This window comes from Mauremys reevesii, linkage group 3 (assembly GCF_016161935.1).
Source record: "Mauremys reevesii isolate NIE-2019 linkage group 3, ASM1616193v1, whole genome shotgun sequence".
NCBI lineage: Eukaryota > Metazoa > Chordata > Testudines > Geoemydidae > Mauremys > Mauremys reevesii.
In genome coordinates this window covers 109,084,604-109,368,963 of record NC_052625.1, presented here as the reverse complement: position 1 = coordinate 109,368,963, position 284,360 = coordinate 109,084,604, and the positions used below count along the sequence as shown (strand labels likewise).

The following is a 284,360-nucleotide window of genomic DNA, read 5'->3' as shown; positions in this document are numbered from 1 at the left end:
TTTTCTCTCCTGAACACTAAGTTCAATTCTCCAGATCTCATTGAAATCCATGGCTTGATATACATTTTCCTTTCTATCCTGGTACTTCTTTGCAAATCAGTAATTATCCCTGTGAGAAATCAGAATACCCAGTATATGGAATAGTCTCCTGCATTGAGATTTTTTTCTATGTAATTGTGAAATCAACTCGATATAGTATGCTTGTCTGTTACTGTGTTTTCCCCTTATTTCCTGTCAGTACTGTCTCATCAGTGGCTACTTGCCAGCGTTTCTCTGTCTTGTTCAGCAAAGCTCTGATGGGAACAAATTGAAACAAACCTAGTTTATAGGCTTTAATTCTGATGCCCTACATATAGTTCCCAATCAGTGGTAAAGGAGCTTTCCTTCTTTTTTTCCATCTGTGAAACCTCTTTTATAAAAGCTTGCCTGGACCTCTCAAAAATCATTTAATGATGAGTCAGTCATCTGTAATCTTTAATAAGCTCTCAGCACTGTATGTTGACAGCTTAGAAATTTGAGGAGGCCAAGTATAACATACGGTGTATGAGTGTTAAAGGGAAAATACTTCTGCAGGGTCAGTTATAGCTCCAAATCAGCAGAAGATGAAGCATAAATATAATAGTGTCTCAATTTTAGGTATTTGTCCAGAGTGATGCAAGAAAGTTGTAAATCAATCCTATCTTCTTTGTTCATTTTTGTTTTGTTACACTTCTAATAACCTGCTGCAAATAAGCTATGACCAGCTGGTGCTGGATATGGTAGGTCCAGAGATGCCCTTGACTCTTTGCTTGCCTATTTTGATTCTGTCCTGCTCAGTTGTTGCTAGTTACATAACAGTTTTGCTTAACCTGTAATAAACCTCATGTTAATCTGAGGTTGAGGTCAGCTAGGGGTGACATAGCTGTATGTTGTGACACTGGCATCAGAAGTTTGATTTCTCTGAGTTCTATTAATCCAGGTCCAAACTCTAAACATGATCCAGAGACTATGCTGGTCCCATTGTTCTTTAACCTCTCTGTAGTGATGGAGTAAAGTCAGGGGTCTGTGCTGATTCTTTTAGATTTTAGCGTCCTTTGTGCACTTGCTTGAGGATCATGATGAGTGGATGGAGTAAGCATGCATGGCTTTGTCCCTGTATCTTGAACGTAGCCAGAGATAGTACATGCTTTCTATGGTCTATAGATTTGTATTTCCGGGGGAGGGGGGCATTTTTCAAGGTGACTTGCCAATTCTTTTCTTTGTCAGACCTTTCTCTTGGTTTCATACACAACTTTATGGACATAATATTTTTAACTGGGGGCCTAGAGTAAAGCATCTAGGTCCCTATTTAGGTTTCTAAAGAAGAATTAGACCATGTCCTTATTAATACCTACCTCTGATATAGTGCTCTTCATCATTAGCCTTCAAAGCACTTTACAAAGGAGGTCAATATCATTATTACCATTTTACAGCTGGGGAAACTGAGTCACAGACAAATTGAAGTGGTTTACCCACAGTCACCCAGCAGGCCAGTCAGGACTACAACTCAGGTCTCCTGAGTCCCACTGCAGTGCTTAGAAAGCAGAAGCATAGTGCATGATGAGAAAGGCGGCTTTCTTGTCATCATAGGGTCACTGTTCCAGACCCTGATGTCTGTGAAGTTCAGTCTTTCTGACGGGGGTTCCCATGAGAGTTAGTGGGGAATTTTTAAACTTTTTTTTTTTTGGTCAGAATTACACTGATTCTTTTAAACAGAGACTGTTTGCAGAGAAGGGCCACCTTTGACGAATCTCCCCGGTTTTGGAAAAAAAACCGCAAACAACAACTGCCTCCCCCCAAATAAAAAAACAAAACAAATACAGAAAGGAATGCATTTTGAAACTGTTGAAACATCCTACATCAACTTTTTTTAAATGAAATTTCTGGTTTTTCAGGTGGAAATGACGTTTTGTTTTGAAATTTGTTACTTTATAGTAAAAAAAAAAAATTAAAGGTCAAAATCACAAGGAAATGTTTCAGAATTATGGAAATGTAATCTTAGATTGACCCAATCAAAAAAAAATCTGATTTTTGGTTTGCCAATTTTTTTCAAAGTTTTGACTTTTTGTCCTGCTCTGGGATGGGAAAAAATTCAAAATCTCAAAAATTCTCATGAGCAAACCATTCTCCCCACAACTCTATCCCTGATCCACACTACAAACTTATGTGGGTCTACCTACGTTGCTCAGGGGTGTGGAAAATCTACACCCCTGTGTGATGTAGTTATACCGATCTAACCCCTGGTGTAGACAGTGCTACGTCAACCAGCAAGTTTGTCCAGTCGACATAGCTACTGCCTCTTGGGGAGATGGAGTATCTAGAAGGGCTACAGCGACACAGCTGACCAGTGCAGCTGCAGCGCTGTAAGTATAGACAAGTCCCTTGTCTCCATTTCTCTCACTAGAATCTCTCTTTTCTGCTTTGCAGACCTGCCAGTTTTATTCTTCGCCTCCTGTGAAGTGGTCAGGTGTTAATCGGCATTATCATATCAGCCATGGAGTGCTCCATTTTATCTGAATAGAGATGGTGATATTTGCACAGGTGCTCTAGCTGAGCAAATGAATTAATATCCGTTTTCTCTGCCCAATAGGTTTGTTTTCCATCTCCTGTCTGTTAACAAACATTAATGCAAAATCTCCTTTGAACTCACATATACAATGACCTGCGTTGGACGGTGGTCTTTCTCTTCTACTGATGCTGATATGTGAATAGCTCTTAATGTCCTTGCCTAGGGGCCCAATCCTGCTCCCACTGAAGTCATTGGGAGTTTTTTCTATTTGCATCCTTGGAAGCAAAATCAGGCCCTGCATTAGCGTATTCCCTTCACCCCCAAAGGTGTTTGCTTTCCCATGCTTAATTACTAGACAGTAGATCATTCTCCTTCAGTCACAGCCTTAAAGTTCCCAAGTTTTCTGTAATTCCATATTTCTCAATAATCTCATTCTTATCAAGTATGATTTCTCAACTGACAATATCCAATCTGTCATAGTCCCCAAGCTTGTACTCAGAGGCGGCTCTAGCCATTTCACCGCCCCAAGCACGGCAGCACACCGCGGGGGGCGCTCTGCCGGTCGCCGGTCCCGCGGCTCCAGTGGACCCCCCGCAGGCATGCCTGCGGATGCTCCACCAAAGCCACGGGACCACCGGACCCTCCGTAGGCATGCCTGCGGGAGGTCCACTGGAGCCGCCTGCCGCCCTCCCGGCGACTGGCAGAGCGCCCCTCGCGGCATGCCGCCCCAAGCACGCGCTTGGCGTGCTGGGATCTGGAGCCGCCCCTGCTTGTACTGTACTTTTCATAGAACTTCGGGTTTCCCAGATCTGAAGCTCAATGTGACACCTCCCATATTCTCTTTCTGTCTCCGTCTCTCTCTCTCTCATCAGTAGTACTATAGTATTTGAGCATCTCCCAAGGATTTAAAATTTTTCAAATATTTTTCTTTCTTTCTTATGTTTATGTAGGATCTTTGTTTCTCTTTTTATCTCTGTGCAGAAATTATTGTGGGAAAGCAACTTCAGAGAAACAAGTTTTGCATTAAGTCTGGGGGGTGGTGTGGTTCATGGTCATTCTTATCTCCCGCTCCATAGTTTAGCTCCAGCTCCTGTGAAACTTCTGTTTCCCACACTCATGAGCTCCCCTTCTTGGCTGACAGTTTCATGGTTTCAATAGAACATAGCTGTTGTAGGAGGACATGGTGGTGGATGGAGAGACAATCTCTCAGGTAGCTAGGAACAATTAAATGGAAGGTTTTGACTATCAGAAAAGACCTTGAACTGGACTCTGTATTTTATTGGGAGCCAATGCAGAGATAGTCTGACCCAAATCCCATTACAGTCAATGGAAAGGCTCCCATTTGTTTCAGTGGGCTTTGGATCAAGTCCAGAGTGGATTACTGGTTTGCTGAGCAAATGGTCTTTTTCAGGATGTGTGGCTTTGTTCCTAGATATAAGTTCCAGTCATCAAGCCTAGGAGTCACAAATGCATTGGTCAACCTGGCCAGGTCTGTGTCTGTTAAGATGGGGTGCAATCTTCTGGCCAGTAGAGCATGGATATGTACATTTTTTGTCACCATGGCTATTTACACATCAATAGCATAATGGCCCAAAGGACCTAAAGGCTACAGAAACAGCAAAGAGTCCTGTGGCACCTTATAGACTAACAGATGTATTGGAGCATGAGCTTTCGTGGGTGAATACCCACTTCGTCGGATGCATCCAATGAAGTGGGTATTCACCCATGAAAGCTCATGCTCCAATATGTCTGTTAGTCTATAAGGTGCCACAGGACTCTTTGCTGCTTTTACAGATCCACACTAACACCGCTACCCCTCTGATAAAGGCTACAGAGTGACATAACAACCAGAAGCATACCTCTCCCCCTTTCCAAACCCAAAAGTGGGATGCAGGGTGTGACAAAGAACCAAAATGAAGAACAAAAGTGATTATGCATGCAGGAAAGTTTAACTGCTGTGGGTTCCCTCATGTAAATAACTCTTTATCCTGTGAGCATTTCCTTATTTTTACCTGCATTCAGCTTTAAGTAGTTGCTTTTCATTCAGGTGTTGGATTCAGCTAGGTACTGAGAGAGTATTTGGGGATGGACTATGGTGGTAGTTTCTTCTGACTCTGCAATGGGAAGAGTTTCTGCCTCAGGGTAGAAGTGATCTGACCAGAATAGGATGGTGGTTCTTGCATTTCTGATGTCCACACTCTGTCCAAAAATTCATTCTAGTAACAGCCAGCTAGGGGGAAAATATAACCTAGGAGAAACTAAAGTGGAGCGTTTGGGTAAAGGGCTTTGGACTGTCATAACAGAGGCTTCATCTATGTGGATATTGAAGTCTACCAAGACAATGGGTCTGATATTGATTCTTAAGAACTTACTTTCTGACACAGTGATGATCTTTTACCAGCTCCTCTGGAAAACCAGTGATATCTTGTGGTTTATAGATTAGCAGGATGTCCAGTTCAGTTTTGTCTCTGTGGTCTCACAGATTAAATGGAGTCAAGTATCAGAGGGGTAGCCGTGTTAATCTGGATCTGTAAAAGCAGCAAAGAGCCTTGTGGCACCTTATAGACTAACAGACGTTATGGAGCATGAGCTTTCATGGGTGAATACCCACTTCGTCGGATGCATGTAATGAGAAATTTCCAGGGGCAAGTATATATAAACAAGCAAGAAGCAGGCTAGAGATAACAAGGTTAGTTCAATCAGGGAGGATGAAGCCCTCTTCTAGCAGCTGAGGTGTGAAAACCAAGAGAGGAGAAACTGGTTTTGTAGTTGGCTAGCCATTCACAGTCTTTGTTTAATCCTGAGCTGATGGTGTCAAATTTGCAGATGAACTGAAGCTCAGCAGTTTCTCTTTGAAGTCTGGCCCTGAAGTTTTTTTGCTGCAGGATGGCCACCTTAAGATCTGCCATTGTGTGGCCAGGGAGGTTGAAGTGTTCTCCTACAGGTTTTTGTATATTGCCATTCCTAATATCTGATTTGTGTCCATTTATCCTTTTCCATAGAGACTGTCCAGTTTGGCCGATGTACATAGCAGAGGGGCATTGCTGGCATATGATGGCGTATATTACATTGGTGGACGTGCGGGTGAATGAACCGGTGATGGTGTGGCTGATCTGGTTAGGTCCTGTGATGGTGTTGCTGGTGTAGATATGTGGGCAGAGTTGGCATCGAGGTTTGTTGCATGGATTGGTTCCTGAGCTAGAGTTACTATGGTGCGGTGTGCAGTTACTGGTGAGAATATGCTTCAGGTTGGCAGGTTGTCTGTGGGCGAGGACTGGCCTGCCACCCAAGGCCTGTGAAAGTGTGGGATCATTGTCCAGGATGGGTTGTAGATCCCTGATGATGCGTTGGAGGGGTTTTAGCTGGGGACTGTATGTGATGGCCAGTGGAGTTCTGTTGGTTTTTTTCTTGGGTTTGTCTTGCAGTAGGAGGCTTCTGGGTACATGTCTGGCTCTGTTGATCTGTTTCCTTATTTCCTTGTGTGGGTATTGTAGTTTTGAGAATGCTTGATGGAGATTTTGTAGGTGTTGGTCTCTTTCTAAGGGGTTAGAGCAGATACGGTTGTATCTCAGTGCTTGGCAGTAGACAATGGATCGTGTGGTGTGCCCGGGATGGAAGCTGGAGGCATGAAGGTAGGCATAGCGGTCAGTAGGTTTTCGGTATAGGGTGGTGTTAATGTGACCATCACTTATTTGCACCGTGGTGTCTAGGAAGTGGACCTCCCGTGTAGATTGGTCCAGGCTGAGGTTGATGGTGGGGTGGAAGATGTTGAAATCGTGGTGGAATTTTTCCAGAGTCTTCTTCCTATGGGTCCAGATGATGAAGATGTCATCAATGTAGCGCAGGTAGAGAAGGGGCGTGAGTGGACGAGAGCTGAGGAAGCGTTGTTCCAGGTCAGCCATAAAAATGTTGGCATATTGTGGGGCCATGCGGTGCCACTGATCTGGAGATATATATGGTCATCAAATTTGAAAGAGTTGTGTGTGAGGATAAAGGCACAGAGCTCAGCAACCAGTTGTGCTGTGGCATCATCAGGGATACTGTTCCTGACAGCTTGTATTCCATCAGTGTGTGGGATGTTTGTGTAGAGAGCCTCTACATCCATGGTGGCTAGGATGGTGTTTTCTGGAAGGTCACCAATGCATTGTAGTTTCCTCAGGAAATCAGTGGTGTCACGGAGATAGCTGGGAGTGCTGGTGGCATAGGATCTGAGTAGAGAGTTCACATATCCAGACAGTCCTTCAATGAGAGCGCCAATGCCCAAGATGATGGGGCATCCAAGATTTCTGGGTTTGTGGATCTTGGGTAGTAGATAGAGCCTCGACCAGGGTTATTCTAAGGTTATGTTGATTTGTTCCGCTGTTAGTGTAGGGAGTGTCCGAGTAGATGGTGCAGTTTCTTAGTGTATTCCTCAGTGGGATCTGAGGGAAGTGGCCTGTAGAATTTGGTATTGGAGAGTTGTCTGGTGGCCTCCTTTTGGTAGTCAGACCTGTTCATGATGACAACTGCACCTGGACATATTCAAATCATTTTGATTTTAGTGACATTTTCCTGCATTTGAGCTGCAAGGGAATAAAATGGCTACTCCATCTCCTTCTGCAGGCTGGATGGATGTAAAGTGGTTGAACTAGTTGCAGTTTAAAGCAGAAAGTGATATTTCTAAATTGCTGTTTTCCCCAGGGATTCTGACTGGTAAACCCTTTGAAAATCGGTGCTTGTAAGTGCTGTTAAGAATTCCATTCAGATACTGTACGTAGTTTTAGGAATTACATTCAAATAATAGAGGGAAGTTGGGGGGAAATTTCTAGTATACTAGAAATCCAGATAATAAATATAAAATAAATGAGTGACTCATCTCTGTTTTTATTGAGAGAGTCCACTGGCATAGAAAAACCACAAGCATGAGCAATGGATCTACACTGTACATGAACTACCGTTTGCTGCTGCTGCGTCACCCTCCTCCCTCATCCTCCACCTGTTCTCCTCCCAGCTGCTTCTCTCCATCCTTGTTTTATTCCTGTAACCTCTTAACTCTCAATCCTCATACAAAGTGGTTCTCACTTCTCAGCCTAGTGGCTGTCCTCTGACTGGGATAAAATTATCCATTACAAGAATTTTTTTTAAAATGGATTGCAGAGTGAGTAACACACCTATCCATGTATTATTTAGATGACACAGTGCGAGTGTTTCCTGTTCATAAAGTACTATAATAACAGTCTCCTGGGATAAACAAACTCTGAGGTGGAAATCTCATCTTTTGCAGGATTATCCATGATTTTACCACATTCTGGAAGCTGTAATTATAGGAGCATTTTAATATCCTGAAAAATTGTTTCCTCACGAATAAGAACATAATCATTCCACAATGTCATGGTATATTTATGTGATGTCTGCACCCTGGGATATTTTGTTGTGATGTCACAATGTTGTAGAATGATCCTACAGCACCTGAAGAGCAAACCAAGTCCAAATCCAAGGCGTTTATTACTAGAGATGATGGAACAATAATAACTGAATGCTTTAATGTGACACATTTCAAATACAACATCCAGCAAAATTTTTGTCATTAATCATTCATCTCAGTTATTAACCCACGAGATAATTATTGCTGAGCTAACAGGAAGCATCCTAATTGTTATTATACTGAAATGTCTAATTAGTAAATATTTGGTGGAACTAAATGATGATAGGTTGAAAGATGGCATGTTGTGACATGACATGAATAGCTGACTTTGTTATGGGTATATACAGAATTCATTTTAAGGCAATAGTGAATCAAAGTGAAAATTACCATACAGCATTCCAGAAGTCTGTATTTCTGAAGCCATTCCATTACAGTGTAATTCCTGACAATATCACACTGAAAAAAATCTCGTCCTAGATGCAATCTTGATACAGCTAATGCTTCTAGAGTTCTTAAAGGTATAATTGTTTCCATAGTAGTGATAGATAGTACCTATCATCCAGCTCTATTCTTATTACATTACATGTAGAGGATTCACTTACTACCTTATGTCTACAGTGAACAAGGCACCTCAGGAGGAATTGCCTGCTTTCCAAGGGATATTTCAGTTTCTATTTTGATAAGGTGAAGTCTTTATTTTAAGCACTGAATGACATCAGACCTGAACTTATTCTGGAGACTGATAAGGATTAGTAGTTCCCTGTCTAGTAATCTAACTGGGCTACTAAACCTAAAGATTAACAGTCTTCCTTCCTACCCATAAATGTCCTTATTTTCTATGCATGCAAAGTCTTCCCAGTTAAACGACCAAGCTGAAGAAAACGTTACCCTGGAGAATAGGAATCAGATGATTGAGTTTGTTAGTTTAAATTAATCACTGTAAGGAAATAGTCGCATAAAGAATGCTGTATTTTCTCCATTTGTTCACTGTGTTACTTCTAATAAGATACAGTGATTTCTTACCATGATATTCAGTCCATGTTTTAAAGATTACAAGCTAAGTACAGTGGCATATAGGTTAACAAATTAACAATATTTCAATTTACTCTTCAAATTAAAACATGTGAAATGGACAAATGGATCAATTAATCACATCAGAAGTTGTCCCAGGGCATCACATTTCAGTGACCCAGGTGGTTTAACAAATGAATTGGATCATTTAATTGATTCTGCTATGGACTCCAAGATATCATGTTTCCAGATGGCTTTTTTAAACATTTATGTGGACCCTATTAGATGGTACAAGGTGAATTATTAGCTGGGTGCCTGTTAAAATTCACAAAATATTGCAGTCCAAGGGCAGCAGCTTGCAAGATCTCAGCAGGGGGGACATACAAGAAATACTTCCCATATAAGGAGAGGGAAGAGACATCTCTAAATCTATTTCAAATATATGTATGTAACAAGTACACCAATACACCTTGTGATTAATGAAAAAGAACTGATCTCACCCTTTCCATTTAGAATTTCACTTATTGTGTTCCTTTATGAAACAGTTTAAAAGGATCTTTTACAAACTGAGAGAAAAACGGAAGGAGAGGACTCTGATCCTGAACAAGTGACGTCGATGGGAGCTTTGTCAGGATCGAGCCTGGAAGTACTATGCTGAGAAGTATTGTAAATACATTCCGTTTTTTATGCATTATAGCCTGGCCTATGCTGAACCTGCAAGACCCTTCACACATCAATTTTCTTGCTCTATATGGGACTGCAGTTGACAACAAAAACCCAAACAACTTCATCTTGTAAACCAATTTTTTTTATTTCTTTACAAAAAGAGTAGAACAAACAATATTATTCTTACTCAGGAGTGTTAGCCCTGATTTCCAGGCCAAATTATAATTTGGGTCATTACATTCTCTCTATCAGAATTCCCTTTGCAATTTCAACTGAATATGGTATCCTTCACTTCCAGTGCTAAATTCTTGTAATAATACCATGTGCTGTTAAACAGCTGCCTCTTTCCACTGCAGCGGTGGCAGCATTTAGATGGTGAGAGGAGTTATTATTATATGGTATATCCTAGTAGTTCATAAAGTGCTCTGGGATTCTTCATCAGGAAGGGTGCTGCATAAATATAGATTAAACATTTTATTTTATATTCCTGAATTCCTTTATTATTTATGTTTCTGTTCATTCAGGGAGAATGAATTTTTCCATATTGTACAGTGTTATTTTATATTTCTGCTTTTGAAAGAAAGGGTTTCCAATATGATTGAAGTTGGCATCTGAGCTTTGATTGAAATCTAATTTCAACCAGTGGTCCATACTCCTGGGGGTCCTCAGACTATATCTAAGATTTCCAAAAGGGGCCACACCTCCGTTCAAAATTTTTTTAGGGGTCCACCAATGAAAAAAGCTTGAAGCCGCTGCTTTAGATCCCAGAGCAGGGGGGGCCAACTTTTTGGCCCAAGGGCACATGTGGATATGGAAATTGTATGGCAGGCCATGAATGCTCACAAAATTGGGGTTGGGGAGGGGATGAGGGTTCTGGCAGGGGGTGCGGACTCCAGAGTTGGGCCTGAAATGAGGAGTTCAGGGTGTGGGAAGGGGCTCCAGGCGGGGTGCGGTGTGGGTTGAGTAGGTGAGGACTCCGGTGCGGGCTGCGGCTGAGAGGTTTGGGGTGTAGGAAGGTGCTCTGGATTGGGACCAAGGGGTTTGGAGGGCAGGAGAGGGATTAGGGCTGGGGAAGGGGGTTGGGGCACGGGGGGGGTGAGGGCTTCGGCTGCGGGTGCAGGCGCTGAGGTGCCACTGGGGATGGGGGTTTTGGGGTGCAGGAGGGTGCTCTGGGCTGGGACAAGGGGTTTGGAGGGCAAGAGGGGGAATCAGGGCTGGGGCAGGGGGTTGGGGCGCAGTGGGGTGGCTCAGGGTCTGGATGGCGCTTACCTCAAGCGTCTCCTGGAAGCAGCGGCATGTCTCCCCTCTGGCTCCTATGTGGGTGTGCCGCCAGGCGGCTCTGCTGCGCGCTGCACCATCCACAGACACCACCCCTTCAGCTCCCATTGGCCAGGGTCCCTGGCTAATGGGAGCTGTGGGGGTGGTGCTTGGGGCGGGGACTGCATGTGGCGCAAAGCCCCTTGGCTGCCCCTACATGTAGGAGCCATATTTTGCAGTATTATGGCTTTTCCAAATATATAATTTTGACACATTTTTTGTTAAACTGAAGCATTTTAACCTTAAAAAATTGTCTGTGCCTTGGTGATCTGTTAAGGAACTCATAGACTCACAGGCTTTATGGTCAGAAGGGACCATCGTGATCATCTAGTCTAACCTCCTGCACGTTGCAGGCCATAGCACCTCACCTGAAGTAGGCCCCTAATCTCTGGCTGAGTTAATGAACTCTCCTGGAATTCCTCTTTCATTGATTAAAAATAGCAATGGAGGAACCTCCAAAGGTTCAGGCCTCAGACACAGTGAGTTTACATTATATATGAGCAGTTCAAAATATTCCTTACGGTGTTATTTCCTTTCACTTGTCTGTAATTAATTTAATCTGCCATCATGTCAGGTCCCTCTGGAGTTCTTCACAGTCTGCTCCAGTGCTGACTAAATTAAACAATTTTGTATCGTCCGCAGATTTTTTTCCACCTCAATGTTCACCGTCTTATTCTGATCATTAGCAAATACATTAAACAATGTTTCCAGTACAGATCTTTGGGGCACTTAATTGTTAATCTCTTCCCATATCGCAAATTGAATGCACTTATCCTTACTCTTTATTTTCTATCTCTTGGCTAGTTTCTAATCCATGGTAGTACTTTATCTCTCACCTCATGACTACTAGTTTCTTTAATAGCCTCTTGTGAGGACTTTGTAAAAAGCTTTGTGAAAGTTCAAAGAAATTGTGAGCTGGTTTTTCCCCTTGTCTCTTTTTCAGCTTTACATTACTATTCACAAGTAGAAAATAAAGGACTCTTATCCAAAGACACCTAATATCTCACCCAGACATAGCTAGTATTTTGTTGGAATGGTGAAGATGTTTATATCTAAAGTAACTGTAGAGTTCCCATTATAATAGCATCTAACCACCCCACAATCTGTAACACACACTGATCTCTACAACACTCTTGGAAGGAAAGTGTATTCCATATAGATATATATAAAATGGGGGAACAGTCAGAGAGACAGTGTGACCTGTTTAAAGTCAGACAGGGATCCTGTGGTAGAGCAAGTACTTGAACCCTGATTTGTAGAACCCTTACTTAGTGCTTTGACCACTGGGCCATCCTTCCCATCAGCTGTTTTATTATGGTTGAGAAACTCAGATTAGCTTTTCACCAGTTCTGTGCAATTTGCAAGGTACACAAATAGTATGGCAATTATCACCAGGACTGTGATAAATAAACATGACCCTTTCTACAGAATTTACTGATGAGAAATACTCCAATGATACAGAAGATAATGCTGTCCTTTTTTATTACAAGTGAGATTAAGACAGAACTCATACAACCAGAGCAAGTAGAGGGAATTTGGCTTTGTTTAGGGTTTAGAATTTTGAGAGGTTTTTTTTTTTTTTCTGGGCCCTTTTGTTAGATGATGCTGGTGCTTAGGTCTGATTCACAGAGTCATCCATGAGACAGTTCTTATTACTAATGCTCCCACTAAATGCCTTGTTATTCAAAGGTTCTCATTCACAGTGATTACTATTCACATCACTGTTAAAGTTGATAGGGGTTTGTTGTAGAATTCTTGGGGTCTTGGAAAAAGATACATGCTAACAGCGGATGCTGCAAATTTGTGGCACATCACTGCAATGTGTGGTGCCAGGTAGAGTTTTTACTCTTGTTATTGCTCTTGCTGATTTTTGATGGACTTTTGCTCCTCAGTATTTGTTTCAGTTATTGGTGTCTTACACCCTCATTCAGTTTTAAGGGCGGACAAGCCGTTTCTTTCTCCACAGCCAACCCCACCTCACCATTGCCAGTGTTGCCAACTCTAATGGTTATGTTTCTGTACCATTCCAGGCTCCTCCTGGGACAATTTCCCTCTCAGGGACCTTTGCCTGGGTTTATGTTGGAAGCAAACCCTGAGTGAATTTGTCCCTGATATTTACAAGGCTAAGCATGATGTTTACATGCTCCAGTAACATGGTTGAAACCCAGTTTGGTTCCAACTGCACAGGCAAAAAAAACAGTTTTAGTAGATAATCAGGACGAGTTTCACCCAACATGCTCCATTTGCCCATGTGTATAGGTCCACAGCCTAAATCAAAGGAATTCCTTCAGAGTTTTGATTCTCTAAGACCACCTCATTATTTATTTAATCCTTTTTTTCTTCTTATTTATTGGCAACGAGACTAAAACACAGGCTACATGACTAAATGTGTATAGTGTAAAGGAAGAACCAGTCAAAGGACATTTTCTTTGCAGAATTGGATGCAAAATTTTCCTTAACTATCAGAAGCCTGATCTCCACTCCAGACTTCCCCACTCAAAGTTCTTTGAGTTATGGATGCAGAGTCACATTGGGAGCAATAGATTTTAATCGACCATCTTTGACCAGATGAAACAGTGTGTTCCTAAGCAGCCCAAGAGAGACCTAGGTGCTTGCTTCACTTCCCCACTGGCTCTGGCTTGTTTTGCTTGTTTAAGTCTTCCTCCCCGCCCCCCACAAAAACAAAACAAAAAAACAAAAAAAACAACCAGAGGGAACAGACTGAAAGGGCATGGCCCCTTTAAAGGTCGAGGATTATGTCACTCCCAGTTAGACCTGAGTCCCATTGCAAAGGGAAGTATTATAGGATTAGTGAGTCATTTATACTTACTGATAACTGTAAAACATCAGGGTGTTTTCATTTCAATTCAGGGACATTGTTAGGGGGCGGGAGGCCGGAGACAGGATTGTCCCTTGTGGTAACCACCCCAGGAAAAGTGTTAGCTAATGACTTATTCAAAGTGAATTAACAGACTGAGGGAATCCTCTGTCCAAGCAGCCGCTTTAGATAACACTGTTCACTTGCTGTGATAGCAAATCCTTGAGTATAGTTTTGTGTTCTCTCTGCCACCTTGCTTTCTATTTCCTCCACCAACCAGCCAAACAAACAAAAACAACAATAACACTACAATGATTTTTCCTTCCTCTGACATGGATTATTTAGCCTTGGTGTCCAGAAAGTTGCATTTTAGCTAGATCAAGTTGTATGCAAAGGAAAGGCCAAATTCTAAAGCTCATTGAAGTTAATGAGGGTTTTGCCTGAGTACAACCTGATTTGGTCTAAAATTCAACAATGTTGTATTTGTTTTTTACATTCTATTTTACATTACACCTCTCGCCACTGTATATTGTTAGATAAATTAAGTACTGTCCTCCTAGCATTATATCTAAAACAACTGCTCTGTTTTATGTTTCACAAGCAATTTGATTGCTGAACAATAGAGTACTAACAATTCTTCAGGACCATGTTTAGTCACCTCCCTACAAGACTGAGGGCTTGGCTACACTGGCGCTTTACAGTGCTGCAACTTACTCGCTCAGGGGTGTGAAAAAATACCCCCCCAAGTGCAGGAAGTTACAGTGGCTCCCAGTGCTGTAAGCTAATCCCCTCGGGGAGGTGGAGTACCTGCAGCGCTGGGAGAGCTCTCTCCCAGCGCTGGCACTGCGACCACACTCACACTTCAAAGCGCTCCCGCAGCAGCACTGTACAGCTGCAAGTGTAGCCATACCCTCAAAGACAATTTCATAATGCAACCCCTAGTGTGCACATAAACTGTTGCTACTGACTTTAAATTTAGAGCTTTACAGGTATGACTCCCCTTTGAAATTTAACACCACGTTAGCACTACTTCATGTAGTTCAAATGGCTCCATTTGCTCCACCTATAATTAGTTTATCTCTTAAGATGTGTACTAGCTAATGCCCATTCTCCAATATGTGTCCCTGGGTTTTCTATGTAGAATAGAATGTCAGGGTTAGAAGGGACCTCAGGAGGTCATCCAGTCCAACCTGCTGCTCAAAGCAGGACCAATCCCCAGACCCCCTTAATGGCCCCCTCAGGGATTGAATTCATGACCCTGGGTTAGCAGGCTAATGCTCAAACCACCAAGCTATCACAACTTGCTTTATAAAATAAATGCTGGGTCATTTATCACTTTTCACCATAGAATATGAGGGTTGGGAGGGACCTCAGGAGGTCATCTAGTCCAACCCCTGCTCAAAGTAGGGCCAATCCCCAAATAGCCCCCCTCAAGACTTAACCTCACAACCCTGGGGTTAGCAGGCCAATACTCAAACCACTGAGCTATCCCTCCTCCCAACTAATATGAGAAAATATCACCAGGCCCTGATTATGGGAAAGAGAAGGGTCATATGCAACCTATTATCTAAATTTCCTCACTCTTCACAGTTAATCTGTGTGAATAAACAATGACTCACTAATTGCTTTGCTCATTAGATTGCAAAAGAAGCATGGGGTGGGGGGAGGTCTCACACCATGAGCCTGTTGTGACTGGCCCATACATTTAAGTACCAAGCCATCTGCACCACTGCAGAACATACCCCCTGCCAATGAATCCATGTCCTCATTGTCCTTGCAGCTGGCCTGCCTGCTGTGCTGAAACAGCACTATGAGACAGTGAGTGCTCACAAAATGGAGAAGGGATGCAGAAGGAAGCTACTTCAGGACAGGCTTTGCCAGTAAAAAGCTGAGCACCTAAGAGAAACAGAAGAAAGAAGGGAGGGTGAGCAATTAAAAATATATTAATTTAATGTAATATATTTATTTAAAGTGCCCGTCACGCTTATCTCTGGAGTTACAAGCAGAAACATTTCTTAAAACTCTACAAAATTAGTTCTGCAATAGCAAGCTGAATGTTATAGACTCAATAGCAGAGTTCTAAACATAAACCCCATCTCTGCCAGCAGTTATAATAAACATCTCAGCAAAAGCCTGAGCAAACAGCCAGATAGTTCATGTGTCCTGAAGGTCAACAGGGGAGGAAGAGAATTTGGGACTCAAAAGGCCTCTGCTGAACATGCCTACCCCAAAACATTCTACTCCAAGATCTGTATCAGGTAACCTCAACTTTGTGGAGATGCTCAGGAAGACAAACTGTCAACTGTGAAATAATCTCTCTTACAGAGAGCAACTCTCACCAGCATATTTAATGGCCTATAAGGTTCCCATCACACTCTATAAGCCCCATTTCTCATGTCTGTGTAATATGACAATTAATGTTTATTCTGGGTATGAGTTAACTGGTTTGGAAAGCCACCAAACCGTCACCCAAAGCTGTGTGTTGTATAAGGTTTGAAAAAGGTAGGCAGACTTTTGTTTCTTCCTTATTTTTAATGTACACACATCTAGGCGCTTCAATGTTATGTTCACTGACACACCATGAGAAATGGCTGTGATCTGGATGGACTACAAGCAGGAAGCATTAAAAACCTCTTGACAAGCTGTAAGATTTCCACAAGGGGATCAGATAGCTTGGAGAAGCTCCCAAATTTCTCGGTGTTTATCCAAGGAGTCTCAAGCATTTTGAGGTTCGTCTCTCATTAATTCATTCAGTGCTTACATTTGCCGTACAAAGTCTTTGTTAGTAAAGAGCATTATCCTGAAGCCCTAGTGTCATAAACAGTTAGTTAAGGGTTAAGGTTTTTGTCTACCTGTAAAGGGTTAACAAGCAGTACCTGTGGACACCTGACCAGAGGACCAATGAGGGACAAGATTATTTTCAAATCCGTGGAGGGAAGTTTTTTTTCCCTGTTCTTTGTTTTCTTAGAGAGTCTCTCTTGGGAATTAAGAGAGTCCAGACATCTTAATCAAGTCCTCCCAGGTTTCTGCAACAAATTCTTCTTTTCAAGGTAGTGATTATTAGCAAGGAACTAGTATTCTTATACTTTTATTTCTGTATTTGCAATTCTGTGTTTTGCTATTGAATTTCTTTAAGTCTGTACTGTGATTGCTTTTACTGAGAAAGAAGGGAGGGGGAATTCTCTCCAGAGATTGATAAGTTTAGACCCTGTATATTGTTCCAATTTGGTTACAGAGACAGTGACTTTTCTTTTTATTCTTTAATAAATTCTTTTCTATTAAGGACTTGGTTGATCTTTCTTTGGGTGGATTCTCAGGGAAAGGGGAGGGGGAGGTATCCCTCTGTAGTTAAAACCCGGTGTCTCTCCTAGGAAAAGGGAGGGGGGAGGAAGCAGGGGGGAATGGTTTATTTCTCCTGGGTGTAAGAACTCCGTGGATTTGGGGCTCTTGGAATCCCCTAGGATTTTGGGGAAGGACTGTGTCTCAATCCACATACCTGATTGAGTGGTGGCAGCTTTTACTAGATCTAAACTAGGATTTTAGTTTAGAGGGAAACCAGAGCAGGTCCCCACATTGGAACCCAACAGCTTCAAGTGGGGGTGAGAGTTAGTAAAGAGCATTATCCTGAAGCCCTAGTCATTCAGGATTCAGTTTATAGCCATCAGGGGGCCGAGACACTTGGTCTATGGCTGCACTAGAGAGTTTACAGCGGTGCAGGTGCATCTAGCCGCTCCTCTAAGCTGACAGGAGAGAGGTCTCCCATTGACTTAATTAATCCACCCCCAATGAGCGGCACTAGCTATGTCGGCGGGAAAAGCTCTCCTGCTGACATAGAGCTGTGCTCTCTGGTGCTTAATCTGGTGTAATTTATGTTGCTCAGCGGGATGGCTTATTCACACCCAAATGACATAAATTATACTGACATAAGTGATAGTGTAGATGTAGCCTTGGTGATGGTTTTAGATGGTGCTGAAATTCCTAGGCACCAGTGCGATGGGTTAAAGACAAAGATACAAACTGAATTTCCTGATTTCTGGGTTTAAGCCAAACAATTAACATCACTGAAACGTAAGGGGAAGCAAGAGAGAAATTTTCATGTGAAGACTTCAGACGTGAAAGGGGTAACTAAGCTGTGTGTGGTACTCAATATAAAGCCACACAGCTATTCATATTTGCTTGAACTTGTCAGGTTAGTGAAGTCTTTATTTTCATTATCATCATTATTTATTTATTTATTTATTTATTATTGCTGCTCTAGCAAGTTGGGCATTCAGTTTATAACTCACTGGCAAAGGGCTATGAATGAACTCTAAGATTCAGCGACTCAGCAGCACTGCAGAAAGGACTTTAGGGTCAAAGCAATCAACTACTGTAGTCATAAAAGCATTACACTAAAATAGCACTGCAGCATCCAAAAGAGGTACAAGAAAAATGCAGTTGTTCATTGGAGAGCACAGAAGTAATGACTACATATTTTGGGGATGGAAGCTAGAATGCAATTTTCTGATGATGTCAGGACTATTCTGTTCTCTTTGTCAGGGGCGGCTCTAGTAATTTTGCCGCCCCAAGTACGACGGCACGCCGCGGTGGGCGTCCTGGCGGTCGCCGGTCCCGCGGCTCCGGTGGACCTCCTGCAGACGTGCCTGTGGAGGGTCCGCTGGTCCTGCGGCTCCGGTGGAGCATCCGCAGGCATGCCTGTGGGAGGTCCACCGGAGCTGCCTGCCGCCCTCCCGGCAACAGGCAGAGCGCCCCCCGCAGCATGCCGCCCCAAGTACGCTCTTGGCGCGCTGGGGTCTGGAGCCGGCCCTGCTCTTTGTCACTCAGTGATGATGTCAGACTCAGACATGATCTGGAATAATATGAACTAGCATCATAGTTATAATTATTGGTAGGTGAAGCTCAAAAGGCCGGAGATTTATTCCAGGTAAGTACCCAGCAAACATTTGGATACTTATCTAAATCTTATTTCACCCATCTGAACATCCTGAACTCAGCAAATCTGAGCTTAAAAATTCATGGTAAAATATGAGTTTCTAATGAAAAATCTGATTTATTTTGGTCTGTTCATGTTTGAAACATAGCAAATTAAATTATTCTGTTCAAACTATTTTGGCACTTTGACTCAGAACTAGAAGAGGCATATAAAGCTGGCCAATATGGGCTTTTTAATCTTTAAAATTAACTGAAATGTTTTGAACTTTGAAAAATCTTCTGTGCAACTTCAGTTTGAGTTCTGAGTGAAGGATCTTTGCATCTTTGTGATGGCACTTTGCATAGGACAGAGTAAAGGAATTGGTGCAGTGCGGTGTAGTCTGTGAATACTCTGGGCTGGAGCTTACTTTTCAGTCACTTCAGCTTTGAAGAGCCGGTGGATTTGGTGATTTCTATTTGATACCCAGAGACAGGAAAGCATTCCCAGGACCAAACTGAAGGGGCCTGTAAACCACATTCTTTGCATTAAATTCACCCTTGGGCAGAAAGCTTGTCCAGTGTCTATGCACCTCTTATGTCTCATTTAAACTAACTTTTGGGGATGTAAATTGACCACACCTCCACACAGGAGTGTCATCTCACCCCTTGCAAAGTCTATAAGCAGTGAAGAAGTCACTGTGTAACTTCCTGCTACCCAAGAAAACTAACAGCAGCAAAGTTCTGCCCAGGAGCCTAGCAAAAAGTACCTCCTGCCACATTCACTTGTTAGCAGGTGAAATAAAATTAGGGTGACCAGATGTCCCATTTTTAAAGGGACAGTCCCGTATTTAAGCCTTCCTGTAGGTGTGCTGACTTTTTCTTAAAAAACGGCAAATTGTCCTGTATTTTCTATCTCCCCCACATCAATACTGGTGGGTCTTGCTGCTGGCCAGATCACTGCTCACCAGCCACCCTCCCACCAGTGATGAGTGGGGGGTCCAGTGGCCGACTATGGCGGTGGGTGTGCAAGGCTGGTGGTGGGGCGAAGATGCAGTGCGCGGGGCTGGCCTCTCCCCCAGCTGGTCTGTCAGTGCAGCCCCCGCTGCATGCTGGCTCTCGGCCAACAGGGTCCTTCCCCCCATCCCATTTCTCCACAGCACTGGCTGTGGGCTGCGAGCTGCGGTGGCTGGTGCATGCGGGCAGCTGCCAGGCAGTGGCCAGTTACGTGTTACCTCTGTTGCCCACCCATCAGCCCTTTACGTGCTCCCTTCTCACTGTCCTCTCCCGAATTTGCCCCTTCACCTCCCCAGCCCTGCTGCTCCTCCATATCCTCACTGACGAGGCGAGTCCTGCTCCCAGAGCTGTTTGGAGAACCTGCCCTTGGTCAGAGCACTCAGCTCACCAACAGCCTGGCTGGCATGCTCCTGCTTTCCCCCACTGCCTCTGGATGGGCCAGCGCTCTGGGAAACCCCGAGACCCTCCAGCTTGGGGTGCTGTCCAGGAGGAGCCGAGCCCTGCATGTTCCAAAGCCCTCGGGGGGGAGTAGGAGAAGAAGAAATGAGCTCTGTGAAGACACAGGCCAGGTCATCCCTTCCCCCCTTTCCCCTTGCGATTGGAAGCAGCTCCCATCCATTCCCTCCCACACAATGCCAAAAGGCTACTGCTGCTCACATTCTGGTGTGAACCCTGGCAGAAATCAGGGGGAGCATGTGACCCTGCATGTCCCCCCACACGTGTTGCCTCGGGAAGATGTGGCAGCAGGTACCAGGAGAGGCAGGTCAGTCCCAGAGGCCCAGCCAGGCATGGAGGGCGGAGAGCACCGGGGAGGGGAGGGTTGGTTGGTTGGTCACCCTCTGCCCCCCATGTGAGAGAGGGGTATGGGAGTGTGTGTGTGTAACCTCTCCCCGTGTGTGTGTGGGCGGGGGTAGAAGTGTGTGTGTGCATCACCCCTCCCCGTGTGAACCCTAAAGCCTTAAAGATAAGAAGGCAGATAAAAAGAATCCAGCTATGCAGTATTTCTTTTTAATGAGAGCTCAGTCAACTTGATGTTAATTTGAACATTTGTACTGCACAGTTCTGATTGATTGCTGTTGAACTCGCTTGAATATGAGTAATTTTCCCAGGTGCACCCTAAATAAAATACAACCAATAGACAGGGCACATAATGTTCTAGTACACATTAACAACATCTTCCTGAGTTTACATCATCATCACTCCAACAAAACCATTCCATCACCTCCTTTTTATATACAGATGGGGACATGCTCTTCTTTAAATATATCTTATTGCAAGACTCGATCTTTAAAGCATCTGGAAGTAGGAGATGAAGGACAGTCTTTCAACTCTATGCTACATGGAAAAGAAAATTCTGAACTTAGTTTAATACTTTTAAAATAATTCTCATTAACAACTAAAGATCATTCGTAGCAAAGGTGTGATTAAAAAATTGAAAGTGGAATGGAAAAACAAAAAATCAAAGTGTTTTTTACATGTTAGAAAATGGTCTCATATCATGAACTGCCAGTGAAGTTTCAGTAGAGAGACAAGGTGAGTGAGGTAATACCTTCTCTCTGACCAGCTTCTGTTGTTGAAGGAAACAATTCCAGTTACACAGAGTTCTTCTTCGGGTCTGGGAAAGGTTACAGTAAATACAAGGTGGAACAAGTTATTTAGCATAAGTAGTTAACACATATTCTAAGAGACCATTCAAGGTGAAGTGGCCCATTAATGGTCCCTTAGAAAATGTGTTAACTACTTATGCTAATCAATTTGTTCCATCTTGTGTTTAGCTGTAACCTTTCCCAGACCTGAGGCAGAGCTCGGTGTAGCTCAGAAAGCTTGTCTCTCTCACCACCAGAAGTTGGTCCAATAAGATTTTATCTCAACCACCTTGTCTTCCTAATGTCCTGGGACCAACACAGCTACATCACTACAAACAATGAAGTTTCATATAATTTTACTTCAAAAAATGGTCCTATTCTGAGTAAAAATTGCAAAATGTTTAGTTTTGCATCTTTTCAATGAGAAAATTGTCCTCTGTGTGGAAATCATTTCATTTTGAAACATTTCATGGAACATGATGTTTCTGGTTTATGAAATGCCAGGGAAAGAAATGACAAAAATGTTGATGCAAAATTTTATGTATTTTCTTCACTTTCACATACAATCCCTACAATAAGTAACAAGAAAATCCCTGATTCCCCTGTTTTAAAAAAACATCCCTGTCATTTCATCTGTTCAGTTCAAAGAAAAATACAAATAGCCATTTGGACTGCACCCAGTATACATTGTGCTGTTTAATGAAGGAGTGCAATATTATAACTGTTGGCTTGTTTATATTTTCAATTTATACGGACATGTTGATCTGACATTGCAAACTTGCTTATGCTGTCATTAAAACCCATAGAGAATGTCAGGTTACCACATGTCTGACGCATTATCATATCATGTGATGCCAAGTGTCAGAAGTCTAACATAAAAAGGGGCTTCTGTTGACATACACACTTGTTTTAAAAGCACGTGTAAGAAGTCTATAAAAAGGAGGGTACTTCTTAATTCATCGTGAGCCAAATCATGAAGTCCTTTCCCAATATCTACTCATTCTTTACCCAGACATTAATAGCAACAAAGAATCCTGTGGCACCTTATAGACTAACAGACGTTTTGCAGCATGAGCTTTCGTGGGTGAATACCCACTTCTTCGGATGCATCCGAAGAAGTGGGTATTCACACACGAAAGCTCATGCTGCAAAACGTCTGTTAGTCTATAAGGTGCCACAGGATTCTTTGTTGCTTTTACAGATCCAGACTAACACAGCTACCCCTCTGATACTTGACACCAGACATTAATGTGAATTTGCCTGAATAAGGACTGGGTAAGAACTTCAGCATCTGGATGCACAAAGCTGTAGAGATTTCTACACAACCCTGTACCAGGGGGTGGCTCTAGCTTTTTTGCTGCCCCAAGCATGGCAGGCAGGCTGCCTTTTGCGGCTTGCCTGTGGGAGGTCCGCCGGTCCCACGGCTTTGGTGTACCTGCCGCCGAATTGCCGCTGAAGCTGCGGGACCGGCGGACCTCCCGCAGGCAAGTCGCGAAAGGCTGCCTGACTGCTGCCCTCACAGGGACCGGCAGAGCGCCCCCCGCAGCTTGCTGCCCCAGGCACGCACTTGGTGCGCTGGTGCCTGGAGCCGCCCCTGTGCCTGTACTAATTAAATAAAATTGGGCAAATGGTTCAGGCAGGAATCAGAATCTGTCCAAATCAACAGTGTTTAAGGAGCTGAATGCTATGAATTGCTTTTCAGGATAGGCAATGTGGCCTACTCTGTTTTTGCAGAAAGTTGTGTAAATCTATGGTACTACGCAGGTTTAATAACAAGTAATAATGACAGTTAGCAATAACGGATGTTTGCATTGTGTCACAAACATATATAGTACTATGGAGTTGAGACCCACCTGCTTCACTGTAGCTGTCCCAGAAAAATCCCATGTTCTAGAAGCCCATGTCTGGAGCATGAAAACCAGGAGCGGGACAACAATGTCCAAGCTGTAATCCAGAAGAGCTTGTCTTTGGGACGCAGGCTGGAGTTGTGTCAATAAAACCATACAGACACTAACTGAATCTCAGCTTCTCTGGGTTTACTCACCTATCGTAATAAGCTGCAATTTACTATGACTATATATCACGAATACCCTGTCTAAATGAAAAATAAAAATTTATTGATTAATAGGAACAAAGGAATTGACACACCTGACCAGACCCAAGGTCCATCTAGTCCAATATCCTGTCTCTGAGAGTGGCCAGTGCCAGAAGTTTTTGAGGAAGATGCAGGAACCCCAAAGTCAGCAGATGTGGGATAATCTTCACCCCCACATTAGGTCTCATCCTGATCTCTAAGAATAAGAAATTGGCTTAAGTTTTGAAGCCTAAGGTTTGATATACCTTCCAAAATTTTGTTAGCATTCATTATTATAATGCTGCATATTCTTGATAGCCAAATGAATGTCCCATCCCTTTCTGAATCTTGCTAAATTCTTGGCCTCAACAACATCCTGTGGCAATGAGTTCCACAGTCTAATTGTATGTTCTGAGAAAAAGTATTCCCTTTTTTTGCTTTTGAATGTGAACAATAATACTTTACATTTAGACTTGTTAGAGCCCAGTCCAAGACCCATTGCAATCAGTGGAACTGGAGCGCGTCATCAGGCCACTGCCCCGAGAGCCTCCCTGCTGCCATCCATCCATTCCATCTTTGAACTGCACCCAGAGAACATCTTTACATGCTCATTCTTCATACCATCCACTTCCTTGCCCTTGTGTCCCACTCCTTACTGCCATCTGCAGAGGGCAGGGAGCCCCAGTGGGCCAGTCTGTATGCCACTCTGGTTCCATGGCCCACAGGGGATTTTAGTTGGCAGTTCCTCCACGGAGCCATGAGCATGGGCATGTACCTGGCACGGTTCACAGAATCCACAGACACTTGTTCCTTCTGCTGCAAGAGGGAAACTCTGGCACATGTCTATGTAGAGTGTGTCAGGCTGCAGCCACTCTTCTTACTCCTCCAGAACCTCCTACTAAGGATCTGGATGCACTTTTCCCCTCACATGTTCATCTTTGCACATCCCACCCATGTCCCCACAAGGTCAAGACAAGACCTCCTTGTCAACCTCCTCCTGGTGCTGGCCAAGGTGTCCATCCATCACACCAGGAGGAGAAAGATAGATGGGGGAGGGATACTCTGTGACTGTGGGGCTTATTACCAGTTCCTGGTCAAATCACATCTCTATGAAGAGTTCCTCTGGGCAGTGTCCATTGACTCCTTAGCTGCCCTTGAGGAGCAGTGAGCACCGTCAAGGGTTCTCTGCTTAGTGTCCCCTTCTGGTTCCCAGATTTTTAACCTTTGATCTCACTCTCATTCCTGTTTTATTATTTGTTGCCTCAATAATTCATTCAGTGGTTCTTCCCCCTGGGGTAAGGGGGTGGGTGTTTAGTTCTAAGTGAGCGTAGACCCACTCATCCCAGTACCTGCAGCAGGTAGATTATCACCATTGATTTTAATAGGCATTTCTGAGAGGTTTTTCAGAGAAGCCAATCCCCTGATCTCGGTTTTCAAATAAAAAAAATGAAACCATATCAAATTGACTATAAAAGGAGTAGACCTCTTAAGGAAAAGTGTTTTGTAGTTCCAAGGTGGATTCCCACCCAACAACCCACTCTATCCTCCATGCCACCATCCTACCAGGATAAACCTGGAGGAACATAATAATAATACTACCTGCTTGTTATACAGCACTTTTCATCAGTAGATCGCAAAGGGCTTTACAAAGGAGGCCAGTATGATTATTCCCATTTTATAGATGTGGTCTCTTCACAGCTGAGTGTACCCTGAAGGTCACTAAACCTAGCCTCTGGCAAACTAATGAGGCAAGTGGTTGAATTACAAGGCCAAGGACCCCTCACCAAAAATGCCCTGCTACCTTTCCCATCCTCTTCAAAGTAGGGAGGTGTCTGTTAATGGGAACAGAATGGATTATTGTAATGGCAGCACATTGGGGAAAGATGCAGTTTCTCAAGCAGCTCATTTTGTTATTCATAGGTTAAAACCAGCCCTTTGGACTTCACGCTGTAATCAGCTGTCTGGCAGCACAGAACTCATGTGCTCCTGGCAAGAAAGCTGAGCCATTGTGCTCTGCACTAGCTCTAGTTTCCAAATGGTTTGAAGGTTTAATTCCATGCAGAGCACGTTGCAGAAATCAAACCTCAAGGTGACAGATAATCATAGAGAGGTCCTTATCCAAGAGAAAAGGACACAACCTTCTTGCCAGTCACAGCTAACAAAGAGCTTGGCTGAGCAGAGGTAACAAAAACAGTCTCTGCATTTCCTATATCGTGTGTTACTTGACAGAGGGCAATGCTCTTTTGGACTTTCTTTGTATGATCTGAATGGGGATTTGAACTATTGGGTACATTTTTCATTACTATTAATTTCATTATAATACATTTTAGGATACTTTGGTTTATTAGAGCAAATTAATCCATTTCAGGTTTCTCTTTATTCATCATAAAAACACAAAAGGAGGCACAAGTCCAATTTTTCCACACGTGCAGGTCACCTTTCATACGTATTATAGCTCATTTGAAGATTCATAAGACATATGTTTGCACATTGTGATTCCATTCGTAACATGTTTAGAATTATAATCCTTAGAAACAATAAGTATTGTATAAGCAGATGTTTTGAAATCTCAGCTACTTTGCTTATTTTTTAATGTAGTAGAAAAAAGCATGTAACCTGCATTAGGAAGTAGTATAAAAGACTCAAAAGGCAGTAAATTGTTGACAGTTTTATAATTTTAAAGTAGCCAAATGGGTGTTTAATTTCTTTTAATGGACTCCTGACCTGAGAACTTGTGTGCCATATTTCATCTAGCAGCACATTTTTAAGGCAAGTTTATAAACTCCCTATCTTCCAGGCATAGCTGTAATTATATTTGATCCCAGACTTGGATTTATTCTCTACCTCAACTTGCATCTGTAAAGAATGATCAGGCTGGCTCTGTATTTCCACTTGTAGAGTGGCAATGGGGAATGCAGGTTCGGAGAAATCACTGCTTTCTTTAGAAGTGATGGACTAACTTTTCACAGTCTAAAGCTCTGTAACAATTACAGGCCTAAACACTGTCTACTTCTTTTTGACTGACAAACTGGATTTTACTACCTGGGCCTTTGTCACTCAGGATGTCAGTATGGAATGGCTTTGTTAATGAAGTCAGTTTCAGTGTCAAGGAACCCCATCTGGGACAGATCAAAAGATAATCTGAGATGGCAAGCAGCCAAAAAAAAGAATACAAAAGTTCAAGGTGGTGTGTGTTGTTTTTTTTTTTTAGAGAGACCTAGTAGTATTTTTTTTTTTTTTTTTTTTTTTTTTTTGTTCCCTAAAATAATAATATATATATATAGATATACAGAACTCAAAACTGGAAATGAAGGTTGTTTGTTGAGGCCTACCAAATACTGATTTTTGCCTCAAGATCCCCAAGTGGCCCCCTCAGGGATTGAATTCATGCCTCTGGGTTTAATAGGCTAATGCTCAACCCACTGAGCTATCCCTCCTCCTGTTAGAATCAATTTCACTTATTTATTCTTGTGTGCAGGGCTCTCAGAGCCCAGCACGCCAAGCGCGCAGCGCGCATTTTTGCGAGGCGCGGGCGGGCGGGCAGGCGGCCTCGCGGGAGTCATGCCTGTCATGCCCTGCGGTCCACCCAGCTCCCGGCACGGGCTGTGGGACCAGCGGACCCTCCACAGGCAAGTCTGCAAGAGGTCCCCCAGAGCCGTGGGACCGGCGTGCTTGGGGCGGCCAAATTCCTAGAGCTGCCCCTGTATTTGTGGGTGTATGAAGGTAATAATATTTTTTTCATTTTGCAGACACCTATAATTTCTTGGTGATTTCTTATCTTCTTTTAGTACAAAGCACCACTCCAATATTACATATTTGAAAAAATAGCCTCTAAAGTTCTCTTTGGGCTATTTCTTGTTGAAACTTTCTATAAGCTGTGCTGTTAGTTAATTATTTGCACTGGAATGAATATGCATGTTTGTGCTTCTCTTGTTAATGTTATATACATAAAATGATGGTCCTGATTCTCTTTCCCTGAATCCTGTGCAGCCATCTACACCAGTGCAAAGTGACTACAAAATACTGCCACATCAGAATAAAAAAAACGTCATCATGTTTGTCACTATGGGCTAGAGTCACAAAGGGATTTAGGGAATGTGACAGTGATCATGGCAACCCCTAACTTTTAGATGCTTAGGAAACGCTGGAACAACACTGCAATTCACAAATGTTAAGCATCTAGGATCCCTATCCAATGCTTGGAGAGAGACTGGTGCCATCGAATGCAATTCACAAAAGCCAGCACGTTAAGTGGGGAGCTGCCTAAGAGAGCCAATGGGAGATGCTGATGAGAGGGATGTACGCTAAGGCCCGCTCCCTCAAAGTGATAGGCACCTAAATCCAGGCTGCAGGGAGGTGCCTAGCTCTGCTAGTGATCCATGAATGGGAATGTCTCTTCTGGAGGCAGGTGGCTTAGTCACCTAAGGCATTTCTTGTGAGAATGAGTTAGGCAGCTGCCTCATTCCACACAAAATGGCTGCAGGAGGAGGTGCCATCGCCTATTTTATAGCTTTTACCCAAGTGGTTAGAGCACTTTCCTGAAATGTAAGTAGGGTGACCAGATGTCCTGATTTTATAGGGACAATCCTGATTTTAGGATCTTTTTCTTATATAGGTTCCTATTACTCCCCCACCCCATCCTGATTTTTCACATTTGCTGTCTGGTCACCCTAGATGTAGGAGACCCAGGTTCAGTTCCCCCTGTGAGCCAGAGGGAAAGAGAGGATTTGATTGGGGTGTCCTAGGAACATGTGCTAACCACTGAGTTATGGGATGTTCTGATGTGGGGGCTGCCTCAGTTTCTCCTTCTCACGTAAGTTGTTCCATTGTGGATCAATAATGAAAGAGTGTATTGGAGCACTGGGGTTGGGCACCAGGGTCTCCCATCTCTGAGGAAGGTTCCTTAACCAGCAGGCCACAAAGTCATTCGCTCACTCTTGTGCTCTTTTTTCTCTGGCCCAATGACTCTTTAATTATTTGCCTCCAAATAATGGCTTGTAGTAGCCAACCACAGACAGAGAGAGGCTAGAATAACAATTGGTGAAGGAGGTGCCCTATTCCGATTTCAGATGATTTCTCCCTGCCCCATTGTAGATAGTTCATGTCCCAGCCACTGCTTCACTATTTCTAAGACTTAGTGGGGCTTTTGGGACTGGCTGGAGAGATTGACATCAGGGCTTCTAAACAATTTTTAAAAAATAATTTCTGTTCAAGCCACTAATGTCACCAAAAATGTCTGGAGGCTCAGAAGGCTCCTCAAGGGTCAGAAATCCCAGAAGTAATTTTTGTAATGATTTCTTTTTGGGGTGGGGAACACAGCCACTTTTTTTTTTAATCACTAGCTAGGAAGAGCTTGTAATGTTTGGATTATTCATATTTAATTCAAAACTGCCTTGAAATCTAAAAAGGAATGCAAATATTATCCTCTCCACAGAGTCCTAGAAAACACTGCCTTCGTTATGCTCAGCAGAATTTTTATGTATTCATCTCTTTTAATATGATTTAGCCCACAATTTTCAAAAATTTATCCAAATGTGGAACTTTCTCTCTATGTGCAGCCTTAGCGCACAGTACATTCAAAGGTCTGTACAAGGCTAAATAGGCTTTGCTATGCACACGTTTCAGCTATTGCTTATGGGTGAAATTTACCTCCATACCAAAGGGCAAAACAAAGCTTTTACACCATGTAAGCTCTATTTTGAGGATGTAAGTTGGACTTGAGTCATGCATGGTTGACTTATGCTGGCCTTTTGCATATGGAGGATATTCACCCTGTGTTAATAAGCAATATGTACTATTCATGGGGGAGGGGGGAATCACCTACATGCATGATGTGATATGAATGTATGCTACATGATAGATGCCACATGCATGGTACGTGGGATGAAACAGTCCAAAGGGTCAGATAGTTTGTATTGAGTGTGCTGTATGAATATATCTCAAATATACTTCAAACTCACAAAAGCAATGGAAAATTTACCACCTACACACACATTATTAATGCACACAGTGCACCTTGCTGCTCATCTCTGGGTTACAGCAGTAATATAAAATCCCATCAAGTTATTATTACACAATCTTTCTTTGCAAAAATGATACTTTACTGCGGTAATCATTTTCCTCCAGGAGACTGCACTCGAAGCTTTCATCTCCATTACTTGTGATTTATAAAGTAGGCTTTGCACACACACCGAAAGCTTTCCCGTGACCTGCTGCAACACAATTAATGGAAGCTGTAATAAGCAGGGATGGGTGAATTCAACCTCTCTAATTATGAACTTACTCAAACAATGTACATTTCAAAGTTTGACATGAACTAAAGTACTGTTGGGTTCCTGCTTTGCTAAGGAAAAAAAAAAGAGTGGGAGCTGGGAAGGGTAGGGAGAAAAAATAGGGTGAACATGAAGCAGAAGAAGAGGAGCAGTGTAAAATAAAAACAGTGGGATACTCTTAAGCCTCCTCTCTCCCCCTCCCACCCCCGCCATATAAATACACTTTAAACAGGACACTCATTTTGGCACAGGCTTCCCTTTAGCTAGAAAAACACATTGGCATTGTTTCTAAAACCTGATCACCCCATGGAACATAATGGGTTTAAAATAGTGGGAAAAGTCTTGTCAACCTCAAATGTAGACTTTGATCCTGTCATGAGAAACACGTGAACAGGCTCATGTGCAAATGCAGAGCCCCACTGAAATCAATGGGATTCTGCACTGGTGCAGGGGTCTGCCCGTGTGATTCTTACTGAAGGATCAGGGCCTAATTTGGAGGGGAAAAATATATTTTGTGAGAGTTATTAACCTAAGACACCCTTAATGATAAGGTCTGCTGTTAGCTCGGTGCTCTTTATTCATGAAGCTTTCATGACAAAGTCAAATTGAATGGAATGCAATAAAAGTTCTGCTGGACATGGTGTTCTGCATTTCCTGCTCTGTTCTTCCATTGGGCAATATTGCCCTTCCTCATTATCACCTACAAAGAAATCTGTGTGGCAAGAGAGAAGTTTATGTGCAGTAGCTGCCTATAACAAAGCTAACTATGCTAGAGAGGAAATATCACTTCAAGCAGCCCACTCATTTTAAGGCCTGTCATGTTCATTGCTTAACCTCTGTACAGCCAACAGATTTTGTTTGAAGCCTGCTGAAGCACCTCCAGCTTTGCAATGGTTCCATTGCTATGCTAACAATTCACGTGCCGCCAGGTTTACAATCTCTTATAAGGGGCATCCCCTGTTCTTCAGTATTATATTTTAAGATACAATTTGGAATTAGGTACCAGGAAGAAGTCTGTGATGGCCTTTAATTAATCCCTCCTTTGGGAGTGGGCTCCATGTAGGATGGTTCTGTAGGCATCCATGAGGGTGACATTGTTAGCTATGGAAAGGAAGGAGCTCCATTTTTCTTTACTTTCTTGTAGCCTTTTTTGCATTTGGGGTATTTTATGAACTTTATTTGTGTGCTTCCCCCTCCCCCTCACATTGAAATTGATAGACAGAGGCCTGAGTAGGGAAGGCTCAATGATGGATCTTAGTAAATAAGTAAACAATATGTTTTGCAGAACTGCAGCTCAAGGCCAAGGTGGCTTAGAGGCATAAAGGCCTTGTTTTCTTGTTTAACTGGGGTGCTGGATTTCAACAGTTAAGGCAGGGTGGTGACAGCTAAATGGATAGACCTTTATTATTGCCATGAGTAATAGCAGTGTGCACCTGATCCAGTGGTATTAGTAAGCAGGACTGTTAACCCCTGTAGTTGTGGGTTTTATTTTGTTTGTGTGTGTGTGTGTCTTACACTGTTACTAACGCATGAACTGAATATCTGAGTGTAAGCGATTGCATATTTCAAATCACCACATGTTATGCCTCTGAGTACTAAGAAATGTCTCAGATGGAAAAATAACAGCAGTTAAATTTTCCATGGCATATATTGCTCCAGCTGTATAAAGATACACTGTATATGAGTATATGTATATAGAATGTTACAAAGTTGACCATTTGTATACTGTTTAGAATACGCAAAAGACAATATATATTCTCCTTTGCATTATGTATATTGCGTCTTTTGCATCAGTTGAATATATACTGTATTCAATTTCAGTAAGTTTGTGTGTGTGTACAGAAAACTATTGCAAGAGGAAACAATGTACATAACTGAAAGGGGAATAGAAATGGTTGTTACACTATTATAAATATAGTACACATATATATGTGTGTGTGTGTATGTAATGCATATGTATGCCCTTTTTATGAAACATATATACCCATATGCACAGTTAATGTATTTGTTATAAATATGTGTACAGTAAGAAAGTACTAATTTAATAACTGCAGCTCAATAAAGGGTTAGAAATTGCTCCAACTAAGACTTTATCTCAATGAACACACTTGTCCTTTTACACTGAAAAGATAAGCTCTTTTCTGGGTCATAAGTTGTATCTCTTTTCCAAGAACATCACCTCCTGCATATCACATGATTATGGTTTGGTATCCAAATTCAACATTTTAAAGAAAGAGAGAGAGAGAGAGAGAGAGATCAAGGAAGGAAGGAAATTTACCAGCAAATGAAGTAGTTGCTGTCTAAATGTTTTCAGCGTTTTCATAAACCAGTTTGTTGCGTGCCAAGGCACATTGCTGAATAGGTGTCAAAAGTCCACTCAGAGTCAATCTAAAAATAACCTCAATGTACATTCTGTGCCAGCTTTTTGTTGATTTTAGCAGTCCAATATGTTTCAAAACCTGAGCTGAATTTTCATTACATATGGTTGGTAGGATCTCAGACTGTCAGTGGAGAAGGCCAGAGTTCCAATTTCCTGACCTGAATTGTTTTCAGCAATGCTGCCATTGCAGGCAGGGTGGAAGGTGCAGCTGCCAGACTCCTAACGCTCAAATGATGAAGAATGTAGCAAATATGTTTGGATTATAATAAATATACACACAATACAAGGAATGAAAGAGCATTGAAATTAGGTATGAAGAAATGGTTAGGTGTGTGGTGATTGCCAAAGAATTACCCACTCTGTCTTTCCTACCTTTCGACAGGAGCAACTTAAACAAACCATGAGTCCAGTTCCCTGTAGTGCTGCAGTCCTTTCATGCTGCAGTCCCTTCATGCTGTTCTGGAGGTATAAAGGGGCCACAAAGAGGAAGGAAGCTTCAGATACAGAGCTAACAGAACAGTTCTAGACAGATCCCTCCTTGCATGCCCTCTGGTGTCAGGAGTGTGTGTGTGTGTATATATATATATATAATATATATATTATGGCAGGGAGGGAGTGTGGGATTCTCAGCCATTCAAGGTGGCAATGCATAAATTTGCACCTTGCTGAGATTGATCTCACTTCTACTGGTAGGAAGGCAGTCGCTGGCAGACCTAGAATAAAAGTGTTGTAAAAGCTAAGAATGTGAACAAAGCAACTGTCAGTCAGGGCTCATGGGTGTATGCAGACATATGGGATTTACCCAGCTGTGTACAATGTTTAATATTGTGGAGGCAACATTTTTTGTGATGACTGGCAGACTTCTTTTATTAAGACTTTGCTAGTTCTCTCAGCCTAACAGCACCTTAAAAAGGTGGAGTGTCAGAGATTTATCAAAAATAGCAGTATTGTGTAAAACCATGGGCTGAACAGCCAGTGGAGAAAGATCAGCAGGCATCTGTCCAGCCTGTCCTTCATTATTTTTGCCAGCACATTCTGAAGTAATGAGAAGTGAGAACAGAAGCATGAAAACTGTCCATAGGATTGAGAATTGCTTTCCTGCCTCTTGTACTAAAATGCACTGTGATCCTCTGTTATAGTGTCATATATGCTTTTTATGATTGTAAACTTGTATTTCCTAAATGGTTGCATACCTGACCCCAATGTTTTAAGTCCCACTGATGAACAACCAGGCTGTCTGCAGACAAAATAAATATTTTAAATCAGAAAAGCTCTTTTCAAAGCCTGCTTACCACAAACTTTCAGTATATATCCATAAAGCATCTCAATCCTTGTGGGTGAGCAGAATATAAATAACTTTTTCAGTACAATGTTATGGTCATATCATGTAAGGAACCAGTTGACTCAGAATGAGCTTATTGTGGCTAAGTACACCATTGATTCATCCAAATATTATCCTCTGTATGTATATTTATTTCTAAATGGAAAAAGGTGGTAAGAATACTCAGAATCTAACTAAAGTGTCCTGATCTCTATTTTATGGCACCTCTGTACCCAGAACATATTGTTTCTGAATAGTGTTTTAAATAAGGGCAATAAAACCAAGGAAAATCCCATTGCACGAGCTAGGTACAAAGGTCTTGGTTGTAAATAATGACTATACCCATGAAAAGCAGGGACTATTCCAATTGGATATACAGTAAAATTCCATATTCTGTTAGGACAGAAAATTATACTTTAGGGATATCGGCGAGGTAACTCAGACTGCAGACTTACTCTCCTCCCTCACTACAGAGTTTTACCTTAACCAAAATGTACCCAACCCCCATGCACTTAAACACTGCAAAGGCTAAGTTTTGGAACATAATGAGGGGGCAAAACGAGAATAAAGGAAAAAATTCCCTTTCTGGAAGCTTTGAAAGGATGCTGAATGATGCTTTTTTCAGCATAAATTTTTCATTTAGATCAGTTTTCTAGTTCAGCATGTCTGACAGGGCATGATCCAAAGCCCACGGAAATTAGGGGAAAGATTCCCATTGACATCAGTGAGCTCTGGAGCAGGCCAATTAAGAATACTTTAAAAGTAATATCATGGGCTGAATCAATGTGAAGTCAACTGGAAATGGACACTCATCCACCAAGAAGATAATCCCTCGAGTGAGGAAGGATTTAAAAATAAAGATAGAAAATCTCCATGCCCTCCATTTGTTTGCTACTCCCACTTGTTGTGTCTTGTCTTGAATTCAATTGGGCAGCAACTTGTTTCTTGCTGAGTTTGCAGAGTGTCTAGCACAATGGTGCCTCCAATCATGATTGGGGCCTTTGCCTATACTATGATACAAACAAAAAGGTCAGTTTAAATGATTTTATGGAGCCCTATCATTGAGACTTCTGTTAAATTGTGTTTATTGGTCTATACAGTGCAATGTTGATCTTTTAGTTAAGGCATTGGATTAGGACTCAGGAAATCTGCATTCAGTCCATGGATCAGGTACAGACTCTTCCTTTCTGACCTTCAGCAAATCTCTGTGTGCCTCAATTCACCATCTGCAGAAGCTGAATAATAATATTTACCTTCTCCTACCTTTGTCTGTTTTGTCTATTTAGACTGTAAGCTCTTCGGGGCAGCAACTGTCTCTGTTTTTGTTTATACACAGCAGCTAGCATAATGAGGCTCTGATCTCAGCTGGGTTCTTTAGATGCTACTACAGAAACAAATAGTCATAAAAAACATATTTCTCGACTACCAGTGCTTTTATGGTTACCCTTCTAATGCTTTTATAAACATTCCTAATTTGAACTCACAATGTCTCTCTTCCCCTCCTTTCCCCTCCATGTTATCTCTCACAAACACTGCCCTTTTCTGCCAAATGTGCTTGGGCCTTTCTTGGAAACCTCTCTTCCTCTGCTGTGGTGTTTGCTCGTTTCTTTATACAGAGAATTGAGAAGCATGCAATTAGTGAAAAGCAAGACAGACCTTGTCAGCTGACATTAGCTTTAGAATGCTCAACAGTCTCCTGATCAGGACTGAGACCATCATTTATTGTTAAATGATTACTGGAAAAAACCCCAACAGGATGACTTCCCGGGTCTTTTCTCTCTCTCTCTTTCTCTCTGTAAACAACATTAATGGTTGTAACCGTGTATAAGATCTGTTTCAATGGATAGTCTCCTTTTCCATAAATGTCACAATATTTGTTTAAATTCTGGCTATGAGGGAATAAGGCTCTAGGGGCCTCAGGGACTGCACAAAGAAACGTAACTACCGGTATCTTTTAGAGGGAGAGCACCTTCCTAAGAGGATCACAATGGCTTAGTGCACTGTTCTGTTGGCAAAATCCCAGCTACATAGCTACATAATGCTATACCAGCTCCCACCTAGTCTTTCTAGCATCATGCATGGGTGCATGAGACAGCATTCCTTTCCCCACAATAATACAAATAGAACAGACTAGAACTGAAATTATATTAAGCACAAATATTCTAAACATTTAGTGATTGTAAATGGTCTGTAGAATGCAATAGAAAGGAATTACACCATTCTCTGGGAACACAGAGATATTGTGCCTTAGGCTCCAGAGTTTCTCTGTGCTCCCAAACAGGCAAGGAACATAGGAATTGTCAGACTGGATCAGACCCAAGGTTCATCTAGCCCTGTACCCTGTCTCTGACAGTGGCTACAATCAGATGTTTCAGAGGAAGGTATAAAAATCCCACAGTAGTCAGATGGGGGATAAAATGTTAGGTCTCATGCTCATTTCTTAGAGATAGGCTTAAACCCTGAAACATAAGGTTAAAGGGGTTAATAGGTAATAATTAGAGATATACCAATCTCCTAGAACTGGAAGGGACCTTGAAAGGTCATTGAGTCCAGCCTCCTGCCTTCACTAGCAGGATCAATTTTTGCCCTGGATCCCTAAGTGGCCCCCTCAAGGATTGAACTCACAACCCTGGGTTTAGGAGGCCAATGCTCAAACCACTGAGCTATCCCTCCCCCTTTTTCTTTCTGTGCCCCTGCCCAACATTTTTTTTGTAATTAAGTATGATAATTCTGGATATTCTTGATATCCACATACATGTCCAATCCCTTCTGATTCTTACTAAGTTCTTGGCCTGAGTGATTTCTGGTAGCAATGAGTTCCACAGTCCAATTATGCATTATATGAAAAAAGTATTTCCTTTTGTCAGTTTTGAATTTGCTACTTTTTAATTTCATTGGATGGCCTCTTTTTATTGTGTTAGGAGACAGGGAGAACAGACATTCTTATTCTATCGTCTCTGTACCATTCATTATTTTACATACCTTATTCATTTCCTTTCTAAGGTAAGCTATCACAATCTTTCCAATCTCTCTTCATCTGAGAGTTTTTTTTCATACCCTTGGCCATTCTCCAAACCTCTTCCAGCTCTGCAATATTCTTTTAGAAACACAGCCATTTTACAAACAGATTGACCAGTATGGCACACAGTATTCCAGGTCAGGCTGCACCATTGATTTATAAAAAAGTATGATCAGGTTCTCCATCTTATTTTCCATCCCATTTCTTTTTCATCCTAACATCTTAGCTTTTTTTTTTTTAAACATGGCAGCACACTGAGCTGATTTTATTGAGCTGCTTACAATGAGCCCAGGTCCCTTTCTTGAGTTGTAGGGGGCATGCTACATCCTTCAGGAGGTACAGCATGCACTTCCTGCTGTGGCCAGCTAGCTTCATTGGCAGGTGTTGGGTGTGGGACGAGTGCCAGGGATAGGTCTCCTCACACACTATGTCCCCAATCACACTCCAAGCAAGAATAAGAGTCCAGGTGAGCGTTCCTCCCAGAAGGCAAATGAACCATGTAATTGGAAACGTTTGCATGTAGCTCACACCTTCCTGGTTCTGTGATCACTAGATGTTCTTTTGCTAACTCAGGCTATACTGACAAGGTCTTGGCATGGACAGCAAAAGCCAAATAAGAGAACTAAAGAAAAGAGACAGAACACAGTTACATAACACAACTCAAACCAATCTTGTACATAAAAGCCTCTCCTAAGATACCAGCTGTCTACAGACAAAGTTCACCAGATAATATTTCACACAGCCTTCAGAAAGGATTTTTCCACCCGATTACTTATCAGCTAGTTCTGAAAGTGAACTTAGTGCTAGTGAAAGGTGCCAAATCAACAGCTGTGGGGACTGAAGTCCTCTCTTCACAGAGCAGGTACACAGCATGGGCTAGTCAACTTCTTCACCACATGGCTCAGTCCAGAGGAAGCATTTCCAGCAGGAGGGAGTTTATTCTCTCTCCCGAGCTGACAGCTATATGGCCCTCATTACTATAATATCTGACTGACTCACAATCATTAATGGAATTTATCTTTATCTTTACAGCATGCATCTCAGTGCCTATAACTCACCGGATACCAAGGCCTTTTCATCACTGCTGATCAAGGCTACACTGACTCAAATTGCTGAAAGGCTCCTTATCCCTTTGGCCACTCAGTCCTCCAGCCCCTGCTCTTATTTTGTTTTAATTCTTTCCAGGTTTGTTTCCTCCACCAGCCAATAACACAGCAGAATCCATTTCAGTGAACATAGTTACAGTAGTAAAACACTGCCTATAGAGAAGTGGAGGGAAAATCCCCAGTGGCCTGTCAATCCTCTGCTCTGAGCAGCTTTTGCGATGAAGATGCCAGTGGCCACCTATAAGCCCCCTTTTGCCCACACATACTGTGGTGCACACTGTCTGCAGTTCAGCTGTAGCCAGGGAGCTGATCTACCTGGGACTGCTCTCAGCCCCACTCTTTGCCCTGCACTTTAGTCACAGGGCAAAGGAGCCAGCAACAGTAACAAAGGCTGCCAAGCACGCACAAGCTGTGCCAATAGGGCACAGATGAAAGTGCAGCAGCAGGTCATCTGATCTGTGAGGGTGTGTCAAATATCTGTAAGTCTGGGCAGCACTTTGGCGATTAAAGAGCAGCCCAAGCGTTTCATATGTACATTAGCTCTGGGAATGTTCCATGTGTGCCACATACTCACAGGATTCAGGACAGCATGGTTTTATCCTCATGCACATCTCTTTTTAATGGTACTTCATGTGTATGTGAACAGCTCCTGCCTCCCTCAGGAAATACTGCCAGAGGCCAGGTTCACAATCCAGCACCACTGATTGCCAGGATTTACATTACCCGCTTCTCTTGGTGGCAGGTGTAATCAATGAGGATGGTAGTATCAGCTGCTGGTTATGCCGCTAGTTATGCATGTGTCTGCTTGAGTGCTTTTAGATGGCACAGTTGCCTGTAAGTTACAGTGTTTGAGTGCAGTTAAGCTCTGCCTTTTTCCCCCTTTGCATCCCGTAGAACAGCGAGGCACTAAACATGTGCAGTTCTTCTGTCTGCTTCTCTCACGCACTCATAAACCCACATACTTTGCTGCTTCTTAATTTATGGGTTTTTGGCCATACTGGTGAGCAAGTGGGGGAAAAGCCTCTTTTCTCTACATAAATAGCTGCCAGGATCACTCCACATGGCACAGGAATGCATTGGAATTGGGCCCTGCTAATATGCCAGCCAGCTCTCTATGTCCTCAAGGGCAGGGGTTCTCCACCTTTTTCTTTCTGTGCCCCCCTCCTCCAACATACCATAAAAATGCCACAGCCCCCTATGCCACAACAACAGTTTTTCAGTCGGTGAAACGCCAGGGCCGGCGTTAGGGGCTAGCAATCAGAGCAATTGCCCAGGGCCCCACGCCACAGGGAGCCCTGCTAAGCCCAGCTGCTCGGGCTTTGGCTTCAGGGCCGGTGCAAGGATGTTTCGCACCCTAGGCAAAACTTCCACCTTGAGCACCCCCCCCACTGCTCCCCTGCCCTGAGGGGTGCCCCCCCCCCACGGCAGCTCCTCCCTCCACCCTGAGGCGCCCCCTTGTGGCAGCTCCTCATCCCCCACCCTCCGCCCTGAGGCACCCCTCCCACCCCAGCTCACCCCTGCTCCGCGCACGAGCATGAGCACTCCGAGCACGTCATCGCTGCTTCACTTCTCCCGCCTCCCAGGCTTGCGGCACCAATCAGCTTAGGCGCGGCAAGCCTGGGAGGCGGGAGAAGTGAAGCAGCCATGGTGTGCTCAGGGAGGAGGCGGGGCAGGGCTGAGCTGGGGTGGGGAGTTCCCCTGCGTGCCGCCCCCCCCTTACTTGCTGCAGGCGGCCCTCCCCGCGCTCCCCTGCCCCAGCTCCCTCCGCCTAAATGCCGGCGGCGACTGCGGCAGACAAAGATCCGGCCGCTGCAGTTGCTGCTGAAAAAAATGGCGCCCCCCAAATCCCAGTGCCCTAGGCAACCACCTAGGTCACCTAAATGGTTGCACTGGCCCTGTTCAGCTTCATCCCTGGGCAGCAGGTCTCAGGATTTGGCTTTCTGCCCTGGGCCCCAGTGAATCTAACGCTGACCCTGGTCTTTCATTTATTTCAGTGGACCCCCTGAAACCTGCTCACAGCCTCCCCAGTGGATCCCAGACTCCTGGTTGAGAACCTCTGCTCAAGGGAATGTGGTCTAGGATGGTATTCACTGCTTAGTATGTATGTTTCCATCAGTTCAAACCCTAGATTGAAGATGGTCCGAGCCTTCTCAAAGAAGTAACGAAGTATCTCCCAGCTTTGTGCTTTGGCTTTCCCCTATGAATCCCCGTTTGGCAGAAGTCACACTGGACTGCCACACTAAAGCTAACCTTTCCAGAGCAGAATTTTACCCTAATAACCGATCACTATAAAATACAATTGCCTGCTATTTAGCAGTAATATGGGTAAATTGCTAAGGTAAAGTTACATAAATCATGTCTAAATTTGGCAGCAATCAGGTTTTTCTCTGATGTCTACAGTCTGCAACTGTGAAATGTATTACTAACTAAAGCTTCTTGCGGGATGAGTCCCAACTGGATTTCTGTGTTCTATTTCAAGCTTTTTGCAAGCCTGCCTGTCCCAAGATGCTCTCATTTATTACTACTGACAGTTCTTCAGAGCCAGCCTTCATTATAAGAGGATGCCTGTGTGATGCTTTTGTGGGTTTTTCACATTATATGTAAGCCTTGCATAAACTTTCCCTATTGCTCACTCCAGGAGGAGAGGGAGAGGAAATTACTTTCTGCCAGACACCCTACCCCTCTAGCAGATGGGACCAGATGGAGGAAAATTATAGCCTAATTCTTCCTTCTTCCCATTTCTGGGAGCCTGGGGTCTTGCACTTGCATCAGGCCCTAAAGATATTAAAGCTGTCTGCCTGGTTGTCTGTTAGTCTTAAAGGTGCCATAGGACTCTCTGTTGCTTTTTATAGAATTAACACAGCATTCAGTATTGAGGCTGTCAGTCTCTTTTTATGACATGCTTATATTCCAGTTTAACAGGCTTGTAAACTCTATGTTGGATTTCCCCCCAGTCCCCTATAACATATAACAGCCTACTATTGCTGCCAGCTAATGGAGTTAGTCAAGTGGTCTGTGTTTTGGAGCTAAAGGTCATGGCTTGTTACCCTGCTCATGAACTATAGTGGACATCATCATTATACCAGCAGTGAAGAGCCCCAGCTCACAGTGACTTTTCTAATTTGTGTCTATTTATTGTAGATTCTGCTCAGGAGCAATATACATCTCATTGTTGTGAGTGTCCCAGCAGGGGACAGCCATCATCCAATCCCTGTTTTCAGCATACGCCAATAAAATACAAACAATTAATGACATAATTGTCATTCTAAGAAACAGCACACACCAACAATGAACCATCACAATGCGAGTTCATTTTATTTTATGGCCAGATGACTAGTCATGCAGCACACATCATCTCATTAATTGCCAATGCCATCAGCAAAAACATCCTTTTGAAAAAGAAAGCAAACACCACTTCATTATTTACAGCAAGTATAATGTACGTAACTTGATAGAAATTAAGTTCTAAACAGTTTTCTAATGGCAATGCTATTTTGTTAACTGTGTCACATAGAATAGTATATCTGTTCTTATGTGTGCAGCATGTTAATAAATATGCACTTATTACATTTCTCTCTTTTCTGCTGATGGAGAATAGTGAATCAAACTTTAAGTGTTCATTGGCTCTGTGAAGCAGTGGGACTTTATCCAGTGCTACATCAAATAAAGACTAACAAATTGTTCATGGTCATTTTAGAAGACTATTAACAGTAGAAGTTTGTGAACAGTACCAAAATAGTGCTCTCTTAAAGTAGGAAAACATAGGACCAAATTCAAATAGTATGACTCCATTGAAATCCACAGAATTATACAAGGGATGAATTTGGCCCGTATATGTATGTGTGTCTCAGAGTGGAATGGGAATCTGATGCGGTCCAGGTGTGATGGATGGCAGATTGCAATGCCTGATGGGTAGAGGACACAAAGCACCTAGAATTTTTAATGTCACATGGCCACTTACACTTTACTTGCTATCTTATTTACCTGCCCTTTTTAGATTCCATCTTGGACTCAATGAACACCACAAGACTAACAAGACTTTGCAGATTTGTAGGCCTTGATTTACCGCAGAATAATACAGAGCCTCAGAGGAAAAGCTATAGTTGCATACTTCATCATTCTACTTAAGGTAAGGCTACTTTATTCAAAACGCAGGGAAATTAGGTCAAGAAAAGCCACAAAATGTTAACAAAGAGGAAGGAGAAGGGCAGCACTTGTCACTTAATATATTTCATCTGCTGTCACAACCCTAAAGAAAATTTGCTTCAAGCAAGATTAGCTGGAGCTGTGATGGGACAGTGACGCAGAAAATAAATAGGTAAGTTGGTCGCTCCTATTCCACATAACAACTTGATTGAGCCAGTGAGTTCCTTATCTGAATGTGCTGGAAATGGAAGAATGATTGCAGGAACTGGGTGAGGTATTTTTCCTGTGAAAAAATTCTGTGTGTGAACTCTTTATCTGTACCTGAATTTTGAAACTTAATTCCAATGTACAATTGGGGTTAGTGCAGATGAACCATGGAGGCAACACAGTGTGAGTGCCATGAAAGCAAAAGAGAACCACTAAAACCTAACACTGAACACATTTATGTCATGATTAAGATTTCATAAATACATGGCAAGGCCCCAAGTTGCACAGGGAAACATATCTTGACAATGGAGAGGCCTCAGATTCCAGTACACAATAAAAGAGACAAAGAGAGGTTTGACTTTATATTTGTAAAGGCACTCACCCTCTATGTGTTGCAGGGTTTGCAAAGTGAGTGGCAATGGAGGTTATTAAAATCTGTGGCTAGCCTGATGGGTGAGTTATTAGTTTAGCTTCGTACACCATGGTGGGGGATCTGAGCATATTATCAGCCTGGGCATTCCTGTTATGGGGTTGATATTCTCACTCCTGGAACAGGTAATAGAGATAAGGAAGGAATATTTTGTGACATCCCTGGACAAATTCCCCAGTGCCAAATAGCATGTGGAAAAAACATCAGCTTGGGAGAAATCCAATTGCTCTAATTTCCTAGGCTCAGGTAAAATGCTATAACTACATAAGATGAGAAATGAATATAGGCAGCAAAAGTAGGCCACAAAGAATGGAACTTGTGGAACCAAAATAATGTAGCTTGTCTGGGAAGTTGAGCCTGGGCCTGCAGGTGTGTGCTCGGTCCATCCCCACAGGGTGCCCCTGGCCTGTGGTGTTCCCTTTGGTGTTCAGAGCTCTAGGGCTGGGATTTAGTGGCAATAAAGCCAGACTTTTTTAAAAATAGTAAGATTATAGAACGGGATGAGAGTGGTGAAAACTTCATGGAAAGAAGCAGAAGCTTCCAGGTAGGGGAGACAAGGAGGGAGATATTTAACGACATGTAAGGCCACCACAGCTGAATCCTGATCTAGACTAGCTCATTTTCCCTTACAGAACATAGAAGCTTCTAAAAAGACCAGGAGAGGTGAGAAACTTACATGCACTCTTGTTACCTAGTGTACCATTGCAGGACCATAATGTTCTTTGTGGCTTTTTTATGGTGTGGTGTCTCATCACAGTGTTATGCTTTATATTTATTTCCACTAGTGAAGCTTTGAGTACATAGTTTCCACACAACAAAAGCAAACTTTGGGTAAAGTTCAAGGCATTCCTTGTATCATTCAAATAAGCCTGGCTGTTTGTGGTACAAGCGTTATCCATTTCAATGTACTGATTTAAATAAAAATATTCAGTATTTGCAAACATGCAGCTTCCAAACTTGAGTAAAAGGCAGCATTCCGGACCCTCTCTTTTGTGGAAGGCTATCATCTGAATGGTTCTTTTTCAAGGAATGATTATGAAAAGTGAGACCAAAGGAGCCAGATAAGATTTGTGCCCTCTCTATGTGAAAGAGGAAGGTGAACCCCATGCTCCAGGACAGAAGGAGGAGCCTCATTGTCATTTTCTAATGTATTGTTTGTTAAGCACCAGCCATGTGCTCAGCATTGTACAGGGTAAACAGCAAGACACTGTCAGGCTAACACGATCTCTGACGGAGATGGAGGAGGCTTCTGTTGTCGGATTTGGGCCGGCACCAGTTACAAACAGTGCCAGCCAGCATTGTTCAGGTTTGGTCACTATCTATAATCCTCATGCTTAATGCCAGTGATGTGATAAATGTTCCCAACATAGAAAATATTGCATCAAAGAGAAACATGTTAATAATGATAGAGGCCTTTGAAAAGAGACAGGGTGGATGTTTTCACTTGGCACCCACCAAGCTCACGTCTGTACAGCCACCACTAGATCAGACCAACATCTTCTCCCTTCTTCTGCCTAATGTCTCTCTGGCACAATTGCTATTGTTATTATTTCTTAAGAATATAAGAATGGCCATACTGGATCAGACCAAAGGTCCATCTAGCCCAATATCCTGTGTACCAACAGTGGCCAATGCCAGGTGCCCCAGAGGGAATGAAAAGAACAGGTAATCCTCAAGTGATCCATTCCCTGTCGCCCATTCCCAGCTTCTGGCAAACAAAGGCTAGGGACACAATTCCTGCCCACCCTGGCTAATAGCCATCGATGGACCTATCCTGCACAAATTTATATAGTTCTTTTTTGAACCCTGTTATAGGCTTGGCCTTCACAACATCCTCTGGCAAGGAGTTCCACAGGTTGACTCTGCGTTGTGTGAAAAAAATACTTCCTTTTTTTTGTTTTAAACCTGCTGCCTATTAATTTCATTTGGTGACCCCTAGTTCTTGTGTTATGAGAAGTAGTAAATAACACTTCCTTATTTATTTTCTCCACACCAGTCATGATTTTATAGATCTCGATCATATCCACCCTTAGTCGTCTCTTTTCCAAGCTGAAAAGTCCCAGTTTTAGTAATCTCTCGTTATATGACAGATGTTCCATACCCCTAATCATTTTCGTTGCCCTTTTCTGAACCTTTTCCAATTCCAATATACTGTATATTTTTTGAGATGGGGTGACCACATCTGCACGTAGTATTCAAGATGTGGGCGTACCATGGATTTATATAGAGGCAATATGATATTTTCTGTCTTATTATCTATCCCTTTCTTAATGATTCCCAACATTCTGTTGCTTTTTTGACTGCCACTGCACATTGAGTGGATGTTTTCTGAGAACTATCCACAATGACTCCAAGTTCTCTTTCTTGAGTGGTAACAGCTTATTTAGACCCCATAATTTTATATGTATAGTTGGGATCATGTTTTCCAATGTGCATTACTTTGCTTTTATCAACATTGGGAAACAAAATGGCAGATGAAATTCAATCACCCAGTTTTGAGAGATCCTTCTGTAGCTCTTCGCAGTCCGCCTGGGACTTAACTATCTTGTGTACTTTTGTATCATCTGCAAATGTTGCCTCCTCACTGTTTATCCCTTTTTCCAGATCATTTATGAATATGTTGAATAGGACTGGGCTCAGTACAGACCCCTGGGGGACACCACTAATTACCTCTCTCCATCCTGAAAACTGACTGTTTATTCCTACCCTTTGTTTCCTATCTTTTAACTGGTTACCAAGCCATAAGAAGACCTTCCCGGTTATCCCATAACAGCTTACCTTGCTTAAGAACCTTTGGTGAAGGACCTTGTCAAAGGATTTCTGAAAATCTAAGTATACTATATGCAGTGGATCCCTCCTGTCCACATGCTTGTTGACACCCTCAAAGAATTCTAGTAGATTGGTGAGGTATGATTTCCCTTTACAAAAGCCATATTGACTCTTCCCCCAACAAATTATGTTAATCTATATGTCTGACAACTTTGTTGTTTACTATTGTTTCAATCAGTTTGCCTGGTACTGAAGTCAGGTTTAAAGGCCTGTAATTGCCAGGATTACCTCTGGAGCCCTTTAAAAAAATTGTTATCACATTAGCTATCCTCCAGTCATTTGGTACAGAAGCTGATTTAAATGATAGGTTACAGACTACAGTTAGTAGTTCTGCAATTTCACATTTGAGTTCCTTCAGAACTTTTGGGTGAATAACATCTGATCCTGGTGACTTATTACTGTTTAGTTTATCAATTTGTTCCAAAACCTTCTCCTATGACACCTCACCTTAACAGTAGAGATGGTCAGGTGATGAGATTCCATTTTTGCAAAAAGATTCTAAACTTTTCATTTCCACTTTTTGAAAAAAAATTCCTTTTTAGCACTATTTTCTGACCAGCTTTTGTTTCTGGTAATGCCTCAAACGTGCCAGGTGCTGTACAAACTCAATGGAGTCACAGTGCCTGCTTCAAAGAGCTTACAGTCTAGAAAGACAAAACAGACAGAGAAATGGGTTGTAAGGGAGAAGAGAACAACAATCAAGTAAGGAGGCCGGAGAGACTGGCACATGCCCCAGTGACATCAAGTTCTAAGTCCACTTTTAGATACACAACCTTTCTGAGTTACTTTGTAACCCCCTTTCACTATAGCTGAGGATCAGGGCCTACATTCCTACTTTGAGAAGGGTAAATCCTGTTCCCATTGCCCAGCTTAGATACCCAGACTAGATGCTGATTGGTTTCTTCAGTGTTTGTGGGGGTGAGGTATGGGAAGGTTACACTATAATTTCAGGGCTGCAAAAGCCCCTAGAGCCACTGGGCTTCCTTCACAGAGGGAAGTGCCTGACCAATCCCGGGGTCTCCTCCCTAAACCCCAAATCTTCCCTCTCTATTAATGCACAGCGAGCCCCTTTGCAGCACAGCTCAGCAGTGTAGTATCAATCACAGGCAAATCTGGCTATGTTAAACTAGGCTGTGCCATTATAGACAATAATAGGAGAAGAATCAAATGCACATGAATTCATCTTACTGTGGACCTTGAGAAGTAACTTTTAGAGTGGTAATTTATACAATTAATATGAAGCTAAAGTTTGATGAATCAAAAGCATAGGCTCACAATTCATTTTGGAAGATGCCAATAGGACATTATACAGACTCAAAGTTCAGAATTCTTTACATTTATATGTCACATGCCAAAACAGCTGTTAACCTTACAGGAAGTCTCTTGCTAGGTTATAACCCCAGGAATATCTTTAACAAGAATACCTGAAATGTACAAAGGGTCACTCACCTCACAAAGAAACAGGAAGTAATTGCAAGATGTCTGAGGAGGGACTTGTATTAAAGAAGGTAAAGAGAACATGATGCTTTAGGTGACTAATGATTTATTATGTTTGTACAAGGGCACAGTAACATTACAGAGTGTACAGTAATCCAGTCGGTTCACTAGTTTAAAGTGAACTGATATGTTCTCCCAAAATGCATGTGTGAAAGCCAGATACAAGGGAAAACTGACAAGTGAACTTTTCCATTATTTTTGAGAGTGAAATAGTAGTTGATACAATGAAATTAATACATTCAGGATAAAATAGGGACAATGACCGAGTATGATTTTTTATATAATAATTTTAAAGTATTTTGCAATCCTGACTCTTTAAAATTCTTCCTGCCTATCCAGGGTGAATTATATTGAATAATACTGAGTGCCTGTGGGAAATACACTTCCTTGCTGCAGACAGGAGGAATTTTAAAGGGCCAGACTGTGAATGTACATTGTGCAATAAAACCACTTAGAAGACAAGATCTTTGCCTTGAAGCATTTACGGTCTAATTCAGACACATAAAATACACACTTCCAATGCAAAGAGATGCAGGTACAAAAATGTACCTGAGTGTATGAAGTAAATGTATGTTAAGGAGGGATTTGAAGGATAAAAGGAAAGTTATTTGGTGCATGAGGAAAGGGAGATCGTTCCAGGTATAAGTAAAAACATGGCGGAAGTGCAAACACAACAGCAGGAAGAGGACACAAAGGAGAAATTTTCCAGAAGGTAGGGCTATGTATCAAGCAAGATGGTGGGTAACCAGAAATGAAAGTAGGGGTGTAGCCAGGGACAGCGTTGTGCAGACAAAAGACTTACACTTGTTATAGAAAAGGTAAAGGAGCCAGAGGAGAGATGTGGAGAGGAGGCGGAAGTGGCCAGATGACATGATCAGATTTTTATAATGGGGATGGAGAGGAAAATGAACATTTTAAATACGTTGTAGAGGAGGGGAAAGTCTCAAGACTGTTTGAAATGGCAATGGGGCATCAGAATAGACTCTGGAAGGACAGTCAGAGATATGAAACTGGACAGTCGGGGTGAGGCTGATGGTAGAGAGAGAATTTGTGAGTCATCATACAGGTAATAGCTGAAATTAATGGAGCAGATGAAGTCACTCAGACATGTTTAGAAGGGAACCTTTAGTACATCTTCCTCCTCTAGTACATCCTCCTTGACCTCTCAGTTGCTTTGACCAACCTTACGTCTTGAAATCTTGTCCTTCCTCAGTTTTCAAGCCTGTCCTCTTCCTACCTCTGATTATTCCTTCAGTGTCTCCTTGATAGATCCTCCTCTTCCTCCTTCCCATTTTGTGTGTGATTTCCACAGGGCTCTACCCTTGCCCCCTCCTCTTTTCCCACCAAACTCTCTTTCTAGGTGACCGTATCTGTTTACATGGCTCCAGCTGCAGTCTTTACACGGACTCAAAAATCTCTCTCTCTATTACAGACATGTCTCCCAAACCTCAGCCTCTCTCTCTCTGACATCTCCTCATGGATGTCTTCCCATTAACTTAAGCCAGGGATTCTCAAACTGGGGGTCGTAATCCCTCGGGGAGTTGCAAGGTGGTTACATGGAGGTCACGAGCCAGGCCATGTGCAGGACTGACAGCCCCAATTCCCCATTAAATAAAATTAAATTAAATTAAAACCTTATTTTTTATTTATAAGGGGGGTCACACTCAGAGGCTTCCTGTTTGAAAGGGGTCACCAATACAAAAAGTTTGAGAACCACTGACCTAAGCTCACCATGATTGTTTTTCTTCCCATTCACTCCATATCCCCCTATTTCTCTTTGGCTGTTGACAAAACCATCATCCATCCCTGTTACTCAAGCCAGTGACCCAGGTGTCATCCTTTGCTTCTGTCCTCCCTCTAGCTTCACGTGTCCAGATTGTGACCAGGTTTTGTTGCTTCTTCCTCCACAACATTTACAAGGTAGAAACATTTCTTTCATGGGTGGTGGGTGGAGCCTAGCTTTGCGGTGGCTAGCCCATGGCTCTGCCCCTTATGCCTCCCTGCCCCCCCCCCGAAGCTGGAGGCCCAAGACCCCTGCCCCCCCACAGCTGGAATAACAAGCTCCCCTCCGCCCGGCGGAGCCCCAAGTGCCCCACTCCCTTGACTGGAGGAGACCCAGGCTGGCCGAAGCCTGAGTGTCAAGCTCCCCGCCCCTGTACCTGCCCAAAGGAACCCTGAGCCCCTCCCAACACTTGCCTGGAGGAGCCCTGGGCTAGCCACAGCTGCTCTGCACCTCCTCTCCTCTTCCCAGACCCTAAGCTGCCCGGGAAATGCCACAGTGTGACAGTGTCTCTCCCCGAAGAAGAACCTGCGCTTGTGATATGCCCCATGCAGGTTCCAGAGTGGCTGAGGAGGCAGTATCTGCTACTCCAGAGAGATTACTGATGAACCGGGGAAGCTGAATACCACATATTGACTCCTCACTGCCCCAGAACCTGCATGGGGCATAACAGAGCAAAAACTTCCCCTGCCAAACCCACAGTCAGGCATTCAATGGTAGTGGCAGCTCCAGGGGAGGCTCCTGTTGTACCTGCCACCCATGATTTCTTTCTGTCTTCACTGCCAAAATTCTTGTCCAGCTCTTCGTCTCCTGTCTTGACAACTGCAACCTCCTCTTTCTCCCTAGCCTGTCTGGCACACATCACATCTCTCTCAGGACATGGGGTGTAGCGGGGAGGGGAGAATAAAGGTGGCTTTACACCACCTTTATGTCTCCCCAGTCCTGTGGCCATCCATGCTGTGACCCTAGATGCAAATTTGAGCTGAGGCCTGCTTTAATTTTCTCCCAGCTGCCAGTGGCCACAAGGGATTGTTCCACCACACAGGGATAACCCAAGTGCAGTTGTATCCCAACCCTGCCTCTTCATGCATTCACATCCCCTTACAAAGGGCTAAAAAGGGAGTAGAGCCCACTAGGCTGACTCTGCCACCTGGGTATTCCCCCAAACTGGGAGAAATTCTCCTTTAGCTTGTGAAGCTGGCTCTTTGGCGTACTGGTACCATCCGAGCAGCACTAACAGACTGGAACTGCATCGAGGCTCTGGCCCATTATGTTTAGTGAATGATGTAGGCTGTTCTGAATGGTGTCTCTGTGTGTATTACATAGATTATTAATATAATATATCTATTAGCTGCTGCCCTAAAGGCCATCTTCAGGGCAGGGGTTCTTTTATTTTATGTTTTTACAGCCTCCAGCACAATAGAACCCAGTCTTGATCGACCTGTAATGCAATTTGTACAACAAGTACTACTAGAGTAGCTGGTTGATAGGCGATAGCAGGAATAACAGAAATGCAGAAGACATGTCTGACTGGAGCTGGACAAGGCACTAGTGGTCTTGTGGTTTGAGAAGGATCCGATTAGTAAATGTGTAATAAAGCTTTAAACCTTAGAAAAATACTCCTTCCTGCCACTCCACCCCAGATGGGATAACTTCTCTTACAATATCTTGAGAATTTAGAAAATGTTAGGGACACTCTGATCTTTTGGAAGGAAATAAGAAACATTTGCTGTGTGCTCTGCCTGGGCATGCTGGAGTTTTTTCATTAACTGTTGGATACAAGGAAGTCTTTGTCTAGGGACAGCAGGATACATGTTTAGTCTATGGAGTTCTTTATGGTTATTCTTGTAGGGAAGTCTAGATTAACAAAACACTTCATCCACCTTGGCTTTTGAAATAAAGGAAAAACCAATATGGTTCCAGCTGGCATCATGTCAGAAGAACTCCCTCACTGTTAGTACTTGAGCCTGAGTGGCATTTATTAGTTTTACAGCCGAGAAGAATATTGGCCATTTTGTAGAAAGTCTAGATGGCAAATTCACACAGAGTAAAGTGTCCTGGGTACATTGCTATCACTATTAATGAAAGAAGGGTTACTATATAAGAAGAAAACTCTTTTGATTTTGCATGCCTTTGACATAATCTGATCGGGTCATTCACTGTGTCTAGCACAGGCGCCAACTCTTCAAAATGCTGTGGGGGGGCTTGACCCCTGGCTCTGCCCCAGACCTCACCTCCACTCCATCCCTTCCCCCAAGGCTCCACCCCACCTCTTCCCTCCCCCGCTCTACTCCTGCCCCGCCTCTTCTGGGATTTCCTGTATATTTTGTACAGTGTTGAGAACATGGTTGGTGCTCATTAAATAAGGAGCCTGGAATAATTAATAGCAGTGCAGCTTTTCGGGGACTGGGATGCCTCAGGGGATGTCTACACTGCATTGTAAACCTGTGTCTGTGGGACCTGGGCTTGTGGACTCAGTGTTTCCAAGCCTGTGCTTGAACATTCACACTGCATTATACTCTTCCAGTATGCCTGTGAACCACTGATAATGACTCTCTGGGAACAATTTTCCAATCAGTTATGCACCCACCTTACAGTAACTCCATCTAGGTCAGGGGTCGGCAACCTACGGCACGCCTGCCGCCGGCCCTGCTCAGCCCGCTGCCAGCTGAGTGAACGGAACCCCAGGCCGGCAGGAGGCTGAACAGGGCTGGTGGCTGGGACCCCAGACCGGTGTCAGATGCGCCTCACAGCTCCCCTCTCACCGTGCTTGGGTTTTGCAGCTCCCGGGAGTGTGAGCTGCCAGGGCGCAGGGCCTGAGCCTGCTGAGGGAAAGGCAGCAGCGGTGGCTCACACTCCCAGAGCCGCAGAGCCTGAGTGCGGTGAGGGAGGAGCTGTGGGGGGGGACGCACAGGGACCGCCGCCCACATGCATCCACTGCAGGAGCCCCCCGGCTCCTCCCTCACTGCACTCGGGTTCAGCGGCTCATGAACAAGGCATGCTCAGTGCGTGAATCTTGGATCTTGCCAAGCTGTGCTCGTTACATTTGGTAAGAGCCATTACACCAGCCAGGGATTGCCAGGGTACAATATGGCGTGGTCCTGCTACCCTCCTGTCTCCCAGTATTCTCCCTAGTGGTGCAGAGTGGTTATTCCTGCTTTTATCTACAAAGTGATTCCCACAACCAGGAAAATCTCCAGCGGCCCAGTTACCACAGCTTTATGGTCACTTTGTACCAGAAGGGCGCAAAAGTACTAACCAAAAAAAACCATACTTTTTTTACAAATAAAATAATTAAGACAAAGGTAGTAGCAGGTCTTCTTGCATAGCCCTTTTTTACACATAATTTATTCTTAAAGTTTCTTGGTCATGGCTGTTCATTGGAGCTTTTTGACTTGATTGTGGTCCCATTGAAGTCTGTATAAGTTTTTGCCATTGACTTTAGCATGAACGCTACAGGAGTCTAAGGAAGAAGGCAGGAAGATTTGATGGTGAATGGAGTGGGATGGGGGGACTCCAAGAAGTCAGTTTCCAAGTCATAAGTGAAGAAGAGGGTGACTGACTGGTATTACTCAACTTGAACACACAGGCACATACAGTGGGGATAGGAAATAACATAAAATAATTTTTATTTTAAAAATTAAAATAAGTTTTAATTCCTAGGTGTCTTAGAAATTGTTACTTCCAAGTTTCAATCCAAGCTGACACCGGAACCAATCATGTGAGAAGCTCCAATGAAGTACTGGGTATCCCTCTGCAGTCAACGCAGCACCTCAGAGATCGGGCCTACCACATATGTCTGAAGATCACCTGCAACCAGGATCAAACACAATTATAACACATATTACAATATCCCCTGAGCTAGATGACCTGACATTTAAATTATATTACATGGAAATTATAAAGAAAGACAGCATTAAATGACTGCATCATTGTAACCATGCCAAGTTAGACATGGGAAAATTCAACAGCATTTTGTTAAGAGCTTCACTTTAATACAATTATTTGAAGCCTGAATGCATTAGGACCCAAGCAAATACAGGCTCTCCAGCTGTTAACCATACGCTACATTGCATGAAGTGATGACTGCATCCCGTAGTTCTGGTTTTCTGTCTCAGCCCCAGGGAGAACAAATGACAGCGTAATCAAAATCAGGAAGCTAGCTATTTGAATGCAAACAGCCAGTAGCATAAAGCCACAGCAGGTCCATTTAAACAGTGGATCAGAGACATTAGTGGCCTGAATGTCTTCATCAGGGTGCCTGCACTATACTTTTCAGTGTTGTATGGTATAAATAACTCTTACATGAGTGTGAAATTGTACCCAAGTTCTACTGTGTTGTTTTGGTCACTTCATGTATCACGTGACTGTTTCCTTCTGTTGGATGCTGAAACCCCTTGGGGAAGTTTTGGGATCAAACAGACACTTTGCACAATTTAAATGAGCTCATTCAAACACTGACATTTGAGGGTGACATTCCATCCTTAGGTGTTTCCTCAGCCATGGCACTTAACTGAATGTGTGATGTTAAGAGTCTGGCCATAGCTGTAGGTACAAAATGACCAATTCAGGATGTTGCGTCACTCTGAACTTGGAATAATTTGCTTCCTAGAGTTTTGGTGGTTTATGACACAGCCTTAAACATAGTTTCCATTGGTTACAGACCACAAAAACAACAACACTGTATTGTTGCAGCAGGAAGCTAGTGATGTGTGGACCTCAAAAGATCAAGATTTTATTTCAGATTAACCACCACAAGTCCATATGCTTATTGCAGCCTTATTTAAAACTCCAAATCTTTTGACCTCAAGAAATACAATCCCAGTATTTCTGCATCAGGTTTAGGATCATTGATCTCCCATCCCTAGCTCATTCTCTGACCATACAACATATTTATTTCCATCCCCTCCACAACCTCCAAAACCTATTCCTTGTCCCTCTCCCAACCCATTCCACTTTGAAGATCCGGGAGAGCATAGTGACTTTAAGAAACTGTTGCTAGAGGAAAAATAGGCTCAAGGGTCCCTAATATGTGTTGGTATGAAAACAAGACAACTGTTATCCTTTAGAGGGGTATCATGCTACTTCTCTGCCTCCGGACTGCTCGACCCGCTCCCTGGCTGACAGCTCTATTTCAAAGCTGTCTGCTTAGGGACACTTGATTCAGGCTATGGGTATGTCTATTCTGCAAGCAAACACCTGCTGACTCAGGCTTGCGGGGCTTGGTCTGTGACGCTGTAAAATTGCAGTGCAGATGTTTGGGCTCAAATTGGACCCTCCCTTTTCATAGGGTCTCAGGGCTTGGGATTCAGCCCTAGCCTGAATGTCAACACCATAGTTTTACAGGCTCATAACTCAAGACCCACGAGCCTGAGTCAGCTGACACTGGCTAGCTGTGGGTGTTTAATTCCAGTGTAGACAAGCCCTATGTGTCTTACCCATTCTCTCGCCACTTCTCACTCAGCTTGGGAAGAGCGCATCCACATCAAAGGGCTTGGCTACACTTGCGAGTTACAGCGCAATAAAGGAGCCCCGGGCGCCCTAGCTCACTACCCATCCACACTGGCAAGGCACGTAGAGTGCTCTGACTCCGCGGCCACAGCGCTCCTGGTACTCCACCTCGGTGAGTGGAATAACGTTTGCTGCGCCCCCGCTGGAGTGCCGCAGCGGCAGTGTGGATGAGGTGTTGCATTACTGCGCTCTGATCAGCCTCTGGAAATGTCTCATAATCCCCTTAAGTCAAGTGGCCATTCTTGTCGTTGTTTTGTAATCACTACAGGAATGCGGATATGCCCTTTGAAAGCTTCATTTCTGACATCCGGCTGCTTATCTGCTCTGAGACAAAGCAACCATTACTGTGGAAAGCTGTGTGTGAGAGAGCGAGGCGAGGAGGGGAAGGGGGGGTCTGCTGCTGTCTGAACTTACAAGACAACATGCTGACATGCTCTCAGCCCCCCACCAAAACCCACTCTTTCTCCCCCGACATATACACACAACACACTCCTGTCACACTCCACCCCCACCCCCCATTTGAAAAGCATGTTGCAGCCACTTGCATGTTGGGATAGCTACCACAATGCACTATTCTCTGTGGTCATTGCAAGAGCTGTAATGTGGCCACGCCAGTGCGCTTGCAGCAGCTGTCAATGTGGACAAATTGTAGCACTTTCCCTACTGCGCTCTACGAAGGCTGGTTTAACTCAAAGCGCTTTACATCTGCAAGTGTAGCCATGCCCAAAGATTTGAGAGAACTATTCAGCAGCCACAAAGAATCACTATCTGAGTATTGCATAAATACTTTATTTGCATAAAGAGAATATAAGACCTGCAGTGTTTGGGGCAGAGAGGAGCAGTATGATTCAGGAACTGAAAGAGTTGAGACAGACAGACTGTAAAGGGAACTGTGGAAACTAGAAGTAGAACAACGTCCAGTGTTGTGTCCTGATTTGGCTCCAGAGTAATAAGTGTTGATTGATTCCTGAGATTTAGACTGCAACTATATGTGTGTGAGCCAGAGGAGTTTGTGGTATCTGTACAACACCTGTGACTTGATTTGTTTTCTGATTCGTGCTGGCTTTAGGCTCCTGGTTGTGCACTGTTGCAATATGCTCCCACCCTGCAGCGGCCTTTCTATTGCTATGGGCCCTATGCCCCGGTTTCCACTGGCAAGACTGGGTGTGTGGTTACAGCTCCTAGTATTCTAAAGTAAATATCTTTACTGTGAACTTTTTGGGCCTGGTTTTCATTTATATTAAGGCCCCTTAACACTGTTTTGACAGTGAGCATAAGTTACATTGTACCTACTTCAAGGCTCCTTTACGCTGCCAGAGCCATGTGAATGGGCTTTACTGTAAGTGAGAATTTGACCCTGACTATTACAGTTCAAACTGAAGATGCAGTATTCCATCTGGACTTTTGCCTTTAGCAACAAAGGAACTGTGCCCTGCCAGAGAATCTTAAACTTATGAGAAACAGGTAACTAATTGGTGACAATGGGTTACAGTATTGATTAATTCTTAACTACTTTTGATAGAAGACTGGGGAAGGACATAACACACACTACACAGGGTCAACCCAGTAACGGCCTGAAGAAGTTACTTCATGATCAGATCTGGGCACTTTGGGGTTTGGATGACAGATATATTGATGAGATGGGAGAGGTAATATCTTTTATTGGACCAATTTCTGTTGGTGAGAGAGACAAGCTTTCGAGCTACACTGAACTCTTCTTCAGGTCTGGGAAATGCCCTCAGAGTGTCACAGCTAAGGTTTGAGTCATTATGAACGAGTGTGACAATGGCATTGTGGAATTCCATGTTTATTTTCATATCAAATCTGTTTAGATGAGAAACAAAAGGATGTTTTTCCCAACTTGGGTTTTTAGGTGGCAAACTCAGTTTGGCCTATTGGGCTAACAGTTTGGAGATAGGGAGGGCTGGAGCCCAGAGATTCACTGCTTGTGTTCACTGCAACAATTAGCTCGAGTTAGTACACTTGAGGTACTCCACTCGAGCTAGCCTAGTGCAAGTGAGAACGCAACACTGCAAAACACTGGAACCACACAGAGCTACTGAATTAGCACAGTGATTTCATTAGCAGCTGGAGAGCTGTAACTCAAAGTGCTGCGTACCCACTCCATTACTAGCACAAGGGACAGCAGTACATGCTAGCTAGCACAAGCTTAAAGTGCCACATAATTGGAGTGACAGGATTTTGTGAGTGGATGGGAGCAGGGTTAGGGTAAAACTAGAGTTATGGCTTGAGCTAACAATACAGTGAAGACAAACCCTAGAGAGGCAGGACCACTTGGTTCCAACCTTGAGGGAAGTGAAGATTGCCAGACCTGTCACCTGAAGGGAGCACTCAAGAAGGCCTAAAGTGCAGCTTGCCTGGTAACCAGGACAGTCCATAAAGACACCTGTGCAACCTTCAGAGGGGCTTGCACAGGTGTAACTAATAGGCACTATCAGAATTCAGAAAACCAGTTCTTTTAATGAGGCACAAGGTAGACTGAAATGAGGCTCCTCCTCCCGTAGCTGTACTGACTCTGCAGTGCACAAAATAGCATGGGTGGTGGGTATCATAGGCTAGGGGAGGGTAAGCCTCCCCTAACCCAGGCTGTGGGCCCACCCTGGCTCCTGCTCTCCCCTGAAGCTGGCGGGGTCTTAGCTCCAGCTGGCAGACTGAAGCTGGGGCTTGGCCAGCCAATTGCTTCAGCCGGCAGCCAGGGGTGGTTCGAGGCTGGCCAGCAGCCTGGCAGTTGGGCTGGAAGATGGCCTGGGGGTTGAGCCAGTGCTTGGCGGCCAATGGGTGGCTGGGGGTCAGGGCGATTTGGCTGGGGCTCCTTCCACCATGGTGTGGGGGGGCCTTGGGGCTCGGGTGCATGGGTGTGTGTGGAAGGACTGGGGTTGGGGATGCAGCCTGGGGGCTAGCCTCCCTGAAGGGGGCATTCATGTGCTGCCTATGCATAATAGTAAAATAAACTGCCACTAACATCAATAAATGCCACCAAGCCGCTCACAGGGAGAAGGTTTGTCGAGAGAGAGAGAAGGTGCCATTTTTACTGAGTTACTTTTCAGGTCAGAGTTGAATTTTAAGCGATGTGTGGTGGTAGAATGCCTCTACATATAAAGCTAGAGTGGCAAGGAGATTCAAAAGTGTATGCAAACTGTATGATGGTAAAGCTGTGATCAGAGGGTTTAACCATTTCAGATCAGGTGAAACTAGCAATTGTGACAAGCCTCTAAATGGGAAACCTGCATCAGCAACACCACACATGCATGCTGAAAAGGAAGAACAGCTCATTAGGGGAGACTGATGAATAACTCCTGGTGACTTTGCTGCGTATTTAGACTGCAGTTCTGCTCAAGCATGAAGAATCATACATAAAGTGGACTTTTCTAGAGTTTGTGAGGGCCGGGTCCCAGGAAGAATCGACAAGGAACACAAAATGCCTCTCTTACAGATATGAACAATATTAAATATGGAAGACATTAAAAACTAAAAAACAACCTTGGATGATCCTTCCAAAGTGACCTCAGTGTTTTGTTCCGAATTTTGTTTGAAGGTTGTGGGCTGGCTTCTCCTTTGCATCCTGGCCCCTTGTGTCACCTGAGCAAAGAACTTGAAAAGCAGCTAGTTCTGCCCAGATGAGAATTTTGCTGATGCAGGGGAACTGTCAGCTGGTGCAGAGCCAGCCCAGGTGGCTCCTGCTCTGCCATACCCCCAACTGGCCCTTGTAGAGAAGACACATTGATGGCATGTCAAGGCAGGAGTGGGTGTGGCCAGAGTATGAGCCTTGGGGACAATAGCCAGTAATCAGGAGTTAGAACAGCCTTTGCTGCGGTGCCGGGTGGCAAGACCCCACCCTGAGAATCAGGAATCTGTAAGTGGTTCCCTGACACCCCTACTCCCCTGCAACACTGAGGGGAAAATTAGCACAGCACTGAGGCCTGGTCTACACTAGCCTGTTATTTCAGAATTAGCCGAGTTATTTCGGGGGGAAAAAAAAGATTCCATCCACATGACCAAATGGTTTTTTTTCAATTTAAAGGGCTCTTTAATTCGATTTCTGCACTCCACCTCGGCAAGTGGAATAGCGCTTAAATCGAGATTGCAATCCCGGGTTAAAGGTATTGTGGATGCAAATCGATGTTATTGGCCTCCGGCAGCTATCCCAGGATGCTCCCTTGTGACTGCTCTGGTCAACACTCTCAACTCCAATGCACTAGCCAGGTGGGCAGGACAAGCCCCGGGAACTTTTGAATTTCATTTCCTGTTTGGTGACCAGAAGCACAGGTGACCAGCAGCACAGTCCACCAACACAAGAGATCACGCAGCCCCAGATTCGCAGACAAGCCCCAGCATGAGCCGAACGGGAGGTACTGGATCTCATTGCATGCTGGGGAGATGAGTCTATTATGGCAGAACTATGTTCCAGAAAAAGGAATGCAAATACCTAGGGTAAAGTCTCTAGGGCCATGACAGAAAGAGGCTACTCCAGGGACACAGAGCAATGTGGTACAAAAATCAAGGAGCTCAGACAAGCGTACCAAAAAGCCAGGGAGGCAAACAGGTGCTCTGGGTCACAGCCCCATACATTCTGCTTCTACCATGAGCATCATGCAATTATGGAGGGGTGATGCCACCACTACCCCACCACTGTCCGTGGACACCTGCGAGGGGGGAGTTGCATGGAGCGAGGAGGAAGAGACATTGGAGGACGAAGAGGAGGAGGAGGACAGTGCACAGGCGGCAAGTGGGGAATCCGTTTCCCCCCCTAGCCAGGAACTTATCTTAACGCTGGAGCCAATAGACTCCCCTCACTCCCAAGGTGGGCTCCTGCCCTGGAGAAGGTACTTCTGGTGAGTGAGCGCCTGATTGGAGCCACGCAGGGGGGAACCCAGCCATGCTGGGTTGTTCGCATTTAGAGTAAATGGCTCATCCCTGCTCTGAGCCTGACCGGAGCGGTGGGGGCCGGGGGGGAGGGTGTTGTGTGCAGTGATCATCCCAGAGAGCCCGCAGGCCCTCCTTTTGTATGGCAACCCACCAGGCATTGCTTGCTGTGGGAAAGGGGGCCCAGCAGTTTGAAAGCATTGAAATGAATGTAGAAGAAGGAGAACCACTCTGTTTTCAGTAGCTGCATTTGTTATTCAACATGGGCCTGATCCAATCCCCATTAAATCAGTGGGAGTCTTTCCATTGACTTGCAAGGGGTTTGGATCAGGCCCCATCTGATTGAGAAAAGTGACATAGGCCAACAACATTATTAATAATAGAAATAGAACTAATTATAGATTATGTTTATGTAGCATCTTTCAACAGGAAGGATTGTGTACGCTCCATCTATGCACACAGGAACTACTTCACCAACCAACCACTGAGATGCAACCATTGCTAGGGTAGAATGTGGCAGTGGTTGAAGAGTTCACAGCAATGCTATATAAGGAGCATACTTCCAGTTTTTCTGGCTCTAGTGCAGCACATAACCTCTTAGCAAAATGTTGTGTAGAATAAGGGTGAAAAGCATGACCCACAGGAAGGTTGGCCTACTTCCAAATACTGACATTTCTGCTGAAAGAAGCTCTCTAAATATTTTTCTCTATCTTTTTTTATCCTCATCTGTGCTCCATGAACTTTTGAGCCTAACTTAATTTAGTTTCAGCTAAGCTGTTAATCCTATTTTTATATTTATCTTCCCCTTGCATTTCTTCCAGAGGATAATTAACTGTGGTGCATACTCAGTACAAGTACAAAATCATGCCAACATGACATGTGATTCAATTCAAATGCAAAATAAAAGAGAGAGTGTTTCAGATCATGAATATGTCTTTCTGGGGCAAAGTTTGGAAGAAGTGCTGAATAATTTAGTGATATGCTCAAAATCCAAGGGAATATCTTGGCTCTAAAGAGACTTTGTTTGTCCCTTGAGAATGTCTAATGTTGGGCAGGCTTAAAGATAAAAATTCCTGCTCTCCCCTCCGTCTCTCAGGCAGCATATATTTCAGAGCAGTAATGAATTATATCAGATTTTATCCACCTGTCCACACATGCTTTTTGTTTTGTTGTTTGAATCTTAATCATTGCTATTGCATTTCCTAGAGATGCTATATAGTGAACAACTGCTAATGAGAGTTAACACTGAAATATACATGAAGGAAATGAAGATTTGTTCCCAAAAAGCTCATGCTGGGTAGAAAAGGATATTTCTGTACCAAATATTACACTGCAATAAAGCATGCATGTCATTGCTGTAGGGCCAGTTCACCCAGGTATGCGACTGCTGAGTCTGGTAGAACTCAGTCTGGTAGAACTCAGTCTGGTCGGACTCTGGTAGGTCCCTTGAATACAAAGGATTAATATTAGGCAAAGCAGAACATCCAGTGCTATGAGGGAGACAAGTTTAGTGTGCCCAGTAAGAGGGCTGAGCTAATGGGGAGAATTTATAGATGGGATTTTCACTTCCAGGATAAAAGCTATAGGATTTCATTTCAGATAAAAGATGTCAGTAGAAGCACATCCTCTCCTACACACAGTTAATGCAATTGACTTGTATGCATCAGATAAGGATAGTCATGGACAGTGTGTGTTGGAAGATCAAGATGTGCAAACTGTGTCTGTTGTAAGGGGTAGCGTAATCTACAGCACATTCCACCCTTTAGCCCTCCTGAGGGTCTTGGGGGGGTGGGGGTTGTCCAAACTCACTAGCTAGGGAGAATCAATTAAAGCTCGGAACATTATTACAATTCTGATATTAAGGATCAAAGCTGAAGAGTTAGCTCTGGAAAGATCAATGGAAAGTGGTGCTGAAAAAATGGCTATTGCTTAACTCCTTGGCTCTTAGACATTTTCCATATTAAAGCCATCTCCCTTCCTCAGGCTAATTTCACATCTTACCCCATAGTAAGCGGGAGTTGCTTGGTTACATAAAAAAGTAATATTAGGACAGGATGAAAATAAACTCTCTAATGTGATGGATGTGATTACCAGGTTACATTTATTTGTTAGTGTTTCCGAGGTTTGTTTGCTCATCAACCTCTGGGACTTTCAGGTTATTACTTCCAAGCCTCTCTTCATTGCTAGCTTGCTCCGTTCCGCTCTCTAGATCACTTAACAGTGAATTTTCTTCTCCTGCATTTGCTACCGTTCCAACTTTTGACTCCCCCACACATTTGACCACAAATAAACTTACATTTGAAAACATTTTTTACTTCCCCAAGCTTTTATCTGTTTGGTCGTCTACAGAGATTGCAAGCTTTTTAGAGCGAGTACTCCCATTGACTTCAGTGGGACCAGGATTTCACCAACACTTGGCATATAATGGACTCTACTGAGCAAATGATAACTAAGAGAAATACCTGACAATGCAGTGCATTGAGCAATCATGCAGGCTACTAAGAGGGGGTGTTATGTGTGTTTTAATTCTAGGTGGTCAAAAGAGAGATCCTCAGAAATCAAAATACCAAACTAAACAGACTTCAAGGTCAGTTGCAGTGTGACCATTCTTACATTTAATCAACAGTTGATGTTGCATGAAAGACAGAGGTAAAAGCATAGAGGGACCCTGAGCCCATGCTCTACCACAGGTTTCCAGCCCAGGACCCTAAACAATTGGGCTGGAAACACAAACCACTCTCTTTCCTTCCCAAAGTTTCTTCCTGTGGGCTCAGCCTGGACCTAATCCTGTACCCTTTCCTACTGGTTTCTCATTCATTCTGGAGCATTCACTCCCAAGTCTACTTTTCCTGGAGTCTCCTCCAGCTGGCCACAGGCTGCCTGTATATCTCCCAGAAGGAAGGTGGGCTAAACCTCACATAGGTGAGGCTGAGTTCCAACCCCCTTTAAAGGGCCAGCTAACCCTGTGACACAGAGCAAAAACAAAATGCACAAGAGGCTGCTGTTGTGCACTAGAATAATGAAACTCAAAGTTTGCAAACTTTCAGAGGAAGGTTTTAAGGTATGAAATACACAATTCTCCAATGACAAAGGATGATCAGCTTCCTGTATTTTCTCATAATTAAACGCTGGGGGAAGTTTTGCATAATCCATGGCATCTAAAAGTTAATTACTGATACAATAGTGAAAAATAATCGTCTTTTTCTAACCAGTTAAAACTTTTCTTAATCACATTTCATGAGACCAATTACATTTGAGTTTCCATAGCAACCTGAAGGTCGTCTTCATCAGCATAACCTATATCTGGCTATTTCCAGTATTTTTTTTAACAACTTGCTGCGGAGAGATTCATAAATGGCCTACTCCTTGCTGAGGCAGAAGCTGTGTAGCCTCACTGATTTCCAGTTGTCAATACTTCATATTATTTCCATTAGGAAAGATTATTTAGGGCAGACATCTGGGGTTTGTAAGTGTCTTGCAGGGAGCAACTTGCAAAATGCTATGCATAAGGAAATATATCCTAAGAACTATAGATGGCAGCCGCCAGCAACGTTAAAGCAATGACCTTGCAGGGCTTGTGTAGAATCACTCTTAGTGTGGTCTGCCATGAGCAGCAATTTTACTATCCAGGTGGGTCAAAGTTTAGAGATGGCTGCATTTGAGGATTAGATTCAGTACTGGATGACTCATGAAATTCACTTATCTTTTTTTATGATCTCTGATTCTAATGCAGCCACCTCTATACGTTGACCCTCTTGGACAGTAAAGTTGTTACGCATACCAAACCATGTTCTCTTTTAACTTGGAGTAAGGGACCTGAGCTTGATTTACTGTTAAGAAGCATCAGAGAGGTAGCCATGTTAGTCTGTATCCACAAAAACAATGAGGTATTTGGCGGCACCTTAAAGACTAACAGATTTATTTGGACATAAGCTTCAGTGGGTAAAAAACCCACTTCTTCAACCCACGAAAGCTTATGCCCAAATAAATCTGTTAGTCTTTAAGGTGCCACCGGACTCCTCATTGTTTTTGTTAATAAGCCTTTCAAGTCCAGTGCTATAACTTTGTTGGCATCAGTTGTAGTCTCTAATCCATTTTCTTTTCTCTCTGTGTTCAGGAAATATCCCACAGTATTTTGCATGATTCTCCCTTCCCTTTAAGTCAATCTTTAAAAAACAAAAGTGAAATTAGATCTTAAGTGTTAAGTACATAACAGGGGTCACTGGGTGTGTAGGTGGGTGGAGAATGTGCAAATGAAAGCAGTAGCTGAGTCACAGCATCAGATACTTGCCATTCATTTTATGATCTAAACCAGGGGTCGGCAACCTTTCAGAAGCGGTGTGCTGAGTCTTCATTTATTCACTCTACTTTAAGGTTTCGCGTGCCGGTAATACATTTTAACGTTTTTAGAAGGTCTCTTTCTATAAGTCTATATTATATAACTAAACTATTGTATGTAAAGTAAACAAGGTTTTCAAAATGTTTAAGAAGAGTCATTTAAAATTAAGTTAAAATGCTGATCTTACGCCACCAGCCTGCTCAGCTCGGTGCTAGCCTGGGATTCTGTTCACCTAGGCCAGCAGCGGGCTGAGCAGGGCCCGCGGACGGGACCCCAGATCGGGGGGGGATTCAGGGGGCAGGGCAGAGGGCTGGGGGAGAGGGTTCAGGGCAGAAGGCTGGGGTGGGGGTGGTTCAGGGATCAGGGCAGAGGGCTGGAGTATGTAGGGGATGTAGGGCAGAGGGCTGGGTGTGTAGGGAGGTTCAGGGCAGAGGGATGGGGCTGTGGGGATGCAGAGCAGAAGGCTGGGTGTGTGTTGGGGTAGGGGGAGGTTCAGGGCAGAGGGACTGGGGGTGTAGAGGGTGCAGGGCAGAAGGCTGAGTGTGTGGTGGGGGCCAGGGCAGAGGGATGGGGCTTTGGGGGTGCAGGGCAGAGGGCTCGGTGTGTGTTGGGGTGGGGGGTTCAGGGCAGAGGGCTGGAGGGTGTGGGGGGTGCAGGGCAGAAAGCTGTGGGGGGGTTCAAGGGTCAGGGCAGAGGGCTGGGGCTATGGGGGCTGCACGGCAGAATGCTGAGTGTGGGGCGGGGTCAGGGCAGAGGGCTGGGGGGTGTGGGGCATGCAGGACAGAATGCTGAGTGTGTGTGGGGGGGGTCAGGGCAGAGGGCTGGGGTGCTTGGCCCATAGGGGTGCTCCCAGCCCCCTTCCCTGAGCGGATCATGGCAGGGGGCTGGAAGAGATATGCCCTGTTCCACCCCCTTCCCCAAGGCCCCATCCCTACCTCTCACTGTCTCCTCTATGGAGCTGTGTGCACTCTGCCATGCTTCCCCCTCCCCATTGCTAGGGCCAGCAGCTGATTGGGGGGGCAGGAAAGCACCACGCTGGGGGAAGAAGCAAGGGAGGGGGAAGCTTGGCTGCCACAGAACCAAGATTCTGCCTCCTGCCCCCGCAGGGGAGAGCAATGAGCAGGGGGGCTGAGTGGGGCTGGGGGCCGGGACCGCGGCAGGCAGCCACGTGCTGCTCAAAATTGGCTCGTGTGCTATGTTTGGCATGCGTGCCATACGTTGCCGACCCCTAAATCTCAGGAAATGGCAAGGAGTGTAATCCTGGTCCATTAAAGTCAATGGCAAAGCTTCCATTGACTTCAGTGGTGCCAGGATTTCACCACAGGTATCTTCAGTTTTACTTACTTGTTTATGTTCTGCATAAATGGAACCACTGAGTGTTTGCTGATTGTTTTAAAATGTCTTAAAATTAGTCCTATTCCTCTCAATGGGTTGGCCCTTCCTTCTTCTCTTGTTGGGTTTATGATACCAGACTCCCAGTAAGAGTACGTTTCAGCCACAGTTGTTTACAATGCAGTCTGTAAATAATGGATTTCCATTGTTTATTCAAAGTAAAAAGGAAGACTTACAGCTAAGGTTTAAATATCTGGCGTCAGGCTCCCCACACACAGCCCATGAGCTTCCCTTAAGAAGCCAGAAGTATCCACCCCTCTTGTAAATAGTCTCTGTCAAAAGCACATAGGAAAAAAGGCTTGGCCAAAGGGAAATGTACAAAATGAATTGTTGTTAAGGAGGAGGAAACAGGCAAAAAGGAAAGTTTTTGGAACTCTGAAGTTAAAGTCTTGCAATTTAGCTAATGCTACCAGTACTTGGGGCACGGGCTTGTAAATGGTTATTCCTACACAGAGTTACTCTTGTATAGTGGTAAACATCTATATTATGGTATGCCCAAAGGGTTCTCTTTGGACTAGGGACCCCATTGTGCCGAGTACCGCACAGACATACCTAAGACTGCATGTTTGCTGCAGCTGGGAGGTGTAATTCCCTGTTGAACTAGATGTACATGCGTTAGTGCTGCCTTTGATAGAACTAGTGCACTCAAAGTAGCTGTACGGTGGCGATACCAAAGTGGTGGCTCAGGGTAGCTCCCTCAGTGCAATCTCATCTGAGAGCCTTAGGTACTTGAGCAACTAGCCCAGAGCCAAACTGCTGTTTTTAGCACTGAGCTGGGAACTACACCTCCTAGCTGCAGTGTAGATGTACCCGGAGAGACAATTCTTGGTCCAAAGCTGATCAGCTGGGGAAAATTCAGTTAACATTTCCACACCTGTCTTACATTACCTATATTACCATTTCTAATCCTCTCTCCTTACCCTGTAACTACCTTCAGAATCCTTCCGTGCATGCTGAAGTTGACAAACTCCCTTTCCAGCACAAACCTCCTGAGTCTGTGACCTCTTTGTTTGAAAAAAGACCACACCCCAACAAGCTATTTTCAAGCTTTTCTTCACTCAAGAAGCCCTGATGTCTATGTGGTGACCTCATAAAGTTTTCATACATGATGATGTTTCTCAACTTCGCTGCGCAAGGTGCACCACAAATAATAATATTTCCATGGCAACATAAGAACAACTCTCCTGGTTCTACTTTTGCAACAGCTGGCAAGCACATTGGTATGTAGGGTAACAGATGCACAGTGTGAAATCAAGCACAAGATGTGTGTGTCATGAGTCTGGCCCTGCATCACAGAGGAAAAGGGAGGCCCCCATATTTATATGTATTTATTCTTTTTTTCTTAAAATGTACCTATCCAGAGCTTTGGGTAAACATTAAAACACAAATAATCAGAGCATAAGATTTCCACAAGACCAATCAGAACTGAATAAGCATCCAAACATGTAGGATGCTCACCGAGGGTCTGATCCAAAACCCATCAAAATCAATGGGAAAAGTCTCATTGGTTTTTAATGGGCTTTGGATCAGGGCCTAAAAGAGCACTAAAAAGCCTGTGCTTAACTTTAAGCATATGGGTGGTCCTATTTCAATCAGGGGCTATTCAAATGCTTAAAGATAAGTACATGCTTAAGTTATTTGTTGGATCTGGGCCTTAAAGCTCAAAAACCTTTCAAAAATAACAGTGTCTTCTAGAAGCCCTTTCATGTGAGGGTGACAACACCCATTACAGGCCCTTGTTTAACAGTCCTGACGTTTAATATCTAGAAGAGGAAGTAAACAGCATGTCAGTGAAATTCACATTGTGTACTAATTTGGGGGAAGCTACAATAATCAGCAAATAATACAATGTATGTGAAAATTACACACTGGGACTCAGTATGAAAAAATGGGGGTACTTTATCTGGGGGGAAATAATCCAAAGCACAGACATTCAGAGAGAGGGGGAAACCTTTGAACCAGTGTCGGGAGTGATACTGGACAAGACTTGGGCAGGTGGTGGGAGGGGAGGAAGGAGACAGTGAAGTTTTGAGCTGCATGTGCAGAAGTATCTCATCACAGAACACTGAGGTAATAGTCTCTCTGCCAATGCATTCTGTGAGTTGCACTAGTGGAAGGTGGCATAAGCCAGGCTGTGGGTCCATTGCAGCAGTACCTGGAGTAATTCCATTTTGCCAGGGGAACCAGTGCAGCCCTAAAAAGTGGCCATAGGAAACTGTGAGACATGCTGATTCAGCACGTCTCACAGGGCCCTTCATCCAATAGAGTGTGACGCAGGTTTCAAAGATGTTCTCCTTAGGTGGAAGCCACGGGATGAATCACCACCCCTTCCACAGCAGCCACTGTTCTCCCACATGACAGAGATTGCCAATAAGAGGTTCAAACAGAGGCACAGAGAGATTAAGTGACTTGCTCAAGGTCACACATCAGGGCTCAGAGAAAGTTATGAACAAAGGGCTGATTTCCTGACTCCCAATCCTGTACTTTGGCCTTTAGACAATGCTCCTTCCCAGATATCACAATAACCCTAATCTGTTTTTATGTGTCTGTAATATTTTAATTGCAGATTGAAAATGTAACACAACAAGTATAAAGTAGTTACATAATATTACTGTAATTCCTGTAAACCAAGACAGGAAGCAGCTTCTCGCAGAACCAATAAAACCGCCCTGGGATCATAGTGTTCTCTCAGTTTCCAGTCCTTCAGCACCCTTAACCCAATTACATTGTTTATGTTACATAGGAGGAGCCACATTGTTGCTATACGTTGGTATTAATCTCATTAAGCATATTTCCAGCTGGCTTTGAAGAGCATAGACTGTACAGCCCATATTTAACTTGTATCCCTATGAGCACTGAAGACCTAGCTCTGACTCAATGCCCTCTCTAGTTATGTTCCCGGACTACACTCTGTGTCAATGCTTCCAGAAAAGCAGCCAATCAGCAAGTATCTTGGCAGTTCCTCCTTAACCTTTCTAGCTTGGCAAACAAACCATATTGAACCAGCCAGGTCACAAGGAAATATCACTGGACCCCATCCAGTGTTTATGGATTTTCAGTTGACTTGTAGGAATGAAAAGTAATACTTACATGGCATTGCATTTTGGCCAGTGTATGCCTTCCCTATCCTTTTTATATTTATAACTGTAGTGTGAAATGTTCCATGGGCTCATTTTTGTATAACTTGGGAAAGTAATCCACAGTTCAGCTCTGCCATAGAAGTCCATGCTATTATAAGAGCTTATTCTCAAGCTCTTCTCCCACCCTACATGAGGCAAACAGCACTATAACAACACACAATTTCAATCAAGAGTGGCATGTTTAGACCCAGCATCACACAGCAGTCAGGTGTGTTGCATGTGTTCCCTTAATAGAAGTTGATTCTATCACATTTTTTTTGGTTTGGTTCTGTAATTTTGATTTCCTGCCGAGACTGAAAATGCTTAGCTTTTCCTTAGAAAACAAAACAAAAATAAAAAAGGAATGAGGTAAAGGCTTTATCACTAAATAATTGCAGCTTTAAATAATTATAAATGAAAGAACAAGTTCAGCTGCAGGCTGGACCATAAAAGGCTGTTCCATTTTCTAATGGTAATCTGATTTATGTAATGTGATTGAAGTAGATCCCTAAAAGAAACACCCAAAAAAGCAAACGCACTGAAGCTAGAAGCACCGCTGAATGTGGTGCCCTCTAATCATGCTGGAAAACTAGCATGAACTGGCAGATCAAGGGAGATGTATTACACTTTTGATGATCTAATGATCTTAGTTTAAGGGGGTGGATAAATATAAGATAGCATGCAAAGGAAGTAGCTCTGCAGCCAGGGATTAAGTGATAACTCTGGAAAAAAAATATCAGCATAACTTGTAGGAGCCAAGGGGACTTTATTAAAGCATACCTATTGCTGCTTGTGCTCTTTGCTTGTGGGACACTGGCACAGACCTCACCTGATTCTCCACATCTCATTCAATAGATGTTTTCAGCACTTACAGCTAAGGACAAACAACTTCTGGGATTTCTAAATAACTTACATCTCTGCTTGCATTTCTTCTTACTCCAGAAGTCTTCTTCACTTTCTTCACCCTTGCATAGCAGCTATTCACCACATTTATCCTTGACCTCTGTAAGCATAAGAAGGATTGTGCCTCACCAGTGCTAGCCTTCCCAAAGAAGACGGGGAGGAGTCACCATCCTCTCTTGCACCAGCCAGTAGAGAATAACCAATGCTACATTTTTTCAAAGGTCTAAGTACTGAACTGGACCCAATGTATTCTGGAGCATCTACGTCAGCCAGTGGCTTAAAGTGACTTTCAGAGCCTTTATGTTTGTATATGTAATATCGCTGGTAAATTTATCAATCAAATTGTTATTAATTGAAAAATGGCTTTTTTTCCCAAAAGAAAATGTTTGCAAAAAATTATTGACTCTCCGCCCCCATACACACATTTTTAGTTTCTTCAGAAAATTAAAAATATATCAATCTAATGTCTTCAAGTATAATACTAGGTTCAGAGCTGGCCCATTTCTGCTCTCACAATGGTGGAAATCTGTAAGTGTGCTATTCCATACTTACACCATTATAGCTGACAACAGAATTTGGTCCTTTGTGTCTGTGACGTTGCACCCCATAATGCTTTATGGAAATATGCTTATGAATCTATATATGTTACATGGCATATGTAGCATAAAACATATCCACCGTGATGGGTTGGGTCACAGAAAACCGCTTGGGAACTGCCAACTGATATGCTGGGACTACCTCTAAGCCTTTTCCCTGCTAGCTTGGGACTCCAGAACCTTGCCTGCTTGAGCCAGACACGCTAGCCTGCCACAAACCCACACTCGCACTTCAAAGCGCTGCTGTAGGAGCATTCCCGCGGCAGTGCTTTGAAGTTTCTACTGTAGACATACCCTTAAGCTCAAACAAATACACAGCCAATATTCATAACTTTGAATAAAAAAATGACACATGTATACAAATAGGATGAATATGTTCAGTAGATCATAACCTTTGCAGAGATATGTTACATGGCATATGTAGCATAAAACATATTCTAGTTATGTAATATATACATTCATAAGTATATTTCCATAAAGCATTATGGGGTGCAACGTCACAGTGTCTAACATAGATGTTAGCTCCTTAGGGCTTGGCTCCATTATTGCCAACTTTTGTGATCTTATTGCCAGTCTGATAATAGCTGATTTTTTCTTCTCTTTTTTTAAAGCCTCTGCTTCTGAGGTCATGCGTTTATTTGAGAATCTCATCTTTCATTTAAAAGAAAACAATGAGTTTCATGATTGCAAAGAAAAAGTTGAAAGCATGAATCCTAAACACTCAAAATCCAGAAGGCAATTAAAAACACCTTTTAAAATCTGATGATTTTAAAATTATCTCATTTTTGAATGTCTGGTATTGGCAATACTCGATTCTGTTTTCTTCTGTGTTTTGTACAATGTTAAACTTGTATCAGAGCCATGTTAGTCTGGATCTGTAAAAGCAGCAAAGAATCCTGTGGCACCTTGTATACTAACAGACGTATTGGAGCATGAGCTTTCGTGGATGAATACCCACTTCATCGAATGCATGAGACAAAGTGGGTATTCACCCACGAAAGCTCATGCTCCAATACGTCTGTTAGTCTATAAGGTGCCACAGGACTCTTTGCTGATTAAACTTGTACTGGGTAGTCGTAACAAACCAATAATAAAATAATAATGCAATATATAGTTATAGCACAATTATCAGACTTGCAGTATAATGTATATTGGAGGTAGGTTTACAACGGAGGTCCTCCTAAAGCAGGTGCCTGAGCTGGTGGTCTCAGTCCATTTGCAAATAATGATCAGGGGCTTACTTCACAAAAATTACTATCTTCAATGGCAGCTTTAGACAAGAAAGCCCAGACAGAATAATAGCAGTAAAGAGAACAAACTCCCTTCTTGATCTCTAAAGTGATCCTTCCAAGTTAGATTTGTAAGGGAAACCAGCACTGCTCTTGCACATATTCTGTTGGATTAATAGAGGATGGCAGTTTCTAGGGTTGTCAGGTCAACAGCTTTCTTAAACTCTACATTCTTTTTCAGAACAGCAGAATGTACTGTGTAGAGAGATTGTTTTAAGAGTTTGTTTTTCTTCCCCAGACCATAACATTCAGAAGGTTAGATTCTAGGACCTATACATCATTGGTTTTGAGATGGATTTAATTTTTGAAGCTATCCCTTGTTTCTATAATGGGCTTACTGGGAAAGTTCAGCTCCAGATCTGTATGTTCCTGTTCTGGCTCATCTCTACTTTTGCTTTTCTGACAACTGAAAGTATGTTTTAAGTGAAGAAACCATGATGAAAACCAGTGTTTGCAGAAACACTTAAAATCTCTAAATGTGACGAGACAGGTTTATATAGCAGTGAATCTGCATTAAGATATTTGGTGGGTTTGAATCACTACTGAATTACTTCAGTTATATGCTCATGTTACTCTGCTGATTTTAGTTTTGTTTCAGACTGGCATAAAACTGGAGTAACACAGTGGTGAATCAGGCCCAGTGGTTTTTGGTTTGCTTGCAGATATGAAATCCTTAGGAGTTACTGAATGAGTCCCTGCTGTGTTTATAAAGAGAAAATAGTTTTCATGCACTATTCAACATAATATTCTTCCATTAAACAAAGCTTGTCTCTGCCACCGAGTCTCTGAAATGCTAAGCATCTAGAGAAGCAGGAAAAGCTGGCTCCAGCTAATGCCCCTTCCTTAAAAAAATACCTCATTTTTAGTCAAAGATTTATTTTCCCTGACATATGAGAAACAAAAACAAACAAACAAACAAAAGGCCAAAGAAGGAATGTGAGTAATAACAATTGCATTATTGGCTCATTAGGTGTCCCTGAACAGAAAGCAACAGAGGATAGCAAGACAGTTGAAAAAACAAGGAAAAAGAAGTACCCAGAAATATGATCTTTCTCTCTGGGGAAAATCTAGCAGAGAGCTACTTGGTACAGAGCTTAAGGCTCCATACGTCAAAAGGTGTGAATGACTCTTACTAGCTTTATCGTCCTGCACTGTTTTCAGGTTATTATGTGGTTTAACTGTTTCTACAGAAGTCAGCAAGATTCCACCACTCTCTAAAGAAACCAGGAATCAGATGAGCTTTCGCAGGCTCTTTGTTCAGTCAGGAAGGTGCTATTCCAGCAACCAGGGAGCACACAGCAGAGGTAGACTGCGCTTTTGCCAGCATGTTTTTTTTTCCACAGATGCACTAAGCAACATTATGGAGGCAAAGCAACCCCTTGGCTAACCTCTGACTCTGTCATTTACATTGACAATACAGCTACAACAAAAATGTTAATGCAACTTTGGCCACCCTAGATTTAGTCACTTAGGGCCAGATACGCAAAGTATTTAGGCGCCTAATTTCCACTGAAATATCTTTGAGGATCTGGGCTCTAGTGTTTGTATGGGGCTTTGTGAAACCTCGGGCAGACGTCCATCACATTTGGTGATCAGCGGGAAAGATCTGGAAGCAAAATCTGAGTTTCTTCTGGGATGGCTGCATGGGGAAGTCCTCCTCTTTTCTCTGCCTTTGGGGTGGCTTTCCTTAATTTGGAGTCCATAAAAGTATGCCAGGCTATCATGTGCCCCACGTCTACATAGAACTATGGTGGCCTAGATTGCAACCTGTATCACAGTAGTTGTTGCTTTGATTAACCCTTCACTGATTCCGTTTTTTAACCCTTAACTTACAGAATTCACTTACAATAAATACACATCCTTAGGTTCTATAGCCTTCACACGCAAAAGTGTAACATTCACATGATAGTTCACCTTCAGCAGATGTGTTTTCAAAGGAAAGCCCTGAGAGAATCACAACAATTCTAACCTCCAGCACAGGAAGACTGGGGGGAAAGTACAGTGGATTTTTAAAGCAAACAGCCAACCCTCAAAACTGACTTCAGCAGGGCTAAGCTGATTTACACCAGCTGGCCCTCTGCACAGGGCTGAATTTCACCCTCAGTTTATATTTCATTGGCATTCTGAGCATAAGAGCCTCTCTGTAGCATTATAATAAATCCTTTTATTGAAACCTAGGACATTCCAAACTTCTTAAAAGCGCCCACACTTGTTCAAAACTCAAGAAGATTCCAACTAAGAAATATCCCGGACTCTCACCTTTCACTGACTCATTTTTCCATTAGATGCCAACTGTCAGTCAGACTGACATACAGGACTAGGGAACAAGGTTCCCTACCAACACACACAAGGAAATAGCCATCGACTCATCTGAGCATAAATAGAAGACTTCAGTCTTCAGGGCTGTCAGTCAGTGACTTTCTGAAACTCTACACATATAACCTGCAGGCCAAAGTAATGCTTCAGTGCTTAGGGGGATTCATATTCAGATCTAAATTCACACTAACACAGACTGTGAATGTGTTTCAATATAGGAGATAGGAGTCAGCTATGAAATGAAGATCCAGGTCTGGATTCAGATGCCAATCCCTCCAAAGTTGGTTGTTTCTGACCTGTCTCTAGTATTTATAGTGTGCACGTACACACACACACACACACCTTGTTGCAAAGTCAAGCACCAAAAGTAAAGACATTCCAATATTAAGGCTGTTGGTACAACTTCAATTCAGCCCTCTAGTGCACATGCATTATGGTACAGTCTTCAATTACATGGTCACATACCATTTTTTTCCACAGGAGGAAGCCTGCTTCATTCAGTGCACGGGATGGATGGTGTTCACTTAATGAGCAGCTATTGAATATTTTGTTTTAGTCTCATTGTTCAATGTGTAGTCCCAGGCCTTATCTAATATGCACTCTTCAAACAGAATTATTACTTTCCTCATGGGATTTTCTATGGGATGCATCACTATAGCGCCTGGGTACTTTACTACAATTAATAAATTTAATTTTACAACACCCCTACACAGATGGGGAACTGAGGCACAGAGAGATTAAGGTAAAATGTATCCACTAATTTTTGGTGCCCGATTTGAGATGCCTAGTTGCTTATTTTTCACAATCCTTACAATTTATGGCACTTTATATGCTCAAAGCACAGGTCTTGTGAGCATACAGGGTCCCAAGTCAGACATCCAGGAAATGATGAACACACAGTCAGTGACCAGGTGTGAAAAGTGTGGTTTAAGTGACTTGCCCAGCACCACACAGGAACTGTGTGGCAAAGGCAGGGATGGAAGGGAATGTGCTCACTCTTCTGCCTGTTCACCCCAAAGTTTGACCCCTTCTTAGCCAAGCCCTGCAACCTGTCCTCATCCCAGTTATGCCTCTTCCCCATCCCTGGCTCCTCATCCCAGTCCTGTTCTCCACTAACCAGTCTCAGACTCCACTCTTGAGGCTTCTCACCCCAGTCTTCTTGGCCAGCAAGTTCTAACTTCACCCATCTGGACTCCCTGTCCCAGTCTCCACCCACTCCAGTTCTTAGTCCCAGTTTCCCTTTCTCCCTCTGCTAGCCCCCAGTCCCAGTCTCCTCATTCCAGGCTCCTCCACCCCCAGCAGGCCCCGATCGTGTGCCCTCTGCATTAAAAAAAATCAGGCAGCTTCTTCCTCCACGCTGCCTTGGCCCAGTAGGGAGGTCATTGAAAGCACAGGAGAGAGAGGCTCCCTGCTGTTAGTTCAGGCGCCAAGACCCAGATCTGGCATACCCCACACAGGAGTGGGGCCAGGGTTTCTGGCGCCCTAGGCAGAATTTGGGGGAGAGGGGATGGGCATTTTGCGCACTCCCCACGGGGCGCATGGGAGCTTCCAGTTCCGCTCCCGTCGCGCTGCCGAAGAAGGACCCTCCGCCGAAATGCCGCAGGCGACAGCGGCAGTCATTGCCGAAACGTCGGCCTGCCGCTGTTTTCCGCGGCACGTCGGTGGAGGGTCCTTCTTCAGCAGCGTGATGGGAGCGGAACCCGAAGCTTTCGCATGCCCATGGGGAGCACGCAAAATGCCGCCCCCCGAATCCTGGCGCCCTAGGCAATCACCTAGGTCGCCTAATGGAAGCACCGGCCCTGACCCCACAACATGTTCACTGTTGACAGAGTTGTTAGGGAATTTAACTGCTAGTCTTTAGTTCACTTTTTCAAAGGCTTATAACCTGGCCAAATTTGGGTGGATTTTCATGGGGGTAGCAGAAGGCCACAACCCTGACACAAAGGCCACCCCCCTTGCCAAATTTCAAGTCCATGCCCCAAAGCTTGGAGTAGAGCTTTTCAACATGGCCAAAATAATGTATTTTTCTGTAGCCACCCTTAGAAGTGACTGGATGACTTTGGCTGGAATTATATGCATCAGCTCGAAGTAGACACCCAGCATGGAAAATTTCAGCCCAAATGGTTAAAGTTTGGCAAAGCCATAAGCAGCTGAAATGGGAAATGTCAGGCAACTTGAATAATAGGCAAGGCTACCAGCATCTTCTATAATAAATATTTGTTCCTCATTCATTATTTTATACACAATTATAACCCCTCATCTCCCCCACTTTTCATACTCAGTCTTCTTACTACAGTAATGATATCAAGGAGCATATAACATAAATTTTCCAATCCTTTTACCTTGGTAGAAGCCCAGCAGGCTCAGACAGATCTACGAGAGCATTTCTTAAGAGAGCCAAGGATATGCAGGTCTCTCAAGATTACTTCATGCAGTGACAGCTTAAGCATTAATAATTTATTTACTTTGTTTATTTATTTGTAATGTAGAAGCACCCAGGAGCCCCAGGCATCAATGCCCCACTGTGTGTTGATCTGTATATCCAAATTTTGGCTGGAAGGAGTCCAAGGCCCAAGAGAGTTTAGACCTACAGCTCCATTCATGTGTATTGAAAGGGTGCAACTGGAGAAAAGTGGGTCCAGAGAGTGGAGATTTAGATCGGAATGTGGTCTTGTAATGGAAGTATCAGGCAACCTTAATAGCAGTGCTACCAGCCCCACCTATAACATACTGTACATACATCCAACTCCGAAGGGTTAAGAGCTTGATTTTTTCCAGCAGTGCTAAACATCTTCAGCTCTCATTTGATTTCATTTCAAGTTGTGGGTGTGAAAAATCAGGTCCTTAGACTGCTGCCCTCTCTGCTTTGCTGATGCTGTGGAATACAGACCTCAGCTATGAATAGTTAGCACTGTTATACCTGCAGGCTTCAGCCAGGAATGCTACATGTGAGGACAAGGGGAACAGGAACAGAAAGTCCTTGACAGGTACTAAAACTTAATGAGCTTCCAGTGCGTTGGCAAGTTGGTAAATACAAAGTCAGACCAATGAATAAATAGCTGTAGAAAGTTTCCAATGCAGAAAGTTTATAAGACAATTATTTACATTGTCTGGATGGCTTTAATTACAGGACAATTCAGACTGGCTGTGTAAGCATTCCCCAGGGGTAAATTAATCAGTCAACCCGCCAACTTGCATATTTTCCATTGCTGCATTGAGACAAATCAGCTGTGGCTATCATGAGACTGACATAACAAGCTTCATCTTTTGTCAATTGTAGAGACTGCCAGTTATGTCTTTAATTTCATCCTGACCATCTCTAGTAAACTAATGAAAGTTCCATTCCATTCCTCAGCATGATAATGAGTAAAACTCTTTCCAGATTACAGGGATATCCTCCTCATTCCATGTTGTAAGAGAGCTACAGTAGAGATACCAAAAGGAGACTATAACGGCCAGTATTTATGAAACCTGCAATTATATTACCGGTCTACCAAACCAATGAAACCCAGAGACCACTTTCTCAGCCTACTCTTAATATAATAATTACTTACTACACTTGGTTGTATTTTTTTCGTGTTGTAATTAAACTACTATCTAGTTGTGAACTGATTTACAATGGGACAGATTCCTCCTCAGTGTAAATCCACTGAAGTCAGTAGGGTTACACCAGGGATAAATGTGGCCTAGACCATTTTAAATCACTCTCTCTTTTTAGTTTTTCAGCCTGATGGTTAGCTAGTGTAACTCAACATGGCTCCTTTGGCTTCGACCAATGAACATAGATTTCAGGGGAGCCATAGAGAATTAAACCAGTTGAGAATCTGGCCCTTTTTATATAACTATCACAAACCCTTGTATGACAAGTAAAATTAATAAATAAATGTATTCAATAATAATCTCTGGTTCTGAACACTTCTCAGAATGGAGTGCAGTTCCCCTCACACGGGCACCAGCACCTGCTGCAGTTGCAATGCAGTGACAGAGACTGCCAACCAGAGGTCAGCTCGAGTTGGGGAGGGGGCTCTGAATCCACCTGAAGGGGCAGTTGGAAAATGCTGTTAGAGAAGAAGAGGCTAGATGCTGAGCTAGTGGATGAACTAGAGCCTCGGTAGGTGGTGAGGGGATAAGTTAGAAGAACAGGAGAATAAAAGTAGGGGGCTGGGAAGTGAGAAGGAGGAAAGAAGGAAAATAGGAAAGGAGAAGCAGAAAAAAGAACAGACATGGGTATATGAGCAGGCACTCTTAGAGAAGGAAAATAGCGGGAAATTAAATCTACAGGCATACCGGAGAGAGAGCAAGGGAAAAGAAAACTGAAAGGAAATAAGTGAAAAAGGGACTTGATCAAAAAGTGGTGTGAGATGAAAACAGATCCTGGGATCAGTAACAGAGATGTCCGCCCACAAAGGACCTACAGTGTGTGAACAGAGAGAATGACTCTTTGAACATATATTGACAGAATACAGTTCAAAGGTGCCTAATGGACAAGTGAGGGCTCAGTAGGTGAAGAAACCCCACTTGTGGATAAACTCAGTGCAAAGAGGTACAGCCACAGGAACACCCAATCTCAGGACATTTTTACACTTACCTCCAGAGTGATCGATCCAGCAGGGGTCAATTTATCGCTTCTAGTGAAGAGGCGATAAATCGACCGCTGAGCGCTCTCCCGTCGACTCCAGTACTCCACCGGAGCAAGAAGCGTAGGCGGAGTTGACAGGGGAGAATCAGCAGTTGACCTACCACAGTGAAGGCACCACGGTAAGTAGCTCTAAGTATGTCAATTTCAACAATGCTATTTTTGTTGCTGAAGTTGCGTAACTTAGACTGACTTAGCTCACCATCCCCTCCCACCCAGTGTAGACCAGGCCTAAGGAGCACTTCAAGCCGAAGAGAAGCAAAGACCAGGACAGCAAGAGTGGAGCTGGATTTACAGCCAAAGAGACAAAAAAATGATTCTTCTCTGAAGTGATACAGTATATTGTAGAGTAATCTCTTTTGTTCTTGTTAGTAACAATGCATTTGGTAGTAAACGCACAGCATGTACAAGCTCACATAAGTGAGTAAGTTGTAACCTATAGTTTATTATTATAAGTAGTAAGTCTTTGATAATGTTCTATATTATTTATGGTCCTGATATAATTTTAGGGTTTTCCTTCTAAAGTTCTAAACAATCAAAAGTATCCCTTTTGTCTTGGTTTGCCTCTGCCTCTCCTTACTGTTACCATAGCCTAGCCTAGCTGGGTCACCAGCAGCCTAAAATAGAAATTTGTTAGAGTGGGTTTATGATAAGCTGCATTTTAAAACTGCCTAAAATAATTTCTAAAGTAGAAACAAAAACTGATGGAAAATGGGAATAAAGCTAATCCCCATTGTAGTGAGCAGTGAGTGCTTTAGCTAAGAAAAGGTGATAATGGTGCATAAATCACAGTAAACTGAAAATGTAATAGACATTTTAAAAAGCAAATTACATTATTTCAAAAGGTCTATGAGTTAGTACTTGAGCAAAATGAAAGATTAAATTATTATTTGCCTTATTCAAGTGCCATCTAGTATAGCTAGATAATCTAACCCCATATCTATGTATACTTGTGATATGAACTGAAATACCAGCTAATTATCAGACAAAATCTTTTTTTTTAATTTTTTTTGTGGGGGCTAGTTTTAGATTAAGGTTGCTATTTAACATTGAAGTTAAAATACATGTGCGCTGAGAAATGAGAAAACACTAAGTATTTAAAGTGTGCAAAGGAACAGTTAAGAAAAGGCAGATACATTGTCAAATATTCTTACGGTAACTACAATATCCTAAAACCATGGAAACGTACACTACTGCATGAAAAGTTTGTGTATGTTAATTTCCTTTTATTTTAAAACCTAAAATTTGAAAATGTGGGCTTCCTTCTCTGATCAGCTCTTTTTCTTTGTGTGGAATTTAGGTAAACATGAGATCAGTGGGTTCCATCTCTTCTCATCTGGAGCAGATTATATGCTCTATGTTGTGCAGATCAGACTAGATGATCATAATAGTCCCTTCTGGCCTTAAAAAAAATCTATGAATCTCTCTTAGCTGAGTTCTGTAGTGGAGCTTTCAGACAGGAAGAGACACAGGGCCAGATTCTCTGCGGCAGCTGAGACCCACTAAGATCTCCACCAAGAAGAGAAAGAAGGGGTCATCAGGCAGCTGGTTACAGCTCCCTGATCCTGATGGTCAGTAGCCAGCTGTGGCAAGAGTTAGAGAAACTCAGGTGCTGCTTTTACCACCCCTTACATGCTTCCTTCCTCCCCTGACATATTATTTACTCCAGGGAAAGGGGTGGAAGGAGACACCTCTGCCAGTTTTGTGCACTACTGGCTGCTGGCCATTTATGGCCCAATTCTGGTTCCAGTGTATCATCTGAGTGATACAAAGAGGCCAGATCTCTGCCTGCTTGATACATCACATACTATTAATGAACGAGTTACAATCAAGTACAAAAATTTAATCAGCATATTTAAATCAGGACAATAACATACCATGATCAGCAATGGCCAACAGACGTATACACTTTCAGTGGCTAACATGAAGATAAATGACATTGATGGTCTTATTTCAGGAGACAGAACCTAATCTGTACCATGCTATAGAGAAAAGAATGAGGAGTACTTGTGGCACCTTAGAGACTAACAAATTTATTTGGACATAAGCTTTTGTGGGCTAAAACCCACATCATCAGATGCATTGAATGGAAAATACAGTAGGAAGGTTATATAGATATATATATATATATATACACACACACACGCACACAGAGAACATGAAAAAATGGGGGTTGCCTCACAACTCTAATGAGACAAATCAATTAAAGTGAGCTATTATCAGCAGGAGGAAAAATCACTTTTGTAGTGGCAATCAGGATGGCCCATTTCAAACAGTTGACAAGAAGGTGTGAGTAACAGTAGGGGGCAAAATAAGCATGCAGAAATAGTTTTTAGTTTGTGTAATGACCCATCCACTCACAGTCTTTAGTCAGGCATAATTTGATGGTGTCCAGTTTGAAAATTAATTCCAGTTCTGCAGTTTCTCGTTGGAGTCTGTTTTTGAAGTTTTTTTGTTGAAGAATTGCCACTTTTAAGTCTGTAATAGAGTATCCAGAGAGGTCGAAGTGTTCTCTGACTGGTTTTTGAATGTTACAATTCTTGACGTCTGATTTGTGTCCATTTATTCTTTTGTGTAGAAACTGTCTGGTTTGGCCAATGTACATTGCAGGAAGGCATTGCTGGCACATATCACATTGGTAGATGTGCAGGTGAACGAGACCCTGATGGTGTGGCTGATGTGATTAAGTCCTATGATGATGTCCCTTGAATAGATATGTGGACAGAGTTGGCAACGGGGTTTGTTGCAAGGATAGGTTCCTGGGTTAGTGTCTTTGTTGTGGTGTATGGTTGCTGGTGAGTATTTGCTTCAGGTAGGGAAGCTGTCTGTAAGCAAGGACTGGCCTGTCTCCCAAGGTCTGTGAGAGTGAGGGATTGTCTTTCAGGATAGGTTGTAGATCCTTGATGATGCACTGGAGAGGTTTTAGTTGGGGGCTGAAGGTGACAGCTAGTGGTGTTCTGTTACTTTCTTTGTTGGGCCTGTCCTGTAATAGGTGACTTCTGGGTACTCTTCTGGCTCTGTCAATCTGTTTTTTCACTCAGCAGGTGGGTATTGTAGTTTTAAGAACGCTTGATAGAGATCCTGTAGGTGTTTGTCTCTGTCTGAGGGATTGGAGCAAATGCGGTTGTATCTTAGAGATTGGCTGTAGACAATGGATCGTGTGATATGGTCTGGATGAAAGCTGGAGGCATGTAGGTAAGTATAGCAGTCAGTAGATTTCCGGTATAGGGTGGTGTTTATGTGACCATCGCTTATTTGCACTGTAGTGTCCAGGAAGTGGATCTCTTGTGTGGACTGGTCCAGGCTGAGGTTGATGGTGGGATGGAAATTGTTGAAATCCTGGTGGAATTCCTCAATGGCTTCTTTTCCGTGGGTCCAGATGATGAAGATGTCATAAATGTAGCACAAGTAGGATAGGGGCGTTAGGGGATGAGAACTGAGGAAGCATTGTTCTAAGTTAGCCATAAAAATGTTGGCATACTGAGGGGCCATGCGGGTACCCACAGCAGTGCTATAAAGAGAAGCTCATAGGTCCTGTATTCACTGCAGTGGTTCTCTGATTCCCATAGCATAATATTTAGATGGACACTGTAACTGTTAATGTCATTTTTCCTAGATACTTATAACGTGCGGCCCCATCCATTTATGGCTTCCCATGGTCTGGAAGGCAGTGGAGCTAGTGTGCAGAAAGGCTGAAGATATAGGAAAGGTCATGGAAGGGATTCTTCAACTGTCATGCCCTGTGAAAGTGAGCTTCTGAAGCTACCTCCATATCAATGTGGAGGGACAGGGAAGAGATAGGGAAGGTATGCAAGCGTATTCAGTTTATCTACAATGCAGATCCCCTGCCCACCTACACACACAGATGCAGGGTGCTTGGCAGTCACAATGGAGGAAACTGAAATTACAGAAAATGTTTAGTGTGCTAAAGAAATATTGAATTTCTACCATTCTTTTTCTTTTGCCCTTCAATTCATATTTTTGTACCACCTACAGACAGAGCCGTAGGTGCACATCAATGCCCTGTACATCGATTTTGTTGACTATGAGAAAGCATTCGATAGCGTGGATCGAGAGACCCTCTGGAAGCTCCTTCGGCACTATGGCATCCCAGCAAAGGTGGTCAACTTGATCAAGAACTCATATGACGGCATACACTGTAGAGTGATCCATGGAGGGCAGCTCACAAACAGCTTCCAGGTGCGAACCGGAGTCAGACAAGGATGCTTGTTGTCACCATTTCTCTTTCTCCTCGTTATTGATTGGATTATGAAGACATCCACTTACGAGCGCAGGAACGGAATCCAGTGGACGTTGTGGACCCAGCTTGATGACCTGGACTTTGCCGACGACCTTGCACTCCTCTCACACAGCAAACAGCAGATGCAAGAGAAGATCAATGTAGTGGCAGCCACATCATCACAGGTTGGCCTCAACATCCACAAGGACAAGATCAAGATTCTCAAGATTAACTCCATCAGTAACGACCCAGTCACACTGAATGGAAACCCCCTGGAAGAAGTGCAGTCCTTCACCTACCTAGGCAGCATCATCGACCAGCAGGGTGGCACTGATGCAGACATCAAAGCAAGGATTGGTAAGGCAAGAGTAGCCTTCCTACAGCTCAAGAACATCTGGAGCTCCAGAGAGCTGTCTTTGGCAATAAAGATTCGACTGTTCAATTCCAACGTGAAACCAGTCCTACTGTATGGAGCTGAAACCTGGAGGACAACTAAAACAACCACTAGGAAGATCCAGACCTTCAGTAATAGCTGCCTTAGAAGGATTCTTCAGATCCGCTGGCCAGACACCATCAGTAACATCCACCTCTTGGAGAGGACCCGTCAACCCCCAGCAGAGGAAGAAATTAGAAGGAGAAGGTGGGGCTGGATAGGACACACACTACGCAAGCAGCCAACCAACATCACCAGACAGGCACTGCGGTGGAACCCCCAAGGCAAGCGGAAAAGAGGCCGTCCAAGAAACACCTGGCGACACGACCTTCAGGCTGATAGCACAAAAATGGGCTATACCTGGAACCAGCTAGAGCAAATGGCCCAGGATAGAGGACTCTGGAGATCTGTGGTTGGCAGCCCATACCCCGACTGGGGTGACGGGCATTAGTAGTAGTAGTACAGACAGAGCCGTGGCAGATAAAGATGAGTGAAATTACCCATTTACCTCTTCCTTGGGTTTAAAACCTAAGTATGCGGTAGCTAATCTTAGCCAATACTTCATCTGCCAAGTGTAACCTATTTTTAAATTTACAAACTACCCACAGACTTTTACATTGACATAAATATTCGTTATTTCTAATGGTTTGAACATTTTATGCAGACACGTTTCTATGGGAGGTTCACAAGCCATTCATTGTTATAATTCATGGTGTGTGATTGCTCTCTCCCCAAGTCACATGCTATTGTTTCTGCTGCCTGATTAGATGTCTGAAATTGTATAAACTGGATTAGCACTCTTTGGGTTAAATAGCACATACCTGTATTTCCCCACGAGTACCCTTATTCATATATGAATATGGCTGTTTGTGTGACGATTGTACTTAGACTGTAAGCGCTTGGGGCAGGGACCATCTTTTAGTTCTGTGTTTGTACAGCACCTAGCACAGGAAAGGTCTCATCCTGTGCAACTGCAATACAAATAATAATAATATGAATAAAATAGGTGCAACTGCAATACAAATAATAATAATATGAATAAAATAAAATAATAAATGCAAAGAAAAGCCCACTCACAGAAGTGTTAATGGAGAAGCAGGAAAACAAGGGGTAAATAACATTATTGAACCTAAAAGCAAATGAGTATTCACAAAAAAATATTTGTCAAGGTTTGCGCAATTCATCCAGCTCTAGCACTCAGCGAGACTTAGCCCTCATCTACACTACAAATGTAGGCATTATAACTACGTCGCACAGAAAATCCATCCCCCTGAGCGACGTAGTTATACCAACCTACCTATGTTGACAGGAGAAGCTCTCCCATTGACATAGCGCTGTCTACACTCAGAGTGTAGACAGCGCTATGTCAATGGGAGAGCTTCTCCTGTCAACATAGCTACTGCCTCTCAGGGAGGTGGAGTCCTTACACCGACAGGAGAAGCTATTCTGTCAGAGCTGTAAGTGTACACAAACCTTAAGTCAAGTTTCAGTCAAACTGTTTGTGATTACAGTTAATCTGCTCACCATAGCGCCTTCCATATTATGGGTGTGATCTATGGTCCTAGTCCTAGGCAAATATTTCATTGACTTCAACAGGCCATTTGCCTGAGCAAGGATTGCAGTTTGGGGAACTCTGTTTGCACAATAGCTTTGTCTATGGTGATCTCTCCTACTGGTATGTAATTCCATCCAAGGCCTGGTCCACTCTAGAAAGTTTTATTGGCATAGCTATGTTGATCAGGAGTGTGAAAAAATCATCCACCTAACCAACATAGTTGTGCTGGAAAAAGCCCTACGGTAGAAGCAGTTTTGGACTCTTTTGCCAGTGTAGTTTATTCCGGTTTGGGAACTGGTTGAAGCTATATCAGCAAAAGAACTCTTTTGCAGATAGAAACTGCATCTCCACCAGTGGGATTTGCCAGCATAGTTCCATCTGTATAGATATACTGGCAAACCCTTTTAGGTGTAGACAGGGCCCAAAGCAGGTCTGTACATATTCATCAAATCAGTCCCATCTCATACAGAATAAAGGACTATTATTGTTGGATTATGCCAAGTATCAGAGGGGTAGCCATGTTAGTCTGTATCCACAAAAACAATGAGGAGTCTGGTGGCACCTTAAAGACTAACAGATTTATTTGCGAATAAGCTTTCGTGGGTAAAAAAAAACAACCAAACATTTCTTGCGGGGGGGAGGGGGGTGTTGGTGTTACCCACAAAAGCTTATGCTCAAATAAATCTGTTAGTCTTTAAGGTGCCACTGGACTCCTCATTGTTATTGTTGGATTATGTAAACTGAAATAAAAGAAGAGTGTTTTGCCAATTGCTTTAGTCGAACCATGAAATAAAATGAATAAAAGTAAAATAATAAGATAATATATAATACACTGGATAAAAAGCCCAGTCAGAATCTTTCTGGTAAATGTTCCAAGTACTAAGATATTTTTCAGAATTAAAGTTATAAAGAACTAGAACTAGAGTCACTTGGAGTAAATCTTAATTTTGCTAAGGGGTTCTTGGCAGAACTGGAACAAACGGCTTTGTTTTTCATAGTTTGCTTTGTTATTCTCTAAACCTTTAGCATAAAGTCAATTTAATTTGATTTCTCCAAATGCAAAATAGCACAATTATTTCATGGTGGAAATGGGTTAAACTGGTTTGAAGAAAAAAATCCATACCATGAATGTAATTTTCTTGTACATAAGCAGGTATGTAATAGAGATTATACACGGGTATAAAATACATTGTTTAACCACTTATTTAATTAAAGCAGAGGGAAAAAATCCCCACTTTTTGCTATCTGTGAATGCAGCCGGTACAGTCTATGTTGCTGATTTCCCTCTTTTAAATGTCAGAATCCTCATTCCACAGTAGCAACCACTGCTTTCTGATGCCTTTTCATGTAGCCATTCATGGAACACTTCAGTCTTCAAGCCCAAAAAGGAAACACAACACAGTAGGTCACAAGCACCAGCTAACTGCAGGTGAGAGTGGGAGTGGGTTGCGGGAGACAAGAATCTTGAAGTGGGCTTAATTTAGAATCAATCAGGCTTAAAACCCCAGCAATTAGGTTTTCAGTTTGCCTTCTCAAGCAAGGGACAATGAAGGTAGGAAGTTTTTACAGCAGAATTGAGAAAAGGCTCCCTCCCTTTTTCCTTACCTTATGTCCAAATGGCAGGACACATCTGCAGCAGGAGAAAGCCTTCAATGACCTCTGTGTGATATAGGTAGTATATCCATTTCTAAAACTGCTACTGCCCTGACCTGCTATTTGCCAATGTTTATAAATGGAAGTCATGTGCTGTATATTTCCCCTGTACTTAAGTGACCTAGACATTAGTATTGGGATCCCAAACATAAAGGGAAAACCCAGCCAACTAGTTCACTGTCTCTTTAAAGCACTGGGCTGCTCTCTGTTCTGGTCAGTTTACAAAGATAAAGACTAAGACTTTCCTTAGCCTGATGCACCAGGTAGAGCTCATTGCCAAATATAGGTAGGCTCATTTCAGTGAAGGGATCATCAAAGCAAAAGGAGAATAAGCAGTTTTACCTGGGAGTGAGAAGTTTTAATCTCTGGTTGCCAGTCTATCTCCCAGAGTCTACAGGACCCCTAAACCAGGCTTGGTTTGAGAATCTCCTGCTTCTTGTCCCCCTTGAGTTGGGAAAAATAAGCACAGTTTTTTGGTATGCATATGAAACAATCCCTGTTGCAGAAACACCAGGCCACCTGTTCAGTATCAGACATGGCAGTGGCATGCTAGGCTCTATAATCTCCCTAGATTGGGGGAAGAGAGAATCAAGAGACTTTCTGTTGTCCTTTGAGTGCCTCGCCCCCAAGCTCTTCATTTGCCTGATGGAAAGAAACCCTTTCTCTCTCCAGCTGGCGGGCTGGGCAGGTTGTCTCTGGTGGGGCATGATCTTCACTTAGCCCCTTTGACAAGGAGTTAACCCCTTCCTTCCCCATCTTTGCAGGGTTCTGTAAACCCTGGCCAATTCCCCCCTACCATCCAAAGCCAGTTTTCTACTATAAATATGCTGATGAGATTCAGATGGCTGCATTGTCAATATAGCTAGCAACCATCATACAGACAATAAACACCAGATAGATTGGTGGGCAAATTATTTGTGCAAAAGATAACTAGACAAGAGTTGCGCACTTCAGATTTGTTTCTTCATGTTGTCACTTTAGAAGCCTGTGACAGAACCTTCCCAGCAGCCAGGATTTCCATCCGTTAGTTCCAGGCTATCGTTAAACACTACAAATAAATAGACACAGGAGCATCATATTATGTTTGATGTTTCCATGGTGAGTCGCCATTGTAAAGTGCCTCTGACTACCTCCTGTTGTTTATGTGACCCACCCTGCTTCATTCTAGTATATATTACATTGTGTTCACCAGTTGGGATATAAATACTTCAGAAAGGAAAGTGTATCCAATGGAACTTTAAGCTTGTATGGCGAAAAGTGCTCTCAAGGGGAGGAAAGGACATACAAATCCCCCCTTCTCAGGGGAGGGATTTACAGCAGCATTAGTTTCAACTTGCTTTGTCACTGCTGGGCAAAAAGCCACATTTTTGTAGTTGGTATACAACTTTTCCAAATACGAAACCAGAAAAGTAAAATCAGCTGAAGCATTAGTCTTCTCCATGTGATCACTGCTTGGCAAACCCTTCTGCAGTTGAATTATAAACTACAGTAGAGTACATGGGAAAAAAGACATTTAGCAAAGACATGAATCTAGACTTTACATAACAAGAACACTTTGAAACAAACATTGGTCAAATCAAAGAGTCCTTGACATAAGCAGACATTCTAATGTTTTGTTGAGTTAATTGTACTACATAACTTCCAGTCAAAAAGTTGCCAATCCTGGCCCTTTTCATGAACTCTTGTGCAATATCAGTAGGAACATGTAATTGATTGATTCTGAATAACCACAGTTATGATATGAACTTGTAGTCTTCCAAAAGTGTGGTACTATTATTTTACTTTAAAGAGAGAGAGAAAGAGTACATTAGCTAACGAGATTAGGGATCCAATGGCACAAAACAATTTGAACAATACATTTTTGACAACATTCAAGTTGGTATGCCTTGTCAACTAAAGAGATGTCAAAAAATCTAATCAGGTGCTGTAGTAAAAAAATAAATGAGATTCCACAAATACTAAGAGGATTTTTTTCATTAAAAGTTCTTCTAGGTTAGCAAAGGAGACAGCTGTTCAGAACCATCAGCAGAACTAGTTGAAAATTTTCTGATGGAACAGATTTTCATTGGAAAATGCTGATTTGACAAAAATCAAACTATTTCATGGGAATATATTGGGTTTTTTAAAATTTTCAATTAAAAATTCTCTAAAGATTTTATTTCAATAAGGTTGAAGTATTTCTATTTTACTTTATCATTTTGACATATCATTTAAATGTCAAAACAATAAAATAAAAATGAAGTTCTTTGATCTTATTGAGACAAAACATTTTGATATCATTGAGTCAAAAAGGTTGACAAAATCAATACTCACAAAACATTTCAATTTTGAAATCATCATTTTGCAGATAAGTTCCTGTGAAACGTTTCAATATTTTCCCAAATTATTATTTATTTTTTTTGGAATTTTTGTTTTAAGAGAAATTTTGACCTTTTGTTCTGATTTGAGATGAAAGGAAATTTTAAAATGTTGGAATTTCTCGTGGAACAGAAATTCTGAGTTTCAACCATCTCTAATCAAGTGGAGGACAGGGTATGTTTGTCACCCCTTTGTGCCAGACAGTAGAGTCTTTAGGATCTTTGGAAGAGTAGAATGACAGGGGAGAAAATGTTTCCAATACTGTTAGGTGCTACTCTTTGAATAGCATAGTGTACTAACAGTGGATGATATGGTTGAGATTTCAAAGCTGACTAATGGATTTAGCTACAGGTTGTGTGGCAAAATTCTCTACAGCTTTGAAAATCTCACCCTATATTACATACCCAAACATCTTGCACAGAGTTAAAAAATAACAAATAATAAGCATATAATCATACTAACTACTCTGCTAATCCTTGTCTCAGAAACTTTCTGTTTAAGAAGACAGCTACACTGATCCTTCTGGAAGAGCACACCACCATAAGTACGTCATCTCCAGAATGTGCAAACCATGCACCTTGGTCAGCTGCTACAGAACCAATCCTCTTACCAGTAACACAAATACATTGAAGATAAAAATAGGAAATTCTCAAACATCTTTTGTTTATTGGCTATGACTATTGCTAGCTTTATAGTATACCATTTACTTTAGGTTCTAAGAACTGTTGGGTGGAGACCTAGCTAAATGACAAGCCAATTATGCACAACAGTTTTGTGCACAAATTTTTGAACAGTGAACACAAATCAGATATTTGCACACATACAGAAGAAACAGTGATATAGCAAAATAATATGAAAGATACAAAGCATAAAACATAAACATTGACTGGTTGCTGTTCCCAAAAATCATATTTCTATCCAAACCTTCCGTAACTCACCAAATTATGCTAAATTGATTTAAACAATGGTTAATCCAGTGGGGCTTTGCACCAGTTTAACTAGATTGATTTAAACTCAGTTTAGTTAAACCACTACATCTTTTCTAGGGTAGACAAGGCCCCAAAATATCTAGCGTCCCCAAAATATCCCAGTAGTACAGTTCTGCAGCAGGCTTTCTGCAACAGGATTTACAGAGGGCATGCCGCAGGGGCAGCAGTGTGATGATCCCCCTACTTTGTATGTACGCTTCCTGAACTAGCAATAGTCTCTCTGCACAGCCCCACTTTGCAAGTTATTTGCATTCTAATAGAAATAGACTGTCTGAGAGTGCTATGCTTCAGACTGCATTTTCCAAAGGTATAAACTAATGCTGCATCTCTGTGAATTCATTTACAGATCCATTTGTGTTTATGTCTCGGCCCTCACCAGATTTTGGTCCAAAACCTTTGAACAAAATTCCTTTCTGTTCTAAAACTGACAGAAATCAACAGGATTATACCAGAACTGAATTTAGCCCTTCATGCTGAACAGTTATAAATCAAACAATAGCTGTTCATATTTTAATGGAATTCCTAGAAAAGAAGCTTTTCAAAAGAAGGTTAAGACTAAGTTTATAAAACTTAACTATGTACCTAATCTGTCTGGGAAAATTCTTACCTCACTTTGTACATTCGGAAGGCTACCTCCAACAGCAATGCTGAACAAGCAATTTTTAAATTTAAAACAAATAATTGCATATATATATATATATATATATATATATATATATATATATATATATATATCAAAATAACACTGTTTATTTAACACTGAGGTGGTCATGTGTACTGGCAAAATTCCACCCAGGAAATTCCATTGCCATATCTCACAGACACTAAGTAACCCCCTCTACCAAGAATGTGGGGGCTTTAATGGTAATAAATAGTCAAGAGATAAGGAAATTAGTTTTTCATCAGAAAGACACAAGGTCAGATCCTGAGCTGGTGAAAAGTATTATAGCTTCATGGAGCTTTGGTAATTTACACCAGCTGAGGATCTGCTTCATAGGGTCTGATTCTGTGGTTATTTATTTTGGTTTTACATCAGCATGACTCTACTGATTTCAGAGGAGTTAATTCTGATTTACAGCAATGTAACTGTGAGGAGAATCAGGCCGACAGTCCCAGCACACCCGTGTGCCATGCTGGGGAACATTCCCATATTGACTCATAGGCAAAAAACACTTAACCATCAAGCCTATTTTATACTGCAATCAACTGTTTCCTATCCAAGTAATGACCTCATCTGATGCCTCTTAATTTGTGAGCGCCGATGGTATCAGAACACAGAGTAATAGGCTACAGGCTTTTATAGTCTGGCCCACTGGTAATCAACAGATGAGACCCACTGTACCATTCATCTACATGGCCCTGCAAATTAAAGTTGTTACATAATCCCCTTTTCATGCTGCCTACATGGTGAGCCAGCAGGCTTGGGATTGGATGAATGGCAGAGAGGAGTCTAGGCAGCAGCCACAGAAAAAGCAGAAAGCGGCTTTGTGAGGCAGCACTTGCTCTGGAACAGAGCCCCTTCCTTCTAGCCACCTTCAAAACTTCCCCAGTGCAGAGGCAGGGTATGCAGCAGGTGACTGAGTGTAGCTGTGCCCTTATCTGCACACGTTCGGAGCTCCATAGCTTTATTCTGCAGGAACTGCCCCTGCACAATTTCCTCTTGCGCATATATATCAAGGACAGGGAGTTAATTGTAAATAGATCTCTGGGTTCATTTGTTGTGCTACTTACATAATTTGAAAGGGATACAGTCAACTGATTGTCCATGTAACAATGGTGCCTATCGCTCCAACTTCCAGTAGTTTCCTGTAGGGTTTCTGATGGCTCTGAAGCTCTGCAAATAGCCAAACTAGCAGAACAACATGATCCAAACCCCTGAATGCCCTCCCTACCTCCTCCTCCACTTCCACTTGGCCTACTACTTTTTTAGTCAATTATGGTTCGGTAATAAGAAGTTCATCCATTTATTACAAATTCCTTTATTTTTTTTACATTGAAAGCAGGCTCTAGGCACCAGCAAAGCAAGCACGTGTATGGGGCTGCACAATTCCAGGGGCGACATCCAGGCTTTTTTGGGGGGGCAGCATTCTGGCCACCCTTTCTGTTTTGGGAGGGGGGGGCAGTTGCGCTCTCAGAGCTTGGGGTGGCAAATTTTTTGCTTGGGGCAGCAAAAAACCTAGAGCCAGCCCTGATTGAAAGACCTGCTTCTGTTGGGTCTCGGAGTTTAGTCAGAGAAAATGTACTTGGTATCTGATAGCAAATGAGTTTGTAGGAGGTCTCATTTAGCACTCTTGCAAATATTCACTTTTCTTACATTGTCGGAGGCACCAGGGGCATTAACCATTATTCATAATTGATATTCCATCCAAATGGCAGAGTGCCCTGGAGACTGCTTGACATTTTGATCTGTTAAACAGCCACCCCAGTCGTCGTCGGCATTTAGGCGGAGGGAGCTGGGGCAGGGGGGCGTGGGGAGGGCTGCCTGCAGCAAGTAAGGGGGGGGTGGCACTCAGGGGAACCTCTCCCCGCCCCAGCTCACCTCTGCTCCACCTCCTCCCCTGAGCACGCCGCCCCACTCTGCTTCTCTCCCTCCTAGGCTTGCGGTGCCAAACAGCTGATTGGCACCACAAGCCTGGGAGGCGGGAGAAGTGGAGCAGCGATGGCGTGCTTGGAGAGGAGGCGGCGCAGAGGTGAGCTGGGGCGGGGAGCTGCCGCACGGCTCCCCGAGCCAGGGGGAGCTGCCACGGGGAAGGAGTGGGCCTCAGGGCGGAGAGGAGAAGCTGCCGCGGGGGGGAGCCTCAGGGCGGGGAGGGGAGCTGCCGTGGGGGGCGCCTTGGGGAGGGGGCGGAGAGCTGCCACAGGGCTCGGGGAATGGGGGCGTGCAAGGTGGAAGTTTCACCTAGGGCGCAAAACATCCTTGCACCTGCCCTGGGCAACTCACTTCACAGGCGCACCAAGATCTGTTCGGATGCGGACAGATTTCTCTGCTTATCACTGGTCCCACTGTCCTCCTCTGCAAATCCCCACCTCTGGGTGGAACCTGTATCAGGATCTCCATGGGTATGTCTACATTTGTAGCTGGGCATGTTATTCCCAGCTTGAGGAGACATATTCACCTCTCATCGAACTACCATGCTAAAATTAGAATGGAGCTGAGCAAGCTGCGGGAGGAGCAAGCCTACCTGTCAGAGATCCCAGGCATGTACTCAGGAAGGCTAGCCTATCCCACTGCTCATACTGCCATGCTACATTCTATTTTTGGTGCACTGGCTTGAATAGAGCTGGTGCGAGTATATCACCTCAAGCTAGGAATCAGACCCCCAGCTCCAAGAACAGGCAGTCCTTAAGTGAAAAGCCTTGGAGTTTTTTGAGTGCTTGTTTGTTTAATTGATTGATTGTTTGTTTCTTCCTTGGGCTTTTCTATGGAAGCAGGGGATATATGGCCAGATTTTTTAAAAGGTATTTAGGCACCTTATTCCCCTTGAAATCAATACGGGTCAGGTCCTTTATACCATAAACATCAATAGGAGTTAGGTGCATCAAAACCTTCAAAAATCTGGTCCTTTGTCCTACAATTTGCAGTTTATTTGCTCTTAAGAAAAAAATTCATGAAAGAATATGGTAGAACATATTCAAGCTGCAGCTCAAAAAAGAAAGCAGCTATTTCTGAACAGTGGCAAATTACAAAGGTTATATCTGCTAGATGGAAACTGGATATTTTCAATCACAGATATTTCATTACTCACAATAGGATTGAACCTAAACAGTTGACTCCAGGAAAACTTCCTAGAGGGGTTAAATGGCCGCTTCATTCCCATTACTGCACAAAATGCTTCTTCAAGTGCTAAAATGCGCTTAAACCCTGAAAAAATAAAGGTGAGGGACAATGGAGACTGCAGTTTATTTTTCTCAGTGATGCCCTGGGGAACATTTGTATAGGTTAGCGATGTGGCGTAACCTAGCGGGAAAAGAGTTGGTTGATTAATATCATTTAGGGGAAAGTGTGTTTTTATACTATGTTTTTGTGTTCTCTCTCTTCAAATAACATGGCTCTTTGTGCATACTTTGATAAAATAAAATGAACATTTATTAATAATCAGAGGGGTAGCCGTGTTAGTCTGGATCTGTAAAAGCAACAAAGAATCCTGTGGCACCTTATAGACTAACAGACGTTTTGCAGCATGAGCTTTCGTGGGTGAATACTCACTTGCATCCGAAGAAGTGGGTATTCACCCACGAAAGCTCATGCTGCAAAACGTCTGTTAGTCTATAAGGTGCCACAGGATTCTTTGTTGCATTTATTAATAAATGATACTGCTGGTTCTGGTTTTGTTCTAGATCTTCACAGAGAACCTGATTTTGTTATCAGTGGGGTAGCCGTGTTAGTCTGTATCCACAAAAACGATGAGGAGTCTAGTGGCACCTTGGAGACTAACAGATTTATTTGGGAATAAGCTTTCGTGGGTAAAAAAACCATTTCTTCTTCTTCAAAAAAAAACCAAACCACTTCATCCATGCATCTGAAGAAGTGGGGGTTTTTACCCATGAAAACTTGTGCCCAAATAAATCTATTAGTCTTTAAGGTGCCACTGGACTCCTCATTGTTTTTGATTTTCTCACTCCATTCTGATTGCTTCTGTTATTTCTGGGATTCTTTACACCTGTTGTTACATAGGTCTTTCCCATTATATTCCATCTGGCTACTTAGAGCCAGATTCTGATATTTTCAGTCACACTAGGCCAGACTGTGAACTCCTTACTCCCATATGTGAGCTGTCCCTCACATGAGTCCCAGTGACTTCAGTGGGAGTGCTCCTGTAAGTCATCACTTACCAGCTGAAGTGAGGGTTCCACAAGCCAGCACACTGCATAGTACTTTGCTTCACCACAAGTCTGACTGAAGTCAGCAGGGTGTCTCACACTACAGGACTAATCAACATGAGTAAGGACAGCAGAATCCAGCTCTTGGCGATTGGTCCCAAGAATGTTTGGGCTAGATTCTGTCTCCTTTACTTATTCTGGGTATATATTTGTACAACCCCTAGCACAATGAATTGGGCCCCAATCAGAGACTCTGGGAACTACTGTAATAAAAATAATAATTTATTGCTGGGAAGTGATTCATCACAAGTTAGAAGTGTAATTCAGTTAAGTAAGCTAGGTAATTGCTGCCCTAGCCATCCACCCCAAAAACTTACTGCATTTCAAAATGTGAAACAGTTTTCTCTGCAGGCATTATATAGGGTTTGTAAAGTCAATTTGTATCTTTAAACCTAATTTGGCATCAGGCTAATGCATAAAGTTCACTCTTAGTGCCTGAAGTGCAAACACAGAGGAATAAGGCAAGTCATTCAAAAACGGATCTTATATTAGGCCAATGCTATGCTTTTACCATATGCTTTCAGACTAATGGGAATTAATTGATTCACCCTACACGTGCACACAAGAACACTGGCTGTTACTAACACAAGCCCTAATGGGTGTTCTCACTGTTCAATTCCAGAGGGGAAAAATGAGAAGTGGAGAGAAGGCAAAATCTAATATTTATTGGACTGGATACATTTAAACAAAGGTTTGGCTCAGAGACATTAAAGGCTGCATTGTAACTTTACAATGCTGTCCTGAGCACATCCCTCGGCCCACATGGCTTCCTGCAGCCCCTGTTGGCCTGGAACGGTGAACCTGCGGGTGCTGCAGGTAAACAAACCTTCCCGGCCCACCAGCGGATTTCCCTGATGGGCCGTGTGCCAAAAGTTGCCAATCCCTGATCAAGCCCTTCATAGCTAACATTTTAATTACATTGTATTATGTTTATTCATGTATAGGGTAATTATTCTGAACCAAAACCTTGCACTTGAAACCATCACTGTGTTTTGGAATCTAAACAGGTTCATCTAACTATTGAAAGTTGATCCATATCTTTTTCATTGGCCTAAACCAAAAGGCCACATCTGAACACCTCTAAACTTTAGAGTGTTTAAAATCAGGATCCAAATCTAAAATTTGCAGCTCCAGCCCATTTCTAATTTGAAACTGTGAAGTCTGTGTGCCAAAGGCACATACCTAATTGCCAGGTTATGTACAGTATTCCTTCTTCTCTATTTTTCTCAGTAAATGTATAATAAATTATATCTTTGGTAAATTACACAATGAGCGCTTTATACGTTTAATTGGAATTTTACCTCTCATTTTCTGCATGCAGTTGTAACTAGTGCTGATTGCAGGAACCTATAATGGCTTTTCTATTGGGCCAAATTTTCTCATGGTGAAATTTGGAGAAGAAAAACTCAGGCTTTTGGCTAAAGGAATAGTTATACCATATTTAGCTTTTCTCTTTAATGTGAAAATGAATAGTATCAGGGGATAATGTATGGGCTATTTACAATCCATTGGAAAATACATAATTTATTAAATGTACTTCTTAGGGTGAGAACGTTTATATTGAGTTTTGTAAATTTGGGGTTATGCTTGACATAGGCTACTGAATCTGCTGAATTATTCAAAGCAAAAAGCTGCAAGTGGGAATAACAATAAAACTGATGTGGGACTTGAAATGTGCTTTAATTTTGTTTAAAAATAAAGGGTTTAAAAATTAAATATAGCTATGTTACACTCAGAAAAACTTTATTTCCTCTTCATTAAAACAGCAGTTTCTGATGGGTAGTTATTAATTCTGTTAGACTGATACAAGTAGTATTTTAACAGGCAATGTATGCTCACCCTGAGTGATATTAAAGAAGAATCATAGAGGGGATTGTATTATCCACTGACCTAACAGAAATGAAATATAATAGTAAGCTACTTCCCATAACCATTTTTTAATTTCCAAATAACCAATGGACTTCTTCTTTCTTTTTTTTAAGGAAGGGATTGAGGGCAGCCCAGATTCTGAAAATCCTTTCAAAGATTTGGAGAAATCAGTTTAAAATGAAAACTCATTTTCACTCTTATCTGTCATGGCTGCTACTGCTCCATAAAATAAATGTGTTAAGTGAATAAAGTGCTCTGGGATTCTTCAGGGTGGGAGGCACTATGCAAATAAGTAACTGTTATTACTGTAGCTGGGCACAACCAAAAGAAAATCTATAATATTCAATTAAAGCTAAATCCAGCTTGCTATTATCAAAGGATCAGATTACCTACTGTCTGAAAAGAAACCTCTTACATATACAAAGAAGAGATTTTTCTTGGCAGCAAATTTCTTCTTCACCTGCTATGATGAGAAAGCTACTCAGGAACTGAAATGAAACCCAAGTATTTGCTTAGGCCCTATTTTCTTATCAGATAATATGGGCAACTCCCGTTGATTGAAATGGGCTTTACTCGCATCATGTAATAGGGGAACAGGACCTCTGCATGGTAGGTTGTAGGGACAGGAAAGATCAAAAGGCAGATTTACGAACATATTGAAGGATTTCACACTGAGTCAATCCCTTCCAAGCGCAGTTCTCCCTTTCACTTTTTTTTTTCTGTTTAGTTTAGTTGGAAACAATATAGTGATGACGTGAAAGAAAATGTCTTTAAAAAATAACCCCAGCTGCCTCCTACAGCTCTCCTAACCATCTACACATGCCCCAGCCCCCACTACAGGAGGAGGAACAGAGACTCCTGGCGTGTCCTATTTAGATCTCTTCCCTCCTGAACTGCATTTGCTCATCAAATGAACTCACAAAAACAGCAAAAGAAACCAAGAAAGCAAAACAACCACTCAACAAAACACGACATCATAGCATGAATGAAGAGAACAGCAAAAATAAAACCATTACCTCCTTACCCCACTGAGTATTGCTATTCAAAGGTGCTGGTGCTCACTGTAGAAAGCCATGGATCGCCATGCGAAGAGTAATTTGGGCATCAGATGGGGTAGGAGCTGATGACCCTCCAACATGCCAATATGAGCTTGATGACATGTGCATCCTTGCAAAGGGCAGTGTCAATCAAAGGATCTATTGGAATAAATCAAATTCTGAACAGACATTATATTTCATATGCATTATGTTCCTGCTCCTGGGACTTGAGTCAGGAATCTGGGGGGAAGAGACAACCATCTCTATCCATCCAAGCATTTGTAAGGAGTGCTGTGTGTGGATGTGGGGCAGTAGTGCACCTGAAATGGGCTGATCAGTGTGGACACACTGCGCTGCTACGTCTTGCACTGGCTCAACCACACAGGTGAAAGTAGCAATGATGCAGTTCTCTAGGGCAAACAAAGCTCATCAGACCTAATTATCTCTAGTGTAACTACTCCATTGACTTCAATGGGATGTCACCATGGATGAATTAGGCCCTTCATATTCCCTGAAAAGCTTCATTGCTTACTGATACCTTCAATCTTTGATTATTACTGTACCTTTACATCATGCTGCATCTGCTGACAGACAACTTGATATTGCTGGGCCAGTGTCTTCATTAAAAAGACAGAGCTAAATGTTACTGTAAGGCAGACATCTAATCACTGGAAAGCCACTTCCTCGAAACTCAGGAACTAATTGGGTCACGTTATGAGACTGATTTTGCAGTCTGCTTCATATGCTCTTTCTCTGAATCACTGATTCTGACATTTTATTTAATATTTCATAAAGTCTTTCAACAACTGACTGACATACAGCATGGGATCATAAATCTTTTAATAAGATATCAGTGTGTCTAGGCTTCATCATGTATTGGGTAAAAAGAGGAATGGTCTTTGTTCTTACTTTGATTTTCCCCTCTTTCTCCACACAACAAAGGGAGCAGTTGTCACACTTAAAAACTGTCCTTTTGGAGAAAAAAGGATTGGAGAAAATGCCTGGGTTTGCCCAATTAGAGGAGTTTTACTCTTCTCATAGCTGGTTAAAATGAAGACATCTCTTCCTGGACTAATTTTGAAAACACTTGAAAAAATATCAGTATGTGACTACTTTCTGAGGCAAAAACTGCACCTTTTAATAAAAAATAAAATAATTATAAATTTTTCATGTTCAAAGCATTTTACAGACATTGACTAATGAGCTAATACTTTTGCACCATTACAAAAGAGTACCCTTTAGATGGTAGAAGACAAATAGTTGACAACGGAGTGTGTTGAGGTTATTCAGCCACAAAGAAGCAGTTTCTATGAGTACTGTACAAATAGTGGGAAACTGCATCCACCAGTGTTGGAGAAATATCTCAGAACAGATTAGTGATCCTGATTTCTTTCTTTCTTTCTTTCTTTCTTTCTTTCTTTCTTTCTTCCTTCCTTTCTAGGGAAGCTACCTCTCAAAATCCAGCAGGACCAAGGGAATGGAGAGATGTGTGAGACACACAAGTGGATGGCAGCTCAACCCCACCTGTAAGAAAATCCAGTTTACCCACAGAGTTTTCTGCTATCCAAGGAAGACAGATGACCTTTGTTGGAGATTCAGTACACTGAAGAATAGAAAGAACATTCTGCAAGGGCACGTGGACAACAGGAAAGTGTGCTACCTTCCCAGAGTCAAGACACAAAATATCACTCCAAGATTGGATAGGCTTCTGCATAGGTGCTGCCTCTGTGGGTGCTCCAGGGCTGGAGCACCCATGGAAAAAATTAGTGGGTGCTTAGCACCCACCAGCAGCCAACTCTTCCCCCTCCCTCCCAGCGCCTTCTGCCTACCGCAATCAGCTGTTTAGCAGGGTGCAGGAAGTGCTGGGAAGGGAGGGAGAGGAGCAGGGATGGGGTGTTCTTGGGCATGGAGCAGGGGCGGGAAGAGGGGGTGGGATGGAGTCTTGAGTGGAGTGGGTGCAGAGCCTGAGGCTGAGCGGGGGTTGAGCACCCCTGGGGAAAAGAGAAAGCCGGTGCCTGTGGGCTTCTGACAGGCAAGGCTCCATTGGTATTGGTTCATATCTGTACTAATGACACTGCGTGTGGGATATCTCACAAATAGCAATTGACTTCAGGGAACTCGGAAGTGTGCTGAAGAAGAAGAATGTACAAGCAATCTTCTCTGAGATCCTTTCTGTCTCATGAGTGAAGGAAGGCAGAAGATTCTGGAAGTGAATCACTGGCTAGGTAAGTGGTGTATGGTGGAGGGTTTTGGTTTTGTGGAACATTGGTCCTACTTCTCTGGAGCAGAGGGCTGCACAGTTTGGCTGGGGTCCACCTCAGTGGAGAGGGGGCCCAGTCTCCTTGGAGACAGGCTGGCTAAAGTAGTCAGGAGAGAGTTAAACTAATAGCAAAGTGGGAGGATAAAAACTGTGAAACTGGCCCTGTTAAAGCACCAAATCATCAGGTCCAGATAACTTGCATCAGAGACAACATGAGGGGGAGGGGGCATGTGGGGTCATGTGCCCCTCCAGATTTGCAACTTTGCTTGCCCTGAGCATGCTCACGTGGACTGTGTGTAGCATGCTCAGTAACACTGCTGAAAATGGCTGCCCTTATTATCTGGGGGTCATGGTCAGTGTTCCCTCTCATTTTTCCCACACTTGTGTGGAATGAATTTTGATATGTGCACTGATATGTAGGTGATGTGTGCATAGACGGCGAGTTATATTCTTTTGTGGTGCCCAGGCTCCAGGAATATTCAGGCTAGGGGCCCTGCTCCTCCAATATTTGGAGCTGGGTCTCTCCCCCAGCCCTACCCGGAGCGGGCCCCTACCCGGAGCAGCCACCTGCTACCACCGCCCCTGCGCATCTCCCTCCCTGCCCCGCCATGTCCCTGCCAGAGAAAGCAGCACGCACCTCTCCCATGCTTGCTTGTGCTGTTAGTGTAGCACATTCCTACGTGGAGCGGTATCCTACACTACACCTGCTCCTGGTATCAACTGCTGTCTGCTGCCCCAGGGTCCTAGTGCCCCCATTCACTACTGGCAGGGCAGGATGCCCTTACCCTGCCCCGCCACCCTAGCCCTGAGCCTCTCCAACGCCCCAAACCCCTCAGCCCCAGCCCTCATCTCCCCACACCCTAATCCTCTGCCCCAGCCCTGAGCCCCCTCCTGCATCATAAACCCCTCAGCCTCAGCCCCACGGCCCTCACCCCACACCCCAACCCTCTGCCTTAGCCCTGAGCCCCCTCCCACACCTGAAACCCCTCAGCCTCAGCCCCACGGCCCTCACCCCACACCCCAACCCTCTGCCCTAGCCCTGAGCCCCCTCCCACACCTGAAACTCCTCATCCTCAGCCCCACAGCCCTCAGCCCTGCACTCCCTCCTATCCCCAAACTCCCTCCCAGAGCATGTACCCCCTCCCCCTTTCCACACACCCCTTCCCACGCCCAAACTCCCTCCCAGAGCCTGTATCCCTCACCTCTTCCTATGCCCCCACCCCCAGCACAGATCCTGCACCCAAACTCCGTCCCAGAGCCTGCACCCCTCACCCCCTCCTGCACACCCACCCCCTGCCCCAGCCCGGAGCCTGCACCCAGCAACCAATCTCCATCCCAGACCCTGCACCACAGACCCCCTCCCCCACCTAAACTCCATCCCAGAGACTGCATCCTACACCCCTCAAGCACCCTAATCCCCAGCACAGGACCTGCACCTTAGACCTCCTCCGTCCACCCAAACTCCTTCCCAGAGCCTTAGGCAGGTGGGGGGCAGAGTTGAGGGGGGGCAGGTTCTGGGCATCACCAAAATTTCTACAAACCTGCCACCCATGGATGTGTGACACATCACCTTCATATCAGTGCACATAACAAAATTCATGTGGTAGGGGTGGGACTGAGGGATTCTTGTGGGAGGGGGCTCAGGGCTGGGGCAGAGTGTCGGATGCATGGAGTGAGGGCTCTGGCTGGGGGTGTGGGCTCAGGGGTGGGGCCAGGGATGAGGGATTTGGGGTGCAGGAGGTGGCTCTGGGGCTACTGTGGGGATAGAGGACTCTCCCCAATGTGCTCTCCCTGCCTGGGCTAGGGGGAGAGAGGCACCAGTCACCACCGCAGAAGCTCTGGGGCTGGGGCTGCAGGATAGGCACCCCCCCCCACAGGCATGGCCTGGCCCTAGGGGTGGCGGCCCTCCCCAGCCCCAGCAGGACCGGGCCAGGGGAGGGCTGCCCAGGCCACCCCTGGGGCTGGGTCACCCCTGGGGCCGGGCCATGCCTGTGGGCCTGATCTGGCTGCAGCTAAGTCCATGCCACTCCAGCCGCGCCGCCCCGCTGCACCTGGGGCGGCACCTGGGCCTGATCCAGCTGCGGCTGGGTCCGGGCTGCTCCAACCGTGGCAGGTCTGGGCCACAGGGTGAGTTGGGGTGAGGGAAGGGCGCCCCTCACCCCCGCTACGGCAGGTCCCCAGGCGGGTTCTCTAAGCGCCTGTGTGGTGCTAAATAGGCTGCTGTGCAGCCGCGTGACCACGCAGCTTACAGAGAACTTAGGTCATGGTGGATAATCAACTGCACATGAGATGCCAGTGTGAAGCTGTGACCAAAAGAGCTAGGGAGTATATTAAGGTATGAGAAAAAACAAAGATGCCTTTTAAGCAGTTTGAGGTTTCCCATCTATGCTTACTATAGGAACACCATTCCTGATGAGCATTTCTTTAGCTGCATATTATGTCAGTGCTGCTCACTGATTACATTTCTGGTGCATCACCGAGCTCTTCATAACTCAGCCAGAGCCTGTTGTTTGCTCACAGCACTTGACACTGAATGCAAAGCCGTATGGACAGTTTCCTTTGCAGTGCCTTGCCTTTCCAGTTGTAACAGTCCCTCTGAGCATCCACTGCACACAACACGGCAATAAAAGTACAAAGGACCAAGAGGAAGTCGGCAGCCAGCAGGGTGAGGCAGATTCCTGCTTCATAGGAAGTGCTCACTCCATGACCTGTCATTTCTGCTGTCTGGGCTAGTGTCTCCTCACTTCCTAGAGCAAAACAAAACAGCAACAAAAGAGAGTGCTAGTTTTCCTTTGTTTTGCATTTATATTCTACAAAAGCATTGTAAATCTGTCAGCCCTGCTGGGATGAATGCACAGAGAGGATTCGCCGAGTAAGCTTGGTAGGGGGAAGGAGGGCAAAAGGGGTAGTGTAGGTACCCAAAATTGATTTGGACACAAATCAGAATGTCAATTACAACCCTGTCAACCCTGAATTTCTGGAGTAGGGAATTATGTCCTGATCTCTGGATCTAAACCTGCCACTATGAGTTTGGACCCAGGTTGGGTCTTCAACCAAATTCTAGTTCTAGAGTCAGAATCTAGGATTCCTTTTCTAGGTCTAGTTCAGCTATGGTTCAAAAAGGTGGAAAATTCTTGTAAAAATTGGTAATCTTACTTGATGTCTGCTATTTTGCCCTCTAAAACTGCATGTGAACCTCTCATTAGAATTTGGGACCATTGAATTCAAACCAAACCTTAGCTTTAACTTAATGTTGATCTGAGTACAACCCCCTTGGTCCATCTCTCATCATACCTTTCAATAAATCCACTTAAACTTGATCCATTCAATTGATCAATTATCCAGTCTAGAAAAAAGTCAGCAAGGGAGATATCAAAGAGTACAGTCATAATCCTTCTCCCCACACCTACAAAGAGGCCTAGATTGGCAGCTGAACTGAGTGATGTTTCATTCCACAGTAGATTACTTTCTAGTTGTTTTAATGAAAACACATTTAGAGCGGTTTTCTGAATATGAATATTTTAAACTCTTTTGAGTAATGTCAGTTTGGATCTCAACCAAGAATGAGCTTTCATTTAATCTTCAGTACATATTCAGATATTGCAACAGAGCTGGGAAATCATTTTCTTGAACAGAACTTTCAGTGACATGCAAGCTTTACCTTATTGTGTAATGACATCTATGCTCCATATACTGTGATGACCTGGATTTAAGAGGACACTGGAATTGCTTGAGACATTTTTCTACACTTTATCAAGTTATAAAGTCAAAGTCAGACTCTCAGGGCCTGAATTCAGCCTTAGTTGATACATTACTTAACTAAAGCATGAACTATTATTAATAATAATTAGAGCTGGTCACAACTTTATTTTTCTGTGAAAAAATATGATGAAATGAACATTTGTTTGATACGGTCAATTTTTCTTTAATTTGGGGGGGATTTTTTATTGAAAACCCAAATATTAAATTTGGGAGGAGGAATTCTTTTCTTCAACAATGCCCCCAAAATTTAATTTAAAAAGGACATTTCTTGCATAAATTTCCATTTCAACAAAAAAAAGACTTTGGTAGAAAATTTTCTACCAGCTCTATTAATTATTATAGTAGCAACCCTGACACCTACTGTATCTCCTTACAGGCTGAAAACTGTGGCTTTGATGGAATTGATCCCTGTGTTTGGTTCTTAATTAGCATCTGGTGCCTGCACCTGTAAATATCCAGGAAAAAACAAGGGGCCAGATTCTCAAACTGGGTTATTGGGCAACAGGGCCCTAATTCAGCCACAAATGCCCAGCAGAAAATATGGAGGAACTCCCTACAGGTGCATCTGCATTGCAACCAAGCCCTATGCTTCTGTCTTAATATACCCACAACCTACCCTGAAGTAGGGTGTGTGTCATAGAATATCAGGGTTGGAAGGGACCTCAGGAGGTCATCTAGTCCAACCTCCTGCTCAAAGCAGGACCAGATCCCTAAATGGCCCCCTCAAGGATTGAACTCACAACCGTGGGTTTAGCATAAATAAATATATATATTTATTAGCTCTAGTAGACCTCCATTTAAACCAAGATGGTGCCATCACATAGCCTGAAATGAGGTGACAATCAGAAAAACCAGATTAGCTCATTATTACTGAATATTTACATTCGGGTAGTGCACAGAGTTCCTGAGCAGGATTGGGCTAGTGCTGTGCCAGAGGCCTTGTCTAAAAAGACAAATGCATCAAGAGATTAAAGAAAGGGAGAGATTCAGTTCATATGAGTTCTAGATACATTTATAACTTTAAAAAAAAAAAAAGAAAGTTTTGCAATTTCTTAAGTTTCTGTAAGTCCATAAAATTACATTTCCCCAACTGCCCGCCACCTTGGCATCATATACTGGTTGATTTCTTGAAAATGTCATGGAAGGAATGGGTTTTGCGGAGGGATTTGAAGGCAAAGAGGTTAAGCAGCTTTATGGTGTGATGGGTTGTATCACAGAAACCCCCTTGGGAACTGCCAACTGATGTGCCAAGACTACTGCTGCCCCTGCTTTCTTGCCCTGGCAGCTTCAGACTTCAGCACCCTGTCTGGTTTGAGCCAGACCTACTAGCCTGCTGCAAACCCAGACCCAGGTCTGGATCACATCCCCTAACAGCTGTAGGCTTAAACTGAAAGCAGCTAACAGAAGTGTTCCTGCCTTTAACACTCAGATGCCCAACTCCCAATGGGGTCCAAACTTCAAATAAATCCATTTTACCCTGTATAAAGCTTATACGGGGTAAACTCATAAATTGTTCACCCTCTATAACACTGATAGAGAGATGTGCACAGCTTTTTGCCCCCTGCAGGTATTAATACAAACTCTGGGTTATTTAATAAGTAAAAAGTGATTTTATTAAATACAGAAAGTAGGATTTAAGTGGTTCCAAGTAGTAATAAAGAGAACAAAGTGAATTACCAAGTAAAATAAAATAGAACACACAAGTCTTTGTCTAAGAAAACTGAATACAGATATAACCTCACCAGTTCCAGTAAGCTTCCTTTTACAGACTAGTCTCCTGCTAGTCTGGGTCCAGCAATCACTCACACCCCTTGTAGTTACTGTCATTTGTTCTAATTTCTTTCAGGTATCCTTGGGGGTGGACAGTCTTTCTCTTTAGCCAGCCGAAGACAAAATGGAGGGATTTCCCAGGGGGTTAAATAGACTTTCTCTTGTGGGTGGAGACCTCCTCCTCTCTCCTATGCAAAGTCCAGCTCCAAGATGGAGTTTTGGAGTCACATGGGCAAGTCACATGTCCATGCATGACTCGGTTTTTACCAGCCAAGCCACATTCCTGTGAAAGCTCGGATGTGGATTGGCATCTTCAAGTTCATTGTTGGCTTAAGTGGTTTTTTGATTGGGCACTTAATTTGCACGTTTGTCAAGAAGGTGACCAAATGCTCTACTAGGCTAGTTAAAAATCAAGCCAGTACACAGCCAATATTCATAACTTCAAATACAAAAATGATACATGCATACAAATAGGATGAATACATTCAGTAGATCATAACCTTTACATAGATATGTTACATGGCATATGTCCCCTAAAACATATTCCAGTTATGTCACATATACATTCAGAATCATATTCCATAAAGCCTTATGGGGGGAACCATCACATATGGATCAGTCCACGGAGGGAGTTGCGTGCATTAGAATGTGGTAGAGACACAAAGACATTTGTAGGAGTCGACAAATGGATGATCAAAGTAGCCATCGCTGGTAAAAATGGAGGGAACATGCAGAAAGCAAAATGATAATAGAAGAGTCGGTAAGTAGGGAGTGCCATACTGAGAATAGCCTTTGAGGTAAAGACAAAGGGAGTTAGGCACCTAAATGCTTTTGAGGATCTCAGCCAAGAAGCTTGAATTTGACATGGTGGGAGAAGGGGGGCCCATCACTGGTTTCTTTTGTTAAAAATAATTATTGTTATTCTGCAACACAGATTTGCAAGACAGGCTGACAACACTAGCCAATCCAGTCTGGTATTTTGCCTGTGGAAGTACCAAATAGTACCCAATGCTCCAAAGGAAGTTGAAACAAAACATGCGGTAGCTGGCTAATTGTACAGTGATGTATATGAAGTGAAAAATGTTTTAAGGCCTCTCAACAGAGATAACTTTATGCCATGAAGTATGAGGCTGGATTACCCTGATCCACCTTGCAAAGCTATAAATGTTACTGATAAAATCTGGCGTTAGGGTCTTACATATGTTAAACTTGGGGCTGGGACACAGGGCTTTTCCATAGCTGCTAACAGCTGGTAAATAAAAATACCATAGGTGGCCTTGACCCTGCTTTGAAGCCATTTAGAAAGCCACAGTCCTTGGGATACTCTTGGAACAAGGTGTGGAATTCCCTTCCATGCAACCAAATATTCCAGGCCATTTCAGGTGCAGTGCAAATCAGGACAATGGTCTCTACAATACAGACCCTGAGGTGCCCCTGGAATGCTACTGTACAGGAGGACGCAGCAGCAATAGTGATGATGCCAGCAAGTCAATTGGGAGTAGAATTGGGCAGGGAGGTAGGAATTTTTAGTCAGGGGGAGATTTTCAAAATGCGAGATAGGTGCCCAACCCCAGTACAGGAGGCATAACTGGATCACACTTGTTATCCTCAGCTGGTGTATGGCCTCTGGAGGATCTTGTCAAGTGTTGTAGGTAAGAGCAGCCTGAGTGGTTGCTCTAACATATGCTGGGGCTGGTGTGGAGGCAAGCAGAGAAACAAAGAACCAGAAATGGCTCCCTGACAGCTCCCCTTTGTTCATTGCACTGAATGGATTTCAGACACAGCAGAAAATCTTGCCTCAAATGCTAGCTTTGACTTTGAGATATATAGATGGCCCTAAAGGCTTTGCATTGCCACTCCACTCCATGGTTTGTTACTTAAAATAACACTTGGTAGTATTTACTGGGAGGAAAAATAGTCAGTTTGTTCCTGGGATCTACAGTGCATTACTTTAAGGCCACACATGTGTTTTATGCTAAAGTGGTGTAACTGACTTGTAGAAGAGGCCAGCTGACCATTTTCCCCTCTGCTAACTGAAAATGGAAGACTGAGTCAGCATCACAGCTGCTCACCTATCTCACCCGAGAGTGTGCAAGACTTCTGGACCAGACAAAACACATATGAAAATTCAGGCAAAAGTGTGTGTTTCCTTCAATTCATCATACAAGGCACTGAATGTTGAAAGCAGTAAAAAATGGTTTGTGTCATCATTAGGTCTTGGGGGTAGGCGGGGCAAAGGTAAATTTTTAACCAAAGACATATTTAGGTGGAATGCTCATTTTAGGGGCATTTTCCAGGATTTTATGCAACACGGTTAAAAATCAGTGCCCGGCCTGTCTCCTTCCATTGTCAATCCTATGAATCTCACTAGTTTGAAATTGCCTTGAAGTCACTTTGAGTTGGCATCCTGGGATGTGAAGATCAGGAGCAGTAACAAAAGTGTTACTTTTCTCGGAATAAGACTATAGGAAGTGAATTTTTCAGCAGCTCTTTAGATTGGTCCAGAACCTGTCAGCATTTATCACTCTCTCACTAAAGACTTGCGCAGCTCTCAGAGACTAACTTTCAGTAAAGCTGCTGCTCCCTCGTTGTCAGTATGCCCAAGGCAAGCAGATAATACTGCTCTGAGGTGAGGTTATGAAGCCTCAGTACCTTGGAATGAGTTCTTCCAGGTGGAACAGATTGGTTTGCCTTTGAGATGAAGTAGGGAGACCAGTTAATAAAAGCTGCTTTCAAATATATAGTTTCCACCTTGTTCCTCTATGCCTTGAGTATCAGCCTTTGCTCTAATTCCAAGAGCTAGACACTGTGGGCCAGATTTTTGAAAGCATTTAGGCACCTTCAAATGCAGATAGGCACCCAGTGGGATTTTTCAAAAGTAACTAGGTAGCTAATATCTAAAGCAATGAATTAGGTGACTAGTTGCTTTTGAAAATCCCACTAGGCACCTATCTGCATCAGAAGGTGCCTAAATACCTTTGAAAATCTGGCCCTGTATTGCTAGTGAAGGATTTCCGATTTTTCCCCACTCCTATGTTTTAGACTCAGTTGATCAAATTTTGCCCTTGGCTACATACACTCACCCGCACTGACCCCAGGGACTACATGGATGTAGGGCAGAACTGCTCTCAGTGACAGGTGCAGATTGCCAGGTTACCTCGACACATAGCGGATTTCTCAGAGCCTATAGACCCTGCCTTCCTGTCTGCTGCCACGGGGTGTAACCAGGGGAAAGCGGGTAGGGCCAGAACTCTTTGATGCCCCACTTTTCCCTGGCTACTGGACCGGCCCCTTGAGGCTAATGGCAGCTGCTATCATTGGGATCCTTCCGCAGCCAACTGTAGTTTGCCCCAAGCACCAGCCTAACACAGAGCAGTTCAAGATTTGGGGTGGGGGGAACATGAATGTGGTTTTGTGCCTTCCCCTCCCACTGAGCCATTCATCAGTTGCAGCCTTGGATCTGGACCACAGATTTCATTTTGGAGTGTCTTGTGCTCTCCTGCCACACTTCCTAATTATTTCCTTATCTTTCATATAATATCCAGTTGCCCCCGTGTCAGTTGTTAGTTGTACCTTCCTTACTCCATGGTAGGTAGCTTAACACACAATTTCACAATTTCAATTTAATTGTGTCCAAGTGTCACAGGCTTTGTCCCACTCCTCTGCAGAGTTTGCATAAACGTTATTAGAGTGGCTTGAACATATCCATGAGTCCCATTCATTCTTGATGTAAGTGCTGAAGCAAAAAATTACAGCAGGGTCACATTTGACCATATATGCCCACAATTCTCTCAGAAGCAAATGCATGTATGTTCCTTCTCTCTCTCTTTCTCTCTCTCTCTCCCTGGTTAGCTGATGGCCACATGCCATAGGGGGTCTGACTAGGCTGGCAACACATTCAGTAATGGGGACATGAGCATTATCAGGCGATAACGTGGCAGCGTTGTCACAATTTAGTCACCATCTTCTTCAGTGAGGTTGCCATGGAGTTATTGCATAGTTTTCACAAAATAGCAGTGTTATTTTAGGCGAACTATGCGATTAACTCATGTTACTAGTTCACAGGGCTCACTTAGTCATTAAGGATGCTGTTTGTTGGGGGTGGCAGCTGGGGCTTACAGCATTCCCATTGATGGCAACTTGCAAGTTCATATTTTACTGGATGATAACAAGATATTTCTTTGGCACAAGAACAAGTATTCAATACTGATACTAACTGAATGCACATATTCTAGGCCTTAGCAGAAAATTACCTCTGTCCCCGAATGTGCTTTAGTGGCTTTGTCTCATTCCTCTCACAAGAGTGATAGAATTACAAGAGGATTTTTTTCCATGTAGTTAGCCAACAGTGTTGTACATTTGCCTATAGCACAATGTCTAAACTTGGCAATTGTTATCCTTTGAAGATAGGCTAAATGTTTTCTTTTTGGAAAGCCTGTATTTGTTTCCCTTCTTCTGCCCCACGTAAAAATGTGTTTTTAATCTTTATCTTTTTTATGTAAAAAGTCTCCTTTGGCAGATGACGCTTTCGTTTTTATTTCACAATTTAATGTTCACTTGCCTCCTTAAACATAGTGTGTGTTAAAGGTAGGACTAGGAGGGCTGGTATTAAAAAAAATTAAAATTCCTCAGTATAAACAGCAACCTGAACATTGGAGAATCCAATTGAAAACAATTTTTATTGAGGTCCTGAAGTATCCAGATCTTTCTTTCTTTTCCATTTTGTATCTGTGCATTTCCGGGTACTATCTGGGAGCGCAAGTGCCAAAATACTGTGAGAAAAGCTGCTGTTCACACAATATCTCTGGCCAGAAGTGGAAGCACAAGTGCTAGAAATCTCACAAGGGAGCCTCTTATGATACTTCCCAGTCTAATTTTGGTAACTGAAGTGGTTTAGATAATTTGAATATGCATCCACATTTGGAGAGGCTGTTAGGAACTGAACTGAAGGCAGAGTCTTTAGAGGTTTGCCTAGTACTACTTGAAAGCTTCTGTCCTCAGATCAAGTTATTTTAAAAACCACAATCCCTGTTCTCCCATTGCACATATAGTCAGAGCTTTGGGCTTCAGGCTGAAAATTAGGCCAAACTGTAGGAATTAATATTGCCTTTGAAAATGAAGAGAAAACAGGCCGAACAAGGCTGTCTCAGTTTCAGAAAGCCGCTTTTAACATTATCCAGTTACTTTTTTATTCCCAACTATATTTAAAAAAACATAAAAGGCTGCATTTTATGAATCAATCTATGATTACTAAGGGCTCTGTTGACTTGGTTTCCACATTTGGCTCCTCTGTAGCCGGAGATCTGTGTCATGCGCCTGGCTGACCTCCCAACGCCACCTACTTCCACTGAATTAGATGCCATTGGGATCCCACCCAAAGGAGTCAGTCCTCCCCTGAAACAATGAGTAATTCTTGCGAGACACAACTGGAGCACTGTTGCAGTGGCACAGGAAGGCCTGATAACATCTCTCAAGCCACAGCATTCCTTTGTGTCGGCAGACAGAAGTGGGATGTTCCTTCTTTAAGCTTTGCGGAGCAAAAGGAAGTGGGCTTTGAAACACAATGTTCATTGAAATTGGCTTTCATCTGAGGAATCTTATGGTGTGACTCCCACTTGGTGATGTGCATTCCATCTGTAGCTGTGAGCTCCTGATGCATTTCCTTTGTTTGCTTCCGAGGGAAGACAGCACCTTTAAGCAGACATACAATATAATTAGGTAAAGAGCATTACTCTTTACTTTGGAAAAGAGTAGCGGTAGGTAATCAAGGTTCCCCAGTGAGCACGATAGTGGAAGTAGATTGTATTTTTATTACCTCCCCCTTGCCTCCCCATCACACTCGTTATAAAACTGTCTAAAAGCATACAAATCTATCACCAATGATTCTATGAGAATCAGTGCTTAGCTGGCAGGAGGTTTTCACTTCAAGAAAAGGTCATTTGCACCCATGATAGAGTAAGATTTAAATGGCACACTCTTTTGAGGGCAATGCTGGAAATGTGGGTAAACCACAGCTGCTAGGAGACTACTGTGATTTACATACAGTATGTTCTGTACATTACACATCTGGTTATTAAAGGAATGCAGTATAAAAAAAACAATGTCAGTAAGAAAAAGTCACTTTAGCCATGAAAAAAATCAGTGCTTTTCTTGTCACTGTTAAGCTACAAGTTAAAGTTCTGTTTCAGCTTTTGGGGGTTTTTGTTGGCTTTGTTCTTGTTGTTTTTGGCAAAGTTTTATGATTAAATGCACTTGTAGGTGTTTAGCAAAAATTAAAGTAAAGGTTATTTTCATGTACATAAAAGTAATTTATGTGTTATTGTCTTCATGCAACACCTGGAGCTACATAATTGAACCTGACAGTATAAGGGCAAATAGTAACAGTAACAGCTTCTAAGAAGCAAATGTTCTCTCTGAATTCTGGGGAATACATTACCTTCTCTGTTACAGGGCACCATATAAAGAGTGAAACAAATGTACTTCCTCTTTTTGCATCTTTTGCCCCGAAATATATCATGAAGATTCAAACTACAGCAGGATGACATTAGTGAAGGGACTCTGCTGCAATGAACTACTTATTAGATCTAGGCCAGAGCCCAAACCATAGACCTGAACACCCTTACATTTTAAAGGGGCTTGCAATCCAGATCTGGAGACATATTTTTTACATTTGGGACTATCACCACTAGCTATCATACTGACAGTTTATCCACAGGTGGCAGCTTCCAAGTTTCCCCGGGGGCTCTCAACCCCCTCTCAGCCCCAGATCCCACTCCCACTCCACCCCTTCTCCCAATCCCATGACCCCACCGTGTCTCCTGTCACCCAGTTCTTCCCCCTCCCCTGAGCATGTCCCATCCCCCATTCCTCCCCATCCCTCCCAGCACCTCCTGCATGCCACGGAACAGCTGATCCACAGCAGGCGGAGGCGCTGGGGGGGGAAAGAGGGGAGCTTGGCTGTCAGTGGATGCTAAACACCCATTAATATTTTTCCGTGAATGCTCCAGCCCTGGAGCACCCATGGAGCTGGTGCCTATGACTTTATCAGTCAGTAGGGAAAGGGGATTGTATGTGGAAGGGGAAGTGGAAGGCCTCTGCGTACCCCCAGGGGTACATGGTTGAGAACCACTGCTCTAGTATGTAAGCATTATTTGGCTTGGAGCAATATCTTATGTTGCTCTTGAGCATCTTCCTTTGAAACACCAGATGTCAGAGGACTTTGTGTGCAAGTTTAGAATCTCAGGGGGAGAACAGAATACATGACAGTAGTCCCAAACAAGAGCCACTAGGAAATCAGAGATCAGATGAAAACATGACAGAATTGATGGGAAAAGGGAGAAATTAAATATTTTTTAAAAGATTTATAACTTTAAATGTTGCTTTCTTCACTTCGATAGCTATGATTGTGTGAAACAAAGGACAATACCAAATGAGCCAGATAGATCAGAAGGCACAGATATAGAACTGGCCTGTTAAGTTATCAACAGTCATTTACTATAGAATGTGACACAGTTCAGTCCAGTTTGGAGGTTACTTGCTGTGTGCTGAGCTTGTGTTTGTATGTGTGTGTGTTTTTGTTTGAAGGACCATGTGCTGTGGCTGGCAGTTGGAAGCTGTGAGCTTCTAAACAAGGTTTGAAATCTAGAAGCCTCTGTTCATTGGCTAAGCCTTAGTCAGGGGCGGGGCTATCAGGAAGGCCAGGGCTTTATGAAGCAGTGAGCAAGCCTCCAGGGAGCTTTGCGAACAGGGGCTGCTAACAGGGAGTTTCGAGAGGAAGTTGAGTGGGAAGGGGGCAAGGTACACTTGTCATTCTTTAAAATCTTTAAACTAAACTATAATCAAAACTTTTTGATTTAAACAAAAACTCTATCACTAACCTAGGGAACTGTAGGAGAGAATGCAGGCAAGAAGCCCAGTAACAGAGTGGGGGCTATCCTGTTTATTGCGCTCAGTGTTGTATGTATGATTACCTCATTGTGGGCAGGTGGTGTATGTGTGCATTCGGTGCAAATTGCTCCTGGCCCTCAGAGACTGTGTATGAGCTTTGGAGGCCAGGGTGGTAGAATTGGAGGAGCTAAGGGAGGCAGATAGGTATGTTGATGAGGCTTTCCAGGACACCATAGATTTGTTCCACCTCTGGTTAGCCAGCCCCTACACTCTAAAGGAGGATGAAAGGCTCAGGGAAGGAGAGCAGTCAACGGGAGCAGAGCGAAACCTTCCCATAGTCGGGACCCTCCTTCCAGATGATGTTGAGGTATCTTCTCGCACTGAGGTTCTCTCTCTGGAGGAGGGAACTCCAGTCATGAGGAAAAGTCAGGAGTTAGTAATGGGAGATTTGATCATTAGAAACATAGATAGCTGGGTTTGTGGTGACCGGGAGAACCGTATGGTGACTTGCCTGCCTGGTACGAAAGTTGCGGCTCTCGCGAGGCACCTAGATAGACTTATGTGTAGAGCTGGGGAGGAGCCGGTGGTCATGGTACATGTAGGTACCAATGACATAGAGAAGGATAGGAGAGAAGTCCTGGAGGCCAAATTTAGGCTGCTAGGAAAGGGACTGAAATCCAGGATCGCTATGGTGGCATTCTCAGAAATGCTTCAGTTCCATGCACAGCACCAGGTAGGCAGGCAGAGCTTCAGAGTCTCAATGTGTGGATGAAATGATGGTGTAGAGAGGAGAGGTTTAGATTTATTAGGAACTGGGGAAACTTTGGAGATGCGGGGAGCCTATACAGGAGAGATGGGCTCCACCTAAACCAAAGTGGATCCAGACTGCTGGCACTTAACATTAAAAAGGTTGCAGAGCAGTTTTTAAACTAAGAGATGGGGGAAAGCTGACTGCTGCTAAGAGATGGGGGAAAGAGAGAAGCACGTAGATCTGACAGAGACTTTTCTTAGAGGATAGTCTATTGATAGAGATTCTCTAGGTTTTAGTCTGGTGGAGAAGATGGAAGACGATAAAGTATGGGCCAGATCAGATGAGAAACATTCACATAAAAAAGAATCTGAGACATCAGAAAAGGGCAGACAAATAAACAGGGACAAGTTTTTAAAATGCTTGTACACAAATGCTAGAAGTCTAAATAATAAGTTGGGTGAACTCGAGTGCCTCGTGTTAAAGGAGGATGTTGATATAATAGGCATCACAGAAACCTGGTGGAGTGAGGACAATCAATGGGACACAATCATTCCAACTACAAAATATATTGGAAGGACAGAACAGGTCGTGCGGGGGGAGTGGCACTATATGTGAAAGAAAATGTAGAATCAAATGAAGTAAAAATCTTAAATGAATCCACATGTTCCATAGAATCTCTATGGATAGTAATTCCATGCTCTAATAAGAATATAACAGTAGGGATCTACTAAAGACCATCTCACCAGGACAGTGATAGTGACGATGAAATGCTAAGGGAGATTAGAGAGGCTATCAAAATAAAGAACTCAATAATAATGGGGGATTTCAATTATCCCTATATTGACTGTATACATGTCACCTCAGGACGAAATGCAGAGACAAAATTTCTTGATACTTTAAATGACCGCTTCTTGGAGCAGCTGCACAGGAACCCACAAGATGAGCGGCAATTCACAATTTAGTCCTGAGTGGAGCGCAGGTTCTGGTCCAAGAGGTAACTATAACAGAACTGCTTGGAAATAGTGATCATAATATAACAACATTTAACATTCCTGTGATGAGAAGAACACCTCAACAGCTCAGCACTGTGGCATTTAACTTCAGGAAGGGAACTATGCAAAAATGAGGTTAGTTCAACAGAAATTAAAAGGTACAGTGACTAGAGTGAAATCCCTGAAAGATGCATAGACACTTTTCAAAGACACCATAATAGAGGTCCAACTTAAATGTATAACCCCAATTTAAAAAGACAGTAAAAGAACTAAAAAAGAGCCACCATGGCTTAACAATCATGTAAAAGAAGCAGTAAGAGATAAAAGGGCATATTTTAAAAAGTGGAAGTCATATCCTAGTGAGGTAAATAGAAAGGAGCATAAACACTGCCAAATTAAGTGTAAAAATGTAATAAGAAAAGCCAAAAAGGAGTTTGAAGAACAGCTAGCCAAAAACTCAAAAGGTAATAGCAAAAGTTTTTTTAAGTACATCAGAAGCAGGAAGCCTGCTAAACAACCACTGGGGACCCTGGACTATTGAGATACAAAAGGAGCACTTAAAGACGACAAAGTCATTGCGGAGAAACTAAATGAATTATTTGCTTCAGTCTTCATGGCTGAGGATGTTAGGGAGATTCCCAAACCTAAGCCGTCCTTTGTAAGTGAAAAATCTGAGGAACTATCACTGATTGAAGTGCCACTAGAGGAGGTTTTGGAATTAACTGATAAACTTAACAGTAACAAGTCACCGGGACCAGATGGCATTCACTCAAGAGTTCTGAAAGAACTCAAATGTGAAGTTGCGGAACTATTAACTATGGTTTGTAACCTGTCCTTTAAATCAGCTTCTGTACCCAATGACTGGAAGATAGCTAATGTAACGCCAATATTTAAAAAGGGCTCTAGAGGTGATCCCAGCAGTTACAGACCAGTAAGTCTAATGTCAGTACCAGGCAAATTAGTTGAAACAATAGTAAATAATAAAATTATCAGACACATAAAAGAACATAAATTGTTGGGCAAAAGTCAACATGGTTTTTGTAAAGGGAAATCATGTCTTACTAATCTATTAGAGTTCTTTGAAGGAGACAACAAACATGTGGACAAGGGGAATCCGGTGGATATAGTGTACTTAGATTTCCAGAAAGCCTTTGACAAGGTCCCTCACCAAAGGCTCTTACATAAATTAAGTTGTCATGGGATAAGAGGGAAAATCCTTTCATGGACTGAGAACTGGTTAAAAGACAGGGAACAAAGGGTAGGAATAAATGGTAAATTTTCAGAGGGGTAATTAGTGGTATTCCCCAAAGGTCAGTCCTAGGACCAATCCTATTCAACTTATTCATAAATGATCTGGAGAAAGGGGTAAACAATGAGGTGGCAAAGTTTGCAGATGATACTAAACTGCTCAAGATAGTTAAGACCAAAGCAGACTGTGAAGAACTTCAAAAAGATCTCACAAAACTAAGTGATTGGGCAACAAAATGACAAATGAAATTTAAAGTGGATAAATGTAAAGTAATGCACATTGGAAAAAATAATCCCAACTATACATACAATATGATGGGGGCTAATTTAGCTACAACAAATCAGGAAAGAGATCTTGGAGTCATCATGGCTAGTTCTCTGAAGACGTCCACGCAGTGTGCGGCGGCGGTCAAAAAAGCAAACAGGATGTTAGGAATCATTAAAAAAGGTATAGAGAATAAGATGGAGAATATTTTATTGCCCTTATATAAATCCATGGTATGCTCACATCTTGAATACTGCATACAGATGTGGTCTCCTCATCTCAAAAAAGATATACTGACATTAGAAAAGGTTCAGAGAAGGGCAACTAAAATTATTAGGGGTTTGGAATGGGTCCCATATGAGGAGAGATTAAAGAGGCTAGGACTTTTCAGCTTGGAAAAGAGGAGACTAAGGTGGGATATGATAGAGGTATATAAAATCATGAGTCGTGTGGAGAAAGTGAATAAGAAAAAGTTATTTACTTGTTCCCATAATATAAGAACTAGGGGCCACCAAATGAAATTAATGTGCAGCAGGTTTAAAACAAATGAAAGGAAGATCTTCACACAGTGCACAGTCAACCTGTGGAACTCCTTGCCTGAGGAGGTTGTGAAGGCTAAGACTATAGCAGGGTTTAAAAGAGAACTAGATAAATTTATGGAGGTTAAGTCCATTAATGACTATTAGTCAGGATGGGTAAGGAATGGTGTTCCTAGCCTCTGTTTGTCAGAGGGTGGAGATGAATGGCAGGAGAGAGATCACTTGATCATTACCTGTTAGGTTCACTCCCTCTGGGGCACCTGGCATTGGCCACTGTGGGTAGACAGGATACTGGGCTGGATGGACCTTTGGTCTGACCTAGTATGGCCATTCTTATGTTCTTATGACCAAACGAAATTTTAGGTTGAATATTAGGAAAAATTCTCTGATGTTGAACTATAATAATAATAATAATTATTATTAATATTATATTGGTGCCTCATGCTGTGTGATCTACAACCGCATAGTCCCTGCCCAAAGATCTTTTACACTGTGGAATAATCTATCCCTAGGGAACTTTTGAAGCTTCAACACGGTCATTTAAAATAGGCTACCCAAACCCACACTGTATGGGACCACATTGTACGGGACAATCCTTCACCACACAAGATGGACAACTTAACCTAATGGATATGCAAGTATTAAATCAACACATTTAGCTGCCAGATCAATGATATCTTGATACATCCGAGTGGCAAGAAATCTTGCATTTACACATGACAATTTATAAAATGTATAGTTTGTTTGAAAGTCAGCCAATTCTGCCCTACATTATCATGGTTTAAGGTAGAATTGTTACAATTGTTTTTGTTTTCTTTTAAATTCAGAGTGGTAAAGGGGTTATTCAGCCTTTGGCTGCTCAGTCACAGGGTAGACTCCGTTCCAGATAGGCTGTGACCATAAGTCATTAGCATCCGATAGTTATTTGATTGTCTGCATGAGTTGGGGATCTCTTTCTAGCTCCACATCATGAACCAACCATCATATGCAGATTAGCATTTTCTGCAGAGAAGCCAAAGAATGAGTGAAAGCTGACCTGCCCTTTGACTTCTAGATTTGTTACACCCAGCCCAGGGTTGTAGCACACTGGTGTGAAGACGTTTGTATTGCTGCTGTTGCCCAGGCTATTGGTGCCTTACCAATAATTAAGGAGCATTATTCTCGAGAGCTGTCAGTCAGTTTCTTTCATCAGAACTACAAGAAATAAAACCAAATCAAACTGAAAGTAGCAATTAGAACCATAATGAACTTAGAATAGGCAATGTGCAATGTTGCTGTAGCCATGCTGGTCCCAGGACATTAGAGAGAAGCAAGGTGAGGTGGGTGAGGTAATTATTGGAGCAATTTCTGTTGGTGAGAGAGACAAGCTTTTGAGTGACACAGAGCTCTTCCTCAGGTCTGGGAAAGGTACTTTATAGGTATGACAACACTGCACTAAAACACCTCCAGATATACACCTTAACATATTTGGAAAATCCACCAGAGAAGGATGGAACCATTGAATGGGCCACCCAAATACCCCTGACAGAACCTTCTTCAATACAGAAAATCCCTCGCTTTGACCACATTCCCCTAGTTGTCACCTACCACCCCATACTGGAACCCATAGAGGGCCTCGTTAAACAATTACAACTCATACTTGATGGAGACAACATCCCGAAATAGATCTTTCCTGAACCCCCTCTTCTGGCTTTCAAACAACCCCCTACCCAAAACGTCCCCAAGCTCATCATCAGAATCAAGCTCCTCACAGACCAGGACACACCAACTCAAAGCAGCACCAAATCAGACAGAATGCATCTTTGAACTCAGGTATCCAACATCCCTGAGTGCTCTAACCACAGGGCTATTGGCTATAAGGGGGTACAACCACCTCGTCAGTTGCCTTTTGTGTGGGTTATGTGTGCTCAAAGCACATCTACAGAATCAAGCTCTGCAGGTGAGATAGGTGAGGGAATGCCTAGCTTGTGAATCCCACTGACGCTTAGGTGTGAGTTAGGTGCTGAGCTGCTTGGCACTGTTCATCACTTAGGTGGCTGTGTGTGCATGCTCACTGGTGGAAACTTAAGCACCTAGGGGACTTTACTGGTGAAAAACCTGGCTGCCTAGGGAATGCACGCACCTACAGAGTTAGGTGGCAGCTGAGTGGTGGTTTTGTGAATGCCAGTGTGCATAAATGTTGGATTTAGGCAAGGCCGACACTTAAAAGCACTGTAGGGCTTCAGTGTAGACACTTGCTACAACAACGGTAGGGGCACTCCCATCAATGTAGTTGATCCACCTCCCTGAGAGGTGGTAGCTAGGTCAATAGAAGAATTCTTCAGTTGACCTAACCCTGTCTACACTGGCAGGTAAGTTGGCTTAACTACGTCTCAGGATTGTGAAAAAGCCACACCCCGAGAGATGTAGCTATGCTGATGTAACTTTTCAGTGTAGACCAGCCCTCAGGCACCTAACAGGACATTTGGGCACCTAAGTACCCCTTATGAATCTAATCATAAGGCCATATCTACACTAGCACTTATGTCAGCACAACTTTTGTCATTCAGGGGTGTGAAAAAACCCACCCCCCTGAGCGACATATGATTTGCCGGCCTAAGCACTCGTGTGCACAGTGCTATGTCACCTCTCATTGAGCTGGTTTTATTATGTCAATGGGAGAGTTCTCTTTTGTTGGCATAACGTGGCTACACAAGTGCTATTACAGCAGCACAGCTATATTGGTACAGCTGTGTCACTCTAAGCTTGTAAGTGTAGACACGGCCTAAGTGTAAAAGGAGCATGCACACTTTCCTTTCCTTTTCCTGCTTCTGTCCTCTATCTTGTCTATTATCAACATTTGGTTTGGAGCTATTGATTGAACAAAACTAATGGCCTGTGAGTAAGCCTATGATTGTTTATATATTCGACATGAAAGCAGTTACATTTGGTTCTGTGACTTGCTATTTTCCCTGCATGTCAAAGTCAGCAGAGGCAAAAGCTTTTCACCATTGTGAGTTATTACTGAGGAGCTAAACCTGAAGCTGACACAAGGGCCTACCTAGCATTAATTTAACTTCTAACTAATCAATACACCATGACAGTCCTGCTAGTAACATAAAAGATTGGGAAGTCTGGTAGGAGGGAAAGTAAATGTTAAAAACAAATTCCTCCTTTGTCTGTGACATCCTGGGATTAACTCAAGTTAGTAAAAACAGAAAGCCAGATCTTCAACTGGTGTAAATTGGTGTAGCTGTATCTAGTATTACAGCAGAGGATCCATCCCACAAAGTTTCTGACCAAGTGTAGGTATGTGGCAATGCTTTAAGCATGCATCAGTGGGGAGAGAGTGGCATGGGGACAGGGCACAAGGGAGGAAATATAAAGCATATCAGATGGCAGTGCCAGGCGAAAGAGTACTGGACTAAAAAAGGGCAGAATGAGAACATTCTCCTAAAATTACATTCTTTGGATATACTGCCATAGCTACAGATGCTGTAGATGAGCAGAGGTACCCATGAAGGTGCCTATTGATTTATAAAAGGACTGTTGGTGCAAACATTAATGTAGCAGATAAGGATGAAATTCGAGGCAGGGGTTTTGCAATCTCTAATCAACCGGGATTGCTTCCTGTGCAAAAGTCAGCTGTTCCCACACAATAGACAAGCTGTTCAGCTGCCTGGCGCCATCCCAAGGTCATGGCTTTTCTATTGTTGTTTCCACCGCATGGAAAATTCCTGGGCATTTTTATCTATATACTGAGTTTTCTCACTGAAAAATCCCTTTGCTTGACTGCCTCTTGCGGTTGCCAAGGAGTTCAGCAATTGGTCCAGGTCTGAATTTGGTTATTTAAGGCTTGCCTTTCTTTGGAGAACATCAGTTCCTGACGTGTACTCTATCTCAACAACTCATAAGTATTTGGCTTTACAAATATGAATCTGTACTGTGTTATGAGTAGAATGTAAATCAAATTCAAAACTGATATTTTCCCCCTCTACTTGCTTTTCTAGGAATTATCATAACAGCTCCCACTCAGAGAGTAAGAAATGATACCATGTCAGTTCCTAAATGTTTTTTTCCTCATAAAATATTTATCAGTTACAAAAAAAATCACTGCTTATTATATATATAAACCCTCCCAAATTATAATGTCTTGTGGAGAGAGAACTGATGGGAAAATCTTGAAAGCACCAGAGATCAGGTTTCTTTTTGAAAAGCATCCAGCAGTTCATCAGGTTTCTTTTTGAAAAGCATCCAGCAGTTCCCTTGCTTGTGTGACGCTCGTCCAGATTTTTTGAACCTCCCAAGTTTGTAAAACTGGGCTGGAGATCTCACTCAAGGGAAAGGAGAAAAAGAAGCCAATAAACAGTTACAGTCTTGTCTTGGCCCCAGTGTAGGTTACTTGCACCAGTTAGTGATGATTTTCCAAGGGAGTATTCACCAGCTGAGGACAGCCAGCATGCAGCACACTTTACCAGCAGCCCCTGGCACAGGAGATGAATCAGGGGATGGAGCAGAGAGACCTAGGAACTAGCTGTGCTGGCTAGTCCCCTGTTGGGATCCCTCATGCCAGGGCAATCCCAAATAGGAGACTTGTGGATAGATTCCTTTCCTTTTGAGGTGCCTAACTGATGCAAATGGAATGGAAAGGGCAGAGATTCTGCTTCCTAGTATTGATTGTGGCTCTCTGGCCTTTTTGAAAGAATCCATTCAGCCATTAATCTGAAAAGGCTGGACACCACTGATATATAAGAAAGCTTTACTGAATGTTATGTATTGGGTATACAAACTTACTGTGTATACACATTCACATAACCGTGGATAGCATCTAAAATAGTTTACCATTTAATTTTTCTCTGGGTGACTGTTTTGTTTGATGCGTTTCAAGTTCTCCTACAAGTACAGAAATCTACAGTGTAGCTGCCAGGGGAGTACATAAACATCCATGCTTCTCAGATTCTTTTCATAAAGAAACGGCTAAACAGACTTCCCCAACTCTGCCAGGAATATTTTGCAATAAAATACTTTGTTTAGAGCTTTTCCGCCCATGACCTATAGGCTTTCCAGTTCTTTCCCTTCCCGCCCATTATTGCATTGTGGAAGTTTCTTTGAGGTGATTTCAAGTTACCACAGCGGCTAACACTGTAGCCTTGAAAGAAGAGATAACCACCATCTCTCTGGAGCACTGTGTCACTCATAAACTCCTGAGTGAGTTAGCGTATGGAGTGAAGACAAAATACTGTGTATGGGCTCAGAAGGTAAATTATATGTTCCACTAGCCTCTATGGATATATTTCATTTTTATGACTTTGGGATTTTTTCTTGACAAAAAATAAAATGTTCTTTTGACTGTAAGCCAGCTCTCTGTCATGTAAGCTCTGTTTTAAAGCAACAAATACTAATTGAGGCAGGAACCTTACATTTTAATGTAAGGTATTCATAGAAATATATATACTACCCTTTCACAGATGACAGTCACTGCAATATTCTTGTAAGTGCCAACAGTACTATCGTTATATTGAAATATTGTCACTTTGTTCTCATACACAGGACTTTAAATTAAAGATCCCCTTTCCTCTGACTGGACCGGGACATTAACTCTGGAGATTATTTCCCACTATATAGACTCCCTTTTCAGTGCTGATGTGAGGGTAGTTCCTGCTGCCCTTGCTGAAGGGTGTTCCCCCAGAAGAAGGCACACGCATTTTCTGGTGGATAAAATGTTATTTTTCATTTCCCATTGCAAACTATGGTGTCTAGTTGATTTCTATTCTTAAGCATTTACATCACTACAGGGAACATGTTGTGACTTCCCACAACTCATAGGGGACCTGGCTGTCCATAAGAAGATTTAATATAGTACACTTAAAAAGCATACGATAAATTTCTACAGTAATGGCCCAGAACACTATATAGTTTACGATAATGCAGCCACAGTGTTTTGGATCAGAGTACTGCAACATCATGTGTTTTGATTTGATTTGTAATGAAGAACCTTCAAGTGCATGTACAAACACACCAGCAAAAAAGAACAATAGAATAATCTTTTGCAATAGTAAAAGGCATTAAATAATAATATAAATATAATAAGAATAATAAATACTGCTGGTGTCCACATTTCTCTTTTCTTTTAAATAAAATAAAGTAAGATATTATTTCTGTTCCATCGCATCTTATTCTAATCAGGTTTGTGCACTCCACACAGTTCCATGGTATTTGGGTACCTTCTTGTGGCGTGAAAGGCAATTTGATTAGCATCTGTCATATGTGGTTCTTTCCTTCTTTCTCCCGTCCTCTCCCTGGGAGAAAACTGCATAAGCATTACCAAAAAAAAAAAGATTTGACCAAAACAATATCCAGTTCTAACAGCACCTTCTAGTTAATTTCCCAAGTGATAGAGTCAATATCACTGGCATATTTTTTCCCCAAATGGGTTATGTATGGTTTCCTTTTCCTATTGCTCCTTCTTTTGCTTCAGGATACCACACTACTTAAGGCTAAGAAGCCCTACAATTTTCAATTATTCATTGGTTTGGTGGTGTTCATTAGGACAAATAAAGTGATCAAGGGAGGGGGACCAAAATGGCAAGAACTTGGGGCGGGGAGGTTGTTTTATTTTGTGTGTTTTTAAAGATAGGTGAGTTCCCCTTTACCCACCTGCAACACACATTTTTATTACACGTTGTAGCCAAGTTTTGTGAGAAAGCAGTCAGTCACGCTGATTTCCATACACTTATTCTGAGGTATTTCTCAGCTAGAAATAACATCCTAAGCAGTTTTTTGTTTCTTTGTCTTCTCTTCCTGTATCTCAGTGTTATTTATCACAAAGGTTATTTCTTCTTCAAGATAAAATTTAATAACTAGTTTACTAATAATCTTCCCCATTACCTTGATTACTTTTACCCCAAAAGCTGCTATGGGAGTAATGTCTCACGAAACAATGACCATGACTTCATAACATTTAGAATCCTCAAAATAACATTGGTGATTTATGGTGTTAATAATCTTAGCCTGAGTTCTAATAGTCAATATTAAGGTAATAAGAGTTCTGGAAGAGAAGAAGCCAAACTTTAACTATTGAGGGTTGCTTGGGAGGAAACTTCTTTCTGGAGCAGATTATCCCATGCTGATTGTAAACTCTTTGGAGAAGAGAATGTCTTTTAGTTCTGTGATTTTGTACCGCACCTAGCACAACAGGGTCCTGATCCATGACTGGAGGTCTTTGGTGCTGTCATGTTAATAAGAATTATTGCACAGTTTCTTGAACCTTTCTTTTGGCAGCTGTTACTGACCTCTGTTGGAAGCAGGATACCGGACTACATGCAACAATAAGGGCTTCTCTATGCTTAAAACACTGCAGCTGCACCACTATAGTGTAATCCACACAACTTCTGGGTGTGGTTTTCTGTCCCCTCTATTGGCACTGAGACCACTTAGAGATTAATGAGTCTGCTACAGGCTTAGCTAAAGGCCATGTGGCTTTTAACTCATGCAGTAGAGGCTCATGCATTTAACTCCAGAGGTCCCAGGTTCAATCATGCCCACCGCTGACTGGGGTCTGTCAGTGTTACAAGTGAGGGATCATCTGGGATTTCAACTGGGAAGTCTCTGAAACTCGGGACACACTTCCTCAGCTAGGGGAAGTATGTAACCCACACACCTCCTGGGGGTGGTGTTCTGTCCCCTCTAGTGGCACTGAGACCAGTTAGGGGTTGTCTATACTACAAAATTAAGTTGACTTTATCTAATTTGACCTTGAGCTTCCGAATTAATTAAGTCGATTGTGCGTGGCCACACCATGCTCATTGTCTCGATGGAGTGCGTCCTCACTAGCAGCGCCTGCATCAATGCACAAAGCAGTGCATCATGGGTAGCTATTCCAAAGTGTAACTTGTGCAGTGTGTTTTGGAAAGTTTGTTCACAGCCTCATGGGACCAAAAGATTGCCGCAGGGGAGAATGGGAACATTGTGTCGGCATCCCATGATGCACTATGCTCCATCCCTCATATCAATGGCAAACAACCCAGTGGTTTTTGTGCCTTAAAACTGCCGTGTATACGCCATAACCCCAGAAACATGGAGCCTGCTCAGTTGTGCACTCTTGCTATGAGCATCTCGTGCCTTCGCCTGCAGTATTTCCAGAGCTGAAGTAGGGTCCGCTGCACGGAACATAGCGATGTCCTGCAAGCAGCCCTGCTGCAACCCATTAAAAAAAAAAACAATTCACATTTGCTGCTGGCAGTCACAGAGTACAGACGCTCCCCAGGTTATGCAAGACCAAACTTACGCAAATTCGCACTTACGGAAAAAGTTCCATAAGCCAGAAATAGTATTTTCGAGTTGTGGAAATTTTTGCGTAACGTATGGGTATATGTTTCCGACTTACGCAAAATTTGAGTTATGCAAGGCTTTCTGGAATGAAACGATTGTGTAAGTCGGGGGGCGTCTGTAGCTGCACTCTGTTGAGTGCTGTTTCTGGTCCTGTGAAACAAGCACTGATTGGTGGGACTGCATCGTTTTGCAGGTATGGGATGACGAGCAGTGACTGCAGAACTTTCAAATGCAGAAGGCCACCTTCGAGGAACTTTCTGCAGAGCTTTCCCCTGCCCTGCAGTTCAGGAACACAAAAATGAGAGCTTCTCTGACAGTGGAGAAGCGAGTGGTGATCACTATTTGGAAGCTTGCAACGCCAGACAGTCACCGGTCAGCGGGGAATCAATTTGGAGCAGGTAAATCAACCGTGGGAGCTGCTGTGCTGCAAGTGTGCAGGGCCATTAATCAACTTCTTCTATGAAGGATAGTGAGTCTGGGAAATGTGTAGGACATAGTGGATGATTTTGCCATGAAGGGGTGGGGCGATAGATGGCACGCATATCCCCATCTTGGCACAAGACCACCTTGACAAAGAGAACATAAACTGAAAGGGATACTTTTCAATGGTGTTGCGAGCACCAGTGGATCACAGGGGGTGTTTCACCAACATCAACGTAGGATGGTTGGGAAAGATTCCTGACACGCACATCTTTAGGAACTTGTGTCTGTTCAAAAAGCTGCAATCCGGGACTTTCTTTCCAGACCACAAAATGAATATTGACTATGTTGAGATGCCTATAGTTACCCTGGGGGACCCAGCCTACCCCTTGCTCCTATGGCTCATGAAGCCATACACCGGCCTTCTGGACAGCAGTAAGGAATGGTTCAACTATAGGCTCAGCAAATGCAGAATGGTGGTTGAATGTGCCTTTGGTCATTTGAAATGGCGCTGGAGAAGTTTACTAACAAGGTTGGACCTTAGTGAGGAGAACATCCCCATGGTTATAGCTGCCTGCTGTGTGCTCCATAATATCTGAGAAAAAAAGGGGGGAAATTTTCCACAGGGGTGGGCAGTTGAGACAGATCACATGGCAGCCATTTTTGAGCAGCCAGTCACCAGGGCAATAATAAAAGCACAGCAAGAGGCGTTGCGTATCCGTGAGGTTTGAAAAGCTGTTTCAATAATGAGTCACAGTAATGTGAGATGCTTATGTGCATTGTGGTTTCCCAAACCTTCACCTGGCTTGTATCACTGTCCCTGTGAAGCCAACCCTCTGCCCAAGCCCATTGCTTCTATTCAATAAAGAACATTTAATTCTAGAATCCATTTACTTTATTTAATAAACATAAATAAAGAGGGAGAACAGAAAAAAAGGGGAACCTTGGGGAAAAGGGGTTGTAAAGTTGGAACGGGAGAAACATTTTCAGCTGTATAACATAACACCGCATTCCAGACCATCAAAGGTCTGTGAATGGGCAACTTCTGTTCCTTGTACCCTCCCCCTGAGTTAAGTGAAAGGTATAATGGACTTTTCTCCCACGCCTCATGGAATGCTTTGGGGAGGGTGATTCTGCGCCAGGTGATGCTGTCTGACTGTCCACCAGCGTCTGCAAAGAGAATCTACCCTTCTGATTCTGTTCCTGCAGTTGAACCAGATGCCTCAACATGTCTACTTGGTCCCTCATAATCCAAAGCATCTCATCCTGCATGACACACTCTCGCTCATTGGAAGCTTTCCTGCTCTCCATGTCCATGTCTAATTTCTTGGACAGTGAAATCTTCCACACTCTCAGCTCTGTGTCAGCTGTCCCAGAGGCATTCATTATCTCGGTGAACATATCCTCCTACGTTCTCTTTCTTCTCCTTCTAATCAGCGAAAGTCTGTTTTCAGGTGTTGATGAAGGACACATTTCCGGCGGTCAGTCATGGGAAAAATAAAGGAGCCATTGTACATGAATAAAAGGTTTCCATAGCAAGGCGTTTTCATTAAAAAAAAAAACTTATTACATTAGGTGCAAACCATAACATAATCAGAATCCGTAACTGTTCACTGTACAGTTTTGCTGCTCCAGCCATGGTGAGTACGCCCCCCTGGGTCATGGGTGACCACATTTTTAATGAAGTTTATGGCAGGCTCATGTCGGGAGCAGAGGTAGCTAGTTGAACAATAGCCCTTCCCCATAGCACCATGGGAAGCTGTTTACGAACAGGGTGGGGGGAATCTTTTCATTCCCAAATTGAAGAATCTCTCATGTGGGGCCCCAGTCCACTATCAGCCACTTTAAACTACATGCCCTTTTTTTTCTTGTAAGAGCACTTTTAATGAGAACTTACCCCATTTCCTCTAGGCAACCCTATGTGATATCAGTCTGGTGAGGATAACAGAGGTGGAAAGGAAGGAGATGCTGCAAGCGGCTGGATATAGACCTGATCCTTATGCTGCAATGCTGTGTACTGCAATGATGCCAGCAGAATTAATTCAGGAGTTGTGTGGGAAAGTGTCCTATCATGGTGGAAGAAATAAGACTGCCCTGCCCAGAAATCTTGTGCAAAGGATTTCAGAGCATACCTCCAAGAAAGTTTCCTAGAGATATCCATGGAGGATCCCTGGGCTATCCCAGTCCAAATAAACAGTCTTTTCCGGGGGCCACCCTCTGCGTAGCTGGAGGGGCCTCTTGTAAGCAAAGAACCACATCACCTTGCTTTTTCTTCAGAGTAAACATGCAATACCACTGAATGTGTGTGCCCGCTAGAGTTTAACTGGACTTTGATTGTAACTGTATCCACACCAGAGGTGCCTTCTCCAGCATCACTGTCGGCTACTGTGATGTCTTGACTGTCATAGGTCTCACACCCACTTAGAGCTGTTGGGTTCCAAAATGGGGACCTGCATTGGTTCCCCTAAACTAAAATCCTAGATTAGATCTGGTAAAAGCTGCCACCACCCAATAATGTACGTGTATTGGGACACAGTCCTTCCCCAAAATCCTTGGGGATCCCAAGAGCCCCAAATCCATGGAGTTCTTACACCCAGGAGAAATAAACCATTCCCCCCTGCTTCCTCCCGCCTCCCTTTTCCTAGGAGAGATACCGGAATTCAACTACAGAGGGATGCCTCCCTCCTCCCCTTTCCCTGAGAATCCACCCAAGGAAAGATCAACCAAGTCCTTTACAGAAAAGATTTATTAAAGAATAAAAAGAAAGTAACTGTCTCTGTAACCAAGATGGAACAATACACAGGGTCTAAACTTATCAATCTCTGGAGAGAATTCCCCCTCCTTTCTTTCTCAGTAAAAGCAATAACAGTACAGAATTAAAGAAATTCTATAGCAAAACACAGAATTGCAAATACAGAAATAAAAGTATAAGAATACTAGTTCCTTGCTAATACTCACTAGCTTGAATAGAAGAATTTATTGCAGAAACCTGGGAGGACTTGATTAAGATGTCTGGACTCCCTCAACTCCCAAGAGAGACTCTCTAAAAAAACCAAAGAACAGGAAAAAAACTTCCCTCCACCGGGATTTGAAAATATCTTGTCCCTCATTGGTCCTCTGGTCAGGTGTCCGCAGGTACTGCTTGTTAACCCTTTACAGGTAGAAAAAAAACCTTAACCCTTAACTAACTGTTTATGACAGCGACCCACAGGGCTCCAGGGTTAAAAATATTTCCTGGTTCTTGGGGAGAATGGATCCACCGCTCGCCTATCTCCCATTCTCCTCCTCCTCTTCTTCATCCACCATATCATCCTCCTTGTGGTCCCTAGACTCACACATTGCTTGTGGGGGTGCTGGTAGAGTCACCCCCGAGAATCGCATGCAGCTCATTGCAGAACTGGCATGTGTGGGGTTAAGCACCATAATGATTGTTCGCCTCCCTTGCCTTCCAGTACACTTGGCGAAGTTCTTTTATTTTCACACAGCACTGCTGTGTGTCCCTCGTGTAGCCCTTCTTCCCCATTCCACAAGTGATCTTTGCATAGATGTCAGCATTTCTGCTGCTGGACCGGAGCTCTGCCTGCACAGACTCTTCTCCTCACACAGCGATGAGATCCACCACCTCCTGTGCAGAACAGGCTGGAGCCCGTTTGGGGCATGTAGTCTCCATGATCAGCTGTGCTCAAGCTGGCATGCTCCCAATGCTGATCGAACAGGAAATGGGAAATCCAAAATTCCTGGGGCTTTAGCAGGGGAGGGGCTGTTTCCTGTGTGCCTGGCTGCAGTGCAGCGGAGTTGAGAATGATCTCCAGAGCGGTCACAGATGAGCATTATGGGACACCACCTGGAGGCCAGTTAAGTCAAATTACACAGCGCTGCATCTGCACTACCTCGCAGTCAGCCCATAAAAATTGAACTAAGTGCTATGCTTCTTGCAGAGGTGGATTACAGAAGTCGACATTAGATGCAACTTAAGTCAGTGTAAAGGACCCGGTAGTATAGACACATACCTTAACAAGTCGACTTAAGGAGGCTTCCTTTGACCTATGCCACAGCCTTAGCTGATAGGCATGTGATTTTTAGTTCATACCTTTAGCTCCAGAGGTCCCAGGTTTGATCCCCCGCACCGACAACCATGTTACAACAGCACGTCAGTGAAGACACTATCTACATTGACAGGAGGGGTTTTGTCATCGGCATAGGTACTCTACTTCCCTGGAAGGCCATAGCTAAGTCAGCGGGGGGCTGGGTAGTGTAACTACATAGATTAGGGGTGTGGATTTTTCATACACCCGAGTGACATAGTTATACCAACTTAATTTCCTAGTGTAGGCCAGGCCTGATTTAACCAAGTATGGCAATTCCTGTGTTTCCAGCCAGAGCTCCAGAGCCTCTGCTCCATCAGTCTGACACTGATACAAAGAATTGTAAAACACTCATAAGCTAATTACAGCAAAAAGTAAGATTTTTGACACTATTTCCTGTCTCCTGCTTTTTAGAAACTCCATGGCATGATGAGTTCCTGTGTGGCACTTAAAATCTAATCTTGCTTTTGTTTCTGGACTTGTGTTTCTCTTCCGGAGCAAAGAAGCTTATTTTATGACCATTTAAAAAATAAAGAAAACTAATGAAGCAGAACAATAAAAAATGACTCATTCATCAGCTGAACTATTTTTCTATGTTGCTGCTGTGCATGTGAGAGCCATTACACAGAGAAAGAGGGAAGGCTGTGAATAGAATTAGTGTTTAAATAGTACCAAAGTATTGGGTTGCTCCCTGTCACCAAGCAGCAATAAACTCTTATGGTGCAGTAATATGTGCGTGGTAGCCTATGACACATCGGTGGGTGCTGCCTACATTAGAACAGCAAAGACGCTTTGTTCTCTGATGTCATGAGCTGTGAGCCCAGGGGACTCAGCCACTGACTCAGCCACAATGAACTGCTGTGAGATTCCTCTTGAAAGGAGAAAAGGAGTAAAATAGAAAGGCTTTCCCCTTTCCCTGGCATGTCAGAAGTACTGCTTAGCACTGGGAGCTGTTAACCCATTGATTCAGGAAAATTACTCCTGTTAATATTAGTGAGAACTATGCAGGCGCATTGAGAGAAATCTGAGTCCCTGGTACCTCATGGTTGCTGGGGCCCAAACCCCTCCCATTTCATTTATTTACATAGACATTACAGATGTTCTCCTACCTCTCTCTTCCCCAAGTTCAGGGCCCCAGTACAATTGTCTCCCCCTTTGTTCCCCTCTTGTCAGCCCTCGAGTTATGCATATGCGTCAGTGGGAGAAAAGGCTAGTCAGCTACCCCAGACTAAGCCATGATGTGTTTTTACTGAGCCCATATATTTCTTTCCCACATAAAGACCTTCATGAAATTGGCTACAATCAATCCTTACTTGGAGCTCAGCACATGTGCAAATCAGAGCACTTATTTAGGTGCCCAAAAATGGACTTAGAGGTCCTAACTTTAGGTACCCACTTTTTTAAATTCTTGGCCATAGAGGTTGAATAAATCCTGGCCTTTGTATAGTTGTGTGGAATACATTGTCCTTAGAAAAAATTATAGCGTAAAACATCCTGTTTAAATAACCATACTGAAAACAACCATTCCACCTTCTGCATTAAGTGCCACCAGTTGTACAAGTGTATCAGTAAATATTGGGTACTGTATCTACTCTGGTGCATACTTAGGTAGCTGGGAGTGTGTGTGTGTGTGTGTGCGCGCGCACGCGTGCATTTAATTATTTCAAAGAATTTTACAATGATTAAGGAATTAAACCTCATACCACGCCTGAAAAGTAAATAAGTATTATTATACAATTGTTATAGATAGGAAAACGGAGAAATTATGTACTGTCCAAGTTCAGCCAGGAAGTCATCGTCAGACCCAAGAAGAGAAAACGTATTTCCTAGGTCCATGTCTTAAATACAAGACCATTCTCTGCCATACATTTTAGACTCTGTCACTTATTCACTGTGTGTAGAACTGACCTTTGGGTTCATTGCCCAAAGCAAAAAATGGAAAACAGATTTTTTGCTTCATGTCCAACAAAACATTTTGTTCAATCCAAGATGAAATATTTTATTTCATTTGGGATGGGTTTTGAAGGAAAATTTGAAATTAAAAGTTGCTTTGAATTGAAAATTTCAAATGCTTTAATTTTTTCAGAATCTTTTTTGGCAACAATTCAGCAAATTCAACCCAAATTCAAAAAGTGTTTTGGTCAATGTGAATTTGTATTTTTTTTTTTGTGGTGAAAAAAAGTGTCATCCAAAAGTTTTTGCCCGGCTCTAATTGTGCAGTCTTGGGAACGTCACAACCTCTTTGTGCTTCAGTTTCACGTGTATTGGAGTGTGTTTGCAGCTCCTTGGATGGAAATTCTTATTTATGATTTGTATTACCCTAGCACCTAGGAGATTTAGTCATAGACCCGGACGCCATTAAACTAGATGCTGTACACACAGGGAACAAAAAGATGGTCCCTGCCCCAAGGGGCTTACAATCTAAGTAGTAATAAACTTCTCATTAATGAGGTCAAGATGTCTGCACTAAAGTCAACTGAATGCTGAGAAATCTAAGATTTCACAAACCTCTCATTTAATGGAACTGTCTAGAAAACAAACTAAGTCTAAAAGTTTCTCTCCTATAGTAGTGACTCTTTTACCAAAATAAACATGCAGAGTGGGAGGACTAGGTATTTGGGAAGGTAGAGGGAGAGGAAAGATCAGTTAGAAAAAGGGAAGGTCTGGTATATGATCGAGTACCTGAGTGGGGGAAATTGGTTGAGAGAGCATGGGGCAAGGGCCTGGGATTTGCTCAGGAATTTGAATGGAGTCAATGCCACAAGGGTAGAGCAAGAGAACTGGATAATAAAAATAAAGATGCAGGTGGTGCAGTAAGTTACATGTTATTTATCCCAAGAAAATTGGCCAGAAAAGGGGTGTAAGTGCACATATGACAAATGTGTGTAACATATATGCGATGGTACCTTCTATTTCGCCATGTAACCATGGAATAATACCGCCTACGTCACCTGGGCATTGGGAAGGTTAATTCTTCATTGTTGTAAAGTGCTTTGAGATCATCAGATGGAGTGTTCAAAAATGTGAAAACAAACAAATCTATAGTCCTGCTAACTACCACTTGCAGAGGCAGTGTAGATAAAGTAGCAGGGGGCTGGAGTGTTGCAGGAAAAGTAACTAATAGTAATGTTTAAAATACCATAGACACTTCCTATTTTGCCTTTGCCCCAGCACTGACTTCAGTGACAGTTACACCTATGAAGGCCTGGTGTACACTTAAAGTTTTACCAGTCTAATGCTTTTGCTTAGGGATTTGTTGTTGTTGTTTTATAATTATACTAGTGAAAGCTCTAGTGTAGATGCAGTTATATCAGCATAAATGAGACTCTGTTGATGTAGCTTATTGCCCTTCCCATGCTGGAATAGCTGTACTGTAATAAAGCACCTTTGTACCAGTATAACTGCGTTCACACTCAGGGTATGTCTACACTACCTGCTGGATCAGCAGGCAGCAATCGATCCAGCAGGGATCGATTTATCGTGTCTAGTCTAGATGCGATAAATTGACCCCGAGCCTTCCCCGTCAACTCCTATACTCCAGCGCTGCGAGAGGCTCGTTATTCACATAGCTGAAGTTGCGTAACTTAGATCGATTCACATACATACATACCCCCGTGTAAACCAGAGCTCAGAGTGTTGCACCAGCATAGTTAAAACAATACAACTTTCTGGGCTTCTCAGCTTGTTTAAAGCATGGTAGCTTTATGGAGGTCAATGGAATTACATCAACTGAGAATAGGTTGTATATCTAAATTGAGACCAATTTCAATAAAGTATCCAGAAATGTTCATAAAAGCATTTGAGTCTCAAGTCATTTAAGATGGTCTAAACAGAATGCTTCCTTCTGCAGTCATTTCTCAGGTAGCTATGGTTTTTCTCTGGATCTTTCACTTATCCCTTGCCAAAATACGTAATACATCTCTGGTGTAAGCACAAATGCAGTGAGAGATTAATTTGGCACAATAAGTCAAAGTCTTGCTCATCAGTTGCCCAATGACTTTTTTCAAAATAGGCCTTGCCAAACCAGTTCAGAACAATAAAACTTTATTTCGTAGACCTTCTTTCAAACAAGCGCCATATTAAATGTTTAGAGTTAAATAATACAGCTGTAAAGGGGAGCTAAAAGTTCCAGCTGGCGAGAGGTGCAGAAGTCAATGGCAACAGAGGGCAATTTTAAGAAGACAAGGCTACTGTAGACACAGCCTTCGAGATCACAAACGTCAAGGGTGAATGCTGAGATAATGTTCAGTTTCTCTGCCCTTTGTTGTCCCAGTGAGCTGGCAACGAAAACATCAGTATCTGAGTGAAATATATGTTCACGTGACATGTCTTTAATCCATTCTCAACTTGATCCCTATCATCATCTGCTGCCCGCACTACATATAATTAAAGGGTTTCTTTTTGTGTTAGAAAACCTCTCCCTAATTATGTAGCACTTGTAAATGCAGAATTTCTGTGTATATATCTGAGGAAGTGGGGGTCCTCTATTCTCTCTGTCTCCCATCATATCACTTACATTTTCCTTTCCACCCACATACGCCTCTGAAATAGCTTCACATGGATGTAAAAAGTGGCTTGTTAAGTACTTTGCTATTCTTTCAGCCATGAAGCTTGTAAGGGCCGATTCTGCCCTCCTGTCATCTTTCCCATGTGTAAGATGAGGCATTTGGAGATATAGTGAATGTGAAATGGAGTTCTGAGCAATGGGAAGCTGTTCTCAAGAATGAGTAGTTTGCTCTCAGAAACACTTACGCAGCTGTTAAATGAAGTTTTGTTATAACCTTATTCTGCACAGAAAGGAGCAATTGAAATCAAAGATTACATTTAATGCTATAATGGAGGTCTGGAAGCTCTCTTTCACTCTCCCTCCTTCGCTGAAAGACACTGGAATAAGGAGGAGATTCTCACATAAAATGGTCAAAGCAATGTTATGATTCTCAGAAAACTCTGCAGAAGCTAGGAAATTGAGAACCGGGCAGACCATCTTCATCCCATATAACCATTTAATATGACAATATGGCAGTTTATTAGCTGCACAAGTACATATGTTCTGAGACTCCCACAAAAAAAAAGTAATATTAACTCGTAAAACGTATCTGTTAGTTTTGTTTATGTCATTTGCCTTATATTATCTATGTAGACTGTAAACTCCCTAGGGCCGAGACTGTATCATCCTGTGTGTTTGTACAGTGGCTAACGAAAAGGGGCATTGGATTCTACTATACCATTAATAATGAACAGGTAACATCGTGTAATAACAACCTGGCTTCATCTCTTAAGGTGCAAAGAAGAATAAAAAAATAGAGCTATATTTTATTTAGTTCAAGTATAAAAATATCAAAGTCATGCTTTATTAGGGTAACCTACATGTTCTCAGGTGTTTTGTGTTTTCTAGTGGAACTGCAAAGCTATTATGGAAACTGTGTAAGACTCTGATTTCTGAGCTGATGACCCCACTAGCAAAGCCGATGGGAGAATTCAGCACAGAAATCAGTTTTCATTTACTATTTTAAAATTTAATTTCTGCCTCAACTTGTGAGACTTCTGGGATCTGTGATGTCAGAGAATATACACTGTTCTAGTGAGACCTATGCATCATTGCCACCACTAGTAGATCTGATAAAGTTATTTTGATGGCTTTAGCTGCAAAAAGAAAAAGTAGTATTTTAAATGTGGCCTCCTAAAGCATCAAGTATTGCCCATCCTACCACTAAGTGTTTTCTTCAGAAGCAATATAACTACTAGCATAACTCACAGGTAGTATAATTATGTATTATTTATTTTTGTTGTTTTGGGTTTTGTACTACTATTTATACCTTAATGTGGTTCCTTCCTGCTATTGAGGTTACCATTTTCAGCCAGTAATTTGTAACTCTTTGACCTGAATACAATAAAAATTACCTAATTATCTTTTAAATGGAAGAAGGTATAATTAATTAACATTCTTCTATGACAAAGACAAAAAAAAAGTCACTTGTATAGACCAGTAGTTTTCAACCTGCGGCCCACAGGCCACTTGCGGCCCAATCAGCACATAGCTGCAGTCCATGTGTCATCCACAGGGCTATAAAGCTAGTATATATAAAAGTTGTGTGGATGCGGCCCACATAACATAGAGAGCTGCATATGTGGCCCACAATGGTAAATAGGTTGAGACCACTGGTCTAGACAAATCCCCCAGTACAAAGATATGGAAATCCAGCAGTAAGGGAATCCCTGTAAAACTTAAAAACGATTGCATTTTCCCATAGCATATAAAAGTTTCTGAGTCACCTCTGCAGAGTAACTAATCTCTGTACAGAACGTCTGTATGGTGAAAAGAAACACGCTGCTGGGCAAAACAGTGCTGCCTTTGAGAACATTCCTCTGGATGTACACATTTCAATTGGTGCGAACGTCACTGAAGTCAGCTGGGACCCTGTTAAACAGTTACAAGGCAATATTTCCTGTGCTCTGTAATTTCTGTGACACATATGTAATTTCACCCCAGGATAGCTTTCCCAGGCCCTCTTCAGCTGCATGAGAAAAATACACTATGAAACTGCTGATTGCTCATACTTCAAACTATCTATAATTTTCAGCCCTATAAATGCAGCTGCCCACAGGCCTTAGGAAGGTTAAGCAGATGGAGTGGTTGTTGTCAGAAGAAAAAAAAAACTGTATCAAAGCATTTGCAATGACATCTTTTTAATGCAAGAATACAACCGTACCATGAACAGAATGTTCATTTTATGTACCAACATAATGCCAGGGGTTGAAACATTTGGTGGGGGCGGGGGATGAGGGGGAAAGAAGGGTGACCCTAAACATAGATTAAAAATACCCAGATTATTATTGAACACAATAAAGAAACCTAGTAATTCTCAGGGGATATCAAAGGCCCCCAATCCAAATACTTTGCAGCCTTTTGCTTTTCTGCATTGTAATTTCTAAATCAGAGGTAGGCAACCTATGGCGGCACGCGAGCTGATTTTCAGTGGCACTCACACTGCCGGGGTCCTGGCCACCGGAATGGGGGGCTCTGCATTTTAATTTAATTTTAAATGAAGCTTCTTAAACATTTTTAAAACCTTATTTACTTTACATACAACAATAATTTAGTTATATATTATAAACTTATAGAAGAAAACCTTCTACAAATGTTAAAATGTATGACTGGCACGCGAAACCTTAAATTAGAGTGAATAAATGAAGACTCGGCACATCGCTTCTGAAAGGTTGCTGACCCCTGTTCTAAATTATCCTGATTTGATTATTTTCATTGGTCAAATACTCTTTGATGCTGATTTTTAGTGTGCATGCAGCTTTAAAGGGAACTAAGAAGGGCCCCATCATGGACACCACAATACCAATGTCCCCAGTGTCACTTCTTCAGAAAGTGGTCAAAACATTTCAGGACTGATTCTCCATTGCTTTGCACCTTGCATCTGCACTTACCCCAGTGCAAAGTGGGAGTAAAATGCTACCAGATGAAAATGGAGGGGTTTTATCCTCTCTTTGCATTGACTTTGCTCCAGTGTAAATGAATTCACAGGGTGCAAGATAGTGGAGGATCAGACTCTTCATTTCTATTCATTAGATGAAAGGAGCTTTCTGTTCAGAGGAGAGTCTTTGTTTGATTTCCCTTCGTTTCTTGCCCATACCTGCTTTTCCTCCTCCATCTTTTCACTCAATTTAACTAGCTTTTAAACAGAGCGTGGGCAATAAAGCAAAATGTAGTCCTCAATTATTATTCAAATTGTAATTAATCTGTTCCGGACATGTTTGTGCCTGTTTTGTGTTTATTTCTTTTGCGTTCGCTTTCAGTTCGTGGGCACAAATTTTGTGGGAAATGAATTTCAGTATTTGTGCTAGAAGAGTTTACATGCTTACCCAATCAGGGAACAAAAATAATACCATGTGACTTATCAACACCAACAATTATAATGAATAATCATCTATGAACAGACTTCAAATATTCTAAGTTTGAGATCTCAAATTTAGAATGTTTGCAGTCTGTCTATAGATGATTATTCATTATTGTTGTTATTCCAATAGTGCTTAGAAGTCTGAATCAGGACTGGGGGCTCATTGTGCTACATACACAACAAAAGATAGTCCCTACCTTGAAGAGTTTACAGACAAGATAGACAAAAATAGCCAGACCATAAACAGACTGTTAAATGTGCAGGTCTTGTTAGCTATAATCTAAAAATACAAACAAACAGTCTCCTGGCTGTCCCTCTTCCAGTTGTGCAGAAGCCCCAACCAAACTGTTTCACCATAGCTGAGCAAATGTGCTATCCTTGTTCCTTCCAGCTCACCCCAACCCAAAAGCTGAAGGGGGAAGAAAAGAAACAAGCACAATGAAAACGAATTTTAAAATACAGTTAAACGTTTCAGAAAAAAGGTACTTGTCAAATAAACTGATACCAGCTGAGGATCTGACCCAGCATATACATCTATTGATAAATAAGAAAACAAGGCTTGCTCAAGTATGGTGTGGGAGAGAGGACTGTGGGAGTTCAGTGGAAGTTTGTACTTGTCTAGACTTGTTTGTTCATTCCTAGCTACTGCATTATGAATGTTGTCATTGAACAGTTTCCCACAATCTTATTATTGAATAAGGCCATTCCTTTCCATCCATTGCATACACAGCAAGCCTGTGAACGATGTGACTTTTATGCCAGGATCATCAGCAGGTTTGGGGAGTTTTGTTTGTTTCGTTCGTTTCCTTTGTTTTTTGTATAGTAGCAGTTATATTACTAGAACATATTATTAGCCGCTTTTTATCTAACCAGTTGGCTTAATATGAACTGATAAAAATCAAGAAGATGAAATCTTCAACACTATTCCAGATGGTTAAGGTTACAGACTTTTAACTCGACTCCTCAGATATCCTGTCTTCTCTAGTCCAGATTGTAATCACCTCTGGGCCAGAACTATGTCTGTAAAGTTCCAGGCAATTATGTCACTATATATACATATAAACAATAATAATCTTCATATATTATAATACCATGAAAAGAATCAGATTATAATTATGTTTGATAATTCATTATAAATGTGGAAGCTCTCAGCCAATCAGAATACAGTGGCAGATTGTTCCTTACAGGGGCGGCTGGCACACCAGCGGCGCCGCGCGCAGCTGCGCATCCTGGGGGGCGGCATTTGGTGGCCCGGAGCTCTCCCGGCCATGCCTGGGCAGGTCCACACCGGGGGGCGGGGGGGTCCCCGGTTTCCCGCGCTCGGCTGAGCGGCTCCGCAGCGGCACGCGCAGGTCCGCTGCTCCCGTCCGGCCCGTGGCTGGGGCATGCCGCCCGGGGAGCTCGCCGGAGCGCCACGACGGGACCGGACGGCGAGACGCGGGGGCGCAGGCGCGCGCGCGCCGCCTTGCTGCTGGCAGCCTAGCCTGCTGAGTGAGCGGTTCCTTATTATAAAGCAAGGGAATGCATCTCAACAAGGGATGCACCAACCATGTAAGTATTTCTTTGTTGCCAAGGCAATAAGGAACAGGTTTTCAAAAAAGTTTTCAGCACACCTCTTAGCTCACACTGGGAGCGGATATCTTTGGAAAACCGAGCCATGAGCATTTCATGGTAGCCGTTAGTTGTTGAGCACTTTTGAAAATGTGGTCTAACCCATTTAAGTCAACAGGAGTTTTGCTGTTGACCTCACTTGGGCCTGGGTTTCACCCCGCCCTTTAGTTAACTGCCTGAATAAGAATTGAGCTTGAAAATCTGCACCACTCCCCTTCCCCGCCTCCCTCCCCCCACAATTCCATATTACGGAAACTTCATACTGCAATTACTATCACTAGCAAAGTCAGTAGCTGTTAAACAAATACTCTTAAACATCTACAACTCTCTATTAGCTTCCTGTGTGTTGCTGTGTCAAAGGCCTTGCTAAAATCCAGATAAACTGTGTCCACTGCATTTCCCTTATCTGCCCATCTGTTGCTGAAAAAGCCAGTCAAGTTGGTTTGGCAGAGATCTGTGGTTCACAAATGCAAGTCCCTTTCTCTGCAATTATAACAGGCCACATTCATCCCTGGTGGAATTCCACTGGAGTCAGTGAAGTTCATCCAGGAATAAATTGGGTATTAGGAATATTTTGCAATACTTTGCCCGGAATTAAAATTTGACTCACCTGGGTTGCCATGTCCATTTCTAAAATGGATAGGGGAAACAGGAGGAGGGGAGTGCAGGACATGAAATGAAAATGGATCTCTTTCTATGATTCCTTGATAGTTGTAACATAACAAAGCAGCACTAGGAAAACCTCACCCCACCCGACCTCATCCCAACTGCTGCCAATGTCATGTGCTGTAATTTACGTGTATCGCAGCAGCTCTGTGTAGTCAGAATTCCATGTTTACACAAGGAAAAATAACAAGCAGAAGTGATAACTCACAGCAACCCATGGGAATGCACTTGTGATCCCTCCCAGTAACACGGAAGATCATATGCAACACTGCTGTCTAAACTGACCTATGGTAGCCTCAAATCAGGCTGATGACATCTCTGGTACACAACAGTAAGAATATCTTATAGCCTTCCATCCCTGGAACCCAACCCTGAGCATCACACCTCAAGCTGGAAAACTTGACGGGCGAATGGGAAATCCTGACTTGTTTAGAACCAGAGCCAACTAGAGGTCAGGGCAGGGAACAGTGGGAGTTGAAACACTGGGTTCTTTTCCCAGCAACTCCACAAGCTCATCATGTGACCTTAGGGAAGTCAGTTAATCTCCCAGTGCCACAATTCCTCCATCTGACCTATGGGATACTGATAAATCCCTGTCTTATATAGGTGCTGTTGCATTTATTTCATTCATGTTTGCCTTGAAATCCTCAGGTGCATTTTCTATAGGTAGTTTACATTCTCCACATAGGGACAGAAACAAAAAGGGTAGAAAAGAATCAATGCCAGGAAGAAAAATGAGAGCAAAGAAACCTCTTAAAAGAAAGGGATAACCTCTCTCCACTGAGGACAGCTGTAATTAATGGCACTACCTGAAGGAGTGAATGGTTCTCTGAGCGAGTGAGGGTATCCAAATCTGGCCCCGAGGGAACAGGCTCTGGATCATTAGGTCAGGCTTAAAGCGGTAGATGGTGCTGTGTCTGTTTTTTACAAAAGGCAATGGCATAGGGAGTGGACAGGTGCTTCAGCACACCTGCTGCTAGCTGATCTCTGGAGAATCATTATGGCTGCACCACACCACCACAGGCTGGACCTGAAAAGCTGGGGCCTGATTCTGATCTCCCACAACCAATGTATAGTCTATAATGTATAGTGGTGTTAGTAAGTGAGATCAGAGTCAAGCCCCTAATTGCCTCTTGCAGGGAAGGGAGTGGGGTGAGGAATGGAATCCAAAGGAGTAAGAACACAATAATAATCCATTCAAAAGAGTTGAAGTGAAACTAGGAATAGTACAGTTCTCTGGTAAATCCTGTCAATCTCCTTTGGCCTTTTTTTTTTTTCCCTCCGCATCTGTTTGGCTTCTGTTTTTTATGAGGCCACTATATCAAGATGTGCAAGACTTCTACATTCAGATGTGAGCTTGTTTTCTGCAGCTGTTTTGAGTCCACAATCTACAGAGAGAGCTTCTGCAACCTCAGAAGGAAATAATTAGCTCCCTGATAAATTGTCCTATCCTCTGAATCACGGCTTAGTCACTTGTCTGTGTGCCAAGACCATCCAGTCTCCTCTCTGGGGAAAACAGCAAACTCCCTAGTTTAGACAACAAAATTAACCAAAAGGACAGGTGAGGCAACCAGTGTGTTTGTGCCAACTTTGGTTGCCAAATAATTAAACCACCAATGCCTAGCAATGACTTGGAGGCTGCATTACATTCGTTACTTTTTTGCTGTTGCTTTTATTTTGCTTTTCAGCTTCAAACAGGAAGTTCTCAGCAACCAAATCTGAAGGAGCACTGACCGAAGATTAGAGACAGCTGTTGTCAGCTCCAAGGCCCTGTACTGCTAGATCAAAGTGCTAAAGTCATGCAATGTTAACAATGCCTTCTGGGAAGTCACAAGGGAACACCTTTCTTCAGAATGAACAAACAGGTCAGCCAATGCTTTTTGTTGGTCTGTTTTAAATGGATTCCGAAAATCTCAGCTCATGCTCTATGAACTTTGTGCGGGTATGTATTTCAGCAACAAACTCCTAACTTCACACTGAGAGCTCCACTCTTTAAGCAAGTTCCCTACTTCAGAATGAACTCAATTTTGTGAGGTTAATTTGTGGGGTAAATTCAGAGACGCTGCAGAGTAATCAGCAGGGTTAGTCTATATTTAGACCAGGGAAGCTTCCTATTAGTCTCCAACCTCTCCAATGAGGAAACTAGAAAAAAGAGTCCCAGTGTTATGCTCTCGTTAGCACTTGAGCAAATTCAGAGTGACCCTGTTGACCACTATAAAGCTACTCAGAATTTACTCCAGTGTAAGTGAGAGAAAACCGTTACATTTCAGAATGGAGACTAAAAGGTGAGATCTGTGAAATGTTTATATGGCCTCAAGGTCCCTATCCTACCTAATCCTGATTCACAGAATTATTGAAAATGTGCCCTCTCTTCTCCTTCCCGTATGACTGGTCTGAATTAGTGAGGAGCCCACAAGTTGTTTTTCTCACACAAGTGAACACAGACAGGGAATGTCGCTGTTGTCTTTCCTGTATTTGGCCATTTAAGTGGCAACAGCAGGGAGAGAATGCCAAAGAACTGTAAATGCTGTGATTGTTTCACAATAGCTGTGCAAAGTAATGATCAAAATCTTGCAGAGATGTGGTAATAATAAGACCATCTAAAAAGTAGGACTTGAAAAATGGAACTCTACTATGGTGTTTCATCTCAGCTATTTTGTTGAAGATTTCAGGCTCAAGCAATGTCAAACAGTCCATCCTCCTTATATGTGATCCTCAAGATAGCTCCCTTACTGGTCCTCTTGCTTCATCTGTCAGAAATGCTGACACACTTTCTTCCTGCTTGTCTGAGAAATAAACTGGAACTTCTTATTTCCCACTGGACCAGGGTTGCTGCCCAGTCTGAAATAGGCACCAGATTTACCAGCTTCAGGCCTCATTTGTGCCTCTAACTCAAAGAAAAACACATTGCCAAATGAGGATATTCAAGTGTTTCATCAGCTATGTGGAAGCACTGTCATTAGACACTCCACTGTCCATCTGATTAAAAAGGTCAGATTTCCCTTTCACCCAGACTGAGGCACACTTCCTTGTAGCTCCCATTAGTGTTGCGAGGAGTAACATAATGCATTCAAATCAAACTCTGACTCACACAGGGTTTGCCTCAAAGAGCTATTGCTGCATGTGAGGACATCAAAAACATTACAAACATTAATTAATTAAGCCTCACAACACTCCTGTGAAGTAAAGAAGATTATTAGCTCCATTTTAAAGTGGGGAAACTGAGGCATGAAAAGTTTAAGTGATTTGCAAATGGTGACATAACCAAGCCAGGAACATGGCCCAGGAGTGGAGACTCTTAGTCCCCTGCTTTAACCAACACATATGCTACCTTCATAATATGCTGTTCCTCATGTCCCAATATTAACTCTCAAAATGAAGATGCTGTTAGATCTATACATTTACCAGGAGTTCTTTCTGTGTGATACAATTAACTCCTTAGGAGTAATGTTATCAGTGCAATCAGAGACACACTTTTCCAGAGTAGGGAAAAGACATAATTTAGTCTGTGCTCTCCAGCAAGATGAAAGTAATTACAATTCATCCTCCAAACCCATACCACTAAACATCTATTAATTTTTATCAAGCACAACTGGGAAAGCAGGGCCTGGATTCGAAGGCTCACATTGCAATCATTTGGTATCATAGCGGATGACTATACACCATACCTGACCTGATTAGCATTCAGCTCTACAGCTATTCCTAATCTAATCAGGCTATAAATAAAATGTATTTGATTATTTTAGCTAAGCTACTCAGGGCCAGAAGCTTACATCACAGGGCTCACCATCATCCAGGAAATCTGTACACTGGGACAAGGCATTCAGATGTATCCAGCTCCATAGTCATTTTTTTCTATCTTCTTGTAGCACTAGTGCTGCATATGGTTGTGATTTGGAATTATCTTGTGTCTCTAACACAGTCATCCCAAAGAGCGCTGGAGTGATGCATTATTTATTTTTTAGGGTAAAGAGTTAGATTTTTAAATATTTCCACAGTTTAAAGGTAAACGAAGATGGCATAGAGAACATTTTCCTCTCTGCTTGTCTAGTTAGGCATTTATACCACACCCATCAACACATGTGTGGTGAATCATGTTTACCACCACTATTAACATTTAAAGAACTGAGACTTTGATGAGCTCTCTTCATACTTTTCATTCTGGGAAAGTTCCCTAGATTCTTTCTGCGGGAAACATTGCACTGTAAATTAACTCAATTTTCCTTCTGTCCATTCCACACAGTGTCTCTTGTGCAGGGAATTTCACTTCACAAAACCTGCAGTTGCAAATGAAAGCTCTCGGGTACTGGTACATAAACTGCACAGTGCCACAATCCAACATGTAGTCTGAAACACTGCTCATTTTCAGTGCTATAGTCACTAGTGTGCTGAGAGTGAATGCTATTCCAGTGCAGGTGAGTTCCTCATCCCTTCCCTTGTGTGAGTGTATGTGTCTGCATGTGTGAAAACCTTGTCAGTAGTTTCACACAGCCAAAATCACTGTGAATATCTATCTGTACATTAGCTGTGGTTCCCTCTTCCTACGAAATCGGAGAGGGTCCTTGAATCCCATCATCCTGCTGACATCACATCAGTTTTTATTTCAAGAGGAGTTACAACAGCCCAATGAAACTAAGGGGGAAAATACCATACTTAGAAATAAATCTCAATAACGTCCAATACCTTCTCCATTTAGCTCCAACAGGCTGTCAACAAAGGATCAGGCAATTCTATGATGTCAAAGACTCAAACAGCCTCTCCTACTTTGCTGGAAGAAGGGACAGCCAAGGGCATGAATGAACTTTTCTTAAGTTAGAATTGCCTAGTAGCAGGGAAAGACTAAGAGGAAACTATCTTCCATAACTAAACCCTGGATTGACATGAGGAGGATCACAGTTACACACATGTGCCCTCATACACACCCTTTTTTTGTCAATTGCCACAACAACAGATGCTGAGAGCGAGGACATATTTGGTCATCCTACCCACCAACCCAACATTTTCTAAGTCAGGAATCGAATTGTTTCAGTGTAGTCTGTTGCAGTGGAATTTTACCTCACTCTGTATTTGGGGTCAAATACTGCTCTCTTTGAATTCAGTGGAGATATTTCAGTTTTTACACTGGTGGCAAAGAGAGGACACTCTGGACGTTGGTCATTCAGAGGCTTCAAATCTGCACAAACTGCGAATCGGCACTGGGACCAATATCATACATCTTTACGCTCAGACACCAGCAAAAAAGAATGAGACACAGAGGCAGTTTAGAGAAGCTATCCAGTCTGCTTCAGTGCTCAGGGATAACCCCCAAAAGTTGGCTTTGTCAGCCCACTTTGGTGGAGGCGGGGCTGGCCTGGCTTGACATGTTTGTTACGTCATTCCTTTAGGGATCACCACACACACAAGGCGATTCTGTGGTGCTGTATGTGATGTTTGCCAAGCTACGTAAGCCCCTGTCTGATGCGGAGGTAACCCCCTCAAAAATAGATCCCTCCAAGGAGGCTTTACCTTCTTTAGTGCCTGACTGATTAAGTGATTATAAATAGCTCAAACTAATGAGACACAGATAGGAAATGACCTCCTCCAAGGAAACACTGTCCCCATAACTTGATTCTCCTCTTCTGCTTAATAGGCTTGGTAACAGATTAGGGCATGTGGTCATTCTAAATTTGTTATGTGATGTAAACTGGCCAATTTAGGGCACAGTGCCTAAGGAGGGGATAAGATAAATTGCTTTAGACCAGTGGTTCTTAACTTTTACTGCAGCCTGCACCCCTTTGGTTCTCAAAATATGTTCTCGCACTCCTTACCAAAAATCGTTGAAGTAAGTCAGTTCTTTAAACTTAGATATATCATAACTATAGAATGAAAGTGATAGAATTATATATTTATTTTAGTTTCGCAGTGAAATTAAGAATATATGAAAAATTACACACTTTTTTAAAGTTTACCGGCTCAGTGACTCTTCTGCTATTGCTTTTGTTCAATGATGTTAGAGAAACAAGGAACTTTTTTTGAAATAGCCACACGCATGTCATCACTCGCATTTAAGTGGTTTCTGGCCTTTGTTTTGATGTGTATTTTGTAGTGAGATAATTTCACTACAATTAGCTTAAAAAACTTGAAAAAAAATCTGTTTGCATATTACAGTAATAATTAAAAAAGGATAATGTTAATAAATACATAGGTTTGATGAAACAAAGTAGTTGTACTTACATGCCTGTGTTTAATTTGTGTTTTTGATGATTTAACCTTCTAAAAAAATCTGGCATGTTTCGCACCCACAAGGGATGCGTGCACCCCAGGTTAAGAACCGCTGCTTTAGATTGACACGTGTTTCTATCAGATTCTTTCTGCAGCATCATGAGCACTTAGAAAATTGCTGTCAGTTCATTTTCTTAAAAGAAAAAAGTAATCACTGCTCTAGAGGTGCCCTTTGAAGTATGGCAGCTGTAGGCAATTGGCCTGTTTCCTTTTCCACTTGCCTTGTGCATCACTGCAATAGCACATTTCAATCCCATGGGATCCAGTTATTATTCACTAGTAAACCTTCCTACCTCTACATTGGAAAATGTGCTAACTGTAATGGAGGTCCAGGCTCAGAAATTATATGGCTTTTATTTGTCTTAGTGTAATGGCAAAATAAAGATTTGTGGTAACCCATGGTTATTAAAAAATGCCTTTAATAGTTTGTATTTCTGCCATCTTGTACCTCTGGTCAAACATTGTCTAAGTTTCTAACCTCCAGCCAAGATATATGGACGAGATAGGGGTTTTGGAGGCTGGCAATGAACTAACTGGGTTAGTTACAAAATAACTGGCTGACAATGTGCCAGGGTTCATGCACATAAGTGAATGGACCTGCCCGAAGAAACAGCTTCTGCATCCCACTGATTCTTTAAAAATAGCCATCCCTCTCCCTCCTCAAAACCCTGCCTGGAACTCTAGATTGAGACCCTTTGAACTGGGTCATCCCTCTGACCACTGGGCAGAGTGCAACACCCAGCAAAACATATGCGAGGGAAAAGATCCCTTACAACACTGTGTACCTCCATTGATTTCAGTGAAATTATTCCTGATTTATACCAGCGTGAGATGAGAGCCTGGTCCTTATATGTGAAAAATAAAAAAAAACAGAGAAGATAAAACTTAATTTTAATTACTTTGTGCTGGTGGCAGATAGATTTATAGGTTGACAGCATTTGTTTTACTGCATTATTTTTATTACTTTAGAGAACACTATGATCTGACCTTGGTAATAACTTATGCAATCATATTCACTGTTGCACTTCTTGTATGCTAGTCATTTTAAAGATAGGTAAATAAAAAAGGGCTTCAGGATCAGACTATCCTGAAGTGTATTGTTTATTTAAAGTGTATCGTTTAACTAAATTAGAAGATAGCTTACTTTAACCCATGGCTCTTTTGTTCTTATGGTCTGTGAAAGCTGAGACCTGTTAAACATTAGATGAGCTACCCTGGCATTTTACTGGAGTAATGCAGCAGTGAATTAGGCACTTTTATTTTAAAAAATTGCTTCTTTTTAAAATGGTGCAGGGGATAGTAATGGGGTCTAAATGTAATAGAAATTGGCATTTTTGCTAAAAATAAAAATAGATTAATCTGAAATATGTAAAACAAATATTCATGCATATATTTATGTGCACTAAATGCACATAAATGTGTTTGAATTTATATGTAACATCAGTACCAGATAAAATACAGTTGCAAAAAAATATAGGTCTATTCCTTTACAAGTGTTCCTATATGAGAGATCTGTAATATAATATATTTTCTTATATACCTTTCATCCTGCAGGATCCTAAAATATACTTAATCTAATATATAAATATACACATGTATCTTTTCATTCATCTCTGAAACGTAGCCACTCTTAGACTAAAATGTATGAGTTGTTAAACAGAACAAAGCAACACTATCCAACCGTGTAAGTCAGGAAGCGAAGACTATTATAGCCAATTGAAACTTCAGGGGGTATTTTAGATAGAATGTAATCATCCAAATTGGAATGTAGCCAGGAAGCAATATTACAGCATTTTTCACAATTATGTATTTAAAATTAAAAATAAATATAACAAGTGAGCAATTAAAAAAAGATGATATAATTACTTAAATAGTGTAGTGCACTAGCAAATATTGGAAGAACGTTCACCTAGTTACATATTATCTCTTGCTCATACCCAGATCTACACATACATATACAGGTATTTCGATCATTCTGTACTGCTGTGTAATCAGAAATGTACAGTACATTGGAAAGGTGCATAATAACAAAGTTATGTCAGAAAAGCAAATAATAAAATGTTTTTGATGTACCTTTTGTGAACTGTCATATTATGGGAGTGTAAGGCTAAATTAATAAAGGTAGGACAAAAACCACGGGACAGGTGGATAGAAAGAGAAGAGAAATTGATATGAGGCATGCAGCAGGGAGGTAAATGTAACAATAACCAAGTGATATATTGATTAATATTCCAAAGTACATCCATTAAAGCTATAGTTCTATTGTAGAGTTCTGGAGATTGGAGGTTTACTCTTGTGATTTAAATTATCACCAGAATCTGTCACGGGAATGGCAGACTCATTATATGCAGTTGGAGTTTTGTGATTCCTGGTTTTTCAGGTGCATGTTGAAATTTCTTAGTTGTAATACAGTACAGTTTAGTCTGATTTATTTTTATATAAGATCATAACTATAGCATTATCAATAGCAAAACTTTTAATTTTGCTTCCACTTGCAAATGTGTTACAAATGAGCTTTAAGGACTAGTCCCCAGTATTCACAGATTCATAAATTCCAAGGAAATAAGGAACCAGTATGATCATCTAATCTGATCTCCTTCATAACACAGGCCATGGAACTTCCCTGAATGAATTCCTGTTGAACTAGATTACCGTATATCTTTTAGAAAAACATCCAACTTTGATTTTAAAATTGCCAGTGATTTTCTACTAGATAGAAGAGCCCATTATAAACTGTGATCAAGTCATCCTTTAACCTTCTCTGTATTAACCTAAATATATTGATCCCCTTCAGTCTCTCAACATAAAGTATCTTTTTCAATCCCTTAATCATTCTTGTGGCTCTTCTCTGAAACCTGTCACTATGAGATACACAAAACAAACAAACAAAAAATAAGTATTGTACTGACATTTTGGTTTGCAGAACATTAGAAGCACTTTCCATCTAGTATAAAACTGAACTATATTTAAAAGAATGAGGTGGTGCCACAAGTACTCCTCGTTCTTTTTGCTGATACAGAATAACACGGCTACCACTCTAAATTATATTTGTTATTCCCAGCATGAATATGCTCAGATTTGGCAGCAGTGAACAAGACATTATACCACCTGATAGCAATCTGGGAGTCTCAGTCCGTGTTTTATGAGATAGACATCCAAAGTACAATAAGCACTATCACAATATCACTGCCCTATGGAGGGTTCAGTGACTGCATTAGGCATGAAGACTGACTTACCCTGTCACCAGCAGAGGTCGTCTCTGGTTGAGGTACATGAACACAGAGGTATGGGGATAGCTTGCACTGCTACAGTCTGTGCTGCACCTGTGTTATAGGTAAATCAAGGTCTTCATTTTCCAGGGCTGACAATCTGACACCTTTCATGAGCATAATATTTCACTTTAAGAAAATGTAAGCAGTGATTACTACCGATGCAGATGTATATTTAAATAACTTCCTATGCACAGTGAGAATTGTACATGGTTCTGAACAGATGAAGCTATAACAAGTTGTTACAAAGCCAACTATGTCCCGGAGACAATTAAAACAATATATGTGCCTGTTTAATATACAATTTCAGGTCATTATGAACCAATGCTATAAAGTGTTGCATAAATATAAATGAAACCTCCATGTAAAGTGTCACTTGGTACCACAAGCTAGATGGTTTACTAAACTGACAGGAATATAATTCCTACAACCTTTAACCCACTAATTTTGAGAAGGAAAACTCTCTGGAAAACAATTTGTGATATTTTCAAAAATCTGGTAATCATACAGATTCCTCTGAAAACTATGCAGGTCAGCAGGAGCAGCAAGGTAAATTACAGAGACCAATCATGCTTTTCATGGATATGTCCCATTTTGTTAACCACTCCAATAAGAAAAGTAATAATAGGCTTGTTCATTGTTTTTGCAGCTTGCAAGGAGAGCTCCACAGTAACCCTGGGCCAACAAGCTCCAGCAGTCGTCAGCCCCTAGACAGTTCCCTTCCATGTTGCTTAGCATCTAACCCAAGTCACAGAGCAGCAGCACACTTATTATCTTTGTATGTTTCTTCTCAGCCAATGCTAAAAAGCATCGGTGTCGTTTACCGAGCTGTTCGACAGAGACAATTCTGGGGCCACAAAACCAGACAAGTTTCAAGAAGCTTTCATCCTTCAGTGCAAGCACTATAGCTAAACCTCTGGCCTGCCCACTAACCCGCATCAGGAGATGCTTCACTGCTACCCTGTGGGTGGATTATTCAAGTCACTCTCTTTGGAGCTAGTAATGCTCTACAGACAAAAGGCAGGAGCTGTAATGTGAAATTGGAACTGCCTTTGGAGAATGCCACTGGAAACTGCCCGGGCCATTGCTGGCTGAAAAGAGGCTCCAGGGTCCCAACAGCAGAAAGACCATCCGGAGCAGGAGCCCAGTGCTGCTGCAAACCACACACAACCTCCACTCAACTGCTGGACTTGGTGTCAGCTGGAGAGGCCCTGAAAGTGCATAGGAATGCCCCAGAAGAATGTGGGGACATATACTGACTGGGATTCGACTCCGATTCAGTGCCTTACCCAGGCAGCCTCCACCAGTGGAGCTCCTATGGACCTGTGGTTGGAATTTGAAGCGGATCCCTTTAAAAGAGGGTGGAATTGGTACAATTGCCTTGATGAGCTGCCTATCAGGTTCAGGGGTGGAAATTGCACCTTCCTTCAGCGGCAAGGGTACATCTGACCCTTTCTCTTCATTCCTCATAGAATGCCCCAGGGAAGCATATAAGCAAGAGACCTTTTGATGAACACCTGTTCAAAGTTTCAGAGTCCAAGGTTTTAAAAATCTGGGTTCAGAGTCAGATGCAAAATAAATAAATGCAGAGCCAGATGCAGCTTGTATCAGGGCCATCTGCTTCCTGACACCTAGCAATTATTTATATGTGGCTATGGGTTCAATCGCTTTTATTGAAATAATACAAGACGTACAGTGAGAAACTGAGCCACAATTTACTGGAGACACCGGCTGCTATCCAAAACCTCCTCCCTTTCCTAAAGGAAAAGTGCCAGGGCAGGGGCTGGAGTTCTTTGGAAAAGCCTGAGAAACTTTCTGTATCAACAGCTTATGACATATTAATTTTACTCCAGTGGTGTCCCGGTCTTGTTGCTGTATAAGTGCTACAGGTCATAGGTACAACTGTAGCAGGAGATTGATTGCCAATCAGTCGAGAAACAAACACCTCCCTCTGCTCTCTCAGGCACTGGTACCACAACGACTTACATTTCAGACCATAAAGCAATAAGGAAAACATTTACAAAGTCAATAAATCAGCAAGGGGAAAGCTGTTCAGGATGACAGAGATGGGATGTTCAACTGAAACAATGCAGCATGCTCAGCAGGAGGGATCTGGGGTGCATAAATGGATGGTGTCCTGTTATACTACAGTAAGCTTCTAGAGATTACTATTTCAATATCATTCGGGACTAATGTCAGCACAGAATGAAAACAAAAGCACAATGGTCATAAGCATTTCAAAAGAAAAATGATGTTTACATGCACTTTCCAGCCAGCTATTGGTTTCTGTTGTGCCTACCAATATCTGACTTTTCTATTGCAAAATCTAAATTGCCAGTGTGACAATTTGAAAGTAGGATGATAGCAATACAACCATCCTCTCAGAGTGCTCCTGCCAGTGTGGCCTGCTGACTAGCTAAATCCTGACTAGGTTACGAGTACTGCAAACATGACAGCATGATAAAGCCCAGGCTTGCCCACCTCCAAACTGTGACTGAGAAGGTAAATCAGGAAGAGGTTACACACATCGAGTGAGCAACCCCGATCCTTCACTGCAATGGGGCAGCTTTGCTCCACTTCCATGATGCAAAGATGCCCTAAAACTGGTACAGCTGGTCAGGGAAGTTTCCCTAGTTAGCACAGCACAGGAGGCATGGCCAGGGTACAGAGAGCATGACCTTTGTACCCCTATACGCTTGCTGCTGTAATAGCCTCCTTTGGGCTAGTAGCATCCTATGCAAATTAGATCAGTATCAATGCTGCTCTGATTGGTGCACTAGGACAGCCCCAGGATTGTGAAAGCAGAATTGTGTTTAAAATCAACCTCTGCATCCCAACCCCATCTCAGCCAGCTGGTGTATGGGGGTGGATTACGTTGGGGCTACATTTCAGATATTGGGTGTGAGGCCAAACCAGAGACAGAGTGGACCTGACAGCATCAAAATTTCATGGGTCATTCACGCTAGATTTCAGCACAAAATGGCATCTCCCGAGATCAGCTGATTTTTCATAATACTTTAAAAATTCTGGAGCTAAAAGTGCCATCGTGATCAAACTCCATTAAATAGGATAATAGGACAGGAGAGGAGAAGTGTGGTAAGCAGGACCATGAAACATCAGATGGGAAAACATATATGTTTGCACAGAAAACACAGTCTCACCTTGCTGTATTTTATTCTGATACTTTGCTTTCCCAAGGGTCACATCAATGCCACAGTCTCAGAGGGAACCATTAATAACACCTCCTGGCTTTGTCCAAGGCCACCATACTGTACTAAATCATCTCCCAGTGTCTTATCTTGGATTGCTTTTTAATGTAGAGCTCATATTGAAACCACAATGACCTGAGACAATGATTCTCACTTTTCATTGTTATATACTTAAGACATGCAGCTCCTAGCCGAACCCTTTGGAATTGGTGTAACTGATGCTGTTGCTGCTGCTTCATACAGGCTTCAGTGCAACCACCCGAGAATGCCTCCTGGCACCTAGTGTCTGGCTGCCATCGTTGCATTCTATTACATATAATGGAGCACAATTATTGCATAGGAAATCTCCAGCATGGATTGGGGAAGAGAATGTTTGCCCATCTCTTATTTCTGCTATTACTGGGACAAGAATTCTGAACTTTTGTCACTGGAATAACAAAAGCATGAGTGTTTTTCTCTCACTCTCACTCTCTCTCTTTCACACACACACACACACACGGGAAAGGTGGAAATGACTTCAGACCTTTGGAAGGGAAACAAAAAGTTTTTCTTAAAGATAGGAATAAGATTTTTGTTTGCTCTGTGCCTAAAGAAAAGGGGGAGTTGTGATCTTGTGGATATAGAACCAGGCTGTCAGGAATGAGGACTTGAAGCTGCATCTGCCTCATCCCCAGTAGCCTATGACCACAGTTGAGCCACCACAAAAGTCAGCAAACTTGCTCTTAAGCCCAAGAGCAACAAATGATCTCTGGCTGCTCTACGCACATACCCACAACTGCTCTGAACCTTGCTCCAGTCCTGATCCTGCGTTGTTCCCAGCTTTGCTCCTGTCCTGCCCAGTCCATTCCAGCACTGGTTTTCTGACTTGGCTCTGGGTACTGGCTTCTTGATTCTGGCTCTGACCCCTGGCTCCAGCTCTGGCTCCAACTACTAGGACTGGCCACTCACATCCCAGTTCATGACACAGAATAAGAAGCAGAAGATGGTGGTGCTATCTCAAACTCTGGCACACTCTCGTTGTACAATACAGGACAAGTTGCGTAACTTCCCTATGCCTCTATTTCAATAAAATAGTGATGATGATAATGATGATGATGATGACAATGATGATGACACTTCTAAATAGTGCTGACAGGCTTAATACCTTTGTCTGGATAACACCATCCACTGTTACATTGCATTAGATTTAAAAATAAATTCTTCAGAACATAAACCAACCACTAGCTGACAGGGTGAAGAAGAAATTTCCTCTTTGAATAGTCATAGAATATATAGAATATGAGGGTTGGAAGGGACCTCAGGAGGTCATCTAGTCCAACCCCCTGCTCAAAGCAGGACCAATCCCCAACTAAATCATCCCAGCCAGGGCTGTGTCAAGCCTGACCTTAAAAACCTCTAAGGAAGGAGATTCTACCACCTCCCTAGGTAACCCATTCCAGTGCTTCACCACCCTCCTAGTGAAAAAGTTTTTTCCAAACTCACTCATGCCCGTCACCCCAATTGGGGTAATATCCAACCTAAACTTCCCCCACTGCAACTTGAGACCATTACTCCTTGTTCTGTCATCTGCTACCACAGAGAACAGTCTAGATCCATCCTCTTTGGAACCCACTTTCAGGTAGTTGAAAGCAGTTATCAAATCCCCTCTCATTATTCTCTTCTGCAGAATAAACAATCCCAGTTCCCTCAGCTTCTCCTCATAAGTCATGTGCTCCAGCCCCCTAGTCATTTTTGTTGCCCTCCGCTGGACTCTTTCCAATTTTTCCACATCCTTCTTGTAGTGTGGGGCCCAAAACTGGACACAGTACTCCAGATGAGGCCTCACCAATGCCTAATAGTGGTTGCAGTGGAAACCACCAGACAAAGGGAAAATGGCTAGTTAAAGTGAAAGCTTGAGGTCCCAGAACTGGTAAGCATATTGCTAAATTTCCTGTGACAACAACAGGGAATTACGAGCATACGATTTTTCCCTGAGATTACAAAGGCATTTTTTGTTCAGTCCTATGAACCGTTAAGTCTAGTAGGTAAACTCTTAAAGATGATAAATGTGGCTCTGTTCCACAAAATACTAAGGAACTAATACTTGCCTTTTTCATGCCAACTCTCACAACAGTGACTAAAGTCAGCACAATACGCACTGGACTCTTGTCCTGTGGGATAACAGGAGATATACACAAAGAATATGTAGCATACGTTGCTATGACTGGAGTATGACTATGGAAAGGTTACAGCCACTTAGTCCACAATCACAATAACTGGCAGGTCTTTCCTGAGTGTCTTTTGGAACCAGATGCAGAAGGGGGGGTTGTGTGGAGATGTGAGCTGGAATTGGAAGAAGGGGAGCACGTAAGATGACAGAAGGATTGGTGAAATCAAGTGGCTAAACCCAAGTGCTGTTGAACCAGATAGCTTCTTAAAATGAATGAAGTGTTTGAGTTTCTGCAGCTCTATTGGAGCCAAAGGGCTTGATTGTATCCAATTTTCACTGGTTTTACAACATTGTGTAACTCTATTGACTTCAGTGGAGTTATTCCTGATTTACATTGTTAATTAGGCCACGTCTATACTTACCCGCCGGGTCGACGCGACGCGCGAGTCTCGGAGTTCGAAACGATCGATCTGATCTACACACGAAGTAGTAGTTCGAACGAGCGCGGCGTCGACTCCGGTACTACACACCGCGGGAGGAGGAGCGAGTGTGGAGGGAGCCGCTGAGAGCGCGCTCGCTGCCTGCGGGGAAAAGTTCACTTCATCAGTTTCGTTCCAGCCACTCGTCATTCAGTAGGTGAATTCGAGCTGAATTCGTCGAACCAGGGGCTGTGTGTAGACCAGGGCTGAGTGTTAAAGGTGTTTTATATTATCTTATCGGAAGGCTATAACTTAATGGCTAAATTCTACCATAACCTACTTTCCATGAATGCAGCCTGGGATGCAAATTAATGTAGAATATGGTCCAATGACTCACTGTTAAAGGAAAGCTGTTTATTCCTGGGAGGCAGCATAGCCTAGAGGACTGCACATGGGAGTAGGATTCAGGTGCCTGGGGTTCAAATCCTAGCTCTTTCCCCTTAACCTACTGGGTGAATTTGCCCAAGTCACTTCCCTCCTGGTGCCTTGCTTTCCCCTTTTGTAAAATGGGGATGATGACACTGACCTCCTTTGCAAAGTGCTTTGAGATCTGAAGATGTATAAGGCTATATATTACTTAATGAAAATACTGTAACTAAAACTACCCAAGTCTCTTGTCCTACCATGCTCTGGTTCTTGTGTGAAACTGAAGACCTAATGTAATTCAGGATTTATTTATTAATTAAGGATTGGGACCTGAATCAAACCTCCAGATACAAACACCATCAAAACTTCTGGACCTTTGAGTCAGGATCCAAATATGAATTTTATGGCTACCCTATAATGAATCAAATAAATACACTGGATCTCAACAACCTCAAACCTTGGAGACACTCAAATCCATTTTTAAATCAACTTCATAATCATAACAAATATGCAGCACTTACACAACACTTTTCCTTTGTAGATTTCAAAGCTCTTTACAAAGATGGATGAGTATCATGTTGTCTACTGAGAGATGGGGGAAACTGAGGCACAAAGAGGTTAAGAGATTCCTAAGGTCACACAGGCAGTCAGTGGAAGAGTCAGGAATAGAATCCAGACGTTCCAGTTCCTAGTTTGGTGTTCTACCCACTGATACAGAGTGTTCCTTTTAAACAAAAGCATGGGTTTGGGAACCCTCACTAAAAGATCATAAAGTTTAAATTACAGACTGAGCCCTGAATTAGCATGCACATCCTCTACCTAATTCCCCACACATGATTACACTCTATACCTCTAACTGATAAGATTGATGCACTGAAAATATCCTGGCTGATTACATAATTTAACTCCCAAACACTTGACTTTGCAAATCCTCTTGACATCCCAGAGCATTGCACCTGTGAATTCCTAAAGGGACAGAGAATGTGGAAAGCAGAGATTTCAGTACACCTCATCAGTCGTAACAACCTAGGGCTCTTAGGTTAAATGAAGGTTAATAGGAATTTGCCTATAAACAAGACCCATGTCAAAGGGTCACATTGAGGTGAGTCTCTGAAAGAGCTGACTATATCATCATCAAGATCTCTTCCCATACTCCTGACCGGGACTTTGAATTAGAGACAGCCCTGAGGAATCCAGCCCAGTGTTTACACAAACCCCAACGCTTAATGTTAAAAGACACTATAGAACGGCATTTATAATCAGCACTACAGGCATGCAGAAATCCAGCCAGGATAGATGAATTGAGGAAAGCTATTAGTTCTTGGTCTTTCATACTAAGCCTTATTATACTAATTCAAGGTTCTCTGTGGTCAGGAATACAATGTGTACTTCACCTGACCCTGTTTGTTCGGTTTTTCCTTTCTTTTCACGTCAGGCATTCTAGCCAAGGCTTTGCACAACAGCAAAACAATATTTCCATACCCACAGCATTTCTCACCGGTTTGGTAAATATTTGTTGGCTGAACATGACAGAGTATTGATGTAACACATGCTAAACACAACATTGTTGGCTAGAAATTAGGACAGTGATCAATTATCAGTAGCTGCTAACACACAGATGTCAGGCCTTGAAGGTTAACAGCTACAAAGAGTGCGCTGCTGAGTGAATGTGGCTTGTTGCAAGTGTCTCAGATTTTCAAACTGTAAACTTTATATAATAAAATTGGCTGAGGAAAACAGCTGACCTTTATTTGGGAGATCTGGACTAAAACATTTGGTCAAAATAATAGTGATTTAGAAAAATCAAATTGGCTTATGGCTACAAATTTTAAAAATATTTTCGCATGCCGGTGTGGCACGTTAGACCAGCAATTGTAAAGGGGCACTGGCATGCTCTGTGAGAAGGGACTTCAAAGCAAATTGATTACTGTGCCCCAAACAGTTAGCACAGAAACAACAGAAGAATATGGTTTAGGTGGAAGTGTTGTGGTCATCTATTTAATCCACCCTGTGTATTTACCATGTAATTAAATGTCTAATAGCACTTCTAAATATAGTGGGTGCATTTAAAGACCCTGATAAAATCCTGCATTATATTGTACAGGAGCATCAGGCCCTAGGTGTCAAGTTAGCCCCAACTCCAAAATGGAGCTACTCAGAATTACTGGGCATTTTTTGGCCACACTGTCATCATCAGAAAATACTGGGGTAGAGCCCACTCTGCTTCAGGTCAGATCACGTCAAATAGGCAGAAATGTGTGTTCCGGGCTGTGTGGAACCACATTACCCCATTGCTTCTTCATCCCCACCCCATCATGCAGAGGGAATATGCCCTTTGTGCCAACCCTTTGGTTGGTGCAGCCTGCTTCCTCCAGTGCACCTTCATAGTACATGGTACAGAGGCATACTTCACAATACAGATGCAGCAGGACTATGGTGCCTTGCACTTCCAGGGATACTATGAGGGACAGATTGCTATGGAGTTGGTCCTTGTGAGAGTCAAGTGGCCACTGACACATCCCCAGTATTCAAGACTTCCAGAACGGCATGGGCCTGCCCCCACCAGCATGTCCTAACACACATGGTGCGTGCGAGGTCATGCCACATAAAGGACGTCCTTTTGCAGAGCACACCACACAGCCTCCGCCAGCATCACCTCTCACATACAGTGCAAGCGAGGTCATGCTGGTGGAGCCAGAGTAGTGTGCTCAGCTAAATGGCATCTTCCGTGCATCCATGATGAGACCAGACAAAACCACGTCTAGTTTTATATCAGTACCAGACAGGGACAAACCATAGAAAAACAGGATGGTTCAGCTTTGAATCAGATGAATGGCCCGTCTATGTGCAAAGTAAATGCAGATGGAAAGAATGCTTCCCCACTCAATTACCCACGCTGGGGCCTGACAGAATCTACTGTTAAAGGAGCACTACAGAGCAGGTTCTCCTCAAACTATCCTCTGAGCTAGTTTGCCCAACATCAGCAGGAATCCTTCACATTGCTTCCCTGTTTCAGTACTTGCTCCTCCCCTGCTCCAAAATCCCCTCTCCCCCTCCCTACGTGACTCAGTCTAGAAAGGTCAGGGTTTTGATTTGTGAAATGCTTTTTCTTTTCCCTAAGACCAATGTCCTGAGGAATCTATCGTCCTGACATTCAGCCTAAAATCTTCCCATTCTATCTGTTTTGAAGTACTAATATTGCCCCCAGTATCCGAGCAGCTCACAATCTCTTCACACATTTAGCCTTGTAAGGTAAGGAAATGCCGTTATCTCCATTTTAAGGATGTCACAGAGAGACTACGGGTATGTCTGTACTTGAGCTGCAGATCGCAGCTCCAAGGAGACCTACTTGCACAAGCTTGCTAAAAACAGTATTGTGGCCATGGTAGCAGGAGGGACTAGCTGCCCTGAGTACTAACCCATTTGGATCCCACAGGTACATATGTGGGCAGCTAGCCCATGCTACCGTAGCTACACTTCTGTTTCTAGCATGCTAGCTTAATGACAGCTAGTGCAAGCATGTTTCCTCAAGCTAGGAATCACACTGCCAGCACCAAGTGTAGACATACCCTGACTTCCCAAGATCACTAAATAGACTATCAGGGTTGGAAGGGACCTCAGGAGGTCATCTAGTCCAACCCCCTGCTCAAAGCAGGACTAAACCCCAGACAGATTTTTGCCCCAGATTCCTAAGTGGCCCCCTCAAGGATTGAACTTACAAGCCTGGATTTAGCAAGCCAATGCTCAAACCACTGAACTATCCCTCACCCTCTCAAGGATATCTTTGCTTGAATCAGGGAATTAAATCGAGGTCTCCCAAGTCCAGACAGGCGTCCTAACCACTGAACCATTCTTCCTGTCATTCTGAATGCTATCCAATTACTCCTTGTAATTATACCAGTCCATTGGAATCAGTGGGATATTAGGATGTATATGGAATTTCAGAAGCACAGCTGCTGATTTGACTGGATGTATCTAAATTCTTGGGTAGCTGACAAGCCATTCAAATGCATTTTTTGAAAATGTAGCCTGTGCCAGAAGAGATTGCACCGTGATTTCCAGTTGCTGTCAGAATAGACTGCTAAGCTGCAGTGGTTCAGGATTCTAGCCAAGGATTCCTACTAGAGGGGAAATAGGGACGGGACCTGAAAAAGCACTTGCCCCTCTTCCCGAACGTTCCAACCCCTAACACACAATTGGCAAGAAAAACACATTTCTTCTTAGGGACAGTCTATGGAAACTTTATTTACTATTAATGCAATTCAATAGCTTATAAGGTATTGAGAACTCCCTCAGACAAATAATCTGTAGCTAATGCCCATGCAGCTATGTGGGATTCATTAGACAAAGTAAAACATTCAGTAACAATCCCCACATACACAAGAGCAGAGCTGTCTGCTAAATAAGCCTGAGACAAACTTTATGGCAAGTCAGAACGTTATTTCTGGTTACATACGGTGTGTTAGAATCTCTTGGTTAGTGCCAAGGTGTTACAATGCACTACATATTTGGGACAAATTCATCTCTGGTGTAACTCCAATGAAGTCAGTAGCGTTACACCAGTTTCTGTTCTTTAAATCTTCCTAGTTCATGCTATCTCAGGGAGAATGACTTTTACTATACACCGTTGTCCACAATAGAATCAGGATGGTGCCAAGACAGCTGTATTTGCAGTAAATGCTGTAAGCAGAGTACCTCAGACAGGCCCACGTAGCTTTAATATTAGGCACGCTTTGACATGCTACTTAACAATCACTTTTCATGAATTAGCAGTGTATTCAACAAAAGGAACAATTTGTCACCCGACAGCCAGCAGTAAACTGATGACACCGTGAGAACACTTACAGAATTAAATTAGACTCAACACCAGGAAAGAACCATAACACGGACAAGTGCGTAATAGTATGAACAACATTCAGGTGGGAGAAGTTTCTCCCAAGTTTTCTCAAGCAGATAAACATGTAACAATATGTCCCTTTGAGGGAAATTATCCCAGTTCTCTAGGACAAATTAAATACTTCTAGATAAAACATTTAGACGTGACTTTCTTGAAGCTATTAAGCAGTATTCTGGTATTTGTATAGCACACCCATACACAGTTAGATCACCCAATCAGGAAGGCTCAGTGGCTCAAGGAAATGGTAGCAACTAGAGCTGTGCAAATAACTGACTTTTCAGTTCACTGGTCATTCAAACAGAAAATTTAAAAAAACAGTTCAGGTTGACCAGAAAACAAATTTGAAAAAAAAAAAAATTGGCAAATCAAAAAGTTGGAAGAAATTCATCTGTGGTTAAACAAAATATTTTGTCCTATTTTGAGCATATCTAGCGGAGGGGGTTAAAATAAAATTGAAGGAAATTTCTCAATGAAAAGTTATTTTGAATTGAAAAATCAAGACATTTCATTTTGAAAATGTCCAAAAGTTTTTTGGAGTTTTGGGGCTTTTTTTTTTTTTTTTTACATGAATAATTCCACAGAACTGACACAAATTCATGAAAGGTTTAGGTGTCGTCAAATCTGCCTTTTTCTCTGAAAAACCTTTTGGCCAAAATATTTCATACCACTTTAGTGGTGACATAGAGTTATCGCCAGTGGTTGTTCCATGGCCTATATGAAATTAAAGCTGGACACTGTCCAATCCTTACTAAAAAAGCATCCATGTTATAAAACTACCATCGCAATACACACTAATTGCCACTCCATAAAGGGAACCAGGTGGAATGGAAGTTCTGAAACCTCAGCTGGAAGCTCGGTGGGTAGGAGCCACCAGAAAGAGGGAACAGGAGGGAGATCTGGATCTGGAATAGAGTGAAATGGGGAGCCAAAAATGAGAAGGGATAAGAGTGATGCATTGAAGGGGTGGGGTCAGGAGGGAGAGATCTAGCAATGAAAAGGAACAAGGATCATTCTGGAGCTGGGAAGGCCAGTGGGAGTGAGTAATGGTGGAGGAGTCTTCTGCACCAGGATTGGGAGCAGAAGAGATGGGATACAATAACCCCTGTATTGGATCCCACTGCAGCTGCATTCAAACTCTGAGGCAACCGCACGGTACACCACACTTTTGGAAATGGAGGTTCAGAAAAGCCTTACCTACTGGGCTATAAGTACCAAGGAAGCCCCAGAGTCTGGCATAAATGGAGCAGACATGTGGTAGTAGCTACAAATATTCAATGTCCATTTTAATATGTGCTGGAGTACAAATAACTGCGAATGGCAGGCATACATATAAGAGTCAAGTAAGGAGCAAATATTTGTCATCCCTAGAATAAGGGGAGGACCTGCTTCCAGGGTTGTCCAGCCAATACCTTTCTTGAGAATTAAAAAACAAAAATAAACTGAAAAACTGAGAAAAAATATTCCAGCAGCATACCACACGTTGTCAAGTACTTGCCATTCTCGGTGTTATAAGTTATGTTTCCCATGCGGAGTTTTGTAGGTACAGCTCAGGGCAGCCACTTTGCTGAGTGCTGACATGCTCATATTCCCTAGAAAATAAACTCGTAGCTACTCCACCACCCAGCCTTTTCCTTGCTAGGAGGATCAGAAGTAATACAAGCAACCCCAGTGAGTCAGAGGGATTTGTTTGGTAACTGTTAGAACTTGCCTCTCACATGAAGGAGATAATCGCCCATGATTGCTTTTACCCCTGGGATAGTCCATTCATTCCATGGATTTGGGGATTAGTCACCTTTGGAATTTGATTTTTTTTTAAATTATTTTGAAATGTCATGAGCAATAACTCTCATAATTAACTGCTTGCTAGTCTGGCTCAAAAGCAGGATTTGAAATTGTTAAATAATCTCTTTTGTTGTAACACAAGTAAAAGCAATTAAACTGCCTGCTTCATATACCCATCTGGATTAGTTGTTGGAAGACTGCTGGGTGAAGTCAGTCTATTCTTGGCATACCTTGTGGGTCCTGATCCAAAGCCCATTGAATTCAATGGCAGTCTTGGTGCATATATGGAGTCAAATCTCAATGTTTGTATCTCACTGAAAACCATCTGTTCAGTGGATTGACCACTCTGCACTGATATGAGCACAGCATTCTTATATACAACAAGACAAGAAAAAGCTGGACACGTCTTTGTGGTTAGTCAGATTTTGGCACTACAAGACCTAACAGTGTGGTACTGTTCTGAAAAGCAGCTCTCAGATTGACATTGTGGCATTCCATGTTTATTGCCTGTCAGTGGTTCCCAGATCAGACTTCTCAGTTCGTAGGTACAATGATGGTTTTTCTAACTGCCAGTCCTGCAACATCAACCTGGGGCCTGAAAGGGAAACTTAGGCTCATGCTTCACCACCAATAATGAAGCTTGAAGGGCAAAATCCCGCTCTTGGTCACCTTCTATAGGCAACCCTGTTGCCCTCATATTATGCCCTCAGCTATCTTCAGTGATAGCCATTGCAGAGGTGAGGCTGAGGGCAAATTTGGTCCTGCAGCTGGAACTTTGTTAATCATTCTGTTGATGAATCATGAGCCAGAAAGGAATAGATTCCAGCTCACATTCTCATTGATGTATTAACTGTTATTAAAAGTAATACAAAACTTATTTGCATCATTAGAGGATGTAGATTCATCTCAGGGTACTAAGAAAGCAGAGCTGCTGCATAAGAAGGTATAATTTTTACAAAGTCACTTTTCTCACCGCAACCTCACTTTAAGGATAAAAGTTTCCAGCATACACAGGCAAAAGAGAGTGCCCACTTTTCCAAATGCCTATGTTGAGGGTGTGCATTTGGCCCTTAAATGTATAACTTGCCTTTAGCATAAAGTCCCCTTTTGTATGAGTCTGCTGTTTACTCTGGTTTCCTTTCAGTTGAACAAGCTTTCTTTTCACCTCTGGGGCTTTGTGTTTGGATCTTGGATACGGTCTTAAGTGAAAATGAGGCTGCAGCTCATTTGCATGAATGAAGTTCTGTTCACATAGGTGTTCACTGTGAGTGAGCTGAAAAAAAAAATCCTGTGTGACTGAGTTGACCAATCACACATCGTTATTAAGCAATGATGAATAGTGACGAGACAAAGTGAACCATCTCTGAATTTGATTGAAATTGGTCACAACTGCTCATTGAAAAACAATTCAGAGTCAGGTGTAAAAATGAAAGGGCCCAATTCTGCTTTCACACCTTTTTAATATCAGAATAACTCTACTGACTTCAAATCCAACCTGCAGTGGGTTCCTAGCTAATCTGAAAAGTGGGCAGGGAGCTAAATTAATCAGATAAACTATTAACATCTGCTCTATAAAAAAAATTCTGACCCCTGAGCCTGCCTGGATGGGGTTAACTAATTCTCATCAAGCAAAGAATCCACAGCTGGGCAGGAGCAATTGACAAAGGCCTGCCTACCAGTCCCTGCACCTTATATAATTGTACAGCATACTGGCTCAGTGAGTGAATCCAGGCATTTTGGATTTTACTGGAATGAGTCATAATTTTATATTGCTGCATTCTCTTTGGATGTTTGCTCTTCATACTGATGTAATCCTCATTGTTTTGTAGAGTTTCTTTTCTTTTGTCCACCTGGCTGCTTTGGGAGCAGTCATGAGACAAGGAGAACATTCTGCAAAATTAGTACTTCAAGTCCTCATAAAACTGTACCTTCATTGTCTGTGCACATCCAAGGCCCAGCCCTGTTATATAATAACCCAGTGAACAACTTCAGTGCCAAATGTGGTTTATTAGGGAAACCAAAAGCATTTAAAAACATTATGTAACTTGTGCCTGGGCGATGCATATGCACTGAACGTGATGGGCAGAAGAAGAGGGGACATTCAGGGCTTTGAGGAAGTGACTATCAAATAGCTGCAAAGGGGATAGAGTGGTTTGCCAGACTCTGAAGATGTCTAAATGTGAGTGTTCTGCTGAAATAAGAACTACATAAGGGCTCCTGGATGTGGCCTACAACATGTGAAAGGGAATCATGGGAATCTGAAGCCCCAAAGTCAGGTCAGAGTCCAATGTGATATCCAGTGGGGGCTGTCATGGATTTGCTAACATTCCCGACTGTTTGATCCCCTCAAATTCAGCAGAAACTGAAGCATTTTAGAGGTTGGGTTCGGTTTGGTTCACATACGCAGCTATCAGGTTGGATGCTCATCTGAAGCTTATCCAACCTCTCTGGGTCTGCACTGCTTTGCTAGAAACATCACTAAAACTGGCTCTCTTTTTATCTCTCTGGAACTACCTGAAAGTACGGCCCTGGGGCAAGAATAGGGTCCCTTTCCCAATTCCAAAATGCACTTCCCTCCAGCTCCCACACAACCCCAATCCAGCCACCCTCCCGACCTTTGTCTTCTGCCTAGCTCCCCCATAGCCTATGCTATACAGGAGGTCAGACTAGAATGTGTACAGTGTATACAAAGAATCTTTTTGTAGTGTTCCCTAGTGTGCTTTAGCATAGTATTGTTTCAAACAGCACTACATTAAAGCACACTAGGGAAATTTTGGTGCACACCAGCAGAGTCTACATGGATCAATTAAGGTGGAACACGTTAGTACACTTTCCAAATCATCACACCCCCATAGTCTGCATTCTGCTCCACGTAGACAAGCCCTTAGATACAAGTAACCATTTCTGGTGTTTATTATATAAACACCAATTTCTTTCTGCCTCCCCCCTTTTTTTAATTGGGGGTGGTTTATTAGTGTTTATCAGATAAAACTGAAAATCGGAAGCCCTATTTAGATATTTGTACAGTACCTAGCACAATAGGATGCCAAATCTGACTGCAATGTCTAGGCACCAATGTAATATAAATGTTAGACCATAATTTAATAAAGGAAAACCCAAGCGCTCACCTTTTGGGTCAGACCGAGCATTTTGAGATAAGCTCATCCATCCTCAAATAAGTAGAGGTCACCTTCAGGCTTCAGTTTGCAGGCACGATGTTTACCATATTTGGGATCAAACTTACTCTCTGTTGTTAACTTGAGCACTTTCATTTCCTTTGCTTCTGAAGCATACAGAAGATCAGTGTCAGTGTAACTGAGTTTTAGGGGTAATACAACAGTTGTCTGGCATGGATGATGCACCCGTTTCTTAAGATGCCCTCCCCCACCTGCACTTCCCACACTGCTCTCAGCACTTCCATCTTCTTCCTGTTTAAAATAAGAAGACGTTATTAATGCTGCTGCACCTAGCCCTAGCATTTTGGGGTCCCAAGGGTAAGGGAAACCATGTTCAAAACACAAGAAAATAAGAATGGCCATACTGGGTCAGAGCAAAGGTCCATCTAGCTCAGTATCCTGTCCTCTGACAGTGACCATTGCGAGGTGCTTCAGAGGGAATGAACAGAACAGGTAATCATCAAGTGATCCATCCAGTGTTGCCCATTCCCAGCTTCTGGCAAACAGAGGCTAGGGACACCATCCCTGCCCATCCTGGCTAATAGCCATTGATGGATCTTTCCTCCATGAATTTATCTATCATAGAATCATAGAAGATTAGGGTTGGAAGAGACCTCAGGAGGTCATCTAGTCCAACCCCCTGCTCAAAGAAGGACCAACCCCTAGTTCTTTTTTGAACCTAGTTATAGCCTTGGTCTTCATCACATCTTCTGGCAAGGAGTTCCACAGGTTGTCTGTGTGTTGTGTGAAAAAATACTTCCTTTTGTTTGTTTTAAACCTGGTGTCTATTAATTTCATTTGGTGGCCCCTAGTTCTTGTGTTATGAGAAAGAGAATAATACTTCCTTATTTTCTTTCTCCAAACCAGTCATGATTTTATAGACTTCTATCATATCCCCCCTCAGTTGTCTCTTTTCCAAGCTGAGAAGTCCTAGTCTTTTTAATCTCTCCTCATATGGAAGTTGTTCTATACCCCTAATCATTTTTGTTGCCCTTTTCTGAAACTTTTCCAATTCCAAATTTTAGATAGATAGATAGATAGATAGATAGATGGAATGATCAGATGTGTGCGCAATATTCAAGATGTGGGCACACTTGATTTCATAACCCCAGGACTGGTTCTGCAGAAGAGCATAAAAACAAAGCCACAGAAATTGTTGTCTGATATATTATTTTCACATCATGCCTAGTTTTCTGCTACATTAGCTTTTGCTAATTGCGCGTGCCTCCTTTCCAAATATGTCATGTTTCCTGCATTGAAAAGTTAGAGTTCCGTGTTTGGTACAGCAAAAGGTACATGTGCATTGTGTTCATGTACTGTTCATTTAACAATGACTCTATTCAAAGGAAATATTGGATACAGTCATTCCCCTCCCCAGACTTTGCACATCAAAGTGCCAAGCTCACCAAGGCGTACACTCAGCCTTTATGCTATTGAATAAAAGCACTCTACTCCTGGCTTATGCCGCACAAAAGTGCCCCTAACTAGGGCAAGTAACTCAGCAATAAGGTAGCTTACTCAGATACATCCAATGTAACCACTCACGTAGCTCTTTTTTAAATGGCTAGATTGTAAAAATACCACATATACCATAACACAGAGACAGGATTTAGGGGTCTGTGGGGGGGACGGTTATGGGCAGCAACGAGTGAAGTCTGCTGTGACATGAACTATAATTTTCCAGATCAGCAGGCAAACCAGCTTGAGAGCGTTTCCCTACTATTAATGCATGAACTATGACTGTCCTGTGTTGTCCCTGAGGACTAGGCCAGCTTATGAACACCACCTTCTGGGCTTTACTGTACACCTCACAGCCTTTACTTTCTGGGCTTTCTTGTTCCTCCCAGGCTGCCCTGGTTCTCCCTGCCACCTGGAAGAAATCCATGGGAAAAAAAAAAAAAACAACCCACTTTCACAGTCAGAGCAATTTCTTTCTAAATCAGCCAGATGTGAGTAGAACTTACATTAATTAGAGTTGGTTATATTTTACTCTCATCTCAGAACTGGTGTCTAATTTCCATTAGCATTCCAGGGAGTAATATGCATGCAGTGGCAAGAAAAATATAGAAATGTATATTTCTATACATGATGCCCCAAACAGCATGCAGTGAGAACAATTCTAATTGTAATAGGTAATATATTGCAAATACTAATATAGTAAATGCTCGTAACCCAGGACTCACCTCTTCATCAAACCATTCCTCAAAGAACCAGAGCAGAAGAAAAGCTGGCAGCACATTCAAAGGGAGAAGCCAACAGTTAAACCAAAGAGTAGGGTGGAGAACTGAAGGCTCTTTCCAGCTAGATCCCATTGGTTTCTATGACCCTGTACAGCACATAGGTATCATGGTAACAGGTGTTTCATAAATACTGGTAATTAGAGAGAGAGAGAGAGAGAGAGTTTGAAATATAATATATATTTTCCTATATAGACACACTTTATATTCTTAACTCAAACCACCTCGTTCTGAGCTCCAGATCTTGCTAACCTTTAAAAAGAGAAAGTTGACAGCCTGGCAAGAATTCTCTTCCTATAAATGGAGCAGCTTCCCTCCTCCAATGCACCTGTTGATAAGGTGTATGAAAGTCATGATCTTTTGGTTCAGAGTTTTGGTGTGGGACCAGGTCGCATCACCACTCACTCAAATTCGGCAGGGTGGCCAGGCCAAATCTGAGTGAGTGGCATTGCTAGCTGTCACATGGGGTCACAATGCCACGCAAATATGAAGCAACAATAAAAAGCTTTGGGGGTGTGTTAAAAGTTGTGGTTTCCAAAACAAAATTGTGGCGCACAACTTCTCCACAGTCTTATCTATTGACTCACTCATCGTTCAAATCCTTCCTCAAAACACACTTCTTTTAGCTGCCTTCCACCACTAATCGTCCCTCAGGAGCTGTCTGTCCAGATGCTCACTAAATAGTATGAAAAGAAAGAAAGATGTACATTATAATGGAGATGAGTACAGCCCATGGGCATACTTGGAGTACAGGAGTGAGGATGGTCTTGTGGTTAAGGCACTGGGCTGGACTCAGGAGATCTGAGGTCCGTTCCCTAGTCAGACAGCTGTTTCACTTTGAGCAAATCGTTTAACCTATCTTGTGCTTCCATTTCCCATCTTCAAAATGGAGATTATGTTAAGAATACTTCCTTTGCTTGCAGAAGCATTGGGAGGATAAAATCCTTTAGTGACTGTGATGTGCTCAAAAACTCTGACGATGAGGAGCACATAAGACCTAGATAATAGAAACAATGACACTTACTACTTCGATAACATTTTTCATCTGTAGATCTCAAAGCAATTGACACAGCTGTGCAGACTTTGTGACAGATGAGGTAAGAGAGGCATAGAGATTAAACAACTTGTCAAAAGTGGCACAGTGAGTCTGTGGCACAGATCTCAGGGACACAGGACCATCCACATAAAAGGCATGCACCTCTAAACAGGCTCTGCAACTCTCTCATGGCTCTGCCCCTGCTCATGGCCTGAGGCACTTCGGCAGTTGCCTGCTCTTCCTTCCAAATGCAGATAGAGATGCTTAGGAAAGTGAATACAGCCCCTGTCTCTGACCCGCTTACTCCTCCTCCAAAGTGCCCCTGACCCCAGCCTGTCCACTGACTGATCTCCAGGGTGCAGTGAGGCAATGTATGATCTGGAATCATTGACAAATGGATAAATAAAATGCTTCCAAGAGCTTTTGTACTTGCATGTCACATCACTAGTCCCGCCCACCGTGAGTTCATGATATCTTTAATGACTGTGAAATCTGTATGCAGCCAATTGCAAACCTAGGTGCAGTGCCTTTATCATGCATGCCTATGGCACCATATAAATCACAATAATTATTACTAGTTAATAATGTGAGTTTGTTTGTGACTATGAATCATCTTCTCCAATCACCCATGTGAACGGATAAAATAGTGAAAGCTATAAGGCCACACATTAAGATACTTCTGATGTAATAGTTATGAAATTACATTATCATATGACTCACTCCTGTAAATCCAGGATTCAGGGAGGGTAATTAATATACGTCACTATCTCTTTATAACACTGATTCATAGACTGCTGCCCATGGCACATTGCATTAAAATCAGATAGGAATCCTCTGTCTTTTTAGTGAGGCAGCAGCCTATAATAGCACTAAGTAGAGGTTTGCTAGTCTTCATTCTTGCAGCAAGCAGGTTCAGCTCTAGCAATCTCCAGCCGGGAAACTACCGGTAAATCAACTATGTGTTAACCAGTTTGCCTTACTGATGCTTTTTCCTGGGGGAAAGGAGAGGTGTTTGAGTGTTTTACATGCATACACGCACACTATATTGCTTGTAGAGAACAAGCACATGGAAAGGATGGAGCAGATGACCTGACAGATCTTCCCTTTCTCTCATTTGTATAGTAATGGTCCAGTCAAAATATACTAATTCAGTAGACCCTTCTTAATAAGGGATGTATAAAGGTCACATTTCCCATCTCTGAAATATAGCTGCCTTAATGTAAACCAGAGCAGCTGATTCACAGACAGGTAGTGAAGAATACCATATGAAACTGATATCACAGCAGGAATTTTGAAGAGATAAATACAGTCTGTCTCTGCACCTATGCATAACTGGACATTATTTGACCAAGAAACCAGGGTTAATTTTGCTCAAACATTCTAAAAAATTTCCTCTCCTGGCTGAGCCAAGCAAGAGAACTTTCTTTGTTACAGGAATTTGTTTGCCAAAAAGAAGTCACTGAAAAAGGGGGATTACAATGGAAGTCAGAATTCAGCCTTCACTATTGTGGATATGACAGCACTCACCATAGTGGGTATATGTTTGTTTATAATATTTCTGCTTTCTGTGTTTTACAGCACGTATTATATGGGTTACATCATTTTCTGCTTTGCAATATGTACATAGTGTTTAATTATACATATCCCTTTCATTGCCTTTTCAATGTTTTTGATGTAGTGGAAACCAGACATCAAATACATTCCTGATTTATATTCTTATCAGTGTTTCATATCAGAAGATTGCTGTCGGCATGACAGGAATTAACTTAAGGAAAAAACCACGCTTTCCATGTATAAATTAATTTAAAATCTACCAATGCCGGGAAATGCATTTCTTGGGAATACAAGTTGAAGCCGATAGCACATTAAGAGAATAGCTGTCATTATAAATCCCTTTGCAGTAACACTGATCATGATGGTAGAAGCCCACTCTAGTTCAGTAGTAATTAACTGGAGCCTTTTAAAAAAATCTTAGTAGGGAGGCGTGCAAAAAGTTGTGACACATGCAATAATGGAGCACATGCAGAGTTAAAACCATTTTACAAATGTCGGCCGGCCCAATTTGTTAATGATGTTGTTACAAAATTAGGCAAACCATACAGAATCAGATGCAGATTTCATCAGGTCTAGATCAGGATTAAGGCAAGGTGGTGACTGGGCACTGCTGTTTTCCCTTTCATGCTTCCCAGGGAGTTTCTGAGAATTACCTGATTGCTTCTTTAATTGTCTCTGTACCAAGTGGGATATTAACATATTGTCTTGGCACACCCCACTTTGCACAGACTGTAGGACCCCAGTCTAGAAATTGGCCACATGATTTAAAATAAAAGGTGGGGTTTATTTGCAAATTTAGTTTACAAATGTTTAACTATTGCCTTATTTATTTACCTCCTCAGGAGCTGAGATCCTAACTGATGGAAGCTTTCTTCATTGGAATTTGTACCAAGGCCAGATTTGTATGGTACATTGTCACTTATAAAACTACCTGCATAAAACAAGTCAAAACTTTTCCTTGCTCTCATGGAACTCACCCTGTTCCCTGTAGTGCATCAAAATCCAGCTTCCTTCTCCGAAGTGAGAAGACCTGGAGGCTCTTTCACAACTGAGGCCCCATCTACACTGGCAAATTTCTGCTCAGTAAAGCAGCTTTCTGCGCTGTCATTCCCGAGGTGTGCACACTGCCAAGCCACTGTAGCGCTCTAAAAAAACCACCCCGACAAGAGGCGTAGAGCTTTCTGCGCTAGGGCTACAGCGCTGCGATGCCAGTGTACACACCGTGGCAATTACAGTGTTGCGATTGGCCTCCGGGAGGTGTCCCACAATGCCTCTTCTCACCTCCCTGGTCATCGGTTTGAACTCTACTGCCCTGCCCTCAGATGGCCAACCGTCATCCCCACCCCGTACATTCCTTTGCAAATTTGAAAGTCCCCTTCCTGTTTGCTTGGTGATGCGCACAGTGGTCTCAGCACATTTTTCCAGGTGGCCATGCCTGCTCCACGCACCAGGCAATCCCCCGCTTGGAGCAATGCCGAGCTGCTGGACCTCATCGGCATTTGGGGAGAGGAATCTGTGCAATCCCAGCTGCACTCCAGCTGTAGAAATTATGATCCCTATGGACAGATTTCACAATGCATGACAGAAAGGGGCCATGACCGGGACACATTGCTGTGCAGGGACAAAGTGAAGGAGCTGCAGAGCGCCTATCACAAGGTGCTGGAGGCAAACCGCCACTCCAATGCTGCGCCCAAAAGCTGCTGGTTCTACAAAGAGTGGACGCGATACTTGGCGGCGACCCCACCTCCACTGCGAAGGCCCCTGTGGATACATCGGCGACTCGCGTGCCAGTCGAGAGTGGACCAAGCCAGGAGGAGGAAATCTTGGGGGGAGGGGGACCCAGAGGCAGAGGATGGCTCGGAGGCCAGAGATGAATGCAGTCAGGAGCTCTTTTCTACCCTGGAGGAGCCTAGCCAGTCACAGCAGTCGGCAAAGTGCAAACAGGAGAGGAGGCCCCTGGTAAGTGGAGCTTATTTTGGGACTTGCTGAAGTGAGTTGTTGGGGGCAGGAGGGTTGCAGAAATCAGGCTTGTCTCCCACTGCATGCCTATTCTGAGCAGTGGAACAGGCTGTTGATAGATTCACGGGAATCTCCCTCAAAGATCTCCTGGAAACTCTCGTGGAGATACTGGGCAATCCGCTGCCGCAGGTTCATCAGCAGATCTGCTTTGTTTCTTGCACCATTAACAGTAACTTTCCCGTGCCACTGTGCCATCACTGGGAGGGGAAGGGGGAGGGGGAGAAGGAGACCACCACCACCATTGCTGCACACAGGCGAGCCGCATAGGGGCCAGGGTGGAAGCTGCAGGCTTGGAGAAGACCCTCCCTTGATTCCAAGTTCACCCTCAGCAGCGAGATAACTTCCATAATGATCACATCCTGTGGAACGTGTGGGGACAGGAATCATGATCAAGCCCCCCCTACAGTGCTGGCTCTCCCCAAGAGCCACCTGCCCAGTGTACAGCAGGATCCAGGAACAGTGATTTCCCCTGCCCCTGCGGCTACTCACCATTTTGGGGGTCTCGTGGCTCATGTGTGCCTGCCTGGGGTCAGCCAGTTAGTGACAGGTGTGTGAGTACTGGCTGTGTTTAAAGCACTGAAACAGTGTTGTCTGTGTTGCAAACAATACTGCTTCTGTAAAATGTTGCATTTAAACTTCACAGAGATGACCTTGGGAGGCCAGCGTCCCTTATCGGCGGCAGAATGGCTGCGCAGAATTAGAAAGTGGGCAAGAAGAACTAAGGAGGACTTTCTCTGTGAGGTTATGATGCACTCAGCCACTGAGAAACATGAATTGAAGGAGTTGCGGGACAGCAAGAAGGGGGACCGAAAGGGTGAACGCGGCACACCAGAAAGAAGCTACGGAGTGGCTCTTAAACGTGGACATGCGCCAGGCGATACTAGCTCTTCAAACCGAGCAGCTCCGTGCCCACCCTCCCCTGCAGCTGCTGTCACAAAACTCTTTCCCATGCTCCCCCCCCCCCACACACACACCACCGCCACACTGTTATCAACCTCCTGGCTCCATTTTCTACTGGCAGCATTCCACTCCTCCCTCCTCACAGTCCAGCAGTGTGGACTCCCACTACCCACTGCACTCAACACCCATCCCTCTGCAGTTTGGCCCTGCTGAAATACAACACCTGCTGCATCGTACTCCAAAGGAGAAGGTAGGGTATGATCCCTGGACATACACAAATCTGTAGCTGTCCTGGGACCCCTCCTCCTCCTAGGACTTTCCTCTACTCCCCCACCCCCCCAGATGTATTTTTGTCATTTGACTCTCTCTTCCGGTTGTTGTCTTTTAATAAAATAATTGTGTTTGTTTGAAAGCAATCTTTATTCTATTAAGTGAAAGCAAAAAGAGCACTGCAAAGCAACATGCAATTATGTTAAGGCCCCTTCTTGCATCATGTGCACCAATCACCTCCTAGCATTACAAGCACTGCAATCCCGAGCATAGCAACAAATATTAGTGACGTTCAGCCTCAAATTGCTCCCTCAGGGCATCCCAGATCCTTATGGCCCCACACTGGGCCCCTCTAATAGTCCTGGTCTCTGGCTGTTCAAACTCAGCCTCCAAGCGCTGAGCCTCTGGCATCCAGCCTGAGTAAAGGTTTCACCCTTCCCTTCACAAATATTATGGAGCGTACAGCACGCAGCTATAAGCATAGGAATATTGTCATCAGCCATGTCCAGCTTCCCATGAAGGTATTGCCAGCGGGCTTTAAGCGGCCAAATGCACACTCAACAGTCATTCTGCACTTGCTCAGCCTGTTGTTGAACCGCTCCTTGCTGCTGTCACGTTGCCTCGTGTATGGCTTCATAAGCCACGGCGTTAAGGGGTAGGTGGGGTCTCCCAGGATCACAATGGGCATTTCAACTTCTCCTATGGTGATCTTCTGGTCCTGGAAGAAAGTCCCTGCTTGCAGCTTCTTGAACAGGCCAGTGTTCCGAAAGATACGTGCATCATGCACCTTTCCAGATCAGCCTGCATTAATGTCCGTGAAACGTCCACAGTGCTCCACAAGCGCCTGGAGAACCATTGAGAAATACCCCTTGTGATTAATGTACTCGGTGGCTAGGTGATCCGGTGCTAGAATTGGAATATGCACCCCATCTATTGCCCCTCCGCAGTTAGGGAAGCCCATTTGTGCAAAGCCACCCACAATGTCACGCACGTTGCCCAGAGTCATGGTCTTTCGGAGCAGGATGCGATTAACGGCCCTGCACACTTCCATCAACACAAGTCCAATGGTCGACTTTCCCACTCCGAACTGGTTAGTGACCGATAATTTGCAGTCTGGAGTAGCCAGCTTCCACAGTTCAATCAACATGCGCTTCTCCAATGACAGGGCAGCTCTCATTCTCATGTCTTTGCGTCACAGGGGCAAGCTCATCACACAGTCCCATGAATGTGGCTTTCCTCATGCAAAAGTTCTGCAGCCACTGCTTGTCATCCTAGACGTGAATCACTATGTGATCCCACCACTTAGTGCCTGTTTCCCAAGCCCAAAAGCAGTGTTCCACGTTGGTCAGCACCTCCGTGAATGCCACAAGCAATTTCGTGTCATAGCTACTATGCATGGCGAGATCAACGTTGTACACCTCTTGACTTTGTAGTTTAAGGAATAACTCTCCTGCCACTCATGACATGTTGGTCAGAGCAAGCAGCATACTGGTCAGCTGTTTGGGATCCATTCCTGCATCCTGAAAGAGGCAGGGCACACAGTACATAAAGCATTGAAAGATGGCACCAAATGCGGACAGAAGCACAGGGATTGCTGGGCTGCAAAGCAACGCATCACAGGGCATTGGGACAGGACCCAGGATGCCCTGCGACCCCTTCCATCTTCCCTCAAATCTTAGCGGCAAAAGAGAAAAAGGTGCTCTGTGGGATAGCGGCCCAGAGTGCGCCACTCCAAATAGCGCCACAAGTGCCGCAAGTGTGAACATTCTAGTGTGCAGGCAGCTGTCAGTGTGAACACAACAGCAGTTTTCCTTCTGCACTTTATCAAGTATCAGAGGGGTAGCCGTGTTAGTCTGGTTCTGTAGAAGCAGCAAAGAATCCTGTGGCACCTTATAGACTAACAGATGTTTTGCAGCATGAGCTTTCGTGGGTGAATACCCACTTCTTCGGATGCAAGCAGTGGAAATTTCCAGGGGCAGGTATATATATATAAGCAAGCAAGAAGCAGGCTAGAGATAACGAGGTTAGATCAATCAGGGAGGATGGGGCCCTGTTCCAGCAGCTGAGGTGTGAAAACCAAGGGAGGAGAAACTGGTTCTGTAATTGGCAAGCCATTCACAGTCTTTGTTTAGTCCTAAACTGATGGTGTTAAATTTGCAAATGAATTGGAGCTCAGCAGTTTCTCTCTGGAGTCTGGTCCTAAAGTTTTGCTGGAGGATGGCCACCTTAAAATCTGCTATTGTGTGGCCAGGAGGTTGAAGTGTTCTCCTACAGGTTTTTGTATATTGCCATTCCTAATGTCTGATTTGTGTCCATTTATCCTTTTCCTTAGAGACTGTCCAGTTTGGCCGATGTACATAGCAGAGGGGCATTGCTGGCATATGATGGCATATATTACATTGGTGGACGTGCAGGTGAATGAACCGGTGATGGTGTGGCTGATCTGGTTAGGTCCTGTGATGGTGTTGCTGGTGTAGATATGTGGGCAGAGTTGGCATCGAGGTTTGTTGCATGGGTTGGTTCCTGAGCTAGAGTTACTATTCTCACCAGCAACTGCACACCGCACCATAGTAACTCTAGCTCAGGAACCAACCCATGCAACAAACCTCGATGCCAACTCTGCCCACATATCTACACCAGCAACACCATCACAGGACCTAACCAGATCAGCCACACCATCACCGGTTCATTCACCTGCACGCCCACCAATGTAATATATGCCATCATATGCCAGCAATGCCCTCTGCTATGTACATCGCCAACACTGGACAGTCTCTTAGTAAAAGGATAAATGGACACAAATCAGACATTAGGAATGGCAATATACAAAAACCTGTAGGAGAACACTTCAACCTCCCTGGCCACACAATAGCAGATTTTCTGGTGGCCATCCTCCAGCAAATATTCTTTAGGACCAGACTCCAGAGAGAAACTGCTGAGCTCCAATTCATTTGCAAATTTAACACCATCAGTTTAGGACTAAACAAAGACTGTGAATGGCTTGCCAATTACAGAACCAGTTTCTCCTCCCTTGGTTTTCACACCTCAGCTGCTGGAACAGGGCCCCATCCTCCTGATTGATCTAACCTCGTTATCTCTAGCCTGCTTCTTGCTTGCTTATATATATATACCTGCCCCTGGAAATTTCCACTGCTTGCATCCGAAGAAGTGGGTATTCACCCACGAAAGCTCATGCTGCAAAACATCTGTTAGTCTATAAGGTGCCACAGGATTCTTTGCTGCTTCTACAGAACCAGACTAACACGGCTACCCCTCTGATACTTGACACCATGCAAGGCACTGCATTTAGCCGTATGGAGTGGAAATCCATCAACCTCATGAAGAAACTTGCACAAATACAGACGGATATCATCTTCCTTTCCAAATGTAAACGGATGGACATCATACCTAATGGACTAAAGGTAAAAAATCCACTGCTATCTACATACTACACAGACCACAGTGAGAGATTATGCCATACTCTATCTAAGAAACTGAGGAACCACCTGATCAGCATACTATACAGCAAACAGGAAAACATCAAAAAAGAGCTCTCCAACCTAGAGACTCTCATCAATAACCAAACTTCCATACAAACGGACTTCACTAAAATAAGACAGGAGATCTACATTACCCACTTCACCTCTCTAAAAGGAAACAGGACTGTAAGCTGTCTAAACTCCTACCTGCCACATGGGGCCACAACCGTGATACCCCTAACCCACCCAGCAAGCTCGTCAATCTGTCCAGCCACACACTCAGCCCAGAAGAACAGTCTGTCCTAGCTCGGGACTCTCTTTCTGCCCTGCCACCCCACCAACATGATACAGTTCTGCGGCGATCTGGAAGCCTACTTTCTGCCTCCGACTCAAAGAATACTTCCAGGACAACACTGAACAGCGCACTGATACGCAGTTACCCTCCCACCAACAGCACAAGAAGAAGAACTCCACATGGACTCCTCCTGAGGGTCGAAATGACAGTTTGGACCTATACATTGAATGCTTCCGCCGACGTGCACAGGCAGAAATTGTGGAAAAACAACATCGCTTGCCTCATAACCTAAGTCGTGCAGAACGCAATGCCATCCACAGCCTCAGAAACCATCCTGACATTATAATCAAAGAGGCTGATAAAGGAGGTGCTGTTGTCATCATGAACAGGTCTGACTACCAAAAGGAGGCCATCAGACAACTCTCCAATACCAAATTTTACAAGCTACTTCCCTCAGATCCCACTGAGGAATACACTAAGAAACTGCACCATCTACTCAGGACACTCCCTACACTAACACCGGAACAAATCAACATACCCTTAGAGCCCCGACCAGGGTTATTCTATCTACTACCTAAGATCCACAAACCTGGTAATCCTGGACGCCCCATCATCTCTGGCATTGGAACTCTCACTGAAGGACTGTCTGGATATGTGGACTCCCTACTCAGACCCTATGTTACCAGCACTCCCAGCTATCTCCGTGACACCACTGATTTCCTGAGGAAACTACAATGCATTGGTGACCTTCCAGAGAACACCATCCTAGCCACCATGGATGTAGAGGCTCTCTACACAAACATCCCACACACTGATGGAATACAAGCTGTCAGGAACAGTATCCCTGATGATGCCACAGCACAACTGGTTGCTGAGCTCTGTGCCTTTATCCTCACACACAACTATTTCAAATTTAATGACAATATATATCTCCAGATCAGTGGCACCGCTATGGGCACCCGCATGGCCCCACAATATGCCAATATTTTTATGGCTGACCTGGAACAACGCTTCCTCAGCTCCTGTCCACTCACGCCCCTTCTCTACCTACGCTACATTGATGACATCTTCATCATCTGGACCCATGGGAAGGAGACTCTAGAAAAATTCCACCATGATTTCAACAGCTTCCACCCTCCATCAACCTCAGCCTGGACCTATCTACACGGAGGTCCACTTCCTAGACACCACGGTGCAAATAAGTGGTGGTCACATTAACACCACCCTATACCGAAAACCTACCGACCGCTATGCCTACCTTCATGCCTCCAGCTTCCATCCCGGGCACACCACAAGATCCATTGTCTACAGCCAAGCACTGAGGTACAACCGTATCTGCTCTAACCCGCAGACAGAGACCAACACTTAGAAAATCTCCACCAAGCATTCTCAAGACTACAGTACCCACATGAGGAAATAAGGAAACAGATCAACAGAGCCAGATGTGTACCCAGAAGCCTCCTACTGCAAGACAAGCCCAAGAAAGAAACCAACAGGACTCCACTGGCCATCACATACAGTCCCCAGCTCAAACCCCTCCACCGCATCATCAGGGATCTACAACCCATCCTGGACAATGATCCCACACTTTCACAGGCCTTGGGTGGCAGGCCAGTCCTCGCCCACAGACAACCTGCCAACCTGAAGCATATTCTCACCAGCAACTGCACACCGCACCATAGTAACTCTAGCTCAGGAACCAACCCATGCAACAAACCTCGATGCCAACTCTGCCCACATATCTACACCAGCAACACCATCACAGGACCTAACCAGATCAGCCACACCATCACCGGTTCATTCACCTGCACGTCCACCAATGTAATATATGCCATCATATGCCAGCAATGCCCCTCTGCTATGTACATCGGCCAAACTGGACAGTCTCTAAGGAAAAGGATAAATGGACACAAATCAGACATTAGGAATGGCAATATACAAAAACCTGTAGGAGAACACTTCAACCTCCCTGGCCACACAATAGCAGATTTTAAGGTGGCCATCCTCCAGCAAAAAAACTTTAGGACCAGACTCCAGAGAGAAACTGCTGAGCTCCAATTCATTTGCAAATTTAACACCATCAGTTTAGGACTAAACAAAGACTGTGAATGGCTTGCCAATTACAGAACCAGTTTCTCCTCCCTTGGTTTTCACACCTCAGCTGCTGGAACAGGGCCCCATCCTCCCTGATTGATCTAACCTCGTTATCTCTAGCCTGCTTCTTGCTTGCTTATATATATATACCTGCCCCTGGAAATTTCCACTGCTTGCATCCGAAGAAGTGGGTATTCACCCACGAAAGCTCATGCTGCAAAACATCTGTTAGTCTATAAGGTGCCACAGGATTCTTTGCTGCTTCTGCACTTTATGAGTGGTGCTGTAACTGCCAGCGCTGTAACTTTGCCAGTGTAGACATGTCCTGATTGTTACATCTGCTACTTATGCCTCATTAGTACATGGTTCTTGTTTACTTGCAGACTTTGTGGACCAGAGCCTGATCTGGTGTAAATTGGCATATATGCAATGGAGTGACATTGATTTACATCAGATGAAGATCTGGCCCAGTGTCTTTGTGACACAACCACTTTGCATTTGATTGCCAGACCTGAAGGGAGTTGGTGGTCTCAGAACACGTGATACTGGACATACACTAACATAAAAAAAACCAGCATCCCTATGAATTGGTGTCGGTAGGCAAACTTTGTCGGCTGTTTCTGCAGAGAGACGGTGGATTGAAGGGTCATAGAGACAGAACCATCCTCTTTTTTTCTCCTCTAAATCAGGGTTAGGCACATTACTGGAGCAGAGTGAGGATGCTTATTCAAATGTTGCCTATTCTGTACCTTCTTTGCTTATGGACTGGCCAGCTCCACCCTGTGCACCTGCACTAAATTAACTTGGATATTTTTAAAAAAAGACAAGTATTGTGACAGACCCAGGCCAGTGGGGTACAGGAGTCTGGTAGAGGGCAAATATACTGGTCACTGGATGAGTAGTTTTCTGTTCCCTGAGTGACCAGAGCAGGGGCTGCACTAGAGTAATCAGGAACCTGCTAGAACCAATTAAGACAGACAGGCTGATTAGATCACCGGCAGCCAATCAAGACAGGCTAATCAGGGCACCTGGGTTTAAAAAGGAGCTCACTCCAGTCAGGGAGGGGGGAGCCAGAGAACATAAGAAAGGCCGTACCAGGTCAGACCAAAGGTCCATCTAGCCCAGTATCTGTCTACCGACAGTGGCCAATGCCAGGTGCCCCTGAGGGAGTGAACCTAACAGGCAATGATCAAGTGATCTCTGTCCTGCCATCCATCTCCATCCTCTGATGAACAGAGGCTAGGGACACCATTCTTACCCATCCTGGCTAATAGCCATTTATGGACTTAGCCACCATGAATTTATCCAGTCCCCTTTTAAACATTGTTATAGTCCTAGCCTTCACAACCTCCTCAGGTAAGGAGTTCCACAAGTTGACTGTGCGCTGCGTGAAGAAGAACTTCCTTTTATTTGTTTTAAACCTGCTGCCTATTAATTTCATTTGGTGACCCCTAGTTCTTGTATTATGGGAATAAGTAAATAACTTTTCCTTATCCACTTTCTCAACATCACTCATGATTTTATATACCTCTATCATGTCCCCCCTTAGTCTTCTCTTTTCCAAACTGAAGAGTCCTAGCCTCTTTAATCTTTCCTCATATGGGACCCTCTCTAAACCCCTAATCATTTTAGTTGCTCTTTTCTGAACCTTTTCTAGTGCTAGAATATCCTTTTTGAGGTGAGGAGACCACATCTGTACACAGTATTCGAGATGTGGGCGTACCATTGATTTATATAAGGGCACTAATATATTCTCAGTCTTATTCTCTATCCCCTTTTAATGATTCCTAACATCCTGTTTGCTTTTTGACCGCCTCTGCACACTGCGTGGACATCTTCAGAGAACTATCCACGATAACTCCAAGATCTTTTTCCTGACTCGTTGTAGCTAAATTAGCCCCCATCATGTTGTATGTATAGTTGGGGTTATTTTTTCCAACGTGCATTACTTTACATTTATCCACATTAAATTTCATTTGCCATTTTGTTGCCCAATCATTTAGTTTTGTGAGATCTTTTTGAAGTTCTTCACAATCTGCTTTGGTCTTAACTATCTTGAGTAGTTTAGTATCATCTGCAAACTTTGCCACCTCACTGTTTACCCCTTTCTCCAGATCATTTATGAATAAATTGAATAGGATTGGTCCTAGGAATGACCCTTGGGGAATACCACTAATTACCCCTCTCCATTCTGAGAATTTACCATTAATTCCTACCCTTTGTTCCCTGTCCTTTAACCAGTTCTCAATCCATGAAAGGACCTTTCCTTTTATCCCATGACAGCTTAATTTACGTAAGAGCCTTTGGTGAGGTGAGGAGCTGGGAGCAAGAGGCACAAGGAGCTGAGAGTGAGAGGGTGTGCTGCTGGAGGACTGAGGAGTATATGCGTTATCAGACACCAGGAGGAAGGTCCTGTGATGAGGATAAAGAAGGTGTTTGGAGGAAGCCATGGGGAAGGAGCCCAGGGAGTTGTAGCTGTCATGCAGCTGTTACAGGAGGCACTCTAGACAGCTGCAATCCACAGGGCCCTGGGCTGGAACCCGGAGTAGAGGGTGGGCCTGGGTTCCTCCCAAACCTCCCAACTCCTGATCAGACACAGGAGGAGTTGATCCAGACTGTGGGGAAGATCACTGAGGTGAGCAAATCTGCCAATAAGCGCAGGACCCACCCAGGTAGAGGAGGAACTTTGTCATAGTATATATTAAACATCCCCAATTGCCTTACAAATGAGATGCTATTTTAAAATGTGCTTGGGATTTCTTAAAGAAAAATGTAAATCCTAAATCCCAAGTCCACCTGAAACAGGTTTCATTATTACTCATAATACCCGGGGAGGGGGACCGCCAATGTAATGGAATTGTGAAGAGGTGTGTATGCCTGTGATGGAGAGATGCATCCTTAGACCTATGCATAGAATCAACTGGCTCAAGCTCAAGTATTGGCGACTTACTTACCCAGCCCCACCCACTCCCCTGTGTTCCAGCCCAATCTGGGCAAGGATACCAACTAGCCTACTCTCTGGGTTACTTCATACTGTGTCCCTGCATCTCCAGGGGCATGGCAAAGACCTGGTTATTGGCCCACCATGCATCCTACCAGAAAAGGGTCAGGAGGTTCCCTCCCCCACTCACAAGCAGATGCTCTACTGTCCCGTATGTGGTGGCTTGCAGATCTGAGCTGAGGTCCAGTTCAGGGCAGTGTACAGTGTAGCTCCTACTGTATTCTGGCAGGAGCTACCAGTGCAGGTCTGCCCCCGCCTTTTTAGGCTCCACCATCATCGAGAGAACACTCTTCAGGCATGGGTGGGTAAAGCCTCCTGCGACAAGAGCTGCTTCCTAACCCCCCCCCCCCATTGCCCAGTTAGGGGGTCTGTACAACCCATGTCAATACCAGACTGAGTAACTGTGTGATCTTATTATAACCCTCATTCTCCTTTTCCCCTTCTACCACTCTTGTTTATGACTCGTTTGTCGTGTCATGGTTGAATAGAGATTATAAATGCTTCAGGGCAGGGATCCTGTCTGTTTCTCTGAGGTCCCTGAAACATACAAACAGCGGAGCCACATATTGTCATAAATGTTAATGCCTTATTGTTCCCAAGTATTATACTTAAGCCAAAAACCTGGCCAGGAATCCTGGCTTATTCCTAATAGGTACAAAACTAGGTGTGATGCACGCCCGTAAATCAGAGTTGTCCTTTACTGTATTATATCAGCCCAGCCTTGTGATCCTTCATTCAAGAAATCTGAATGTACTGGTATCTGAATTGTGTGCAATGGTTTTACTCAGTGTTGTTCCTCATGTTATCCAGTATATACACAGGCAAAATTTTCAGTATGCATGCTGTCTTAAATATAGCTTTCTGCTTCCCGCAGCAAATGAAGACTGGGCTAGAGTCTGCCCTGACAGACCTCCATGTAATAGTTGCTAAGGGAAGAATATGGCCCTTGAACTGCACACATAGCCTTGTCGTCACCCGTATCATATTTCAAAAGAAACTGAAGGTTAAGGTTGCTTATGACTAAATGTGCTATAAAATGAGGAAGGGAAGAGATAAGATGGTTCCAATATAGATTCCTAATCCTTTCAGATATGTCAGTTTCAATGAGGGGGTCAAGATTTCATCTGTAGAACATTAACTATGACCACCTGAAACACCAGTGTTTTAATTCCTATTGTTAGGACATACTATTATTGGCTCGCACCTATCAAATATAACATGTCTCTATTTATTTATAATGCCCCTAAACAAGAAAACATCAAAGATATTGGCGTTTCCATAAGAGCAAATATTCACAGTGGACTAACATTACAGTGACACCGATCAGGCCAACAGACTCTCCCTATATCAAAAAAAGCACAAGTTTTGATGTCCATGGCTGTGCATAAACTATTGCTGAGTGTGTAGTGACCACTGTGACTGCCTTCATCCAACCCAGCACTTTGGTTTGAAAAGTACTTGGGAATATTCTGAGTGTGAAGAGAGCTCTTTAAAACCAATTTTTATGCTCCCTGATGCTCAGGGGCAAACGTAATAGCTTTATGCAATGTTGCATCACATTGCATGGGATAATGTTATGTTACATACCATCCATCATGTACTGAAAGAAACAATCATTTTTTAAATATGCACAAGAAGTCTCAAACCCAGGAGTCCTTTTTACAATACACAAGTGCAACAACATGGACTATATAAGCAACCAAGACAGCTCCTTCTCGTCTTACATTTGAATCACAGAGACACTTGGTGGTGTTGAGCTTTTTTTTTTCCCCCTCAAATATAGACACCAAAGCATCCTACTAATACTCATCTCAAAGTGCCTCTGGATTTTGCATTCTGTAAGAATCCCCTTCTTCTAATCTAAAAATGATACTTTTGGTCACCATCCCCCCGTCCCTTTATGGCTTCAAATTTTAACTGAACAGCCACCATCATTCCACTGACATGCAGACAGACGTTGACATTTCAGATGTGATCCCTAAGGCTATGGCTACACTACAGACCTTACAGCAGCATGGCTGCTCCGAGGCAGCTGCACCTCTGTAGTGCTGCTAGTGCAGACGCTCTAAGCCAACAGGAGAGAGCTCGCCTGTCGACTTAATGACTCCAGTCCCCGCGAGTGGCAGTAGCTATGTCGCCAGGAGAAGCTCTCCCACTGACACGGCACTGTCCACACCAGTGCTTAGGTCGGTGAGACTTACGATGCTCCTGGGGGTGGCTTATTCACACCAGACTGACATAACGTAAGCAGTAGTGTCTACATAGCCAGAAGAAACCCTTCTTCTTTTTAGGGCCTCTTCAGTGTTGAGCCAGGGCACTAGGCAGCTGTGCACCATTCTTTGCATGTGGTAGCCCCCCCTGTCAATGATACAAGGACAGCCAAGCATAAGAGAAACCAATGAGACCTGTATAACCATTTTTAAACAAGGTTTGACATGTGTTCTGACAGTTTTAAACACATTTAGAAAATACTGTGGTTCTATTCCCTGGGGGAAACTTTTTCAGAGTGCAATAAAACATATTTTTCTAATTAAATAAAACCATTTACAGCTTGTACCATCAAAAATATGGCTACCTTTATTATCCCACATACTATGACGACAGAGGAATGTTCTGCTGCTATCACAGTAGACTACGCATGCCCAGGGCGCTACCTGTGAAAATAGCAGTGACAGAGTAATGTCTATCTGAGCAAAGATAGGCACGGTAGCACAAAGGACATGACTTAGAAAAAGCTTGACCCTCTGGAATCTGTGAGAAAGAATCATGGAAACAGTCCAGAGCAGAGGTTCTCAACCCATGGCCCAATCAGCACACAGCTGCGGGCTATCTGATATCATCAGGGCCATACAGGTAGTATATGTGTGTGGATTCGGCCCACATAACACATAAAGAGCTCCATATGCAGCCCACAATGGTAAACAAGTTGAGAACCTCTGGTCCAGAGAGAGAGAGCGAGAGGTGACCTTGGAGTAAAAAAAGTTTAGGTCAAAGTTAAGATTGAATTGCCAGGCATCCAATGCTGAGAATTTGTTTTAACCTTTTAAATGTGAGAATCATTGCAAAGATAATGAGGGTAGCAGAATTGACTGCTGCTTTCATTTACGTCCATGCATGCTCATGCCAGCTCCCTGTAAGGTTGCTTATCTGCTTAATTACTAATAAAACAAGTCTTTGCTTCATTAGGCATTGCAGAGCTAGTACACCTCTGAATTGGTGATTTTGCTTCATGAATGCTCAACAGACCTCTTAGCTAAAGTCTGATTACTGAATCTTTCTTGATGGTGATGATAAATACAAGAGGTGGCAAGAAATTCAGATTGATTTTCAGACCAGAGATTGCAATACCAACAGTTAGAAAAATCCTCTTTAGACTTGTAAATAGGGAAGATCTGATGTAGAAATAATTGAGGACGATTAAATGTGGAACCCCTACAATGTCATTGTTAGTTACTTTTCTCTAATTTAAACCAGTCTTCAAATTCCTTTCATTTGAAAAACCCATACACCAAACCATGAGACTTTGCATATTTCTAGAGCCCTGAGATCAGGTTTCATCAGGGCTGCCCAGAGGGGGCGGACAAGTGGGGCAATTTGCCCCAGGCCCCGGGCCCTGCAGGGGCCCCCATGAGAATATTCTATTGTATTGCAACTTTTTTTATGGAAGGGGCCCCCAAAATTGCTTTGCCTGAGGCCCCCTGAATCCTCTGGGCAGCCCTGGGTTTCATTAATCAATCATTACTCATATTAACTGTACTTTTTCTGGGTGAGCAATCATATTCAGAAAGTTAAAGCAACATAAAATTGTCAGTAAAAGCTATTGATGGGTGATTGACAAAATGTGGAAATGTGCAGGCAGGCTATTATTTTCGATAACCTTCCTTTCCTTCTTGCACTTTGAGAAAATGTAGTGAAGAAAATGACTGAACAGTAATCAATACTTATGAGGAAAATTGAAAAAGCCATATGATCTGATTAGCATGTCCCATGAAAATTCCCAGGTTCATGTGTCTAGGTTTCTTTTCTGATGTATTGAGAGAGCTTTTCTTTTTATACATCCCAGGGTAATATTTACAGTCTCAGAAATGATGAATAAACATTACCCAGTCACAGTGAAGCACTGAATATTACCAGGGCATGTGATGACTAAAGGTAAAGGATTCATATAGAGAAATCTAAAAAGCTGAGAATTCTTCCTTGGAGATACTTCCTCCCATGAGTCTGTTATTCTTTGTGATGTAAAATGTTGCTGGTGCATTGCAGATGTCAAAATATTTGTCTTTTCCCACGGCAATGGACAGATGCTCAGATTCTGACAGCTGGGTGAGCTCCTGATGGTGCAATGACAGGTTTTCAGAAACTACTTTTGGAAAACATTTCTATCTGCCACGTTAATGTCATGTATTAATGCAGAAAGAGCCATAAAATCCAGGCAATTTTTGAGGCATGATTTTATTTTTAATCAAATGGAGTAGTCTATTATTTAGAAAGAAAAATCTTAGTAAGACTTCTCCAAATGAAGCCTGAGACATACTAAAGCCTGAAAACAAGACAAGAGTCTCTGTTAATAATCCTGTGACATCCACTGGAGTAGGTTCTCTTCTTAGTTAGCGAAAAATCATGCAACATTTTTATAAACAAGTCTGGAACTGGTTTGGGATTCTGTAAGCCACAAACATGCTTAGATGCTACAATGCTCAGGGCCACTTAAGTGTGTGAGTGAATGAATAGATAGAAAACTCAGGTCACTTTGCCAAAGTTTATAAACGTTTTGTTGAACATGGGTAACAGTTTCCAGTGACTTTTCAGCAAACCTTGGCCCTGTCAATGGTTTCATATGTCACCCATTTACATTTTTTGTGTGGTTTCACATTGTTTCAACCTGAAACTATGCCAAAACTGGTGGTGTCATGTCATAACATATTCTCCTTGGGGACAGGGGTGAAACAGAGGGGGGTGGATTCAATTTGATGGGCTCCCCATACCTACCAAAATATGAAACCATAGATTACTTTGCCAGAAGTTAAACTGGCAAACAGGCACATTTTGACATGACAGTGTTATTGTGTGTGTTTCTATATCTGTTCCTAGTTTGGATTTTTGGGATTCATTTGAATTCCAGCTCTCAAAGCAAAACTCTGGAATAAGGTGTGTGTAGAACCAAATGAAGTAAAATAAAGGATTGAATAAACCTCCCCTGCAGATTTTCATGAGTTTCATACAGCTTCACTCCCAGTGCATGTGCATAACTCATACTAACATTATCAATGTATAATCTACTACCTCTGTCCTTTCATCCAGAAAACCTAATGCCTGAGTTGTTTTACAGAGGCAAAAATTCTTTCTCCAGCCAGTACTGCAGAACCCTTAACTGTATAACATGGACATCCATTGCAAATTTGGATCATAAAACTTGTCAGTGGAAGATCTACACTCAGATGTGTGTTAGAGATTCACTTTACAGCTAGAAGAGCAGAATTTTGCTCTACATCTTTCTACTGTTCCATCACCCACTAATGAAATGCAGTCATAACTGCAGTGGAAAATTGCACCACTTTGTGTTTGCCATGTTAAAATATCAGTCAGAAGAAAGGAAGATGAACTTGGCATGGAGTGGGGTCATGTTACAGTGAGGCCAGGGCCCCAGATTGCATTAATCCATCCCTGAATAGAAGTAATGCCTATGCATGAAGAGGAGACTCTGCCCCGATTTAATCCTTTTTAGGGAAAGATTAAGCAAGTTAAGGGTGGTCTGTGTTAAAACAGAGACATATTTGCAAAATCTGATTCTGGCAGCACAGGCGGATGTCTCATCATCTCTCGTGTGTGAGAGTGGGAATGAGACCAACCGCATGAGCACTAAGGCCCAGAGCCACAAAGGCATTTAGGCTCCTAACCTCCATTAATAGAAATTAGGGGCTTAAATGCCTTTGAGGATTTGGGCATCAAACCCCATCACTAAGCGTCAAACCCCATCACTCACACATGTGGAAGGCCCAAAATACAATGAAACCAGTACGATGCCTCTGAAGGGATGTACTGGCAAGAGTCTGTGCAAAGGGTTCAGGATCTCTGCCTGCCAGCAGGAACCAGAGTTTTGAAGGTAGGTGGAGCTGGGAATAGGGCCAGTGGCTCTGTGACTATGTGGATCCACTTACCCAATCATTCTGGGAGAGCAGGTTGGTATACATTTTCAAGAATATCATAGAATCATAGACACATAAGAGTGGAAGGGACCTTGAGAGGTCATCTAGTCCAGCCCAAGCTCTGAGGAAACACCAAGTAACAATAGACCATCTCTGACAGGTGTCTGTCTAACTCAGGGGTAGGCAACCTATGGCACGCGTGCTGATTTTCAGTGGCACTCACACTGCCCAGATCCTGGCCACCTTATTTACTTTACATACAACAATATTTAGTTATATATTATAGACTTATAGAAAGAGACCTTCTAAAAACGTTAATGTATTACTGGTACGCAAAACCTTAAATTAGTGTGAATAAATGAAGACTCGGCACACCACTTCTGAAAGGTTGCTGACCCCTGGTCTAACTTGTTCTTAAAAACCTCCAATGACGGGGATGCCACAACCTCCCTTGGAAGCCTGTTCTAGAGCTTAATTACCCTAGGTTAGATATTGGAAAAACTTTCTAATTATAAATCTCCCTGGCTATTCTTGTCCTACCTTCAGTGGACAGGGAGAACAATTGATCACCGTCCTCTTAGCAGCCCTTAACATATTTGAAGACGTATCAGATCTCCACTCAGACTTCTTTTCTTAAAACTAAACATGCCCATTTTGTTAACCTTTCCTCATAGGTCAAGTTTTCTAAACCATTAATAATTTTTGTGACTCTCTTCTCCAATTTGTCCACCTCTTTCATAAACAGTGGGACCAAGAACTGGAAATAATACTCCAGCTGAGCGCTCACTAGTGCTGAGTAGAATAGGACAATTGGCTCCTGTGTCTTACCGACGGAATTCCTGTTAATACACCCCAGGATTATATTAGCCATTTGCAAAACATTGTTGACTTATATTCAGTTTGTGGTCCACTATAACCCAGACAGTTATACCCGATTTTGTAATTGTGCATTTGATTTTTCCTTCCTAACTGTATTACTTTGCCTTTATTAGATTTCATCTTGATTTCAGACCAGTTCTTCAATTTGTCAAGGTGGTTTTAAATTCTAATCCCGTCTTCCAAAGTGCTTGCAACCCCTCCCATTTTGGGGTCATCTGCAATCTTTCTAAACAAGCTCTTCACCCCATTAACCCAGTCATTAATTAAAATATTGACTAGCACTGGACCCAGGAGAGATTCCTGTGGTACCCCATTAGATATGCCCTTCAATTTGTCAGCCAACCACTTACTACTACTCTCTGAGTAGGGTCTTTACACCTTGTAGTTTCCCTAGTTTGTTTATGGGAATGTCAATTGGACTGTGTCAAAAGCCTTACTAAAAATCAAGATATATCATATCACAAGGAGGAGGGAGAAAATTTATTCTTCTTAACCTCTGAGGATAGGACAAGAAGCAATGGGCTTAAATTGCAGCAAGGGCGGTTTAGGTTGGACATTAGGAAAAACTTCCTGTCAGGGTGGTTAAGCACTGGAATAAATTGCCTAGGGAGGTGGTGGAATCTCCATCATTGGAGATTTTTCAGAGCAGGTTAGACAAACACCTGTCAGGGAGGGGCTAGATCGGGGTGGCCAACCTGTGGCTCTTCAGAAGTTAATATGAGGCTCCTTGTATAGGCACCAACACCGGGGCTGGAGCTACAAGCGCCAACTTTCCAATGTGCTGGCTCAACCCTGGCTCTGCCACAGGCCCTGCTCCAACTTCACCCCTTCTCGCCTCTTCCCCAGAGCCTGCCATGCCCTCGCTCCTCTCTGCCCCCCAGAGCCTCCTGCATGCCACAAAACAGCTGATCAGGACGTGCAGGGAGGGAGGGAGGGGGAGGCAGTGATCGGCAGGGCTGCTGGTGGGTGGGAGGCACTGGGAGCAGGGGGGTGCTGATGGAGGGCTGATGATGTATTATTGTGGCTCTTTGGAAACGTACATTGGTAAATTCTGGCTCCTTCTCAGGCTCAGGTTGGCCACCCCTGGTCTAGATAATACTTAGTCCTGCCATAAGTGTAGGGGACTGGACTAGATGATCTCTCGAGGTCCCTTCCAGTCCTATAATTCTATGCTATCTACTGCCCCCCTTCCTCCCCACTAGGCCAGTAATACTGACAAAGAAGGAAATTAGGCTGGTTTGGCATGATGTGGTCTCGAAAAATCCATGTCACCTATTACTTATTACCCTATTGTCCTCTAGGTGCTTACAAATTGATTGATTAATTATTTGTCCCAGTATCTTTCCAGGTATCAAAGTTAGGCTGACTTGTCTATAATTCCCTGAGTCCTTACAGACTCGACTCTATAACTCCCCTCTACAATGAATGACAAACATAGGGCAAAAAGCCAGCTGTGGTAGAAGCATCTTCTTCCTCCTCAGTCTCCTCCAACCTTCACTTCGGCCCCTAGAAAGGGGAAGAGGGTTTCCCTTTCTGCATCTCCCTACAGACAAGATTAAAAGAGGGAAGGGTTTGGTCTTATCATTCTTTTCCCCCTCCCCTCAGTGTGGAGAGTGATTGAGTTTAGTGGCTGAATAGCTGCATGCAAAGCCAGAGAGAACTTTGATCTGAACTCCACTGCTCCTGCTGATTGATCAAAGCTCTGTGCTAGGAACAGAACAGAGCAGAGAGCTACCAGCAGATCAAAGCACCCTTTCTGAAGTGGATGTGGGAGCAGCACCAGCTCTCTATGTTAAAGGGATCACCTCATTAGGGTAACTGCCCGATTGACATCTGGCTGTAACAATGGGCTTTGAGGGCTTGAGGAGAAAGGCATGGAAAGCTGGCAATAACTGAAGGGTTCTTTGGTGATTTGGGAAAAAAATATTTCCTGATTTAGGGGTCCCCCATGCAAATAACTGATTTACTATGTTACAAGATACTGGGAGCGAAAGGTGAAAGTGTCACTGAGTGATTATTCTTAATTAGGTGCTCAGATCTTACACAGATGGTATAAACACCTAGCTGAACAGAGTAATTGTCATAGTAAAGACAAAACAGTAACAAAGGGCTTGCTGTCTTTTTTCACTCGCTATTTCTAATTACTCTTCATTTGCTACTGCAGGTGAAGAAACCCCTGTTTCATGAATTAAACGGGATTGCACGTGCCTTAATACTCAAGTATTCTGGCCAGGAATCAGCAAGGCACTTTAAGCACATGCCAAATTCTAGGCATGTGTATAGTGCCATTGCAATCAGTGATTCTAACTTGTATAAAGTTAGACACATGCTTAAGGCAGTTTGAACTGGGGCCTTCATGGGGTATGAGATGGGTACGAAATTCCTGGCAGACAAGCAGCGATCCCACTCTTACATAGTACGTGCTGTATAAAAGCTGTATTATTATAATTCAGAACACATAGCTTCATCACACTCAGCACATGCACGTAATGTATGTATGTGGGTATAAACATCAAACATACATCTAAGCTTCACACTAGATAGATGCATTATACTTCAAATGTAGGCCTACCTCCTGAAGTGATTAATAGCTTTCACTCGAGTTTCTTCTCATTTCTTTCTTTGTACAGTTCATGAGTATCTTCACCACTTGGAATGGTAAAGGGATCACCAACGTATCTCAGTAATGAAAGATTTACAATAGCTTAAATAATTAACACCCCCCCGCAGGTGAACATGATAACCATCCCCCGATGACTATAGCTGTAGTAGAAACCTCACTCAATCCACTTGAAACAAACTTATCTGTGCAATGCACCTGGGGAGCCTTACACACTTTATTGAAAGAAGAGTATATTCTGATGGGTCCAGAGGTGTTTGATGTAAAGTGTTATCATATATTTAGCCCTCTTTTCAGAAGAATAAGGATGCTTATCTCATTACTGAGTGAAAAACAATTTGCCCTGTATATGAATGTTTTTGATATAGCAGTGAAATAGTCTGCTCTGCTCCATCCTCTGGCATTGTGATCTATCCCTCTCGGCCTTTTTTGATATTCCAGTGATCATAGATTCTTCCATGTTGCTATCTTGGACATTTTGTAGCCCCAGAAAATATCACTTTTCCTTGGAATTTTGGTTCTTTTTTCAGGGTAGGTTTTTTAAATTATCATTGTGTGTGTAAAAGTTAGAAACATGAAACTTATTCAGGATTGCCAAATATCCAGCATAACAAGCTCATATGTAGTATTGTACACATGAGCTCATGTGTACTACTGGGAAGTACTATATACCACATTCTGGGCACCCAGGCTAAATTCCAACATGGCAAACTGTATCCTAGCCTACTTTTCTCCCTCTTTCCCCTTCTGGACTCAGCTGGAGAAATTTAATCTTTTGGGAAATAGTTTCACTTGCATCCGAAGAAGTGGGTATTCACCCACGAAAGCTCATGCTGCAAAACGTCTGTTAGTCTATAAGGTGCCACAGGATTCTTTGCTGCTTTTAGTTTCCACTACAAATCTCAACTCCCTTTATATTATATTTTACACACACACTAAACTAAGTTGAAAGAACACTTAAGATTACAAAGTCAGGCACTCAAAAATTAGGAAATGTCAGAATTAAGGTTTCCTGTGCAACCTTAATTCAGCCCCCTTGTGTGTATAATATTATTTTAATAGAGTTTGTTGTGTATAATTTCCAGGCAGCCATTAGGAATATGATGATAGGAAAGAAAATTTTGCATTGTGATATTAAAAATGTAGGTATGCTTCATTAAACTTTTAAAATCTTAGCAGATGCCAACTGTGCATGCCCAGAAATGGTTTTGTTTTGTTTCAATAATGTATACGACTCTTTAGCAAAGAGCTTGTTTCTCAATATGGTCTACTAATGTACAACTTGCAGGAGTTTAGAGTCAAGTTATTTTTGAGTTAGTGGTGAGAAAAAAACTTAATTTTTTTTAGTGTTTTATTTTTCTTTCATTTTCCAATAATGCAGTAACAGGTGAAGAGATTTTCCTCAGACTTTCAAATAAAATTAACTTCAGGTCTAGAGAATTATTCATAAAGTTACATGCATGTGAAAACAATAGTAATTAAAGTCTTAACAGAACCATAACTGTAGCAGTCAGTACTAGGAAACTGCAATAATAATCACTTCATCTCCAAGGCCCAAATTACGCCCTTTGATACACGGGACTGCTGTGGAAATCACTGTGAGCCAACTACAAATATCTGAGGGCAGAATTAGGCCCCAAGTCAGACACATTAAGGAACAATTTGCTGTGAATATACAATGAAATGATCTACAACTAATTCCTTCAGCCTTTCCCTATAATCTCTTTCCTCTTTTCATTACTTGCACACTTTTTAATGATTGGAAAACATTTTTGTGAGAGCACATTTGTAATTTTTCCATTATTTTTTACAAGTCACGAGACCTGACCTTTTGTCCCAGGTAGTCTAATGTCCAACAGTGCACAATGGTGTGTGACGTACAGCAAAGAGGCTCAAAGTATATGGGATACAAAACTTCATTTACCCTTTGCTTGAAATTTCTTAAAGACATTAGATTCCTGTGACATAAAACTAGTTACTAAATAACAGAGATTTAAAGATTAGCACTGGCTAGGCATCCATATCTCATCAGGACGCAGATGGGTAGCGAGTGGAGTGAGGAAGGTGATAATATATCCAGTTCAGGACTAAAGCAGTGTGAATACACAGTCTGTACTCTGAGAAAAAAAAATTAAATGTTTAGTTTTAAGTTTTTTAAACATTTTTTTAAATAAAATTGAAGTATATTTTGAAAAATTCAAACAAATTTGTTTTAAAAATGTCAAAATGAAATGTTTGCTTTTCTCAAAGATATATTTTTATTTTTTATTAAATCAACACAATTTGGTGAATTCAACACAAATTTGTGAGATGTTTTAATGTACCTGATTCTGTATATTTTGTCAAAAAGAAATGGCTGAAAAATGTCTCTCAGTTCTATTGAGCATTGAAGATGCAAGTTACATATAACAAAGCATACTATTTGTCATTCTGTCATTAGTGAGAAAATAAAGTAAACTCAGTAGTTTGGCCAATATAGATCCTCTCTGTTTTACCACTTGTGACCAAATTAGGTATGATACCTGTCTCTCCATTACAAACCATGCCTCTTTTAACCAATATCTGGCCAGCTGCTGCTGAAAATGAACCAGACATTGCTCCACCAAAGAGCTGATCCTGCACCATGGAAATTAATGGTAGTTTTGCCAATGTGTCGCCCTGGGAACAGGATCAGACCCTAAATAAATGTTAAGGAGAGATAATTTCTTCTCTAAATGTGTGTGTCTTTGGGCACAACTGTGTGTGTGTGTGTGTGTGTGTGTGTGTGTGTGTGTGTGTGTGTGTAACTACAGTTATTGTTATTTGTGGGAGCTTTGCATTCTGGGAGAAGGGGTAATAGATACCTTAAATCACAACTGACAATGTGGATTATCTCTATTGTTTAACTGATGCTGATTTTTCCCACATAGCCTATCCTATCGGATAACTGGTAGTATCCTGTAATTCTCAAGGTGTTCATTCACCAGTGTGGAGATCTCAGGCCTGGAATACATGGACCAAGGGATGATCAGGTGGAACAATGGTGCATGGTTTATAAATTTAAATCAAAATATGAGAGAACTGGGTGCAAGTGAACCTGTCAGGATAAAATTAAAATTAACTTGAATCTTTGCTCAAAACTCAAACCAAACCTTTCTGAGCATGTGTCAGCTAAGACAGCAAGAGTTCCATGGAAAAATTCCATATGCCAAAAACTGTAAAAATGTAGATTTTTTTTTAAATAATCAAAGTCTATCCAATTACACTGGAAAATTGTTTCCACTGAAAGTAGTCTTAGTCCATTTAATTAAATCACATTTATATTACAAATGAAAGTAACAGAAATAAGCAAGGACATTTCAAATGTATCTGTATACTGAATCTCAAATTGTGATACACCTACCATAGTGTGATATTTCAGAGTAACTATACAATTGATACTGACAAAATAACTTGCAGAATATAAAACTATCAAATACTCTGTGCAAAGCTACAACCTGGCGTCTCAAACTCTTTTAATTTCTGTGTAGGAAATTCAGACTCAAATGCTGTGTCAAATCCAGAAGTAGAAGGGATTGCTTTCCAGTTCCAGAAGTAGAAGGGATTACTTTCCAAATTCTCACCCAAGATGATAGAAATCCCATGAAAGAGATGATCTGTCAACAGTTTTGCTATTCAAAATATAAGATGTCATTTGGCACTGAAATCTCACAAGAGCAGCTTTGTCTGTTTTCAGTGCCATTGAACCTGAATTGTGGTCCTGATTCAGACTTACATCCAGACCACAAGCCCTGTATGAATATAATAGATCCAGATCTTGATCTGAGTACCAGCTCTTTAGCCATTTTCATAGTATAGCTGCTTGAAAATGTTTGAATTAATAAATTATTATTTTTAATGGAAAAAATAAAAATTTGTTAGACAATTTAGACAAATTAACAAATTTGTTAGACCATCTATAAAGTTGTTTGAAATTTTTCTAGATTCAAATTTTGAAAAAAAAAATTTTTTTTAATTGGGAATTCCCTCCCCTCTTCGCAGCCCACCAAAACTTCGGGAACTCTGTGAATTCTTTAAACTCTATGTGGCTGTAAGAAGGGTGTCTCCACTCTGGGATGCTCTCTCTGCACTGGGCACCTCCCTGACCCACTGATCATTTCACACAATTCAAAGCAAATACAAGTTGTCTAACAATTAATTTAAAAAAAAAAAAAGGAAAAATGGAAAAGGTTAAAGGAAAACACATCACCCTACTCCGTGGCAGGGGACATCACAAACAGTGTCTCTGGACATCAGGGTACTTCACAGTCTGTTCTTTGTAGGTCCCAGGTCTCCTTCTCAGGCCCTGGCTATGCTGCAGGGATGCTGCGGGTTGGACACTTGCAATGGTGGTGGCCACACACCTCCGGGCTTTGGGTGGTGGGAACCTTCTTCCCAGCATCAGCCCCCCATCGGATTAAGATCCCCCTCCCAGTCTGGCCTGCAAGGACCCTTGGCTGGGGGTATCTTTCTGCACTGGGCCCTTTGCCCAAGGTCCCACCTTGGCTGGCCCCAGTTGCTCACCACACCTTGCTCTGTGGCTGCAGCTTTGCTCCCAGCACAGGATCTGCTCTCTCCCTGGGCTGTCTCTGGCTCTGTGGCTGCAGCTCTGCTCCCAGCACAGGATCTGCTCTCTCCCTGGGCTGCTTCTGTGACTCTGTTCCCAACTCTGACCCGCTTCCTGAGTTGCTTTTCTGGCCCCTCTGGCACAGCTCTGCTCCCCAGCTCAGCTTGGGTCCTTGCTTTCCCCTTAGCTCAGCCCAGGGCCGGCTCCAGGCCCCAGCACGCCAAGCACGTGCTTGGGGAGGCATGCCATGGGGGGCGCTCTTCCGGTCGCCGGGAGGCGGCTCCGGTGGACCTCCCTCAGGCGTGCCTGTGGAGGGTCCGCTGGGCCAGGCACGTCTGCAGGAGGTCCACCGGAGCCACGGGACCGGCAACTGGCAGAGCGCCCTCTGCGGCGTGCCGCCGTGCTTGGGGCGGCAAAATTGCTAGAGCCGTCCCTGGCTCAGCCCCACTCTGTCTGACCCAGGCAATTCCAGATCACAGGGAGGACGGGACCCCCCTTGGCCTCCTGACTCCCTGATTAGCCTGCCCGCCCTGCCAATCAGGCTGACCTGGAGCATTGGCCTCTCCCCAATCTTTTAGTGCTAGGAGCTAGCCAACCAAAACACCCCGCACTGAATGTTAGTAAGGGGGCAACAGTCCCCTTACAAATGGCATGATCTCAAAAAGTCTTACATCCTACTAAAGCACTAGAACATACTTATATATTCCCATTATGCTACAAAAATACCTATATGCACATTTTAGCACTTTGTAGTGGAATTAAAGGTCTTTTAAGTGAACGTTTTTCATAAAGTCACTGTCTGAGGCTGTGCTTTTTAGCATAGCAGGAGATTATTTGATGGCTTCTTTAAAACATAGCAAGCTTTATGAATCAATAATTTCAATTGAAGGATTTTTCCAATATCACAGAAGGAACTTTGGATGCTTTCAGACATTAATAGGTTGGGGATTGGTTCTCCACAGTGAGGGTGCTGAGTGGTACCCTTAAAACACAAACTAAAAAGTGCTGAGCAAGACAGGGAATGCAGGGGTACCCAATCCTGGAGGAGGGACTATTCCAAAATCCACAAAACCCAACCAATGGGAGTCTTTCCACCAACTTCAGTAGATTTTGGAGACGTTCCTTAATGAGCATGGCCACTACTCTGCCTACTTGGAGAAGTAAGGCCAAAGAAGGGAGCATGTAGCTAAACGCCTCATTTTCCTGCTCACTTTGTGCCTCTGAGGAGGCTTGTCTCCATCTACACCCTGTCCTCTTTTTAGCCTATGATCTAGAGACAGTAAAAGAGAAGCTTGAAATAATTCCTAGTCATCATGGAGGATTTATGCCCAATGCTTAATCTTTCATGTATAAACGCTTAATCTCAAACACCTTGTACTCACTGCTATGCAAAGTGCAAAACTTTGCAAAATAAAGGCTTCGGACACTGCTGTGAAATGCTTACTGATTTGCTTAGTACATACTTGAAGGAGCTATGAAGCTGAAGTATCTGAAGTATTTTAATAAAGAAATATGTTGAAAATAAAATAAAATAAAATAAAAAGAACCTTTTATAGAGTTCAGAATGTTCAATTTCTTTTTCATCCATTATAGCCTAAATACTATGAGAATGGCTGTTAACATAGTATTTCCAGACTGACCAGAAATAGGAAGAATCAGAAATGTCAGGAGAAAGCTTCTTGTTGTGATTTGCAGCCTAATTTTACACCTTCGGGAGCTGTGCATAGATTACAAACTTTTGGGTGCTTGTATGAACTCAACCCAAACTCTGAATGTATTGAGTTTCACTTATCACTGGCAATAATATCTTCAGGAAAAGTCCAATGCAATTTCAAGTAAATTAGTTAAAAAAATATACTCTTCTATAAAAATATCTCAATTTCTCTTCCTATCCTAGGTGGAACAATTGTATATTGAAGGTTACATTTTGGAGATCCAGACAAAGTGCAAGAGGTAGAGTTGCTTGAATGAAAGCATAGCAGGCTGAACTCTTTGTTTATTGCTTGTCACTACTCTCAGTACCAGAGATTCTCAGAGGAGCCATCAGAACTAATGTTGAGGACCAGAGAAATTTTACTGATGGGTGACAATTTAAAATTGTCACCCAATGATTGTTAAAGTTCCCATCATACAAGTATTTTTTTCTGGACCAATGATCAGAGAGAACAGAACAGACTAGCTCTTCCACTAGTGAACTACTTGGATTCATCCAGTGGGCACTAATAAATCTATCTTCCTTAATAGCACTGAAACTGTATAGGGACCTGCAGAAGATTTGTGCTCAAACAGAGTCTTTCCACTTCTCTTATGTTACTTAACTTTGATCTTCCCATCATCAATTGATCTTCATAGCCATTTGAAATGACAGAAATGAGAGAAATTGTTTACAAAGAGGCTACTACAAACACCTACATGCTTGACAACACTCCCTGTCACATGTTAGTCAGTTGGCTCTATTGCTTGGGAATATACTGATCTTGTAATCTACGCTGGTTCTGGATAAAGGGCATTGCACGGGTAGTGTCTTTCTTGCAAAATGTGAAGGGAACAAGCTTGGAGTCAATTCTGGAAAATGTAACTCTTATCATTCAAAACCAGAGATGTTTAATGTCACTGAGCTGAGTTCTGCTTAACTGAGACAAAAGATGCCATTTTAAGGGGGTAAACTAGCAAAGGATATATCTAGTAGAAGAGATTGCCTCTTTTGACCCCTGTCTTATGCCCTAACTGCTTAGGCTAGGTCTACACTACAAAGTTTGGCTGTCATAGCTATGTCCACTAGGAGTGTCAGAAAAAAAATCATCCCTCAAGTCAGCATAGTTATGCCCGTAAAGACACACCCAGTGGAGACACAATTAGCCGACAGAAGAGTGTTTCAGTCAGTGTAGCTAACGTTATTTGTGGAGATGATATAGCTATGCTGGCAGAAGAAGAACTCCTTCTGCTGGCTTATACTCCATCTACACAAGGGGTACGTCTACACTGCATCTGGGACTGAGTCTCCCAGCCCAGTTCTATAGACTCATGCTAGTGGGGCTCACACTAAAAATAGTTGTGTAGACCAGTGGTTCTCAAACTAGGGCAGCCGCTTGTTCAGGGAAAGCCCCTGGCGGGCCAGGCCAGTTTGTTTACCAGCTGCGTCCCCAGGTTCGGCTGATCACAGCTCCCACTGGCCACGGTTCGCCGCTCCAGGCCAAGGAGGGCTACAGTAAGGGCAGCCACCACATCCCTCGGCCCACGCCGCTTCCTGCAGTCCCCATTGGCCTGGACCAGTGGCAGCCATGATAGGATGAACCTGCGGACGCAACAGGTAAACAAACCTGCCCGGCCCACCAGAGGCTTTCCCTAAACAAGCGGCGGCACTAGTTTGAGAACCGCTGGTGTAGACATTACAGAACAGGCTGGAGCTCGGGCTCTCAGGCCCACCCCCAGGCTTGAGAGCCCAAGCCACAATGTCAAAGTAATGTCTACACAGCTATTTTCAGCATGCTAGTGCAAGCCCAGATGGCACAAATCTGTGGTCCTGAGCTGGAAGGCTCATTCCAGACAGACCCTATGGGCTGTGCCAGCATAACTATACTGTCTAAGGCTCTGTAGCGTAGATGTGTCTTTAGTCTCACGTCCTCTTCCTTTAAAGTACAATGGAGTTGCATAAGCTAGCTATGTAAATCATCATAAACATTTAAAAGTCCAACCATAACCTCTATTCATCCACATTATAGAAATTATCATACAAATTGTAGCAATGGTTTTTCTTGCCCATGAAAAAACACTCACTCACTCGAGTAAGTGAGTAGCATTTTACAAGGCTGGCTGGAGTAGAGCACTGCTTATCCTGGGCTCTTTAAGTATACAGTTCTACCAGTTAAAGAAGAGTGGGCTTATTACAAGATGTCTGTTTTTAACTATCCATCCACCAAGTGCCTTGATGTTTTACTGGTTTGAACCTTCCTTACTCAGTAACTATGACAATCAGGGTCCAGACACCTCAGGAGGAGAACAGGAGTCTGAACCACAAAGAATAAGCAATTGAATCAACTGATTATACACAATACCGGTATTATTGTAGTATAAAAGTAAGGTATCATATGAAAACTTGTGACACGCGGGTCATTAATATTCATGTGTGATGTAAGTACAGTTAGCATGTAAAGAGTTATATAGCTCTTCTAGAAATACATTACAAAAATGTTTAGACCAAGCAGTCCAAGTAGAGCTGATAAACAGGTTTGTCCTGTATAAAGGAACATATAGTGGCTAGTCTTTAGGGGTCAAGCTCTGTAAGCCAGAGGCAATAGTTAATACATTTGCAGATGTGGCAAACAGAATGATCAAGCTAACAAGCAAAGGAGGAAACAGCATGGCTTGATTACAAGTAAAAGACAATGAATGTACATTTGCATCTAAGGCAAACAGAGTGATCAAATCAGCACAAAGAAGGCCCCAGCTTGCTGAAAAACAAACAGCATGACTAGAGTCTGAACCCCAGGGTGTGATTCTGACACTCTGAGGACAAAACAATGAGTTTTAGAAAACATAAAGAGAAGCAAAAAGCCATTTTGGCATCCATCTCTTAAGAGACATAAGGGGCCAGCGCTCTTGGCATCTGTGACAGATGGACCCCCAACTATGTAGGTTGAGGATGCTGAGAGCTGATGGTAGGTGAGAAATTGCCTGAGACTGGTACTGAAATCTGTTATGTTTTAGATGCTAGAAAATGTTTGTTTTGTTTTGTCTTATTTGTAACCATTTTTAGTTCCTTTTCTCTCTGCTTAGTATCACTTAAATCTTTGTTCTTTATTAAAAAACTTGTTTTATTATAAATCCATCCCAGTGCTGTTATACTAAAGGAAGGTGTGCATGCTCAGCTGAGCCAGTGGGCTGGTGTGTATTCTGTCTCTCTGGAGACAGCAGACTTGGGAATTTCTGTGGGCATGCCGGATACTGCAGAGGAATGCTCTTCTAGGGATTCATTGAATGCTACCTGCAAAGCAAAGTGAAGACAAACAGTCTCAAGGAGTTTCCTGCTGAGTCGGACATACTGGTATTATATAATATTGCCAATCCCAAATGTTTAAAAATCATGAGCCAGCCCCACCAAAAAGCATGAGATTGGCTTTAAAATCATGAGATTATTTAAAATATATTTGGTGTTCTTTTTATTTGCCTTCTGCTTTGTGAGCCTCTAGAAACTTATTTTTTCTTTAAGAATGATGGCTGAAATCATCACCCATCCACTTGGCTTTAAAGAAACCAATAATTATCATGAGACTCGTGATAAAATCATAAGAGATCACAACTTTGGGTGTGGCAGGGGGCTGAGACACAGTCTAAGTTCCAACAAAGCTCTTTCTTGCTGAGGCCGAGGGATAACAGTGGTGTACCATTCTGGGAGCCCCAAGAAAGTATCACAGTAACACCTTGCTTTCATTTTCAATAGGCATACAGCAAAGCTCAAACGAAGCCCCACTCCTTTTGGATGCAGCAAGGATTATTCATCCTGACTATGCTGTTGTGATGAGGCCAAAACAGAGATTTGCCACACTTCCAATGCAGCAATGAGGCTTTCATGTTCAAGCTGCTGCTGTTGATACTTGAAGCTGTGCCAGATGCCCCACTTCTAATTTTGGGACTAGTAATCATAGGCTATTACTTTATTACTTGAACATCACTGCAGGGCTACAGCTTCCCCTGCCTCTCCCCACCCCCAAATCCTATCAGGGATACCTCTGCTAGGTAGGCAGAACAAAGAGCTTGCAATGTCAATGAACAGCATATTTCTATTATGTGAAATGTAAACTACTCCTTGGATTTGATGCAAGCAGGAATTAGGTCATCTGATAACCTGGCAAGCTACACAAAGGACACAGAGGCATTTGTATGAGCAAACATTTATGTAATCATTTCACTTCAATCCTGAGTACCAATGGTTAGTCCTTTAATGTGCACTTTGCATAACCATCAGATAATGCCCAGCCGCTGCTCTGGTTTTTTCCCTCTTTTCTGGCTATTGTCCTCCCTTGAACATTTCCGCATTTTCATGTAACACTTACGTTGTGTAACCACTAAACAGATTGTCCTATTTTGCAAAGTGGGCTTCTCTGTAAGCTAGCAGACATCTGCTAAACTGAGCTTTTAATAAAGTCCTGTGCATCCTAGATCACCTTGGCTATTTTGATTCTTTCTCTCCCTCCCCGCCCGGCCCCTGCACAAACATTCAATATAGCAGAGTTCACAGCATAACTGTATTTTAGCTTGGGGACTTTTACTATCTTACCATTTGAATAATTTTTATCTTATGATTTCTTTGCTCTATTTCACTCCTTGTAATTCAGGCCTCCTGCGATGAGAAGTCAAACAAAATGAAAATGGGCCCCACTGGTTCTGGCAGCTGAATTCAAACAACACTCTGCAGCTTTATTGCAGCAATGCCTTTCGTGCTACTACACTAAGTAAGGTGATGTCAGTGGAATCCTTGTTCCGAGTGGTTTATTATATTGCAACCATAAAAATGTGCTTTAGGCTGAAATTGGATTTACAAGATTTCTGCCCAGGAGCATGTTTTTTTAAATTTAATTTAAATCAGATTAGCTGGGTTGGTGTGGTTTTTTGTTTTGTTTTTTAACAACAACAGAAGGAAAACAAAGATCGCATGTTGGCCTTTTTCTGGCTTGTTTTTCAGGTCTTCCAACTGCCCCCCCCCTCACCCCAGTAACAAACCAGTATCCGTTCCTACTCTTTTGTACAACCGTACAATACCATTGACTCCAGTGGGGTTGCGTGGGCATCAATGAAGGCAGAGTTTAGCTTTCTGTTCTGTGTTTTAAATGAAATCTTGAGAGAGAACTCACAAGGGTGGGACCAAGGGTTTCTAGTATGTAAAACAAAAAATGAACACAGATGATTGAATTATTCATGTTAGAAAAGTAGCTTTGATATATGTAAATGACTTTTCACAGAGGTTTTACAGAAGAAACATCCATTATGTTAATATGTAAAGTCTCATTCAATTTAATAGACTGCATTAGCTCATGTATTACCAACCATTCTAAGAGCATACAGTATTCTTTGTTAACCCATTATGTAATAAATTCTAATTTGTTTGGCATTATACACCATAACTTCTATGGAATATATACAAAACCTGGATAAAGCTGTACATTATGGAGTAACATGGTTTGTTGACACAGAAAAAACAAACAGTAGCTGGTCAACAATTTTTGTCAGAGTTTTATTTTTAAACAGAAAATGATTTTAGAATTTTTTTTAAAAAATTGTTCAAAATTCTCCTTTTTTAATTGAGTCAACACAAAATGACACATTTTTCATTTCTGTTTGAATCAAAATCAAGTTTTCATTTTGAATGTTTGTAATTAGAGTGTTTTCGTTCCATTTGAAATGTTTGGGGGGGAAATAAATTCCCATTTTTCAACCAGCCCTAAAAAACAAGAATAATGCCCCAGACTCCAACTCTAAAATGTAGCAGTTTCCTTGTATTATGTAGAGTGGTGTCGGATGGCACAGGTGATGTGGATGGTACAAGGAAAAGGATAGCATTTGTAAGGATTACTATGGCCCTCAGTATATTTAGTAGTCAAACTTTGCATAACTGAAAGCCACAACGATAACTTGCCACATGTCTCAGAGACAATAAACAGAGCAGGATGAATGGCATATCAGCCAGAGCTGGGTTGTTTGAATAGGGCAGTCTGAGTGGGCAGGTAGAGGAGCCTGCCTTCCCCCACTGACTGCTTACAGTGTAATGTGGGATTTTGACATAGAGGAATGATGTTGCTAAAAATAAAGAGGGATGGTCACAATGTTTTGCTGACTGGGCCATAGGCAGTCAGGCCAAGTGGTGAAGATGAGAGTTCAGCCTATCGGTTAGAGCTGGGTCCAGGGTTGGGAGTGTCCAGGAAATGAACCAACAGTCAGTAACAGAGGAGTAGAAGCCAAACCCCAGAGCCAGGTGTTGGTAAACCAGAGCTGTAAGCCAGAGGCAGAGCCAGGGGTCACAGCCAAAGCCAGAGGGGAGCAAGGAAAGGAAGCAGACTGGAACAACCAGGAGCAAGGAGTGGAAGCAGGGACTGGAGCAAGGGCAAGCACAGCTGCAGAGGAGGAACTCACTGAACAGCCCCTGATCGGCTGTGGGGGCCAGGCTTATAAGCAGGGCTGCTAAACCAGCAGCTAATCAGAGACTGTGGCCACACAGAGTTCTAAGGCAGTGCAGCTGGGTGCTACCTGGCAGTGCAGTTAGTCAGGGGGCAGTCCAGCAGCTGGTCTGCTCCCTGACACAATGTCATACTGTGAGTTGGGGCACACAGGGCCCAATTCAGCCTTGAAGTGACTGCAACTCCACTGGTTTCCATGGAACCACGTTTCCCACAAGCTGCTGCCTTCATGTTGAAGTTGAGGGCATCTGTGGGCTACATTTTAGGACTCCTCCTGAAGCTGCATTTGTCTCACGTGCCATTTTTTGTGTTCCCTGTTCTATTCCCAAAGATATTCTGTCCATTGTTTTGTATAGGTTTTGAGGTTTTAATACTATTAAAGAAAAAGAAAATTCAATTTTCTGAGTAACTGAATATGAATACATTGATGAAAACAAAGAAATCCCACAAAAAGAGTCATTCCGAAACCTTAACACACTCCAGTGAACCTAGCTGTTGCATGGAAGCTCAGTTCTCAGAAATGTCCAAAAAAAACCAAATCAAGATGAATGACAATGAATAAAAGATGGATAACAGGATAAATACAGGAATGATGTCAAAAGAATCTAATGAGTCTGAGGCCTGCCAAGATAAGAATATCTGAAAAGTTATTTTTATTTGCTGTGGGGTTTTAGTGTCATTAGCACATATCCACACACATGTATAACCCTGATTCTGTTTTAATCTTTTAAACTGAGCTCAAGTTTTAATATTTCCAGGTGCACAAAATGCTTAGCTCATGTACTGTCTGCAGCTGATACACATCCGGGTGTAGGAAGGAAGGAACCTTAAGACACCTGCTCTAACTACAATGCCCTGCCTCATATAGCAGTATTTCTTACACAAGGCCGGACAATACATGAGGCTGACAAGCTGGAAATAGCTAGTCAAGGTGTCTTTCTGGACATATGACAATGGTCAGTGACTAGGATTTAATGCTGGATGTTAGCAGTTTTGCTGGTGGAGACTGGCAGCTGCTCGAATTTCTACCTTCTATTGGTATTTGTAGGGTGGCATGATGGGACTAGAACATGGCAAGTTCATTCATAAAGATGTGTGCTTTAAGTAGATGTTATCCCGTGCTATTAAAGTATAACACATGCCACATATTTCTCAACGGTATTATGCTTTGCAGTCTAGTAGTCTCTCTAAGATATGACCTTTCCTATCCATCCACACAGCTAAAACTCTCATTCAGGCTCTCATCATCTCACATGTCGATTACTGCAATATCCTTCTCTCTGGCCATGACAAATGCAATCTTGCCCTGCTTGTATCCATTTGGAATGCTGTTGAAAGGATCATTTTCCTAGCCCATCACTTTAGCCATGTCACCCCTCTTGTTGTAACCCTCTAGCGGCTCCCCCTCTCTGTTGCATCAAACATAAGCTACTGGTGTTCACTTTCATGGTCTATCCACGCTCTACATATCATCTCTCATTCACTATTGAAAGGTCAACTGCCATCTCCAATCAGTCAGTGATGCCAGCCTCCATCACACATTTGTTACATTTTCAAACAAGCACCTTTATGCTTTCTCTCATGCTGCCCTGAGCTTTTGGGGGGAGCTCCCCACAAAATTCTGAAAATTTACCTCCTCCTTCAAAACCAACCTCAAAACTCTCCTTTGCTGTGATGCCTACAAAAAAAACTTGACAATGAATAAGCTGCTGGTGTGCTGAAAACCCTGTTTTCCATGCTGACCAATACAGTCTCACTGTTTCCTGGTACTCCCGTTTGCATTCTTTCTTGTCTTCTACTTGAGATTGGGACTGGGACCATCTTTTTATTTTCTGTTCGTATAGCACCATGCACAAGGTGGTCCTTGTCCATGACTAGGACTCCCAGACACTGAGGTAACCCAAAATCAAATCAATCAATCAATAATAACCATGCTTTGAAACATTCCCCTCCCTCAGTTTAAAGAGATCAATTCCCCCTCTTGGTTTCTAATAGTGATGGAAGTTATGTATGTGGAATGAGAAGAAAATCTATGAACTAGATTGTGCAGCAACCCTAGTTGGGGATGGTATAGAGGCACTGAATCCTAGACAGGCATGGTTACCCCAGGCACACAGAAGGGGACCTGCTGCATCACAGGAAGTGAAGCCTGCTTTCCCTTGTACTTCTGGCTGGCCCTGGTGGCCAGTGTGGAAGTGGGGTAGAACCATGGTAATGCTTCCTGCTGTCACTCCTTGGGGGACTACAATTCTGCTTGGCCATTGTTTGGCAGTATAAGTGTGCGTGGAAAGGATACTTTTGCTCTCCCGCTCCCTACACAAATGTGCAAGGAGCAGGTTGAATTTGGCCCTATATGTTTTGTTTTATACATCAGTAACAATTCTGGTTAGGAGATTACAAGCAGAATGTGTCCCAGGAAAATTTTAGATTAATCACTTGGCCAGTTATGTTTACATGAAAGTGAGACTAGAAGCACACCATCAAAGCACTGGTCCATCAAAAATAACCCACTGGGCCACGACCATAAAAATTAACTTTGTACTTGTCTTGCATTGGTGCCCATTTAACTAATTCAATTAACGGCACCAGCTGCAATATCCAGAAATCCTGGATTCCTCTGAAATGGATGGCTCGCATGGCAACTTTGAAAGTATGAATCCAATACCTGAATGCATTGAAAATTAGAACAATGAAACCACTGAGTTTTAGCATTTAAGGAGGTATGCACAAGTCAGAAAGATAACTGTGAGATTTTATTTGGTCTTGATGACAAAATGACAACCAAGGCATTACAGTGATTATATGCCCTTTGTTTAGTAACATCTGCATAACACATTGATGGAAATAAAAGCAACCACCTCTATCATCACATTTTTGTATGTTCCATTTTTGGTCCACTATTTCCTATCTGAAGTGCTATTGAGACAACTGCCCCCTACCACCTGCCTCAGTTTCCCTGAAAGCAGCTGGACTGTTGAGGTTCAACAGCATAGGTAAGGAAAGAAGCCCAGCCTCCGGCACCAGTGCCATATTCTCCAGGGGCTCCTTATATCCCAGTACACAGAGGAGCTCAAGGGCAGAATCTGTAATAACATAAATTGTGGGAGCCAGCAACACCAACAGCAGAGGGTAATAGAATTTCGGGACAGCCATAGTGGCTACCAGTGCAGCTCTACTGTTGTTCCTCTGCTTAGAGATGAGGGAGAAATCCTCCCATTTGACCCCAGTAGAGTCCCCTCTCCAAAACCTATTCATTTAGCCTTGGTGCCAGAAACCATGATTTGTCCTAGTGAAAATGATGATGTCACCAATATGGCTAGAGCAACTTGTAACATTTGCAAATACATCATAAAGTCATTTGTTTTCATGGCTTGACACATGTATAACCCTTATGCCAGGTATTGTTGCCAGTAAAAAGGGCCAGGTTCAATTTTCTAGAGATTCCTTCTGAAAACCTAAACAATAATAGCTCAAGCTCCCACCCAGAAAACTGGGAAATTAATAGCTACCAACCTAGACACCCTTGATAAGCAATTCTTCCCCACTTGCCAGCACTGAATCCAGGGGGTTAAAACAAAGATAACTTGATGTGGGGGTGAGGGGAACAGGACAAAAGAGGATACAACAGAATAAGCTTTGGAAAGCCAGCAATTAAGAAATTAATATCTATTAAGAACTCCTCCCACCCCCACAGTGTCTTAACAATAGTCCCAACCTCAGTCCCCCTCTGGTAGTGATGAGCGGTTAATGCATTCTAGTCACTTCCTTTCTCCCCAGCTTCCCCACTCACAGTTTGACAACCTGGGTTGGTGGAATCCAAGAGTTCTGGCAGATGAGTCTCCAGCCCTAAGGAAAGTGTAGGCTGGGCTGCTCTCCTGGTGCTACCACCTGACCCAGCTGAAGTGATTTCAGCTTTGATTGCTGAGTAGGGAGACCCACTCTGGAGTCCTTCAAATAGGCAGTTACTCGCTACTGCTTGAACACAAACCACTTCATCTCTGCTTTGTCCACCACTGTAAAACAGCCTCAGTTCAATGCTGCTGCTTCAAAGCCATCTGCTGCCTTGAAGGTCCTTTCTGGAGCTGAATCGCTAGTATATGGGTCCCTTAACAGGGTTCTTAATGCTAGAGAGGCACTTAATAGAAGGTAGGAGTCCCTTCCCCTAGCCCTGACCCAAGTGAGCCTGCCTGAAGCCTCAGTCTGGCAGACCCCTCACCTTAGGTGCACTTTGTGTAGATCCCCTGTCCTTTCATTTCCCAAAAGGGACAACAGAATGTTATTGCTCCCCAACTGAAAACTTCACTGTATTTTAACCAAAATGCCCCCAGACTGTCACAGAACTGAAATGGACCTGGCCCATTCAGTCGTTTCCCCTTACTCACCAGCAGTGGGCTCCCTCCCTTCCAGAGCCCGTCCTTCTGGAGAACTGAAGCAGCTCTGGGCCACTCTTCTCCCTCTTCCCCAACAGGTGTCAACAACGAGCTCTCTAGTCTGTCTTCAGCCACAGGTGGGCTTACACATATACCATTGGTTGGGAAATAAAGAATGGCTATTGTGCCCCTATATGTGACCTAAATAAATATAACAATGCTGGGCTGCATTCAGCGCTGCTGGCTTAAGCCAAAGTACAGGGCCGCAGCAGCAGAAAGTTTACCTGGAGGTGGTCTGTGCTAGTGCAAGGTGTCCAGAACTCTTGTTTCCTGCAGCTAGCCAGCATGGCCCAAAGGTGTGTGTGACACTAATTGGGGAGGGGAAGTGGCCAAGGTAGCCAGAGGAGTGTGTCAGTTCAGCATGTCACTTAGACTCTACCAGCAGGATTCCTGTGGGACTCCTTCCACAGCTTAAAACTGTCCTCCCCCTTAAGAACAGCCAGGGGAGGCAGTCAATGCAACCAGCACCTGCCCTTCTGGAGGGTGAACCTTCTGAGGTTTAGCTAGCACTTTCCTACAGGAGAGATTTGAAGCATAACATATAACCATGCTCTGCGACATACATCTCTGTACTTGTATCAGAGGTTTTTGATTGTGCTCTGAGGACCTGATCCTACAAACTACCCCAGGTAGTACAATGACTAATTGCATTCAAGTCAATTGGCCTAATTCTTATTTAAAATAAGGCCACTTTTACATTGCTCAGGGAAGGCAAAGAGGCCTTGATGTTGGTATAAAATTCACAGCCACTTTATGTTTCCTTTACAGTGATGGGGTGGTGTAAAAGTGCTTTGAGTAAAAATGGGAATCGGATTCACTTGTCCAAAAACATGAACATAGTTAGTATCTTTACCTAAAAGCCTAGTTATAAGGCTGTTTTTTACCATGTTCAGTTTGGGCATAGTGTATTATTTATAATACAACCAAGAGACACAGACCACAAACATCCAGTTTTTAATTCTGTGGTATGCTTACTTCACTTTCTGATCTCAATCTATGTTCATTGTTTGATTTTCAATAAATATCTCTCTTTGTTCTTTAGATAAAGTTGGCAAATCTGTGTATGATGGAGATGGAGAATAACTTGCTGCAGTAGAACAACTGAAATGCTGTGGCATTTTGTGGTTCACCCAGGCCAGTAAGGGGTTCTGTCTCCACCTACCCTGTAGCTATGGGGGCCTTTGGCTGTGAAGCTATGGTTCTCTTCTGTGACACCAGTACCTAGCTTATAAGCATAAGGTCTCATCCTAGCTATCACCAGCCTTGTTTCTCTTGACAGAGTGATACCAACAGCATTCCCTGTCCCAGGTCTCCCTAAATACATCCTCCCTGGGCTCTTAATTACCAGACACTTGGATCATCCCCCTCCGGTCTGTCACCTCCAAAGGCATGAAGCCAGCTCCCCTTCCTTCCCACAATACCAGCTCACTTTAGCATACACACCCCATGCAGTTTGCACAGCAGAGACCTGCTTGGAGTAAAAATAAACAAAAAGTTTATGTAATAGAAAAACCAGAGATTCAAAGATGTAACAGTAAGGGACCACAAACACACAAGTTATACAGAAAATAAATATAAAAACACATCCTCAGGCTTTACACTTTCATAGTAGATAAAATCCTGTTTCTAGTAAGAGTTACCTATTGCCTTAAAACAGTTCACCAGGTGTACTCCTTGGCTATAGGAGGGATCCAATGTTCACAGACAGGCTTCCATCTCTGTCCCCCAAGATCTGGATGGCCTTCAGTTTAAGATCCTTCCATTTTAAAATGATTTGCATTTTTTCTTCAGTCTCCATTGACATTCAAAGTGGGGGAAACTCCCTTCTTTCTCAGTTTCTGAAGACTGAGCTTTTCTTTTCAGTTTCAAGGTGTTCCCATTTGCTTTGATGGTTCCTCATTTTTTTTCCCAGGCTGGACAATGGCTAGGTGCTTGAAGCTGGTCTCCTCTGATTGGAGAGGTAGTCCCTTCCCTGCCTTATTGATTCACCGCTGCCCTGTTGTAACAGTGGTGGGACTTCAGAATCATTTCACAATTACAATTTTCTGCATATACACACATATATCTTCATAACAATAACCAGTATACATCTCCCTTAAAGACTATTAAGTTTGTGCATTACACGCTTTGATATACTCTTGCAGTCAAATAACATAGTACGCAACAAATTGGGCTAATTGCTTATTTTGGGAGGTTTGAACCTTCTGTTCTCCCCTTGGAGTGTCTGGACCCTGGATGTCACAAATTCCCTTTATTTATACATATTTATTATTTATTTATTTATTATTATTAAGTTATTTCCCAATCAGGATCTGGACCCCATTGTGCAAGGTGCTAGGTTACTGCATTTTATGTGACAAATCAAAGAAACCCATTGCAGAAAAGTAATAGTTATAGCTTCTAATTCAATGGGTCACATTGTTACTTTCTGTGTTAACTTTGGGTCAAGAAAGGGTCTCAGTTACACCAGTATCAACAATATGGAAAAACATCATCTTATTTATGCTGGCATAAGTAAGAACAGAATTTTGCCTGTGTACAGATAATACTATAATTTTAAATAAATTGTTCCTAGTTCCTACCTTCAGGGAAAAAAAACCCACAACCCTATGTTGTTTTGTGGGGGAGGGTGAAAGGCAGAATACTAGTGAAGCCAGTAACAATACTGTGCACCCTGATTTTTAAAATAATTCGACTATCTTTTAGTATTAGCCTAAAGGGACATTGCTTAGCTTGGCCTCAAATGTCCTCCTATCCTTTTTTATTATATTGATTTCTAAGCTCCATGTAATTTTTACAGGGACTGAGGGAAAGGGAGAAAAGAGGGACTGTTTAAAATACATATTTCCTCCTTGATTAAAAACATATCAGTGCCAGCCAGGAGTGCCACCCTAATAAGCAACTCTACAACAAAAAAAGAAATATCAGGGGGAAATAATCCATCACTAAAGAAAGATATTTTCAGAATTTCCCTATAGAAAAAAAAAGTTAGAAAACTATAGCTTTTTGTCTTGTTTTTTAATTCTAACTGCAATTATTAATTTATTTATATTACAGCAGAGCTGAGAAATCTCTATTAGCACTCATAACATTTTCTCAGCATCACTGATTCTGGTGTACACTGACTGCCGATATCAAAGGATTTCCCCCCTTACGTACAACACTGGACATTACTAAGGTGTTCTCTTTCCTCTGAAGCATATGATGCCAGAGACAAGAAACTGGATTTGATGGCCCTCTGATCTGTTCCTGTGTGACAAATTATGTGTTTCTGGAAGCAAATATGATGTCTTTCATCTTTACAATGACATAAGCTCCCAAAGGCCTACTTTGAGGATTTAAGCTATAACCATAGTATGGGCAGGAAATACATCACAATGTCATTGCTCCTAGAGTCAATGAGCGAAATCCTAGCCCCATGAAGTCAATTTCAAAACTCCCACCAATTTCAACTGGGCCAGGGTTTCTCCCATTGTGCCTGAGGCCTCTGGAAGCACTGTGCAGGTGTAACCCACACACCTTCTGGGTGTTCTGTCCCGTCTAGTGGCACCGAGACCACTTAGAGACATAAAATGAGTCTGCTCTACAGCCTTAGCTAACAGCCTGTTGCCTTTTAGCTCATGCGGTAGAGGCTCATGCACTAAGCTCCAGAGTTCCCCGGTTCGATTCTGCCTGCTGACGAACGGGGTTTGTTGGCGTTACACAAGTTACACCCTCTCACAGGATGTGGCAGGTCTGTGTTCTATATTGGCCCAGCTCATTTCAGTCAAAGGTCAGTCAATTCCTTCTCCTAACACTTTTACAGGTTCACGGATTCCAAGGCCAGAAGGGACCACTGTGATCATCTAGTTTGATCTCCTGCATAGCTTTCCCACAATAATTCCTAGCACAGCCTTAAGGTGCTTAGCCCTGCTGGCTGTGCTAGAGTATCTCAGGCCTTGTATACAAGGACTGAGATTTGTATCTGACTGCTGCAGAAAAAACAAAAACAAATGGTGAGTGGAAAGGCTTCTTTTTTCCCTCTCCCTGCCTTGAGTACAACACAAGGACTGGAATAAGTTGGTGCACAGTGTATTACATTGTGTAACATTTCAGACACATTTGAAGTCATCTGATAAGGCTACATATTAACACTTGGCTGATTTAGGTTAGCACTTGGCTACGGTGACATGTACTCTTTGCCCCACTGTATTTGTCTACTTGCTTACAAAGTATTCATTCCGAGATTGGTGACGCTAATATGGAAGGATTGGAGAGTGGATGGAAGCCAAGCCTGAGATACTGGCAGGTATCAGACAAGCAAACAAAAGGTAGCAAACAGAAAATATTGATTGGCATTTAACACAGGACTGTAATTCATTAAATCATTGTTAAAGGCCTAGGCTTTTTCATAGAAAAAGTTTTATTCTTCGCCCACATCAGCATCTTGGTTTTGTTTTAAAGCCTGTTTCCCCCCCTTGTTTTGAACCAATACATTAGTTAGAAAATCCAAGCACAAGAAATTCAGTTAATTACAAAAAAGTTCAAAATTTAAATATTATGGTTATGAAGGCCATATAAAGAAAGAGATAAACAAGACATTTTTAAAGTGGAGAAGTATATGTTCTCATTATTGCTCTTAAATGTCAATGAAAACATTGCATATAATAAAAACAGCTGTTTGTTTTATTAAAACATTCTTTCCAGTCTTCTAAATCCAAGAAACAACAATACAGGAGAAACAGAGGGAGAAACATACTTGAAACAAACATGAAACTGACCAATCTAGTTTTATTGTCCAAACTGCGTGAAAGGATAAACGTTAAAGAGACAGAATGATTGGTGACATAGATTTGTAAGAGATTCTCTTGTCGTGGGTCACTTAGTTCACCTATCCATTTTCTTGAATCACAGTGGAATTGATTTTGTGCTTCCGAAGCTATCCATGATCAATGGGTTTTTCAAGTCTCGCCTTGAATATCACCAGCAACCTTCCTTGCAGCTTGTTCAAACATCCTGGCAATGACTATAAAAGTTTTATGCAAGATTTAACCTTAATATCCTTGCAGCAATTTAAGCTCATTAGTTCTTTCCCCTTTGACTAATGAGAACAATTCCCCTTTTTATTGTATTCCCTTAACTAGTCATACAGATAGTAATGCCTATTCAGTCTTCTTTTGTCCATATATACTCTTCTAATCTTTTCTCATGCGGCAGGTATTATTTACCAATCTTTTCAGCATGCAGTATTTGCTGTTCTCCTCTGACCACTCTTCAGTTTGTGTTAAAAAGCGATGCCCAAAATTGAACACAGTGTTTCCAGTTGAGGCCTAGTCAATGCAGAGTAGAGTGGAATAAGGACCTGGACTGTTACATGTAATGCTCCTATTGCTACAATACCTACAACATTTGTCCTTTTTTTGTAACAGTATCACATTGTTAACTCACTCAGATAATCATCCACTATAAACCCCAGGTCTGTGTTTGTGGCACTTAGAGACTAGCCAGGATTTCCCGGTTCCATGGGCCAAATTGTCCCCTCTTACTTTCTCGGGTGAAAGAGACAAAAATCATGGTGGATTCCTGGCCAGGGGACACAAAATGTGGGTCAGCTGCCAATGCAGCATCATTGCACCTGTCCCCAGACACTGGGGATGGCCCTCTGTGGGATGGGAATCTATGCATGGGAACGGCAGAATGGGGGCCTGCGGACAAGTGCAGTAAGCGCATTGTTAACCCAAGAAACTACCAGGGAGGCCACTGACAAAACAATATGGCACAAGTCCTCTGCAAGACCACTTTTGGCACTATGGATCTTGCCTTTAGGGAAAGTTTTGGGACTATTGCCAACAAAAGAAGCCCTTCCTGAGCTGTGCTGACAGGGAGATGAGAGAGTTGCAGGGGGCTGGGAGCCATGGCGCAAGGAAGTAGAGTCTCTGTGTGGTTCCTTTTCTGAGGGTATGTCCACACTGGCAAGTTTCTGTGCCATAAGTTATACCACTTTTATTAAAGCGCTGGAATTAAACCACTGTTGCATGTCCACACTGTGCTCCTTGTGATGCTGGAGCACATCTACATTAGGAGCTCTTGCAACGGCAAAGACAGCAGTGCATTGTGGTAGCTATCTCACTGTGCAACTGGCCACAGAGTGCTTTGGGAAAGGTTTGCAATGCCTCATGGGGCAGGCAAAGCCTCACATGATGCAAGTTTCCCAATCCCATTGTTCCATGGGCATCCTACTACATTGCCAGCTGCTTTTCAATTGAAGTGGGGGTAAGGGGAGAGTGTGTGACAGGGTGTGTGGGGGTATGCGGGGGAAACAGTGTATTTTGGGGGACAGAGTGTGTCAGCATGCTGTCTTTAAGTTCAGACAGAAGCAGGAAGCAACCAGTCCTGAGGCAGGGGGAGGGGAAACCCCAACATCAGCCCCTGCCTCCCTCCCTGGGCTCTCTGCACATCAATCTCCCTCCCTCCACCACACCCCACCCCCCCACACACACATCCGCCTCTGTGTTCAACAGCATGAGCATTCCACATTAATGGTTTGCTTTGCATCCCAGAGCAGATCAGCACAGCATGCAACCGGCTGTCAGAAACGGTGCTTTGAACAGGGAGGTGCTCATGTCTCCAGGGCAGCTGAGTTCAAAACAAGGAGCAGAGCGGTCACTTGAGGCATTATGGGACTGCCCCGGACGCCAATTACAGTGCAGAAAGCAATCAAATGTCTACACTGGCAACAGGGCGCTGGAGCCTCTGCGCAAATAGCCTTATGACTCTTGTCAAGGTGGTTTTTTTGCCATGCTGCAACTGAGGCGTTTCTGTGCACAAAGTGGCTTGGCAGCGTGTACACATCTGCAGTTTGAGCGCAAAAAGCTGCTTTACTGCGCAGAAACTTGCCAGTGTAGACAAGCCCTAAGATTAGAACCAATCTCTGCATATTATGGAAATTCTCCTTCTCCCCAGTAGAAACACAATGATGAGAACTGCAAGATGTTTCATGTATTCTGTGTGGATTCTCCACATAAGAGACCAATCTAAGGTCAAATCTGGTCGTTCCTACATGTCCTATATGGTCGTTATGATATGAAGCTTGGAGGACCCTTTCTGAAGCAAGAAAGACAGGAACAATGTGCCTGAGGCCAATCTACACTGGCAGCACTTTGACATGGCTTCTGTGCTCGCGGCGGAGCACTAGGAGAGAGCTCTCCCAGTGCTCTAAAAAAACCCACCTCCATGAGTGGTGCGGCTCCCAGTGCTGAGGCACTGTTTACACTGGCACTTTACAGCGCTGAACCTTGCTGTGCACAGGGGGGTGTTTTTTCACCTCCCTGAGCGAGGAAGTTGCAGCGCTGTAAATTGCCAGTGTAGACAAGCCCTAAATAACCTTCAGTTAATATTGTTGTCCCTTTGCTGATCAGTAGCAGAATTCAGGCCCTTGCAGGTTGGTTTTCTGTGATGCAAAGCCAGGTATTTTCTTAGTGTAAAATTTTCTTAGTGTTTCTAAACAAACAAGTCCTATTCCCTTGAACAGGGTGGTAACAAATGGAGCAGAGGGAAATCCTTCTTGCAACAAGATCAGATCAGGCACCACTGCAGCATCTGGCCTCAGACTCTGTCCAGGTGTCTCACAAATATCTTCTGCTTAACAAACTCTGTCCTCCCTCAGCCCCTACACCTTACACCTGGGAAACCACTGCTCCCAGCTTGCTGACTGAGACCACATACTCTGGAACATAAAGTGAGCTCAGAAAGTTCCAGTGTCCCTATTCTATTCCATAGGTTCTTATGGCATGCTCGTCACCATGGTATCTGACAAAGAGGGATACTCCTACACAATACCCTTAATGACTCTTTGGGAGTGGCTAGTGCACAGCATATTAGCTCTTTTTATGAGCTGGAGGCTTATCCATAAATGGTTCTTAACGTACAAATCACTTGTACCTTTCATCACAACATTGTCATAAAAAAAATTACTAACTCTGATGGCAGATTTACAGAATCTGTTGTGCTGGAATGGTTGCAAATAGGGCAGTAGAAACACAACCTAATCCCTTCCTGATAAAAGTATAGTATCAAAGGAATGTATGCTCCATTACATTTTGAATAATAGTATGGTTGTGATCCATGCTGATAAATCAAAGTGAAGGTTAACACTTATCAAGAGCTCACACAGCCATACCATCTTTCCACAACTGCATGAGTTTGGAACTGTGTCATGTTAACTTGGAATTTCCTGGCCTGCATCAGAGGCTTTTTGTTGTTTAAACAGGGGAGAGGGGTGTTGCATTTAATTTCCTCATTTTGTTTTGTTAAGAAAAGTAAAATAATCTTTCCTATAAAATTAACCCAGGAGACCACAGGAGAAGATTTATATTTACAGCTGTCTGAGCTGGGAAGGGAAGAGAGATGCTGAATGGGAAAGAGAAGAAAAGGAAGAAAAAAAGTGTGAAAGAGATGTTAGGAATGGTGAACAAGAGGATGATGGGGAAGAAGAAAAGAAGTCAAGAACACAAAAAGCAGGTGGTGGTCAGGAAAGGAACAGGTCATTTTTGTTATAAATCCATGAAAATTTGAATTCCAATATCAGTCAAGTTAGCTTGTATCTCCTGCTCTCAAAACTTTGAGGTAATGAGATAGAGGACAGGAGATAGATGGGGATTGGTCAATTGCTTTATGGAAGGCAGGAATAGAGAATGTAGCCCCCAATGAGGGGATCTGGTATTGAAGCAGGGTAAAAATAGGAAGCCCATTTTCCTCATAGACTTTAAGGTCAGAAGGGACCATTATGATGATCTAGTCTGACCTCCTGCACAATGCAGGCCACAGAATTTCACCCACCCACTCCTGTAACAAACCCCTAGCCTACATCTGGGTTACTGAAGTCCTCAAATCGTGGTTTAAAGACCTCAAGGTGCAGAGAATCCTCCAGCAAGTGACCTGAAGTAGCTCCTGTCTTAAAAACCTTGCCTTTTGGAAGTTGTGGGTCCCTACCCCATTATATAGTCATTTGTAGTGAAGGTGAGCCCATGCTCAGGTGTGTGGGAATCCTCACTAGCAGCAGCTGAAAAGAAAGAAGGAGGGAGAAAAAGAGGGTAGACAAGGGGCACAGCTGATGAATACACCAGTGCTCTCGTCCTAGTCCCTACAGTGAGTATTTGCCCACATCACCTATCACCTACACGCCTACAGTTTATATATTCCCATTGTTGTTTGTACAATAGAGGCCCCAACCAACCCATTGTGCTGGCGCTGAACAGACACATAGAAAGAGACCATCCCTGCCCTGAAGAGTTTAAAATCTAAACAGACAAGACAAAAGGAGGAAGAAAAGAATCCCCACTTATTAGAAGCTGGAGAACAGAGATATCAAGTCAGTGGTAACCATGGCTTCTCAGCAGCTCTGAAAATCAGCTCCAGTGGCTGCTGGGAAATTTTAAGTTGGCAACCAAACTTAGAGGATACTTGAAAATGTAACCGACAGGTGACAATATCTGGTCACAAAATAAACAGGAAAAAGAAGGTCTTTCAAAGTAAATAAATAAATCTCAGCTGTACCTCTGAATACTTACTTTAAGCATCAATTATTTCAATTAAGCTGTGGCCCTTTTTAGATTTCTCAAAAGGAATCAGATGTTCTATTGTGGTAATACTGTGATTTGGCTTCACTTCCCACAAATCAATATCAAATGCAGAGAAGAAACCTGTTACACAACCCTTTGCAGACTAAAATAGTGGCAGACTCTAATCAGGAGTCTCATTGCAGGAAACAGGCCTTCCTACAACAGGAAGCGTAGGAGAAACTACTGGAGACAGCAGTCCACACCAGCCAATTTGCCAAAAAAAAAAAAAAAAAAAAGACAAAATGGCTGTATACTGGCAACTCCCGTAGCAGGAAATCTCTGAATTAAGCTCTCAATCTGCAGAGCAATTTAACATGTCATCTGCTTCCTGGCAACTGATATTTGGAATCATTTGTATATTGCTTTTCAACTCTGTCTCATAATCAGTGGCGAGTGCTGTCCTGTGCAGAAGCAAGAAAGCCAAGGTCTTTTCTGAATTCTACCCAGAACAAATATTTCTAACCCATTTTTTTCCTCCGTTTTCATCAGTTTATCATTTCTAATTTTGGGGTTTGACACTCTTATTTCTCCTCTGATTTGGGTCCAGGGCAGATTAAGTCACAACATGGTGCCTGCCAAGGCAAACGGTAATATTCATGAGACAAGATAAAAGAACTTGATGGAAGCTAAAAATCACATTCTGCAATGAAGGAGAATAGGAGACTAATGGATTCCCTCTGTGATTTCTGCTTAATGAGAACATGGCAGAGGGCTAGGATAGTTTGATTTTTAAAAAGGTCCTTTTCATTTTTCAAGGTCATGATTTTCAGAAGGGACTTGTAATTTGGGGTGCTTCATTTGAAATACCTTACAGGGACCTGATTTTCAAGGAATCTCAAGTTGGTCAATCAAAAACCGAGGCATCCAAAACCACTAGTTATGTCTGAAATCTTGGCCCGGAGCAATAAACACCACAGGCGGAGACTTGCACTATTTGGCAAAAGAGGACAGCTTTTCATGGTTAACATCTGCCATAGTGAGAGATACACTGACCCCATGCTCTGCTACCTCTAGCTGAACTGAGAAGGAGGGTCCAGATCACCAGTCCCAGGAACACTCTCTGATCAATCAAGCATAGCAGGGATAGATAAGAAATCAGTCCCAGAAGTTTGGGAGCTTTCAGCCAGCTCCACATACAAAGGAGAGTAAGGAATCCATTAATCCTATGCCACAAAAGAGAAAGCACTGAGATACTCAGTCCCACCCCAAGCCCCCAAGCAAAGGAAGAAAAGAGGAGCTACTGAGGAGAAACCAAGAGAGGCTTGGCAGGAGTGGTTACAAAGCAGGGTCACCAATTATGAGGTGTTATATGGCCACCTTGGGTATGTCTACACTGTGATAAAAAACCTCCAGCACCAATCTTAGAGCACGGGTCAGCTGAAAATTGCAGGATAGACATTTGAGCTGCAGCCTGGGCTCTGAGACCTTCCCCCCTTATGTTATATCAAAGCCCAGGCTCCAGCCCAAGCCCCAAAAGTATACACTACAATTTTATAGCCCTGCAGCCCATGAACCTAAGTCAGCTGACCCCAATCCAGTTGTTGCCATGCAGCAGGTCTTTTATTGCATTGTAAACATCCAGTTTGCAACACCCCCTAAGTGGATGTGTAAAGAGGGGCATTTAGAGTGCAAGGTGCCTCCTCCTGCTCCTGGACAGCCAGCCAGCGCCTTAAAGCAACAGTTGAGTCCAGGAGAAGGCATTCCTTTCTAATGGTTTCTACAATATTTTTCACTGTGACTAATTGTTCAGATTGTTTGCAAACTGGTGGTTGTGAGAGTTTGACACTTGCATTCACCCTATTCAATTGCTTGCTCACCCAAGTCCCATGATTTTGTTTCTGTTCATTCCCTAAGCTTTATAAAAGAGAAGTGCCTGAAGAAATATTTGTGGCTTTGAAGGTGGGCTGGTGGTAGAGCAAATTGCCAGAGGAAGAAGGAGCAAATAGCATCCCAAGAGAAAATTTTAGGCCATTTAAAATCTATTCCTGGTCTCTTCTGCAAAAGAAAAAGCAGCTTATTTGGCTAGGTCCATGGAGCCCAGATTAAAAAAAACTTGGCTCCTTCCTGCCTGAAAGAGGGAGAAAGGCGTAGCCAACTTTATAGTTTCTTCTCATATTCATACAAAGCAATTGAGTTTGTATGCAGAGTTTTGCATCAGTCAGGCATGCTCCAGAATTGACTTGGGCACAGATGCCACTGTCCTCACTGTGACTCAAAGAAATCCCTGAAATTCAAGAGATTTGGAGGCAACATCCTACCTTCCAGAGATTGCCAGACCTCCTCAGACATGGTGAATGGTCTGTTGGAAATGACTGAGAAGACAAGATACGTATACAAACGTTATTTTAATCCTACCAAAGGTTTGGGTTTATTTCAGTGTTTTGGTCAGAGAGCCAGTCCATTTCTTATTTTATCCAATCTGGTTCACCCTTCTCTATAGGGGACACTATTGATATGATAAAAGGGACATGCCAGCCATATTAAATGACAGTCAAGCAAGACAGAAGAGCCATTTTATAAGAAAACAGGCTTTCTGCAGAAGAGATTTGCCAAGTTTACAGGAATCATGAGTTGAATTATCCAGTTTGATCATGAACATTGTACATTTTGGTTCAAAGAGATGGCAAACAAAGTTGTACAATCTGCCTGTCTCTGGTTTGTGTTTTTGCTCCTTTGAGTTTCTCTGTTAGAGTGCTATTCTTTGTTTTAGTTACTTGGTTGCGTTTTAATCTTTTCCCCCTCCAAAAAGAATCATAGAACCACTTTCTTATAACCATGAACTTTAAACATCTGACCAGAAGTCTGTATTGATCTTCAACTAGTTGTACTTAAGCCAATACTTCTGGAACTAAAGAACTCTATAATCACCTATAATTGCTTGACTCTGCCACTGAAGAAAGGACAACATGAGTGGACCTGAAGAATTAATTGGACTTGTATGTACTCTCAGCATATGTAATAGCTGCTTCCTAAGTGGATGGCCATGAGAGGATCAGGAAGAAGGATTAATGGAGAAGGAGTGATTCAGAATAAAGGAACTAGATGATTCAGTCTATCTAATAGGTCCTGTTTTCCTTTTCTTTGTTTGCTTTTTCTTATGCTTGTCTATTTGTCCCAGAATTAATTGTTAGGATGGCACACAGTTTCATGGAGGCGAATTATTCTAATTAAACTGTGAAAGGATTACAGACTTGTGTTTTTAATTTCTCTCATCAGTTGAAGGAACTGAGTGTTAACATCAAAATCTGCTATGCTCAGAGTACACTAAAAGACTATGCTGCAATCCAACTTTTTATTTATTATAATATGGCCAATACATACATGCATGGCTCTGACCTGTAAAAAGAACAGAGAAGAAGAGGAATTTTCAGAAACAGAGGGAAGGAAAGACACAGGGAGAGACTGAATAGATTGAAATGAGATAATAAAGAGAAAGAAGAGAGGGAAATTGTGGCAAGAAAAGGGGGAACAGGAAAGAGAAAAGGCAAAGGAAATGTAAGAAAAGTAAAAAAACCCTTGATTTTGTGATGGTCTGTATTTTGCTGCATTTCTTTGGCAGATATACCACCAGTTCTGTCCATTTTCAGGATAAAGGGTGGTGCAGTAAGAGAAGTTTGTGGTGAACAGATTGGCATCTCATTGGTCCCAGGCATGGAACTAGTTTAATGTTACTGACAATATACAGCATGTGTGCACACAACTTATTGGGTGTATAGAGTATAAATGGGCCAGGTTCTATTCTATCCATATTGCTGACAGAGGCAGCAGGCATTTTCAAGTACTCACACTAATCTTTAGGGGATGTAGGGTTTCCAGCGACGTACTGATTATCTTCCCCTTCTGGCCATTGTATGTTCATGGTAGAGATGAACCTAAATGAAGACTAGAGAACCAAGCAGCTCTGAACTTTGAGGATCTTAAGATCTGGCTGAGCTTTATAATGGCCCTATAGCTTTATCACAGAGTGACATGATGCAAACTCTGAGGAAGTTCAAAAGTTGATCCAAATCTGAACTTAGTATCTTAGAAACATGTCTAATTCAGATGGACAATTTGAAGTAAGCACCAAGTATTCAATAACTCCGTGTGTGTGTGTTATATTAAAGATCTCCCTTAAAACAATGTAGCATAGAAACCACAGTGCAGATGGGCGGATAAAGCTATCGAGTTCAAATACAAGAATGGATTACAATAGGTGAATAGGGAACTGAGGGTGGAATACTTGTGGCACCACCCTTAATTTCCTTTTAGCCTACTGTAGTCAGGCACATATCTATGCAACAAAACTAAATGCAACATCCATGTCCAGATTTACTCATCTGTTAAAAAAAAAAAAGAAGAGGAAACCTCTTTAATATAGTTTCAATGCATTTACTTTACTCCTGTAGACAGTTTTAAAAATTTAGGGACGCTAAAGGCAAAAGAAGAAGGAAACTAACTAAATGATACTAAATATGTACAAATATTAAAATTCACATACACATTATGTTACTCACCCTTAGTATCAAAGCATGTTGCAGCAGAGAGGATCTTAATGGTGATGTCAATATACCTCTACAAATGAGGGCCATGGGGCCTGACTCTGACCAGGTTATTTTTTGAGCAATACAGCCAGCTATTCAAAAGGGTTCATCTCCTCTTGGTCTCAATGAGTGCTGCTGAGAGAGGAGCTCTTTTGAAAATCTGGCCAATAATGACAGGCACAAATATCAGACACCTGACTCTGAAGAGGCCTTGTTCTTAGGAGCAGGGCACCTAACTGCCATTTGTGTCTTTGAAAATCTCCCTCTACGCTATGAAAATTTAAGGCTTGTCTGCACAGTGTTGGGATTCCCTCTGAGACCTTTTCCATTTGGCTTATCCAGAACCCCTCATCCAGTTCTGGGAGAATACTTCATCTGGTTCTCTGCAATCCAAGAAATCAGTTCAACCCCAGACTCATCACTGTGGTTTCTTTTTTGGCATACAATCAAACTACACTTGAGTTGAACAGGCTCGAGTGTAGCAGGTGGGTACAGGGTATAAACACACATCCAATGTACAAAATCATGAATCAGCTTATATACACGTAATACTTGTAATCCTATTGGTTAATATCTTATATCACACACATTATGATTGGTCTACTAATTTTTGTAACCAGTCCCGGTACAGATCATGAACTGCCCACCAGTTGCAAGGTCTTCTAGTAAGCAAAACTGCAGCTGCAAGCTTATCACACATTACTCTTCTTTAATCTACTAACTACATGTTATTTACAAGGCCACTTGTGAATTTATGCTGTGCCCACTGTTAACCTCATCTTCCTTACTTCTGTTTTCTTTCATTGTTCATGCAAGGCTTACACACAGTGCTTTAGTTTGCACCAGAGTTGTGGACCCTGCTGGAACACACTAAATGTTCCCTAGTGTGTGTTAAAGGTAGTTCTATTTCAAACAGTTCTACGGTAACATATGCTCGGGAGCTTTTAATGCAGGCCAGCAGGGTCCATGCAGGCCAGCTAGTGCGCAACCTGCTGGTGTGCATTAGAATTTACACTACAGCCAGTGCAGACTAAAGCAATGTGTAGATGAGCTCTGAGTTGACTTTAGTAAAGTTAATCCTGTCCTACACTGCTATAAATGAAAGGAGACTCTGACACCAGGTCTTCTCAAATTCTTTTTTCCTAGGTTTGCTTTCTTCAACCAACTCTCCCATTATGGAATATTTAAACTGCTTGGCGATTTCAATTTCTTTTAGTTACAGCATTCGCTGTCAGCAGTAACTTTTCTGTGTGTCTGGCTCTCTCGAGGCCATATACAAACAGAAAGAATTCTGTGTCACTGGGGTTACAGCTGCCTAATTTATTTTTTCAGCTTTTTTACTTCTTCCTGCTAGGTACAGACCATAGGTCATTGCCCTAGCATGTGTGTTAAGTTTCTCTTCTCCCTGCAGTTCCAGTTCAATTAATGTCCTGATGGTTGAAGGAGAATTTCTAAAGCATTTTCTGCCAAGTGCAGATTTCTAGGTTTAAAATCCGTCCACGGTTCTACTTCTCACGGGAATGTAGTCCCGCTTGTGGGGAGTTACTTTCAAGTAGTCACTGAACACATTCAGTCAGATTTCAAACCAATTCATTCTTCACAGGGTTGAACTTCACTCACACAATTTCTTTTTGAAGCTGCGCCCCTGTGATTTATTAGCTAGGGAGAGGGAGCAGAAGTGAGGAGAAGGCCTGGGGGGAACAGCAACACACCAGTGACTGGGAGGATAGTCTTCCTCTGAGGCAGGCACGTGGAACTGTGTGTTAAGAGCCTCTGTGTTATAATCCCAACTCTGCTACTTGCTTGCTTTGTGGCCTTGACCAAGTTAACGAACCTCTCTTTGCCTCAGTTTCTCCATCTGAAAAATGAAGATAATAATATCCCAACCTCACAGGGGTGCAGAAAAGATGAATTAATATTTGAATGGTGCTTTGATGAAGCAAAGCGCTAAGGGTTATTACTAATGCAGTTTGAATTGTCCCAGGACAATATGAAGAGCAAATACAAAAGTCCGTCCCCTATAGGAATAATGACTGCATGCGCATACAGTGTAGGTGAAGAAGAAAGAGGGGGTACAGTAGCATGAAGAGGAACAGAAAAATAGGGAGGTTTAGAGGGGAAGAAGGGCCTGGAGTGGAGACAAGAGAGAGGGTCAGATGACTAAAGAGAGGCGGGAGGAAAAGACTAGAACAAAGAACAGCTGATTAGATGGGAGAAATGGGGGCTTTGACGGGATGTGTGTGAGAACAAAAATCTCTGTTATGCTATAATATACTGTATGTACTATGCTATATAATAAAGATAGAGGATATATGTCAGCAGCTTCTTGTCCTTACCCCTTGCATAGCACCAAGTAGGAGAGCAGAATGATGGTAGTGGAGGTCCAGAAGTAGAGCTGGGCAACATTATTTTGGCAAACAGTTTATTCACCAAAAAATGCAGTTTCTGTCGACACACAGCTATTCATGAATTCATGTCATATTCACCAAATCGATTCACCTGAACTGAAAACAATCATAACATTTTGGGAATGTTGAACCTGAACGTTTCATTTCAATCTAACTCAACATTTTCCTTTTGATTTTGAGCATTTTGACAAGTGCGTGCCCCAACCACCGGTTTGTGGGATATTCTGGTGTTGGTCTTTCTGAAATCATTCCCATAAAAGCTGTCCCACTTTTTATAAATAAATTAAATAGTCATTGGAGCAGGGACTTGAGTCTCCTACATCCTAGCTGAGTGCCATTCACAATGAATAGTCATCGGGCCAGGGGAAGAGAGTGAGAATGACTCTGTAGCCAGGTGGTTAGGGCAGACCCCTATTCCCAAACTGTTAAAATATGTTCTTTTAAGGCCATGAGTGAAACTTGGGGGAGTAGGCACATTTTTCTGGACTACTGTCCCCCATCAAAATACATTCTCTTTGGGGTGGGGGTTTAAACCAGGGGAGTGGTTCACATTTGATGGTGTCGCCATACCCATCAAAATGAGCCCTCTTTGGGACTGAGAGTGAAAGTCAGGGGTCATTTGGATAAGCTCCTACTACTCATTGCATTGCCAAGAGTGAAGATGGCACAGAGGTATGTTTTGTGGCAAGCCACATTTTGATATGATTCTACCGTGTCAATCCTGCTATCTTCAGAGAGGAGGCTGGGAAACCTACCTTCCCTCCAACCAAGATTTCTCCTTAGCAGAGGGGAACAGGAGGAAAAGCCATTTCTCCTTACCACACGGACAGAACCCCAGGCTACCAGTCAGGAATTTCTCTGCATTCTGCCTAGCGTCAAATTCTGGAAGCTGCTGCCAATGACAGAAACAAATTGGCTCCCTTTGCCCCAGTCAGAGCTGTCCCTGGGATACGGCGAATTTGGGGCAACTGCACCAGGCCCCAGTGCAGTCAGTCCCGGATGTGACAGGTCAGTCCCGGAAGTGACAGGTTTATCATTTCCACCCCGAGCCCAGCACCCCCCTCAGGACGGCCCTGGTCCCAGTCTTCATAGCAACATCAGACAGGTGCTGTAAATTACAAAGCTCATTCTTAAAATTTAACCCCCAATTTGATTTTATTTTTAAATTGCTCCTATTGGGATTTAACAATCGAAGCGTTACACAATTCTCTGTAGCTTTTACAGCAGGGAGAGAAATACTTTATGGAGGATGACTGAAATCCGGATTGCTACAGAGCTTCTAATGTTTTCCCTCTAAGCCTCAGTGAAGATACTATACTTTGGAAGTCGCAGTTTACAAAGGCATAGTGTGCCTGCTGAGTAAGAAATTAGTCTGACAGTCATGGTGGAAATTACAACACATAGGGATGCCATCGTGGCTGGAACTGAAGTTGGTTATGCAATAGCTACCCGGTGAGGAGAGTTCAGGGCACAGCAAGCCTTAACTCTCCTTGACTTTGTGAGGCAAAGTCTGACACAGCATGCTATTGTAACCTCACAGTTTTCTGTTTAATTTCCTTTGCTCCTTATATCAAATTTTCCACTCCCTACAGAACAATAAGATTTGTTATGCTGGGACGCACCAACCACAATTTTTTTTCCTCTCTGTAACTAAATAATAAAACTCACTCATTTTGTTTAGGAAGATACTGCAAAATCACTCTGAAATCAGTGGTGTAAGTGTCCTATTCATTTGAGTGGGACTTTGGATATTAAAAAATAGAAAATAAAAGGTAAGTGGAACAAGAATGCACTGTGAACATGATGCCCACAATATTCACAAAGCTATGATCTTATTCAAGATGCAGCAGTGTCTTGCAGTGTCTTTTAAACACAATATATCTCTCTTTTATAGAAGAGAAATATTTCCATGCAATGACCAATGGGCCAAATGTTCAGCTGGTGTAAACTGGCATAGCTCCTGCTGCCATAGAGGTCTGAATACTACAGAGGTTTGAAAAACTGACTAAATCACTTTATACCTCACTTGTAATTTGGCAGATGATCCCACTGAGCCATTTATAGGTTTTTCTCTGTGTTCCTCCTCCGGAAAGAGAGAAAGAGGGAGTGTTCTTGCAATGAAACTTCTCACTGCACCCCAGCTCCAGAAGTATCCCTCTAACCCCAAAACCCAATAAATTGCCTATTGAGACCTAGCTGATAGCCAAAAGCCATACAAGACGCCCTAACTGTGTTTGCAAGAAGATCAGTTCCATAGCAGAGGGAATACATGTGAATAATGCTTCGTTCAGACTATTCTTAGTAACCTATCTGAGAATATTCTTCGAGGGACAATACTTCTCAGTCAGGGCTTGAGCTAATACCAGTTGAAATTAAAAGAAGTCCTTTCACTGACTTCGGCGGGCAATGGATCAAGCCCTAAAACCACAATCAAGAGTCTGACAGACAAAGTATTTGATGTATCCAGGGGCCCCTCAAAGCTTCTTTATTTGGAACATGTATCTCATGTTATTATTTAATAAAAACTTGATTCTGTGCACAGGTGCTGATTTATTGCGGCAATCTGAAAGATTGCCTGTCCCTTATTTTAGACTTTCTTTTTTAAAAAAATAGTTGTTTATGCGCTTCAGCTTGCTACTCAAAAATGTCAATTCTTTCGTTTCGGAATGATACTTATTTAATCTCTGTTTAGCAGCTTCTCCTTGTAAAAAATATAAAAATCAGTCACAACAAACCTATGAGGGAGCAGTGAATTCACATATTAAATGAAAAGTTTAACCATATACAGTGTGTTATAAGTATGCTTGAACCTCTAGAGTGCTATCAAACATTGCAAACGACATTATACTTTTGTGGCTATTTATAGCCACCCAAGCCCATCATTTGCCTCTTGGAGTTTGGGATTTCTCTTTCAATTGTAAGCAGAGCTTCCTCTCTGGTTTTGTTTATGTGTCTGTCTGTCAGCCCAGCGCCAGTGGCTGTCTCTGCTTTGCTGCTGCTGCTCCCTCATCCTGTTTATAGGTCAGTGAAGATTGCCATTGATGCAGCATTACTGACCAGACCCTCCCACAACACTGCAGGATGTTTTAGTGACATTAACATGAGCAGCCTTTTCAGAGCCTAACATCCATCCCTCTTGCTGGTTCTCCTATTTCCTATACAAAAGTCTAATTTGGTTTCCTTGTAGGCCCAAATTTGCTGTCCCCTTTGTAAAAACACAGCCGCTACTTGCCCACCATTCCATCCAGTTCAAAAGGCACCAACACACAACTGAATATTTTAGAAACTCTCCTATCAGCTATATCCAAAGTGCATGAAGCTTTGTAATGAACAATACCCTTGCCAGTCACAGAACTGTAAGAGAGGGTATACGGTACTTAGGCTGAGTGGTGGCGGCACATGGATGACAGTGAAGGCATATCTTGGCCCATATTGTTCTAGTCACACAATACATTAGCGTTTCCCAGTGACTGGCTTCCCCCAGGGTAGAGTGAATTTTATCATCAAGCATGATGGGCTGGATCCTGCAAGTGCCGAACTCCCCATTTACTACAATGAAAACTGAAGAGACTCAGCACCTCACAGGATCAAACTCTGCATCCCACCATCCCCACGTCCATCTCGCTCACCTGAGTGTCCAGGAAAGGGCTCGATTCCCATTTGCACTAAGGCCATTTTACACCGCTCTGGCAGTCAAAGAGGCCTTAAACTGGGTGCAAAAGAGTGGAGGTGTGTGTGGAAAGCTGACCCCACAGAAATCATTGGGAGGTTTGCCATTGATTTCATCCAGGCTAGGTTTTCACTTTGACTCTTTCACACCCAGCTGAAGGCCCCTTCACCCTGGCAGTACTGTCTAAGATGCCTTAAACTAAATGAGAATCAGACTCAGATTTTTTTTTATTATTAATATATATATTTTTGGAGTGGTGAAACAAAGTAAGGAAGTGGTGAAACAAAGTAAGGAATTAGAATGATTTAGTCTCTGTCTCCTTGTATTGCTCCTGTGCCTGCTGGAGGGCTACAGATTCCTAGTTCACAATTTGGTAGTGTGAAGGGGAAGGGGAAGGCAAAGTGGGTCCTGGGTACAAACAACAATGAATGGAGTGCATTCCTTACACATCTGATCTACCCCAGCAGCACCCAACAGGAAAAACAAGTCAACAACATCAAAGGGGGTGAACACACACAATATGGGTGACTGTGAAGGTACAGCAGCTGTTGAACACAGAACCGATTGTTGAAATGGAGCCAGCAAGATACAATACCATCCGCATTACAAGGGTTTGGTCTGGTTGTGGGTCTTTTCTTCCAAGCCAGCCAAGCTGGAGATTAACTGACTTGAAACCTCCAATGAACAATAAAGCCAGGTATTTTTTGAAACCTGTGGAAATTGGAGTACAGATGTTGAAGAATTATCCCTTTCAGTAACAAACCCAAGATAACACAGAGTTGTTATAGAACCCAGAAATTGCTACTCTTGGATTCTTCAAAGTCTGAAGGGAACACAGAATTCCAGAACCTATGACCACCTCAGTACTACCTAACCATAATCCAGAATGTACAGTCTCAATTTATTATGTCCAGGATGAATGCATGAATATCCCCCTTCAAAACCTAACCTATTTAAAAAAACACAACCTGCAAAGCCCACCAGCAATAATATCTATACCTTGCTCAGTATCAGTTCACAGGTTTGTAACATTTGTGCCTATAATCTCTAAATCAGTAGCTCTCAACCTTTCCAGACTACTTTCAGAAGTCAGATTTGTCTTGTGTACCCCCAAGTTTCACCTCACTTAAAAACTACTTGCTTACAAAAGCAGATATAAAAATACAAAAGTGTCCCAGCACACTATTACTGAAAAATTGCTGACTTTCGCATTTTTACCATATAATTATAAAATAAATCAGTTGGAATACAAATATTGTACTTACGTTCCAGTGTATAGTATATAGAGCAAGTCCTTGTCTGTGTGAAATTTTAGTTTTACTGATGGCGCTAGTGCTTTTTATGTAGCCTGTTGTAAAACTAGGCAAACATCTAGCTGAGTTGATGTAGCCCCTGGAAGACCTCTGTGCACGTGTACCCCTGGTTCAGAATCACTGCTCTACAGCAAGGCTTGTACTCTTTGTTTAGCATACTCATCAGATTGTGAATCGGAATGTAATAAATAATAAATACAAAATAATACTACATAGGACTGGCTCATGCTCTATTCCACAGTGTGCAGCGAATCACTGACTTCACTGTATTTGGGAGAGATTTTCAAAGCCACTAATGGCACTTCGGCATCCAAGTCCCATTGACTTTCAGTGGGAGTCAGACATTTAACTGTCTTGTGTTCCTTTTATAACCTCCCTACTCCACAGATGCATTTAGAATATTAGCTGATTGGGGGAAAAAACAGCTCAATTCTACATGTTCTGGTAACAGCAAAGCTCAAACTAGTCTATATATGGTGCATGGGCTCCCTTTTCATTTGTTTTGTTTCTTAAGGCCCTGTCTCATGATCTTTGAATGTCTGGGCTTGGCAACACTGCTGTAATGTGACATGGATTTGGCTTTCAGGAGGTTGTGCCCCTGTTTATTGTTTCTACATTTAAAAACCGTGTAATAACTTTCAAATCAGTCTCACTTCAGCAATGTCTAAGGGAGCCCCACTTCAATTTAGCCAAACATCTCATTATAAGAGAGGTGCAGAGGCTCCTGCTCCTCATTGGCATAATTGCAACAAAGGGTTTCTGTGGTAGATTGCATCTATTTTGTTCTCCCCGATTGTTCTTCTCATCATTTAGATCCATATTCATTTCACAAACAGCTTCTCTCTCACTCTCCTTTGTTCAGCTGTTAATTCCCCTCATTCTTTTCATAGGCTGCCAATCCATTCACAAGGACATGAGGCTCCAAAGACATATATGCACTCAATATATTCCAGATGTTAATTTACTTGTACTTCTAGTTCAACATAGTCTTATCTTCACCAAAACAAGGGAAATAAACCTGAAAAGACTGATGTGCCTAAGCAAGCACTTTACTTATAGATGTACCTAAGCAAGTAATTATCAAGTAATCACTGAATAATTCCAGTAGATGCTGAATTTGGCTAATCTCTCTGATGAAAATCATAATTATGATAACTATGTACTTTCGAAAGGAAGGATGGCATTTAATTTATAGTCCATTACTTATCAGCCATCTTTTGATGGTGATCAATGATGATGATCAATGATATAACCCAATAGTGGGCCAACTTGCATTTCTATTTGTAAGATTTTTCCAAGCCCTTTCTTTGCCAAGTCCACACAGATGTTCATACTTTTCTTTCACATGGACTGGACACTAGAATGATCTCACCCTTACATCCAGCCCCTTAGGACACCAGAGGCTGTGGGTCCCAGCCCTGTCATGCAGCCTGGGAGCAAAGATGAGGATGTGGGCCTTCATGCTTTCGCACCATTTAGGATCATTTCTGAAGGACACAGCAGTGGATTGCCAACTTAAATGTTTGTCTAAGTGGTTAAGTGACAATGCAGCTTGGGGATCTAATAATTATTTAGCACACCTTGCGCTGACTAGTTCACTCTCACTGGGCCAGGCAGGGAGGAGGGAGAGTTGTGGGGAAGCACAGCTAATCAAGCCCAGAGAAAGGGGGGAACTCCCCCTAGCTTTTACCAGAAGAAGGTGATCTGTGCTGCCCCCACTGCCTCTCACATTTAATCACACGCTCTCCAGCCAGTCTGAACTAGATGATGTGGAATCCATGTGGATTCAAGGCAAACTCAGCCAATCTCCCCAGGGAACCAGCACGAGCAGAACAGGAGGTGATGTGGTATTCCAGCCGGGGATGATCCAGCCGGGGATGAAAGCACACAGTTAAGAACTGAAGCTGGGCTATTCCTGATTCAAAAAACACATAAAAGTGAAGGAATGCACGTGCGCGCACACTCTCTCCCCCCACCCCAACATTCCTAATTCCAAGTTTATTTTGGAGTCCCGTCAGTTGAAAGTGACTCTCTATGAAAAAATGCATGTTTAGAACTCAATTAATACACCAAATACTTCTGCAGAATACATCCTGCATGTATAAGAAATCATGTTTTATTACCACTGGAAATGAACAGATTTCCATTATGGTGTGGCTAGATGGAGTTTTTACTTCTCTAGATGTAAATCATGGAGCGAGTGGTATTTATTGTTCCAAAAATGCAGATATATGTATTTACTTACTTCTAGCTATGTTTTATGCACTAGTGTAGTACCACTGGCTGCTCTGTCTTGTCAAACCTGCAGTTTTAACAGGATTACTGGCCTGAATTTTGGCTCTAGGATTCCCAACAGCGGACAGTGGTGTGAGAGTGCCTTCTACAGAGGGGAAGAAGAAATGTATGGCAGTAAAGAAATGCGCTGCAAGCTCAAAGGTATCAAAATTAAACTGTGGCTCTCAGCTCTAAGCATTATCATTTTTAATCTGTAATAAAGAAATATACAAGAAAAAGAACAGTGATCTTTATTTAAGGATAATGGGTCAAATTCACCCCAGGGATAACAAGGATATATTTTATATTTATCAGATGATGATAACAAATATGTCATCCCAATGTAGGTGAATGACAAGTAGTTCTAGTAATCTCTATTTATAAAACAAAACAAAAGCCACCACATATTTCTCTCTGTGGTTCTTAAGGCACTTAACATGCATTAATTAATTTGGCTTTCCAACACACTTAGGAGCTACAGTAGTGATATTTACCTAACCCCATTTTACAGATGAGGAAAACCAAAGAGTGTGAAGTTCAGTGACTTCTCCAGTGTCACACACTCAGACCCTGATCTAGAAAGCAGCATAAGCATCTGCTTAACTGTAAGTACACGAATAATCCATGTCATTAGGACTACTCGTGTGCTTAAAGTCAAGCACATGCCTACATGCTTTGTTTGACTGGGGCCTAAGTCTCAGGCAAAGCCACAGTTTTTTCCTGACTCCTACCTAAGTCTTAGACATCAGTAGATCCAGGATTACCCTTTAAAGTCAATTGCAAAATTTCCATTTACATCAGTAGATCCAGGATTACACCCCAAGTCTTCTTATCCCTATGCCTGTACCTTAACCACAAGGTTATCCTTCACAACACACTTATGCCCTCCCCGTACCAGAGAAAAAAACGTTCATTGTAAATATCAAATTGTGATTCTTAGGTGCCAGATGATGATTTAGAAGTATACAGGGCTGCCACATGTCTCATTTTAAAAAAGATATTTCTGACATTTTTATTCCTATAAGTATATAGATTTCAGTAGAAAAAGTTCCGAAATGCTATAAATTATGATGTCTGGTGAAACAGGAAGCAATTAGGTTCAGTGCAAGTTCAGATTCTACCCTGCCTTTTTCCTCCATCATTCTGACAGGTTCCAGTGCCCGGGATTTAATGCACACAAAACTGGACAATTTTACAGCGCGTTATGATAGGCTATGTACACTGTGTAGGGGACATTAAGTAAAGTTTAGGGCTCCAATGAATGCTCAATAGCGGTTACAAAAGCTGGCATATGAGTTCTCAGGGCATGTTATTGTTAAACTCACATATCATCTGTCTGCCAGAAGAGGAGCTGACTTTCACTGGGAGACCAATTGCTTCCATTAGGCTTTTAATAACAAGCACAAATGAAACATGACAAATCATGCCATAAGGATGGGTGAAAATTCCATTTTCCAAGCCAGGGAGCCCACAACACAGCTGGCACAACTGATATTTGGAATGAGGTCACTGTGCAGAATGGATATGAGTCTCAAAGGGTGTACGTGGGTGAGAGCATATGTGACAAACCCAGAGTCAGATGAGTTACTGTGGCCATGCCTATGCTAGAAAGAGTTTGCTGGTATAGCTATTCTGGCAAACCCTCCTCCAGACGAGCCTATACCAGACATAGTGCTTTTGACAATATAGCTTATACCACCTCCCTGAATGAAATAAAAGTGCTTTTGCTGGTATAACTTAGGTCTGTATACCTACATCTGCACTAGGGCATTTGCCGGTATAGAAATGTTTGGGTTTTTTTAAAGTGACATTACTTTACCAGCAAACATTTATAGTGTAGACCAGGCCTGTGTCCGGGAATGGAAGAGAAAGAAACGGGAGTATGTGGGCCAAGTCCTAAAACAACATGGTTATTTTATGAGTGAGTTTTAATATAGTTTTAAAAACCATTTGGGAGGATTGAGGCCAGAAAAGAGGCAGAGCATGTAATTCAAAGATAAAAACAGCATCAGACAGACTCAAAGGGGGAAGCAGATGATCAGCTGAGAAATATGAAACATACATAGAATAATGCTTCATGTTATTTGGTCAAATCTTTCTTCAACTTGGAGACCGACCTACCAAGGTTATGCTGATCTCCTTGAAAATGAATTAAATTATTTTTTTGTTCTTGCACAATGAGCTGCAAGACAGTGGATGCTGTATCGTCTGTTACTTAAAGCAATGAAAACAGAGGTAGGAGAATTCAGTTCTGTTCCGGTCTCTACCACTGACCCACCATAAAAATCTTGGAGGTTTTTTGTTTTGTTTTGTTTAAAAACAAACACAAACTTCTCTTGCCTTCAGGTTTCTCATCTGTAAAATGGGGATAATGATATTTTCCTATCTCAAAGGATGTGGTGAAAATAAATTAGTTATTGTTTGCAAAGAATAATGAAAAGTGCTATGTAAATGCTAAGTATAATAATTCCCAGCTAAGAGGCACTATATGAATGCAAAGTCTTGACTTCTTTGCTTTTAATTTTCATTTAGGGTAGACAATAGTGTGCAAAAAAACCCTGCAAATATTTATTTGAATTTTTGACCATATTCACAGGTCACTGACCAGTTAACCTGCTATTGGGCAAGTCATATGACCTCCCTGATCCTTTGTTTTCCCTCTCACTCTTTGTCTATCTTGCCTAGCGGGACTGCAAGTTCCTTGGAGCACGGACCCCTTTCTACTGTGTGTTTAACAGTGCCTAGCCTGCTGGGGTCCTGATCTCAGTTGGGACCCTTAAGCACTACTGTAAAATTCAAATATAATAAATGCATTTGAAAAAGTATGATCTGTGAACAGGAAAAGGTGCTAAATTAATCTAGTTAATGATTAGGTGGTTGCAAATTATTCTCCAAGCTCTACTTCAGAATCAGCAAAACTCATGACTTGTACTTTTACTACAGTTGTGCATTACCTAAGTTGAAATGACCTTGCAGAAAGGTATAACCGAGTGGCTGCAACTGAGTGTACCCTACCCAACTGCAACATTTTGAAGGAGGGTATAAGGGCCAGTGACTGTCATCCTCTTTTTAATAAGAATTTCCATGAGGGAGGCCTAAATTTTTATATTAATATTATATATCCCTCATTGAAATATTTGTGTGTGTGTGTGTATAGATAGATTTTAAATGGGTTGTGGGGCATTATATTAAATTTTGTATGCAACAAACTTTCAAATAGATGATTACATAATTAGCATATAAGAAATATGCTATATTTCGATCTTCTAAAGTTTTGATTGGCATCATTTTCTTCAGTTTGTCACTGTAATTAGACAGAGGGTCAAGGTACAAAATTCACATCTGGGTTGAGATTTTCCAAACACTGGCAGAGTCCAGGTTTGAGATCCAGAGTTTTGCTTTGGGCCCATCTTATTTTCAGACCTCTCAGTCTGACAAAAATCTTGCTGCAACTTGAAAAGGAGAAGGATCCATTGCTTAGAGCACTAGCCTGGGACTTGGGAGACCCATGTTCAATTTATTACTCTGCCACAGACTTCTTGTGAGACCTTGTGCGAATCAATTAGTCTCTCTGTGCCTCAGTTCCCCCTCTCTAAAATGGGACTAATAGAGGTATTGTGAAGATAAAGATTATAAGGTGCTCAGTGTGCCGTATCTGACTAGTGACTAGCTGCATCACCCCTGCCCTGTAACCTGGGCTGCCTTTTTCAATACTTTCCTGTTGTAGCCTCCAGCTGGACTGCTCACAAACAGCCACCTGCATACAAGTCACTCCCAGTTATGTCTCTGTGTGCATTGTAGCCAGCCAGCTTGGCTCTTACCAGCCTTGGTTATACTGCACAGTGACCCCAACACACCCCAAGTCTTAGATTTCCCCCCAGAAATGTATGTCCTGTGCTGCCCAGTCCTCTCCTGGACAGTATACATTTATATAACATCTGTTATTTCTTTAATAGAAATAATATGCACATAACTTGCCACCTCAAATGGAGTGTCCCAGACACTTCAATGTAAACACACTGGATTAGATAAACAATAAAACAAGTTTATTCACTACAAGGACTGATTTTAAGTGAATACAAGTAATGAGGCATAAAAGTCAGAAATGGTTACAAGAAAAATAAAGATAAAACACAACTGGTGCCTAATTTAACAAACTGTGTTCAATTCAAAGCAAAGTTTCCTCACCACATGCTCTCAGCAGTTCTACTGACCAAACTTCTTAGGTCAGAACCCCTTCTCCCAGAATCCAAATGCTTCCTTTGCTGCTTCTGGGGCTGTGTATACATTGGGCAATGAGGGCAGGGGTGTCCTTGGGGTGTTTGTCCTTCCTTTTTTATAGTTTGTCCCCCTCTTGAAAAACACTTCCAGCTGGGTACCAGGAGACAAAAGTCTAGGGGCAGGATGTTCTCTGCTGCTTTTCCCCCTTCACCTATTTGAGCTTCCTCGGTTTCCCTTCCTGCTTGATGACTCTGTTGCTATTTAAATGGAGATTAAGCAGAGCATACATTCTTTTGTTTAGGACAGATATGTTTGCCAACTTCTGTTTGAAACATGTGTTAATAGCACCAGACAGTGGAATCTTATAACTTCACATACAGTGTTGCCACACATTTTATCAGGATGATACTGACCAGCAAGTTTTGAGTTTTCAAAGGATACTTTACAAGGCACACTTAATACAAAGATTATTACATAGTGTATAGGGTGTGTACACAGGGGTACATTCCATCACATTCAGTTACTGTGGTAATGGGAAAGAGAGAAATTGTGCTTCCCTGTCCTGGCTGGAGAAGATTGGCAATTTTTATGGAGGTTTTGGTGATGAATCTCTCCCAGCCCAAAACTGACATGGGAGGAGAAGGGAACATTTAGCATACACAATGTAAGGCCCTCACCTTGCAAAGACTTATGCATGCACTTACATTAAGAATGTGCTTAAGCCTTTGCAGGATGAGGGCCCAAGATTTTATGGGTATGTCCAGTGGTGGATTAGCCACTGGGCCAATGGGGCCCTTGCCCAGAGTCCTCAGCCCACTGGGGGGCCCCCACACTCTGCCCGGCACTCCTTCCAGGGAGCGGGTCAGGGTGTGGGGGCTTGTCCCGCTCCACCCACCTGGTGCTCCTGCCGGGGAGTGGGGCAAGCCCTCACACCCCAACCCCACTTCCTGGCAAAAGTGCTGGGAGGGTAGGGGGAGGACGAACTGCAGGCAGAAGGTGTGAGGAGGGTCCCCCACTTGCTCTGGCTCAGAGCCTCACAAGCCCCTAATCTGCCTCTGGGTATGTCTACATTGCAATTAGTTCTGGCCTGTGCTAGCTGACTTGGGCTCGTGGGGCTCTGGCTAAGGGTCTGTTTAACTTCAGTGTAGATTTCCAGGCTTGGGCTCACAGAGTCCTAGAGCCCGGGCTCCAGCCCAAGCCCAGAAGTCCATACTGCAGTTAAACATCCCCTAGCCTGAACCCTGCGAGATCTAGTCTGCTGGCACAGGCCAGCTGTGGGTTTTTAATTGCAGTGTAGACATACCCTATATCCCCATTGGCACTCAGCTAGTTCACAGGGAGAGCAGCATCTCAAGTTTCAGACTCAAATAATGTTGTTATACAGATTTTCCATATGGACTGGAACTCCCTCCAACAAAAGAGAAGCCAGGCAGGACCTTAATGTAAAAAGCAAGCAAAGGGGGAAAAAAAAAAAAAAACCTTCCAGGAGGACATAATTACTGTACATTATTAAGGGGAAGTAAAGGACATGTGCACATTTGTTTTTGAAGTTCACCTTTAATGACTGTTTTAAATTTCCCACTACCTTTTCGGATCCCAAGTAACTTATGACCTTTTTAATGCTAAGTTATTTTTTAACTACATGGGAGGAATTATTTGTCTGGTTGGTTTGTGTTTCTTTGAACTGGTAGCATGGAATGTACTAGGACACAAAGCCAAAATATATTCTTAACACTTCACTGATATGCTTTAGGCTGTGGCTGTCAAACATTCTAATCATCATACAGGTATCTGATGGAGAGACACACCCATCCATGCAGTCTAGTCAACCAAACAATTCAAATCAGCCACAATGTGTTGTATTTTATTAGTATACACACCCATGAGAGCACACAGAATCCATTACCTAGTAATTACCTAGATTTGGATACATCTCTTTCATTATTAATCTAACTGGCAGGCAGCAAAGTCATCATTTATTCTGGCCTCCCATATAATCACAGGCCATTAAATTTCACCCAGTTACCCTTATACTCAGGGCCGGCTCCAGGGGTTTTGCCACCCCAAGCAAAAAAAAAAAAAAGCCGCGATTGCGATCTGCGGCAATTCAGCAGGAGGTCCTTTGCTGCAACCGGGAGTGAGGGACCCTCCACCGAATTGCCACCAAATAGCTGGACGTGCCACCCCTCTCTGTTGTGACCACCCCAAGCACCTGCTTGCTAAGCTGGTACCTGCAGCCGGCCCTGCTTATACTGATCCCAATAACTTGTCTTTGGCTAAAGCATGTCTTCCAGAAAGACATCCCCTTATGATTTGAAAACTTTAAGAGATGGAGCATATTCCACTCCCTTGGTAGTTTTGTTCCAATGGTTAATCACCCTCAAGGTTAAAAAATTGTGCCTAGATTCACTTTAGAATTTATCTGCTTCAGCTTTGAGCCATTAGTTCTTGTTATACCTTTGTTATGCCTAGATTAAAGAGCACTTTTGTACCAGGTATTATCTCCCTCTGAAGGAATTTAGACACTGCAATTAAGTCACTCCTCAATTTTTATTTATTTATTTATTTATTTATTTTGTGATAAGCTAAACAGACTTGAGCTCTTTGATGGTGAGACTTTGTATAATTTTTGTGGCTCTTCTCTGTAACATCTCTTAAAATGTTGACACCAGAACTGTACACAGTATTCTAGTATCAGTCTCGCCAATGCCATACACTGTCATAAAATCACCTCCCTACATTTACTTGCTACTCACGTGTTTATACATCCAAGGATTGCATTAGTCCTTTTTGTCACACTATTGCCCTGAGAGCTTATGTTGAGTCATTTGTCCACTATAACTCCAGGTCCTTTTCAGAGTCACTGCTTTCCAGGACAGTCCCCCACTCTGTAGTATGGCCTGCATTCCTTCTTCCTAGATATATGACTTTGCATTTGGCTGTACTAAAACACATTTTGTTTACAGGGACTCAATTTACCAGATTGCTATGTATGATGACTGCTCTGTCCTCACCATTATTTACCACTCTGCCAATCTGTATGTCAGCTGTAACTTTAACTGGCAATTTAATGTTTACTTGCAGATCAGTGTTAGAAATATTGAATAGCACCAATCCTAGTACTGCTTTCTGCAGATCCCCACCAGAAACACCCCATTCAATGATGGTTCCTAATTGAAAACTATTTTTTGAGACTTCTGTTAGCCAGTTCTTAATCATGTGCTTCAGTAATATTGTATAGTATTAATATTTTAATCAGAACGTTGTGCAGTACTAATTCAAACACCTTACAAAAGTCTCAGCGTATTACATTTATGCAGTTACCTTTATCAGTCAAATATGCAATCTTAACAAAAATGAGATCAGGTTGTGTGACAAACCTATTTTTCAGAAAAGCATGTTGACTGGCAGTAATTGTATTCCTATCCTTTAATTCTTTATTAATTGAATCCTGTATAAGCTTTTCCATTATTTTGCTGGGATTATATCAAGCTAACCAGCCTGTAGTTCCCCACGCTGGCTTATCCTTTTTAGACTATTAACACATTAGCAATCTTCCAGTCCTTTGGAATTTTCCTGATATTCTAAGATTTATTTAAAATTAATATCAGCAGGCCAAAGATTTCCTCTATCAACTCTTTTAGGATTATTGGGTGAAGTTATCCAGGGCTGCTGATTTAAAAAAGGTTTATCCCTAGCAGATGTTAACATCCTCCTTTGTTACTCACGGACTGGAAAGGACTTCATTATCCTTATGTGATATGGAAACATCATCCTGCTTTTTTCCAAATACAGAATCAAAACATTTACTGAACACTTTTGCCTTTTCTGACTCATTATTAACAATTTTACTAACTTCATCTAGTCATGGACCTATCCCATTGCTAAGATTTCTTTTGTTCTCAATACACTTAAAAAATTCTTCTTACTGTTCTTAACCCAGTCAGCAATGGGTTCCTCCCCCACTCCCCCTTTTTTAGCTTCCCTGTAACAGGGAGCCATCTCAGGGCACCCCCTTGTGGCCCAATGTGGCTCTGCAGAAGCATCATCAGCTTCCTCCGGGCCCTTGTAATAACTCACTCCCAGGCCAGAATACTTTAAAGTAAGATCTCCCTCTTTGCAAGTGTTTATTAAGTGTCTTACAGAATATCAAACTTGTCCTTTGCCCCTTAAGCAGGGCCAGTGCAAGGATGTTTCGCGCCCTAGGTGAAACTTCCACCTTGCACTCCCCCACCCCCTGCTCCCCCACCCTGAGGGGAGCCCCCCCCCTCGGCAGCTCCCCCTGTCCACCCTGAGGTGCCCCCTTGTGGCAGCTCTCCACCCCCACCCTCTGTCCTGAGGCACCCCTCCCACCCCAGCTCACCCCTGCTCCGTGCACGAGCACTCTGAGCACATCCTCACTGCTTTGCTTCTCCTGCCTCCCAGGCTTGCAGTGCCAATCAGCTTAGGTGTGGCAAGCCTGGGAGGAGGGAGAAGTGAAGCAGCCACAGTGTGCTCGGGGAGGAGGCGGGGCAGGGATGAGCTGGGGTGGGGAGTTCCCCTGCGTGCCGCCGCCCCCCCCCGTACTTGCTGCAGGCAGCCCTCCCGCGCTCCCCTGCCCCAGCTCCCTCAGCCTAAATGTCAGCAGCGACCGGGGCGGACGAAGATCCGGCTGCCGCGGTCGCTGCCGAAGAAAATGGCGCCCCCCCAAATCCTAGTGTCCTAGGCGACCGCCTAGGTCGCCTAAATGGTTGCACCGGCCCTGCCCTCAAGTCCAACCCTTGATCCTAGAGGCCATTCAGTACAATCTGCTACCCTAGGCAACACTTCAGTGTCCTCCAACCTGCCACTCAAATTTGGCCCTGCCATGCCTCTGTCAGAACAGAGAGGTGGCCAGGCCAAATCTACCACCTTGGCAGCTGCCCAGCAATCTGTTGCCCTACGCAGCTGTCTAGCTTGCCTATATATAGAGAGGCCTCTTCTTGCTCCCCTTAATTCAGGGACCCCACAACTCTCCTTCTGTGCCTATAAATACTTCAGGTAGATTTGCTTCCCTGGGGTCAGGAGTCCCATAGCCCTGTTTGGGGGGGGCGTGTTTCCTAGCCTGCTAACTCATACAGGTTTTTCCTCTTTAGGTCAGGATTCCCATAGCCCTCCTTCTGAGCAGGGCCGGCTCTAGACCCCAGCACTCCTAGCGCGTGCTTGGGGCGCCGTGCCGCCGGGAGGGCGGCAGGCGGCTCTGATGGACCTCCCGCAGGCATGCCTGCGGATGCTCCACCAGAGCCGCAGGACCAGCGGACCCTCCGCAGGCACGTCTGCAGGAGGTCCACCGGAGCCACGGGACCGGCAACCGCCAGAGCGCCCCCCGCGGCGTGCCGCCCTGCTTGGGGCGGCGAAATTGCTAGAGCCGCCCCTGCTTCTGAGGCCTGCACCTCAGACCGCTGGCCCCTTTCAACTCCTTCTTTTCCTTCTGCACTAGGAGAAGACTGTACACAGGCACATACTGCCTCCTCTTCCCCTTAAATATCTCCGGAGGCTTCTCATCACCACATCTGAACTGACAGGCTCATTACCTACCTATTATGTGTCTACAGGAAGGCTTACGGGGGCTATAGCCACCCCAAAGTTTGCCTTAGCGCCCCCACCACCCCTCCCAGCACATAGGTCCAACCTTACACAGATACTTCACTGCTGCTGCTGGCGTTGGTGCTGCCTTCAGAACTGGGCGCCCAGCCAGCAGCTGCTGCTCTCCAGCCACCCAGCTCTGAAGGCAGCACCAACACCAGCAGCAGCACAGAAGGGAACCCAGGTGGGGGGGTTCCCCCCCAACAGCAGCCCCTGCCCCCACCCACTGTGATGCATCACCCAGGGCAGGTGGAGGGTGTGGGGTTCCCTACCACAGCCCAGACTGACCCACTCTGGCCTGGGCTCCTAGGCTCCACCCACCATGGTTGCTGCTCCCCAAGGGCTCTGCCAGCCTCAGAGCTGGGTCCCCTGCCCGGATGGCTCTTATGGGCTGCAAGCAGTCAAAGGGCAGCAAGGGGCTGAGGAGCATCCACAGCCCTGGGGCCCGAGGCATCAGGAGGAGGAGAAGATGGGGGATCTCTGCAGCTGCCTGCACCATGGCACAAGCTAGCACAGCAGCTGTCCCACTGTGCCCAGCTCTGGCTTCTGGCCTCTGACCTGGCCAGGGGGCAGGGCCTCAGGAGTGGGAGGGAATGGGGCCAGCTCTTAACTGAGGAGCAGGGCCAGGGCCACAGAGAGGGGCAGGGCCTTGTGGTGAGGGAGGCACAGCCTCCCCAATTTTATTTCCAGCTCACTTCAGCTCCCCCCAACCCCCAATGGGAAGAGGCTGTTACCACTCCCATGTGTCTAGTCTAGTTTTCCCCACTTGGGGAAGATGACCAAATGAGTCACAGGCGGAGCTGGACCCATTACCCTTAAAGGGCCAGTGACTCTGTGACATTCTCTAAATCAATTGTCTATATTTCATGAATTCTAGTCTCTATTGATTGCTGTCTAGTTCCCCTTTTCCCATTTGTTTTATATATTACACACCCAAAATTTCTAAGTGCTGCCTTTACTTCTCCATTGAACCAGGATGGGCGTTTAGCCAAAAATTGTCCTCTTTTTTGATTGTGGAATTGTGGTATTTTGGCCATCTAATAAACTAATATCTCACTGCTTTTGCTAGCTATGCGGCAGAACAAAGAGCATATAAAGAGGTGCTGTGCAAACAGAGGAGCCTCTAATGATTCATTATTACAAATTGCCGATAGCACCATTGCCTTATACACTCTAGTTCTGAGCAGAGCATATAAAATTGCTTAGAAGTATATTATGCCCAGTCCTGCCTGCACGGACAAGGTAGGAGGTAGCAGGGCAAAGAGCCATTCCCTTCCTTGTATTCTTGAACAGATGCCATCCAAACCCCCAATCCCTGCACTCAAAGAGTACAAGTACTGCTCCAGGCTACTGGCTCCAAATAAGAGCAAGGTTATACCCTTCCCCCACCCACATACACAGCAGTGGAACTGGCCTCACACAAAAAGGTTTCAATGCTGCATTTTTCCTATGGTTTATCTACAATGATAATTCTAGGGACATCTTCCACTTTTGCTGCAGCACCAGTGCAGCTCCATCAGTTACTAGCAACAGTAGGAGTCTCTAATGTAGACTAGCTGGTGGTGTTTTAGTCACCCTATTGCCTAGACCTGAGCAGTGTTCGATGACATGACAATACTGCAGCCACTCTGCACTAGCATGCTTATGATTGCTTAGAACAGACAGAGATGTCCCTAAAATTCTCAGTATCGATGCAGAAGCAGCCAAAGTCTGTAAGGGTGGTCATGACTCCCTGTCCTTCCAGAGGCATTATGTCTCCTGGAACTCCTGCTGGGCAGCACAGTGGTACTGAAACTCTGCCTCAGGACTGCAGCTTAAAGCCTCACCTCAGTCCATGAGTTATCAGTTTCATACGGAGCTGCCATTAGTCAGGATACGTCTTCACTACCCGCCATATCGGCGGGTAGCAATCGATTTCTCGGAGTTCGATATATCGCGTCTCATCTAGACGCGATATATCGAACTCCGAACGCGCTCCCGTCGACTCCAGAACTCCACCACCGCGAATGGCAGTGCCGGAGTCGACGGGGGAGCCGCGGACATCGATCCCGCACCGTGAGGACGGGTAAGTAATTCGAACTAAGATACTTCAACTTCAGCTACGCTATTCGCGTAGCTGAAGTTGCGTACCTTAGATCGAACCCACCACCCCCCAGTGTAGACCAGGCCTAAGTCAGTGCAGCAAGACTCGGCCCTGCTGACCACAGCCATGAGTGCTAGTCATTCTCAGTAACATGCACAAGCCTTCTTCTTAGCTCTACAAGGTACCGAGTATCCTAGTCCAGGCTAGCAGAGCACTCAAATGTGTACATTGTGCTCAGCAATGTGCAGCATCAAGACCTATTTCAAGTGAAAATGCATGGGGTACAGGAGAGGTGTAATTTGGCATGCATACCTCCACCAATGCAAAAGTTCTTTAGCTGTTGTGCGTAGAGTGTCCTTTTGCCTCTCTCAAGCAGTTTATCATTAGTTGAGTGAATATTTGGAGCTGTGCTTTCTTTTGTACTAAGGGAAGGAGGGTTAAAAAGGCACTTCTGAAGTATTATTTGAGTTGATGTAAGTGCTGGTAACAAAGATAATGACTCCGTCCTAGTGAGTCCCAGCTGTGGTCGGTCAGAACTGGAGCCAACAACAGCAACAAAGCTTGCTGTGCTGAGATTGAAAGACGGTCAAAAGAGATTGTGCCACTAAGGTAGAGGCTGTACCCAATGTTTTAAATGTAAGCAGAGGGTTTATTGTAAGTTACATAAGTCAGAAGAATGGGCCACATTCTGCTCTCAATCATACAGGTGCTGTGCTGAAACCACATAACGGAAAGCAGAACAGGGCCCATTGTTTAAGCATGGAAAGAAATCACAAAACTCTTAATTTTCTAGGTAACAAAGATGTGCTGAAAGCTTTGAGAAGGGACAGCAGCATTTACAGGAAAATACAGCTTCACCTCCCACCGATTCCGCACAATTGGCGGCTGATTTTTTTTTTTTTTTTTTGGGAGGAGGGAATAGAAATACTTTGCAAAGTCACCCACTGCCCATTGCAGGGGAGGAGGGTGTCTGATGATGCTTTTCATGTCCAGTTTGTAGATATTAAAGTCTCATTTTTTGGGCTCTGGGATTAATCATGGAGTTTGGAGTATTTTGTGAATTCCAAAACAGCTAAAAACATTAAAAAAATAATCAGGGTTTAGCAAAAGACATGCTGCTGAGTCTGTGAACTCCCATCTTGATTATTGCAATAGCTTTCTCTCTGGCCTTGACAAAGGCGATCTTGCCCCACTCATATCTATTCAGCTACTTCAAAGATCATTTTCCTAGCCCATCGCTTTGACCATGTCATCCTTCTCTTTGCATCCCACCAGCGACCCCCACCTCTCTATTGCATTGAATAAACTGCTTGTCTTCATTTTCGAGGCTCTCCACAGTCAGTCCTCTCTCTGTCTTCTCATTGGGTTTCGAGCTGTCAGTGCTCACCTCCGACCGGCCTACTCTCCACTTGTTAAATTTTCAATCAAGCAACTTTGTGCTTTCTCCCATACTGTCCCTCATACTTGGGAGGAGCTCCCCATAAACATCTGCAAATCTACCTCATTATCATCCTTCAAATCCCTTCTCAAAACCCTCCTTTGCCATGAGGCCTACACAAACTGGACAACAGTTAGGCAGCTCATGTGCAAAGACCACTGCCTATCATGCTGCCCAACATTGTCTCACCATTTCCTTGTACTCATCTGTCTGTCTGTATCCATCCATAGTCTCATCTTAGGCTGTAAGCTTCTTGGAGCAGGGGCTGTCTGTTTGTTCTGTGTTTGTACAGCACCCAGCACAATGGGGTCCTGGGTCATGACTAGGGCTCCTAGGCACTATGGTAATACAAATAAGTAATTATTATTATTTGGCCAAATCACAAAGGGCTCAGGGCCAGATTCTGGTGTGTCATAGTGGAGTCACTGCTAATTTACACCTAAGCCAGGAACATCAGATCCACCTTCTCACAAACCTCATCTAGTTCCTCTCCCTAACCCTCAACAGACTCTGAGAAGTTTTGATTCGGACCTGAATCCAAATGTGGCTTTCACGTCTCAAACAGGTTTAAGGAATGTTGGCCATTATTTATTTTAGTCATGTAGGCAAATGCTTTCATTCTTTTGGTGTCCTATTCATTACAGGAAACAGGGCATTAGAAGGATAATAAATTCCTCCTCACCCTTCTGTCCCACACTCCCACCAGAGTAAGGGAGCTCCACAACGCAAACAAAGATTGAACATGTGGCGGAACAACACATAAGCTGAAGAAAAGCCAGGTGCAGCTGCAACCTCTTGTTTCCTTGTCTGTTTTTCATAAACAGCAAATATTGTGGAAGATGCATTCCAGCAGCATTGCCATCAAATTCCTTTGCAAATGGACTCTCTGTTCATTCATTTGTTTATTTATTTATTTTTACTCACATAAAAATGAACTGAGCCAACAGAACAGCTCAGAGGATTGGTAAGTTTTATTTTCATGGGTCTTAAGAAAGGATGATTTAAGGGAAAAATTAAGGCCATATTAAAGGGCAAAAAATTATTAAGTTTCACACAAGAACAGCTGGACAAATTTGGATTCCTTGCAGAGCCTTTAGCTCTGAACCCATGGTTTTAGCACCAGCAATAATTACTAAAACAGTCATTCTGCCCACAAGTTCCTTTCCTGCCTCTCCGATGGCAGAATCCACTTTCTGATTCTAAAAGATAATCACTGACCAGACTGCTCCGACCTTCCAGTGTGTCAAATACACAGTCAAAGTCTATCCACAAGCTCAGGCTAACTTAGTAGCCAGGAATGAAGTATTGTTAACTACAATGACTACTGGGAGGCCTATTTCCCTTATTGCATTTTGTTTGATGTGTACTGTGGAAGGAGCAGTGTATCACTTTGCATCGGTCTCTCTCAAGGAATTACAGTCTCTGATCACAGATGATGCAACCAGGCAAAGTAATATGACTTTAAAATGATCCCCCGACACACTCTCTTAACTGCTGACATTAGGAAATGAGAGCTCACCACACACCGCTAAGCTGCTTTAGAGAAATACTTCAGGAACACGTGGAAGAGTTAACGACAAGCTTTCCAGCCTTCCCTCGCAACCTTAGCAATAGCCAGATGGTGAATAATAGAGAGAGAAACAAACCAGCATTTCTAGTGATTAGTTGTGCTGCAGCAGCCGTTATACCAACAATATGTATATGCTTCACCTAGAAAGGGAGAATTATACATCTGGAGGGAAAAGGAGGAAACATTTTTCTGTTGAGTTTATTTTTTTCTTTTTTAATCATCATAGTTTTTAATCTTGGACTATGTCCGGGGGGGGTGGATTAGTAGACAGGGACAAGGAAGAAGGTCAAAGCTCTTGTAAATTAACTTTGTACATGGTTCTACTATTTCATACATGGAGGTTAACTTCACATATGATTACAGTTTCCCCATCTGTAAAATGCAGATACATGATATTTACTGACTTTGTAAAGCACTTTGAGGTCTACGGCTGAAAAAACCTGTATAAGTGCTAGGCATTATTATTACCAGGGTGTGGAAACTGCTCATTTCTCCATGCCCACAAATCATAGGACTCATATTGGAGAGTGCTAAGTATTAGCAGTAATACAAACATCAAACATTATGCTAAGCACTTTAACAACTAATGTCCTGGAAACAAGGTTCCTGCCCTTAAATCTGCAATAGATAGAATAATAAAGACTTGTGGGACACCCCAAGCTACAGTTCTTTAACCACTGGAGCATTTTGCCTATAGGCATACATAACCAAACTTTCTAAGGTGCTAGATACCTAGAAGGGCCACTGAAGCATAGGAGTTGCAGATACTCAGCACCTCCAAGGAGTAGGCCTTTTCAGTACAACAAACCAGCTCTAATTTTGATTGTGTTTAGCTCACCAAAGATGCATATTTGCTTTGCACTGTAGCTCCATTTGCAAGTTTGATTCTCAGTCTCTCAATACCAGAGTCCCATAAAGAAAGAAACTGCTTTGCTGCAGGAATGCCCTGCATCCCATATAAACATTTCCCAATGTATACCCCTACTGTTAGGCTACTATAACCATATCTAAGCACCTACCTAACTTCTGATTTTCAGAGCACTGAGCCTCTGTGAACTCCCCTTGACTTCAGTGGGAATCAAGGGAGCTTCACTCCTCTAAAGTTAGGCCATTGATTACACTGATCCTGTGTATTTTGATTCATTTGTATGCACAGTTTCAATAGATTTCCCTCTCCCCCCACCCACTCACACATTTAATTAGTCTAGATTCTTCCTGCCACACTCACTGTATTTTATATTTACCATGTTTATACTCAGTGGGTGGGTGCTATTTTTATTCTCGAAGCTTCTGCTATTTGTGAATAATTACTCTGCCTCTAGCCTTAACTGCTCTCAATAAAGAACTGTCGATTGGAGTGATTGCAGGTCTAAAATTGCAGGCCAGGTGCTTGTTTGGGTACATTGAAAAAGTCTTTAGTTGATAAGGAGTGACGTAACTTACCTTTTCGGCTCTGAAGTGATCTAGTAGGAACCAGTGCTATCCAAACCAAGCCTCACATGGTATTTGACATTCCACTTAAGTTTCCTATTAATCTATTAGAGTGTTCCCATGTTGTTTGCAGTCCTCTCTTTCTCGAGTAGGCAACATCTGATAAACAATGTCCAAGCAACAGCACATCCAATATACTAAGCTTCATCAAACTTCACGTGCTCCTGGCTCAATTTATGATCTGAAATATCAGACCAGCTTAAAGCTGCACTTTTCCTGTAGACCAGGTACATTCTAAAAAGCTTATTCAGCAGTTTGCATGGCCTATTCCAGTTTGGTATCTGATTGAAATGCTTAATAGAACCAAAAGTGTTTCTCTGTCTGGGTAGACAAACTATAGCAATCTCTGAAAGTCTGGTTAATTATCCATTAGATCCTACTTAATGCCCCTGTGAAGGAAAAGCTATGCTATTGTCAATGTCATACAGAGTCGCTGCACTGAAAGGTGAAAACAAACTAAAATATTTTCGTTCACAGTTCAAAAGAGGAGGAATAATAAGCAAAACTTCACAGATTCTTCCTGTCTACAGACTAATTCTTCTGTTGACTGGAGTACAAATTAAGAGTACAGTTTGATCAATTATTTGATTTTGCCACTGTCAAGGCATCCCTAAGATTCACCATCAAAACCATGATGCACTGAAGTGACATTTATGGTAAAAATTTAAGACACCAAGGCACTGCATTGATATTTTTTGTATGAATACATACTTATAGTAGGGGATCATATCCATGCACAAGGTGGTTGTATACCAAATATTCTAGGGGCAAGGTCTAATTTAAATTAGAAAAGTACATCCGTAAAGGAAAGCGGACTTTCGACTATATCCCTGGGAGAATGCCATGTATATATAGAAAAACAAAACAAAACAAAACAACAACAACGGACTAGAGCAGCCCCTCCAGGCATATGCCTAATGGGATGTGGTCTTAAAGCAGACTTGTATTATAGGCATAAGAAGTGAGGGTTACCTCCATGGCACCATAATCCCACCACCATCACTTGGAAGCTGGTAGATGTCCTTTCCCAGGGCTGAACTCCATGAGGCTGAGCTCCATGGAGTTTGGCAGAGGGGGCAAGAAAAGGAGAGAGTAGGGACTGGCCATCTTCTATAGCACCAAGCTCACAAGCTGCTAGAATTCTTTAGCATGACCTAGCTGGCAGTCATTTCAGCTTGGAGTTGTATAAACTCCTCTTAGGCCTGCTTTGCTGTTGCTGCTGAGCAGTCAAATGGGGAGCTAGCCAATAGTAGCACAGCTTCAGCAGGAGTGGAGTGGCCAGCAGGGAGGAGAAAACATCGCAGGGGCTTCCATCCATGCAGATGGTTCCAGCCTTCACAGATCTAGGAAATCTGTGGATCCATGGGTTTGCAAGGCCTCACACCATGAAAACGCCACAACAATCCAAACTTCTCTCAATGGAAGAACTACTGTACAAGAAACTTGATGAAAGGAACCACATGGAGTTTTCCTGCCCCCTAAGGACTCTGGGAAGGATCAATTTGGCTCGCTGTTCAGTTTGCCAAGAACCCAAATATATTATTAAAAAAATTCTGTGTATTAAAGAGACATACCCTTATATGCTTGCTACACAAGAGACTTCTCCCTTTAATGAAAAGAGGTGTAAACAGATGGTCATGCTCCCTTTAAACTCTAGCTATGCACAACAATATAAGCTGTATGTTCAAAACTGCCACAGCTACATATTCAAATTGTCATTTGATATGTAAATTTATTTATAAGAACACAAACTTAAAAGCATTAGCTCCTAAACTTGATTTAATTACCAATTAAAGCCAAGGGGACTGCACAGATCTTGGATGGGAGTGGGAAACAGAACCCTTCAGTTCTAGGTCACGGGTTTGAATCCATTCTGTAATGATCCAAAGTCATTTATATATGAGGATGGGTCAGTGATCCATGTGAAATGAACTGGCAGTCTCAGTGGGCAGGTGTCTGTATCGCAAAAAACACCATGGTGCAGCTAAATGACATGTGCTAGAAAGCCCAGCAGAGAAGCCAAGGATAGAGCTGACACTGAGTATGAATTATCCCTCTCATCCTTTCAGGCTCACCAGAGACAAGGGCAGGGTTTTAGGTGATGGAACTAGACTGATCAGGAAGTCGATCAGGTGCTTGCTACCACCCCCCACTACATATATGTCCAGTTCTCTGAAAGTTGTGCTTCTCTGTAGGGCAGGGCATCTGTGAGAGCTGGACTTTGTAGGGATGGGGTTGCCCTTTAGCACAAGCAATGCAAGCAGCAGGAGGGTTTTGAGGGGCCGTGCACCGACTCCACAACTCGCATGCCAACCAGGGCTCTCCCCTTTGTCAACATGACTGCAGGGAGGACAATGTGTTCTCCAATTTTCCTCGCTCTCAAATCAGTAGGAGATTAAATATCCCAACCCTGTCCTCCTCCCCCCAGCAAGCTAGATCCCTGAAAATCATGAGGCACAAAGCCCTGGTTGGGGTGGGATGCCTCAGGCAGAATGGGAAACTGCCAAAGGGAAATTACTAGGGAGAAAAAGATTAGTACATTTTGAAAGCCATTTACCTGTAGAATTGCCCATAGTTTCTAACATGCTGCTGGAACAGCTATAGGTAATAAACTTGCTAATCACCTTTCCACCATAAAACTTATCTAGGCTAGGCCATAATTCATGTAAATGAGCTCCAGAGCAATATCACTGCATCTGAACGTACTGTCCCAAGCTTCTTTAATTATCATTTTTATTGCTGTAGGTTCAGAGTTTATTATTTATACGGAAGAGAAAAGCCTTTTGACAAAGTGTGTGGGGCATTTTGGTTGGGGTAATTGCAGGCAGTAGAATAAAAGTCTTGTTATTTTGCATCTCTGGCGGGTAAACAGTTTAGCTCAAGGTATCTTCTCATGACAGGAAGCTGAACAGGAGCCAGTACTCTTTCTAAGCAAATAAATACTAGGGCTGGTTTCCTCCTGTTTGGTTTGGTTTCAGGTCAGCTTCTGGCTTTTCAATGGCCCAATACCTCAAGTGAAATGAAAATCTAAGCATTCCAGAAAGAAATACCGTGTGACCATGAAGACCTGCAAGAGGAGACATTCACAAAAGGGCACAATCCTACAGGCTGCTGAGCATTCTCCATTCACAACAGTATCCTCAGCACCCCGCAGGTCTAAGCCTGTGTTCCCAAGAGAGAACACATTCCAGATAGTTAACTGCTACTGCACTTGAACATAGCCCAAGGCCAAGTTACCCATGTGACCACAGCTTTATTTGCCAGTTTAAAGGCGGATGCAGGAAAATCCATTTATTTCAAATATGCAAATGAGAGTCAGCAGTTACAGTATAACAAGCTGAGGGGGTTTCACAGTCAGGCATATGGCATGTATGTGACAGCATGAAACTTAATTTCCTGGGAGAAGCTTGCCTATGGCAAAGGTGACATTTTTGTGGGCATCTTGTATGGTGACTGCTAATCACAATTTGCATTAATACAACACACTCTCTCTAACTGCACATGTTGATTTAGGGCCTGATCCTGCTTCCATCGAAGCCAGCCTACCTCAGAAGAGTGGTGTGCAAGGATGATTTAATTAGTTCATGTTTATACAGCAGTCCAAAATGCTAAGCATTAACAAATGCTCACTGCACTCCTGGATGGAGGGAGCCAATGGCTACTTGCATATGAAAGACACTATACAAGGGGCACAGAAGGGAAAGCTGCCCTAATGGGGCAGGTCCAGATTTTCATTGCATAAGAGAATCCCTCCTGGCAGAGAGACAGCTTTAGGCCATTTACTCCCTGCCTTCCTCACCCACTGCAAGGGACACAATGGGATGGTGGCCTGAGTATACTGGACTCCAGACATCTTGGAATAGTGGATCCTGGGTTAGGAACTCAGACTTTAAAGCCAGAAGGAACCATCATGATTATCTAGTGACTTCCTGCACATTGCAGGTCACAGAATCTCACCCACTCACTCCTGCAATTGGCCCATAACCTCTGGCTGAGTTATTGAGGTCCTCAAATCTTGATTTAAAGACTTCAAGTTACAGAGAATCCACCATGTATGCTGGTTCAAATCAGCAAATGACCCATATTCCATGCTGCAGAAGCAGGCAACACCACCACCACTACCACCACCACACACTACCCAGGGTCTCTATCAATCTGACAAGGGGGAAAATTCCTTGCCAAACCAAATATGGGAATCAGACCCTGAGCACATCAGCAAGACCCACCAGCTAGACACCTGGGAAAGAATTCTCTGTAGTAACTCGGAGCCCTCCCCATCTCGTGTTCCATCACTAGCCATTTGAGATATATGCTAATAGCAGACGTGGATGGGCCATATGCCATTTAGGCAATCTCATCATACGATCCCCTGTATAAACTTCTCAAGTTCAGTCTTGAAACGAGTTAGGTTTTTCGTCCCCCCCTGTTCCCCTTGGAAGGCTGTTCCAGAACTTCACTCCTCTGATGGTTTGAAATCTTCATCTAATTTCCAGCCTAAGCTTATTGACGATCAGTTTATATCCATTTGTTCTTATGCTAACATAGACTCATAGACTTTAAGGTCAGAAGGGACCATTATGATCATCTAGTCTGACCACCTGCACAATGCAGGCCACAGAATCCCACCCATCCACTTCTATAACAAACCCCTAGCCTATGTCTGAGTTATTGAAGCCCCCAAATTGTGGTTTGAAGACCTCAAGCTGCAGTTGGCCCTTAACTTAAAGAACTCCTTTGTTTCTGCTGGTGCAAGTTACAGCAACCCTGAGGCATCTGTAGCTTACACTGAGAGACAAACCAGCCTCTAGGATTGGTTGGAGGGCAGAAACATACCTGTGTCCTCCCCTGCCTCAGGTGTACTGAGTGCTGCACAGGAGGACCTGGTCCGTAAGTCTGTTCAAACTTTAGAACAGTGCTGATCCAGAAAGCTTCCAGGACTTCCATTCATTTTACAGAGAAAAATCATCAGAAAATCAACCAAGTTCGCAAGATTATACAGGAACAAAGCTGAAATATATACATTTCATATTTGTTAGCATTTTTCCTTCCCCACAGCACTGTCCTGATGTCTTTTTTGTTCACCAGGAACATGCAAAATGTGGACACTCAGGTATTCACTTACGCCTTAGAATCATGTATCCATGAAAACAAAACAATGCAGAACTGCTGCCAGAAGGATTTGTCTGGGTAAGTGCCGCTCGAGGGCAGCGGCTAGTCATACAATGACAGTACCTTTATGAATATTTTACATGCCCGTCTCCTTTACTATTCATTAAAACATGTTAGAGTTGCCTTAGCAATTACCACATTCGCAGTATGCATACAATAGTCTGATGCTCAGGGTACTTTGCTAACACAACCCAGGCTTGTAAGGCCATGCAAACTTGTATGAACCTTATAAAATGTTCAAAAAGAACACACAATTTGTGTTGGAATCAAAGTGTGCTTAAAGCAGTGTGAAAAAAGTGTGTGTGGGGGGGGGTCTTTCATTTCCTACAGAAATTGAAGTGACATCACATCTACCTGTCCCCCAGCCCCCCATTACTTCTGCCTTCCCATCTGTTCTGCCCCTAAACGTAGGGACGTTTGACAAAACTGACCTTGCTAACATTTGTAAAGTGCTTAGAGATCCTCAGGTGGAATGCACTAGATTTGTGCAAAGTGCTATTGATGGCTTAGATGCTAAGGGGAGAGTTGCACTGGAAATGTCTAGGATAGACATTACTTCCTACGCCAGGACTGGTTTTCTTTTGCAGGATGGGGAAGATATAGCCTTTAAACCCCCCCCCCAATATATTCTCTTATCAAATAATAAAATGAACAGAAATTGAAGTAAAAATGCTCGATTCAGCCCATGCTTGCCTTGCTTCTATCAATGTAAAATGTGGTGCAGGTTCCCAGTGGACAGTGATCTGTCAAGGAGACAGCAGCAGCAGAAAGTGGATAAAAGCTCATGTCTCCAAGGGTAACTGTAGGAAACCAATGACACCCAAGACATGGGTGGTGCTGTCCAGGAAGAGGGCATGGCCAGGGGATTGTTACCACCTGCCTGCCCTCCCACCTGTTGAATCCAGCCTGCAATGCTAGGGCATAAGCAAAGGCATGGAGGAGTAATCTACACCTTGCACCAGCATTCGTGAATCTGCTCCTTCATATTTTCAGAAAGTAGAACACATTGGCTGAGGGAATACAAGCGTCACTGTTTTGAAGACAACATTGGTTTATAGCAAATTTTTTCCAGCATTGTGATACATTATCTGCTTCAAAGAAGTTGCACTGTAACACACAGATCTGTGATCTACTGTACAATGCCAGTGAAATTAAATTCACCAACAATACAGAAAGTGAACTCAGAGTTTTATATCTGGTGCCTTTTCTTGTAGCTATTAATCAGATCCCAGTCCTGCTGTCAGATTTGCATAGGTGGCCCTATGTACCCTTGCAGAGATCCACTGACTTAGAGTCTGCCCACATAGATATAAATTCAGGACTGAGGCCTTTGATTTAAGCATTTGGGGCCAGGGACCATGTCTCTCTATTTCTGTGAAGATCAGTGGCATATGGTGTAGTGATTATTGTTTTCATTTAATATTTATTTAGCATCATATCAGTAAAGTTAATACCTACAAAATAGCTTTCAGAAACAACTCACACTTTACTGAATTGCCAGGAGGTTCAAAGTGACATTCATTCTTCTAGCTGCAAGCTGGACACCAAGAACGTGGGTCTCTACCATCTTGCCCCTTTTGCAGCCATTTACACTTTTGTGAAGTGAGGGAAGACCTGGCCATTAGGCGGGTTTGTCTTGCCTAGGATTTAAAGGTGTGAGGTTAGAAGACGTTAGCTAGTGTAACCCACACACCTCCTGGGTGTGGTGTTCTGTCCCCTCTAGTGGCACCAAGACCACTTAAAGAGAAAGAGAGAGAGAGTTAAATGAGTGCTCTACAGCCCTAGCTAAGAATCAGTTGGCTTTTAGCTCATGCTGTACAGGCTCATGCACTAAGCTCCAGAGACCCCAGGCTCAATCCCACCCGTCGACGACCGGGGTCTGTCAGTGTTACACTAGCACTTTCTAACCAATCTCTTCTAAAACTCATCTTCAGACAAGGCAAGTTGTACTTGAGCATGTGCTAACTTGGATGAGTTGAAGCCTAGCTGGGAGCCTAGGTTCCAACTGGACCAGCTCATCACAGGTTAAACCTACAGTACCTTGGCTACATTAGAGGTTTGTTAGAAGTTAGCTGATCACTACAATGTAAAGGCAGGGATTGGCAACCTTTGTAAAACAGCCCATCAGAGAAATCCACTGGCAGGCCGGGTCGGTTTGTTTATCTGCCGTGTCCGCAGGTCTGGCTGATCGTGGCTCCCACTGGCCGCGATTCGCCGTTCCAGGCCAATGGGGGCTGCAGGAAGCAGTGCGGGCCAAGAGACGTGCTGGCCGCGGCTTGCTGCAGCCCCCATTGGCCTGGAACGGCAAACCGCCGGTGGTGGGAGCTGTGATCGGCTGAACCTGTGGACGCGGCAGGTAAACAAACCGGCCCAGCCTGCCAGCGGATGTCCCTCATGGGCCGTGTGCCAAAGGTTGCCGATCTCTGGTAAAGGTGTGTTGTTAGGTAAGTCAAACCCTGATTCACTAGTGTAACACCAGCTTTGTGCTATCTTGGACAACACATTGGGTATTGAATCATAGACCTCCAGAGCTAAAAGCATGAGCTGCTCCCACTGAAACACACTCACCAGAGGAAAATGACTGTACAAGGCAGTTGAAAATCAGCCCCCTTTACCCCAGCCCAACAGTGAAAGGTTCAAAACAGACCCGAATTTGAAAATAAAAAAATAACCTAACATTTTCAAGTGTAGGCCTGGGGCAAGCCTCCACTTTAGTCATGTGATCAGACCCAAGTAAAAGTATATCACTAGAGCAATTGTGATCTACTTTTGGGCCATTACAAGTGCTTCCTGCTTTTCAAATTTTCTGAATGTTGGGCTGAGCAAAATGGGTGCAGTTGCTATTCAAGTACTGTTGTCTGGGGGAAGACTAACTCACATTTATAGCCAGCTTCAGAATGCTAAGAGTGGACAGATTGGGTCGCTACCATGCAGGCAGCCTGAACAAGCTATTGTTAGGGACATTAAGTATAGGCAACTTTATGCAAATTCTGGAATTTGCTCTTGAGTTGCTCCTTGTGGCAATTTGTGGCAACCTTCTTGACGTGCTGATGGAAACATGTCAGCATAAGTCACTGCTGGTGACTTCTAGCTTGAGGCTGTGTGGTCATCTTCCTAGATTGCTACAAAATGAGATCAACTCATCCCTGAAGTTTCATGCGAGATGAGCGTTTGGGCCCTGGATTGAGAAGGGGAGAGAGACTGCAATGGAACTGAAAGAGAAAAAGAAAAGAGCTAGTTCTCTCCTTATGCCTCAGTGTAACGGGGTGGTTACCCGCTCCTGCCCTGAATGGCTTAAAACAGCCCAGGACAGGGCTGTGGCTGGGGCAAGAAGCCTGGGCTGATTGGGGAAAGTAGGCTCAGCTGTGGCCATGCCCCAGTCAGGCCCAGCTGGCACTATATAAGAGGCTGCCACCAGAAGTGGGTTTGGGCCCCGGTGAAAAAAAATTTTCGGGCCTCCCCCCCAGCAAGGGCAGACCGGCTAAACAAGGCTGATGAAGCTGGACCCTGGTAATTAGTACCGGCTTCCCCACCATCTCATCGGCCCTGGCTGTGAGCCAGAAGCCGAGGGAGTCTCTCTCTGCATTCAGAGAGAGAAAGGCCTGGCTGCAGGGATCTGGAGTGGAGCAGGGCTGGGGAAAGGCCAAGGGAGCTGGGGAGCTCCAGCCTAGGAAAGCCCCAGGTTGCAGGCCTGGTAAGGCCTATTAGGTACTGGGTGGCAGGGGGCAGCTCATGGGTAGCCAGAGGCAGCAGGTCCAAACCCCTTTGCCTGTGATGAGTGGCTTATACTGCAGTCTGCCCCAGTGAACGGGGGCTAGTTGGAGACTGGGCAGTAGCCAAGACTGATGCAAAGTGAGGATAGTGGGTGGGGGTTCCCCTGGGAGGGGGAGACCCAGAACTGTGAGGGTATTGCCAGGGGGCAGCACCCAGTTAAAGGGACACCGGGTCCTGGGAGGGACACAGGGGCCAGCAGCGGTAGCGGATCACCGGCCTGCAGAGGGCACTCCTAGCTGGAAAATGAGCTAATTCCCAAGGACGACCAACAGGAGGCGCCGTAGGGGTGAGTCACACCCTTACACTCAGTGACATTTTTTTGAATTCTGTATTTCTCTGTGCTCCTAGGACTACTCACCCTCTAAGAACCCAATCCTGAAAGTCATGTGATCAAGGGTTTACATATGGTATTTGCATAAGTAAATGATTGCAGGAACTGGCTCTAAACTACACCGTGAATTTATGTAGCGCTGAAATATTTGGTCTAAGTCACATTGGTTGCCAAGTTTATCGATTAGAAAAAGCATCCAATCAGTGTCTGGTATAGGCCTCCTTTTTCAGATGTTCTGCCTAGTTCATCTGGCAACTCTAATGCATTGCTGAGCTACAGCTTCCCCTTTAAGTGATGTGAAATATTACTATGGATGGATTCTTCAAACCCTCTTTGATTGTTCAAGAGTCTAGCTCAGGAGTACAGAAGGGATCTTCCTCTGAAAATTCAGGGCCTGGTTCTCCACCACTCTGTCCTTTCCCATCCATGTAAGTGAGTGCAGCATGCTAGAGGTGCAGAACAGTATAATTTTATACCTACTTAGCACAAGAGTAATTAACTACAGAAGGTGCAAGGCAATGAAGAGTTAGGCCCTCAGAGCCACAGCACAACACAGTGCCATAGGACCACACCCAGGCTAACTGGGTAAAGACCTTCGGAATTCTCTCTCTTGTTAAGAGAATGACGCAACAGCTGAAGAATTACCACACAACTTGTTACGACACAAAAATTTCCCTCTGGTTTATTTCCCAGGAAGAGGTGTTTGTTTACTGCGGTTATCACAGTGTTCTGGAACCATGTTGAAACAGGTATTGATGGTTAACAGTAGGCTCATTGCTTCACTCCCTTTGCTGCCACACTATGTTTCTGACATTGTGCAGTGGACAGTTTCAGGAAATACTATCCCCACAGTATTAGCAGGGAAGCATTTACAGGAAACGTTCATCATGATCATCAATGCTCACAGGAGATAGGTTAAAAAAAATTAAAGATGGGCCTGAACTAAACCCAGGGATTACAGCTCTTTAAAAGTATTTTGTGAAAAATGACTTTCCACAAGAAATGGAAATGTTCATGAAAAATGCATTTTAATTTAGTTTCAGATCACAAAGGTTTGTTCCATTTTGATTCAAATAAGTGTTTTGTGTTTCAATTTTAAGTGCGCCCCTGCCCCTCCTCCCCCTTTTTTTTCTTCCTTTCACTGGATTTTAACTAAATTGACTTAAGCCATTTTGGTATGGAAGCAGACTTGTAATAAAAATCACTAAAATTTTAATTCAAATCTTTTATTTCAATGCAAGCGTGTGTGTAGACTAGCTTGAACATGAGCAGGTAAGGAGGAGCCATCACTAGCAAATAAACATATATAAAGCTACACCTCCGGAAGAAAATTATACTTTCTTCCTGCTAAATATATTGGGCCTGACAGCTATACTAGTGTGATTCCACAGCTATACCAATGGAGAGTCAGGGTCTTCCTAAGACCAGGTCTACATGCAACAGTTCCACTAATAGAAATCATCTTTTTAGATGAAGACAGGCATGTGTGCATAGTCATGTCTATCTCCTGATGAAACAGCCTTCAGTTAATTCAGGATAGTTATTCCCTTATGAACTGGCACAAGTCTATTGATATTGCAACAGTGTTCAACTGGTCATATGAATGGGACGGAGGAGCGGAGATCTTTTAGGAGAGACCTACCTCTGAATTCTGGGGCATTTCAAACCCTTATAAAACTGCTCTTTAGAATTAAGTTTTTAAATGAACACAAGGAATAAAAGTAATCTGCAGCAACGATAGTTTATTAGCATCCAGAGAGAAGACTGCTCCCCCAGAGGCAGGGAATCATCCCAGCTCTTCTACCAGTTTACTGGTAGACTTAACAGAAGGCCTCCCTGGAACTCCTTCTAGCACAAAACTGAAGAAGGTGCTCTTCACATTGCAGGCCTACGAGAAATACTAAGTGTATATTTTTTCAGGGCCGCCCAGAGGATTCATGGGGTCTGAGATCTTCCCCCGCTGCCGAATTACCGCTGAAGACCCGGCTTTTCGGCGGCGGGTCCCGGAGCAGAAGAACCCCCCGCCGCAGGTCTTCAGGGCACTTTGGCAGTGGGTCCCGGAGTGGAAGGACCCCCCACCGCCAAATTGCTGCTGAAGACGCGGAGCGGAAGAAGTTCCGGGGGCCCAGGCCCTGCGAGAGTTTTCTGCGGCCCCCAGAGCAAGTGAAGGACCCCGCTCCAGGGGCCCCGAAAAACTATCGTGAGGGTCCCTGCAGGGCCCGGGGCAAATTGCCCCACTTGCCCCCGCCTCTGGGCGGCCCTGTATTTTTTTGGGAAACTAATGCCCATTCAGCACTTGCGCTGAACTTTTCAAGTCAAGTAATCCGTACAAAGAAACTTGCAATTTTGCTTGCTTTTTTCCTTTGCAGTTGGAAGAGTCAAGCATCAATGCCTCCAAGTGTCTGAAAGCAAGAAGCAGAAACATTTGAAACCTTGCCTCTCTCGTTACACATTTCTGATTCACTTTGGGTATGCTCCTTTACACCTCACTACCCAGAATTCTCTCCCAGCTCAAAATAATTTCATAGCAGCACTGGTGTCTGAGTTGGGAGAGCAAGCTGCATTTAGGCTTAGGTGCTGTTTATGGACAGTTAACTCTTTACTACACGAGTCTCTTTTTGAAGCAGACTCTTCACCAAAGGACTGCCAACCAGAGAATCCAGGCTTTGGTTATATTTCCTGCAATGACAGCAACCTGCCCCTTCTCTGAGCTCCCAGACGCAAATTTTGCCCTCGTTCAATCTGTGCAAAAGGCAGCCACTATACTCATTTACATTGTCTTCCACTCTCTCCTTTCCAGGCCCTCTCCAAATCCTTATTCTGGCTTCTCTTCTCCATCATTTCCTTGTCCTAGTCTTCATGGTCCTGCACAAATGAGCTCCTATCTACCCCTTTGTTCTCCTCTCCCTTCTCTCCACTTAAGCTGCACAGCTCAGTGCCCTCTGTCCATTTCCTACTATTGTCTTTGTGGGTTTTTTTCCTACACTGCCTATAAAATTCCTTCCTGACATGATCCACCTTCCCTCCATTATCTCCCCCAAGTGTCTTTTTAACAAGCTGTTCTTCTAAAAGCCCCATAAGTCCTAGCAATGCTCAGAGAGTATGGTTAACTAAAAATAAAACACAAACAAAACCCAGAGAATTAACCAAATGGATAGAAGATGTCAGTATTCAATAACACCAATTCCCCTCCCACCCCCGCACACACACTCCTACTCTTTGTTTATACAATATGTTCTTTTTGAGGTACTGTGATTTCATTACTGTCTATAAAGTGCCTAGTTTGCTGTTAATAATAGTAACTATAATCATTGCTGTATGGTTAATTACAGGGCCCAGTCTTGCAGAGCTTAGGGGTTAATGCTGCCATTGATGTTTTGCGTGAGTAACGACTGCAGGGCTAGTCCTTTCATGCTGCTCACGCAAGTGAAATACAAGTATCCAGTGTACAAATGTGGTGTCTTTTGATTAGTGTCTAAGACAACCCACAAACCTTGCAGTTCCCTTCTATTATCCCTGGAGCAGACATCTATGGAGTGTCTTACCTTGTAGCCAGATGAACTGTGATCCAGAAACTCACTCACAGTTTTAATTGGCTGAAAAGTGTGTTCCATTCCTCAGGTCTTTGAATCTAAACTTTCTAAAACAAAGTAGGCTCAGTAGCATCTCATTTGCTATTCCCAAGGCATTATTTTATTGAAAGGCCTATTCCACTGATGCTAGCTACCTATGGAATTCACATCAAATACTAAATAAATTCCTTGTGATCTGCACCATATCACAGTAAATAAATACCAAATAATTAACAAACACAGGACACTACAGGATTTTGTTGTAAAACTCATTAGGATTCATAGTCTATTTGCGATCCTGGAGGGCTCAAGTAAACAGTAGATAGGTGGTGAAGGCAATAATAGCAGGCAGTTTTAAAATCTCCCCTGGGGAAATCAAAGAAGGGGAGATAACAAGGGCAGATAATGAAGAGCAGACCCTAGAACGGAGCTGCAGGAGAGGCTTGCTTCATTAAAGCATTACTGAGCCTGTATGCAAGCTGATTATATCCCACACTCTCTTATAACCCAGTTACAAATAATGGGCCAGATCTTCTGAGGATGTATATCAGCATTGCCCCACTGACTTCATCTTCCACATTGGGATCTGTCCCAATAATTAAGAACTCGTGCTCAATTCCAGGAGACTGATAGTCTCTCACTGTCTTTGCAGTTTCACCAAAGGGAAAGTCACAAGTCTCTTACTCAGGTTGTGAAATATGACAATTTTTATCCATATTTTCTCAGATCAAGATGTTTAGACATCCTCATCTCATGTTTCACAGGTGAATAATTTTGGTTCCCATCCTGAAGCACCTTAAAGGGGTCTGATTTTCAGAGAGTGGGTGCTCAATGCTTTCTGAAAACCACATCCCATTTAAGAGGTCTCAGGCATTGACTAAGACTAAGGCACTCCAAATCACTACTCACATCAATCCAATGGATACTCAAGAGGTTGTAACTTCCAATATAAGCAGTGGGGTCAGACACCATAAGTAGTTTTAACATGGAGTTTAATAAATTTATGAATGGGATTATATGATGAAGTTGCTTGCAATAGAAAGGACTGGACTCAATGACCCAGGTGGTCCAGCCCAGTGTTTCTAACTTGGCAATCCATGGACAATTTTCAAGCTTTAGCTGCCTATAGATGAATGCTTATAAATACCACTATCTGATGAGCTATAGGTAAATGAGAAGGAGTGTGATGGGATCCCTGGGGTGCAGCCTGGGACTGTGGGACCACTGTGCCCCCTGAACTCTCTCCAGCCTGGGCTGTCTCTCATAATGCTTTGCTAGTGACAAGCAGCAAACCCCTCCAGGTGCTGTTAGCACTCAGCACAACTGCATGTGGAGCCCCACACCCAGCTAGATGCATGAATGCTCCCAAAGCCACTCATGAATCACGCAGAGAAGGGCACCAGCCAAATCCCTCTAGCTTCCAGCACTGTACCTCAGGAATATACCATCTTGCACTGCTCAAAACAAGCAGTGCAAGTTTATTAATTTGTTCACCACTTCATCAATGGAAAGTGGATATACCCAGCCTTTGTAAACCTGAGCAAATTTACCAAACACTTCAGGCAAACTCACTGGTAAAGATAAACAGTCAAACAAGTGTATTGACTACAAAAGATAGGCAAAAAGTCTGAGTGGTTACCAAAAGAAAAGAAAATATAACCACGCAGTCTAAACTCTCAACCCTATTAGACTGGGCAACATCTAGATTAACCAGCTTCTCTCAGACTACTGGATATTGCAGTTCATAGTATACAGATTTCACCCTTGAAACCTGGGCCAATCTCCTCTCTTGGAGCCTTCAGTCTTCTGAGCATCCTTGTTGCTTGCAGCATAGATGGGGGCAGAAGAAATAGCCAAGCATGTGGCCACTGTGTTCTGTTTTATACCCTTAGTCCATGTGCTTGGAGAACAGAAGTCCAGGCATGTCAGGTGGGCATTGCTCAGTCCCCAGGCAAACTTGAGCAATTCCCCTGGTGTGGCATTATGCAGGTGAGTCATTGAATTGTAGCTCCCTTGATGGTTGTTTAAGACACACCCAGGCATTGCTTACTCTCCTTGCTGTTGTGTCTGGGGAGCTAATATTTGGCTGATTTCCCCAACTTACAGCATGTTTTACTGATAACTATACAACACAAACTCATAACTTCATATGCACGAATGATATATACATATTTAGATAGAACAGTGACTTTCAGCAGATAATAACCTTCCCCCTGATACCTTACATGGTATGCTTTTTATGCAAGATCACAATTATATATAAATGAGGAATATGGGGGTTACAGGGTGCTCCCCTGAGGTATAGAGTGTCACAAGGAGATCCTGTGCAATCTCTATTTTTTAAATAAAAGATTCTCCGTTGTGGATTAACTCCCCACCCCCAAAAATAATACATAACCAAGCATACTGAAGTATAAAGGGAAGACTCTTCAATCCATTTCTTCAGCAGCAGAGAAATAATTATTCTTCAGACTTCTGCTGCTTCGACTCTAGAAAGGCCTCCCTTCAGTCTCCTGCTCCAAGCCTAAAGGAGTCTTCCCATAGTTCATGGCATTGATTCTAAGTCCTTCTCCAACATCTAAAACCCATCTTAAAATCACCTGCTTCTAGAGAGCGGTGAACCAAGGCATCCTGTGACCTCTACCAGCAAAATACATTTTTTCAGATGTCAAGTACCAAGTGCACACCCAGATTGGGATGGTCAGTGGCCTTTGCTACACAGGTGATCTTCACTGGCACAGTGAATGCAGAGCTTTCCCTGTGAAAATGTCCCAAAGCTTTGCATATGGCAGTATATAGATTTTCTTCACATGTCTATCAACCATTTTAATTGTTAGTTTTCATTGCTTCTGTTCAGGATTCAATTTGTGAAATTTAGATAAGCCCTAGTTACTTTCAATAGATAACTCAAGCAAGACAAAAGACTTTTGGGCAAGCTCTTGTCTAAATACAGACATAGCATGCTTTTCCTCTTTTGTAGTTGGCATACAATATTAAATGCTACAAAGTTCATTCAAACAATATTAAGGTTAAGACAAAACCCCAAGGCAGCAAGGATAATTTTCTGAGTTAATGTAGCCCAAACCCTCTTGATTCAGCCTCATTCTTCCTAGGCAGCATGTGCATTGCCTGTATTCTGATTCACTTGCACAGAGGACTAGTGCATCTTAGATATCCCAGATGAGTCTAGGGGGACAAAGGACTTGTGGGGTTGATAGCTGTAAGACTGAGTGGATTCTGGAGACTGGAGACTGAGTGGATTCTGGAGTGGATTCTGGAGACTGCTAGGCCACAAATTCAAATCCAGCTCACTGCAGCAGTGACTGATATTTTGTTTACCAGCTGATTCAGTAGTTCATGTAGAATGAGGTGGTGGTCCAAATCCTGGTCCCAGGAACAACTGACCACAGTACAGCAAGCACCACCACAGAGGCCACCAGTTGGTTGTCTGGCTGGAAGCCTCAAAAGAGAGGGAAGGACTGAATGGGTTTGACACCAGACGATCTTCTCACATTTAACGATGGTGTTTCTGGGAGAGGGAAGGAGTAGGGAGGGAAGTGGGGGAGTTTGAGGTAAAAAGTTTTGAAGTAAATTGGTAGTGCAGTGTGGGGAAACATACTGCTGCCTGTGCTTTATCTGTTCCATAGCTAGAGGAAAGTCAGACAGCACAGCAAGCATTAAAGTCACTTAAAAAAGAGAGAGAGAGAATGATAATGTTACATTTGTAACATTACAAAATAGAGACAGGCCTTATCCAAACCCCCAAAGAATTATTTTTACTTTATTAGATGTGTGGTTTCTGATTTAAATTTCATGGTTGGCCCAATGTCTAGAATATGCTGAGCAAAAACTCTGGATGCGAGTATCCTGAAACCATTCCTCCCGCACAAAAAATCCGGATCCCTACACAAATTGTGTGGCCCAGGCCACTCTTTTGCCAAAGATTATGGGGCTAATCCCAACTCCTCTCCTGAACCAATGTGCTCTTTCTATTCAATGAATATTGGAGCCCTTGGATACCTCCCCAACCACTTTAGAGCTAAAGTGTAAAGTTTCTTGACATTCTTTGTCTTGTGGCCTGATCCAACGTAACTGAAGTTAATGGGAAGACATCCATTGGCTTCAGAACTCTTTGGGTCAGTCCCTTGATTCCAACACTATGTTTACACTGGACAGCATAAAAATCAGTCAGTGAAGTTCATGGGAGCTTGACTAAATAAGATTTGTGTGTGTGTAAAAAAAAATAAAAAAAAATAAAAGTGAACAAGGATATCAACTTTTGACCTATAAAGTGAGAAAGTGTGGTTGATATTATAATGAATTCCACCAGAGAAATTTAAATTAGTCCTTTACCTTTGTCTTCTTTATGACCATAAGTTAGCTTAGAATATAAAAATGAAAATAGAAATCAAGATCCTATTCTACCACCATTGATAATTGCTATAAGAGTAAAGGGAATTTTCACCCACTATAGCTGGTGTGCTCAAACCACTGCCTATCATGCCAACCAGTATTGTCTCACTGTTTCCTTGTTCTCCCATCTGTGTTGTATTCCCCTGTTGTGTTTGTATTGGATTAGATTGCAAGCTGTCTGGGGCAGAGATAGTCTTTTTGTTCTGTGTTTGTACAGCACCTAGCTCTGGTCCATGACAGGGTCTCCTTGGTGCAACCACAATACAAACAACAGTCATAATCAGCCAAGTATGACAACCAGAAACAAATAGAAGAAAAGGGTGAGTGTTGTCCTGACTCTTGTCTCTTTGGGATTCTGGAAGATCTTCTCTCCCAAGTGTGCTCTTTAACTCCCTCTTAAAAGGCCCTGAGTTGGGCTGAAGGCAACTTTCTACCTTCAGTGCCCTCTCAAGTTCACCATTACCATGTGACAATTGGAGGGGTCACTCAAGAGATACATGAGGCAATTCCTTCCTAGGTACTTTGCAGCACTACCTGTTGTCTGAGAGCTGGTTGTCTTCTGCAGCACTGCCAGACCTCTGAAAACTTTTCACATTAACAGCTAATAAAGCAACTGTTCTAAGATGCTAATTTTTCAGTCCCAAATATATTAATAAAGATAAAAATCTTATCATGGATGTTCCGTGATTTTCCAAGACCTCCATGACTTTTTCCGCTTCAGCTCCCGGCCATCGCCATGGGGACCCTGCAGCTCCCAGACGCTGCCATGGCGGGAGGGGGAAGGGTGTTAGCCCCCTCCTCCACCACTCGTTATTTTTAGTAGAAGTCACAGACAATTCACGGAAGCCGTGACCCGTTTATTGCCTGTGACCTGTCTGACTTTTAGTAAAAGTCACCAGAACAAAATAGTAACCTTAATTATTCAATCCCATCTCTGCAATATTGTAAAAGAAACTTCTGGTCATGAGTTTTTTTAGATTCTTTTGACACGTCTTTTGGGGTGTTTTTAAATAAAAATAAAATTGCTAAAAAGTGAGTTTTGCTTTAAGTTTTCATGAGCGAAGTCTTTAGATGTCTAGAATTTGCAGCGGAACCAAGTGCTCACGTTGTGACTTTTTAACCCTCAGTTCTCTCTGAAAATTGCAAGGAAAAATGAATGTATGTGATGACAAGTGTTCGGACAGATTGTGTGAACGGAAGATGTGTAACATCTTGAGTATTTCCATGATTTTCCTGGATTAAAAAAAAAGCAACTTCAGAATCACGTAATTGTGCAGTTCTTGTCCAAGGACACTGAGCCTCACCCTGTGAAGTGCTGATACCCCACTTGGAAGCTGAGGGCACTCAGCACTCAGCAGGAGCAGGCCCACCAGTAGGAAGCAGCCACTTTAAAACCACTGGGTTGTAACCTCCTACCATCAATGTCATCAGTGAAACTACCATTGACTTGAAATAACAGCAGGATCAAGTGATTTGTCTGAGGTCAGTACTGCTCTGATGCCTCTCAAACTGCTAGTTTAAAAACAAATACTGAACACTACCTGATTTAAAAGGTATGTATTAAGAATTCAAAGCCACCATCACCCTTCCTCCTCACAGTCAGCCACATTGAGGCTGGCTGCTTCCATAGCATGCCCACGTCAGGCTAAAAGCACTTAGCAGCAGGATCAGGAAAGCTTGCAGGTTAAATATAACTTGTTGCCTTTGTTTTCCGATGTCAGATTCATCCCTGGCTGTTGTGTGCTCTTACAAATTTTTAGGGTAGTGTATTTGGGAGACATGCTTTGTTCTTCTGGGCTTATTTTATTTTATTTTTTGTTATAAATAGAGTAGATGCACAAACAGTTCTAAAACTGTTTGTCTCAACACTAATATAAAGGAACTTTCTGCTAGGGTTCAAAGGAGCCAGGGTGCACAGAACAGCTGCTCTGACTCCAGGGTAGCTCTGCAGCAGAAATCCTTGCAGAATGCTTCATTCATTAATAATCTATCAGCATTTAATTGGTACCACTGGAAATTCAAAAATACAGACAACTCTTTCTGGGCGGAAGGACTGTTTTTAGGCAGGTTTACTGAGGACTGCTCAGGCCTGGTCTACACTAGGCGTTTAAATCGGTTTTAGGAGCGTAAAACCGATTTAACGCCACAACCGTCCACACTAGGGCTATATATATTTTAATTTTTCTTGGCTCTTTTTCTCGTTTCTGCCCTCCTGCCCGGAGCGAGTAGTAGCGCTAATATCGGTATTAATAATAGTTAATAGGTTAGTGTGGCCGGTATTGGCCTCGGGCGGTATCCGCACAGTGCCCAGTGCACCCACCACTGCTCTCTCTGGACAGCATTCTCATGGATGCACTGGCCACCAGGTAGCCAAAAAAAGCCCGCTTTTTTTCTTTTCCTTTCCTGACCGCTCACAGGTGGAGCATCACAGGTGAGCAGACACAGCTCATCAGCACAGTTAACAATGCTGTCTCCTGAGAATCGAAAAGAGCCCCAGCATGGACATGGATCTGTGTGGATCTGATCGAGGATTGGATGGGGAGAGGATGCTAACAGAACTGAACTCCAAAAAAAGAAAAAAAAAAATTTCTAAAAGAAAGAGTTTGCTAAGCCCAGGCGGAGGAAAGGCCAGGGCAGCAGAGCAGTGGAGAGTGAAAAAGTTAGAGTGAAAGAAACCAAAGAAGAAAAAAAAGAGCAAACGGAAGGTCCGGGTAGCGAAAAAAACAGCCGGCTAGCAGCAGCTTGCATGCAATTTAGGGGCTGCGCTGCCCCCCCACCTGACCGTGGATTCCGTGGGTGGGAGGTAAGGGGATGAATGTCTGGAGGAAGGAAGAGAAGATGAAGAAGAAGAAGAAGAGAAGAAAGACTCCGAGAGAGAAGACAGCACAGAGAGTTGACCAGCTCCCAGCCCTACCCTATCCCCCCCCCACCAGCTCACAGCCTCCACCCCTCCTGCCCAGAGCCTAGGGCCAGGAGGGGAGCTCAACTGATTCTCCATAGCAAATAGCAAAAAGTCAAGCCTTTTTTTTTGCTTTTTTTTTTTTTGATTTGATTGATTTATTGCAACTTATTACTTGATTGTGCAGTATGTTTAAGATGTTAGGAATCCTCCGATGAAAGGGAAAGGAAGGAGAGACTGTGGGATGAAGTACTCTGTAATGAAGGTATCCTGGCAGGACATCCAAATGAAAGTGGGCAAGGCATACTCCACCATGGCCTGCATGGTAGCACATGCATGCAGCACATAACGTGATGCCAGGTATATCATTATGTAGCAAAGGTGTGCGGGCATAGCATGCGTCATATGGTCTATCATTGCTTCTTATTCTCAGATCGTATCTTCTTCTTTCAGAATAATGCATCTCAAAAAAGTAATATCTAAAAAAAATAAATTAAAAAATAGGTGTGGGTTTTTTCTACTGGGTGGTTGGAATGCTGGAGCAAAAAAAAAATGCAGCAGCTTAAAAAGGGCGGGGAGGGAGGATCTGGATGGGCGAGGGGATTTCTGTTTGGTCACCGCGAGGGGAGGGGGGAGGAGCTACCGGGCAAGGGGGGAGGGGGGGGTGGGGCGGGAGAGTGGGGGGGAGAGGGGGTATAGCCAGAGCTTGGGGAGGGTAATCCATGATGGAGTGGGAGGGTAGCGCATACAAGCTACCATGGCCTGATGCCTGCTGATGTGTGATCCTGGACCTGTGATGCAGAGATGTAACCTGATGCCTAAGAGATGAAATGAGATCTGTAAAAAATGACATGCTGTGTAGGTGAAGATATGCATTGTTTGTGAGTGAAAGAGTACCATTGTTCTGTAAAATGTATCTTTCTAAAATACTTGCTCTCCCTCTCCTCCCTCATTTTTTTTCCTCCTCCTCCTCCATCCCAAGAAAAGCCAAGACCCCAGAAAGGAGAAAAGCGAGACGAGGAGAGATGAAAAAGAAGATATTGATGAGTGGTGGAAAAAGAAAATGGATTGATGACTGGAAAGAGGCCAGTGAGTGAAGGAATGAGGGGAAGGAAAGCCAGTGAGGAGGAGGGAGGGAGGATGAGGAGGAGGACAGGACAGAGGGGGAGAGAAGAGAGGGGCGGCAGGAAGACGGTGAGCAGGAAGAGAGCAGGCAGAATCAGCGTGGGCAGTGGAAGATGCAGGTGGGCTGCTGCGGCTCTGGGGCTGCACGGCATGGCGCATGCTCCGTGCAGCAGCAGCCCCTCAGGAAGGGCAGCAGAGCAGGCACACAGAGTGCCCCCCTCCCTCCCCACCCTCCCCCCTCACTCACTCACCCGCCTCCTCACCTCAGGCCCTCACCCACCCCACCCGGCCCGCCAGAACCCCCGCTCACCTGTGAGACCCATCCTACTCCCTTCCTCCTCCCACTCTCCTTTTTTTTAAGCCTTTTCCATCCCTCCTTTCCTTTTTTTTTAACACACTTTAATTCTTCTCTTTTTTAAATGAATGATATAAAGATTAAATGCTTTTTAAATGAGTGAGAGGGTTGCATAAGTGGCTGTTAAGTCTGGGGGAGGGGGTTGTTCATCAACACTGGGTTGTCACAGGGGAGTTGGGCACAGGGGAACACACAGCAGTCACACTGTACCTTGTCTCCAAATGAAGCTCTCTTCTCACTGCTCTGGTGCCATTGATGAAGCTCCCTGCTCTCTCAGCTTCCTGAATCTCTGGCTGGTGTGACCCCGCCATCCTGATTCCCCGCCCTTCTCCCCCCCCCCTTCTCAGAGACACAAAGAGAATACAACAGCAAGCAGCATAACAGGGGACACACATTTAGGGGAGATTGGTGCGATTGGTTAAAGTGATGTGCGCCAGCATGCCATAGCCAAAATGCACGCACCACCATTCTGCACCATGTTGCTTTGCCCCTCAGCCAGCCTGCCCACTGTCCACACTGCCTGTGCACTGTGTGCTGCTGTGGCTGGCATCATAGGCTGGGCAAGGGCCCATGTATACAGGCATTTCAGGGCATTTCAAAACTGTTATTTTCCAACTGTCTGGTCTGGTCTGCCAGCACTTGTTTAAAGGTGCCCTGCTCAAGTCGCGTCGGCCAAGTAACCCTTCTGGCCATCCCACATGGATGTTTGTGAAACGTCCCTGGATCGCACCTGCCAGCACCCACATCACTGTTTAGTCCCCTTGGTGTCCTTGCTGCGCTGGTGCACCAATGGTTGCCGTGTGCCAGGGTGTTGTGTTCCACCCCCGTGCCCCATGCAGATAGGGATTGCTTTGCCATCAGCCATCCCAGCCACCATCCACGCTTCCACACATCACAACCCATAGCAGCAGCAGTTGCAGCTTTTCCAGCGCTGGTTCAGCAGAGCCCCTTAGTGATTTTTACTTTTTCTTGATTCATTCCAGAGGTGGCGTCAAAGCTCCTCACGACAATTCACAGGGCTATCTCCTTCCACAGCTCCAGTAGGCTGAGGCCTTCTACTTCAGGGGCGTGCGGGGGCAAGGGCAGCACATTCAAGGCAGTCATAGATGAAAGTGCCAAGTCAGGCGCTCGTCTGAAATCCTAAGAAGTGCATCACACCTGCCCACCAGTCGCAAGTTTCCGCGCAGTGCCAAATTGGTCCCCAAAATCGGCACCCGCTACCATCTCCCCCCAGTGCCCGTTTCCATCAGGGCAATCCATGGCATCCAGCCCCCCCATTGCCAGTTTTCCTCATCGCGTGCATCGCTCTCATCTGCTCCGCCGTCCTCGCCGCCGTCCCTCTCACTGTCATCTGTCTCGCTCTGTGTTCAGCATATACATCCTTTCTGAGTATGCGTTGTAGTTTTTGGTTCAGGAGCACATGCGAGGTGTAGCAGGCAACATGCCAGTTCACCGCTGGCGGGCCTGCAAGTTCACTAGGCGAAAGGCGGAGGAAAAGGGGGCGCGCAAGGGAGGGGGGGAAAATTGCCAGGAGGGAGGTGAGGCACCCACCAGAACCACCAGTGCATGGCGCAGCGACAGAAGAACCCACGGGGGGGCCAGGGGCGGGCGAGGGATGGGGAGCCACGATAGCCACGCTACGGGATAGCTACGGGAACGCGGAGAAATGATAGCTACATGGACCACACCAACGACGACACACCATTTATTAATTTACTTCAGCATGTGCGCATTTTTTTTTATTTAATCTGTTTTATTGTGCGGAATTTCCTCACAGAACTTTTAGAAGGCTGCTTTGTCAACTGAGCGATCATATTCCCCTCCCCCGATGGCATAGCGGTAACTCCAGTTACTTCAATGTGTCCTGCAGGCTATGGAGCAAGAAGACGGACAAAGACATGGACACAGGCACTATAAGGGTTCATGGACTGTTCAAAGAGGCCACTGAAACCAATGGAAAAGCTCCCATTGACTTCAGAGGGTTTGGAGCTCTTAGTAACTTCCAATGAGAAAAGGAGAGGGGACTTAAACCTTCTTAAGATGTTTGGTGTGTTCACTCCAAATCAAAAATTTGCACTAAAAAGCACATCCTATGTGAAGGCCATATATTTGCTCTTCAGAAATACCTTTACATGCTAGGGATGAAAAAGTCTCCCTTGGCAGGGACTATTTAGCAGTATCCAGAGAGCAGGGTGCGCCCCAGCAGATACAACACATGCATCCCACCCCTCCCTTCAAGTTGAACATTGACAACACAGAAGGAGGAGCATACCCCTGGCTCCACACACTTTGAAAAGACTCAGGCCACGGCTGGGCTGGCTGAGGTTTAAAAGAAACCAGTCATCAGGAAGTAGCTGATAGTCTCTTTCTTTCTGGTTCAAGCTGGAGAAGAGGAATGATGATTAGTTTGCACATCCCTTCAGGAGCTTAAGAAGAATTAAATTTCCTCTTACATTGGGGCGGGGAGGAGGGGGACTCTAATCTCTCCTCCCAGCTTTGCTGTGCTGTAGCTACACCACTTGCTCATCAAGTTAACCCTCAAACAAGGAAACTTACACCCCAATTCAATGAGGTAAGCACATGCCAAACTTTAAACATGCAAATAGCCCTATTAACTTCAATAGACTATTTGTGTGTTAAAAATTAGGCACATGCTTTGTTAAATGGGGGCCTTAACTAATCTTCTTTGTGCTCTGGGGAAGGATTGGCAAGACTAAATGGTGCCCCAGGAAAAGAAGATATGGAGAGTTCATTAAATGTTTTGCATATACTAGTCACCATATTCTCCCACTCGTGCACAACGTACAAAAGAAGGCAATCCAAGTGCAAAGGAATTAACATTTAGAGGGGAAAATCACCCTGGGACAGAAAGGTATGGCGCTCCCAGGCTATGTCTTCAAGAGATCTGCTCTCAGGATCCCTTAAAAAAAAGATGGAGACAGATTTGGAACTGCCCTGTAATAATTTCTGAATACTGTATGTTGGCCTGGTTACTGGAGGTGTATTGTACAAATATATTGGGTTAATTCAATAGAGGGCTGTTTGGAAACGCAGGAAGGAAGGAAAAGAATGGCTCAAGATAGCCACTGCTCAGCAAACACTTGAGAGTTGTTAGCAGACAGTACTAGAATGATTAGCTTTGATGATTTCGCCTGATCTCCTGCTGCTGAGCCTATAGGACTGGTTTTAACCAGAAGGGTCAAAGCCCAGGAACACAGATGAACTATAACAGGTTTTAAGAGAGACCCTCTTCCAGGCAGGGGAGATAGTTGTTTGGGAAAACCAGGCCTCACTGGGATTTGGGAATATCTGAAGAAGTTAGGCCTGCCTACTTTCCCATCAGCCATTATATAGTCTACATGCATGTAGATGTTTGTTTTTAAATCCTTCTCATTCTAATCCTTTGTTCCTACTGCAAAGCAAACAACAGCTTGGTTTAGAAGGGCTGTCCAGTCACAGACTCCCGAAGGAAAGAACTGCCAGTACCTAAACTCAGCCAAACCTGCAGGCTAAACAGAACAGTTGATACACAGGGTACTGTAGCCCATGCCCTGGTCTAAGAGTGGGAAAATTATGAATTCCACCCCAGGATAGGTAAAGGCCAGGGGACGACACCTGAGGAGATGCATGCAGATACCAGGAAGGGGACAGAGATGCAGTTAGCCCTGTAACTATGACAATGAGATTTAAAGGGGAGGAGAGGGTGAGAAATGGCTAGGTCCACTGAGAACTCTTCTTACCTAGAAAACTGTTACTCAAAGGGATCACTTTTCCAAATGGGTTGTTGTGAGACTTCCCATAGACAAAAAGCTCCCACAGTCTGAAGAACTTATTGCCCATTAAGGGAAACAAATTAATAAATAAATCCGTTTCCACAAGAGAGTCAGTCAGTCAAAGAGTTGAAGGCCAGAAAGGACCACTGGTCATCTAGTCTGACCTCCTGTGGCTAATAGGCCACCGAAACCATCCAGCACCCACACACTAAACCCAACACCCAAGAAAGTACACAGTACAGTGCTGCCACCTGGGATCAACTTGCAGCAGCATCCCTGACACACAGAATCCTTACATTGACAGGTGCAGTGTACAGAACCTAGGGTTTCTGATTCCAGAAAACCAAACACCCTAGACCCACCTCTGTCCCACCCCTTCCCTGAGGCCCTGACCCTTCTCTGAGGCCACACCCCCACTCACTCCATCCCCTCTCCTTCCGTCATTTGCTCATTTTCATCAGGGTGGGGCAGGGGGTTGGGGTGCAGGAGGGGGTGAGGGCTCTGGGAGGGGGATCAGGGCTGGGGGAGGAGGGTTGGAGTGCGGGAGGGGGTGTAGGCTCTTGGAAGGAGTTTGGGTGTGGGAGTAGGTTCGGGATGCAGACTCCAGGCAGCTCTTACCTTGGGTGGCTCCCAGAAGCAGCTGGTATGTCTGGCTCTTAGGTGGAGATGTGGCCAAGCGGTTCTGTATGCTGCCACTGTCCACAGGTGCTGCCCCCACAGCTCCCATTGGCCACAGTTTCCAGCCAATGGGAGCTGCTGAGCCGGTGCTTGGGGTGGGAGCAGTGCATGGAGCCTCCCTGGCCACCCCTGTGTGTAGGGGCTGCAGGTCACATGCTGGACATTTCTGGGAGCTGCGCAAAGCTAGGGCAGGCAGGAAGCCTGCATTAGCCCCGCCGCATCACCGACTGGACTTTTAACAGGTTGGTCAGCTGTGCTGACCGGAGCCATCAGGATTCCTTTTCAACCAGATGTTCTGGTCGAAAACCGGATGCCTGGCAACCTAATAGAATCATAACACCTCTTCATTAACATATCTATATAGGATGAGATGTTCCAGCAGCACTCAGTGATGGCCTACCTCTGCTCCCATTCAAGGGGAGTTTTCCCACAGACATCAGTGGAAGCAGAGTTAGGTCAATGCTAAGTGCTTTTGAAAACTTTATCCTACAGACTGTATGCCACAGCTACATTTAACTAGAATCAGATATCTCAGGGAAAGATGTACAGGCAGATTTTCAAGCAAGCTCAGCAAGCAGCAGCTCCCATCGTAAAACTTACAACTAGGTTTTTCAAAAGCTATCAGTACCCAATCTACTGAGCTCTTTTGAAAATCAGGCCCTTCCAAATTCCTGCTGTGCCATAGTGTCCATGCCAGAATGTCCCCTTGGCCCCCTGACTGCTTTCATAATTGAAAATTTCTCCTAAAACACGTTCCTCTCATGCCCCGTGGCCAGTGTTGGACTGTGTTTTGCCTCGATCCACAAATTATTGGGGTCATCCCCTTTCTCCTGCATTGCCTTGGGGTTTGCAACAGCTAATTCATTTGGACAACAGCATTAAACTCCTCTGACCACTGATAGACTAAATCACTCAAGCTAATCATAACTATCAAGAATATCAATAAGTGTGGTCAATATAGCAATGCTTATATCAGAAGAATTATAAGAAGAAACCAGGAGACATTATGCAGCGTGACACCCTTTGAGCAACCATGATCAACTTCCAGAAGTTATGATATAGTTTGATGATGATGCATATTTATAAAGTTCATATCAGGAAGCCTGCACTGGTAATGTTCCTCTTCCAGCAGACATCTAGCATCAGGACACACTTTACATGGTTTAGATTGAGAACAAATAATATTTTCCCAGCAGTAGTTATCACCTATTAAAATCTCTTTGATATTACATCTGTTCAGCACCGTTGAGATGGGGTGATGCAGTAAGTCTCTGAAAAGAACTGTAACCCCTTAACCACCACAGTAAGAAGTTTAAAGGAAAGCCTTTCAGTTAACCCTTAGAATGCTGGCAATTTCCAGCCAGTTAGCCAAATAAATCAGGTCTGCTAGAAAGGGGTGTGTGTGTGTGTCTATGTGTATAACCTCTAAATGAGCACAAGGCATCTAAACCATTGCCCACCCTTCTAATCTAAGCTCCCAGGTTTCAATACACAAACCAAATGAATACTGAAAGCTGTGGGGTTCTCACACAGGCTCAGATCCTGGCACTGTGCCAAGATTCCAGAATGATGGACCCCTTATAAAGCCATAAAATATTGAGACAGGTAAAGGGGGCGGGGGGGAGAATGATTTTTCAAATATTTTGGTTTTAAAATATACTCAGTCCCTGGCCTAGCATAAAGTTATGAGCATGCTCTGTCCTCACTTCCAGTCCTACCTCAGTAAAAAGAATGCTTGGTTTTGTCACAAAAATATTTTCAGTTGCAAAAATATAGCTAGTTCTGCAATAGCTGCCTCCTTCTTTGCGGTTAGGATGACCAGACAGCAAGTGTGAAAAATCGGGACAGGAGGTGGGGGATAATAGGAGCCTATAGAAGAAAAAGACCCAAAAATCAGGACTGTCCCTATAAAATCAGGACATCTGGTCTACTTAAAAGTAAGCAGAACACTTCATTAACGTTAGGAAATCCTGACAGAAACCTGAGGTAAACACAGTTAAGGATCCAAAGCCCAGTGGAAGTCTTTCCATTGACTTCAGCAAGCTTTGGATAAGGCCTGTGGAGACATTCAGAAGGCCAACAACGAAGTTTGTGTCAGAGACAGGATTAGAACTCTTAATTCCCAGCTCCCAATCCTACCTGGAGGCATCTCATCCCCATACAAGAATGTATAACCCAGTAACCATTTCACTAGAGAAGCCAAGTACTAAAGGGGCCAACGGTGGAGGTTGAATTATAAGCCTTGGAGCTAGGCTTTCTGGTCTAAGGGCACTGTGAGGAAGACTGCACTGGAAACGTTCCTCTTCCAGCAGGCATTTCATACAGCTGGCACCCTAAGACCTTTTATAAGTACTAAATTCCAATACAAATTTTGTTGCAGCAAATTCACTCTGTTAATGTCTATTTATCTAATACTTGGGTGGCAAATAAAATAGGTATTGCACAAATAAAATAAGATGTTCGTCTGCCAGGATTGTTGGGGCTTTAAAAAAAAAAACACACTACCTTCCTACAACATTTGTCTTGGGGGCTCTCTCTAACAACATTTGGGAATCTTTTTTCGAAGGTGTCATTTTAGTTTCTCCTTCTGATGCCTATTTCACATGCCATTCCTTTTCAGGGCCCAGCTAGTAATGTAGTGATAGTGCATAGAATTTATGTCTAACGGGAGGCATGGATGCAGCATTACAGGACATGTATTAAACTTCCAGAGGCAATGAAGGGGTTAATTTAAAGAAAAAAAAATCAGAGAGTAAACAAAAGTCTGTGTTAATTGTCATTGTCATTTTTTCACATGCCTGCTCCTCTCTTCCCTGAACAGTTTGCAGAATCTGGCATGACGACAGATCATTTCTAGTGCAACAGCTGCTGGGTCTGTCACACACGGATAATGGTCCTCTCTAATTCCCCCTTCATCCTCCCTGCACCCTGAATGACGTTTTTCATAGGGTATTTTTTGGATTGAGAAGGATCTGCAAGCTTTCATTCATCTACATCTGCGGGGTTATGTAAATCCTTTATTAGGTCTGTACTCAGACTCAGCCTTGCTCAGAAGAGGGCATTCTCTTGTAATGATATATTTCTCTGCTGCTTAATATATACAGGTACTGAGACCACAAAATTGTGATCCAGATTGGAATTCCCTAAAGTTCCTGGGTTCAAGGAACCAGGGTTTTGGTATCACCCATCCTAGTGAGAAAAGCCAGGTGCCAAAGTGGGCTCTAGCAAAAAATAAGAACTTTCCATACAATCCAAGAAAAATAAATGAATTCTGACATCAGCTCTTATTTGCAATATACCTGATCTGTTAATGAGCCATAATCCTTGGACAGTGGTACCTTGTCTGATGTAGATTCTTATCTGCTAGAAGCATTGCCACTGTTACCACCATTTATCACCAACATCCCCAAACAACTCAAAAGGGCATGACTCAAAGACTATTCTAGGACTGTGAACATCTATTGTGGTGAGCCGTGCTGCTGCTTTTTGAGTGTCCCTAACACCAGTTTTCTAATTTTACGACTAGTTTTAGTCATCACCTGACAGAGCCTGATTCACTGTTGTCCTGCACACCGCACAGTCTTTTACACCAGTGAATGCCAAGTAGGTGCAAAACACTGCCATTCGGATTTGGTCACAAGAAAAGGGAGCAAATTTCAGTTTACATTTTTTAATATGGTGTAAAGTTACTTTACCTGGGCTACTAACACCACCTTAGGTTATTAAAACATAAGGCTTGTCTACACAGGGATTTATTCCAAAAGAGTTAATTCTAATTAACCCCATTTATGGATACTCGTTCTGGAATAGAAGTGCCTTATTCCAAACTAGTTTAATCCACTTTTAGAGTTGATCAGTAATAGTTAATACGCTTCTCTAATTTGTTCTCTACTTTATTCTGGGATTAAATTCTATGTGTTGACAAGCCCTTAAAAATCTTAGCTATTTTCACATTTTATAACATGTTGATTTCAGCAAGGAGCATGGGAACTGAACTGGTAGTTCCTCTTTTGTTTATAGTCGATATTTGCCCTAGCACAGTGGATCTCAACCTTTCAAGATGACTGAACCCCTTTCAGGAGTTTGATTGTCTTGCATACCCTCAAGTTTCACCTCACTTAAAAACCACTTGCTTACAAAATCAGACATAAAAATACAAAAAAGTGTCCCAGCACACAATTATGGAAATATTGCTTAATTTGTCATTACCATATAATTTACCAATAAACCAACTGGAATATAAATATTACACTTACATTTCAGTGTATAATATATAGAGCCATATGAAAAAGTTACTGTCTGTATGACATTTTTTACTTTGTACTGACTTTGCTAGTGCTTTTTCTGTAGCCTGTTGTAACACTAAACAAATATCTAGATGAGCTGATGTACTCCCTACAACACCTCTATAAACCCCCCAGGGGTACGCGTACCTCTGGTTGAGAACCACTACGGGCTTAGCACAACAGTGCTGAGTCTGGGTTACAGCACTGAAGAGAAAGTTTAAATCCCAGATAAACTTGTAACTGAAATGGTATACAGAAAATGAAGAGTTTTTTATACATCTCTGGTTTTATAATGTACTTTTAAAGAGAAAAGACTACATTTTGCTCCTAAACTGTAAATTGACTCTGACAACTGAGACCAAGTAACATTAATGAAGGCTAACCAGACCAGATAGGAGATGCAAGAGCTCAATTTCCCAGCAAAGAATTACTTCTTTTCTATTATTGTTCATTTCAGCACTGAGTGTTTGGTTTTTAATGGGTCCTGTAAATGACGCTAAGTAATTATGATGTTCTCTCTCCTGTCCATCTGGGACACCCACCCACATGTTGAGGAATTTTCATCTTGATCCAGCCTCTTTTGTTACCCTAACATTCAGCAATTACTGCCACAGTTGTCATCCTCTGCAACCAGTGCTGCGGCTGCTGAATGGATCTAATTATTCTGTCAACTCTTTAAGAGAGAGAAATGCTCAGAGTCCTTATTATACGACGGGACAGGGATGCTGGGGTAAACTATTCATATAGTATAAAAATGTTAACTTCTTACAGATAACTGATTAAAATAATCTATCCAAGTATCTAAGTGTAATTAGGAAACAGCTTCATCACCCAAATCTGCTCTGATCCTCCTGGTCATTATAGCAGAATTTCATTTCTTACCATTGGCAGCCTGCCACCTTAAAGGGGACTACACAAGCTGGAAATGAAAGACTAGCTGGGCTCCAGTAAAGCTGCTTTCATAAGATGATGCAAACTGAAAAGGAAAGTCAGAACAGCTTCTCCTTTTCCTCTTCTCTGCAGTGAAGGAAGGACAGTGCTTACTGAAGAAAAGCAGATGGGAGCATCCAGAAGTAAAAAAACAACCAGTCATTTCCACAGTTTGCAGTCACCTTTAAGGACACTTGAAACAAGCAGCTACCATTTCGGGGCATTTATACGGGTACTGTTGTCTACCTTGGGACACCTGAAATTAAGACCATCTCTGCCTTAATTTGGAGTACACAGAAAATCTCTCTTGCTATTTTATTCCTCAGTGGTCTGTTTCCTTTTCAGATATATCCTTTTTAATCCCTTTCTCTTCTAGCATCAGGGATTACTGTATTAGTTATCGTAAGTGCCCACCTCTTTCTAATGACTACACTTATGCTTGGACAGGCAGTTGTTCATATACTTTAGAAGTCAACATATGAGACTATTAGGCAGGATTGGTTGTTCAAGTAAAGACATGCTCATCTCACAAACTGCGTTGATAATATGTAACATCTTTAAAGTGTCTATCAGCCTCTCAGAGTGCTTTATAAGTATTAAACTGGCCTCACAGTATACCTATAAGGCCCTTAGAAGAAGTCCAGAATCAGAACACAAAGGTGGCTTAAAAGCCACTATAGCACTCCCTTCCATTAGGCTGCATGTTCTGTGCTGCAGTCAGAAAGGCACATTACAGAATCTTAATCTTTATCCCCTCCTCCCCCCTCCGCCACACACACACACACACACACACACCCATGTAGGCAACTCATGAACAGGGTAAGGAAGTGGTGCATCTGACTGTGAATGAGAAGGGTTTGTCTACAAAGTCACAAATGGGGGAGACTTATTCACAAGACAATTACTATTAAAATGTAGTTCACATTATGAAAAGTTTGAGAACTCCCTAATCCACAGGAACAGAACTGAGATGTGATTATCCTTTACTCTGCATGCAAATTGGGGTGTTGCTCATAAAATTGTCCAGCCCTTTTAAAAAGGTGCACTCACAGCAGAGTATTCCACAGCAGTGTAAATTTCATACTGTACATCCTTCTGGTTAGTCTTGGGTGCAGCTGGTTTTACCTGAGGTACAAATGGGGCACCTAAATCCTACCATAAGAGAGAAGGTGGATGATGCAATATCTGTTATTGGACCAACTTCTGTTGATGCGAGAGACAAGCCTTCGAGCCACACAAAGCCCTTCATCAGGTCTGGGAAAGGACTCCCAGCGTCACAGCAAAAATGCCAGGTGAAACAGATCATTTACTACTTCTGCTAAACAATCTGTACCACCCAGCATTTTGCTGTGATGCTTTGAGCACCTTTCCTAGACCTGAAGGGCTCTGTGTGGCTCAAACACTTGTCTCCCTCGCCAACAGAAGTTGGTCCAATAAGATATTCCCTCACCCACCTTCTCTCTCTAATATCCTGGGACTGACACGGCTACAAACTACACGGCATACAGCACAGGTATGTTTAGACAAGCTGGGTCTGCAGTTAGCCAACTGACTTACTCACCATCAGTGTGATAATAAATTAGCATAAGATTTTTAGACTCAGAGAGGTTTATGACCTCAGTCATGGAGGGTGCTCAGTGCGCCCCCAACTTCAACTGATGTCAATGGGAGTTAGGAACACACCGCTCCTCCCAGGATGGAGCCTCCGCATGATTAGTTCCGTATAGACTCTTAAAACCTAGGGAGAGGCACATGGACCAAACACACTATTCTCTTTATTTTATGTCACAATATTTGTGTAATCAGTAACTTTACCACAGTGCAGACAACAGGATGCTCCTGAAAGCCTGCCGTGGAGCCAGCTCTCTCAGAGAGCTTTTCCTGTATAAATAAAGCCATCCAATAAAATGTAATACTAAAGCGCATCTCTACTTGGGCAATTAAAAGTCACTTCCTGAACCCATCCTGTGAGGAGAAAACCAGTTTCTGGTTTGTCTCAATTTCTCATTTTGATGTTATTATTCTAACTGCAATCATTAGTGATGAGGTCAGAGATATTGTTGTCTCTCTCTGTTGGGTGGGAGGAGGAGGGGAAGGTCACAAATTATTGTTTCAGAGTTTGGGTTTTTTTTAAACTGCTATTTTGCAACACAAATGTGCGAGCTAAAGTACTTTTCTCGTCTAGGAAAGGTGAAAAAACAGAACTGCAGGCTGCTGTCCTTAAAAAGGTAAAGGGTACTGCCCTGTGCTGCTCCCCATGCCCCACTCTGACTATTCACCATCCATGGAGAGGGGGAAGGAAGCAGAGACATTGTGGTTAATTTCTTCTGTAAAAGGGACTGCTCCCTGCTCAGGAGAACATACTCTACTTACAGGGCTGCAGGCTAGGCACATGCTGCTTTATTTAACTCACAACAAACAGAGTGGGGCGGGGGGGAACACCCACTAACTAAAGAGAAAGGAAGGGAATACTACCACAATACTCTGAGTAACCCATTTAACCCTTTGAGGCCCACTTTACTACAGACACCAGCATGTCTGAGAGTTTAGACAGAAGAGTAATAAAGCCACACCACATGGCAAAGGAGCTCCCAACAGCCATTTGTTAAAGATTTAACAGCAAACTGACAATACTAGCGTTACCCCTTAGCCACATATTCCTAGGTCATCCTTGCTAGAGATGACCCATCCCTGGGACTCAGAACTATTTCTGAAGAGCAAGTTATTTGCATTTGGAATCAAATTGCCCAGGGGAGGATATTCCCAGACTCCTCTAAAACTGTTTTTATCCCCACTTCTAGTTATGCAAGTTGTTATTCTACCAGTATACTCAGTGTAGCTTTCTAGAGTAAAATTATACATGGCTCCAACAGAGTGCAGCTTAATATCTTCATACACCATGGAATTCTGCCTCCTTCTTTGGGCAGCTGACAAGAAAGTTTCCCCAGCTGGCTTGGGTTCAACAAAACCAAATTAAAATTGTAAAAAAATCATTTTTTTTAGTTCATTATAGAATTCTTGTTTAACCAAAAGAGCACAGACCAGCAAATTTAGCCACATCCCTTTAATACCCTGTAAATTCCAAATTTGCAAACACCAGAAGCAGAAGCTCATGACCCTAGATATATCTGAGCTGCCTTCTTTAACTTGCAACTGTTCTTTTCAAAAACTAAATTCTATTAATTTTTCTGTAATAACAAAGGGCACAAGAACACTCACCATCTACCTGCTATTGAAATTCAAGGAGCCCAGTTTCACCAGCATAAACACAGAACACCTTCACTACCTGGCTTTCTCTGATAAGATGAGTCTGCATTCTTTATGGTTCTGCGGCTAACTAGCCTCAGCTTTGCACAATTGCCTCATCAGAATGAGGCACTCCCAGATGGGACTCTGAAAACTCTTTCGGGGTGTCCAGAAATCCCAGTTCCACTGTCTGTGTTGGTAGAGGCACCGCTAGGACAAAGGGCAGCAGAATATGGCCTGGGAATTATTTTGAGGAAGTTCTATGGCCTGTGCTATACAGACTAGATGATCACAATGGTCCCTTCTGGCCTTAAAAATCTACAGACAAAAGAGTCCTTTATTAAAAAGTTCCTTATCACAGTATTGGCAGTGCTTGGGATAGCCTTCCACAGCCAGCATTCTAACTTGGGTGCAGGTGCAGAATGAGGAAGAGATGCATCCTGATTTCATGGAAATTGAGGGCCTTCTGCACCTCACAGAAGGTGCACAACAGCTTGCAGGATCAGGCCCTTCATAGCTGTATAAAGAGTTCAAATGGGAATGGTGCATAGATCCTGGCATTGCTGGCCCTCAACATAGGGGTGAATTTTACCAAAAGTTGTCTTTGGAAGGCAAGGAAAAAGCACAAGGATATTTAGTTTAGTCATCAAAATCTATTGTATTAGAGCAGATTACTGAAGAAATGCTTTCTTTAATCATATTACAGCCAGGAAAGATGGTTCATTTTTTTGTTGCCTAATATTTGACCATTGAAAAAAAAAGATTTAATCGATAGTCACTCAAGGTCTCCAGGAGAAAAAAGCAATATGATAATTATTATTATTTTTGAGGGCACTTTTTTTTTTAAAGAAACTTGCTTTTTGGAACTGTCTGAGAGGAGAGGAAATACTGTGTAAAACAAAAAATCATAAAGACCAGTTGGTTCCCAAACCCAGCAAAGTAAGGAAAAGAAGCTTTAAAACATTTTCAAGATAGATATACAAAAATAAAATATACCTCAGAACGTAGCTGATAGTTCTGTTTTTTCAAAAAGCCCCAACATCATTTTAATTACTTTAAATTTTCATGCAAATAACTGTGCTCACAGAGGGCTGTTTTCAATTAATTCCAAATTAACTGTTGGTGAAGCTGTTTATGATACTGACTTCCAGCATGCCAGATGTAGGTTATTAAAATAATAATACTGGTTTTTAACACACCATTTTCCTTGAGAAGGGCTCAAAGCCCTTTACAAACTTTAATGAACGAAGCCCTGCAATACTCCTCTACTATTATCCCCGTATTACACTGATGGGGAAATTTACAACAGGCCCAGCACAGAGGTGCAGCAGTGTACAGGGACTTTGCTACGGCTGCATAGGAAGTCCATACTAAAGCTAAGAACAGAACTGATATCACCGGACTTCATGGCCCATGCGTTAGCCATAAGGGTTCAATTTTAATCCTTCTCCTCCTAATAGTTAGGGCCCTACCAAATTCATGGCAGTCAAAAATACGTCACGGACCGTGAAATCTGGTCTTTT

At 43.1% G+C, this 284,360-nt stretch overlaps 4 long non-coding RNA genes across 5 annotated transcripts; 1 reads left to right on the top strand and 3 right to left on the bottom strand.

The window, feature by feature from the left end:
* Positions 1–52,093: 52,093 nt before the first annotated feature.
* Positions 52,094–70,417, bottom strand: LOC120400870. The gene is made up of 3 exons (XR_005596118.1): positions 70,301–70,417; positions 68,474–68,563; positions 52,094–52,125 (listed from the first exon to the last, which is right to left on the bottom strand). It is a non-coding gene; the product is annotated as an uncharacterized LOC120400870 (long non-coding RNA).
* A 41,429-nt stretch (positions 70,418–111,846) lies between these two features.
* On the top strand, positions 111,847–126,865 carry LOC120402376. Of its 2 annotated transcripts, none has more exons than XR_005597195.1 (3): positions 111,847–111,904; positions 113,610–113,739; positions 126,431–126,865. It is a non-coding gene; the product is annotated as an uncharacterized LOC120402376 (long non-coding RNA). The 2 variants fall into 2 exon arrangements; XR_005597196.1 differs by lacking the exon at positions 126,431–126,865 and adding an exon at positions 124,293–124,455.
* LOC120402377 lies at positions 125,897–207,861 on the bottom strand. Its single transcript, XR_005597197.1, has 3 exons — positions 207,464–207,861; positions 148,286–148,372; positions 125,897–125,963 (listed from the first exon to the last, which is right to left on the bottom strand). It is a non-coding gene; the product is annotated as an uncharacterized LOC120402377 (long non-coding RNA).
* Positions 207,862–212,842: 4,981 nt separating this feature from the next.
* LOC120402375 lies at positions 212,843–282,875 on the bottom strand. The gene is made up of 4 exons (XR_005597194.1): positions 282,811–282,875; positions 224,551–224,718; positions 221,478–221,574; positions 212,843–213,401 (listed from the first exon to the last, which is right to left on the bottom strand). It is a non-coding gene; the product is annotated as an uncharacterized LOC120402375 (long non-coding RNA).
* Between the last annotated feature and the right edge of the window lie 1,485 nt (positions 282,876–284,360).